We start from the raw sequence: 265,149 nt of genomic DNA, 5'->3' as shown, positions 1-265,149 counted from the left end.
AATATATATGTTTAATTTGTTATAAATTTTTATACTATTCATGTATTATTATTATTATTTAGTGAATATTTTATAAATTTAAAATGAGATTTATTTATTTATTTTAATTAACTTATAATTTATTTCTATTGTTATCTAATTGTTATTTTTTAAGATATTATTAAAACTTGTTATGACATTGTTGGTTATTTAAAATTTAATTTTAAAACTTATTATATATATTTAATTTTTTAATTTACAAAACTATAAATTTAATCTAATCCAAATTGTTTGAAATTAAATCGAACTCTTTAAAAAAACCATTCAATCCAAATTATACCACAAATAAAATAATTATTTAGATAAGATGAATTATTAATTCAAAATTAATCCAAAGTGTACCGTAAATATTCTAGATATTGGTATATGCAAGCAAAAAATTCTTGAAAAAATGTGATGAATTTTGGGGCAAACTTGTTATGCAGAGCACGAGGATATGGGTAGGTGCTAGGTAGGCACTAATGTGTTATGTTCCATTTGTGGGTAAAGGGAACATCACAAGAAAAAGTTTAGAACTCAAAACAGATAATCATTATAAGAGATAATTTTAGGTGCATGGTAGTTGTAGTCATAAATTTTCGGGTTCCAACATACTATTTCTGTATATGATTAAATATTTTAAATATCAACAAGTCTAACTTTAACACAAGTTTTTGGTTTAAGTGAATCTCAACCATATCCTTTGGATATAAATTATATTTCCTCTTCTTTTATAGTAGAAAATAAAAATATTAAATGTAAAAGTAAATTAAACTTAAAGCAAATTCACATATGTATTAATTATTATATTAGCTCTCATGTATTAAGGAAAAAAAGGATGAAATAGGAATTAAAATAATTCATTTTATTCCCATCTAATTTTATATATGGTTTTATTTTATTTATTTTATTTAATTTAAAAAAAAATAAAAGGTAAGTGCAATATAAACCAAACACACTAATATGAGTTAGTTGACCTAATAGTAGCTTGCATATATATATATATGAGTTGTCATTTGAGTTTAAATATAAGATTTCATATGAATGGACCATATACCTAATAGTAGCCTGAATTTGTCTTACTCTATCATCTAAAGAAAGAGATGCCAAATCACTTTATCAACTGAACTAATTTCTTGAATTTTGTTTTTTTTTTTGGCTGAAAAGTATTTTAGTTTATATTATCACTCTAATGTTATATAAATTAGCAATTAGTATTTTGATTGATTCTGTGGTGAATCATCGATTTTAATATGTATTTTTACTTTATCTTTAAGAAATACATTTTGACCTCACTATGTGCTTTTTTAAAAAAATATTATATGTATACTATAATTTAACCACTAAACTAGCTACTATATGTTTATGTATATTTATACATATTATTTTTTATATTTTTTTACTAAATAATCAGCCATCAGAATAATAATATATTACAATAATAAAATATGTAATAGACGGATAATTAATTTCTTTTACAGTAATATAATAAAAAAAATTACGAGATATTAAATATATATATTTCTATACTAAGTTATTGATTAGCAACTGATTTTTTATGTATATGTAATTTTATTTAGTTGTCTATGATATTTTCCATCTCAATAGATTAATGACTAATTCGTTGTAAATTTGAGCTCCATTTAAGAATTATCACTAGCCAATGAGTTACTACATACACAAGACAAGATTCGAACTCCTGATACTTATTTAAATTGACGACTAAGTTGGCCACTCGACCAACTCAAATTAATTCTAAGTACACATAATATAATTGTATTCTTTTTATATATGGAGATAAAGGAACATAATCCTTAAGGACCAAAGGGTAATCTAGGAAAGAGCTAGCCCTAAACAGGGGACAACATAGTTTGATGCAAGAAAAGTCCTAAAACAGGGGAAGGCACTCATGAAGAGAAGAGGTAAGAGGTTAACACAAAAATTCACTCTAACATGGGAAAATATTAGTAGACACAATCCAACATATTACCAACTGTCAACCATGATGTTCCACGTTATGCCACTCATAACCCATGAGGGTTTTTGGGTGCTGCTTGTCCCCTTCTCTTATTCCAACCTTTTCTTTCCTATTCCTCAATTTTGCAACATAGAGTGCTTTAATTAACATAATACTACTAGGGTTTCCCTTATAATTACCATGATTATGTATTAAGGTAAAGTAAAATGGCCATCAATTGTATCAACACCAGGTTATCATATTTTCAATAATTCTTATTTTAAAATATTGAAATAGAAAAAAATGAGTGTTAACAAAAATAATTAGAATTTAAAAGAATTTTGTTCGAAATGAATTATATTATTAGGACGATAAAATAATTAATTTGGATTAGTTGAGTAGTTAACTTACTCGTCTGTTTAAACAAGTATCGAAAGTTCAAATCTTGTTTTATGTTAAAATTTTAAGACAACTACTATACACCTAGGCTAATTGGTCAAAACATTATTGTTTAATTAATTTAAGATAGAAATTTAAGTGCAATCGATTTCATGTGAAGTTGATAATTGAGAATCGTTAGATGAAAATTTAGTCAAATCAGTCAAATTATCTAACGACTCTCAATTGTCAACTTCACGTAAAATCGATTACACCTGAGTTTTTACCATAATTTAATTAGCTCATAAGTCACATGTTATTATTGAGAAAGATAGGTCATTTTGGGTTCCAAGTGATGTTAATGCAAAACCCTCCATTAGGAGTAAGAATAGATTCTTATAAGGAGCATGTACTTTGGAACAAGATTTGCTTTAGTGGTATAATGACAATGCACAACACCCTCCCTATCTTTTTTTTTTTTCCCTTTTTTGTGGCGGAACCCTTTTAATGATTTCACATTGAGTTTGTTTTTTAAAAGAAAAGTACTCCTCTAAATTTCTAATCCTAACACACCACGTAGAAACAAAGAATAAATAGAGGGTTCTTGGCAAACGCTACACCTCAGCTCTACACACACATAAAAGATTTTGTATTTTCTTTCAAAAATAAAATATATAATGTAATCATTAAATATATTAGAAAAATTAAAAATTTTTATACATATATAATTTAGCTTTTATCAACTATTAGTATAAAATAATTTTACACGTGTATTTAATTACGTAACGATAATCAACAAAAATAATTACATTATATATTAACAGCACAAATGATTTTCAAAAATAATAATTAATCAATATACCGTCAGTATATCAAAATTAAACTCGATCGTTCCATAAACAAGTGGCAGTGTCTTCCTTTTCTCTTGAGGTCTCAATGCACACAAAAAACACCCATTTCAACAAAAGAAAAAGGAATAACATTACGGCAACTAAAATGATTACTACCAACACTTCCCAACACAAGAAAAATAAAAATTGCAAAAGAAAATGATTGAAAGTGAAGAAAAAAAAAATATAATAGTAATTATGAAGGGCTAAAAAATAGAAGAAAATAATAATAAAAACGAGAGAGTAATTGATGATAGAGAGAGGGGTGGTGAGTGAGTGAGTGATGGTGTGTTTTGGACCCAATCCAAACCATCATTGCATATCTTGGGACGGCCTAGCCCATCATCATTTTAGAAACCCCTAACTGAAAGCCCCCATTATTGTTCCTCTCATGTCCATTATGCCTTCATTTTATTCCCATATTGCCCTTACCACCTCTTCTCATACAAACAAACAAAATCAAATTTTATGTTTTTTTAGTAGAATCCCATGCTAAGTATCCTCTTAGAAGCAATTTTATTCAAGTATTGGATATTTCATAAAATTTTATATTTGGTTCTTTCGGCACCATTTTTTTTTCTTTATGAAAAATATTGGAATTCTTAAATCATTCTTTTAATTATTTTTTTAATTTAAAAAAATTAATTTTTTTATGTTTTTGGAGAATAATTAAAAAATAAATTAAAACTATTAATCTTTACTCTTTTTTATATCTAAAGAAATTTTATAATAATCATTTTTTATGTGAAAATTATAGCTAATATTTTCCTATTTTGGTAGCAAAATTCTTTCAAGAAATTTAGTTGTCCAATATTTTTTCATTTTCAAAATCTTGGAAGTGTCTTTAAGATACTTATGGTCAATATTTTTTTAGGAGAAACTATTACTTAGATCTTTAATGTTTTAAACATCTTATTTTAATCCCAAAATTTTTTAAATAGATTTAATGTTGTTGTGTTATTAAATTTGACACAAATAATTAACATATTGAAAATACAATATCGTTTTATTTTAGTACGTAAAATCGTAAATAAAATTTATCCTTTGGCAATCACCAATATAAATGATTTTCTTTAAATTTTAGAATGTTAATAATTGGTTGCTTAGGTTTGAGATTTTATACGAAAAAGAATAAAAAGAAGAAGTATTACAAAAAAAACTTGATTATGTTTTTTTAATACACAAAAATAAAAAATATGACTTAATTAAAAATGTTGTTAACGTTTACGTCACTCATTTTATTAATTATTCATATTAAATTTAAAAATGCAATAACATTAATTACATTTAAAATTTTTTTAGACTAAAATAAAACATTTAAAACATTAAATATTAAATTATTAGACCTAAGACAATACTTTATCATTTTTCTCGTAATTTACACATTTTTGAAATCAATATATATATATAAGCTTAATAAACACAAGTAGATACAAAAGATTCATATCATTAACCCACAAGAAACTCAAAAGTTTAATTGGGTGAGTGAAACATCTTATACACACTAGACACACATTAAAGTTAGGTAACTATATATCTTAAATGAAATAATCAAGTTCTTCTTCGTACTTTGTGTTGTTCAGAGTATTTTTTAATTTGACAGATCAAACATTAATCTGTTGTAAATTTGAATTTTATTTAAAAATTTATTTCTGACCGATGAATTACTATATATATAAAGAGAAATTCGAATACCTTCAACACTTATTTAAGTGGACGAGTGAGTTAACCACTAGTCCAAATTAACGAGATAATCAAGTTATTCTTCACACTTTAACAGCCTATCATGTATCTCTCTACAAGTTAATGAACAAAAAACACAAACACAAATAAAAAAAAAAAAGAAACCATCATCATTCACATGACGCCATAAGCATGATGATGATCATAAGAACCAAAACATAAAATCTTTTAGGCTTACTAACCGGCCGCCTTCCATGCTTACACATGCATGATTGTTGTGTCAGACACAGAAGGGGCACGTCCCCCCTCCTTCTTCTCAAAATATCCTTATTACTATCTTCATATTTATTTTACACCTATTTTTTCAAAACATTTATAATATATAATTTTAAATTAGTGATTACAATAATATAGTTTTTTAATAAATAAATAAATTATTCATATTTAATATTATTACAAAGTTTATATTTTCAATCAATTTATTCTATTTTGATAATCAATAAAATTAAACAGAATAATTACAAATTTTAATTACGAAAAATTTAAATAGAATATGTTTGAACTAATCTAATTTTAATAAATATTAAGTTAAAATATATTTTCTATAATTGATATTAATAAAGAATAATATTATTAAAATATGATTAAGAATATCCATTTTTTTAGAAAAAAATATATTATTTTACTCTAATTAAATGTTGAAACAAAATTTCTCTTCAACTCCCATTGTTCTTTCGCTTTCTCTTTCTCTCTCATCCTTTGTGTCTGTGCTCTTTTTTCTTCTCTGCTTCTTAGCTTCTATCTATTATTACCTCTCTCTCTTACACACTTTTTGGCTCTATAAATTAACACCCCATTTGTTCTCTTTGTCCCTCACTTCACAACTAACTAAACCTCTTATTTGTTTTTGCTTAAACTCTCTCCCACCTTTCTATCCTATAACACTTCCAATTCTTCTCATTCTTCTAACTATTCATTCCTCTTCCACAATCCAGAGATAGAGCTTCTTGCTTCCAACAACATTCACCACTTCAAAAAGGTGATCTTTTTTTGAAAAGTTCAAGAGAGAAATAAACATAAGAGGACCCCACTTTCCTCTCTTTGTTTTTTTCTACATTTATGTTCTTTTTGTTTCTCCTTCTTACTTTCACAAAGAATGAAGAATCAACATGATATGTATATATTGACACACATTAAGGTTTTGTCACATTGTTTTGTGGGAGGAATGTTTTCTTTTCAAAACCTTTTTTTCTTCCTTCTTATTTAGTGGGATTCCTCTGTTTCCTCTGTTTTTTTTTTTAAATTCCCATGTTAATATTTTTTATTATAATACTAGGTTTATATAAACAAATAAATAAACAATAGCCTCCTCAAAATAGTTTCTTTGTCTTTCTCTAGCCACAACCACCAATTCTTTACTATATAAATTGATGTCATGTTTATTTATTATTTCCTTCTTTCCATTTTACTTTTGGAAACTTTTGGCTTACTTATATATATGCTTGAAAAATTTAAGAACTATTTTATTTATTTTATTCTTTTATTTATTTTTTTTATGAGACATACAAACACACACAAGATCTTGGTATGAAGCTTTGTCTCCTTTCACATATTAGCCTTTATCCTTTTCTTCCATCTTGGGATAGCCAAAAAAAGAAACAATTTTATTTTATTTGTTTTATTTTCACTTGCTTTCAACTCAGGGCAGGTTTTGTACAACTATATATCATTCTCCTTAATTATTCTTTAGATTTATTTTATTTTATTTTATTTTTTGAGACAAACCCATATGCTCTATTTATTTGACAATGTGGTCCAAATAAAAATAAAAAACAAAAACAAAAAAGAAACTCAATTGTTATGTTCTGGCCTCCACCTGTTCTATACATGCTTTTTTTTTCCCACTCCTCCTCTGTTGTAATTGGCTTCTTTGTTTAAGTGTCATAATTATATCTACCAAAGCAAAATTCATAAAAGCAACACATTCATAAGGAAGCCTTTTTATTTATTTATTTATTATTATTTTTTTCTTTTTTGGCTTACCTAATAAGTTGGTTGTGTGTCTTTCTTATTCATCTTACTTTATCTTAATGATCACACTCCTCTTTTCATTATTTTTCTCAATCATATTCTTATATTAATTACATATAATATATATATCATTGATCATGCTAATTCTTAATTATTTAATTTAATTAGTTAATTAATTAATTAATTAATTTTTATTGATTTCAGGATTCATTTGAGAGATTTATTATTGTGATGGAGAGGCTGAACTCAAAGCTGTATTTGCAAAACTGTTACATAATGAAGGAGAATGAGAGGCTTAGGAAAAAAGCACAACTTCTCAATCAAGAAAATCAAGCACTTTTAACTGAGCTGAAGCAAAAGCTTTCAAAGGGTAATAAGGGAAATAATAATAATAATAATAATAATATTAATGGTCCAAATACCCTTCTTGATCTTAGCCTCAGTTCAAGTTCAACTCAAAATGCTTCCAATTCCACCAATTAGAAAATACTAAAAAAAAAATAGTGGCTTAATTAATCTAATATTAGTGTATGGTATATGAATGAGAATTGAAGAAGCATGTTGACCCCACTAGTGACTATTATTATTTTTATTTTTATTTTTATTAATTTTAATTTTATTTTTCTTTTTTTTGTGTAAAACCAATGTGGGAAGTAGTAGTATTAGTTGTAGTAGTAGTAGAAGTAGTGTCTGTTCCATAGGACAAAATTAGCATAATGTTCTAGCAGGGTACTATTACTTCCATTTCCATGTTTAATCATGTCTTCTTTTTTTGGGAGGGTTTTAGATATATGAATTTCTGAACTACCAAGGTATATGTATGATGTATCAGACCCTATATAATTAAAAAAAAAAAGGAATATAAAGTTAGTACCATATGTTTACCCCCTCATTCCTTATGTCTCTCTGTTTTTGTGATTGTGAGAAAAATTAAATGTGTGCACTCTAATTTTTCTAAATTATTATAATAATTAGTCCATATTTAATATACAAGATATATTTAAATTAATACAATAATTTAGAAATATATTTAAAAAATTGAAAATTAAAACAATTCATCAAATTGATGATAAATAAATAATTAACCCTTAATCACATCCAAAACTAGAAAAATAAGGTTACAAAATATTAAGGTGGGATAAAAAGGTCAAATTAAATATTCAAAATAGATAATTTTATGGATATTTTTAAAGATTGGATATGAAGGACTGCATAGAAGGCTTATCATTCAGATTCTGTTTTGAAGAGAGAATCTAATCACACAAATAACATCATCTACAAGATTCAGGAATACTGAAAGTCAATGAGGATTCATTAGAGTGTGTGAGGAACAGAAAGAAGAGGGATAAGATATAATCCACAATTATTATTATTATTATTATTATTATTATTATTATTATTATTATTATTATTATTATTATTATTATTATTATTATTATTATTATGCTATAGGACATGACATAATTTGATTTCAGTATGGTTGACTGTGTCTTATGTTCAAAAATACATTACTGCATGTCAGAGTTTTCGATCACTTCTCTATCTATTTTTTTAAAAAATATAAATATTATAGCACCACTAATTATTTTTATAACTTGCTTGATCAAACTTCAAGATACAAAGAAAAAAAGTATAACAATACTACAAGATGATGTATCCAAAAGTTAAGACAAAAATCAAAATAAAATAGTGGTTAAATGATTAAATCTAGTCACATGATCTATTTTTTTTTTTAATTTCTTGCATCACATTATTCTAAGTACTTTTTTTTTTTCTAAATTACAAGTCTTTTAAAGGAAGCAATTACATTTGAGCCTAACAGATTTAAACTCAAAATATTACTTAAAAGAATCAAATATATGCTACTTGAACTAACCCTCATTTACAAATTAGTTGTTTATTATTTTAAAAAAAACTTATTTAAATTTCTGTATAGCCATATGAAATGAATGTAATTTTTTCTCTGATATATTCAAAATTAATATAAATATATTCTAAAGTATAAAAATCAATTATTAAGTATAAAAATATTTGACATTTTATAAAAAAAATTATTATTAATATATTATAGATTTGATTATTTTAATAATTAATTATTTAATTAAAATATATATTATTTAACATATGTAAATATATAATAATTAATTTTATGACTAATTTTTAATATATAAAAATATTTTTTTTCTTGAAAGTAATGCAATAAATATAAAGGATAATGTCTAATCAAAATGAGTGAAATTCACAGAATTTTTTCTTGCTGTTACTTCTGCTGCATCATCTAACTGAAACTGACCCTCCTAAGGTCACCAAAGCATGTCACCAGCTCAGAATGTCAATTTTGATATTAGAATTAAGGACCATAGGCATCATGACTCAGATTCCCTTTCCAAGACCCACATAAGTCAGCAACATATCTAATACATTTAAATACCACAACAAAAATAATATATTCAAATAGATAATATTAATGTATGTCTCTCTCTACGTCTATATTGATGCATTTGTGTAAGAGTTAATATATTTGATTTTTTTATTAATTTAATTGTTAAATTATAATTACTTATCACATAAATTGTTTTTACTAAATTTTGTAAATATATATAACTAAATAGAAATGTGCATTGTGTTGATTTAAGTATATATAAAATGTGTATCAAATAATATCAGATTGGTATAAAATTTTGAAACTATTTATTAGATAAATTTTCAGGTTAATTTTTTTTATATTGATTAAATATATGTAATACATTGTTATTAGAAGTATGAATATTTTTGTTTGATATGAAATTTTTCTTTAGTTAATATTAACTAAATCGGACAGTTTAATTTGTTTGAAGAAAAAAAAAAGTTACAAATCGGAGAATCTAGTTTAATTTATACTTTTAAATTTTGTTATTTTTAAAAATAAAAATTGAAAAGACTAATTTTGATGTTATTTTTTTAGTTTTAAAAAACGTAAATCAAACAATTTGAATTTGTGATTCTTTTCAAAAAAAGTTAAACAGCATAAATTGATAAGTCCAATTTTTGAAAATTACTTTGTAACTAAACAACAAATTAGAGACATCGAATTTTTTTTACTGTACAATATCTCCTCACTTATTTTTTGAGATTTTAGAAATAAAATAAAAGAAATAATTATTTTTTTATACTTGATTTTTTAATTTTAATTTTTTAAATACGATTTTTTTATTTAGAGTGAGTTCGTCGCACTTTTCGGCCAATTCTGTATTTTTAATTTCACTTCAATTTTTTTTAGAAAAATACAAAATTCAAATTTTTAAGTCATTATTAATTTATCATCGTATCCAAGCATACATGGGAGTACACCAAAATACGTAGACAACAAGTATGATTTTTTTAACATTGTTGGCGACAATAACAACCATTATCATTGTCTCTAGAAATATATAGATACACAGTTATAAGATTTTTTTCATTGTAAATTAAAAAAAATATTATTTCTCCAATAAAAATATGATTTATTCTTGTGTACTCTTGTTAATTTCTATATATTCTGAAAATGATGATTAATAATTTGAGTTAGTCATTTTTTTTTAAATTTGAGGTGAAGTTTGCTGAAGTTAGATGAACCGGTTCGGCAGTATGACAAACTTGCTTTGAATAAAAAAAATGTATTTGAAAAATTAAAATTAAAAAATATAATTTTAAAAATAATAATTTTTTATTTCAAAAAATATTTGTTTGTTGTGTTACACACTACCGTGCAGTATAGAAAAAATAATAAATTTAGCAATGTTAATCATAAATTTAACATATACTAGCAAGAATGGATTATGCCTCATATATATAAAAAGGAGATAAATAATAAATTAATAATTGAAAATTATTTGAAGAGAAGCAGAGGGAGAGAGGGAGGGCCAGCATGTCCCTACATTTTACCACTGAAAGTATTGGATTTTAACTTACTTGTATTAAATGTTTTGTTGAAATTATATTCTCTTTGCTACAGAGTATCTGCTGTATGTAGATTCTGCCATCATAACCATATCTAATACTACATTATGGAATTAGGACGTGTTTCATTTCATATATGATATGATATCATGAACATAGGGGAATAGCAATGAGAAGAGGGAAAAAAATTACATTATATTTTTTTTTAAATGAAAAAGGTTAGATCAAGTAGGAGAATTAATTTAATTGAAGGAATTTTGAAACCACTCAAAATTGTTGAATTTTGAGCATCATCTTTATGATTGGTTTAGCATGAATGCATGGTCAATGATAAGCAAAATTGTACTTGAGTTTCAACTCTGTTTTCTCCTATAATATTTTATATGGGTAAAAAAAAATACTCTTTGTTGTTTGGATAACTTATTTATATACTTATTTACCTTTGAAATTTGTTTACATATTAAGGGCTGTTGTATAAATTACTAGAGATCTATATATCAATCTTACACTAAATTCACCAATAAGCTTGATAATATAAAATAATGTCTATAACTTAGGGTTAACATAACAATTCTTAGAAAATCAACTTTGTAGCATCTTGATAATACTGCATTAAAATCCATTGAGTACCATTTAACAAATTAAAAAACTACTTACTTTTTTTTTAATTGTTTGGTTTTTAAAATAGAAGTCTTTTAGAATACAGTGACTTGACCATAAGTCCATAAGTGAATACTTCTTAAATAACAACACATCACAATGTCTTTTAATGAATAACTTCAAGGGTAAGTAAATAGCATTTCAACATTAGAATTATGCAATTATAAGGTATGATATCCGTTAAAATAGTCTGTTAAATTGAACTGTTTATTTAATAAATAGATATTTGGCTTTAAAAATAGACTCGATTAACTTGTAAATTAAACGGATTAACTCATGAAATAAATAGATTAGTTCTTTTAATTTGTTTAAATTTTTTTATCTTTTATGCTTTTAAAATTTTTTTAGTAATTCAATCCAAATATTTAAAGTTCTATGAAAAATATTTAAATTTTTAACCCAATAATATATTAAAAATGCAAACACTTTGGCCTAAAAGTTAATATTTTAGTTGAAAAAATCATTTGTTTTATTTTTTAATTAAAAATTACCCATCAAGATAATAAAAAACCGGATGAACTTTCTTTAAGTGGATAAGACTTGGACAACCCCCAATCCTAGGCATTACATCCATACACCCATGTATTACACACCCACACAACTCACTCACACACACTACATGAGAGTACACATAAATGGTTCTATATTCCTCCATGAGGACTTGAACCCGGTGCAGCTCTGTGGAAGGCACACAAAGTGGCCATCTAACCCAGGCCTCGGCTGCGATAAGACTTTTATTTTAAAGACTCACTCATGTATTACACACCCACACAACTCACTCACACACACTACATGAGAGTACACATAAATGGTTTTATATTCCTCCATGAGGACTTGAACCCGGTGCAATAAGACTTTTATTTTAAAGACTCAATACAATTGATATGAATTGGTCCACTCACTTAAATCCACGAGTATAAACGGGCCGGACAAGCCCATTTGAAAATTTTACTATAATACACCAATTATCATAACAGGACCATCAAAATTAAAATCCAACAAAAATTTTCTTTCAAAAGATTAATAATAACTAGAATATTTGTTCTGACAGAAATTTTGCTGTTCTCTTCTATGCCTTAGCCTTAGCACTCTCCCCTCTCTCTAAAAGCTTACATGGATGAACTTCTTTACTAGCCATGTTACATATAAAACATGTTTTGTTTGTGTTTCCAATCGATGTGATACTTTACCATCTTCAATTATCATCAGTAATGAGTGTTGCATACATGAGTAAATTCCATGTATCTGGCAAGCCTGCCACACACCAATGGAGACAATCCATGGTTCTATGGGCATTGTAAATACTAGGATGTGCATCTTTTCTAAGCTGCGAGAGTGTTGTAATGTTAAGTAGATGAAATGGTTTGGTTATTTTATTTAATATATCTTCCATTATAAACACTTGAGGTGGCAATCCACTTGGATAGCTTGATCCGCTTAATGGTTCTGTCTCCAATGAACAATTTTTCACTTGTGGTTCGTTCCATTCACCACCCCTATTAGTACACAAAATATAAAATGAATCAGAATATATATAACGCTAATAATAAAGTAATAAGTGATGATATAACAAGCTAATTATTTTAATTTTTAACTAATGACTAATGACTAAATACTTAAGAGTAAATTATCAAATTAGTCTTTGAAAGATCATTTGTTCTTCAAATTGGTTTTCAAAAGATTTTTTTAATCAAATTCATCCTTAAAAATTTTTAAATTAGTCATGTTAGTTCTTTGGTCACTTTCTTTGTTGATGGTGCCAAAATTTGCTAATGTAACACGTTAGGTGACACTCCAACACACACTTAGGAATCTTAATTGACTATTAACATAATAAGTTTATAAAATTAGATCAAATCAATACCTAATTGAGAGAAGAACTTGAGGAATTGGAATCCCTCAATTCGGAATTGATTTGATCTAATTTTATAAACTAATTATGTTAATAGTCAATTAAAACTCATAGGTGTGTGTTGGGTGTCGCTTAACGTGTCACATTAGCAAATTTTGACACTATCAACAAAGAAAGTAACGGAATGACTAATATGACTAATTTAAAATCTTTAAAGAACGAATTTGATTTAAAAAATCTTCCGATGACCAATTTAGAGAACAATTGATCTTTCAGGAATTAATTTGACTATTTACTTAAATATTTAATTTGGCTTCTAAAATCTTATTTTAATTTTTAAAATTTTAAAAACACTAATTTAGTAAAATTGAGTTTTGAACACCATAATAATTTTATATTCTTTTTTATGCTAACTTAGTAATTCGAAGATGAAAAATCAAATTGAATCGTGAATTTAAGAGACTACTATTAAAATTCAATTATAATATTTTACGTAAATAATCTATACATACAAATGTAAAATGGATTCAGAAGACATGCAAAGTGTATTTTCGAAAACTAAAAATAAATATAATTTTAAGAATTAAACTAATAACATTTTTTGAAATTTTTTATCACTTTTAGTAAATTTGCTAAAAAAGGAAATTATTTCTTAAATCTTACTTCCAATGTGAAGGAGTAATCCCTTGATAAAAAACTTTGTTCTTGTTTGGATTAATCTCTGCATTTACCCAATTAACCCATGTTGTCAAACCCAACTTAAAAGCTTCAATACGATCCATGTCTTTGACAATCTTGTCCCCATTCTGAATATAATCCCATCTGCATCAACAACAAATTAAAATGGTGACACACTTAATTTTATTACTAATCATAATGCGCATAATTATTAATTAATCATAATTTTGGTAGAGCAAAAATAATAATCAACAAATAAATATGAGTTTGTAAAATTCGTACGGTTTTCCAGAATCGTTGCGGTTCCACCAGAACCAAGTGTTGAAAACCAAAATGTCCATTTTCTTCCATAACTCCCCATTTTTAATGGAATCAAGTTTTAGGACTCGACCAATTTTATCCTCATAATCAATATCAACCAAATATTGTTGTCTCATAAAAATCACTGAAATTCCATAGCCCTGGAAAAATAACAATGGAAATGCTTATTATATAAATCTATATGAAATAGATATAACACACATCTTGAAGGAAACAAAATACAATAATTTTATAACATGAGACACGTATTTTTAGAATTGAATTTTAATACACTAACAATGTAAATTGTTTTATTCAGTTATCTATTTACATCTGGTGTTTTTGATAATTTTTCACATTGTCAATGTAAAAAGTAATTTTTTTTATGTGGCGTTACGTGATTGAATAAATGATATTGTATCAAAATTAAATTATATTTTTATCTATTACCAAAAGCATTTTTTAAATATATCTCTATATTTATGTCACAATTCACTTAAAATTGTTATTATTAAAGTAAAATATATTTTTTATCCCTAACGTTTGCGATATTTTTCAAAAATATTTCTAAAGTTTAATTTTGGTTAATTTTGTCTCTTAAAATTTTTAATTTGTATAAAAAAATTATCTTTAAAAATTTTTAACTTTGTTCCTAAAGTCTTGCATGGAATTAACGTTCAAAGATAATTTTGTAACAAATCAAAAACCTTAAGAAATAAATTGAATAAAACTAAACGTTAAGACTATTTAAAAAAAAATCACAAATATTAAGGGCAAAACATACTCTACCTTTATTATTATTATTGAGAATAAACTATTAATTTAGCCCTTTAAAAGAAACCGGCAAATTTTAAATTGTCTCTGAAGAAATTTTTGGAACTAAATTATCTCAGATTTTCAATTTTTACAGGACTAAATTGATAATTTGTTCTAGTCAATATATATCAATTATATGAGAGCTTAAGACAAAGTTAAATTACAAACTGGGATTGTGAAGTTGTGGAAGGAGGCATGTTCTGAATCAGATTGTATTACTGCAGATTCAGGTGCAGATGCATGAAGTAAGCATACAAGTGATTGCCATTGGTCATGGCCAATAGAATCTCCAACAAACATTATTTGCTTCCCTCTCAATTTCTCCAACAAAATTTTCCCATCCCATCTGCAAAATTACATTCCAAATAATATATATTACAATAAAAAAAAATATTTTTTAAAAAATATATTAATACATTTATACATTAATAATATAAAAAATTTTATACGGTCATTTAATTATATTTATATATTTACATAACTTTTTAAATATATTACTTTAAACATTAACTATTTTTACTAACGTGATAATATATTATGTTATTTTGTTCTGGATGAAAATTAAAATTTTTATCTAATAACTACTATATATATATATATTTTGAGAGATATTATTATGAACAGAATAAAAAATTACAAACCTTGGTAAATCGCAATTGTTAGGTTGCCATCGGTATTTGAGGTAATTTTGATCTTGACGACCATATTTCAAACAATCAAATTGATAATCAATGTTGGGACATGCTAAAGAATCATAAAGTGGATAAGATTCATCCCTCACCCAGCTCCCTTCATAGAAATTGCAATTTTCTTCTTCTTGTAATCTTCTCCAAATCACATTACTGTTGTTGGTTCCATGTACCCTATCATAGTGACCATAGGCTACAAAAATGGCCACTACAATAATCCAAGCATATACCATCTATAACAATATCCATATATATGGCCAAAAATATATATTAAATTATTGACAAATAGATTTTATATAAATGATAAAATTATAAAATCATTAATAATATTGTCCATTTTAATATGATGGAAACTCAGGTGCAGTCAGCTTCACGTGAAGTTGATAGCTGAAAGTCGTTAGATGAAAATTTAGTCAAATTATTTAAATAATTTAATGGCTCTGAACTATCAACTTCACGTGAAGTTGACTGCACCTGAGTTTTCTCTATATTATATAGAAATTACTTAACCTATTAAAACGTGTCTAAAAAAAGTATTCAGATTCTTATAAAACATATTTTATTTCTCTTTTTTATTCTCATAATGTGGTATATACATCCTAGCTATAATTAAGGATAGACATATAATAATGGATAGATATGGTTATGTATATATGAATCAAATAAATTTATTCATTAACATTTAACAATATGAAAGAAATTGAAGAGGAAGATGTGAGTATCATCATCACATAGGTAACAAGACTAAGAAAAAGGAAATTGGTAAATGCCAAAGAAGATGGAGAAAAGAGTAGGATTATCTTACCCTAATTTCTTTCTTCTTTTGTGCACTTTCCTCTTTGCCTTTGGGGTTATGTGTGAGAATGAAGAGGGTATATACACCACCATGCATTTATAAGCTAAGGAGAACCAAATAAAACAAAACATTATTATTCAATATGTTGATAAATGTCTAATTTTTTGGGCTTGGTTGTGTCACATGATAAAATAATGGTACAAGTATATATAAATATATATTGGCTTCTCTACATAATGACATGATGGTGTTTTGCTCGTTGTTTTGTTCACTAGTAGGGTATGGACTGTGAGTCTCGTGACTCAAAAAGGTTTAATGGGGACCCTTTGTTCTCTTGTCTAAATGGAAGATCAATAAATCAGTTTGGGTTTATCTTGTAATTAAATCATTAATATATACTTAAATAATTAAGTATTGAAAATTCAAATATTATCATCAAGATTTGACCGATTTCTACAAAGTTTTTTTTTTAATGTTCAAAAGTAGTTAATATTGAAATATATTTAGGACATGTTAAATTTATAAATTAAGAAATTTTTTATTAAAAATATAAAAAATTTAAAACTTTAATGTATTATTTTATATTTATTAAATAAAAAATATTTAAATTTTTTTACTAATAATAAATTTATCATATGTCTTTAGGATACATGTTAGCTAAACCCGTATAATCACTGTTTCATTTTTTTTTGGGCTTGCATTATTTTATGGTTTAATTAACAAGAGTAATTAATAAGGTAGGCCCAAATATAATGTGGGCTTCAAGTTTTTGGCGGGTTGGGCTTGTTGATCTAACCTTTTTAAATGGAAGTTATTTACAAGGAAGGAAGACCTCGGCCCAAAATAGATACAAGGAAAAAAAAATGTTCATATTTAGATATTGCTTTGCTTCCCTGACCCCAAAAAAAAAAAAAGATATTGCTTTGCTTCTAACCATAGATATAGTTAGTTATTGTAATAGATAATCATCATTCCTTTTAACCAATGATATAAATTTTAGTTTTTGATTGACAATGATAAAAAATCTCTTATTAATTTGTGAATGCTCAATTTTTTTCTCTCTCTCTTTTTTATGGAAACCTATTAATTCAAGGAAATTTGGAAATGAACTAATTTACCTCTTAGAGGTCATTTAGGTTTTTCTTTTTTCATTTCCCAAACTCTATTAATGATGGTTTTGATCCCACAATGCTCAATACGTATCTTGTGCTTCAATATATAAAACATATAAATGTTTTGATCTTCCATCCCCTCAAAAAAAAAAAAAAAAATTGCCCTTATTCTAACCATATACCAACTTCTTGTTGGATTTTTTTTATTCTTTATTAATTAATCTTAGGATTTCTAAGTCATGTACGCTTTCAGAAGGAAAGTAGTTCGCCACTCTAAATATTATGTAACTTAACTAGTTAGCTTTATAAGTATATATGGCAACAATTTAGTGTTCTGTTGAGGTAGGTAGCTCTAAGTTTGACTTCATGTTATGATTTTGGTGAAACTGAATCAACTGCATGCTTCTCATTATGTTTTATACGAAGATTTTGTTATATTTTTTATTAATATGTTTAAAAAAATGACAATATTATGTCTCATGATTTTGTTTTTGATGGTAGAGATGATAGCAAAATCCTATGCTGATGACCTATCAAAATATATTAATAAGAGAGAAGTATTCACACACTAAGATAAAAATTATTTCTAGTGACAATAATATAATGGTCACTATATATCTTATTTAACTTATATTTATGTGAAATAATATATTTATTATTATTACTATATGTTATAATAACAATTATATATTTTTTGCAGTCATTAAAAATATTTTTACCAGCAATTATATAATTACTTCTAAAATATTTTAGTGGCAAAATATAAAACAATTAATATCATCTAATTGTCAGTAAATATATTAACAGTTATTTTTATTATTTGGTAAAAAAATAAAATATCACTAACAATGATTTTTGTAATAATGACATCTTTATAAGATATATTTAGTTCTCCTTTTCAACGGACTTTATATTATTACAATGGTTAAAATATATAGTTGCTAAAATTTCATGTGTTCATCAAATATATGGTTTTGATTCTTTTTTCCCCTTAAAATGGATAACTAAGCAGAAAGAGTCATTTATATGTATTCTCACACGTTTATGGATTTGACATTAGGGAACAAATATTTGTCACATATGTCAGCAACACGAGCGTTGAATTTTATATTGGAGCAGCTCTAATTATTAATTAATTAATTATTAATTAATTAAGAGGAGTTGCTGGTCCGAAATTCATCAATTTCATCCCTTTTCAGATTTGTTGGAGAGCGTTCTACTTGCCACATCCACCACCATAAATTCCCACTATAAATATAATTGCAATTTCTTGTTTGTGACATACAATAATAACATATAATATAATGTACCATGGTGATGACTACTATTAAGAGAAGAGAAGTGATGGTTCCCCAAGATCATAGTCATCATTTCTTGATTATGGAAGACGATGATGATGAAGACCTATTTGAGATTGATCTTGAATTAGTGAATTGCATTTCTTCATCACCATCAAAACCACATTATTACAATACTGCCACTACAAGTACTACTAATTCTAATTATTCCACAGGGAAAAAGAATGCACTCTTGGCGAATTGCTTGATGCCAATTTCAGATATTTCTAGTGCAATTCCAGCTTGTAATAAGAGTAAAAATATTAGTAGTAATAATAATAATTATAATGTTGTTATTTCCGAGTCTTTTTCATTGGAGGAATATCTTAGGTTACCATTTTTGGGGGATATAGGAGCATTGTTGCATGGCAAAACAAAACCACAATTTCAGTTCCAGTTTCACCATTAATTAGTGACTGATTAATTATGTATTATCACATATATGCAAGTTGCTTATTATCTATGAAATCTTCTAAGCTCTATAAATGTTGATAAATTCTAATTATGCTAGCTAACTAATAAAAAATTAGTCAATATCAGTTAATAATTCAAAAAGATCCGATATATATTCCTATTTCTTTTCAAAATTATTATTTTTTCCCTCTCAACATATATACACTTCAATTTTACATACTTATTATCACAAGTCACCTACCTTCACCATTAGCCATGGTTGCTGCTACCAGTGACCACCGCTGGTCATCTCTATCATCGGCAACGACCACATACGATGGTTTACCACCACTGTCACCATCAGCCACCACTGGTCACCCTAAATTCTACACCTTGAATTTTAGATCATAAATACTAAATTTAAAACTTTAAATCTTAAATAAAAAATACTAAACCCTAAATTCTAAACTCTAAATTCTAAATTCTAAGTCAAATTTTAAATTCTAACCATAAATTTTAAATCTTAATTTTTAAATTCTAAATACTAAATTTTAATTTTTTTATAAGTTTTAAATGTTTAAATTATTTTTAATTTTAGATGTTTCTTTTTATTATGAAATATTAACTATTTTATTGGCTATCCATCCCCTTTTATAATTATATGAAAATATTTAAAGATTATCTGAATTTATTATTTTAGCCATCATTTTTAGTCATTAATTTTATTTTCTTTAGTTTAATAATTCAATAACATACTTTTAATCCACACTTTTAAACATTAATAATTAACTAATAATAAAAAATAATAAATTCTTATGGTCATCTAACATTCTTCCAATTATATATACTTTTCCATAATTATATATATACATACGCGCATAAAACGAGCTTTTTACTTTTTGTATTGTAGTACAAGTAGAAGTAGTGTTTTTCAATAATGTAAAAATTTAGTGTATTTTAATTTTAATTTGTATAAATATTACAAATCTAAAGGTTAGATTTGTGATTTTTATTTTTTATTTTTTAAAAGTTTACAAATCTGAGGGGTTAGATTTGTTTTCTAACGTTAAAAAAATTTTTAAGCATGCAAATCGGACCTTCAATTTGAGTTTTTTTGAATTTTTGGGTTTTTTTTTACCCAAAATCGACCCAGTTTTCTATCCTCACCCAAAACCAACCTTTAGTTTTTTTTTTTTCACGGTATCTTTTAAATTGGCAGGTTAAGGACTAATTCGCTGCGGTACTGAATTCTATTTAAGAGTTTGTCGCTGACTAATGAGTTGTTGCATGCACAATAAGACAAAATTCGAACCCCCGACACTTACTTAAGCGGGCTACTACTAGACAAACTCAACTTGATTACCTTCATTTTTTTTACTTTCACCTAAAATCGAACCCATGGTTTTCTACTCCTACCCAAATCTAAGCGTCCTATTTGTAATTTTTAATTAAAAAAAAAATATTTTTACATTCATAAAAAACACACAAACTCTTCATAATTATGCATAATACACTCTCCAATCCATTACAAAAAAATATTAGCCGCATAAAACTCTTGATATTATTTGCATATGTTAACATCAATGAAAAGCAGAAAACAACAAATGTTGTTGATTATGTGATGATCTAAGGATCCACTCATTTTGGGATGCATTGCTTCTATACTCTTACTCTCCATTCCAAAAAGTCATACTCTACTTATATAGATCTATAGGCGACATTTGGGGCTCCTTGGGTTTCTAGTTTCAAAGACTTGAATAAGTTGTACGACAAAACAACAATAATAAAACCTTTTGAAAAGATCGTACCGAATCTCTTTTAGTATTGTGTATCTAGTGCCACCGACTTATATGGATTCAAGAATTCACATTTTTATTTTTAGAAAATTATATGAACCAAAAGGTTGTGAGCAAAAGATAAACAAAATCATGTTAATTTATATTAATAATTAATTTTAAATTTTTTAAATTTAAAATTTTAAAAATTTAAAATTAATTAAATAAATCTAATTAAAACCTATAAAAACCTTTCTCTTTTCTCTCACATCAATGCTGCTGCGCTTCGTGGTGATGGGTAAATTTGATTCTTATGCTTCTGTTAACAATATCATGCTCACGAATTATAGCAAGGAGGAATTTTTGTGTGAGGCGAAAAGGCTGTTTCATGAGATGGGGCTTGGTGGGAGGGATAAGGTTTTTTGGAACTCGATGATTGTGATGTGCGGGTAACACCGCGAGGGATCGGAGGTGCTGGCACTTCTCATGTAGGAAGTAGTTTGATTGACTTGTACTTAAAGTGTGCAAGGGACATGTTAGAGTGCAGGACGGTGGATGATGGGATTTTTATTTTGTATTTAACACGCATATTTGTAATTAGGGGTTTGTTGCAGATATTGTTCTTTGCGTTTTGGGATATTAGGTGTCGTTTTGATGATTAAAAAGACTGCAAACTACACAATTATAGAATTATAAAAAAAACATTCATTTAATATGAAAAAAAAATCCTAATTCTTAACAAAAGAAACATCTAATTATATTTTAGTAAAAATAATTAAATATCTATAAAATTTAAAAAAATATGAAATTCTTAAAGAAATAGAGACATTCATATTTGCAATACAAAAAAATTTATGAAAAAGAAACATTCTGATACTTAGAAGAAGAAACATCTATATATATTAATTGGTAGAGATTTTGAATTCACACAAAGGTATTTGACTGGTTGTTGGCTAATACCCGTTTGGTCATTGCTCTTATTTTTAATATTGGGTTAACGTGTTTTTTTGAATTGTGATCTATTGTGGTATTTTTCTAAAACGTGAGATGATTTAATTTACGGAATACAAATCATACCGTTCAATTTTTAAGAGATACAAAAATCGAACCGTCCAATTTTTAGGTACAAAAATTGGACCGTTCAATTTATGTACTCGAACCCTCCGATTTGTGTTTAAAAAATTAAAAAAATTTGGAGTACATAAATCGGACTACCCCAAATTTTTAAAATTTTTTAAATACAAATCAAAAGATCCTATTTGTGTACGTCCCATAGTTTTAAAAAACACCAAAAATTATCATATTAAAATATAACACATACCCTACTTCCATATCTAAATTTTTTAGCCTAAAAAATTGTGTTTTATTATATATCATATTTATATTAAGATTCATTTATACATGATTTTTTTTTTACCATTTTTATATGGTTTTTTAAGGCTTTTTATTATTTTTTGTTTGTTTATCTTGCACACCCTTTTAATTGAACATTGTTTATTTTTTTATATGTTCAAATTACTTAAAATGAGATTTAACAAACTTTTAAAAAATAAACTATTTCAGTTTTTTTTCTTATAGTCTCGTATTTTAAAATAAATTCATGCATTATTCACTAATTGACATCACAAGAGAAAAAAGTAATGAATAATTACTCAAATTTAATTATTCTTAAAAATTTTTAATATCAGATAGTTTAATCTTATAAATTTAAAATAAATAAAATAATCATTAATATTTATTTTTGTTAAATAAACTGAATTTTTTTTTAATTATTTACCTTGTTTAAGACATCCCCGATATTTTTAATTCCAAATTACATCGGGTTTTTATTAAAATACAAACTATTCAATTCCTCAATATAACATTGTTTTAGGTAAAAAAAAAAAAAGAAGAAGATCAAATTGTCTCAAAAAGTGAATAATTAAGAGCCTTTGTGATTTATTTTTGTTAGAAGTCATATCATCTTTCGGAAAAATAAACAGAAATTGAACTTTTTGATAAAAATGTATTCGATCTTTTGTATTAATATTAATTAATATATATAACAATTCCAAAATGATTTATTTTATAATACATAACATACCCTTATATATGAGTGTTGCTGAATTTTCTTTAACAACAGATTGAACTTTATGATTTATCAATTGTTATTATTATTATAACTCAAATTTTGAGTTTTCTCTCACACTAATAACCTAACTAATGCATATTACATTTTGGCTTAATTTGAATGCTGAAAGTTGAAACTAAAAAGTTATGGCAGTTAAATGATACACGAACATCTGTGATTATATGAAAAAAATATATATATTATTTTAAGCTTGAAAATTAGAAAATTGGTTATAATAATTGCAAACACACCTATGTCTATTTATTTCATTCCTAACAATAAACGAAACTAAAAGCATCAATTAGGATGCATGAATGAGTTCAACTAAGGAGCTAATTTTTTTAGCCAAGATCAGTTAATTTTTTTAATTTTAAATTTTAAATCCTTAATTTTATATGTTATATTTTAATTCTAAATCCTAAATTTTTCAAAATAAAGGTTAAAGAAAAAATTTTACAATAAAAAACATTAAACAATATTAATTATCTGAAACTTAGTTTCCTATATTTTTTCATGAATAAATGATCGATCAAATCTTAAATATTTTCTAATAAGTTCATTATTATTGTTATTAATTTCTATCATTTCTTGGCTTGTAAACATGACTATTTTTTATTGTTATATATATATATATATATATATATATATATATATATATATATATATATATATATATATATATATATATATATATATAGGGAAATTAAACTAGGTTACTGTAGTAATAAAAAGATATTTATTTATTCTTAATTCTCAAGTTCATAACATTATATTACATAACTCACAAACAACACATACAACTAACACAATACATTAATTAGCCACATACATGATATAATAATAAGTGACACCTAAACTATATATCCAAGATTAACACCACCTATGAGAAGAAGCCACGTGCCATACCCTTTTCATTCTTCATGATGATGATGATGATATATAGCCATAACCTAACCTTGCTCGCATGCTTCTTGCTTTATTTACTAATAATAAATATATATATATATAGGTGTGCATGCAGCTACATATATATGAATTAGCGTCTTCTAGCGGCGGTTTCTCTCTGAGCATTGAAGTAGACAGCAGCAACAGGAAGAGAAAGGTCAGAGTGAGCAGAGAAGTTGATAGTGTTGAAGTGATCCCTTGAACTTGGTGGGGTTACACTCTGCCTTCTCTTTTGCTTCAACAACACAAACACATACCTGTGTATCCCTATCTGTGGCTTAGGGCTTTCATAGCTCACTATCTCTTTCCCTTCCATTTTACATCAAACAAAATTGTTACTATTATTCATTTATCTTTTTTATTACTTATCAGACATATATTAATTATTAAAATCAGTCACTATGTATTTATATATAAATATATATATTTTATCCGGTAAAAACTCACATGATGTTAATATTTAAGAACCATTAATTTAACTAAATTATTATTTAACGATTTTTAACTATTAACTATAATTGACATAAAAATAACTACATGTGAATCTTTGTCATTTTATTAGTAGATAATTTTAGTAATTGTATTCATAATATAGTACAATATGAACTAAATTCTAGACTTCAGTTCATGCAAATATTTGGTGTAACTATTTTATTTTTGAAAGATACATAAAAAAAAAATTAGTATAGTCATTTGATAGTTGGGTAGTCTATATAATGTATAAAACATTTTCACTTAATAATAATAAGGTAGGTCAATTTGAATTATATATAGAAATGAATAACACAGAATAACACATATATGGTGTATTTTAATTAGATCTATGAATCAATGAAACCTACCAAATGTGGCATCTGTTGTGCCAGGAATGTCTGTAACCATCCTGCAAAAGCAACCAATTAAGAGTAGACTGTTAGATCAGAAGCCTCTCTATCTACACTTAATTATTTTTTGTGTATTAAAATGTGCAAAAATGTTATATAAATAATTAATTATTGTGTATAATTTTTTGTATAATTGCTATAAATAGATATATATGTTAGAGGTAATATACCAAGTATATGTATTTACAATAATTGTACAAGAATTATATTAGTATTTGTTTAAAATGTGAATATTAGGAGGAAAAAAAAGAGAGTGTGTGTGTAAGAGAGGGGAAAAAGGCTTCTTCTTAATTATAAGATAGTTCATGTGATATCACTATTTTTAGTGGATAAATTAAACATATTGGGGATTTATCTATAGCTAATGCTTTAATTAAATTAAGAAAATTTGTATTCAAAAGTGAAAAGGCTAATAAGTTCTAAATACACTAGTTAGATTTGAGAGCCAAAAAAAGGTTTAGTATAACTTTACCAAAGTTCATGTATTAATCATAAGATTATTGTCACTATTTCTCTTCTCATAATTTGTTTTTGAAGGTCAACTTTTAGTATATATGATGAAACAGACATTTTTCTTTTGTATTACATGAAAGTTATATAATTAAACCTAATTTTACTAGAAAAAAATAAAATAAAAAAAAAATAAAAAACCTAGGTTCAAATTCAATCATATATATCAAGTTACCAGTGCAAATGTTCTCTCAGATAAGGATCACTTGGGCCAGGAACATCAGGATCTGTCATGATCTACAAAAGAAACAAGAGGATACATTAATTTTTCTCAAATAGCTCCAAATTTTGTAAGAACTAACCCCTAGGGTTTTGTTTTTCCCCCTTTTTTGGGAGAGAAAAAGGATCAACAAATTAAATAGTAGTGAAATCTTGTAAGTAAAATTGATCTAGTGTAAAATTAAATAGGAAAAAAAAAAGCAAACTCACAATCATCAACAATGATCACCCTTATTTTTTTTTTAATATCTACCATAATATTATTTATTAATTATTTTTTGCCTCTCTTCTATTATAACAAATAATATATATATATATGTATGAATAATGAAATTATTACCAGTGTGTAAAAAGTCCTCATGTCACCACCATCAATGGCAACCTTAGGCCTAGTGGTAAGAGCAGAAGGGAAGAACTCATGGCCATTGAAGACTTGTTTGGTGTTGTAAGTGACAGACATTTGAACACTTGGATTGAAAGAGTGGATGACATCTCCAACCACTCTTCCAAGAACTAAAGGATCTGAAGATGACATCTTTGCCATTGTTAAAGAGAATGAAAGAGAAGAAGAAGAATATGAAGTGAATTTTGTTTGTTGTTGGGTATAATGGGAGTGTGATCTCTACATCCATATTTATAATACTCTTAAAGGTCACTTGTCACTTTTATTTTTTATTTTTCTTTTCTTATCTTTAAAAAGTTTGTGGTGCTCATGTTCTTTAATCTTTATATTCAAAAAATAAATAAATAGAGGAAAGAAGTCTTGGAGGGAATGACACAAGTATAAATTAAACGATAATGTTTTAATTTCAGGACCAAATAATAATAATAATAATAATAATAATAATAATAATAATAATAATAATAATAATAATAATAATAATAATAATAATAATAAAGACTTTTTTATATTATTAATTTTAATAATAATAATTTTAAGTTGTTTATCTGCTTTTTTTGAATATTTATTTTTTTAATCTGTTTACAATATTTATATTTTCTCTATCTAGTGATGGTAACAAAAAAAAAACTATCTATAGGAAAAACAAACTATTTAAACAAATGAAGCTACAAGAAAAGAAACTTTTGCTAAAAAGGATACTAGCTAGTAGATTAGTAGTGCATGAATAAATAGATAAATTACCGTTTCTAAGTTTTAACCATGAAAAATTTTATTTCTGACAAATTTAACTATAATAAATTAAACTAATGTAATATTCATAAAAAATACAATATATTTGACAAAACTAATAAGACGTTGATCAATTATAAATAAAATGCCACTAAAACCCTTCTGAATTTTTTATGTTTTTTTTTTCTTATCTCTTCATTTTTTGAAATTTTTTTTAAGTTACTATTTAATTTGCTATTATTATTAATTTATTATTGCTATCATCGTCACCACCACAAATATCTTTTTTCATCTTTTTACTCTTTACAACCTAAATGATATCATCATCGTCTTCTTCTTCAAAGATTTTCTTTTTTCACACTTCAATTTTATCATATAGGATTTATTATTATTTTCATAATGACCCTTTTTACTTATTAAAAATATTGATTTTTTGTTGAGTTTATTATTTTATAATGAATTTAAATTTTAAATTTAATTTTTTAAAATAGAAGTTATTTTATTTTATTTTAATTTATTTAAAATTTTTCAATAAAAGATACATTCTTTCTTTAAAATAACTCAAACAAAAGTGATCTTTCAAGTTTAAAATGATTTTAATAATTTAATATATTTGATAAAATATATAAATAATTAATACATTATTACGTAAACAAGTTGAGATTTCGTGTATAAACTTTAATATATATAAGTTGAAGATGTTGTTATTTATGACGCAAATAAATCATATCCCTCTAATTCTCACAAGGTACAATATTGTCTCCATCTGAATTGGTTCTTATTAATTGGCTAATTTTTCTTTTGTACTCAGAAATCAGAATTGAAGGCATCATTATTTAATTTGCGTGCTATTGCCATGCGGGTCCTCTCTCTTTTCTTTGAAAAAAGTTTGTCATTCACCACTGTTTACATGTTGGCTCGCTCACATATATATATTCTTTGCATACGACGAAGGCCTCTTTTATATACACTAATCAAAACTCCTTATTTTTCTCAAAATGTACCTATGTATATCATGTCAAAAAAGAAAAAACAAGTGCGCAAAATTATATGGAAAGTGTATATATATAAAAATGAAAAAAAATTAATAATGCTTAGCAAGTATATATATGAGTGAAAACTCAGGCGAAGTCGACTTTACGTAAAGTTGATACCTAAGAGTTGTTGGATGAAAATCTAATCAAATCAGTCAAATCATTTAACGGCTCTCAGGTATCAACTTCACTTGAGTTTTCACCATATATATACATGTGTGTGCGCATGCAAACTATGGTAACGTAAGTAAAAATAACAAAAATATTCAGTAATAAAAAAAATTAGTCAAATACAGTAAAAATTTATATTATTTAGTATTTATCAATTGTTGCAATAATTAATAAATATTAAATAAAGTATGTTCTAATTGTTTTTTTTCTAGTATTATCGTAAAAATAATTTATCATAAATAGATTTAAATTTTATTTAAGAATTTGTCATTAAATCAATAAATTATTATATATATAAAACAAAATTTGAATCTTAATATTTACATAAATAAATAAATAAGTTAATTATTCGATCAATTTAAATTGTTTTAAATTTTAAATGCTTAGTTGACATGGTGAAATTTAATTAAGACTAATTAATTAGGCAACAGAGCTTTTCAAGAAGGTGGTTTTTATTATATGTAATTATGCATCTCTTGCTATACTACTTTAATTGATGAAAAGGTTTAAACTAAAAAAAAGAGTAAAGAATATGTTTTCTGTTTTATTATTGAAAAGTATATGATACAAGTTTAGTGTCAAGAAAAAGTAAGGCATCAATAATATATCGGCGGGAGAGTGGTGAAAAAGGAGAAGTATGAAAGTGTACATTTTTTATTTTTATTTTTTGAATACCTTAACTTGCGTAAAGAATTACATTTCTCAAATTACATGCATGCACCCAGAATAATGCATTTTATTGCTATTGGATGTGAATCTTCCTTCTCCCCCAGAGCCGTAGCCTCATTTGAAAATATATATATATATATATATATATATATATATATATATATATATATATATATATATATTTAGACTTTATATGATATTTAGTTGAAAATAAAAATATGATAAAAAATATTTATTAAAATAGTTATATTTAGAGTTTATCTATTCGAGTAATATTAGAAAGATGATAATTTAAAATTATTTTATTTAAATTAACATGTATAATTTAATGTATATAATAGGTTTAATTATTCTGTTGGTCCTTATAGTTTTGCGAAATTTTTAATTAGGTCTTTATACTTTTTTTTTCTTTTAATTGGATTTTTATACCAATTTTTTTTTTTCAATTAGGTCACTCTTGGTAGTAATTGGCTTAACTTTATAGGAACTCAACTAAAAAAAATTTGGTGCAGAGACCCAAATAAAAAGAAAAAATATGTAAGGACCCAATTAAAAAATAAAATTTGATGTATGTAAGAATTCAATTAAAAGAAAAAAAATAGTACAAGAACCTAATTAAAAATTTTACAAAACTATAAAGACCAACAGAATAATTAAACTTATATAATATTCATAATTATATAATTATTAAAATAATTTACGTTGATAAAACAAATTTAGTATTTTAAAATTACGCAAATATTATAAATCAAAATTAGTTACGCTCTGTCTTAAATAGTTATATATAAATCAAATCAAATTGATGACTCAATTTATATGTAAATCGAATTAACTTGATTTTCGATTTATGCTCTCTTAGCTTTTTTTATTTTTCTTCCTTTTTTTTTTGTCTTCCATCCTTGACATTCTCTTCTGTCCCCACCTTTGTCTTTCACTTTCACTCACCTCCCTCTCTTTTTCTTTTTCTCTCCTTCTTCAATTTTTTTAAAGTTTTTTTTGTTTATTATTCTATTTTTTCTATTTAGTTCATTTTCTGATCTAATAATTCCTTTATAATGAATTCTTCTCTTTTTGTAGTGTATGTATCTCTATAGATAGTTAGAACATAGCAGTGTAGTTTCAAATCTCGAATAAAGATATATCAAGAGAAGTGTTTCTTTTATAGAAAAATTTTCAATTCAAGAAAATATGTAGATTCAGTCTTAAAAAAAGAAACGATATCTCACGTTATTGTAACATTTTTTTGTGTAGATTGAATAACTAAAGGGATTTAGACTCGTCTCTATTTTTGTTTAAGATTTATTGTAATCGAAATTTGTATCAAATCATATCATATAGTTCAATACAAAAAATTATCTGAACTTTTTTAACAATTTAGATCTAATGTTTTTCTGTATCTATATGTAGATGATATGAATGAAATTTTTTTCATACAAAAATTCTTAAAAAATGACATAATTAATTAATGTGAATGTTATGGTGTTTAAAAGGTGGTGCTTATTTATTAAAAAAGGTTAAAAATTAATATTTAATTTAAAAAATATATAAATAAATAGTTTTTAAAAAAAATAAAATTTACTATAAAAAATAAAGAGAAAATGACAAATCGATCCCTAACTTTTCAGTCCGAAGACATTTAACTCCCTAAGGATTTAAAAATATATTTAAGTCCCTGACCTCTTCAAAATCTGGACATATCAATCCTTAAGTTCCAATTTTAAAAATTCTGTCACGTATGTATCCGTATCAACCAGATCAGTACAACAGGAGTTACGTTTGATTTTTCTATTGAATCTGAGAGACCCAAGTGAATATAAAGAATCAATATGTCTAGATTTTGAAAAGATCAGAAACTTAAATGTATTTTCAAATCCTCAAAAATTTAAATATCTGCAGATCAAAAAATTAAAAACTTATTTATTTTTTTTCTCAAAAATAAATTAAACAAAATTTAGATAATAATTTATAAATACCATAAAATTGGCCATTAATTAAAAAGAATTCTTCTATAATCTATATATACATGGCTACATATGGGTGGTCTATGACCTATATAGTTTGTCAGTGCCTAATGTCATTTCAGAATAATACTGTCTCAAATTATATTCAACCCCAAGTTCCAAGATTAGAAAAAGAGGTTCATGGTGGAGCTTCTTTAACTAGAACCCATTTTGCTCTTCTTAAGATTGTTTTGTCTTTTGTGCTTTGTTGAATGTTAAGAGAATATAATTAATTAGGGAGTTGCCACGTGTAAGCTCATGCATCTTCATTATTGCTTAGGGTTTGGATAAATATATTTATTTATTTCAGCTTCAACAATTTGTTTTATTAGGATTTCGGAGAATATATCCTTATTACTTATTATTTTTGTATTAAAAAAATCCACGAACCATTTAATTATTTCAACATGTCTTAATTAAACTAAAAGTTATCTTAATGTGCCACGTTGCGTGATTCTTGAAACTTGATGGCTTGAAGAATTTGCTTCAATTTTGGTGAGTGTGAGCATTTTCTTTTCCAAATTTAGAAGCAGAAGCTAAGAAGCATTTTCTTTCTTTTAAAGTTTGGATTATTTTAATGAAAAAAAATGTTGATTAAGCTAGCTACCCATAGTGTTTTTACTTAGGCAAAAGTGGTTGATGCTAATTCAATAAGGAACATTTAGTCATTTTAATTTGGTGCATGAACTAATTTTTCTTTTATTTTCTTTTCTTTTTTAATTTGTTTTTAGTTGTACGTACATTATTATTTCCTATTATTTTTATATCTTCTATATATTCTTAAAGTTCATCGCAATATAAATTTTAAACTATATATAACCACGTCTTGTCAGTGTAATAGAGATTATCCCTTCTTCCTTAATATTTATTTCAGGTTTGATTTCCTAATATTATAAAATATTATCAGCAGTAGTTTAGGTTAGGTTTATATCTTATTTAGAGTGATAATAGAGAATTTGCTAATAATATAGTTTATCTAAAAGGCTTTTTTCTAGTTTCTAAATTAAGTAAAATTTAAACATAATTAACAATCATCAAATGCTTACCTTATTTAAAATTTATAATGAAAGTTGAGAGAAATTTAGTGTAAGGGGTTTTGTAGCGGTTTCAAACTGCCGCTAATTGATTCGATAGTGCTTAATAAAGAGCCATTCTTTAAGACGTTGAAAATTTTTTTATGATGGTTTTAAAAATCGTCGCATTTTATTTGCTGATTTTAAAAACAATTGCGACGGTGTTAAAACCGCTACATTTTACTCTACACAAAATTTTAAAAAATATTAAAATTAAAATACTTTTTAACCTAATATTGAAACAAAAATATAGAGTATATACCTATTTTGGTCCTCAAAGAATTTCAGATTAGACACTTTAGTCTCCAACTAAAATTAATTACTCGATTGGTCCCTAACAATTAACTCCGTCAATCATTTAGGTCTTTTACTCCGTTAATTCTAACGGAGGACAAAATAGTCCCTGACAACTCTAATAGGGGATAAAATGGTCCCTAATCTCCTCTATTCGCAAACGACACTGTTCTCTTCCAATTTTCATCACATCTCGTATAACACTAACAGTCTAACACTGTAACTTCAAACTACACAATACACACTCTATAAATTTAATGTTCACAAGAAAAAAATTCCTCAATTTGTTCTCAACCAATTCATACTCAAGAAACTAATGCCTATGTCTCTCAACTAGCTGTCGTCTTCATGGATCCCATGAATCTAGACAGCAAGTCTGATTTGTTAAGACTCGTCGTCGTCGTTGCCATCTCCCTCCTCCTCTGCCCTAACATCTCCATGACCACATTGTCCACCACTCCGATCGCTTTCTTCAGCTTCTTCGAACTAATGTTCAGTAATCGCTTTAGTTTCCATATGAGCGGCAACAACGACATTGCTCGTTGTAGTAGTTTGGATGCGTGGTCGAAGCTGTCTGCCAACTTGGACTCTGGAAAAGAAGGAATGAAGCACTCAGTGTCTATTTCAAATGAGAATTTGCATATGATGTCGAAGGAGAATCTTCTCATGATGTCCTAATGTCCAACAATCTATATTGCTTGCCGAAGAGTGGAGAAAGGCGTGCCCTTAGAGTAGCTGTGGAACTTGGTCTTGAGGATGTCGTGGACGTTGTCGGGGTTGGAGGTGATGTTATCAAAGACGTGTAAGTTGATGCTTTTGGTGGGTGAAGTGCAGAGGAGGTGGATGTACCAATCACAAAGATTTAGGAAGTGTGTGGTTGATGACATGTTGAGGTAGGTGCGACACGTGTGACAATTACACTATGGCTTAATCTTGGAGCTAAAGAGGAGGAATAAAAAAGATGGAAAAGAAGGCTGTGAAGGTAAAGAACGAGAGTATGAATGTTAGGGTTATACGAGATATGATAAAAATTAGGGAAGAACAGTGTCGTTTTCGAATAAAGGGGTCAGAGATTATCTTGTCCCTTGTTAGAGTTGACAGGGATAATTTTTTTCCATGTTAGAATTTTCAGGAACCATTTTGTTTTCCGTTAGAGCTAACGGAATTAAGAACCTAAGTGACTGATGAAATTAATTGTTAAAGATCAATCGAGTAATTAATTTTAATTGAAAACTAAAATGTCTTATTTAAAATTCTTTAAGAACTAAAATTGATATATACTCAAAAATATAATTAGTAAAGCAATACTGATTTATTTCGACCTTTCCATATTAACCCTCACTCCTTTTTTATATTTTTGCCATAAAACTCAATTGACACACGTCTTTCTATTCAATTTTGTTTTAATAAAATAGAAAAAATAATTTTTTTTAATATATTTAGACATATTTAAATTTATTATGTGTTAATATGTTCAACTTTATTCTTAACATATATTTTAAAATAAATTTAAAAATAATATATATTATTATTTTTAAAAAAAATTAAATATTTTATATAATTAAAAATATTAAAAAATTTAAAAACTAATAATTTATATTTTAATATTAATAAAATATTAAAATATTATTCTAATTTATCTAAAAAAAATTAACTATATATATTATATCTTCGTATCCTATAAAAATTTAAAATTTATGTATTTACATATTTTATGTTATATTTTGTATTTATATAGTATTAGTGTCTGTACATTATAGTATATAATTAATAAAAAAATAGATGAATAGATATGTTAGTACTTAATAGTGACGACGATGATCATGATTAAAATGGAAATGTTTTAAATTGCTTTTACAGGCCGAAAAGAGAAAATTGAAAAAAAAAAGAGAGAATTTCTCCGTACTTAAAACAGATAAAATGTGTTGTTGCTTGAATTAAGAGTAGTCAAAAATTGAGTGTAGAGGGCGGCTGAGTGGTGCAATTGTGCAAAGAATCTATTTGACACATGAGATGTGTGCCCCCCTCTCACCGTTAATTCCCTAATTAGCTCATTTATTTTCATCGCCATATATATACATTCATGATATATGTTTTGTTTGGAGGGTCTAGAGTTAATTATTAAGATTAAATACGATTTTGATCTTTAAAATATAAATAAAAAAATTTTTATTTTTAATTTTTTTATATAAATATATTTCTAAAATTTAAAATTAATTTTAAAATTATCTTTTTTATTTAAATATTAAAATTTTAGACTAAATTATTTATAAAAAAAATTATAAAATAAAAAAAAAAGAAAAAATAAGAGAAATAGAGTGTTTTTCTCCTGTAAACAGAAAAGAGGAGAAGAAAAAAAAGGAAAGAAGAGAAAGAAGCTGTCCACGATCTACTTCTGCTTCCACTTTTACCATCATCTCTGTACAATTTTGGTCTCTAAGGTAAGGATGATTTTAAAACCAAATTAAACCTTAGGGACGATTTTATATGCAAAAAAAGGCTCGAGACAAAAAAATTTTCGACCTATACCTTAGAAACCAAAATCATGCTTAACCCTAATTATTATTTCAAGAATATATATTCAAATAGGTCCCTGCAAAATTTTATATTGAACATTTTCGTTCCCAAAATTTTTTTTATTACATTGAGGTCCTTGAACTTTACAAAAATAAAACACATAAGTCTCTACCTTAGTTAGATCTGTTGTTTTTATTCGGACAAATAGGTTTTTAAAAGTGTGATGCAAGGACCTATATATTTTATTTTGGAAAAATTCAGGAACCTCAACATAATACAATTTTTTTGAAAGCGAAAATGTCCGATACAAATTTTTTCAGGGACCTATTTAAGTATATACTCTTATTTCAATAACATTTTTAAAGAATATTGTAATTTAAAAATTGCATAAAAAACATAAATTATACATAAATTTTTTACATAAATTTTTTACATTTTTAATGTATTTGTATTGAAATTTATTTTTATTTTTCTAGTTAATATTTTAAAATACTTTTTAACTAAACTTTGTTTTAACGAACATGTGCTTATAATAAATTTAAGGGTTAACCACTAAAAATGCCCCCAAATTATTTAAACGCGGACAAAAATATATCCGAATTTTATTATCGACAAAAATGCTTTTAAATAATTTAAAAATGCAACAAAAATGTCTAACAGTAAATATATATTTTAAAAAATACCTTAGAGATTAAATTTTGATATAATTTTTTGTAAAAATTATTAAAAAAATGAGATATTATTATTCTTAAAATTTTGTCCCTTAAAATAATTATTTTTTTTAAAATTAATACGAGAGATATTATTTTTTTTACATAATTTCACTTCTCATAATAATAATATCTCATAATATGAGAGATATTATTATTCTTAAAATTATAATTTCACTTTTCTCATAATAATTTTATCCCTCTCCCATATCATTATAATTATTCAGAAGTTGCATGTAATTCGAACCTTATGAATTTAATTTATTACGTATTTGCCTAAATCAAATTGATTCAATTTGATTTATATAGACATGAAAATTCGATTTATTTAAATTAATTTATTTTTGTATGTGGTATGATTTGATTGAAATTAAAGAGCAATAATTCATGCTGCTTCGTAGAGTTTTCTATAATTTTATCTAGTATCAATAAAATTCTACTATCACTGGTTTTAAAAAAAATAAAATCTAAAACGATGGTTAAAAATAAATAAAGATGATAGATTTAATTCTTTTATAATTGTATGCGTTTTTTTTATTTACGTTTTTATCACAATTCACAATTTCTATATTTTATAAATTAACGTTAATTCATATATAGTATATAAATAAATTTAATTAGAATAAATAATAATTTATTTATTTTATTTTAAACTTTATAAATGAAAAGACTAATTCACTAATATAAGAAATTATAATTAATGTAGTATAATTAATTAAGTAATATAAATTATAATAAATTATATTAATTATATTAATATTTAAATATTTAATCAAATCAATTAGTTGATATAATTAAGTCAGTGCAATAAATTGTATTGAATAAGTTAGAACAATTAAATGGAGAAACATTCTTCAAAATATGCCATGTCAGTTTCATTATTAAGTGTAGACATCCGATTTTTATATAATAGAATAAATTTCTTGACATTAAAAATATAAAACCATCTAAGTTATTATTAGTTATTTAGTTATTGCTTGATGAGCATTTCTTTTTATTAAATATAATATCTAGAGACCCCAAGTTCAAATAAAATGTATGTGAAGAAGACAAATATTAAATTATGGACTTAATCACGCACTATTTTATTTGTATTTTGTTGGAGAATAATTTAATAAACTATGGATAAATTGTTAGGGATCAATCTATATATCCGAAACATCTTAGAACGATTTTAAAGAGTATATTCATTAAACATAAAAAAAAAAAACCTAATGAAGATTGAGTAGGGCTAGCAATGCAACTTCTTTTATATCTTTCTTTTTTGCATGAAAAAATGTTAGATGAAAAAAAAAAAAATAAAGGTGAATAAAAAATCTTAATTTTATGTGTCCTGTTAGTTAGGATGAAAAGTAAGACGAAAATTTTCATGAATAAATTAAAATCCTTGTACAATCTTATGTATTAAATCCATCCATAAAAAACTTTTATTTTTTTTAATAAAAAACTGAAGGTAAAATACAAAAATTAATATTATTTCTCGTTGTAATCGTAGAACATAAATTTATAGGATTCCAACACGAAATGGGGGTGTACTCGCAAACTAAGCAGGAATAGATCCAAAAAAAATTATTTAGGGGACTAAAATTATACATAATATAAATTAAGTTAAGATCTATACAAATAAGCTATATAATCTAAATGTATTACAAAAATATAGTATAGAAAATATATTTTAAATTATAAAAAATATGTGAACATTTTACTATCAAAATTTTGAATGAAGTGGTATATAATGATATTTTATAATGTAAAATTTATTAATAATAAAATATGTATTAAATATTTTAATAATTTTTTAATATAAATCAAAAAATAAAAAAATTATTTTTTGTTTTATTCATAAGTCTATTTTTTATAATATTTATAACTAAAAAAGATTTTTCGATGGTAAGTTTAAAACAGAAAAAAGTTAATATCAAATGAATTAAATTAGTCAACCAAATAATATGTTAAAGACTTTAATGTCTTTATTAATCTTTAGCACATTTCAAACATTTTGCTCAAATTACTCAATTTGATATTAAGAATATCAAATTCATAACGTTTGAAGTTCACATATTTTAAATATTGTTTGAGAATTTTACCCAATTGAAAAGTGATTACGTACATTTTTTTCAAATTTTGTTTTGAATCACTTCATCCTTTGTTTATTAAAGATAGATAATATTTAATCTGGATTTTACTTATACTAAACTCTGACATTAAGTGTGTTTAACAGTTTAATTATTAGTACATAAGATAATTATTTGCCTTGTTTTTCAAATACAAAATAAAATTATATAATATATAATAACCTTTACATATATACACTATTTTCTACTAATAATTTTTGTTTCAAAAAATTGGAGAAAGGAGGCTAAGACCTATGTTTGTTTTTTTTAGATTTTTTTTGTAAAAGATTCTGACGTTTAAGTTAATAATAATTTAAAAAATATAAAAATCATAGATATATAATATATTTAGAATATGTGTTAGGTCATTTATTTATAATAATTAGAGAATAAATTAAAAAATTTTATATAAATCCGTATAAAATATATACAAAATTCTACGTAAATATGATTTAAAATTTATTTTTATTTCTAAATTCATATCTTTATAAAAAAATATTTTTGATCCAATTATAATTTTAAGTCCAATTTAAAAATTAAATCATAATACTATTAATTTAATTTTTTGGAGTAAATAATTTCATGACATTCGACCAAATCAATAAATCACTTTTCTTCCCTCCAAAAAGAGAAGCTACAAATAAAACAAAGAATGAAGCATATATAGGACATTTGATATAATAATGGTACCTCACCATAGAGTATAATAATCATCTATGCGCTGGAATAATAAGACAAAGTATTCTTCTCCATAATAAAAATATTATTTATTTGTGTTATTGAAATTTATTATATCCGTGCTTGCATATTAGAGTAGCCAATCACCATGCCCCCCACCAGAGATATTGTGTGTATAAATGTTTGAAGGAATGTCAGTGAAACTTACATATCAAATGTCTGAAATGGCTTTTGGCAAAAAAAGAATCCTGATTTAGAATCATATGAATCCATTATTTTTGTTACATATAGATAGATAGATATAGACCAGAGCAGATTTTTGTGTTCTTATCAATTTGCAGGCAAGGCATGCATGATCATGATTAAGGCAAATCTAGAATCTATATCTATTTTTTTTTAAAGCATATATTAGCATAGAGTTTAATTAATTCTTATGCATGTTTAAAATGTTATACATAATTATTTAGGTGGTTATTATAGTTATCATTTTAAACTCTAACAATGACTAAACAATTTTTTTATTACTGTTTTAAATATTATATTTGCATATGATGTAACTATCATAATTTAAATATTTTATTTTTCTATTTAAATGATGATAGTTATAAACTCAATAATGATTATCATTTAATTAGATTATTCTGCTTGCATATGTTTCCAATTTAATGATTTTTATTAGTTCATGATATTCAACAGGATTATATATATTATATATTCACATTGATTTAGTTTCTCATACTTTAAAGTCGCAATCATTTTTTTAATTTAAAAAATCATAAATTCAATTTAATTCAAATTACTTGAAATTAAATTAGATTATCTAAAAAAAAAATCTAATTTAAATTACACCACAAATAAAATTAGTATTTACATCAAATAAAAGATTTTGCCTTAAAACTTATTCAAATCGTGCTCCCTTGTATATAACTTTATATTAGGAGTCATTGGTTAAAGACAACAATAATAATCACTAATACTATAATGTAACAGTTTTTATAATATTATGAAAAAAATTTCGTTAACACTATAATTATATATTCACAAATTAAACTTTAGCATGTTCATTCATACATATTTTTAGGCATTTAATTTGTGCTCTTAGAATATAATATAGAAAGCTTATGAATCATTCTACAAGTTGTGGACAAATTAAAGCGATTTCTATGTTCTTTTAAATACTAAACTAAATAAATTATTCAGAATTATGATAAGTAATTCAGCACATACATAACTTTTTTTAGTTATTCTTATTTTTACATTCACATTATTTCTAAAGACAAAGAATATTCTAATCAACTAATAGTATAATGTTTTAATTGATTTAGATGTATTATTACATATTTTTTTTAGTTATTTTTATTTTTACATACACATTATTTCCAAAGACAAAGAGTACTCTAATCGAATAATCGTAATGTTTTGATTGATTTAGATGTACTATTATATATTTTTTTTTAGTTATTCTTATTTTTACATGCACATTATTTCTAAAAATAAAGAGTACTATTGCATACTTTCTTTTTTTGTTCCCTATCATTATTGTCTTCTTCCATCATATCATAGCTACAATTTTCATTGCTTTTGTTTTAATTTGTGTATTTAAAATGGTAAAAACAAATATGAGAAAAATAGCTATAGACTTGTGACTTATGTGGCCTATTGGGGGAGGTAGGGAGGGGATTAAGTCTAAATTATGTAATAATTTTTCATCTTAGTTTTACTATATATGATTGTAATATTTAAATAATGTGTAATTGCATGATATGGTATCTATATTGGCATAAAGATTAGTGAGGTATTTTTATGTTTTCCATAATTTGAGACTTAAAATTCCACTGTCTAAATTAAAAGAAGAAGATTTTGTCTTACTTTGTTTAATATTTATTAATTATTATAATAATTATTGAATATTAAATAAAACAAAATCTAATTATATTTTGATTAATTTTTTTAGTTAGTAAATATTTCCACACAAATATACCAGTTTAAACTAAACTAATAACACCTATCTATGATGATGACTTTCCTTTAAAAGAGTTCTTCACTTTTTTAGTAAATAAAAACCTTAATTCGGTTTAACTAGAGGTGTGAATGGTTCGACTCGGTTCGAAGACTCGACTTGGTCCCGAACACTTTAGGGGTTAATTTGGTGTGATTTTATTGAGTCTAAAACCGGGTAAGGGTATCAAAAATAGACTCAGTCATTGTTCCGGGTCGGATTCGGGCCATTGTTCGGGTCACCCGAAAACGTCTTCGTGGTTCGGTCATCATACACTATTAATATTTTGTGTTATTAGTGATGGATAATGACTATTATTACGTGGAATTTAAGTATTGTAAACTTTAATATTTTGTGTTATTATCATTATATACAAGACTATAAGTTAATATTTTATGTTTAAAATGCATAATATTGTGTTATTTGTATTTATTTAAATATTTGGTGTTATTAGACAATATTAGTATTGATTATAGTTATGCTTTAATTTTAGAGAAGAGTTGGTTCTTGTTATATTTTTCTAAGTGAATTTTACCATGTCAAATAATGGTTGGAGTTTTGAAAATTTGGATATTTTTACATGCTAACTTACAAGAAGGTATCAAGGTAATATAATGTTAACGGCCCGATTTTCACCCGCTTTTTATTCGGTATAATCGTGACCCGAAAGTGTATAGATTTCATCGGGTCTATGACCGGATTCGGATCTAATAAATAGACCCGATATATATTTCGAGTCGGGTCCAAATCACATCAAACTCGGTTTCACTCGAACCATACACACCCCTACGTTTAACTCTTCTTCTCCCTCTTGATATAATTAATTAACAGGGAATTAAATATAGGAGAGGAGAGGAGTATATACGTGATTTATTTAAGACGATATTTTAGGTTAAATAATATGATATTAATCATTCAAAGCTGCTGCTGCTACAAAATGTTTTGATATATATATATATATATATATATATATATATATATATATAGAGAGAGAGAGAGAGAGAGAGAGAGTTTATTTCTAAATTTACTAGTAGATTATTTTTCAAAAATATATACGTTATAGATTTTTCATTAGGTTTTGCAATTAAAAGAAAAGGATTATTAGTAGTAGATTAGTCTACTAACTTGTGTGTTTTATGCAAGGAAATCACAAAATAATTATATGGAATCTATGAGTTAAAATGCAAGAAGAAAGTATTAATGAAGTGTCTATCTATATTGACAAAAACTGAAAATTAAACTTTTGCCTATTATTATCAAAACAAATGAATTATTAACTTTTTTATTTTACAAAATTTTTTAGTCCAATAAGATAAAAACTATTTCATTTAAAAATAGTGTTGGCCAATAAATTTTGACATGCATAAAATGAAATTCAAACTTCTTAAACATTTACTTAATAAATAAGTCAATCACTCGATTAACTCAAGTTGGTTAAAAAATTGAATAATAAACTACTAAAACTGATAATAAAAGATTATAACGTTAACAAATTTAATCATAAAATAATTAAAACTAACTTATAACTATCAAAAATAAACTCCAATAAAAAAATTATCCAAATTCTATAATACTCTTCAATAAGCTAAGTTATTCTAAATTCTTATAAGTTATTCAGCACATAAATTTTGGGTTATCTTACTTTTTACATATGCACTATTCTTAAAGATTATAAAAGGTGTTGTCTCTTCTTCTATCGTATCGATCAGAGCTACAATTTTCACTCCTTTTACCTGTGTATTTAACATGGTAAAAGCAAATCTAAGAAAGATAGATCTATAGCCTTATGTAGCCTATATATTGAGACTAGTATTTGAACCTACATTATATAATAATAAGTTTTTATCTTAGTTTTTCTATATATGTGATTATGGTATTTAAATCATGTGTAATATTAATTGCATGTTATGGTATATGCATGTGTGTTCCATAAAGATTACAAAGTAGAGGTAATTAAAGGAAATATATATAGGTTAGGTGTATATGTGAGTTAAGATAATAATTTTGGTTAAAGAATATAATGAGATATTAATCCTTCAAAGTTGGTGCTGATACAAAATGTTTTGATAGAACTTGCTTCTAGATTACACAAAATTTTACAAATTCATTAGGTTTGCAAATTAAATAAAAGAAAACGATTATTAGTAGTAGATTAGTCTACTAACTTGTGAGTTTTATGTAAGGAAATTAAATAATTATATAGAATCTATGAGTAAGTCAAAATGAGAGAGAAAAAGAGAGAGAGAGTAAAAAAAAACTACTAAGTGTCTATTCATCCATTGACCAAGACAAAAATTAAACTTTTGAGAATTACTAAAACATAATGAATTATTAACTTCATTTCTTTTTTGTTTTTTATAGTATCCTTTAATCCGATAAATCAACAATTAATCCTTCACAAATTGAAATTTTATTTAACGATTTTTTATTAGCTAATAAATTATTGTAAAATTCAAAATTTTTAATACTTATTTAACCAAATGACATTTGTAATAAGTAGACATTCGTCACAAATTTGAACTTTATTTAAGGGTCTGCTGCTAACTAATAAATTATTGCATGTACTTGACGAAATTCGAACTCTCGTCACTTGTTTAAGCGGATGAATAAGTTGCTCACTCGATCAACCAAGTTAGTTAGACATATTATTAACTCACCAGAGAAGATTGTGATGCTTAATATATTAGCCCAATAACATTATTTGGGCCCAAAATAAGGGAATCACCTCAGCCCACCAATCCATTTTTTGAATATATTTTATTTTAAGAAACAAAAAATAAATAAAATCAATTACCCCGTAGGAAGGAGAATATATATAAATTTCATGTATATTCATTAAAATTTCATTACTTCTCAATGTTTGGTACATTTAAAAATTAATCATTCTTCGATGCTGATTGCTGAACTCATTCCATTTTGTAGATTTAATTAATTAATTAAATTTTTTTTATAATTATTATTAATTATTAGCTAAGTGTAGAAATGGTAAATACGACGGCGTTTTAGACCATGCTAATTTCCACTTTCGATTTTCCAGATCTCTGTCTCTACCTTCGATATTGCATAAAATTTTTCAACTTTACGTCAATTCTTCAATTTTTCTGATTTTTGTTGGGTTTCGGAGTCTCAACAATGGCGACACCAGTGAACAGAAAAATCTCAGCTGCATCAGCTAGGGCTCATACCAGAAAGTCAAAGAAATCCTCTTCTCTTCAGCTCAATTCAGGTCCAAATCCTTCACACTTTCTCTAAATACAAAATTCTCATTTTTCTTAGGCCAAGTTTTCTTTTTTGGGGAATCGGTTCTATGATTCTACCTCATGCCAAGTTGTATCAGTTGATGATTAAGGTTATGATTCTTCAACCTTTTGGGTTAACCTTTTTGATGATCACTAATGCAGTAAGAAAATACCTTAAAGTGGTTTCACTGTTGAGAATTTAGAAAATTAGAAATGGAATAGTTAACTCTAGTAGTAGGATTACCGAACATAAGGTTAACTAGGCGTAGTAGATTAAGCTTTTGGATGCATATAATTAAGTTTGTTGTATGTTTCAATTCATTTGTATGGTTGGATTGATCTTCCCTACTTGCTTTGATGCAATTTATGTGTGTGTATTTGCAACAGTTCAAATTAATCTAACTAATTCAAACATCAATTTGGACATTCATTATTTGAAATATACATTCATTTAAGTCTCTAATATATATTTAGACATTGATTTGTGTCTTAATGGTGCTTAGAGATGTTGGTTAATGGTGGAGAGATAAGGGTTAGACTAGAAAAGGTTAGGAGTTGTTCCATCCGAGAGAGTTTAGGGTAGCACGGATTATAGAGATTAGTTGAATCGTTCCATCTGAGAGAGTTTTGGATAGCACAGATTATAGAGATTGTTGAATCATTCCATCTTAAGTGGTATGGATATGTTCAGAAAAGGCTTGTTGAGGCTCGATTAAGAGAGTGGATTAAACGAAGCTCGAAGGGGAGTCCTATAGCTAGAGGTAGAGGGAGACTTAAGAAATTACTAAAACTAATTTGGATATAAATGATTTAAACACATATATGATTCATGATACACTATGATGTTGTTTGATTCATCTAGCCAATTTTGCCTAGTGTGCAAGACTTAGTTGTTCTTGAATTTGTTTCATGAATTCTTGTATTTTTAAAGGACTAATTTGTTATGCTTGATTATGGTCTGGAAGATGTTATTTGTTTCTATTTCAAATGCTATTTTCTTTTCCCTAAATCGGCTTTAAAATCTTGTAGGGATCCTTAGAACAACACTGGTAGTATTGTTGATTGGGTTTCTAGCTTGGGCTTATCAAGTTACTCGACCTCCTCCCCCGAAGATTTGTGGCACTGCTGATGGCCCACCTGTAACAGCATCAAGAATCAAACTAAGAGATGGAAGACATTTGGCATACGAAGAGCACGGTGTTCCAAAAGATGCAGCCAAGTATAAGTTCATATATATACATGGTTTTGATAGTTGCAGGCATGATGCCGTGGTTGCCAAAAAGCTTTCACCTGTAATTACTTTTCATTGCTCTTTTGTGTGCTTGGCTTTGTAAGCATTCTATGGTATCTTTGTAGTTTGCGGTATTTCCATCTAAGCTGGGTTCTTTTTTCTTTGCAGGATGTTATTGAGGACTTGGGGATCTACATTGTAGCTTTTGACAGACCTGGTTACGGTGAAAGCGATCCTGATCCCAACCGTACAATAAAGAGCATTGCCTTAGATGTAGAAGAGCTTGCCGATCAGCTTGGATTAGGATCAAAATTCTATGTGGTTGGTTTCTCCATGGGAGGACAGGTTGTTTGGAAGTGCCTTAAGTACATACCTCACAGGTATGATTTATACTACTCTGCCTTTTTGATGTTCTGTTGAGATACAAACCTTGTCTCAGAAACTGGGGTCAACTTATTGTTTTCTGTTTTAGCATGTCTAGATCTGCTGCTTGTCATGTTGGTGGTATGAGACAGAGTTGTCGGCCTTTCAGTTTATGTCAAGCTAACAAAAATTATTTCGGTGATGATAGGCTGGCAGGTGCAGTTCTTTTAGCCCCAGTTGTCAACTACTGGTGGCCTGATCTTCCGGCAAACCTAACTAACGAAGCCTATTACCGACAATTACTACAAGATCAATGGACACTTCGTGTTGCTCACTACACACCGTGGCTAACTTACTGGTGGAACACTCAAAAATGGTTCCCCGGATTAAGTTTAATTTATAATAATACAGATATCCTTTCAAGTCAAGATAAAGAGCTTACTTCAACAATTTGGTCTAATAAAAAGGGTCATGTGGTAAGTATCATTACCAAGCCTTTAGGTAGCTACAATTTAGTGACCTAAAATAATTTATATTGGTTATAGTCATAAAAGTTTATGGTGATTGTTTTGCCAGAGAATTAACCAAAGTTCTTGATTTCACTTTTTACTTTGTTTCTACAGGCTCAGGCAAGACAGCAAGGAGAATACGAGACTCTCCACCGTGACTTAAATATCGGATTCGGTAAATGGGATTTTAGTCCTTTGGATCTTGAAAACCCGTTTCCAAATAATGAAGGTTCTGTCCATCTTTGGCATGGAGAGGAAGATTTGATGGTGCCTGTTATAGTGCAACGATACATCGCCGAAAACCTTCCCTGGATTCAGTATCATGAACTCAAAGGATCTGGTCACTTGTTCCCTTATCTTGATGGTATGAGTGATACTATCATTAAGTCACTTTTAGGTGCAAAGTAGGCTTCTATGTTATGGTTATTGGCTGTTCTGTTCCGGCTTCGAGATTCGGCTTCTCCCTATCGGAGAATTCAGAGAGTTGATTAGAGTGAAATGTATTATGTACATTGAAACATCATTGAGTACACATAGCTGTAGGGAGAATCAGGTTACTTTCAAACATGAATTCTATCTGTTGTTTGAAAACATATTGAAAGAGAAGTTGAAATGTTTCTCTATAGCCTCATTGAGTCTATGAACCTGAATTGATTTGAAATATGAATTTCTTTTTGATGAGTGTGATGATCATTGTCCATGATTATTAGTAACTAGCAACTATCAAGGCTATCAAACTCTCAAGAGCTTACTGTTTCTGGTATTTAAATTGAGTTTTTGAGTTGAGTTCTAGGGTATAAGTTTATCTAACCTCTACAAATTCGAGTTTGATAATCTTTGAAAATTGCTAGAGCACAAGGAATTTTACTTTTTTCCCCCAGAATTTTATGGATAAAATAAATGAAAATAGAAAATACAAATTAAAAAATTTCAAAATTTTTATTGTTTGCTTCATAATTTTTTTAAAATACTTTCTCAAACCAAACACATCCTTTTCAATGTGCAACATGAGGATGCAATTTTTGGAGAGGATTTGAATATGCAAAGTTTTCTGCTTGCATGCTTGGTAGGTGGCAATTGCCGGTTGGTTTGATATAGTTTTAATTGTTTAAATAAATAGATATTGGTTTCACATAACATTATAGATTTTTTTTTTTCAATTTTAATCATGTCTCTGTTTTGAATTATGATGTCCTTCACTAGGCAGAAACACTTATGAATTATGATGACTTGTAGTTTATAAAGTATTGTGGCAAATAAAAAGTTTGCGGCACATTGTTGCCACGCCTATGTCATCAATCATGATCATCATCTTCTAAACATTATTGAACACAACAAGTACACAACCTTCAAACCATCATCACCTGAATCTTTTATTTTATTTTATTAAATTGCTTCCATGTTCCAATCTGGCCTCTAGCAATAAAATAAAATTATAGTTGCTACGCATTATTTTAAAAAATATATATAATAACTAATCAATTCTAATAAAAATATTTTTATATGTAGGACAGAATGAATATGTTCATTAGTTTACTTATTATTTATTTTTTCTCTGTTAAAAAGTTAGAGTTGGTGGTATGTGTGAGTGACAAATTTGTCATTTTAAAATCTAAAGATACTGTGATTTTTGTTAGGATGACATTGACATTTTTTAATTATTTTGCTAATTTTTATAGCTTCATCAAATTTTTAATTAGCTTTTTACTATAGTAGCATCTTTCATTTTAAAAAAAATCTAATAATCCTATAATATTTTAGAATATTTTATAAGTTATACCAGATGCAAAAACGTATATTACAATTATATTTCATACTTTTTAATGAGAAACTGTTAGAAAGGACTTAATCAAACATTTTTGTTATCTAATTTAGAGTCCTAATTATAAATTTCTAAATTGTAAATATCTAATTGCAAATTTGTTAAAATTATAAGAATCAATTGAATAATTAAACATTTTTTTTTTCATATTATGAAGAGAAGTAAAAATGAGTATTTTTTATGTTTTATAATAGAGAAAAAGATATACTTATTATACTACTTTTTGTATACACTTCTGTATATTTTTTTATAGTATATAAAATATTTTTTTATCTCCTCTCACTTCTTATTGATCATTTTTAATATAAAAATTAAAAAATATAAAACTATATGCAAAAAAAATATACATATTACTTTAATATTATTATACCATTACTATAATAAGAACTTATAGAAGAAAAAGAGGTAGACATACACAAACTCTTGAAGAAAAGAAAAAAAAAAGTAACAAAACTTAGAGACTCCAAGATTTATGATTCATAAGTCATATGAACTTTCAAAATGTAACAAAACAAAATAGATCACTACTATATATTAACTAATAATAACATCATTGATCTCAACATTTTCTAATACCTTATTATTATGATGCATGTTACTTTGAATTTGGATCAAATTTTCTTCTCATGCTTCCAATCTGCTTAGAATCCAATCCAAAAGCCTTTTGCAATAACTCCTCATCAATCCCAGATCCAAACACAGCAGAAGGAATCTTTTGCATGCCAGGATTTTGACTATTAAAGCTTCCAAAAATTGTTACAATTTTGTCACCAACATTCATCATGAAATGAACCAATCCCCTTGGAAGCACCATAACTTCACCTTCTTCCAAAACCCTAGCAAAAACCCTATTGCTTGAATCAACAAACCCTATATACACTTTCCCTTCCACAACATGCACCAATTCCGTTGCCCTAGGGTGAAAATGCGGCGGGTTTATCCCGCCGACTTCAATATCCGCCCTCGCGAATGACATCCCGAGTGTATTAAGACCCGGGAAGTTCGCGAGGCTAGCGGATATCACGGCTATGCCGTCTTCAGAGAAGTTTCCGGCCGCTTTCGTGCCGGAAAAGACAAAGTCAGTAGCCGTAGCCTCAGATGAATTCTTGCATGGGAGAATGGAAGGAGTTCCATGGTGATGAGATGCATTCATGGAACCTAATAACTTTTGGTGTGGTATGCAAAAATCTTGAACTGGATCAGGATCAGAGGCAAATGTGATGGTGGAAACATGGAGAAAGAAAATAGCAAAGAAAATCAAAAGGGTGTTTTGTGAAAACATTCTTAAACTTTTTTTCCTTTAATTTGGTGAGATATAATTTGTGTGTTGAACAATGAGAGTGAGATGAGTTTATATATATATAGAAATGTAACACGTATATATATAACTTTATTATATGATTTAAGAAGCTCATATATATCATTGTGTTTAAAATGAATACACTAGGCTCTAGGAAATGATTACATTGTATAAGAGAGAACTTTTGTTACATGTTCTTAGGCACATATTCGGCTACTAATAATAATAGTTGTTCCAATAAATCATTATTCTTAGCTTCTAGCAAATTCTGGTCCTACTAATGGTCAACTTATATATATATGAAAGATTAATAAATTTTTTGTTTGACAAGGTCTGCAAATAATGGAGCTATATATATTCACCGATTTTTTATTTTTAAATTATTTTAATATTTTATTTACTTAATCATGCAATATAAAATATTTTATGTTTTTACACTGCTATTACACATCTTAAATACAAAAGATAAAAGATAAATAAACATAAAAATTGAGTACTATAAACTCAAGATGTGTAACATCCTAAAAAATGATATTGCTAGGAAGACAATGGACTATTTGTACAATGTGTACAAATAGGCTATTGAGTTACAAAATGAATATCCTCATACTATCTAGAATAACTATCCGAGTACTAAGGATAATAAACATCTTTCGAAAAGCTTAAACTGATTTTAGGATTCACCAAGGATCAAACTCTTGACCTTTTAGATCTAACGTTCTAATACCATGTCATGATACCACTCATTCTAAAAGCTTCAACTGATGAAAAAATATAACACTAATAGTTATATCTCTAATACTCCATAAACCTCTATTGTACACATTGTATAAATATTCTATTGGCTCCTCATACTTTTCCCTTAAAAAAATATCTCAGTTTTACCTGAAATATATTACATACACAAATGTAACATATTTTAAGTACACCCAAAATATTTTATTTCTTAAAGTATTATATATTTTGAGTATACAATATTCGATTTTTATATTTATCTGTCTTCTATCTTTTGTATCCCAAATATGTAATAACAATATAAAAACGTAAATATTTTACCTATTGTACATTTTCAATAAATGATATGAAGTATTTAAATAATTTAAAAATAAAAATCCTAATATTCACATCATACATTTAAATTATTAATGTAATGGCATAACAACATTAATTTAATTACCATATATACTATTTTAGAAGCTCAGTGTATGTTTAAAATGGAACACATACGCTTTAACACTGTATATAATATATGATAATATGATGGACAACTTTTATCACATGTTCCAAGCACATAGCAAATTTGAAATTTAATCTTCTAATTAAATATTTTATTAGCAAATTCGATCTGGTCCTTCATTCCTTACCATTTTACAATATAATAATTAAGTTGAGGCATGCATATATACTTATAGAGTATATATAATTTATGCACTACGTTCAAATAATAAATGATATATAATATAATATAGTAGTACCAACAAAAAAAAAGAACAAATTTGTGTAAATTTATTAATGGCAACCAAATCATAAGCTATTACACGCCTTGTAGAAAGCGATTCTGACAAAAAACTATTAACTAATTAATTAATAATAGTGATTAATTTAAGAATCTGTGTCTAATTACTACTTAGTAATTTGTTATGTTATTAGAAAATAAGACCATGCGTGAACCATTATAGCACTAAGGTTTCTTAATGTTGGTTCATTATATATATTATTCATTTCCTTTAAGGTGAAAATTCAAGTGCAGTCGATTTCATGTGAAGTTGATACTTGAGAGTCGTTATATATTTTAATTGATTTGACTAAATTTTCATCTGACAACTCTCAGATATCAACTTTACGTGAAGTCGACTTCACCTGAATTTTCACCTTCCTTTTGATGTGTGTGTGTTTTTTTTTTATTTATTTCATAATTCATACTATGTATTCATGAAATGAATTGGATAATGTTGTTCTAATTGCTTTGCTTGTCTCTGAAGGGTGGCATGCGTTTGAGTTGGCAAATTAGAAATCATGAATTTTAATCTACGCATTTGTGACGTTTTGATTTGTCAGCAATGTATAGCGGTGGCTTTTAAAATCGAAATTTAAAAAAGATATGGAGCTATAAGCCTATAAGCTAATGGAAGTATTGATATTATTTTACAATATGCTTACAAAAAAATTCTATGGATAATTAAGATATCATTTTCCCTTAACTTTCACTGCTAACATTTTTAGAAAACCTCTTGAAAAATTCAAGTCATGCAATTCTTAACCATCAGACTCTAATATTTTTAAATAATACAAAATTTAGGTATTTATTAATATAAATATTAAAAAATTAATTCTCAAAATACATAAAAAAAATTTTAAAATATGTGCATATATCATTTTGTGAATATTATCCATTTGTCCACCATTTTACACTAAAAATACATCATTTGAAGTGTTGATGTTATTCTAATTTTATAATAAATTAAATTGAATTAGAATAACATCAAAACTTATTTCCTGTATGTATGTCATGGAATAGATTCATAGACAAATTTAATTTGTGCTTGTAATATTTATCTTAGTTAGGTTCCATCAATGAACTGTAATTTGTTTTTTGATTTTAACGCAAGTCTCATATTTTTTGACCAAAAGTGATAATTCGAAGAAGTTAAAGTCACATTCACTATCGAGATTCCAGGATTCTCACCTGGATGAAGATAATAGGGGTTGTGCAAGTCCAAGGTTGAATTGGTTGAATTGCGAGAGTTCACGTCGTTCGAAGAGGGATTGCGAGAGTTTACACCGTTCGGAGATGCAGAGTGATTCATTCTGCGCTGAGAGTTCTGGAAGTTGGTGAGTCGATTCAGGAGTCTGGTGAAGTTGCGAATGTCGTTTGGAGAGAATTCATCCTCCATATCTGAGTCTGGATTCTCCAAATGTTCCTCATTCGCCATAGATGGGCCGAATCGGGAACCTTCGGTAACAATCTCCTTCTTTCTCTTAACTCAACTAAGATCTCGTCGCGATTACAACCTCCACGCTCACCGCACCATGATAAAATCCAGAGCCGTGAAGAGATTGTAGGTTGATGATGAGTGCGAGAGAAGAGGAGCAGAGAGAAAGAGCATGTGAAAGTCAGAGATTTCTTACTGAAAAAATAAGGAGAATCACAAAAATGTTAACTACCTCCTAACTGAAGTTATATACAAGTGCTAACTAAAGGCTAACGCTAGTTAATTGGTAACTATGGTCAGTTAACAGTTCTAACTAACTCTGGTATAAATATTTAGGCTAATCACTATGTTAAGTAACATTATATTGGCTAATATCCCTCCTCAAACTAGGAGTGTGAATATTTAACAATCCTAGTTTGGAGAAACATGAACTAAAAGGTCCTGGTGCCAGAGTCTTAGTGAGGAGATCGGCTGTTTGGTTGGCGAGGTTACTGGCAATAGTCTGAGAACACCCTCATGAGCTTTATCTCAGACGAGATGGCAGTCCGCTTCGATATGCTTTGTGCGCTCATGTAAGACAGGATTGGCAACCATGTGTAGTGCAGATTGACTGTCGCTGTAAAGAATAAAAGGATCTTTGTGAGAGACTTCAAGCGCCTCTAGTAGCCGAAGGAGCCACAGCCCTTCACAGGTGGCATTCGCCAAAGCACGGTACTCAGCTTCAGAGGACGACCGAGATATTATTTGTTGCTTTGTGCTCTTCCAAGATACTAAAGTTGTGCCAAGAAAGAAACAATATCCTGAGACAGACCGCCTAGTGTCGGGACATGTCGCCCAATCAGCATCAGCGAACCCTGTGAGCTTGAAATCGGTGGTGAGGGGGAAGAACAATCCAGTGGCTGGAGCATTCTTCAAGTAACAGAGTATTCGCAGAGCTGCTTTGTGGTGTTCAACAGTTGGAGAGTCCAGATATTGGCTCAGTTTACCGACCGCAAAGGCAATGTCCGGTCTGGTGTTGGTAAGGTATTGAATCTTACCAATGAGCCTCCTATAGGCTGAAACATCATGTCCCCAGAAGTTTTCGAGAGATGAATCGAGTAATCCATAGGCGTAGCTGCTGGTTTCGCCTCCAATAAACAGAATTCCTCCAAGAGATCAGTGGTGTACTTCTTTTGATACAAGGCAAGCTCTCTAGTGTTGTAAGCTACCTCCATTCCGAGAAAGTATTTCAACTTCCCAAGATCTTTGATGCTGAATCGAGCATCCAAGGTGGATTTAATTCGGTCAATCTCGGAACCATCATCTCATGCCAAGACAAGTTCATCCACATACACTAAAATGGCTATGAACCCTGACTTTGTGCGCTTAGTGAAGAGAGTGTAATCGGATTTGGATTGTGTGTATCCAGATTCAGATAGGACAGAAACAAACTTAGTATTCCACTGCCGACTTGCTTGCTTGAGGCCGTAAAGAGACTTATTCAGCTTGCACACAAAACCAGCAGGAGCAGTCAGACCTTCAGGAATCTTCATGTAAACCTCTTCCGATAATTCACCATGCAGGAAAGCCGTATTTACATCCAATTGCTGGATGATCCAGCGCTTTAGGACAGTAATGGAAAGAAGAACTCGCAGGGTGGTCATTCGAACTACTGGACTAAAGGTGTCAAAGTAGTCAAAATCCGCTTGTTGAGTGAAGCCCTTAGCCACTAACATGGCCTTGTGTCTTTCTACAGTGCCATTCGCATTGAATTTCACTTTGAAAATCTATTTTGAACCCACGACATTCTTCCTAGGAGGTAGACTAGTAATTGTCCACGTTTGATTATGTTCAAGAGCACGAAGCTCATCATCAATTGAGTTGGAAAGGAAAGAAAGGATTGTAAATGTTTTGAACAAAATTGAAACAATCCTCTAATTAATACAACTCGGGTGAAACGAGTTGTATCATACACAAGGATGATAACCTTGTAAAAATTAGAAAGGGGAGGGAATAAGTATACAATCCCTTCACCTAAGGTGCCAAGCGCAAAAATCACGAGCCGACCTTTTCAATGGTCGCTCGGATAAAGCAACGAGGTTCAAATTGGTGTCCAATGATTATAATACGATTTGATGATTTAAAGCAACTCAAGCTCATGAGTTGAACGAAATTGAGTAAAAAATAACCATATGATCTAAGAAATTTGTATCAAAACAAATCATGAAAAACAACTTGATATATAACGATTTGTGCTTCAAAAAAGTGACTTGTATAAAAAACAAGTCATCTATAAAAAACTCAGTATAAAATGAGTTGAACAACTCATTAAAAGGCTTCATTCGATAATCTGATCCGCTTGATTGCTTGAGTCCGACTTCATAAAACTCGACCTCGAGGAGGGGCACAATGAATAAAACAACGAAGTCCGATGGCTATAAAGATGATCTGATACTTTAAAAAGACTCAAAGTAAACAAGTTGTAAAACAAGTTGTCAAGTCCTAAAAACAACTCGAACTAAACGAGTTACATGAAATCAGATTATGAAATAGGCACGTTTTAATTAAATGATTTGAAATGAAACAAATCCTAAAACCTTAAAACTACTCGTATCGAACGAGCTAGACGAGGTTATACTAAAAAATAATTATAAGTTTTGAAATAAATGATTTATATCAAAACAAGTCGTAAGAAATCAGAACTATAAGTTTCAGAAAGGTAATTTCTATTAAAACAAGTCATGCATCCTCAAAACAACTCGAACTAAATGAGTTGTACGGAATTATGACAAGAAATATTCTCTGGTTAAGCAAGATGTACTAAAACCAATCATACAGAGCCTACAAGCCTTAAATAACTCGGAAAGAACGAGTTGTACAAAGCAGATTTAGAAAAAAGACTTGGTCAAAAACAAGTCATATAAAGAGAGCAAGTCGAACAGAACATAAAAACGACTTGTAATATCATATTACAATATGACAAAGTAACATCTACACTACAACAAAATGGTAGCGCACGGAAAAAGTGCACAAATAGTTATGGAATAACGTTACAAAAATGTTACATCATTCAAATCATGTTGAGTCGACCGACCTCCTTAGCTTCAGACCTCAAAACTACTAAACAACTTCTTCACAACTCAACATTTCGACTTGGTCATCTAATTGCTCGAATCCGACTTTGTAAAGCTCAACTTTGAGTAGGGGCACTATTCATACCCTGACCCAAAACACAAAAGTCAGGCTCAATAAGGATAAAAGGCCTACCTAAGAGGGTGGCCTCTACTGCATATCCAACCTCTTCAAAGAGGTCGAACACGAAGAAAAGCGACAGCTGATACTTATCTAATTAAGTAACTGCCTCCGTGAATCTCTCCAACTATCTATATCTTCCCTAAAAGATAGATCCTAACAAACTTCCAAGATAAAGGGAACGGTTATTCACCAACAAAGGTGGAACTATTCAAAAAGGTGGTTATCTACTCTACTATAAATACACTAACACCCAAGCTCTTGCTGACTTAAGCATCAGAATCTCTTGTAGGTACCACCTCCACCTCCTCACAAGGAACTCAGACGGCGGCAACTCAACACCAACAAGTCGGACGCTGCCACGCAAAGGGACCTGAACCTCACGTTCAGGCCATATCAACGTTTCAGGTAACTCTCGAAACAATATATATATTCATTTTTTAATGCATTATTTTTTTAGGTTATATTGTTTATTGGTTTTCTGAAAGATAATTTACAGAAAGTTTTGTTAGCATAAAAAAGTATTTTACAACATAAATTGAAAAGAAAAAATAACCAAAAGCATTTATAATATTTTATTTCATATAATATAATTAGTCTAATAGTAATACATTAAAATTTATATTTAAATTTCAAAAGTTTGTTTTTTCATGTAAAACTAAAAACACTTTTTATTTCTAACAAATTTGTTTGAATCTTATAACTTACATTATTTTCTATTCCATCCAAGGTTGCGAGAACCGAACCGGTCAATAAACCGGTGAGGTTACTGGTTCAATAGTTCACTGGTTCGATCGGAGTTTAACCGAAATTCAACCGGTTTAATTAAATATTAAATAAAATTATTAAAAAACCTAAAAATAATTTTAAATATATAAATTCAATAATTTTTAACCTAACAAAATTTAAAATTTCACATAATAAATTATCCATAACTTAATATTAGAGGTTCACAAACAATTTCAAACATCAAAGTTTATAACTAAACAACTTCATAGATCATTAAGAAAGAGAAATTTAGTGATACTAAGAAACCCAAAAGAATTTAAATTGGCATGACTTGTGTACATATCATCTAGCAACACTTAAATTATGGCTGTAAAGTATAAATAGATTGAATGATACTATTCAAAACAAAGGTATATTAGTACAGACAAGCATAATTTGTTGATACATAACAACCAGTTTACCATATGCAGGACTTTGAAATTCACTCACTCAGAAGCAAGCATTTAAGGACTAGTCGAGCCAAATACTTCTACTTATATATCATAAACTGAATCGACCTGTTATCCCAGCTCCACAATGAATTATCGACAAATAGTAAAATACTATGTTGCTAGATCAAACCCAGGTTGTAATCTTTCCTTGAACCTATATGACTCTAGAGATGATAATACATAAAACATGAAAGACAAGCAAAACAGCTTCAAGTTCATTCCCAATGTTCCCAAAACAAAAACTTTACATCAAGCCAGAAATTCATAACAAAATACTTCCACAAAATAGCCTTTTAGAATGAAACAAGTGCTGCAAGTTGCAAAACACATCACAAACATTTCAATTGAACAATGATTGTAGATGAAACAAACCTTATCTTTGACACCAACAATGCGATTGAAGACGATAGCTCGGTGCCCTCCCTCAATATTGTACAAGCTGTTTGCAGCTCCATACACAGCAAGACCACCAAAGATGCTAACTTTGAGCAGAGCAGAAAGCCCTCCACCAGGAACATTTGGAACCTTCATGTTATTCATATTGATCTACCCTAACACACAAACACCAATTAGCAAAAAAATTAACCAATAAACAGAACTACATCAATAAAAAACAAATTCACTGATGAGGCGAACTCAAAAATCATGAAGTAATCAAAATAAAAAATCAGAAGCAGCAACCAAATTCACAGAAGGAGGCGAGCTCATAAATCATAAACAGAAGGCAGCAAATAAATCAAGAACAGAGTATTACCGGCGGTGAGTAACGGCGACAAAAGAGTAACGGCGACGCCCCAATGCTCGGCGACGATGACAGAGGAGGCGGGCTCGGCGAGAAGCAGGACGCGGTGGTGGTTGTAGTGGTCAACGTCGTTGCTGCTGTGGATGGTTGGCTGCGGGATGCGGTGGCGATGGCGATGGCGGTGGGCTTCACTGATGGCTGTGGGTGGCGATGGTGATTTCTGGAGCTTGGGTGAATGGTGATGATTTCTGGAATCTGGAGAGGGGAAAGGAAACTGATTAGGGCTTTGACTCTTCGTTGGTTTTTTACGCGTTTTCTCTTTTCTTTTCTTTTATTTAAGCCAAAACGACGTCGTTTAGCTTCTTAGTTTTCAAACCAAAAACCGTTTAAAAACCGAACAATTCTCCCGATTTACTGGTTAACCGTCGGTTCGACCGATTTTTTCACCGGTTCTTTGTCAGACGGTTTTTGATGTTATCTAGACCGGCTAGGTAATTGATTCTCGGTTATTCTGATTGAATCGGCCAGTCCAATTCGATTTTCAGAACCATGATTCCATCGTCAATCATTGAATAATACAATCAAGGAATTTAAAATTTTTAACTTATAACATGGTAATTTCATTTTGATTAAAAATATCCTATAGAAAAAATTATCTACAAATTAACTATTCATATAAAATAAATATTACAATACGAAATGTATATTAAAATAATACATTACATGCATACTAATTAATTTTCAAGTGTGTAGAAAGTTCTTTATTAAAAAAAAGAAAAAAGAAAAAAATTCTGTTAAAAAAGCGCAGGATAATTTTGCTGATGTAGCTACTAACACTGAAAACGCCTCCTTCTTTTTCCTTCCATTTTTGGTATTCACTGCTTCCACCTCTTTCATTTTCTCAGGTCTCTCTCTCTCTCTCTAACTTTTTTTTCCAATTTATTTTTCGTTGCTTTCACCAATCACCATTCTATGTCTTCTCCTTTATTCTTTGCTGTGTTGATTTCTATTCTCTGTTCCATCATAATTGATTACGTATGGTTTTCTGTTCACATCAATATACTATGTTTTCACATTGTAGGTCTTAGCATTCCTTGTTCTTAGCTTTATTATCTCCATTTTGTGTATTCCCCTTGATTACACATATATTCCTTTTTTTTAGCATTATGACTATGTAACATTTTCGGGGCACATTTTTTTTTTTAATGAACAGGTATTTGAAGAAAAATTTCTGGGCCAGCTGAAAGTTTGAATCTTTTAGGTTAGGACTTTAAATTTCCACCATAAATTTGACTTTAATTGTGGCAATTTGAAGCTTGGGTAGCATAAAAATGGTGGCTACTTGTATGTCAACAAGTTTTGCACCTTGTAAGACCAGGAATTCAGCAATGGTGCTTAATGTTGTTGGGGGGAGAACATTGACAGAGAATTACCTTGGTAGGGTCTGTTTCATGAAAATGTATAACAAGAAGTATGAATTTTTGGGTGGCATTCGAAACTTGGGTCTAGTTAAAGTTAAGTGTTCAGCAAATTCCCATAGGGTTAGTCCATATCATAGTCAAGACCCTTTTCTAAATTTACATCCGGAGGTGTCAATGTTAAGAGGAGAAGGGAGCAATTTAGGGAGCAACCCGAGAAGGGACGATGGTTCGGGTAGAGATGTATCCGAGACTTTAGGAGTTACTCCTAATCCTAGTAATTACAGTGAAGCAAAGATCAAGGTTATTGGTGTTGGAGGTGGTGGATCAAATGCAGTGAATAGGATGATAGAGAGTAAAATGGGTGGTGTGGAGTTCTGGATTGTTAATACTGATATTCAAGCCATGAGAATGTCACCTGTCTTGCCTGAAAACCGTTTGCAAATCGGTCTGGAGCTTACACGAGGTCTTGGTGCCGGTGGTAACCCTGAGATGGGCATGAATGCTGCAAAAGAAAGCAAAGAATCAATAGAAGAAGCACTTTTTGGAGCTGACATGGTCTTTGTAACAGTAGGTTCAGCTGCTTTTTCTTCAAGTTTATATCTTCTATGAATTGAAATATGGTTTTGCATACGATTTTCCTTTTAATAATGGTTTCAATATTACAACATAAGACTTAGTTCACATGCCCAATTTAGCATTCTGATTGTTGATAATTTACTTTCATTTGTATAAGGAACCAATAGTTCTTGGTATTTGATGTCTTAAAATTATGTATATTTTTTTCAAAATTTGGTTCTTTATTGGTATAATTTGCTAACCTTAAAATTACTTTTCCCAGGCCGGAATGGGAGGGGGAACCGGCACAGGTGGAGCTCCAGTTATTGCTAGTATTGCAAAATCAATGGGTATACTGACTGTTGGTATTGTCACCACCCCTTTCTCATTTGAAGGACGAAAGCGAGCCATTCAAGCGCAAGAAGGAGTTACAGCCTTGAGAGACAATGTTGACACTCTGATAGTTATTCCAAATGACAAGCTACTAACAGCGGTTTCTGAATCCACCCCTGTAACTGAAGCATTCAATCTAGCTGATGACATTCTTCGACAAGGTGTTCGTGGCATATCTGATATTATAATGGTATGAAAACCTTAATGTTGGTTTACCGTTATCAGACAATAGATTGTTTCTTTTTTAGTTCTTATTTTAGCTTATACTCATCAAAGTTTATGTAAATGAGTACAAAGGGAACATTATCACCTGAAGTATCCTGTGATATTATCTGTTTTTGTAGCTTTAATCCCTGTTCAATACATATGTAGGTAGCATAAAGTTGATAATGGTAGTTTTCTGTATATTCATTATTGTTCTTTGATTTTGATGATTGATTGCAGATACCTGGTATGGTAAATGTAGATTTTGCCGATGTTCGAGCAATAATGGCCAATGCAGGTTCTTCACTGATGGGGATAGGAACTGCAACTGGTATGTGTCTAAACTACATTTGCAGTCCCTAAATGATGATTTATAATGTGTGTAAAGGATAAATATGATAGTCAACTATATATTGTACTGTCCTTTGATTAAGGTTCCTTTTTGCTCTTGTTTTCGGTTCATAATAACAAGCACAATCTAATTTTTGAACTCTATATTACTGAAAATTTTCTTGTGGATTCTTCTATGTTTAAGGGAAATCCAGGGCAAGGGATGCTGCATTAAATGCCATCCAATCACCTTTGCTAGATATTGGAATAGAGAGGGCTACTGGAATTGTATGGAACATAACTGGTGGAAGTGATCTTACCTTATTTGAGGTGGCTGCCTATAACGATTTCTCGCTCTTACAGTTTCGTTTTTCCTAAATGTATTTGTAACAATCCACCTCTATCAGGTTACCGTGTTTCGAAATTCAATTGTCTTGCATTTCCTTTAATTGATGCCCCTTGATTGTTCACAGGTAAATGCTGCAGCAGAGGTTATATATGACCTTGTCGACCCTACGGCGAATTTAATATTTGGAGCAGTTATAGATCCATCACTCAGTGGTCAAGTAAGTTTCTTAAACCATTAATATACAGTTTCTCACCCGGAAATGAATTATGCAACATTACCCTTTTTTGTTTTCATCTTTTCTAGCTGTTGGAATTAGGACTTAAATGTCATTCAACCGGCCACTTTTCTAATTTTGTTCAATTATTTGAAGTTTTGAACATATAGTATAATCAGCATGATGGATTTTGTCATTGGTTTCATATAGGTAAGCATAACACTAATTGCGACCGGATTCAAGCGTCAAGAGGACGGCGAGGGCAGGCCCCCACAGGTATGGTTCAATTCTTCTGCTCGAGTAATGATTCAGAGTCCTAATTTATCCTCTTAATACTTAAACTGAGTAAAAATTCAAATATATACATTGTTTTCTAAAATCATCTTAAAGATAAAAATTCAAAAGTTTCTTTATTTAGAAGTTTGAAGGATAAGAGAAACCGAAGATAATGTGTTAAACATGTGTCTATTCGAGAATTTTTGTTGAACCTGTTATGCAAACTTGTAATTCTGGCATTTGTTCTACATACAGGCTGCTCAACTCGCACAGGGAGATACGACAGTTGGTATCAATCGGCGATCTGCCTCGTTCACCAGTGGAGGTTTTGTTGAGATCCCCGAATTCCTAAAGAAGAAAGGCCAGACACGCTATCCGAGGGCTTAACTGTGTTTCTCTCAGTTGCTTCAATCTCTTGCTTCTCTTCAATTTTCACTGTAAGGATATAAAATAATGCTTTTCTAGGTCTTAAGTCCTTAAACACCATTAGTAGCATTATTTACTTAGTTTTGCAGCTTTGAAAATTCATCATGAATGCAAATTACTTTCCAGCAATGATGCTTTGCCTTGCCATATTTGATTTTTGGTTTATTAGCTTGAATTCTTGTACATATAATATTTCAGCAATGGTAAGATTTTGCTATATAGTTCTTTGGCTTTTCATGAATATATTTGACTTGGTGTAGAAAAACATGATTATTGTGTATCAAGATAACTGTATTCTTAATTTTTCTTTAACCCTGTATTTAATGATATCATTTCAAACAAACTACCAACACAAAAATAGATAAGAATACTATGATTGTTGTTAATTGATTTCTTTGATTGTGTTTGGTAAGTGTCTCGGAATAGAAAATAATGAGATACATGAAAGAAACAGTCGTTTGGTTTGTATTTTCATTTTCTGTTTTTATTTTTAGTATTTTTTATTTTCAGAATTTTAGAAAAGAAAGAGCGAAAATAAGAAGGGAAAATAGAAAATAAAATTTTTATTGTTTTCATCGTTTTTTTCTTTTTCTTTTACAAAATTCTAAAAATAAAAATATTAAAAATGAAAAAAGAAAATAAAAACATAGACTAAATGCATCCATATACATTCTTTTCAAAAGAGTTTTGTGTCTTCCAAACTCAATGAATAATTTTTCATACAATAATAGCCATTGATGTTAGCAAGAAACTGAAGTTCCAACATGATGTCAGGTCAAAATCATCTGAACATTGAATATATTTTTGAGGAGTGTTTGTAATTTGTAGCCATCAATTAGTCATCAATAGTGTGTTTAATGGTGTGAGATTATATCTGATGATGGAGAATTATTCATTTTTCTTTTGGTGGCTAAGTGCTGATCTGGTCAGATTTTAATAAAAGTGCTGACCTCCTTATACTTTTTCTATATTATTTTTTGCTCAAGACTATTTATGTGAGTCTATCACAAAATTTATGAAGTGTTCAAGAGTCACAAAATTATAAAAGAATCATGCAATTTTATTTAGTAGGGCCTTTAAGAAGACATAACCATGTGGAAGTTATAGTCACTCCAATTTTCATTGATAAAACTATCTTCATCTCCTTGTCATTCTCCACACTGTATAACATCTTTGATTTGATTTAACTCAACCATACCCTCTCTTTATTTATCATTTGTTTAAATGTTATAAATGAATTCTACTATTATTTTCTCTTTTTTCTTTTAATTTATCTAATTTTCTACCGACATTAATAACATTGTTAGACTCATGTAATCGAATTTATTTAGGGAAATAAGGTTTTGTTATTGTTATTTTGTTCTTAAAAATCTTACTTATATATGTTTTTCTTTCTTTTGTTAAGATTTAGTGACATTCAATTTGTAGTTTGTTTATATAAAATAATGGATAGTTATTAGAAACTAGACAAAGAGATTTTTTTTTTTCCTTTGAAAAATTACTAACAATTTGTCAATAGATGTCACCTTTCAGTCTGTTTTTTCTTCTCCCTTACTAGAAACATTAATAATAAAAAAAATTCAATAATAGCAAATTTTAATAAATCATTAAAAAAGTCATGACGTAATTATTAAATTTTAGAATAGACGTTTAACCGTCTAAGAAATGAGTAACAACAAACATGTTACTTCCTTAAAGACATTTCAATAAATATTAATTAAAAGAATTTTTTTTTTACATATCTAAAAATAAAGTGTTTATTGAGACTTTTTATTTGAGAGTTCTCATAAAATTTCAAATAACATGGAGTGGAACATAATTTGATATCTTTTCCAATTTTAGTTGAATAGAGTCCACCACTGAAAATCAAATCCTCCAACCTCATTGATTGAATTTTAAGGCAAGGATCATACCATCATATATCATTATCAATATACACATTATATTATAACCAATCAACATCAACTTCAGAATCCACTAAAAATGGATCCAAGAATCCCTTACTCTCTTCCAAGTCTTCTAACACACAAAAAAATCTTTCCAAGTCTCCATTTTCTATTTTTCATACTTGCATTATATAACTTGTATCTAAGCCAGCCACACAATATATTATTAAAAAAAAAATCAAAACTAGATATTAATTATTATTATTATTTGAACAACTGAAAATTCCTCCATACTTTACCAACTTAAAAAAAAATTCTAAAACGACAATTAATTGAGAATTAATGAAGAAACATCTTACACTAACTACTTCCTAACTATTTACACATAAATCATTAATTATTTATTGTCTGACCCAAAAACCGAACTTGTTCATATCTTAGATATTTATATGTGAAAATAATAATTAAAAATTATTAAAACCGCTTAACATAATATTTATTAATATTTTAACTATTGTTTCTATATAAAGATGTCTTTATGCTAGTAATTACCTTTTCATAAAATCTCCTTCTCCACTCACTATTTTTTTGTTCTTAGTCTTTTAGTTTGGCAAGTAAAGTTTAATCCATCATGAATACGAGCTTCATTTAAGGGGTTTGTCTTAACTAATAGATGTTGCATGCAAAAAAGTAAAATTCAAAACCTCTATGTTTGCTAATTAAAAAAATAATCCAATTTGTCAATAAACTATAATTCAAAATCTCAGATGACATAATCTCTCTATATCTACTTAAAGATTGCAAATTTGAGTGTCACTCCTAATTTTTTTTTAAAAAAAAAACTTAGTTTCCCTACATACTACTTATTAGGAGTGACACGTACCTTTTAAACTTACCATACAAAGAAGAAACTGTTGTGGTTGACGTGTAACTAAACTTCCCACCCATTCATTCATTGGCTCTATTCCCTCACACATCACCATTTTCTAAATCAAATCTCTCTACATAAAATGAAGTTGAACAAGAAAAACACCAAAACAACAACATATTGTTCATAAACAAATTTCCGTTCCTTGTTATTATCATTTGCTATATCTTTGCATGAAAGAGCAAGAATCTCCTTCAATGGATCAAGAAACCCCATCAACCACAAAGACCCATGTTTGTAACAACATGAAGATTCAACATGATGTGGCCATGGCAGAAGATCATAATAGTAATAATAACAATGTAAGAGAGAAGCTAAAGAGGCATAAAATTTCAATGGCAGGAAGGGTATGGATCCCAGAAACATGGGGTCAAGAAGAGCTCTTGAAAGATTGGATCGATTGCACTTCATTTGAAGCTCCTTTGGTTCCAAGCAGAATCATGATGGCTAAAGCAGCTTTAGTTCAAGAGGGTAGAAGAACAAGTAGTGCTGGATTAACAATACAAAACAGGTGTTGAATAATTTTCGTATTATCTATAAAAATATAAATGTATGTTGATGAATCCAAAGTTCAGTATATCATAAGTTATATGATTTTAGCTTTTGATGAATCTAAATGTCTGGTCCTTGTTTATTTTGGAGAGATTCTTTAATGGTGGAAATTCAAGTGCAGTATACTTCAGGTGAAGTTGATAACTAAAAGTCGTTAGATGATTTGACTGACTTGACTAAATTTTTATCTAACAGCTCTCAGCTATCAACTTAATGTGAAATCGACTGTACTTGAGTTTTCACATTTTTAAAAATAGTAGTTTGATTTTGGTTGTTGTTTCCTAATTAAGAATAAACAAATAAAGCATGCTATGTTTCATTCATCTATAAATGATGAGATAAATTGTTATTAAAAATTAAAAAAAACTTAAACAATTCAGCTAAACAATTCAATAGATCATGAGTCAGTTTCGTGGCACATATTTATAAATGAGTGAATGTGGTAAAACTAATAAAAGAAAATAAAATACTTTTTGAATAAAAGATATTGTAAAAGGATATCACTTGTTTGAAAAAGATATTAATACTTTATATTTATAGAAACATAAAAAAAAATTGTAATTATTATTATTATTATTATTATTATTATTATTATTATTATTATTATTATATATGTAGAAGATAATAATAAAAAATAATTTTGATTCTAAACTTTTTTGAGTTTGAATTTAAACTATATGATCGAATATAAGATTTTCTAAATATTTTCTAAATATTAGTATTCTTAAAATTTTTTAAAATTATACCGACAAGATAAAGTCCATGAATGGAAGAAGTTGCTGGGGAGATTTGATGTCCGAAGAGTGCATGTGAATTTTTATATGGTAGATTAATGTACATTTTAATATTTTAATGAGTCATGTATGTATGTATATATATCGATATTAAGTGCTGTTAGTCATTTTATTCTTTTGTCACTTGAATAATTTTTGGTAGTAAAAACTGCCGAGTGCCATATTATTTGCCATATAGTTCTGTCTATTATAATATAATATAATATTATTATTTTATTATTATATTTAAAATTTTATTTATATCATATTCAATTTATTATATATTTTTTTCTTATTCATGTATTGTTATTATTATTATTTAATAAATATTTTATAAATTTAAAAATGAGATTTATTTATTAATATATTTTAACTAATTTATAATTTTATTTTTATTATTATGTTATTGTTGATTTTTTAAAATACTATTAAGACTTGTTATATTGTTATTAATTATTTAAAATTTAATATAAAAATTTATTATATATATATATATATATTTTTAATTTATAAAACAACAAATCTAATTAAATCCAATTCAAATCGCTTAAAATTGAATTAAATTAAATTGAATTGTCTATACAAAATATCTAATCCAAATCGTATCGCAAATAGAATCAAACCGTCTGCGAACAATCCTACCTTGTTAATCATCTTAATGTATTTGCTTCCAATTACAATAGGATCAAGACGAGTTCAACATCAACAAAAGGATTTCGTGTTTTCAAGCTGGATCTAAGTGGTCCTAGATAGTTGGAGGTTGATGACCTTGGGTAAGAGTAGTTTATGCTGCAGGGGTTGAAGGTGCACAAGATTTTGGTGGTTGGCAATTGCATCTTTTTTCGCCATGCAAATACACTAAAATCACATTCACCGTCACATAATTTTGGACCATTAAATTTTTTTCAGCATGCTTCTTTCCATAATTATCAAAATCCAACAGACAATCAACTTGGTAAAGTTACTGAGTTATTGGATTAGTGGTTCAACTAATAGTTTAGTAATTGTATCGTTTGACAGCTGTAATAATTAAAAAATATATAAAATTATAATATAATATTTATTAAAAAATAAAAATTAATATTTAATATTTTATATTATTTAAATTTAAATAAATTATATATAAATTTTATTAGTTCGTTGCTTTAGTGTGATATATATAATTTATATAAATTATTAGTCTTTAATTTAATAGGTATAATCTGAAAAAAATAAAAAAAAGTTACACATAGATAAAATTAAAAGTAAAAATAATTTGTTGATAAAAAATAGGAAATAATCAAAATTTTAAAAGACAAATAAACATATATAAGTTGAATTACATGAATAAATATGTGAGGTTAAAATTATTCTAATAAAATATGAACTAATGTAAGGTTGCAAGTTTGGAGCATTACTCATGTCAATTTAGATATTATATATTCTTTTATTAACCTATTAAAGAATAAGAGTGTATCTGACCTAGTGGTAAGGGGCTATAGTTTTACACAGACTTTTCAAGATCGAATCAAACCGGTTCTTTGATTGAATCGACCAGTTTGATCCGAGTTTGATAATTATGCTTCTTCCTTACCTATCTCACTAAAAAGATATATGGTTTTAACTTTAGAGTAATAAATTTACTGGAAATTTACGTGTAATTATTTTAACATTAATTTGATATTTAAAAATTATTAATTGATAATTTAGTCAAATACATTAAATTATTTTAATTTTTTACTAAATTAAAAATACAACCAAAATTTGACTACTTTAAAATAAGTTGGAATTTATGAAAGTGTTTAAATTTTTATTATTTTATTTTTAGTGTTTTATTTTTAGAATTTAATAAAAAATAAAAATAATAAGAAGTGAAAATAAAAAATAAAAATATATACATAAACTAAAGACACTTTTAATAATCACAAAATAACGTGTGATTAAGATGTAAATATCAAATCACAATTAGGCCATCTTTCTTTCTTAACCCAAAATTTAAATGGCATAAACTACATCGGCCCAAACAAAGGAAATATTTTATTTAGACAAAAATAAATATATTGTTTTCAAGCCCAAAAAAAATCTTGTTTTCTGTTAAGCATGTGACATAATAAAAATACTCAGAAATAACAAAAATAAGATGGTAAACCAAAAAAAGAAATAACATAAATATGTTATTTTTATTTCTAGATAACATAAATACAAGAATTTTATAAAATTATACAGAGAAAATTTTTTTTATAATAAAGGTAAATTTAAAAAATAAAACAAAAAATATGAATAAAAATATAGAAATTTTGTTTTGGAAGACAAAATTAAATACTAAAGTTTCATCAAAGAGATTAAAAAATAAAAAAATAAATAAATAAAATTGGGTTTGCTATTTGAGTTTCTGAAACAGCGTTTCCTTTTGGTTCCTTCTCCGCCGCAATCATCGTTGAGAATGCGGAATCTTCCTGCAACTCTAACTCGTTCCTTCCATCCACTCTCCATTAACAGAAACTCATCACTCTTCTTTTTCAGCTCCACCAATCACCTCCGTTTTCTTCAACCCTCACGCTCCGCTACTTCAACATTTTCAAATTCTATTCAATGTGCCGTTCGATTCCGACCCTGCATCGACATACACAAGGTACGCCACCCCTTTTACTTTCTCATGTTTTTTCCCTTTTTGTTTTGTTAAAAATTATATTTTTTTTTAAGAAAAGGTTGTTATTTTACGTTATTGAAATTTTCAGTGAAGGTTGTTTTTGTTCTTGTGTTTGTGTTTGTTGTGTTGTATTGATTGAAAATTTGTGGCATTATCCGTATTTGGTAACTTGTGAAATGATCAAGGAGCTTTTTTTTTTTCTTCTAAATTTTAGAAGGAAAAAAATTATGTGATTGTGATTCTGGAGAATACTGTGTATGCTGGGATTGAATGAGGTGAACCCTTTTATCACTGTAATGAAATTTGAATGAAGGTTGCTATGACTTTTGGTTATAGTGATCGACAATTTGTGTCAATCATAATGTTCAGTAGTTTCTTTTTGTATAATTTGTTTTCCAAATGTGATGATGCATTCTAAGGGTTCAATTGATGTGATCTTTTATGCTTATGGCAGGGGAAAGTGAAACAAATTGTTGGTTCAACCCTTCAGGATTTGAAGGGAGATGGGTCAAATCCGGTGACAAATTTCGAATCTGATAAGTCAGCAGCTGAGTATGCTATTCTTTACAAACAAGATGGGCTTACCGGTGGCCATGCGATCATGCTCGGTGCAGATCCTTTGAGCAAAGCTGCTGCACTTGAAGCATTGCATGCTTATCCTGGTATGCTTTTCTAAATGCTGCCACTGATTAGTGGCATTTGTGTTTTCTAAAGGAACATAGTTACTAAAATGTTGTGTTCTTAATTGTTATTGAGAATGATGTTGTTGAAAGTTGAAACATGAGTCTTAGCAATATACAAGTTATGTTAGCATTTTCTTTGTCCTTTATGGTTGATGATATGTTTAAAACTTACACAGATTTTTCCTCTGCTGAACTTAAATGTGGAGGGCTGGTAAAATTTAGGCGGTTTGCAAGTTGGAGGGGGAATAAATTCGGACAATTGTTTGAGTTACATCGAGGAAGGAGCAAGCCACGTCATTGTCACATCCGTAAGTTCTTCTTTGAGTTTTTCCACCTTTTAATTGCCATTAACTTTCATCCATTGAGAAAGCATTTGTATTAACTCTCTCAACCAATTATGTTATTCAAGAATGCCACTTATGTGTTATTTTTCAATAGAAATAATTTAGCCATGTTGTGTTTAATTGATTTCTCTCTTTATAGTATGTGTTCAACAATGGTCAAATGGATCTCAAAAGACTAAAAGATCTTGTTAGAATTGTTGGAAAAGAGAGACTTGTGTTGGATCTCAGTTGCAGAAAAAAGGTACAAATGGTTATCTTTCTATTTCAACGAAAATTGTTCTTGAAGAGGAATACATTAAGTTCTTCAAGTAGTTCGCTTCAAGTTTCAAATGTTCAAGTAGCTGGATTCTTTTTTTTTTTTTTTTTTTAATTTTCTTCTACGTTTTCTTTGTTCAGGAAGGTAAATATGCAATTGTCACTGATAGGTGGCAGAAGTTCAGTGATGTGTCACTTGATGCTGAAGTAATGCAATTTCTTGCCAACTTTGCTGATGAATTTCTAGTTCATGGTGTTGATGTTGAAGGGAAAAAGTAAGTTATTCAATATTGTAAACTCCAACTTAAAGGGCCAGCATTTTTATATGCAAATGAGATAAACAGATCTCCGTGTCACACATTGAAATACAGCTGATAATATATGATTCTGATTGCAGGCTGGGAATTGATGAAGAGCTAGTGGCTTTGCTTGGCAAGCATTCACCGGTTCGTAACTTTCTTAAGCTGCCTTGACTTTATCTTTGCCTATTAAAGTCTTAGCTAATTAGCTTGCATTAAGGTTTTTCAGTTGTCTGAATTATAGCCATAAGTAGAGGAATTGTACGTGCTAGCGTATGCGTGCGCGTTTTTATCTTAAATTCTGACAAATGTATACAATTTTATGTCTTAATTCTTAAATCGGTTTAAACTTCATTTAAGTGTCCATAGTGCTGATGCATTTTGATTATGCCAGATTCCTGTTACATATGCTGGGGGTGTGACTGTAATGGACGATTTAGAGAGGATAAAGACGGCGGGGATGGAGCGCGTGGACGTCACCGTGGGAAGTGCATTGGACATTTTTGGGGGAAACATGGCTTATAAAGATGTTGTAGCTTGGCATACCCAGCAACAAGCCTCCATAGTTTAATTACATAATGATTTGAGACTTGTTTTAAGTAGGGTCTGGTGAACTTTGAACTTTTGAATTTGTTTCTCTCGTGTTTGTAACCTTCCATTTGATGTTTTTTTCAGTGTTTCTTTCCCTCATGATTGTAGCATTTGCCTCATTAGACATTAGTTACTTAGATTCCCTTGTATGATCATAATTTGCCACTATAGTTATTTGCATTTTGATGATGTACATGTAAAACAATGCATGTAGAAGTTCATTTACTCTATAGTAGTAGTATATTATCAAAGGAAGACTAGATAGAAGACGACCTGAAAGGACTTTGTACGAGGTTGTTGAATTAGATTTATACTATACATATATGATAGAGCGAAATAATTCAGAGCTTAAATGGTAAACTGATGAAATAATTCAGAGCTTGTGTTCAACCTTCGTTAATTTTAGAGTCTCTTTCAGTTTTCCTTGGATTTCACGTAGGGAATTCTCGAATACATCCATGCGCGTGTTAGTCACGTTGAATTGACTCGTAAACGTCAATGTGTTCACGTTGCAACACAGCAATCTCAGCTTGTCGATTAAGTTTATTGGATATGGTCATCCCTCTCAACGAATGCACCAAATGTTAGCTCAAGGATGTATGAGGAAGAAGATGAAATCTGGAAATATAATCAATAATACAGGAAATTGTAAATGTCCTTATTCGAGTCGAGAACCCACTCCTAAGAATAATACTCAAATATTTCTAACTGCAAAAGACTACACTCTCCAATTTATTTGAAAGGTATTTACAAATTTGATTAATTAATATTAATAAACGGTCACTAACTGTTTAGTATCATTTGGTTGAAGGGATACAATCTTTTAAGAATTGTGTATGTTCAAGACATTGTGTCTATTGGCTAAAGGGACACAACTCTTTAAGAATTGTGTATGTTCAAAACATTGTATCTATTGGCAATAGAAAAGACACAACTATTTGTATACGTAACTAATCATAATTACTACGTGTAATATGTATAAATAAGTCATTGTCCACTATTTCAGAAAATGAAGTACTAAGTGTATATTATAGTTAACTATTAAGAAATTTTCTTTGTTCAAGAGAGTTGAAAATTTTTTATTATTGCTAATTAAAAAGTTCTTAGGTTTCTAGAGTATTGTTATCAACCCTATAACAACTAAGTGTGAGGATAAATATCTCTCTAAAAAAATCTAATGGTACCTTAAAACCACTACACTAATATAAAATTTTGTCATCTTCTGATATTAATATACCCAACATTATCTTCCCTTGTAACTAAGTTGGCAGAACTAATTATTTTCTGTGATATACTTTATCCTAAGAGTGTTAAAGACCCAGTCTGACTCGGAATCTGAGCGAGACCCAAGACATATTTTGATGAGGTTTGAACTTGTTATTTTTACCAGATGTTACTTTCAGCTCAAATTTGGGTTATGTTTTAAATTATTCGGTTCGGTCCAAAATTATTTTAAATAATAAAAATATATATTTTAAAGTAAAAAGTATTAATGTGATATTATACTTTTATATTTTAATTAATATTTTTTATATTATATGTTATTATTTTTGTATTAAAATAATTTATTTTAGTATAAATATAATATAATTTTTATTAAATTCAATTTTTAAAAACAAAATTTTATTATTTTAATATATAAAATTTATAAATATGTATATACAAGTTTTATATCAAATCGATCCGATTTAGTCCAATTTATTTCGAATTATTTTGGTTCTACCAAAAATAGACTTGTTGACTTTTTAGGGATGGATCCGAAATCATATTAAACCCGCTACTTCATGCCACTACGTAGTCATCGATCCACCTGGATTGCTTTCCGTTCCGTTCCAGTATTAGCTGCTTCAACAATTTACTCATTGCTAGGGTTTGTCCCCTTTTCTCGCTGAGATGGAAGGGATGGTGCCGGAGAAGAATCAACGATACCTTATGGTGCTAATGCGTACAAAGATATGCGGCATCGACCTCATGAAACTGATAACACCCGAGAAGGAGGCTGTGGATTGGGAAAATCTACCTCCGTTACCCTTCGATTTCAGCATGGATCTTCCACTTGGCCGCACGTTCGCTTTAGAGTTGGATTCCAAGATTCATCTCGTTGGAGGTCTCAAATATATGTCCAGCTATGGTTATTATTTTGATGGTGCTTACTATACTCCTTGCAATAAAGTCTACGAACTAGACCTTGACAAGAAGGAGTTAGAGGAGTCGAAATCAATCGATGATGCTCCAGAGTTATCTGTTTCCGGGTTCTCTACTCTTCACAAAATCGAAAGTGATTATTATTTTATGTTGATGTGTGGTCGCGGTGGTTTCCTACCCGACAATGATGCTCAGAATTTTTGGGTTCTACGCTCTGGGACCAAGGTTTGGGAACACTTGCCTGATGCTCCTGATCTTCCTGGCTACCATTCCAGAATTGATCACAGTTCATGGTTCGACTTCTATGGTAAGCTATACATCCGACTCTGTTTCGAAGATGGAAGAGTTGTCGTCTTCTCTTATGACACCCATAACCTACATTGGACAACGAGTGAGGGTGACAATAGTTTTACGCGTTCTTTTTGTGTCCCACTGGCATCCGATGACCAGCGTCGGTTCTTTTTTCCAAGGGTGCATATTCCAGGTATTCATAATTACTCTCCAAGTGTGCATTGCACATGATTTTCTTTGTCTTATTGTAAAATATGCAATTTTCACTCTTCACCCTTCATCATTCTGTTATTGGTATATTGTTACAGATTTGGTTGATCCTGGCAAATACCTGGCACTTTCATGCGAACGCATTGGAGGGAAAAAAGTGATATATGCATTCCAGGTGGATGAATTGGGTGTCCTTTTCTTCCAAAGGCTTGAAGGCTGCTTAGATAGAATGCCGTCCTTGTATTATGAGAAAACGCCTGTGCTTGTTGATCTTGATGGCAAAGGCAAGTTTATTGTTATGGTACCTGGCTCTGCAAAGGAAGAAAAAGAGGACCAGGTCCTCTTTGTGTTGGTTCTTCAGGTTGTTCCAAAGAAGTTTGTCAACCATCCCTCCCGGGTCCTCCGTAGGTCTGTGAGGCCCCCAACGGAGTGTGAGTTCTTAGATTGGAAGGTCCTTAGCATGCACATGTACAGAATGGAGGTCTCGAGTTGGGGAATAAGAGATGATTTGTATGCTGTCTTTATTTTCCCTGGCATCCAGTGGGAAGAAGAGAATGCCCAGGAGGTCAAATAGGCACATTTGAATTTCGAAAAGGTAATAATCCTTGCCTATGTTTTTGTCATCATTTTCTTATGTTCCCTAAAGCGGCTTTATTATTTATATTGATTGGTTGGCTGTGAAATGTGAATGCTTTTGTGCTTGACCATTTTGTACTGTAATTCTGTTTGCCCAATACACAATAACACACATATTCGGCTGCTGTGAATAAGTTTGCCAATGCATGAGTTTATGAAGGTTCTTCCTGGTGATTTGATTGTTAGTTTGGAATATATGGAATGTCATCTTTGATATTTTTGACTGTGATAGTTCCCACTCAAAGCTTGCTGTTCAAATGAGGTCCTACCATCTTGTCGCCGTTTGAATTTGTTGAACTTGCAGCATCAAGGACTGAAATCTAAAAATATTTGGAGGGTTTAAAATATGTATCACATCAAAAGGCAAAACCTGTTCAAACTGGTTGGTAACTTTCTTAAGCTGCCTTGACTTTATCCTTGCATATTGAAGTCTTAGCTTGCATTAAGGTTGTTCAGTCGTCTGAATTATAACCATAAATATAGGATTTGTGTGTGCTAGCGTGTGCGTGCGCCTTTTTCTCTTAAATTCTAACAAACATTTAACAATTTTGTGTCTTAATTCTAAAATCTGATTTCCATAATCAGATTCCTGTTACATATGCTGGGGGTGTGACTGTAATGGACTATTTAGAGAGGTTAAAGATGGCGGGGATGGAGCGCGTGGATGTCACCGTGGGAAGTGCATTGGACATTTTTGGGGGAAACATGGTTTATAAAGATGTTGTAGCTTGGCATACCCAGCAACAAGCCTCCATAGTAATTACATTATGATTTGAGACTTGTTTTAAGTTTAGGGTCTGGTGAACTTGGACTTCTTGAAATTGTTTCTCTCGTGTTTGTAACCTTCTATTTGGTGATGTTTTTTTAACTTTTTTTTCATTATATGATCATAATTTCCCACAATAGTTATTTATTTGCGTTTTGATGATGTGTTGAATGAGATTTACACATATATGATAGAGTGTAATGACATTATTGTATTTAAATGGTAAACTGATGATATAATTCTAGTGAAATTAAGTGTTTTCTTATTAATATAAATTATAAATTCAAAAAGAAAAAGGTTAGTTCTTGTTTGGTGTGATTTTAGGAGATTTGTTTTAGTTTTTTTTTTTTAAAGAAAATTTCAATTTTCTAATAATTATCTTATGGCAGTAGTTAGTGGTGATAATAATGTAAATGATAGAAGTGGAATACTCTCTTGTGGACTATGAACGCTTTTTGACTTGGCTAATCAAATTATTTATCAAATGCTGGTAATATAATCATTGTAAAAATTGTATTGGTACCACTACCATTATTAGTGAGGTGAAAAGCAATAATAAACACCATGACAATCATTTTTTCCCCCTCAAACATGCTTATCATGCTGAAAATTTCCAAGGGTTTGATGAATCTAGAGCAACTTATAGTTCAAGCAATGTTAATTAACTTTTTATAGTTTTACTATTTCTAAATAAGATTTTACATTGAATAAATTCTTGCAATCTAGAGTTTTCACTTCAAATTTTTTGTTAGATTAAATAAATTTTCACATTTAAACTTATGAATTTGGATAAAAGAAAAAAAGTTTCAATGATTTTGTTACAAAATTTTATCTAGGATTTGATTAATTCTCTTATTATATATAAGGAGAAATTAATTCTAAAATTGGACTAAACTACTCTACTCTTCTTATTTCTAAGAAAATTGTATTGCATTTGGAATAACTGGAAGTGAAATTGATTCAATTTTATTTGTATTATTTAAATCTTAGAATTAAATTAATTTCCACCAACTTTTACAGAATGTCAAACACAATTAACAGAACTTGACAAACAAAATTATCTTTTTTGATGCATTGGTAAATATAATTATTTATATTTTATTAAAATTCAAACATAAGAAAACTAAGAAAAGGAAAGAAACCTTATTAAAGACCTACATAACATATATAGAAATTTCCTTTGTATTCATGCAAATTTAATACTTTATATTTAGACATACACTTATGATAATAAAAATTACATGGGTATTTTCTCAAAAAAAAAAAATTTGAAGTAACCCAATAAAATATTACCTAGTGAATAATGTCTAACTACAAAGTATAAGAATTATATATATTCTTATAATAAGATCTAACTTCCCAAATTATTAACATAATTCGGGTATACTTTCTAAGCATGGTTTCCACCCTATAGAACCATCATTATTATTATTATCATCATCACATTCTTCACCATTACTATTTTCACCATGATCCACCAAAGATAATAATTCATCAACCGAAATAATCTCTCCCTTTTGCATCATCATATCATGAAGTTGTTGCTTACTTATAACAATTTTGATCCTAACCACTCCATTATTATTATTATTATTATCATCATCATTAGTATTAATATTTTCCTTTGCACCTTTTCCTTCCACTACTACTTCTTGTTCAGCAAATCTCACCTTCTTCTTCTTCTTGCTACTAGACTTCGGCGACGGCGACAGCGACGGCGACATAGGCACAAGGTAGAATATCTGACCTTTGAGAAGTTTGGTATTAGGGTGAAGATGATGAATGGATTGTAGTGAATTTGATATTGCATGATAGCCTGAAAATTGTGCTAGAACTTGGTGCACCTTAATGGGAGCTTTGAACTCTAGAATTTTCCCATCACTCTTCATTACTCTTACCATATTGTTCTCATGATGATGAAGAACTAAGCAATTTCCCATAGCTTTATAAATCTTCGGTGAACTTAGCTAATAAAATCTTAGTATATAGTAATATATATGGAGCTTATTATAAGAGTTAGAACAAGTTTTGAGAAATATATGAATGAAAAAGTAGTGGGAGGAGGCTTCTATGGAGCATCTATTTAAACGTAATGGTTGTGAATAATGCCCCCAAAATGTTACCAATATTACACAATATGCCTATTTTGTCCTTTTATGGTAGTTAGCAAAATATATAATATCCATTATTATTATTATTATTATTATTATTATTATTATTATTATTATTATTATTAAAGTATGTGTGTGTATTTTTTTCTAAAAGATCTTATTCATGGCATATTGTTATAATTAAGTTCGTTTTTTTTAAACTATAGATGATTTGAATAGCATATATATAAGTTGTTTAATTGTTAGAGCTTAAATTTTTACTTGCATATTTTTTAAAACATTTGTCAAGTTTTTTGAGCTTTAATTGAGCGTATATTTTAATTTTAATTTTCTTTTCTCTCAATTATTATTTAAGATTGAGACATCTTAGACATTTATTGAAATATGTTCTACATATAAAGTAGTATGAATGATCATTATTCTATGTTTTATAATTAAATAATGTAGAGTACTTTTGTAAATGAATTTTTAGCCAATAATTAGTTAATTACCCTCTAGATTATTCTCCTCCATATAGCTTTGCCACTGAGATTTGAGAAGCGTTAAAACATCATGCACTTTTGAGTTTTAAACAATTTAAAATATTTCGAAGTTACAATTTTAAATGAATTAATATATTTTATAAAATTTGTAACAGGTGAAACAATTTTATGATTTAAATCTTGTTACGATTTTATATTTGATGTATTTAATTTATATTTTTTATTTTTAGTAAAATCTCAATTTTCTTTAAGTTCATAAATGAGTGATGGTTGGGTTTTGGGAGTGAGTCAACTCGTTGAGTTGAGTCAATGACTCGGTGACTCATCATGCCCAGGGTGGTTGTGGAGCTAGCAGTGGATTATTACCGAAATGGTCCAAGGTGGGCCCACTATGACACTGAAAGATTATACCCAACAAGACCGTGTTGGAAGGATCAAGTAGGCCCATTAAAAGCCCACGTGCTTGACTATTTTTTAGGAAAAAAATTGTTTTTTTTTTTATTTTTCAGTGATTAAAAAAAAGAAAGAAAAACTTAAATTTTGTTCCTTCTTATTCGCCAATTACCATGATTTTTATTATTTAATTTTGATAAAATAGTAAAACAGGTTGCTTGTTTATTGATAAATATTTGGAGAGGCTTTCTTTTAGTATGGGATTCGGGACAAAGAGATATTATATGTGAGACAGATTGTGTGGAGGCTTTTATTATTGTCAATAATTTACAAGATTGCTCTGGGTTTATTGATTCTTTGGTGTTAAAAATTTGAGATATCATGTCTTGGAAATGACGTGCTGATCTTCGGTTGATCTTAAGAGATGCAAATACAGATCTTCAGTTGATCTTAAGAGATGCAAATACAGTAGCAGACATTATGACAAATACTGCAACGGAGACCATTTCTCCCCAAGTGGAGCTTCCATTGCCTTGGAAAAAATTTGAAAATAGTATTCAGTGGGACTGCCTTTCTTAAGCAGTTTCATGTTTTTTTTCTTTTTTTCTCTCTCTTAGTTTTTGTTTATTTTCTTTTAAGTCACAAAAAAAAAATATTAGTAAAAATGATTGATATTTACGTATCTATTATCTCAAAAGTCTTATATATATATATATATATATATATATATATATATATATATATATATATATATAAAATAGTATTTAATAAGATGATATTGCAATATTTAAATTAATTTCTCTTTTTAACCATCATGGTATTATCAATTATGGTGTATTTGTTTCGAATTTTCAAAAAAGAGATGTCATAATTCGAATTGTTTTATATAATTTAATTAAATAGTTTTATACATGGACTTAATTATATAATTTAATTAACAAAAATAATAATTTTTTTATTAACTGCATAAATGATCATTTAAATAACAAATATAATTAAACATCTGTGTAAAATATATTTTACATTATCAGATTTTAGTGCATTAAAATTAAATTCTTATTTTATATATATCTAAAGAACTTAAAAATTATTTTTTTATAATTATTATTTCCAATTTTTATTAAAATTTTGATATTTTGATTTTTTTTCTTTTACAAAAAAGTACAAATACTAAAAGGTTGTTTTACTTAAAAAAAAAATAAAAACAAAAAGAGGTTAGTATAAAATTTTTTCATCACAGATCCTTATGAACGGAACAAATCCCATGCCACATTGACTATTTGCTAGTATCCTTGTGTTTCTTATGATGTTTGTGTTACATCAAAATATAACCAATGCACTAAAAAAAATTTAATTATGGTTGGCCACTAATGCTAAGCATGTCACAACTTGTCCTCCTCCTCATTATCTTCCCTTTTTGTGAGTACGGATTACTTATTTTCTGTTAGAAATAAGAGATTAAATTGAAGAAAAGATTTGTGTATTATTAAGTATATCTAAGTTGTTTATTCAAATTATTTATAATGATACAATATAAAAGGGTATTTATAGGTACTAAGAGAATTGTAATAATAAAGATATAATATTCTATAATAAATATTCAGATATACTAAATAATACTAATTGATCTTAATTGATCCTAATTATATTCTAACATTTTCGAAGAAAAAGTACGAGGAGTCAATGGAATATTTGTACAATGTGTACAATAGAAGTTTAGGAATTATTAGATATATAATCATTAGTGTTATTTTTTTCCATTAGTTAGAGTTTTTGGGATGAATGATATCATGATATGGTATTAGAACTATAGATTCAAAAAGTCAATAATTCAATCATTGGTGAATCCAAAATAAGTGAGATGTAACTTAATAGTCTATTGTACACATTGTATTCTCTAACACGACTATTTTTGAATCATAATTGTTAGAGAAAAAAAATGCATATATATATATATATATATATATATATATATATATATATATATATAATGTAAAAAGTTTTATATAATTATTTAATTAAATTCATATATTTAAATAATTTTTATAAAAATAAACTTAAAAATTAATTATTTTTTGCTGATAAAATAATATATGACTAGTTATTTATATGAAATCAACTTTACATGAAAATTATATATATGACAACAAAATGAGAAAAACACACTTTTAATGTCAGTACTTGTAAACATGTAAATTCATGTGCAAATTAAAAGGTGTGGTTTTCAGGAGGATATGAGAATTCAAAGTTTGAACACAGAAAAAAAAGTTACATTGCGGCTATTGATGTGCATATTCACTCTTTATTTGTTTAGATAGTAACAAATCATCATTCAGCATATTGATCATTTCTTTTTTATTTTTTATTTTTTTGGGATTTGGAATGGAACTAAGTCCTTAACGTCATCACGTGGGTGTGATACAATAGCATCCTCACTCAGTGAGATTAAGATTAAAAGCTAACACAAAGAATAAAAGATAAAAATCAAGATATTTATACTAAATTAAGTTTTTATATTATATTTAAAATAAAATATATAAAATTAAATTATATTTTAGTATTTTATTTGGTTTAAAATAAATATAAAAAATAAAATTATTTATTAAAATATTTTTTATTATTAAAAAATATTATTAAAATTTTAATTTTAATTTTAAAAAATTTGAGTTTTTTCTTTTTACTTTTTGGAAATACGGAAAATAATTAAAATTTTATATTTCGAGGCTAAGATTTTAGTTTAAGTCTTTGATTATTAAACATAATATTAAATTTAAGTCTCTCAATTTTAATTTTAATTTCTAAAAATAAATACTATTAGATATTAATATATTGTTGTTATTCTTTTAAGTTTAATTACGATGTATATTTAGGTTTGTTTATTGAGTGCTTAATTACACAAATATTTTCATATCATTAAATAAAGTAACCCTAATTCTCAATTTTGTGAATTATGAGTCTCTATATATATATATATATATATTCTTTATTATCAACTATATACTAATCACTTTTAATTTTTAAAATATAAAATTAATCTTTGTCGAACTTATTAATACCGGTGGGTATAATATATGCTATTTAACTGCTATATTTGCACATGTATTAAGGAATTCAAAATAGATAGTTGATTATAAAAAATATTTATCAAAATATTCACATACATCATTTTTCAATAACTTATTTATTGTATTAATATTTTATTGTATATTGTGCATGGTTAGAATCATATGAAGAATAATATCACCTTAAAAAAAAATTATTAATAGATTTGTTATAAAATATAAAAATAACAGATAAAACGGCCGGATAAACAAATTTAACCCCTACAATGAAAGATATATATTATGAACTAAATAAATGATCCAATTTTGAAACTTAATTATATCTATGTCTTGAACAACCAATTTTACATATGCATGATGATATAATTAATGTAGGAATAATAATATAGTTCAAAGAACCAGAAGCTTGAGACCTTAATTTTCTAAAAGTAGCATTTATATAAAGTAAGATCATAATTCAAAGATAGAGCAGCACCATGACAAAATTGATTAATTAATAATTAGTGTTTGCATTGTCAACTCGCATGCTGTTTTCTCAGTTATTAGTGGAGTGGAGGTGTAGGAACTTGCTGGCTTAAGTTGAAAAATCTGAGAACAATCTATTTTATTTTTATTTTAATTTTTTTATTTAAAAAAATATTTTGCTACTTTGTTTCTATGTTTTTAAAAATTGAATATAAAAAATATAATATTTTTTGGTCCTATGCAAATATGAGAGAAGTTAGTGTAAGATCAAAATTCTTTTCGTTTTGCTTAAGAATCTCACGAATTAAAGTCATTTTTACAAAACACATTTTATTTTCGTGTAAGGGACATGCATATAAAATGGAACGAAGGAGAATGAAAATTATTATTATTATTATTATTATTATTATTATTATTATTATTATTATTATTATTATTATTATTAGAGTAATAGGATAAATATATTTTTTTTAATTGTATGGATTTATAGTTTTTTTAAAAAAATATCAAATATATCTCTGAAAAATTTTAGCATTATACTTAAAAATTCTTAAAATTTTACAATGCTAGACAAGTTATATCCTTACGTGAATATTCTATCTCATTTCGTTAGAGATCTAAATATTTAGGGAAAAGTATAGGGTAATATATTATTTGTCAACTTATTTTTAATAATAATTAATTATTATATTTTAAATACATATATAAAGAGACACATTCAAAAAATACATTTATAAAGACAATTTTATTAGACACAATTATAAAAAAATTTATTTTTATTAGACACATCTATAAAGACACTTCTATTAAACATAGTTATAAATAAGAGTTTACAGAAGTTGACAGAAATATTGTTAGTAACGTAACAAAATTGTATATTTATTACTACAATCTTTCAAGAAATTATGTTTTTTTTTTTCAATAATGAGTTACAAATTCCTCATTGCAAAACTTTTCAGTACTTATTTATTATATTAATCTTATTATTATTGTTATTATTTATGTAAATTAAACCAAGCAGAAGCTAGCTAGGTTGTGGAGCATAGCAGTACATGCATGCAAGGATGAGTTTCTTGACTTTCTTCAACAAATTTGGCTCTTTGCTGCTGTTTTAATTTGTAATGTAAGCATCCCTTTGTCTCAATGAGGAAAGATTCTGTTTTTTTTTTCTTGTTAATCACTTTGGACATTGAAGAACACAAACATTATTAGTGGGTGTAATTAGGAATGGATCTTTTTCAGTAAAAAAAATTGGATAATGTCTAATGTTAAATCTAATTCTTTATTATTCTCTCTCTTATATTTATTTTTTATCTCACTTATAAAATTAAAGATAAGATATCACACTTTATTTCTTTAAATGTCAAAAAAACGGGAGAGAATCCATTTTCGTGTAATTAACTCCACCATCAATCTAGAAAACTGTTCCTTTCTTACTCTTAAAGTCATAAAAAAAAAACTACACTCTTCTAGTCTTCTTCCATTATTCATACATGCGCATAATTGACCAACTAAGCTTGGTATTTTTCCGCCAACATTTCCTCAATTTTCTATTTTTCTTATCTAACAAAATTTTAATAGTACTATATATTGAATTTAAAAATATCATATTTACAACAAATATTAATAATGACTATATATCTTATATGTATAAATATATGTATTGATTCACATAATTTTTAATATATATTTTATATTTTATTATATATTTTATACGAATAATAAATTTAATAGCGGCTTATATATATATATATATATATATATATATATATATATATATATATATATATATATATATATGATGATTGATTAAATTTTAACTAAACTAACTATTTAGTTTAAAAAAGTACATACATATGAAACAAATTTATCTTGTATAAAATTTAAAATCAATTTATTTCTTGAAAAATATACGTCTGTGAGTATATTATTGTTACTTTAGTTCTTATTAAAAGATATATATGGCTGCTATCTAATTTAATAGTCATTTACTTTCATGAATATATTAATTGATTAAATACACTAAATAGTAAATACTAAATTGATTCCCTATATGTGTATATATTTCAATCATTAAACTCAAGTTAAAAATATTTTAAGAACCACACTAATTTTATATGTTCTTTTAACAAGGAACTCCATATGTAAATATCTAGTAGTGTTAGTTTTCATTATTCATATACTCAAATCCGAAATATTTGGTCAAATAAAAATCAAACTAAACCATTTTAATCATTTAATAAGTGTTAAAAATGATTTTGAAGAAGTGTATGGTAAGTGGTAACTAAAGGAGACCATTGCAAGATGTTGACACTTGCATTTCAATGGTTGGACGGCCACCACCCCATTGTTGCATCTTCAAACTTATTTATTTATTTTTATTTTAACAGTAACACTAAGCAAACAAAAAAAATATCTTATTTAATATTTATTAATTATTATAATAATTAATAAATACTAAATAAGATAAGTTTTGCTTGTTTTTAATTAATTTATTTTGGTTGTCAAATATTTTTGTTATTTTAATAGGGTTTGTTTTAATGCATTAGAATTCTTAATTGAATATAAACATGAGAGCATTTGCAATAGAATATTTTTAGAGTATTATTTTTTATATTTTAATAAAATAAATTAATTGTAGAATTAAAATTTACATTGAAATTTACTGATGAAATGGAATCAGTATCACCTTAGAGATACAGTATTATTTTGATAAAGAACCAATAAAATTTTGTCATTCGTATAATTATGTTGATAAAATAATTAAAAGTAATATAAAATTTTAACAAAATTAAGATTAAGTATTGAAAGAATAAATTTTATTTTTAATTTTAAATTACTATTTATGATATATAGTTTAACAAAAATTTATGTGTGATCATTTTATAATAAAATTTAAAATGAAATTGAAATTAAAATTAACATTCAAGATAATCTGAATATGAATATCTATATATGAAGAAAGATATTTAGTTATGTATTTAAATTCGTTTATATTGTTCAAAATAATCTTGTTTCAAAAAAGGGGAAAATGCTTATGAAATTCAAGATTTAAAAAGTAAAAACACTATTTATGTTTTGATACTTGTATACACAAGAAGATGATAAATTAAATAATAACACGAAAACTAAAATTTGTGAAGGTATTGTATATATTATTTGTAACATGTGTTATTCCATATCGTTCGATGTTTCAAGGATTGTATTATTTGTATTATCATAATAAGAAAATATAATTCCGCATCATTTTATACTCAATATATATATGCTAACTTGGTTTTTTTATATTTATTAACACATTTTAACTAAATAATCAGTCATTAAAATAATTAAATGTATCATATATATAGTAAAATAATAATCAAATATTATAACAGTATAAATGATTTTTTTTATAAAATATCAAATATATATTTTTATATGCGATGACTAATTAGTGATTAATTTTTTATTTACATATAATATGATAGAAAAATACTTTATACTCAATATATATATACTATTGTTCTATCAGTCATGAAACATATATAGTATTGTAGTCCTATTAAACATTGTAGATTTTCTTCATATCATCTTGGCTTTTAGTTAGCTTTCGGCATAAACGCCAGTCGCCAAAGCACGTTTACCCATAGAAGTAAACAAAAATCTAATGCAAATATAGATAGTTCTCTATAAATAGTCATCATGTGCCATAATTGCGTTTTGAAAAAAAAAAATTCCAGAACCTTTCTTTAATTCTTGGCCGGTTGGAACTTGGAATGAAACACTTTTGAAGATATATAGTGTTACGGTAGGTAACCAGAGATTAATAGAGTGGATGGCGTGGGTTGGCCCAAGGGTGTGGAGGAGGAGATTTCTGAATGAATGTGGAACTCGGGGACTCCGTCCGACTTGTTCGTACGAGGAGAGAGAGGGGGTGGTACCTGCAAAGACACTCCGATGCCTAAGTTAGCAAGAGTGTGAGCAGGTCTAGAGAGTATTGGGCTTAGAGATACCTGAGGGGGTGTCAGTGTATTTATAGTGGTGAGCCAATAACCACCGTTGGAGTAGTGCCATATCTTTAGGGTGCTAACCATCCCATTATCTTAGGGAGGTTAAGATATGGCTTGATGAAGCGGTTAGAGAGATTTTAGGGACGGTCACTCATTTGAATGAGTGTTTATCTGCCAACTAATCTCGTGCCCGACTTCTTTAGAGCAGGTCGTGGGCGGTACCGACTTCTTATACGAAGGCCGGTGCTTAGCTAGGCTTAATTCTTCGGATCAGGCCCTTTATTTGGACCTGGGCCCTTATCATTGGACCAGGGTATGAACAGTGCCCCTACTTGAGCCCAAGATCTCTTTTAGGGTCTGGGTTCAAGTATTTAACTCGGGTTCGTAGCCGACTTTCACGGGTTTTTAAACCGACGTGATCTTCGCGACCTTTGGTTTCTGACAGTTACGTCTATTCAAGCGTCGTGTCCGTTAGGGATGCACTTAGGGATTGATGGCTTTGGTAACGGTGCACTCTCATTAATGACTGCTTCGTTTTTACCATTATGCCCCTTAGCATGTTTATAAATACTTTCCCTCTCTTTCCTTTTTCCGTTTCTGCAATCTTTCAAACTTCTTCTTTCTTTGTTCGTGCCGTACTCACTCGTACTACGTTCTCGTGCTCCGGAGACTTTTGCTTCTTCCTACCTTCATTCCCAGAAAGAGGTTAGTTTCTTTCTCCTTCTTCGCACTTTTCGTATGGCTTTACTTTGTAGAGAAATAGGTTTGTAGACTTGTGCCTGGTTCCTTTTTCTCCTCTCTAGAGACCTTTGTTTTTGATTTTTTCCTTTTCTTTTTTCCCTTTGTAGGTTTCCTCATTTTTCTTAGAGAAAGAAAATGGCCTCCGTAGATTGGGTTGACGTTACTGTTCTGGGGGAGGAGCCGTTGGTTGATGCGGAGTTTATTACTCATCTTCGCACCCACCACCGGCTCTGTACTTCGGATGAGGATGAGCCCAAATATGAGTTGCTTGTTCCCGGTTCAGAGGACCGAGTTTGTCATGGGAGAGCCAACGAAACGGCTCCCCATTTCTTCTTTATGTATGAGTGCATGATCACCCGTCTGGGCGTCTTTCTGCCCTTTTCGGATTTTGAAATATCTGTTTTGCAGCATTGTCGGGTTGCCCCTACCCAGCTTCATCCCAACTCCTGGGGTTTCTTGAAAATTTACCAATTTATTAGCCATGCTCTGGATTTCCCGACGTCTTTGAAAATATTTTTCCATCTTTTTCATATGACCAAGCCTTTTAGTGGGCTGAATAATAAACAACAATGGGTTTCCTTCCGAGCCATACAAGGTCGGAGGATTTTTACCCTTTTTGATGAATCTTTTCATGACTTTAAAAATTTCTTTTTCAAAGTGCAAACTGTAGAGGGTCATCACCCCTTTTTTCTGGATGATAATTCTTTTCCTCGCTTTCCTTTATACTGGCTGGAGGCCTCCCCTTGCGAGAAATATGGTCTGGATGACCTGGATGAAGTAGAGGCTGCCGTCGTGGGGTTCCTCCGAGAAGTGTGGGGGAGGGCCCCATATTTGGACACTAAAAATTTTTTTCAAGGGTCTCCGACCTTTGTCCAATCACAGCTAGGTAGTTTTTTCTGGTCTGTTAAATTTTCGACTTGTTAACTGATCATTCCGACTTGTTTGATTTTTTAGCAATTGTTTTCTTTTTCAGAAATGGCAAAGACAAACGCTCAAGAATCTTTTCAGAGGGTCCAGGAGGCTAAAGCTAAGTCTCGCGCTCGGTCTGGTGGTGCCAGAGTTATCTCTCCTCCTCCTCCTCCTCGGAACGTTGGGACTCTTTCCAATCCCATGGTGATTTCTTCTTCAGCTCCCTCTCAGCCGCCCTCCGTCGTCCGACCTTCTCCTAATCCCAAGAAGCGCAAGACCTTAGAGTCTGGCTCTTCTGGGGAGGTTAAAGCGGATGCTCTTGCATTCGTCCGAAAGAATATCTATCCTCATGCCCGTATAGGCATGGATGATATATCTGTTCGGGGCCACCTTACCACTATGATCGAGGAGAGCCTCAAAGCGGCGGGGGTCTGTGGCAAGCTCTTGGATATCTTCGAAAGGGCCCCTCTCAGCTCTTTAGGGACGACCTCGAGGGTCGAGGAGCTGGAGGGAAGGCTTCGTGCATATCAAGAGCATGAGGGAGAGTTGAGGAAGGAAATTGCCAAGCTAAGGGAGGAGAGAGATACCCTCCGGGAGAAAGGGAAGGCTTTGTAGGCCCAATGCAACATGGAGATGGATCTAAGGAAAACAGCGCAGGCCAGCTATCAAAGCTTATTCAAGGATCTTGTGTCTGTGAAGACTGACCTGTTGAATTCTCGGAAGGCATATGAGGAGTTGGAGGATTCTATTGCCGATGGTGCCGAGGAGTCTTGGAGGATCTTCCTGGAGCAGGTCAGGGTTATTGCTCCCGACTTGGATCTTTCTCCTTTACATCCTGACAAAGTTGTCATTGATGGTGCCATCGTAGATCCTCCTGCCCCCGTCTGAATCAGAGTTGAAGACTCGGGGGCAGAGGATTATTGAGTCTCCTCCTCGCTCTAAAGATGCTCCGAGTACTTCAACGGTCCCTCCGATCTCTTCATCTCCCATGGATGCTTCTGGTGGCGCTCCTCCCGATTCTGGTGGTGGTAACCCGTCTGCTGTGAAAAAATGATCTTTGGCTATTTGGGGGTCCGGCCTGTGGGCCCCCCATTTTTAAACTCTTTATTTATTTATTCTTAGTTGTGCAGTTTGAACAATTTCTTCTGGCCTTCCCAGGCCGTAAACAAAATATTTAAAAAGTACCCCTTTTTTGACGAGGGTTTTTGAGTTAACAAAATGGATACCCTTTTGGGATAAGGGTTTAGATTACCTTATGCGTGCATGCTTTTTGGTTTTTTGATGTTCCCTTGATCTTTTGCAAACCTTCCCTTTTGGCTTGTTTGTTTTTCTGAGCTTCTTGTTTAAGGACCTTTGGGACAGTCTTTAAACCTTTCCTAGGTTTTCCAATCTCTTTTTGTTATCCCCTATACTCAACTTTGTTTTAGCGAGTTCTTATGACTTAGGTTATTTTTGCGATACGTTTCTCTTATACTCGGTTCTTCGCTCCGATTTACGGGTCGGAGTATTTCCGAGTTTTTCTACTCAGGTTCTCATTTCGACTTGTGAGTCGGATTGTTCCCGAGTTTTCACGTTCAACTTTTATAACCTCTTTACACCGACTTGTACCTCGTCGTTTTATCCTGACGACCATCTAGGTCGGTTCATGGGATTTTCACGTTTTTTCGAGCTTAAGTCGGTGCGTTTCGTAGAAAGACTTATAAAAAATAAAAAGGATTTTATAAGAGATATTGTAGATGAAAAAAGATCTTTATTTATTGGGGAGGTACCTTCTTGCTACTAAGGGTTTTTATAGCCTATCTTCCCTTAGCCTCTACTATGATGCCTCGTTAAAAACCCTTCTTCAGAAAAAACCCTTTTGGGAAAAAATCATGAAGTTGGGAAAAGAGTACATCAGGAAGTAGAGTTCGCTTTTAACTGTAGTACCTTTTCATATTACAAGCATGCCACGACCTTGGTAATTCAGTGCCGTTCAGGTCGGTTACTTTATAATAACCTTTTCCTAAAACTTCATTGACTTTGTATGGTCCCTTCCAATTTGCGGCGAGCTTTCCTTCTCCTGATTTGTTGACTCCAATGTCGTTTCTGATTAAGACCAAGTCATCAGGGGCGAATGTTCTTCGAATGACTTTTTTGTTGTACCTTGTAGTCATCCTTTATTTCAAGGCTGCTTCTCTTATCTGGACATCTTCTCGGACTTCGGGGAGTAAGTCGAGCTCCTCTTTGTGTCCCCCGTACGTTTCCGACCTCGTCATGGAGAACTACCCTTGGGCTTTACTCATTGATTTCTATTGGTATCATGGCTTCTACGCCATAGACTAGTTGGAAAGGTGTTTCTCCCGTGGCGGATTGGGGAGTTGTCCTGTAAGCCCATAGCACCTGAGGGAGCTCTTCAGCCCAAGCTCCTTTTGCTTCCTGTAGTCTCTTCTTTAGCCCTGCCAGTATGACTTTGTTGGCTGCCTCGGCTTGCCCATTGGCTTGTGGGTGCTCTACCGAGGTGAACTGATGTTTGATTTTCATACTGGCTACTAAGCTTCTAAAGGTGGCGTCGGTGAATTGGGTTCCATTGTTTGTAGTAATGGAATAAGGTATCCCATATCTTGTGATGATATTTTTGTAGAGGAACCTGCGACTTCTTTGAGCGGTGATGGTGGCCAATGGTTCTGCTTCTATCCACTTTGTGAAGTAATCTATCCCCACGATCAGGTATTTGACTTGTCCTGGCGCTTGGGGAAAAGGACCTAACAAATCCATTCCCCATTTCGCGAAAGGCCATGGAGAAGTGATACTGATGAGCTCTTCTGGTGGAGCTACGTGGAAATTTGCATGCATCTGACATGGTTGACACTTTTTCACAAATTCTGTGGCGTCTTTCTGCAAGGTCGGCCAGTAGAATCCAGCTCGGATTACTTTCCTGGCTAGTGACCTTGCTCCGAGATGATTTCCACAGATCCCACTATGTACTTCCTCCAATACTTCAGCGGTTCTTGAGGTCGGCACGCATTTTAACAATGGTGTCGATATCCCCCTTCTGAAGAGGATATTTCTCACCAAGGTGTAGTGTTGTGCTTCCCTTCAGATCTTTTTAGCTTCTTTTTCCTCTTTAGGGAGGATGTCGAATTTCATGTATTCGACTAGGGGGTTCATCCATCCGAGGTCTAGACCGGTTACCTCAAGTACCTCTTGCTTGTCTTCTGTTCTTTCTACCGAGGGCTCTTGGAGGGTTTCTTGAATCAGGCTTCTGTTGTTCCCTCCTGGTTTGGTACTTGCTAACTTGGATAGGGCATCCGCTCTGCTATTTAGATCCTGAGTTATGTGTTTGACCTCGATTTCTGCAAAGCGCCCAAGGTGTTCCAAAGTTTTTTCCAAGTACCTCTTCATGTTAGGGTCCTTTGCCTGATATTCTCCGCTTATTTGGGAGGTCACCACCTGTGAGTCGCTGTATATCATCACCTTTGTAGCACCGATTTCTTCTGCCAACTTTAATCCAGCGATCAAGGCTTCATACTCTGCCTGATTATTTGAAGCCGGAAATTCGAATTTTAAGGAGACCTCTATCTGGGTTCCTCTTTCATCTACCAATATTATGCCTGCGCCGCTTCCCGTTTTGTTGGAGGATCCGTCTACATAGAGTTCCCATGTAGTCGGTTTTTCCTCTTGATCCCCTGCGTATTCTGCTACGAAGTCGGCGAGGCACTGGGCTTTAATTGCTGTCCGAGTTTCATATCTCAAATCAAACTCGGAGAGCTCTATTGCCCATTGGACCATTCTTCCTGCAACATCCGTCTTTTGGAGGATTTGCTTCATTGGTTGGTTCGTACGAACTCTTATTCTGTGAGTTTGAAAGTAAGGTCGTAGCCTTCGTGAGGCTATTACTAAGGTGTAGGCAAACTTTTCTAGTTTGTGGTACCTTAGTTCAGGGCCTTGTAGAACCTTACTGATGAAGTAGACTGGATGTTGTCCGACCTCGTCTTCTTTTATCAGGACTGACGAGACAACCTTGTTTGCTACCGATAAGTACAGAACGAGGTCTTCCCCCGGTACTGGTCGGGTTAGGATAGGAGGTTGGCTTAAAAACTTTTTGAACTCTTGGAACGCCTCCTCGCATTCCGGAGTCCATTCGAATTGGCATCCCTTTCTTAATAAAGAAAATAGTGGGAGGGATTTTAGTGCCGATCCTGGCAAAAATCTGGAGAGGGCTGCAAGTCGGCCATTGAGCTGCTGGACTTCTCTCAAACAAGTCGGACTTCTCATTTCTAGGATGGCTCTACACTTATCGGGATTGGCTTCAATCCCTCTTTGTGTTAGCATAAAACCTAGAAACTTTCCTGCCTCCACCGCGAAGGCGCATTTTGCGGGATTTAGTCTCATCCCATGCAGCCTTATGGTATCAAAGACTTGTGAGAGGTCTGACAAGAGGTCGACTTCCTTCTGGGTTTTTACCAGCATGTCGTCGACGTATACTTCCATTAGGGTCCCTAGGTGAGGGGAAAACACTTTATTCATCAACCTTTGATATGTGGCTCCTGCATTCTTCAATCCGAATGGCATGACCACGTAGCAGAAATTAGCTCTGGGTGTGATGAATGACGTTTTCTCCTGGTCTGGCTCGTACATCGGGATTTGATTATATCCCGAGTAGGCGTCCATGAACGATAAGTATTGGTACCCCGAGCTAGAGTCCACTAGGGTATCAATACTTGGCAAGGGATAAGGGTCCTTGGGACATGCCTTATTTAAGTCGGTATAGTCGACACACATTCTCCATTTGCCATTCTGCTTTTTGACTAGCACTACATTGGCCAGCCATGTTGGGTACTTGACTTCTCTGATAAAGCCGGCTTCCAAGAGCGCCTGTACTTGCTCTTCTACTATTATGGCTCGTTCTGGGCCGAGCTTGCGTCTTCTTTGTTGTACAGGTCGGGACCCTGGGTAGACCGAGAGCTTGTGGGACATGAGCTCGGGGTTAATCCCCGGCATGTCAGAGGCCTTCCAGGCGAAGAGGTCGGAATTATCTTTTAGGAGTTCGACCAGCCCTTGTTTTAGAGTTTCCCCTAGGTTGGCTCCTATATAAGTGTTTTTTCCTTCCTCGTTACCGACCTGTATCTCTTCGGTTCTTCCTCCCGGTTGTGGTCGCAGCTCTTCTCTGGCCCTTGCGCCGCTGAGCTCTATTGTGTGAACTTCTTTGCCCTTTCCTCTCAGATTTAGGCTTTCATTGTAGCATTTCCTTGCCAATTTTTGGTCTCCCCTTACCGTGGCTATCCCCGCTGAGGTCGGGAATTTCATGCAGAGGTGGGGAATGGATACCACAGCTCCGAGCCGATTAAGGGTAGCTCTGCCGATTAGGGCATTATATGCTGACCCCACGTCGATGACTATAAAGTCTATGCTTAGAGTCTTTGATTTTTCCCCTTTTCCAAAAGTGGTGTGAAGGGGCAAAAATCCTAGTGGTTTTATTGGCGTGTCCCCTAATCCGTATAGGGTGTCGGGGTAGGCTCTTAACTCTTTCTCATCTAACCCTAGCTTGTCGAAAGCAGGCTTGAAAAGAATGTCCGCCGAGCTTCCTTGGTCTACTAGGGTTCTGTGGAGATGGGCATTTGCTAGGATCATAGTTATTACCACTGGATCATCGTGCCTAGGGATTATTCCTTGCCCATCTTCTTTTGTGAATGAAATGGTAGGAAGGTCGGGTGACTTTTCCCCGACCTGGTAGACTCTTTTGAGATGTCTTTTGCGAGAGGATTTGGTGAGTCCCCCTCCCGCAAATCCTCCTGAGATCATATGGATATGTCTCTCTGGGGTCTGCGGTGGTGGGTCTCTTCTATCCATATCATCTCGCTTTCTCTTTCCATGACTGTCCGACCTTTCTATGAGATATCTATCAAGCCGACCTTCTCTAGCCAGCTTTTCTATCACATTCTTGAGGTCGTAGCAGTCGTTTGTGGAGTGACCATATATTTTATGGTACTCGCAATAATCGTTGCGGCTCCCCCCCTTTTTTATTCTTAATGGGTCTAGGGGGTGGCAATCTTTCAGTGTTGCAAATCTCTCTGTATACATCCACTATAGAGATTTTTAGGGGAGTATAAGAGTGATATTTCCTTGGCCTCTCGAGACCGAGTTCTTCCTTTTTTTTAGCTTCCCTTTCCCTCTCTTTAGTTGAGGGAGGGGGTCCAAGTCGCCAACTCAGGTCTCTTAATTTGGCATTCTCCTCCATATTGATGTACTTTTCAGCTCTTTCTTGTACATCACTTAGAGAAACGGGGTGTCTTTTAGATATGGACTGTGAGAAAGGACCTTCTCTGAGCCCATTGACTAACCCCATTATGACTGCCTCTGTGGGCAGGTCTTGGATTTCCAAACAAGCTTTGTTGAACCTTTCCACATAGGCTCATAAAGATTCTCCGACCTCCTGTTTTATTCCCAGGAGGCTCGGTGCATGTTTCACCTTGTCTTTCTGGATTGAGAACCTCATCAAAAACTTCCTTGAGAGGTCTTCAAAGCTAGTAACCGACCTCGGGGGGAGGCTGTCGAACCACTTCATCGCTGCTTTTGATAGAGTGGTCAGAAAAGCTTTGCATCGCGTAGCGTCGGAAGCATCGGCTAGATACATCCGACTTTTGAAATTACTCAGGTGATGCTTTGGATCCGTGGTTCCATCGTAGAGGTCCATGTCAGGGCTTTTAAAGTTCTTCGGAACCTTTGCTCTCATTATGTCCTCGCTAAAAGGATCCTCCCCACCTAAAGGCAGCTCTTCTTGTTAATCACGGGAGTTACGACCTTTGAGGGAGGATTCTAACTTCAAGAGTTTTCTTTCCAACTCTTTTCGTCGTTCCATCTCCTCTTTTAGGCTCTTTTCGGTTTCCTTTTGCCGCTCCCGCTCGTGTTCTAACTGTTCCAGGCGGCTGTGGATTAGTCCCATGAGTTCAGTTGCATGGGATGGTCCTCCTTTTTCTGATTCGCGCCCTTCTGAGGAATTTACCTTCGGGTTCTTTACTCCGGAGGTGTCTTCTCTATGCTGATTGTCAACTTCCTGGTGGAGGGCGAGGTCCGCATTGTTATTGCCTGTGTCCAAATTCTCTTGTTCAGAATCTGTCTCCACATGGCCTTCTTCGTGGAATCTGTCCGCCATCGATGGATGATCTCTCGGGTCTCCGGCAACGGCGCCAATGTTACGGTAGGTAACCAGAGATTAATAGAGTGGATGGCGTGGGTTGGCCCAAGGGTGTGGAGGAGGAGATTTCTGAATGAATGTGGAACTCGGGGACTCCGTCCGACTTGTTCGTACGAGGAGAGAGAGGGGGTGGTACCTGCAAAGACACTCCGATGCCTAAGTTAGCAAGAGTGTGAGCAGGTCTAGAGAGTATTGGGCTTAGAGATACCTGAGGGGGTGTCAGTGTATTTATAGTGGTGAGCCAATAACCACCGTTGGAGTAGTGCCATATCTTTAGGGTGCTAACCGTCCCATTATCTTAGGGAGGTTAAGATATGGCTTGATGAAGCGGTTAGAGAGATTTTAGGGACGATCACTCATTTGAATGAGTGTTTATCTGCCAACTAATCTCGCGCCCGACTTCTTTAGAGCAGGTCGTGGGCGGTACCGACTTCTTATACGAAGGCCGGTGCTTAGCTAGGCTTAATTCTTCGGATCAGGCCCTTTATTTGGACCTGGGCCCTTATCATTGGACCAGGGTATGAACATATAGGATCATGAACTCATGGTTTGAATTAAAATATATTCTTTTTGAATACGGTGTGGTGTGATATATAAAATAAAAAAATACTAAATTAAACTCAAAATCTTAAGATAATAAATAAGTTTTTTATTTTATAATTTTTTTTATTTTTTTTCGTTTTTTAGTGTGGAATTAATTTTATACACTTCATATTTATAATATTAATAGATCTTTAGACTTTTTTTTGTGACTGAAAAAAACACAAAAAAAGAATCTAAAAGAAAGAGTAGCTCTTCTCTCTAATAATAATGTCTAAACTATTAGAGGGCAGCAACCACTCCAAGTACACCTGCTTGTTTAAAGCAGCAGTCTTAGCCATTAAATCTGCCGCTCTGTTTATTGTACGCTGAATGAGTACTACCGTAACTGTCCAATTATGCTAGAGCATCTCTTTGATTTTGTCGTCAAACAGATCAAAGTCAGTCCTAATTAGGGGTGTAAATTACTGAACCGGACCAAAAATTATCATAGATCGAACCAAATTTTACAACAGATTGAAAAACCGAAAAAATCGTTGTTGGTTCGGTTCGGTTCGGTTGTTCAAATAGCAGCCAACCGAATGGTTGGTATCAATGTACAACCAATCAGGTCGGTTCGGTTGGTTTTCGGTCCAAAACCGAACCAAACCGAACCAATTACACCCCTAGTCCTAATCATGTTGGTTGTATCTCGCGAAACAAGAAGAAACACATCAAAATTATTAGTTTCACATATGACCTCTTTGCACTCACAATCCCAAGTCATGACAAGCCCTCTCTAAATAGCATGAAACTCACAGCAGAGAGCACTAGAAAGAGATATACTAGCAGAACAACCTTTTATCCAAATTCTCATGCTGTCTCTAATAATACACCCAAAGCCAACTAATTGCTCATTTTCAAAAATACTTGCATCGCAGTTCACTTTACAGACATTCATTGAAGGTGGTTTCCAATTATATTGCAAAGAGGAATGAATATGTTTTTGGGTGGTAATGACATTGGAGAAATCTCGAGCAGCATGTTTACCCAAGTGAACAATTTTCTTCCTACTCCATGGATCATATTGATGGAAGATGTCATTGTTCCTATCCCTCCAAATCCACCAAAAGGCCGATGCAAAGAGGAGCGCATTTTTGTTGAGGTTAGAACGAATTCAAACACAAAATCTAAACCAGAATCCACATTGGTCATTCCCAAGTTTAAGCTAATCCAAATCTGACGAGCTTTTTGGCAAGTCCTAAAGTAATGGTTAATATCCTCTAGAGTAAGATAACATCTCTGACAAAAATCAGAAGTAGCAAGACCTACCTCTTTAAAACATGTAAGTAGCTGTAAGAACTCCGTTGTTGAGGCGAAGTCAGAGCAGACACTTTATCTTCTCCGCTATTCTCAAGCGTCAAAGGCAAAGCCAATTTTCACTATCATTCCAACCAAATTTCTTCTTCAATAGCTGCTTATACCCGCTTTTAGTCGAGTAGGTGAGAGTATTTGAGTTTGTTCAGAATCAACCTGTTTTATCTCCTGCCTGCTTGATAGGATCAAATAGCATCAAATCAAGTTTAATTTCTTCCGGAATCATTGTGCAAAGAATATCCCACCGCCAATGTCCATGGTGCCAGACATCTTCTAACTTCAAGAGAGAATCAGAAATGTATGTGCATAAAAGGAACCAAATGAGCTAGTGTTCCAGATGGTCGCCAAGCATGATACCCAAAGGATTAAGACATCCTGTCTATACACCATCCAAAACCATCACGAAGCTTTTTTATTATCTTATAAATTACTCGCCAAGTGCTTGAAACATTATTAAAAAAATTGGATGAAAAGTAAGAACTCCCAGATAAATATTTTGCTAATATAATCCTTACCCAAAATTTATCTTTATTATGCAGTAAGTAATTGGTAAACAAACTTTTTTAATAAAACAAAATTTACACATTAAGTATCTCTAATTTTTAAACCTTCATTTTTTTAAATGACAAAGTTATTTCACTTGATCAGCTTAAGCAATGCTCTCCTACTTTTCTCTTCCACAAAAATTGTCTAAGCACAGAATCAATCTTTTAACAAATTAAAGTAAAAAAAAAAGAATTACTTACATCTGATAAATAAAAAGAGAATTAGACTTTAATAATTTTTTATTTTTTATTTTTCAGTCAAACTTTATTTCCATATTTTTTGAAGACGTGGCAAAAATATTTATTCTACTACTATTATTATTATTATTATTATTATTATTATTATTATTATTATTATTATTATTTGAGATGGATCATAAATTCAAGCACACTGCGTATTGACTCTACTATTTGATTATTGACAAAAGTTCGAATTCAGACGCAATGTAATAAGGAATTTAGATCTTTTAAGTTTTAAATTTTATTTGAGAGTATAAAATGTGATTTTTTATTATTTATTTTATAAGTAAAAAAAGAAAAAACATAAAAAAATTATTTAAAATAAAAAATTATATTTTATTTTTTAAAATAAAATTTAAAAATTAGAGAATCTAAATTCATATTAAAAGGCACCATAGCTGCTACTGTAATTAAGATTTAAGAGTAATTTTTCATTTTTGGTCATAAGAGTTAAGAGTGTTCTCTTTTTGGGTATTGCAAATTTGCAACGGGTAGAGTTGAGTATTTAATTATTGTTGATTATCCTTTCATAGCTTTATATTTGGGTCATTATTCCTTCGACGTTGGTTTTTTTTCATTTGGGCCTTATTGGTCCTATTTTGTATATCTAATGGAACTTCCAGCCCAAGTGTTCGAAGCTCTGTTTTTGGACTGTAGCCCAAATTATGTAAACCAAAAAAAAAGTTAAGATAATTATTTACAGACCAAAAACTGTTAAATTATACATTGTCGTATTACTAAAAATAACTAACTTTTAAATTTAATAGTCTTTTAAACATATAAATTCAATTAAATTAATGTGTAAAATTTTTACCATGTCCAAAAGTAAAATGTTAATATCTATATTAAGTATATAAAAAAATAATTATTTATATAAAATATATATTTAAAATAAATTAAATAATATATAATATATATTTAAATATAAATTCATATTAGCCGATTCAAAAATAAAAACTAATCCTATTCAATTAAATATTGAAATTAAAAAACAACTTATTAATTAAGTACTTTAAATGGAGTTCAAAATACTTCATCCTAAGCCTATCAAGTTAGAATAGGTCAGGGTAAAAAAAAAAAAAAAGAGGACATAAGGTGAAAATTGATGTGGAGTCGACTTCACGTGAAGTTGATATTTGAGAATCGTTAGATAATTTGACTGATTCAACTAAATTTTCATCTAATGATTCTCAAATATCAACTACACGTAAAGTCGACTTTGTCGTACATTCATGTCATGGAAGTTAAAGTCAAGGCAAAAACGAAGAAAGAAATTGGTGAGAGTGTGTTACCAATGTGCATACAATACATGCATAGAGTTAGAAGTTAGATCCCTCCAAAATAGATATTTTATTAGATTAGATTGTGAATCTGCCAAACTCCCCATAATGTTGGATAGTACAGTATCTATGTATCTATTTCATTGCTGATTGGCCAAACACATTACGTTCATGATTCCCCAATAATCTCCTTCAAAACTAACACTAACCATTCATCAAACACCTACAAGGCATAAACAAAATTCACACTTTTACTTCCTTTCTTCTTCAACCCATGGCTGCATCTTTCAGTCTCTCCCACTTCTCACTCTCACTGCCTAACAAGGTACCAAGAAGAAGAACAACAACATGTGTTTCCATTAGAGCCATGTCAGAAACAACTTCTTCTTCTTCAGAAACAACTTCTTCTTCAGCTTCAACTTCAGTAACATTTGCAGCTCCACCGAATTTCAAGCCTCCTGAACCAAAACGCTTTGCTGTGAGACCTGACAAGACTGCTGAGGTCTTTGGAGCTGTTCTTCCATTGCTCCTTCGCTTTGCTACTGGTGTTTTTGTTTCTGGGTAAGTGAATTTCTCTCTCAATTTTGTTTCTTTCTTTACAATGTAAATTCAAGTTTCAATTTTTCAACAGAGAAATGGAAATAGTATGAGAATGCATGCTAATATTTTTTTTGACATGTGTGGAATTATATAGCATTGGTTAGTTTAAGCAATTTGGGCACTTCAGATAGTTATGCTTTTCATTCTTCACTGTACTGTAATATAATATGAATCTGTATATATTATTTGTCCTTGTTAATTTGTGAAGATATTTCTGAAAGTTTTGAATCAAAATATCTATCATTCTGAGTGGCTTTATCTATGATTTGAATGTATATTATGCAAAGCTACCGATTTGTGAAGTTTAAGTTTATTTAAATCAAGTAGAAAATCATAAATAAGAAAGCTTATTTTCATTTGAATGCAAAAGGATTCTGCTGAATAACGGAGTGATTCATAATTTCACATTTTTTGTCAATTCAATATAGTTTGTGGTCTAAATACAAAGCAGTGTGTTACAACCTCAACCATAACTTTTGTGCTTATATTTTTTGACCTGATCTTATTGAGGGATTTCTAAATGGACTGTGTTATTTTTGCACATATCAAAATATTGGCAGCAATTCCTTTTTCTTTTTTTCTTTTTAGATTTTGAACTGCCATCATTGCAGGTATTCTTTCTCATTTGTTTCAAAGGATGAAATTCCACCAAACCAGTATGCTTTGGAAGTTTCAGGTATCTCCTTCATTCTCTTATATGTTTGATGCTCATTGCTGCATACTTGTTTACTTAGATCAATTGTTAAATAGAGTTATTTTTCTCGCTGATTGGCAAGTATATGCCAAATTTCTAGTGGTTTTGGATTTCTAATCTTCCTTAGGGTATCTGCATTGTAAAGATCTTATATCAGCTCATTACTTTGTTTTCATTTGTATATATAGTTTGGAATATTTTCTCTAAGTACTCATCCGATATCACAACATAGTGATATTCAACAAATTCTTTTTAATAAACAAAATCTTTGTCCTTCATTTCTTGATAAATTTTGGTAGTTTGGTTTCAGGCTACAAGGTAAAAGAAACAGCGAAGTTAGGTCCTCGCCCAGAGAAGCCTATTGAGATATACGAATTCGAAGGGTACTGTATATTTTCTCTGTCAACAGTTTCTCCATGCTGTGGATTTAGTTATTTTATTTTACTTATTGGATTGGATACTCCAATCTTCCTTTCTTTTACTTCCTTGCTGCTTTGCTTATTGCACCCTTTTTTGGCTTCTACTTTCCACTCTAACGAAAAAACTAATGTCATATTTTCTTTTCTTTTTTCTTTTTAAACTGTAATTATGCACTCTTGTGGATTGGATCCAGCTGTCCATTCTGTCGAAAGGTATGGATTTTTTTAGTCTGGAAGATCTGTTTTCCTTCCCCCGAAGGATTTATTTATACTATAAATTTGGTCAAAAGATGCAATTTTTGTGTGTACTGATGTGGTAGACTTATCTGCAGGTTAGAGAAATTGTTGCCATTTTGGATCTTGATATTCTTTTTTATCCTTGTCCGAGAAATGGCCCGAATTTTCGTCCCAAGGTTGCTCAGATGGGCGGTAAACAGCAGTTTCCCTACATGGTAACTAAGACCAACTCCTTACTCCTTTAAGTGAAACAAACAACAAAACAAGAATCAGTAGTTTCTTATTATGATTTCTCAGATCTTTTGAAATGGAGGAGGAGAATCAGAAAGTCCATTAACCAAGTCTACTTTTATTGAACATCAATGCAAAATCAATATTGTAGCTTTTTATGAATCTTATAGTCACCTTAATTATAAATTTGAAGAAATACTTAAGCTAAAAAGAGGTGCAAGTATCACATTCTCCATGTCTATGACAAGAGTTTGTTAAGTCAATTGCTGTTTTTGTTCTCTTCATACAGACCCATGTAAATATTTTTTAAAATTTCTCTCCTTCTTCATGCTGTTAAAAAGTTTGGAATAATTTTTACTAGTTATGTTAGTTATGTATCTATTATCACTTACCTTATAATACCTAATAATGATTACTTTGTCTCTGAGAGAAATAAACAATTCTTCTCATGTTTCTTGCTTTTAGGTTGATCCAAACACAGGTGTTTCAATGTATGAATCAGATGACATAATTCGTTATTTGGTTGACAAATATGGTGTGTGTATTCATGTTTAAACCCTTTTTTTATGTTGTGTGCTTCTGTGCTTCTCTATTTTTCTTCATCCCATTTTAGTCATTACAAGTATTAAGGCATATTGATAAATGACAATATGAGAAAAGATTGCCACCATAAGCATAAAATAGTGGCAAATATAGATACATGGAACACAAATATTTATACTAGATACAAGCATAACACAATACGGAGATATGACAATGTTTAGAAGTTACAAAATATATGGCTTTAGTATCTTATATAAAATTGGTAAATAAATAACATGAATCACAAACTTTTAACTAAAAAGAGAGAATACTAATCTCAGTTATCCATGCATCATAGCTAGGTATATACATTTTCTTATTCTTCATCACTTAGAAAAATGGCAAGGTTAGGCAATTCCTTATTTTCCATTCCTAGAAACTCTCTTTCTGAATAGCAGCATGTATATCAGTATATGCTTAATAATTTAAACACTATAACATTGATCCACTCCATTTTTTAGGAACACTAATTTTTCCTTTAAGGTTGTCTTTAGGTGAATGCTAGTTTTTGAAAGCTATACACCAAAACTATCATAATTGTTGAGTGTTGAAACATTCATTATCTGTTCTGTAGGTGATGGAAGTGTTCCTATTACTTTGTCACTTGGAATTTTAACGGTTAGAACCTAACCTCACCTTCAATTTCCCCTCCTCCAAAGTAGTTGAACTATAATCCATGTTAATGTCTAAATACTATTGTTTTTTCTGCAGACACTCACTGCTGGTCTCGGCTTGCTTGCTCGCGCCGGAAAGGTAGAGTTTCAACACTTTCTTTGTGTGTGAAAAGTAGCCATTTTCAAGAAATTCAAGGAAGGAGTTATCAGCATATATGCTATATCATCAAAGATTATTACAACTACCCTTTTCTTCTTCTTCTTTTTTTCTTTCATGTCCAGGGATCAACTTATACTCCAGCAAAGTTACCACCAAAGCCACTTGTATTATGGGCATATGAGGTTCGTCGATGAAATACATTACATGCCATGCTTAACAAATTCAATATTTTTATCACTAAATTGCTCTCTATTTTTGACAGTAAATGATTCTTCAATTCAATATAAAACACACTCATATACACATAAATATCAAGAAAAATAATAAATAGATCTTGGTACAAAATTACCCCTGAATATTTATGCATATGTAAGCATGTTATTAGAAAAACTAACTAGTGTCATTTGGCATTACAAATTGATAATTATTCTAAAACCTTAACTACTTTGAAACATGACATATATATTAAAATCGAGTATATGTTTATAACCATGACACATCGACAATCTAGCCAAATCTTAATTTTGAAGTACTTGTTTCTTTCAGGGGTCTCCATTCTGCAAACTTGTACGCGAAGTAATCGTAGAATTGGAGCTACCACACTTGCTTATCAAGTAAAGTCCTTATTATCTGAGCTTCAAACTTTTCAGATTTAATATTCAATAGTGAACATTTTTCTGGGGTTATAATAAAATATATTGTGTCTTTCTTCACTTTTTTTATTATTATACAACTAAATATTATCTTGGTATGCAGCATTTTTTGTGATCTAATTACTGGTTGGCTCTTAGGTGAAAATTTAATTAGGAATTCGGTATCTATAGCTGACGTCTCAAACATTCATAGTGATATCTAGAGTTAAAGTAATTGTTAATTTGTTATATTATATATCCACATCCTCTGCATTAAATCAGTAAAGTAAACATTTGTTTCATGCTATAATGCAAACTGATTCAGCATATAACTAAAAGGTTCATTTTTTTTATTGTTTTACCTTTATATATAAGAGTTTCATCCAGGTAGGACATATATGTAACATTTCAAGTTTATGTAACTACCCACAATTCGTTTGCATTTTTATTGGATGACTGTATAAATTTGTTTTACAATATTAACAAAATTAATCTCTGGTATATACAATCCTGTTTGTTCATGTTACTAACCTTAATATTTTATTGTAGTTGTGCTCGAGGTAGCCCGAAACGACAGATATTATATGAGAAAACTGGACATTTTCAGGTACTTGATTTATTCTGCTATAGTTAGTGAGTTTGTCTGTTGGTATTTTGATTATACTTCACATGATTAATAGTTTCATGAAAGAGTGTTCGGTTAGTGGGATAGTGTTAATGTTATTGGTTATGCTTCACAGGCACCTTTTTTGGAAGATCCAAACACGGGGGTAGAAATGTTTGAGAGTGCAGAGATTATAGAGTATATAAAAGCAACTTATGCTCTTCAATGAGTGTTTGTTCTACTAATTAGGTCTAAGACTATATAGTATTTATCATTTATAAAGTGTACATATCTGAGTTTGGATTATGTGTTGAAGATCTCAATTGTCTAATAAGCTTGAACAAATTCAAATAAGTTCAGCTATGTTGTAATAAAAACAGTCAAAATTAACTTATGATTTGATAAATTAAGCTGAACAATTAGGTTTAATTTTATAATGTAATGTTAACATTCGTTATAAACATAATACTAAAATCTTTTCTAAGAAGGTTAGTATCTTAGTAAATGACCCTACTCCCGAGTACCGATACAAATCTTCTTATTCATGTGACACTGTACTCGAGTCATACAATACATTGCTTTTGGACGACGACTTAACTTTAGCACAATATTGTGTTTTGTTCATGTCATAAAAATTTAATAAAGTTTTTATGTTGATTGTTGGAGGTTTGACACAACCCTCCGCTTTTACAAAGGCTTGAGACTGACTATGTAACATAGGCAGAGTTGGTAAAAGTATATGACAAATCAAAAACATATTATATGCAATGTCACTTAGTTTAAGGGTAGATCAATGTAATCTACCCTAAAATTTATTAAGTTAATTCTTAAGGACATCAAAGAAGGCACAATCACATGGTAGTAGGTGGGTTGGAGAATCAAATATCTCATCCAAAGGTCTATTTGAAAAGTATCATTGTCTCTAAAAGTGTTATTTTTCTTCTAGCCATTGTAAGCATAAAGGTTCTCCTGGGGAAGGTTCATTTGGCTCTTGTCTTCTCCAATTATTCTTATGCTAAAAAAAATTTGTAGACTGACACAATCTCATTAGAAAATAATTGTATACTAATTATTAAATTCAATGTAGCTTACAATCTGAATATATATCAGAGGAAGGTAGTAACGAAGGAATAGAAGTATAGAACTGACTGAGTCTAAGGCAGTTACAGGAAAATAGCAACAATGCAATAGAGCTGACTGAATCCAAGGCAGTTACATAGCGTCTAAGTCATAAATGATAAATCAGTTTGGCAACATTCAGTTATTCTATTATATTAAGTTTTCCTCAGTTTCTTATAGATATATATAAGAATTTAATTTTGATATACTGTCAGTGTAAAACCGTTTTTATATATCCAATCACATAATACCATATTAGTAAAAATAATTACTTTTTATATTAACACAGTAAATAGTCATCTAAGAGAACGGTTGTAATTGCACAACTATGTAAAACGTTTTATACTGTTCGTACATCAAAATTAAATTATATATAATGTAACCATGTATTAGCTAAGAGATCAATATCATTCTATCTCAGTATTCATTCATCACGGTTTACATTTTCATACTCTCTCTCTCTCTGCACAAATCTCATTGATTCATCATTTCTAGCCATGCCAAAGCTTTGATTAGATGGACAAGTTTTGAGGCAAGTAATCCTAACCTAAGTTGTTTTTTGTTTTAGTCTTGTGTTTGTTAATGTTTTTCTGGGTTTTTCATCAGAACCCTAATGTCTTTGGACTCTGGTGCTTGAAAACATGAGTTGACCTAACAGTTTCTTTTATGAGTTTAATTTTGATGGACGGAAAAATATTTTACATAGTCGTACAATCACATCCGTTCTTTTGGATGACTATTTACGCAATTAATAAAAATTTCACACGGTCAATAAAAATAGTAATTATTTTTTATAATGTGACATTACGTAATTAAATACACGTATAAAATTACTCTATACGGTATATCAAATTTAAATTCTTCTTTTTATTAGTGGGGAATTTCTATCCTAAGTGGAGGAGGTATAATCTCATTTTGTACCATCATTCCCCCCGTGTTATATATATAATTAATTTTTTATTTTATATTTTATATTTGAGTTAACACTCTTTTATTTTTTTTAGACATTCAAATATAATGATTTATGAATGTTTCTAATCGCATACAAAAATAAAATAGAAACTCCATAATTTATGAAAGTATAAACTGCCAAAAAATAAATTCATGAAAGATAAATTACAGTGACTTCTCCTAAATTTAATATAATTAATTTCTACTCACTATTAATTTTTTTTTCCAATTAATAATAGCAAAATAGGTATGTGTAAAATACATATTTAGTAATATCATTTTTAATTGATAAAGGCTATTATGAACAATCCAAGTAACAAAAACATTTTACATGGTTTTTTTAATTTTATTTTAGAAAAAGAGAATAAGTGTAATTAAACTTGAATTCATGAGAGTTAAATATAAGTATATAGTGTAATTTATTATTTATATATAGATAGATTAATTGCATCATGGTGTCCTCTTATGATCTAAGCTTGTAATACAAAAGAAAGAAAGAAGTAGTAGCATGTATACGTTATAGTTTTGGCAGAATATGAAACTGAATTGGATTTTCAATGAGTAGAATGGATTTTGATATACCCTAATAATGGGAATCTAACCATGTGAGGCAATTGTAGACTAAGTAGTCCTTTTTTACTTTCGGAATATTGGAACTGTTTTGTGGGCCTCTTTGGATAAGTAGTGGAGTCTCTATTATATAGCTTTTTCTCTTTTATATATATATATATATATATATATATATATATATATATATATATATATATATATATATATATAGAGAGAGAGAAAAAAAATATAGTGTTAGCTTTTCAATTTAGTGAAAACTCAAGTGCAGTCGACTCACGTGAAGTTAATACCTAAAAGCCGTTAGATAAAAATTTAGTCAAATCAGTCAAATTATCTAACGGTTCTTAGATATCAACTTCACGTAAAGTCGACTGCACCTGAATTTGCACCTTAGTTTTCACTTTGATTTCTAGTTTCAATTCCATACGAGAAAATCTTTAAATCTATTATCTATGTAATAATTACCTTTGTCTTTTGTGATAATTAATTGAAGCCTCTAACCCATGGTATTCTTTCATTGATGCCAAAAGCCATTTCCTTTTTTTTTTAACTAAGCCAATTAATTAATTAATTAATTACCACCTCAAAAACATAATATAACATGAAATGAGGGCTGAACTCATATTTCCATGGGTTGAAAGAAAAACAATTAACCTCTTAAAGAAATTTTTAAATATTCTCAGAGTCAATACTCTCATTCTAATTAATTAATTATCTTTCATATTAACAGTATAAATTTATTATTATTTTTAATTTAAATTATAAAAAATAATAAAATAAAAAATTAATCTCAAATTGACAAAGTAAATTAAATAATGCAGAATAAGATATTTATTTGCTCTCAGAATACATACACAATAAATTTTCAACCTCTTATATTAACATGCATTAATATAATACTTTCATGCATCTTGTTAGTTTCGTCGTTAAGGTAATCTTGTAATTTTCTACAACTTCATACTATAGTTTTCTTCATTCAAAATTTTTAATTATTTAATTTATTCCCATTTTCTTGTGTTCTGCCTTTTTCATATATGAATGGCCTTTTGCTTTGAATAAACAATACTCAATTAGCCAACTGGCTTTTAATATGATGTAATGTTCAAAGCCATGTTTCGAAATTATCAAAGCATAATTTACTAGATTAGATTACAATGACATTGATAATTGATGATTGATGCAATGATGCTGTCGTGTAATTTCACTCATTAAAATATTTTAAACTACAAAATTATGGGATTTTTTTCGTTTATAAAATAAAAAAATTATTTATTTCCTTCAAAACAATTTTCTAACTTTATTTTTGTAAATACGATTTTTTTTAATTAACAGCAATTTTGTCGCCTTCTATCCCGGCAAACTTTATGATGAGTTTGCTACACTATATAAATTTCGTGGGACCATTGGTTTATCGCTTTCTTCTTCCATTCTATCTTCCAAAATTTTTTTGTAACTTTTTTCTTTTTTACCTTTTTGATTTGTTGTGGACGACAGTCTCAGTTCCAGGTTAGTAAATAACAGTTTATTCTTTTATGTTAAATTGGTTTACTACTTATATGTTGAATAAAATTATTAGGTATAGATCGTTTGTTAGTTTTTTTTTTTGTGACTAGATCGTTTGTTAGTTAGAATAATAGATTTAATTTTTACATGCTAGTTAGGTAGACGTACTTTTTAGTGTTGTTATGTTAGGTATATTATTTTTATGTTACTGTTTTTTTATATAGTGGCTATGGATCATGATGTAAAAGAATATAGGAAAGTACGTTATTTGATAATCTAGTTATTGGTATAGCATTGTGTTGTGAGTTAGAAGGTAATTAGGTGAGCACTAAAATTAATATGACGACGTCAGCTAAGTAGATTAAGCTTAAAATTAGTAGGTTTAAGAGCCATTTCTGATTTATTTAATTTTTTAATAATCCAGTATGTGATTTTATTTTAGTAGATTGTGTTTCGATAGAGCAGCAGTTATTGGGTTATGAACATGAAATGTATAGACTAGATCAAGCTGAGCACATTGCTGGGAGGCTTGATCATGTGGTGTGAATTTTTACCCTTTTTTTATTATTAAAGTGAAGGAAAAGTGAACTTGCTATTGTATGTATTGAAGGTACCATTGTTTGTTAAAATTTTTTATTTTTTTTTTCGTTTGGTATGCGCCTCGGATCTTGCGCACTAGATGGAACTTGATGATACGACCGTCGGAGCATATTAGGCCATATATGAGACGAGCCGATTTTGAGTACGTCGCATACATGGTAGAGTTTGAGCATGACTAGTCACTTGCCTCGGCATTGATAGAGAGGTAGAGGTCTGAGTCCCACACATTTTATCTACCGTGCAGGGAGATGACCATCACCCTGCAGGACGTGGCATATCAGTTGGGACTCCGGATTGATGGTGATCCTGTCGGTGGATGCATCGGTGGATGGGAGCAGTACCACCAGGAACGGACCATTGAGGAGTTGTGTGAGCAGATATTAGGTGTTGTTCCTGACCCAGAGTCACAGACTAAGTGGACTAGCAAACTTACTTGGTTCCATAACACGGTTTGTGAAGAATTAGAGCAGGATGCCACAGAAGAGCGGCTGATGAGGTATACGAGAGGATATATCATGCAGTTGATCGGAGGTATCCTCTTCCCTGAAGCTACATACATCAAGGTCCTCCATCAGGGGAAGCCACCTGATATGCACCCAAGAGTCAGATGCATCAGGGAAGAAGATACCTCCGCTGCATGATATATCTTCTCGTATACTTTATTAGCCGCTCCTCTGTGGCATCCTGCTCTAGCTCTCCACAAACCGTGTTGTGGAACCAAGTAAGCTTGACAGTCTACTTAGTCTGTGACTGTCTGTCCTCTGGGCCAGGAACAACACCTAATATCTACTCACACAACTCCTCAATGTTCCGTCCCTGGTGGTACTGTTCCCACCCACCGATGCATCCACCGACAGGATCACCATCAATTTGGAGTCTCAACTGATATGCCATATCCTGCAAGGTGATGGTCATCTCCCCGCACGGTAAATGAAATGTGTGGGACTTAGGCCTCTACCTCTCTATCAATGCCGAGACAAGCGACCAATCATGCTCAAACTCCACCATGTATGCGACGTACTCAAAACCGGCTCGTCTCATATATGGCCTAATCTACTTTGGCGGCCGTGTCATCAAGTTTTGTCTAGTGCGCAAGATTCGAGGCGCCTACCAAACGAAAAAAATAAATAATTTTAACAAACAATGGGACCTTCAATACATACAATAGCAAGTTCACTTTTTTTTCACTATAATAAAATAAAAAAAAGGTTAAAAATTCATACCACACGATCAAACCTCCTAGCAATGTGCTCAGCCTGATCCAGTCTATACATCTCATGCTCATAATCCAATAATTGCTGCTCCATCGAAATACAATCTACTAAAATAAAATCACATACTGGATTATTAAAAAATTAACTAAATCAGAAATGACTTATAAACATACTAATTTTAAGCTTAATCTACTTAACTGACGTCGTCATATTAATTTATAAGTAACCCAACTTTAAATTTTAGTGCTCACCTAATTACCTTCTAACTAACAACACAATGCTATACCAATAACTAAATTATCTAATAATGTACTTTCCTATATTTTTTTACATCATGATCCATAGCCACTATATTAAAAAACAGTAACATAAAATAATATACCTAACATAATAACACTAAAAAGTACGTCTACTTAAGTAACATGTAAAAAATAAATCTATTATTCTAACTAACAAACGATCTATACCTAATAATTTTATCTAACATACAAGTAGTAAACTAACTTAACATAAAAGAATAGACTGTTATTTACTAACCTGGAACTGAGACTGTCGTCCACAACAAACTTCATAGAGGTCGAAAAGTTATAAAAGAAAGAAGTTACAGAAAAATTTTGAAAGATAGAATGGAAGAAAAAAGCGACAAACCAATGGTCCTACGGGGTTTATATAGTGTGGCGAACTATAGAGTTCGTCGAGGTTGCGGCGAACTCCATAATTTATATAGAGTTTGTCGGGACGACAAACTTGCTGTTAATTCCACACAAAAAAATTGTATTTACGAAAATAAAGTTAAAAAATCATTTTGGAGGAAATAAATAATTTTTTTATTTTATAAACGAAAAGAATCCCAAAATTATGTTGAGTACGTTTACAATATTAAATATTATATCAGTTATTCGAATAAAATATATATTAAAAATAATTAAATAATATATTTATATATAACTATAATAATTAAATTAATAATTAATTTTTGTTATGCATATAACATTTTTAAAACAATGGTTACATGTGTTATATAAACCTTATTTTATTTTTAATACCTCCAAAAAAATAAACCATAATGGATTGGTACTATTTTCACAATGAAATGAGAGAATCTAACCAAATAAATAAAAATGTAATTATTTTGAAAAAAGAAAAGAAAAAGAAAAGTGAATTGTACAAGAAAGAACAATCATGGAGGATGTGTGTCTCTGACTCTCTCCATTATTCCCAACCTCTTAAATTGCTTTTGTAATTTGTATGTTTCCAAAACCCAATATTCCCCAAATCTCAATTTGTATCACCCAAAGTGGCCTACTATTTTATAGGCATCATGCATGTCTTATACTTTTCTCCTATCCTTAAGGAATGTCCATCATCCATCATATGGAACACTAAAAATTAAAAAAGAAAAGAAAATGATATATAATTTTTTTTAAAAGAATGGTTGATTATCAAATACTTATTACTTTAGAATCTTGTAAATAAAATATTTAATTAAAAATTTATATATAGTAATTTTACATATATCAAAATTAATCTTTACTGAGAATACAAGGATATATTCACGTGTCTCTAGATAAAGTACATCATAATTTAATTGATAATTTAAAGACTTACCTTACAAAAGGAAACACATACATAAGATTTAGAATTTGGATCTCTAAATTTTGAATTTTTATTTTAGAGAATAAAATATAATTTTTTATTTTTAAATAATTTTTTTTATAATTTTTTTATTCTACTTATAAAATAAATAATAAAAAATTATATTTTATTTTTAAAATAAAATTTAAAATTTAGAAGATCTAAATCTTAAGGTATATATCCATATTTTAATCTATATTTTTGGAACAATCAAATGGTTGCTCCAATTCTCTAGCACTAGTGTGCAATTCAAATATTCCTCTCTTAGCTTCGTTATGAATTTGGTTGAGTAGGTTCCATTAGCAGAATTAATTAAATAATAAACTTTTTTTTCTTGGATTATATGTAGCGGCTAGTTTTGTTATTATTAATTTTCTACTAATACTAAAATTTAGGGTAAATTACTGTAAGGATTTTATTAGATCTATATCAAGAAATTAAAACATCATAGAAATACACATTAATAAACAAATATTATTAGGATTTAAAAAAGTTGTTTTATTCAATGATTATTGATTACAAAACGAAAAAGTTAATTTTCTAACACAAATCGTAAAATAATTTATTATATTAACTAAAATAAGTGCTATTTGTGAAGCCAACAACTACAATGTATGTAGCTAGGGGTGGAAAAAGGTCAGGTGGTCTGCCAGGAGCCTGCAGCCTGGCCTGGCCTGTTATAAAATAGGTATAAATCCAGACTTTTTTAAAAGCCTTAATACATTAATAGGCCAGGCACAGACTTACTAATTAGTCTTATAGGCCTGTCAGACTTGGTTGGGCCTGTTAAAATATAATAAAATATATAAATAATTATTTATTATTAATAAAATTATGAGATATTTTAAATTTATTATATTTTATTATAAATATTTTTGTATATTTTAAATATGTTAGAAGTTTAAAATTTTTTATAAATATTAAATATATGACATATTATATATAACAATTTTTATTAAAAAATAATTTTTTTAAATAATACTTTTATTTTGTAAAAAAAAATTATCAGGCCTTTTAATAAGTTTTAGGTCAGGCCATGCTGAACAGGCCAGACCTAGTACTTTATAAAGAGCCTATAACAAACTGCAGGCCAGACTCAGGCCAATTAATTGTATGACAGACCAAGCCTATTAAAAGCAAAGCCTGACTTGGCCTGACCTGTTTCCACCCCTATATGTAGCATAACAAATATGATATTGTAAAAACTCTTTATTATTACCTCTTTTATACATGCAAGTAAAAGCTAGAGACAAGACTTATCCCAACACAACAACATACACCAAAATAGAATGATAATAAATATAATCATGCAATGTTTGTGGTAGATGGTAACAAAGCATGGCCAACTATATTAGATATATACACCAAAATTAATTATTAATATAAACTATATATATTAAAAATAAATTAAATGATATATTTATACATAATAAATAATAATTAATTTTAATAATTAATTTTAGTATATAAATAATATTTTTACTAATATTAACAGAGAATATATAGAAAAAATTAAAAAAATACTATAAAAAATAAATTCTATGATAATTTTGTTGTGATGTTTAAATTATTTAACTTAATTTTAAAAATAAAAAATAAAATATTTAAAATTATTAAATATTATTTATTTATTTTTTTTAGTAAGTTAAGTATAATATTAAAAGCATTTATCTTTTTTGTGCATGCAGTAATTCATTAGCCAATAACAAATTCTTAAATAAAATTCAGTATCACAACGAATTAATAATTGATCTACTGAGTCGAGGAATACTGTAAAAAACTAAAAAAAAATAAATAAATAAAACAAAACAAAAAACGACACTCACTTTCCATTAATCTGGCAAGTATCCAACAACCAAGCTCAACTTTACCAAACTGCACCGCAATCCAACTTCATAGCAATCATAATAATTGGAGATCAATATATAATTATATATATCAACACAACACATTTCAAATATATAATTTTTAATTTTTTTATTATTGTTATATTTATATATATTATATATAAAACATAGGCTGTCAGATCAAAGGAGAAGACACATAGCTATAGCCACTTTCAACAATGGCCTTGCAGATTATCTTCTCAGTCATAGTTTCCATTGCACTCTTCTTCTTGCCTTTGTACACTTCTGCAAATGAATGTAAGATTTCCATGAATTCCCACTAATTATTCTTTTGGAGAAAAAGAGGAACACTTTTGTTTTTCTTCTTTCTTCTTCATCGTACAAGTTTTGCAATACCATACATGTACACTTTTGTTTTAATTTGATTTTAAGTATAAAATTTAGTTCTTTTATATATTTCAAACCATTTATTATTTCCTTCTCTTTTTCTCCAAAATCAAAACTCAAATATATATAAAGACTCTAGAACTATGAGCTTCTAAGTTCTAACATACATCAAATTTTTCATATATTGGTATTGTTATAGTTCTAACAAGTTGTTTTCTAATTGATTTTTTTTTTATTTACACTATAGATTCATCAGTTAATTTTAGTTACACTGGTCCACACAATGGGCCTGAAAAATGGGGAAGCTTGAGTCCATTATTTGCAGCATGCTCACATGGAGAATCTCAGAGTCCTGTGAATCTAAACAAGTCTTACATTGTCTTCAACAAGGATCTTAAGTCTTTAGACAAACACTACATTCCTACAAATGCCACTTTGGTTAACAACAAATTCAACATTGGGGTTTGTTGATTTGTTCTCTTCTCATCTTCACCTACTATTACTCCTTTTAATTTTAGTGTTTTTCTTATTTTCCCCTGCCTTCTTTTTTCTTTTTTCATGTTCTTCTCTTATTTTCATTATAAAAATTAAAAAATATTAAAAAATTATCAGAATTTATTATTTTTTATCATTACTTTTAGTCATCAACCTCATTTCTTTAATTTAGTAATCTAACAAAATATGTTAACCCACATTTTTAAACTTTAATAATTAACTGCTGGTCAAAAATAATAAATTTTGATAATCTTCTTGTATTTTTTTAATTAAAAATTAACTATCAAATAAAAAATATGCATTTTTATATATATATGTATATATTATACACTTTCAATATATATTTTATATTTTAATATGAATTTTATACGAAAAATATTACATACACACAAAAAATCAACAATTAAATTAAATTATTATATATTTATGTATAAATATATGTATTATTTAATTTATTTTTAACGTGTATTTTATATTTTAATAAATATTTTATATAAATGGTTGATTTTTGGTGTACATATAACCCTTTTTTTTTTGCGTATAAGAGTAATTCATTTGGTAACTTATTTTTTGTTATACATAACATGGTTCATTATTTAATGATGTTAGTTATAACTTATAACAAAAAAAAAAAGAGTAATGCTAGGGGTACAGCAATTTTTGTGATTAGTAGCCATCAAATAGCCATTAATGATGATTTAATGATGTGAAATTTGTGTGAAATTTTATCCAATGACTTACCTTTCTCTGCTGGTTACATGCTGACCAAACTTCAATACAATTACTGGCCCCTAGACTTTTTCAAGAAAAAAAAGTTTGAATTTTGTGGCTGCCCATTATATTTGATTGATAATTTCTCAATTTTCTTTCATGAATAAGTTAGGAAACCATTATACTTAAAAGGTTTTATATCATTTGTAGGTGCAATTTGGAGGAAAAGTAGGAGATATTAATATAAATGGAAAAAATTACTCCTTGAAACAATTGCATTGGCATTCTCCCGCAGAGCACCGTGCAAATGGTCGCATGTAAGTTTCCTCAAAATAATGTATTATTGCAAATTATTCCTTCTACTTCATGATAATAATATTTAATCACTTCGAATAAAAATATAACAATAAATAAAATTAAAGTAACAATTATTTTAAACCAACTAAATTTTGTTTTTTCATAATAATAATAATAAGTAAATAAATAATTTTAAAACATATAAATATTGTGAACACATACAGACATGTTGCTGAGCTTCATCTAGTACACAAAAGTGAAGACAATGAAATAGCAGTTATAGCAATGCTCTACAAATTGGGTAATCCTGACCCTATCATCTCAAAGGTACAATTATTTATTATTATATTATTATTCTTGTCTCATGAATATTAGCAATAATTAGAAAACTCTATTTATTAAATTGATAACACTAATAGTTAACGTGACTATTAGATTGAAGACAAGTTGATTGAGCTTGGGAGAGGGCATAGTAATACTCAAATTGCTATTGGAACCTTTGATATAAAGGAATTAAATAGAAGGCCACATAGATATTTTAGATATATTGGTTCTCTCACCACTCCTCCATGCACAGAGGGTGTCCATTGGAACATCCTTGGGAAGGTATGTATTAATTAATTAATTAAGGGAAATTATTATCGTATTCATGGTTTAAAATTAATTACCAAAATTTTAGTAATTTTAATTTTACTATTAATTAGAATCATTACTAAAATTATTTCTTAGAATATATATTGATTTGATATTGGGCCATGCAGCTAAGGACCATATCTGAGGAACAATTAGAGCTCCTAAAAGCCCCATTGGACCCAACTTGCAAGATCAATGCAAGGCCCATTCAGCCCATCAATGATCGCAAAATTCAGATGTACTTCAAGCCCAACCATAATTCATGAAAAAAAATGTCATTGTTAATTAGCTCTAATAATGTATAATTAGCTATCCAGCAATATAAATATTTAAGTTTCTCTATTCCCTCAAATTTCTTATATGCATAACCTTTGAGGTTATTTGTAATTTAGTTTTTTTTTTTTATTTTAATGTTCTAGTTTGCCTAAGTGCCTAGTTCAATAAATTCTAGTTTAGCCTTTTATTCTCATTCTCTCTTCTTAAAAAAATCCCAATTTATAAATTCTAGTTTAGCCTTTCAATTCAAGGTTTAATTCTAAATTTAATTAATCAATTTTTTTATTCCCCTAGGCCCAATATTCATCTTACTTTTTTTACTTAAATAAAAGATAAGGACACTTTTTAATAAACAATCTAACAAACATTTAAAAAAGATTAACAAAAATCAAAGAATAAAATTAAAAAAATATTTATACTATTTTTTATACACTTCAAAAGAATTATCCAAATCACATACTCATGTAAAACAAGGTTTAGTTTGAGTACCTTTTTTTCAAAAGTCAACATGTATTTCATATATACTTAACAAGAATGAAAATGGTAATTATACAATAGTTTTATGTAGAAATAGAATTTGACAATCAAATAACAGTAAACTACTATAACTATGCAACTTAGGTCAACACAAGAGGACACTTTTGAAGGAGTACCTTTTCCCATAACAGATAATTTACCATCTCAAAAGCATTCAAAATACTGAAAATAGCAATACAAGTATACAACCTCTGATAATTTCTATTGTTAAGTTCCTTAATTTTTTTAAGTTGGTTGATGCTCAATGTAGTTATTCTTGGTACAAGTAAAATTACTTCTACATAAAAATAAACAATTACAACTAGCATAAGCATAATAAAAGTTGGACTCTAAGTATTACAATTTTTTATTTATTTAGTTACTTCTATATATGGTTAATAAATTAGAGCTACTTTAGTTGTAAAGAGAAATTAAGGGAAAAAGAAAAAGAGAAGTATGAAAAGACATATATATCCTTGTTCTAAAGAAAGGTGGAAAAGGAAGATGATGTGGCAAAATGTAGATCAGATGAGATGCAAAGAAATGTGGTTCACTTTCACTGAACTCACTTGAGTTCTGGAAAATGAAAATGGCGCTACTGAATCCGAACTTGAACCTCAGGTTACCATTAACAGCACCTTCCCAATCTCAGCAGCAACTATCATGGCGCTGCAATGTGGCGGTAGCACCCACCAACCTTGGCACGCGATTAGGATTCGGATCCCCCCTTTCTACTTGTTTCAGAGTGAGATGCAACGCGGCGGCGCAGGCCGTGAATGTTGCCGTTGGCAGCGGCACCCCTGTCAGAGCCACCAATATACTGGTAGTCGGCGCCACCGGAACTCTCGGCCGCCAGATTGTCCGCCGCGCACTCGACGAGGGCTACGATGTTAGGTGCCTCGTCCGCCCTCGCCCTGCCCCCGCCGACTTCCTTCGCGATTGGGGAGCAACCGTCGTCAATGTAATCCTATTTATTTATTTAGTTGTTATTATTATTATTATTAGGTGTTCATGTTCATATTTATTATTGAATTTAATTTTAATAAACTGTATTTTCACACGTGTTTTATATCTAATTTACGTAATTTCCTCAGTGTCACCTTATAAAAGAAGGCATGAATCATCATTTAAAAAAAATGAAAAATAGATGTGATTGGAATTCTATGCTAAACGTTTTCGATTAATCAAAATGAAAAAACTTTTGTGTGTAAACTCAGGAACAGTCGACATCGCATGAAGTTGATAGGTGAGAACGATTTGACTGATTTGACTAAATTTTCAACTTCATCCGAAATCGACTGCATCTGAGTTTTCAACTTTTGTATTGTAGCGTGACTGATTTTGTATGTAATAATCTTTTTCAATTCATCTAATCTAAGCTAATTTTTTCCCAGGCTGACCTCAGTAAACCGGAGACTATTCCGGCAACACTCGTCGGCGTCCATACTGTTATTGACTGTGCCACCGGCCGTCCCGAGGAGCCTATCAAAACTGTAACTAACTAACTAACTAATTAACTAACTCTTCAATTATTTCAGTATCTCAGTAATTTGCTCAAGTTTGTTCTTTAGGTGGATTGGGAAGGGAAAGTGGCTCTCATACAATGTGCTAAGGCAATGGGAATTCAGAAATATATTTTCTATTCCATACATAACTGTGACAAACATCCTGAGGTCCCTCTCATGGAAATCAAATACTGCACTGAGAAGTTCCTCCGTGATTCCGGCATCAATCACATCACAATCCGTTTATGTGGTTTCATGCAGGTAATTAAATTTCACTTACTTGTTATATTTCTTTCTTGTCAATTTCTAATGCAATTCTTAACCTTGATCTTGATTTATTGCAATTGTATGTAGGGCCTTATTGGCCAATATGCTGTTCCTATACTTGAAGAGAAATCTGTTTGGGGAACTGATGCTCCAACTAGAATTGCTTACATGGATACACAGGTGGATAGATGTTTCTTTAGATTATCCAGTTGATTGATTTAAACATCTAATGGATTAGTGATGTACATATATTCTTAGGATATAGCGCGTTTGACGTTTATAGCGCTACGTAATGAGAAGATGAATGGTAAACTTCTTACATTTGCTGGTCCTCGCGCATGGACAACCCAAGAGGTAACTTGTTGAATGTGCTATTTGGCTTGTTTGTTGCTTAATTATGGTCTATGGATCTTACTTGCACCTCTTTGATCATTTTTAGGTGATAACTTTGTGCGAGAGGCTTGCCGGACAAGATGCTAATGTAACTACAGTTCCTGTCTCTATTTTAAGATTCACTCGCCAGTTGACTCGGTTTTTTGAGTGGACAAATGATGTTGCTGACAGATTAGCATTTTCAGAGGTAAACTTTATAACTCTATATCACTAGTTATACTATAGAACTTATCTTAACCTTGTTGGTATTTACATAAACATGGCTCCCCTTGTTGCATATTGGTTGTACTCAAATTTTTTGTACTCAGAATTTTAATATCACTCGTTTTGATTAAGCACCAAGATTTTTCTCTATTTGAGAATTCTTATCAAGTTAGAACCATGAGAAACAAGATATTCTTGTCCATGGATTGCATAATCATATGCATTCTAATTAACTGTTTGATATTCTTATCTGTAAATTGTGCTACATCAAAACTGAGTCCATGGGAATTTGAAAAGCATTTTATTTTTGAATATATGATAAGTTATTAACGAAAAATGATGATGCCATTGATGCTCAATTAGAAAATTATGGGTCATTTAGCAACTTAGTGTAGGCAGATGCCAATGCGGGTTAGAATAGAAGATGCTACTTCCTTTTGGCTTTGGATCTTGTTTATCAATCGAGTGTCATGTGTTTTTCATTAGCTGTTGATCTGCCTGCAGTTTGCATAATCTAGTCTATGTATAGAATCATAGTTTTTTTACCTCTGTAATAATGGGGAAATTGTTTAAACTGGAAAACCTGCAGGTCCTTACCAGCGATACTGTGTTCTCTGTTCCGATGGGAGAGACATACAATCTTCTCGGCGTGGATTCAAAAGATATAGTTACATTGGAGAAGTACTTGCAAGATTACTTCACCAACATTTTGAAGAAATTGAAGGATCTAAAAGCCCAGTCAAAACAAACAGATATTTACTTCTGAATGATGATGATATGTAAATGAAAGCAAGGTCATCACTTAATTATTTTTATGTATATTTGTATTGTATTTTATGGTCTAACAATTGATTTTTGTTATTTAAAATTCGGAGCAATCCATTATACATACACACTCTATTTGGGTATGCTTAAGCTTATGTAATTACAGAGCTGATTTTGCTTTGGTTTAGTTTAGTTTGATGTAAGAACAATGGTTGCTTATGACAAATGGAATGGAAAAGAACAATGATGAGGTTTTTGTTACAAGACATGGGTATCTTTACTATCTTATTGTTTATTTCTCTAGTTACTTCCCTTCAATTTTTCTTCCCTACTAATAAGTATAATTCAGCCAATTTATGCAAAATGGACAATAGAAAGATGTGCAGTTTGCAGATGGATTGAAGACTAGGAAGATAATAAAATTATTTAGCAATCCACCAAGAATGCTACAGGGTAAAGAATGTTGAAGATTTTACTTTTTGGGTCTGTTGAATATGTGAAACACCATAGAGAGACAGTTGCCTCTGTCCTGTAAAAGGGGGTGCTCTAAAACCAATTGATTTTGAGATGCTATGGGTTTAAAAAAGTAGACTAATTATATATCAAGTATATATATATAAGCCTTTAAAATAGAAGTTTGACCCATTTAAAAAATTTTAACAGATTAAATGCACTAACTCAGTTATTTTTATTTTTTATTTCTCTATTTAAATAGGCCATTTTTAATTAAGAAAATCAGGATTAAAATTCTAACTTTGGCCTTTTTTTTTTCCTTTTTATTAAGTTATTGAATTGGAACTTAAGATATTTAGTTTGAATTATTAAAAAAGTTTGTCAAAAACATTTTTTAAAAAAAAAGCTAAAAAAATGGAATCAGGCTAAACGGGCTACCCTGTTTATTTTGTTACCAATTCGTTAAATCACCAGTTAATCTAGTCAAGTCCGTTAAACATTTTATTTTTACGAATCTATTTTTAGAACAAAAAAAAAATTGTTCGTCTGATATAATTAAATAGAATTATTCAATACTCTAACTAGTTGTTCTTCATCATTCATCTCTTTGACATAATTTCATCAGGTCATCGATGCGTGTTAAATCTTGATTCTTGAATGAATGAAATCTATTATTTATGATTATTATTAGTATGATAATACGTCATATTCTACCGTCAATCATATATTAATATTGACAAATCAGTTCTTCTAAAAAATGATAAAAAAATAGTAATATCAGACAATAAAATTGTAATCATCTTTAAATAATTGAGATAATAAAATTTATACATAATAAAAAATATAAATTTAACAATATGATTGACTTTTTATTTTACTAATTTCTAAATGTTAGCTGATTATTTTTTCCTCCAACGTTATCATATAAACCAACGCCTTCAACTTTCAACTTGGTAGGTAAAGTTTAAGATAAGATAACCTTGCTACTTATAGTGCATATTTTCTGCATCGCATGGTTTATTATATAAAATCAATGGGCTAATCAAACCATTGACGCCTTTGATTTTCAAACCCTCCCGAATTATATAATTGATGGCGTGTAAGAATAATATAAAGTTCTCCTATGTAGACTTCTTCCCAAGTGAAAAGAAAACTTAATTATTTAAATGATAATCTTCGAATTTTTTTTGGACATATTTAAGTATGTATAGTCTTTTTATTATCATAAAAAATATCAAACATCATTTAATGGAAAGCTCTATAGACACTTAAAGTAGTTATTAAAAAAAATCAAGTAACATTTTTTTTTTTTTACTTAAAACATTGTATAGATAAATGAATTACCTTGTGGAAAATTTGCATGGCATAGTCAAAATATGGATTAGCTTTGAAAATAATGTTTCTAGGATTTTAAATCTTAGCTTACACGGCAACAACAACATCCCTTGATTTCAAATCCACTTCAAAAGTGACATTTTACTTTGTGAACCTATGACGTTATTATTTATTAATAAAATTAGATAGCCAGACACATTTTTAATGAAGTTTAACGTCATGGGACACTTTTTCTTCGTACGTACATACGTGTCCGTTCTTTTTTTTTTTTCAATTTTTTTATCTTTCTTTATTATTATTGTGATGTTCTTCTTTTTTCTATCTTCGTCCTCTTTTATTATTATTATTGTGTCATTTTCATTTTTTTTATTTTTTTTATATATATTTAAAAAATTCGAACACATAAATTTTGATACACAACACAAAAATTTTAGTGAATAATATAAATCTTTTTTAAGATTATATATTTAGAATATTGATATCTAACTAACAAAATATGCACAATACAGAATTTTTTATACACAACACAATATTTTTAAGGATCACATATCTAAAATATTAATATCCAACTAATAAAATACGCACAACACATAAATTTTAGTATACGATACATAAAATTTTAAAAGACTGTATATTCAAAATATTAATTCACCTAACCAACAAAATATATTTATAACAAAAATTTATGTGTTATATACAAAAAATTTTATACTATATCATTAATTTGGTGTTATATATAAAAATTATTGTACTATGTACAAAAGCTTTTATACCATATTAATAAGTTTCTGTATACTCTAACAAAAAAATTGTGTTAAAAAAATATAGAAAAAGAAAAACAGTAACACATGAACATATTTTTTATTTTGTTAGATTTATATTAATTTAATTGAATTTAATTAAAAAATATTTGTACAAATAATATCATTGATTATTTTTATATATATACTTATTATATATGTTTGACTAAGAAAAAAGAAGATAAAATTAGCAACTAGAAAACAAAAAAGGAAAGCATATCAAACTCCAAATCATCACCTTAAAGAAAAAATATAATGCATATTCTCCTCACTGACCAGTCAACAATGACTGGATATATATAAGACCGAACATTCATTTTGTTTATATATAAATTAAATAATACTAGCATATTATAAATTGATGACCTTCAATAATATTATATGGAATTTTTGACATAATTAACCTTGGATAATTATGCATTTTTCTAGCTCAATTAAATGTGTTGGAGTCGTCAAACATTAGTATTCATTCTACTATATTAAAATCGTTATCAGCTACAAGTGACAAAATTCACACTAGCTAGACTAATATATAAGTAATTTACTTCATGATTCTTTTTTCGATACATTGATTTATGACAATATGACAGGAATTCAAAACTTCAATCTAAACACAAATTTCTTACCACAAGACTGTTAGGCTATTAGTGGCTTAAAATTTAATTCATGATTTTATTAAAGGCATAGTGTTTGATTATGTTCACTCAATTTTTATATATTATTTAATTTCAATCTAAATTTATTAAAATTACATCTTTGTGCTTTTACGTTAATTTTTGTGTTCAATTTTTATGCACTATCATAGTAAATATATTTGCAATCATACGCAATCAATTACATATACAAATAGAGTTGATTCTCAATGTCATTATCTGAAAATCCATGTGCAAATATATGATTAAATATTGGTATATATAAAAATATCTTACATTATATTTAATGTATAAAAGTTATATTTTTTAATTCCAAAACTGAGAATAAACTATTTGTGTGAAAATAAGTAAACTTTAAATAGACAAAATATTCAAATAAAATAATAACACATACAAATAATAATTTTGCATAAGATTCTATATAAATAAATAACTGCAATTTGTATATAAAAAGTTCTTTCAATGACTTAAATGCAACATCATCCTGACTTAAAAAGTTAAAAGCAAGAGAGTTGAATTGGATTATATTTGGATTATTTATACTAATTAAGTAATTATTCGTAGTATAGAATCAAGTGTTTTCAAAGGCTTATATACATAGTCAAAGGTTTATATACATTGTAAGAACTTTAGTTTATATAAAAAATTTATCATATTAGTAAATAAATTATTTTCACATTCTTTACTTAATCTAAACAAACAAATTTAATTTGTTTAAGTGTAATTTTTTATATTATCAAGCAGCTCCACATAAAATTTATATGCACATGGCAACACGTATATTTACAAAATAAGGAGAAAAATTATATCACGCTTCAAAGTCACAACTACATGCTATCTCTATCTTCTTTCTTTTTTTATTTTCCAATGAGAAAAAAAAAGAAAAAAGAAAAAAGAAAAAAAGGACGCTGTAAAAATACATTTTATCTTCTTACAGGAGTGAGGAAAACAGTTAGTGACCGTTTTCAACGTGCCACGTAAGCAATCAACGACTTTTTAAACCACTTTGGGGCCCGCAATTCAAGACTAATCGCCAACCGAACTTGAACGGCGCCAAAAAAATTTTACTGTGCCACGTGGATCTCCGAGTCACCTACTACACTCCACGATTCGGATCTTCTCCCTGATGCGAACCGGTTCAAGCTACCCAAACCGGGAGGTTCAATGGAAACCAATTCGTTAAACGACTCGTCGTTTTGGATGGCTTTGTTGCTACTGTCACCGCGCGACTTTCTACTGTTGCTTCTTTTATTCTTCTTCTTCTTCGTCGATGAATCCTCCGAAGATGGATCGGGTTTCTGAACCGGTTTTCCTCGTCGACCGGATCTGAAAATGGCGCGAAGGCTTTCAAAGAAACCGGTTTTGCGTCTCCCGCTCCGGCAAGATTTTTGTCTCGCGATGGTGACGGTGGAGGTGGCAGCTGCAGCGGCGGTGGATGAGGATATGCTCCGTTGGCGAGTTCTTAAACGGCGGTTCCGGTTTGATCTAACCCTACCGATGCACGAGACCTTCGGCGACGATGGCTCGTATACGACGACGGCGGAGTCAGATTTTCCGACGGAAGCGCTCCGCTTCGGAAACAGCCTGGCGTTTCCCTGCCGGTTGTGGTGGATGCGGCGGCTCTGGCTTGCGTCAGCGAACGCCGATTTCTGCGATTTCGGTAGTCCGATAATCGCAGCTTTGGATTTCATCAGATTCTTGGAGAATCGCTGAGAGTTGTTGTTGGAGCCAGGGTTCGACGTCGCGAATACGGAGCTTCCTTTCGTGGATTCTTTCCGCTCGTAAACGACGGCGTTTCGGTCCAACCAGTCGAACTCAGCTTCGCCGGAGAGCCAGATCGATTCCGGCGGCGGCCAATCAGTAGTATCGTCGTCGCCGGCGATTGTCTCGCATGCTACTTTCCGATCGGAGGAACCTCCGGCGCATGCAGAAACCAGCGACTCCAAATCCACCTGTGGCATCGAATTCTGTAACCCTAGATCGTTTAAAACACAGTTTCAGAGAGAGAAAGAGAAGGCTTTCGAAGTTTGTTTTTTTCTGTTTTCTGTTGAGTACTGACGGTGGTAACGTATTTAATCCTTGTGTTGTATTTATATGAAGGACTGAATGAATATTCTTCTGTTCATATCTCTTTTTTTTTTTCATAGGGTATGAGAGAGAATATTATATTCTTAAAATTTTATTGTAGAAAAGAAGAAGATAGAAAAAGCATCTTCATTTTTTTAAAAACCAAAAAATTGGGCCATTTGTCAAAAGAATACGAAAGCAATCTCAAAGCAAAGTGCATGCATACAGTAGTATAGTAATTAAACTGGTAATAATATAATAATAAATAAGAAGAATATAATATAATATAATATAATGCTTTGGTTGTTTACTTTTGTTCTAACTAGTTTCCACCTTCCACTACTCTTCTTTTTGCCTCTGTTCTAGATTCTAGAATACCAATTAGGGTACGTTGCCTTTCTTTTTTTAATTTCTAGAACAATATTATTTTATTGTATAATGGTTGTGAATGTTTGTGGATGGCTTGGCTCATTATATACAATGCAAGTTTATATTCTACTTTTGAATGACGGTAAGGAATTAAAAATTAGTGATTTAATTAGTAATGAGGGGTGACATGGAACTGAATTTAGTTTAATTTGCTTGACTTGATAAAATATTCTTAAATTGCTTTGTGATATATAATTTAATATATATTCTTGTATGTACTATTTTCTTTATCAATTTTATTTTGTATACATTTTTATAGTAAATATTATTTTGATATTAGTATTTTTTAATAATTAAATATATTTTTATTTTATTAATTAAAAATATTTTAAATACACATTTAATTATTAATAATAAGTATATTTTTATACTAATATCAAGAATATTTGGTATATAAATAATATTTTTTAAATATATCTTGTATATTTTTTTCTTTTCTTTTTATTTTTATTAATTACATAAAAAATATATAAAAAAAAGTGCATATAAAATAATATATAATATTCCACTTTGTTACAATCTCATATTATTATCCTATATGATTACTTGATTAGTATGCACGAGATGTGTTTAACCTTAACACATCATCGAAAGCATTCACTAAAGCTTATTACCATATTAGACACGATTCTTTTGCGAGAATCAATGTTACGTTTGGGAACATGTGAAAAATATTTAATATATTTTTTTATTTATAAAATCAGAAAACAACTTTTTCTAACTGGGGAAAAACCTTTTAGAAAAATATTGCGAGCTAGCTAGATGAGCCCACTGATTTACTTACCAAAGGATAAGGTTAAAAGAAAAGGGAAGGAAAAACTTAAGAAATTAATTGGAGTAGGTGTCATTAATTTTTGTTAGGTTTGTTTAGGTTTCAACTAAAAGTGAGAGTAAAAATTAAATTAAAAACCGAGGAAGAGATAGCATCCACACTTCTTACCAAATAAATAGGTATTATAACTAATTTAAGTTTGTTGAGCAGTGGAAATTTAGGTGTAGTCGACTTTACATGAAGTTAATAGTTGAGAGCCGTTAGACGAAAATTTAGTCAAATTAATCAAATTATCTAACGACTATTAATTATCAACTTTTTGTGAAATCGACTGTCACCTGAATTTTCACCTTTGTTAAGTGATCAATTTATTTATTTGTTATTTAAATAAGTATTAAGAGTTTAAATTTTATTTTACTTATATAATAATTTATTAACCAACCATAAATTTTTAAATAAAATTTAGATATATAATAAATTAATCTTTGACATAAAGAATATCGTAAAAGAAAAAAAAAAGGTACTATATACATATATTGTGTGGCTCCATGCATTTACCTGATAACATGCAATAATATATATGTACTAACACTGGATTTTCCTAATATAAGATGCCTTAAAAAAGTTTCTTATGGAAAGATAACTTTCATCTTGCATTAAGTTATTAAAAGAGACTTCTCTGTCATATTAGAACTATAACTTATGAGAATTATTTAGATAAAAAAATTTAAAATGTCTTTTTTTTAAGATGTATTTTATTAATTAAAACATTAATATATATATAATTAATTAAATTATATTATTTTTATTAAAATTAGATTAAATAAAATTGATATAATAAAAAAATAATGAATCAAATATTAAATTATTTAAATTAATATTTTTTTAAAATAAATAACTATAATATTTTTATTATAAAAAATGACTAAAATATTTTTATTATATATATATATATATATATATATATATATATATATATAGATTTTTTTATATGAGTTGTTCATAGCTTATAATAATGTTTGCAAAAGGGTGTGAATCACCCCAAAATCATTTAAAGAAAAAAATTGAATCAAATCGTTAGTGGCAATACAAAAGAGACAACAATCAATGATAGATCTATCTTTTAAGTTTTTAATCATTTTAGATTGTTGAATTTCACAGTCAACAATTAAATTAGTCTCCTAATATAAAATTCAAACACCAAATCAAATTAATTAACATATGCATATGCATATTTTAATAGATATAACATACTCTTTATTCGAATTATTGCATATGCATATTTAATTAATTTTAAGATAATTATTTTATTAATTTTTATAATTTTATTAAGTTTATAATTAGATTTTATATTTTTTTAATAAATAAATTTTTATATTATTTTTAATTTTATAATTTGATTATTTTTATGTTAAAAATGTTAAAATTAATGGAAATTTTTTAAAAAATACATAATCAAATATTTGTTTAAGTTTTTAATTATAGATATTTTTAATTTATAAAAAATATTTTATTAATTCTAATACTTTTTATACTAATAAAAAATTAATTATAAAATTAAAATAATATAAAAATTTAATTAAAAAAATTAATTATAAATTTAATAAAATCATAAAAATTAAGTGAAGAATTAAACCATAATTTTATGTACCACCAAAAAGTACACATAAAATTTCTATTGTTTAATGTTGAGACGCCGAGTTAATTAGATAGAGCCAAGGCATATATAAATAATTTATCATTTCTAGAAGATGTGAACAAACACTGGATTGAGACTCAGAGGTGGGGTTATTTGATTATGTCTACTAGTGCTGAAAAAGTGTTGAAGTCAAATCACGCTTAGGTATAACATTATTTTCAAACTCACAAAAAAAAAAGAATAATGATAAATATATTTTTCTATTATACTAAGTTGCTACTAGCTAGCTAGCAGCCATATTAGGATAATTATTCTTTATCAAACCTAGCTTTGAGTAGCACTACTCCTTATTGATTCTAGAAACGTTTATGATATACAGATTATAGAAATATGATATGAAATTATAATATTTTTTAATATGTAATTGATTGTAAAAATAATATAAAAATTATTAAAATTTCAATAAGCAGATAATATGGTTTGATATATTTTTAGAGCGATTAAAAAAAAGGAGGGGGCCGGGGGGGTTGATTAAACAAATGTTAGGTGGTTAATATTTATATTTTAAATTGTTTAGATTTATTTTATATTTGAGTTAATATTAGCTAATTTTATATTTTATATTTTTTATTAAAAATGTTTATTTTCTAATATTCTTAAAATATATACATTGTTCGAACTGTATTATATAGGGTTTATAATTTCATATAAATAAAATAAAATTACTAAGTTGTGTAACACACTGCTAAAGTGAAGAAAATAGTACTTCTATTATTATCGGAGTAATAAACACTTAATTGGTCTTTAAAAAATTTTAGTTTTGACACTTCTCCCAAATTATTGTTACTCTAAAAGTTCTCGAATTGTATTGATCTGCCTTTGCAAAGCCATTAATTTGTCTTATCATGTTTTTTTATCTAATTATATGATAATAAAATTTGTTAAAAATATATTTATTCAATATGCATAATAAAATTTTATTAAAAGTGATAGAGAGTCTAATTTATATAATGTAAGTAATTTTCAATGACTTTTAAAATAATAAAATTTTATTAAAATTAAAGCTAAAATATTTAATTTAAAATTTGTTGGAGATGAATTTAAATATTTTCTCTTATTAATATCTTTTATTATGAGGAATACTTTCATTCTTTTATAGTCATGCTCTTAATAATAGGACAATGTTTTATCCTTTAACGATGAAGGGCCATAAATCATAAGCAAAATTTTATATAAACTTAGCTAATAATTCTATCCATATACCATTTCTTCTTATGATCATCACCAATTCACACAATCTTTGGTGCTATATTGTAAGTGTTGAGTTTTCCATGCTTAGGATCCGATCGAAAAATGTTTTTTGGAATTAAAAGTGCTCAACATAATAAGGTAAAATAAAGAAATCGAAATTAATAGGATAATTCAAAGTATAAACTGTCATCTAATAACTTGAAATGTAAACTAACTCTTACTCATCTTTGATATTGCCATCAACAACTAAAGAGTTTATCACCCATCCACTTGTCGGAGAGTATAAAGGACCTGTTTATTATTTTTGCTACACCTGAACGTTGATTATTGAAGACTCCATTATTTCTTTTTAGTCAAATTGTCCAGATAACAGCAAAAGATCCAATTACCCATCTCTTTCTCTCATTCTTTCTTAGTGAATCATTCGTCCACCTCTCAAAGTGTTGCTTTAGTGTACCTGACACAGTCCATATCCTTTCAAGAGTAAACAGCCAAACACACCACACTTGCCAAATGAACTCACATCACAACCAACAAACAGATGAAAAACAGGCTCAACAGACTTACAACATAAAACACATATTATCAAGCTGGTTAATGGCACCTAATCTGCATAGTTTTTCTTTAGTATTCACCCTCTCAACCAGAACAAACTAAGAAAACAACTCGACCTTTGGTGACGAAACCCCTATAAACAGCACTAGTGAAACTATAGCTTGTTATTTCTTCCAAAAGAACAGCTTCTTGCAACACTTGCACAAAGGAGTTAGTCGAAAAAATATCACTTTTAACAAATTTTCAGACCACTCTATCATCTCTCTCAGTTGTTAGCTTAACTGACTGTAAGATCTTGTGGAGTTGGTTTAAAAGTTCCAGCTCCCATTAAAATAACTCTCTCCTCCATTGAAAACTCCAAGTCCACTCTAACTCATTCCAAAACCCGCAATCCCTTATAACATATCCTTTAAAGTTTGAGATCGAAAAAAATCTTAAAAACATGTCTTTCAACACACCACTAGTTAGTCAAACATCCTCCCAAAATTAAATTATTCTACTATTTTTACTTTTATTGACAAACTTCTGATCATTTTCTCTCTGATATATAACTATCTGATTTGAATTTGACAAATACTAAACAATTTTAGTACAAGGACAATCTCCAAACCACAGTTTGAACTCAGATACAACATATTAAAAAAGAGGTACATGGAAAATCATTTGAGCTTAAGCCTCAGCTGCCCATTGGCCATTGATTTAAACTTGGATACAGCATATTAAAAGACATACAATTTACCACTTAAATTAAGGTGTCAATTGAATTTTTTTTTTTTTACATTGAAATTTGAATCCTTTTTATTTTTGGGTTTACTTGAGTAGTTGTGTGGGCAACTATTCTCTTACAAGTATCATTCCAGGCCCATTTATAACATGTCCATTTTGGAGAATTAACTGAATTGTCTTTGAAAATTTTTGCATGTTAGACCCAAATATGAGCATCATATTGCTCATACAAATGGACCCTATCTATCTATGGAGAGTCAATGTTGCTTAATATGAACCCCAAAGAACTCACAATACCCTAAAATATCTTGAAGACTTGAACTCAAGCTTGAATTATCTATTGACTAATCAAACTAGACAAAAGAAGAAGAAGAAGTTAGGTATATATGAAGAGGGAAATGCTATATTGACGGATTTGGATCCTCTAAAGTTTGAATTTCACTTTAAAGAGTAAAGTGTAATCTTTCACCATTGATTTCATAGGTGGGACCAAAAATAAATATGAAGGAGAAACTATTCAAAGATAAAAGATCACACTTTACTCTCTAAAGTAAAATTCAAACTTTAGAGGATTCAAATCCTATATTGACTATCTCATTATTATTATTATTATTATTATTATTATTATTATTATAAGAAAGACAGTACTGAATATCTATACTTTATTTAATCAGTGAATCTTATTATATACCTTTCAAATTTAATAATATTTATTGTGGCCAAAGCCAATGACTAATAATTCAATTGATCATAGATTATTAGTTTAAATATAAGTGTATAACTTAGAAGTTAAAGCTTGCCGTCACATCCAGGGAAGAATAAATACTCCCTTCTCATATTAGCTATCTTTTTTTTTAAATGGTACATACTTATTAAAATGATCATTATATTCTATTAAAAAAATAAGCAAATAACCAAAACAAAAATATTTTAGCATTATTTGCTCTTTATATTAATTTTTTTCTAACTTTTTTTTATTAAAAAAAAACTAAAACAATATAGTTTTAAAATAATGTTTGTTTTTAGAGACTAAAATTGAGAGATTGAAACTCAATATTGTGCTTAGTGGCCAAAAATTGAAACTAAAATTTTAGTATCTTTAAAAAATAAAAACACAAAAGACTGAAACATTTAAAAATACTGATAAAATTTTAATAATATTTATTCTTAAAAATATCTTTATTTAACGTTGTAAATTTATCTTTTAATTTATATTTATTTTAAACTAAATATAATACTAAAATATAATTTAGTTAATATATTTTATCCTAAATATAATACAAATATTTAATTTAACCTCTATTTTTCGATCTTAGTTTCTTAATCTCACTCTCTCTTTTTAATGTAGCTTCAGCAACTATATAATTATTTTTTTGTTGAATAAAATATTTCTGAAAATAATAAAATAAAGGAGAACATGAATGATTTGATGAATTTACAAAGGTTTTCAACGTGCCAAGAAACAATTAGAGATTGACCATGGTGATGGGAGTTTCTGGCACACCAGCTTTTACCAGCCAACCAAAAGAAGACAAAATGCCAAACGAATACTCAAAAGACCCAACAAAGCTTGCCGGTGATTAGATGTAAGGCTGTAAAGGGCAACCACCATTTCTTTTCCTGTGTTTCGATTGGATAATAATACAGAGGGTATTATTTTTTTGTAACAAAGTTTTCATTTTAATTTAATATATACTATCTAAATCTCTTATTATTAAATCAGTCCTAATAAAAATACTATTTATACATTAAAATTAATTATCTCTTTATAATAAATATTATTATTTAATTTAATTTTAATACATATTTTATATTTTAACATATATTTTATACTAATAACTAAATTTTATATTAATCAAATATGATCGCAAAATGTGTATAATTATGATGTTTTTTTACATATTCAGCATCCATTTTGCTACTTGAGTACTTCCTTTAACTTTTTTCATACTTATAATCTAGGGGTGGCAAACGGAGAAGTCCGCCCCGATCCGCTTAGTGAGACAATCCTAAAATCCTAACCTGCTTTGCCTAATAGCGGGCTGGCGGCCCGGCGGACTAAACCTGCCAAATAACTTCTTTTTTTTTTTACTTTTAACTATTAAATAATATATATAAAGGCATAAAAAATCTCTCATATTTTTTACTTTTAACTATTATAATTTCTAAAAGTATAAACAAATTATAATTTTTATATTCACAAATATTAAAGTCTTTGTAATTATAAATATTATTTTCAAAGCAAAATAAGCATAATTCAACACATAATTATAAATATTGTCTTTAAAACAAACTAAATATAATCCAAAATACTCAATTTTTATCTTCATTCTCTTGTAAGTTGGGTTTTGGTAAAAAAAATTGTAAAAATACCCTTTGCTAAAAAAAATTCTAAGCCCGGCGGAGAAGCTCGCCCTGCCCTGCCAAAGTCCACGATTTAAGCGGTGCGGGTTAGGCGGACTTTTACTATTTAACGGTCCTAATTTTCCAGCCCAGCCCGCCTTTTTTGACGGGTCACGCGGATCGGCCCGACGGATTTAGACCCGTTTACCACCCCTATTATGATCATCAATCGAATTTCATTAACCAAAATATTTATCTCTATTACTCTCTAATTTAAAAGCTTTCAAAATAAAATTAAGTAATTGAAAAATGATATACAATTATTTTGCTCGGTAATATATTAATATCATTTTTAGACTAATCCAATTACATCTTAATAAATTGACAAAGAGAGGGATTTAACTGATTTTTTTTTCATTTTGTTTGTTTCTATTTTTTTAAAAAATTAAAAGTAAAAAATAGGATAAATTACCAAAATAAATTATTTACAAATCAGTATTATCGAATTACAACTTTTAAATATTGCATATGAAATTACAACTTTTATATATTTATGAAAATTGGAAGAGGAATAGGACTGATTAGGTATTACACGTAAACCGACAGAAGAATATAGTAGTTTACGTTGAAGAGGTGCTGCGGTTTCTTTTTTTCTTTTGTGTTCCAACGTAAACTACTATACCCCTATGTGATTTACGTGTAATACCTAATCCACCCTATCCTTCTTACAATTTTCATAAATATGTGAAAGTTACATTTTTATATACAATATTTAAAAATTATAATTCGGTAATATTAGTTTACAAATAATTTATTTTAGTAACTTATCCTAACAAATATTGAAAATAAAATAACAATCAATCAAACTCTTCACTTATAAACTTACATACAAGTCTTCACTTTACTTAAATGGTCTTTTAGTATTAGACTTTAAGAGTAGTTATTAGGTACCTAATTTTTTCCAACTATTTTTTGTGTGATATATTATTAAAATATTTCAAAGAAAAACTATTTACATAAACCCTAACAAAAATGAATCGAGATTTTTTAAAGTAAAAAAATTAGTAAAATGATAAAGTTATAGATTAATTTTTTTAAATTGAAATAATAAGACACACATTTTATGAATAGTTAAGTATAATTTTGGTCCCTAACGTAGAGCTGAAATTTTTTTTTTGTTTTCGACCTTTTTTCGCTACAAAATAGTCCTAAAAGTTTAACTTAGTTTTAAAATCGTCATTTTTACCAAAATTTTTATTTTTATTACCAAATTACTCCTAACTAAAAAATATAAAATAAAAAAAGAAAACGGAAAAAGGAGGAAGAAAATGTCGTGCTTTGGAGGGTGTTGTTTCTAGGAAAGAGGGGAAAAGGAGAAGAAAAGGTGGGGAATATCCATGCCGCCGCCGCTACTCCTCGTCGTACCGTTGCTTTCTTATCGGTGCTCCTTTCTTCCTCAGCACACACTCACACTAACGGCAAGAGAGGAGAGAGCAGAGGGAGAGAGAAAGATAAGAGAGGAATGGAGATGTTCTCGTCGCCACAGCCCTACCCTCGTCGCGATTCGCGGCGCCGCCAACCACCACAGCGCCCTCCTCGTCGCGGTTTGCAGCCTGTCACCACCGCATCGCCGTTCTCGTCGCAATTCGCGGCGTCGCCATCAATGCCACAACCCTTTCCATGTGATCTGCCACCACCACCGTAGCTCTCCTCCCCTCGTGATTCGCAGTTCACTGCCGCAGCACCTCCTCCCCTACCACCATCGCAACCCTTCCCTGCAATGTTGTTTCAATTTTTTATTCCTTTTTCTTTAATTTTTCAGATTTAAAGGAAGGTATTTTGTTTCTATTTATTCTATTGTTGTTGTTGTTGATGATGATGCTTCTGGTTGTTTCTGTTTAGGCCTTTCTATTCCATTGTTGTTGTTGATACTTCTGGTTGCTTCTGCTTTTGTTTTTGCTTCTATTTCTGGTTTTGCTTTTGTTGTTGTTCTAATTCCATTATCCATTGTTATTATTGTTGTTGTTTTTCTGGTTGTTTTTGTTTGATTCTTGTTATTCTGTCTCTACTTTCTGTTTCTGTCTGCTTCTGTTTCTGCGTTTGTTTGTGCCTCTGCGCTTCTGCTTCTGGTTGATTTTAGAGAAGAAGAGGGAAGAGGTATTTTCACCGAAGGACGATTTTAAAACTAAGTTAGACCTTCGGGACTATTTTGTAGTGAAAAATGACTGAAGACGAAATAAATTTTCGACCTCTACGTTAGAGACCAAAATCGTACATAACCCTTCTATGAAAGTTATAAAATCAATGGTTTCTATTTTATCAACATTTTCATTTTAAAAATTTTAAATTGAATAAAAATAAGATATTTTTAATTTCCAATTTTGCCCATTTTGCTTTTTCACCCTCACCCAAAGTTGATATTCTCCCATACACTGAAATGAAAGGGTAGCACTAGTAAAGGACTAAAGGCAACTAGCCAATTAGGTAAAGCATGGTCACGTGACTATCACGTGATTCACACGTGAGAGTAGCCGCCTCGCACGTGCCACACAGGCCATCACTCACTTTGTGTGTTGTTTGCTCCAATTTTTTTCTCCTCTCCTTATCATTTTTCTCTCTCAAGTTGCTAACTTTCTCTCTCTTCAGTTTTTTCCCCTAAGCTCTCTCTTTCTCTCTCTAGAATCCAGCTCCTTTTTGTTGCTCAATCTTCAATTGGATTCTCGTAATGTCAGGGAAAAGAAGGAGAAAGCTGAAATCGTGAGCTTCTCCTCTTTCTTATTCAATTTTCAATTTCCGAATTAGCATCCCTAAATTATTTATCTTTCTTTAATTTTGATTTAGTTTAATTTACTTTAATTGGAGTAGTTTTGTGGATATGGGGTTATCTCATGATGGATCAGTGTGTTTAGTAATTTGTAAGAAATTTTGGTTTTTTAATTTTGTAATTTGTAGTTTGAATTTCATAAGAAAGGAGAATAGCACTGCACTAGGGTTTACGGATCAGATCAGGTTTTTAGCGGTTTAGCTTTGGTAAATTGGATGACAGATGGGGTTAATTGAGTGTTACTGTAATGTGATTCTTAGAGATCAGATTACTAGGCCTTTGATTGAGACAAAGAATTTGATGCTTCATAGTTCATAGTATATAACATTAAATTTGATGACTTGTTTTTACTTTGTGTCTTAGGGTTTGGTATCACTTCAACCATATGTTTATTGTAGAATTACAGTCATCTTTAACAAACTTAGGAAAATCAACGCCTTAGGTGTGCATCAAAGGAATCTTAAACAAAAGCAGAACATAAGTTCTGTGATTGCTCTTAATTATAGCTTTTCTAAATGACAAATTAAGAGTTCTGTTCTCCCCTTTATCCTATGCTTACTCTAGTTCTATTGTTGTTTATCATTGGTATATCATGTATTTGAGATGTTATAAATCTCTTACTTCCTTCGCTGAGAACTTTTAAGCTTTGTTTCACCTGACACTTGTTTCTTGTTGTTCAGGTTAGTTGATACAATTAATGACAATAGAAGGTTGGCAATTGAGGTGAAAAATGAAAATTTAGAACTACAAACTTGGTCTGATCTCCCTGCGGAACTCTTAGAGTTAATCTTATCTCGTTTAGCTCTAGACGATAATGTTCGTGCATCTGTTGTTTGCAAGAGATGGCATCCTGTTGCTATTGCTGTACGCATCGTAAACCAATCACCATGGTTGATGTATTTTCCGAAATTTGGTGATTTGTATGAATTCTATGACCCGGTGCAGCGAAAGACTTACTCTGTTGAGTTGACCGAATTGAGTGGATCTAGAGTTTGTTACACAAAAGATGGTTGGTTATTGCTATACCGCCCCAGAACTCACCAAGTGTTCTTCTTTAATCCGTTTACTCGAGAAGTGATCAAATTGCCAAGATTTGAGATGGCATACCAGATAGTTGCCTTCTCTTGTGCTCCAACATCGCCTGGCTGTGTTTTATTTACCGTTAAGCATGTTAGCCCCACAATCGTGGCTATTAGCACATGTTATCCTGGGGCAACAGAATGGAAAACTGTTAATTACCAAAATCGCTTGCCTTTTGTTAGTAGCATATGGAATAAGCTTGTGTTTTGTAATGGACTCTTTTATTGCCTAAGTCTCACAGGTTGGCTAGGGGTTTTTGACCCATCTGAACGCAGTTGGAGTGTTCTTTCGGTCCCTCCTCCAAAGTGCCCGGAGAATTTTTTCGCCAAAAATTGGTGGAAAGGAAAATTTATGACAGAGCATAATGGAGATATCATAGTAATTTATACATGTTCTAGTGAAAATCCCATTCTTTTTAAGTTAGACCAGTCAATAATGGAATGGGAAGAGATGAGAACACTAGATGGAGTAACCCTTTTTGCTAGTTTCTTATCATCTCATTCAAGGATTGACCTTCCAGGAATGATGAGAAACAGCGTGTACTTCTCCAAAGTTCGATTTTATGGAAAGCGTTGCATATCATTCTCCGTGGATGACTATAGATACTATCCTCGGAAGCAGTGCCACGATTGGGGCGAACAAGACCCGTTCGAGAACATTTGGATTGAACCGCCAAAGGACTTCTCTGGCTTCACATGAAAGAATTTTAGTGAGAAAAGTAAGCATTTCCATTATAGTCATGTACAATGCTATTTGTTATCATGCAGTTTCTAACTTGTATAACATTTGGATGTGGACAATAAACCAGCTTATGTTTATGCTTTATTAAGCAATTATGTATACTAGGAACTTTTTGTCGATGTGGTTTATTTGATTATCAATGCTTGTTAAGTAGTCTAATATGCACTTAGTTAACTATATACTAATGTTTGTTTATAGGATTTTCTCTTCCTAGAAAAAAAAAGTATTTTTTTTTATTCACTATCAATGCAATGGTCCAACCAGTGAAATTAGCAACTTAGTTTACTTCTTTATTTTCTGATATAACTAGATTCAACATCTGTTTTGATTATGAGTGGCTTTTGAGAAACATAATTGTGAAACTTTAACCTACTAAAGTTAAACATGTGTGTGCATATATATGATTCTAAACGAAGACGGTCCATTCTTTGGTTTTGGAACTTTCTAGCCTTGTTATATTTGGTTGTTCTACCTTAGTTCAATGGCAAATGATAGTTGTTATCATTTAGTGCTTATGCACAATATTTGTTTTCTTATATGTTGGACATGATCTATGAAGATTTTCATCTTTCAATTAATGTTTGGTTTGGTTGCTATCATAATTCAATCTATAGCTCCATCTACTATCTCAGAGAATGAAAGCTTGTATTCTCTATTTGGTGAATTGAGAAGGTATATTACTACTAATTAGTGTCAACAAAATTGGACCATCAATTTGTAGGGATAGATTTTTTTCATTAAAGAAGTGTAACAGCTCAACATTGATAAGGACCTTAGAATTTGGCGTATCAATAATCTCCAAAAGACACAAGAAGATGACCTTGTTTGAATTTTGATGATGATAAATGAAAAGAATGATACTTGTACTCACTTTTGTTTGGATATTGAGCCAATTTATTGTCTTCAAGAGTCGGATGTGACACGAAAATCGCATTATATTAATTTCTCGCACTTAATAAAAGAGAAGAGTACGTGTTTGTTCAATAATAATAAAGTCTTGTCTCATTAAGTAGAATCGATTACATAGATTAAACGGCGTTATTAAGATCTATCATACATCAATCATATTTATAGTAAGATTTTTTACACATGAATTTCTTGATTACCTTCTTTATAGCCTTTTCTGATTTTCTTCTATCTTTCTTCACTTACTTGTCTTTCATCTGATTTCCCATCTTAGATGTTTTATCGATCTTCTCTTCATATGTCCAAATAAAATAGTTCAATGTTGAATTAAAAATAAGTACTAAAAATATTGTTCTTTATGGATGTAGTTAAAATGAAGTTCAAATGAGGCAACTACCGTTGGTTTCATTTTCACACAAATCACATCACATTGTGATTGAAGATTAAACGACTCACAAGTGTACAAGAAGCCAATGCAACTTGTGATCATGCATTTTCATTTCCAATCTCACATAGTTCAATAGAAACTCGTTCATGCATGCATGTGGTTTCTTTTCCTAAAAGAAAAGGCATATGATTAAATGTACCTAATTCACAAACGAATTGGCTTTGCTAGAAACAAACAAAGAAAGTGGGAATGGAATGCTTATTGAAAAGAAGAGAAGCTTCCTTTACTTCACAAACACACAAAAAAGAGAGAGCATATTCTCCATACAAATGTTTGCATATTCTTGCACAGCTGCATAAGATTGAACTTGGTTCACAAGTTCAGATTTTTATTTCAATCAAAAGAAACGTTCAAGTACTTGAGAATAAGCCATTATTTCTTTGTTCTCATATGGTTATATGGCACGTGTTGATTGGAAAAAAAAATAGAAGCCTCCACAATTTCTTTCCTAATTTTTTTTCAACATTTCCTATGTATTAAGAGAGCAACTAGCAATTCTCAAACCATTCAAGATATTTTTCACTTTCAATAATGATTATATTATGATTGATTATACTACTTATACACAAAAATCATGTATATAAAATGTATATTAAAATATATGAATTCTAAGTCCCACCTATGAAATTAATGGTGAAAGATCACACTTTACTCTCTAAAGTGAAATTCAAATTTTAGAGGATCTAAATCCAAAATATAAATATATATTAATAACAAATTAATTTAGTGACTAATTTGTAGTGGTTACATACCATTTTTATATTACTATATCCCCTTTGTTGGTTTTTCAACCTCAAAACTATGTAATTTCCACCAAAAAGTGGTTGATAGGAATGAGTCTAATTCTAATTTTTTTTTATTCACAAAATTATACCAAAACTCCAATCAATATTAATGGAATACTCTTCTTTTCTACTACCCTCCAAAATTTTATTTTGACTAAAAAATTATCATCAAACTTCCATATCAATTTCATTCATCAAAATCAATATATATAACACCTTGTGAATGAGTCACTCAATTCCCTTGATCATATTTCTTTTTTCTCTATTACCTCCATATAAGATATAACACCACCTTCCTCTTCAAAAAAATTTTAAATAAAAATACAAAAAATAAACACCCAAAAGAAAGGGGAAAAAAAAAAATGTCCTCCAATTCCATCTTCCTCCTAAAACCTTCATTCCAATTCTCAACCCAACACCATCACCACCACCACCACCACCACATCCTCCTTCTAAAATCCAAAACACCATTTTCAAAACCCATATTTTCTCCATATTACCCAAAATACCCTCCACCGCTTTCCTCTACTAGAATCCACAGCTCCACCACCTCCATAACCAAAAACTCTTCAAACACCAAAAAGAACGAAACTTTACGATTCCTGCAACCTTTTCTCATCTCAAACCGCAAACCCATTATCTTGGGTTGGCTCTGCAGCGCCATCTCAGTTTTCTCCCTCTCCCAGCTCGTCTCTAGACTCGGAAAATTCAGCAACGCCGCCATTGATGGACCTCAATTGAGAAGTCAAGGTCTCATCTTGTTGTGTCTTGTGGCTGCCCGTTTGGTCTCCGGGTACGGGCAGCATGCCCTTCTTTGGGACGCTGCCCTTAAGACAGTGTACGAGGTTCGTGTCCATGTCTTTGACCGTGTCCTTGAGAGGGAGCTTGGTTACTTCGAAGGAAGAGAAGGTGGTGCTTCAGCTGGGGACATTGCTTATAGGATCACTGCTGAAGCTTCTGATGTTGCTGACACTGTTTATTCTGTTCTTAATGTGAGTAAGAACATAATTTCTTATAGTAAATCACTGAATCATAGTTAACACTCTTTTGAGAATTTTTTTGTATGTTCTTAGAGTAAGGATTGTTCTTGTTCTAGTATATTAGTTCAAACCATGTTAGGATTTTAGTGGATAATTAAGAAGATAGAAGTAGCTTACTTACATACAAGAGGGAAATTTATTGTGTTGAGAGAGCAAGGAGAGATTATTTCCTCTTCCGTGGAGGAAAAGTAATGTTGTATCTACCTTTTATTCATGTGGGTTCTTACAATTTTTTTGAGCACTTAAATGGTACAAGATTCATGTACTGGAATAATTTGACTTCCTAGGTTGAGGACATAGGAGTTTTCTGAGATTAAGTCATTGTTTTTGCTCTGATATATTAGTTGTAGAAGCATGAGCTTTTTGGTGGTTAAGTATAACTAAGTCTTTTTAATGGGGTCTGATTTATTGAACAAGTTTATTTATTTCTTTGTAACATTTTAGGTGGTGTGTAGAACGAATGTTCTGTGTCAATGTGGAACATGATATTCATGCATATACTTATGCATATCATCTTCCTCGAAAAATTCTTAGTTAGGCATGGTTTACCAGGCTATCCGTATGCCTTGTTAGCTAACATGCATAGACATATTTGTAAGGATTGTCAAGTAGAGCCAATGTTTCAATTTCTGCACAATTTCACTTTTATTCTTTTAAAGTCTAGTGAGTGGATATGAGGTGTGCAGATGTGCAAGAAGCATTGTTCTATCATGCAGTATTCTCATTTAGATGCTATTTGCGTGTGCAAGTTTTTGTCTTTTTTACAATCTGTACCAATTTTGAATTCATTTGCATAATGACTCTTCATATGTTGTTCTCTGATTATAATCCAATCTATGACAGACCATAGTACCTAGCACTCTCCAGTTATCGGCGATGATGGCTCAGATGATAGTTATAAGTCCAGTCCTTTCTTTGATTTCATTCACGGTGAGCGAACGGCTATAGCACTAAGTTGTCTTCCTTGACTTTCATTAATGCTAGATCATGAGCATATATTTAAATGTTCTCATGCTTGGAAATTGCAGGTCATTCCTTGCATGTCGCTTTTTGTTGCTTATCTTGGTCAAGAACTTCGAAAGATATCTAGAGAGGCACATCTTAGCATTGCTGCTCTCTCAGCATATCTAAACGAGGTAAACTTCAACACTCTGCTCTGCTTCTTGTTCTCTGTACCTTCAAGAAAAAGTTTGAAGGCACGCCTAATTTTCACAAACTTCTATTCTATTGGAACTCTTGCAAGATCATGTTCATTGTTTATTAGTTTATATCACAGTTTTATTCATGCTATTTTTATTCTAGATGCTTCCTGCGGTTTTCTTTGTGAAAGCAAACAACGCGGAGTTGTGTGAGAGTGCCAGGTTTAAGAGGCTGGCTCAGATAGACTATCATGCAAAATTGAACAAGAGGAGGATGAAAGCAGCTATTCCTCAGGTCATACAAGCTATTTACTATGGAACTCTCTCCATACTATGCGCTGGTTCGCTGTTGATTTCAAGAGGTTCATTTGATGGCCACAGCTTCATTTCCTTTGTGACATCATTGCTTTTCTCTATTGAACCAATCCAGGTATTGTTATCTGTTGTGGTATATCGTCAATTAGCTCGTGATAATTTTCTTGTTTGTTTGTCTATTTTCCTTGTCCACTGTAGTTTTAGAACTTCCTTCCTAGTATTACAGAAGCCTTTTTGGATGATATTAGGTACCGGAGTGATTCTAGCTGTGCTCTGTTGATGAAGTTATTAATTCCATTTCGACCTTTTTTGTGGTCATTTTTATGAGATGTATGTTTTGTATTTGCTAATTATTATTTGCAGTGTTAACATGGTTCAGCTTTTGAGGAGCTGTATTTGCTTATCAATCTGAAAATAAAGAATCACGCAGGATGTGGGAAAAGCTTACAATGAATGGAGGCAGGGAGAACCGGCCGTTGAACGCTTGCATGATATGACCAAGTTTAAAGATAAGGTGAATGTATGATACTTGATATGCAAAAACTTGTTTAATCTTGTTCAAGGGAACACTTTGTGTTTGAAATTGATAAAATTCCAACAAGAACGAAAGGAAAAAAGAGAATGATTGCTGAGGAACATAATTCATTACTCTGTTATTAAAATTTTCGTGCAATGTAATATGTCGCACTTCAATAATGGATCAATTTATCCTCAATAACAGGTGGTTGAGAAACCAGATGCTGTTGAGTTAGGCCATATTATGGGAGAGCTGAAATTTCGTGATGTCTCCTTTAAATATAATGATGACATGCCACATGTTTTGAATGGGTTGAATCTTAACATTAGAGCCGGAGAGATAGTCGCTCTTGTCGGTCCTTCCGGTGGCGGGAAAACAACACTTGTAAAACTATTGCTTCGGCTTTATAACCCTGTGTCCGGTGAGTCATTATTGAAGGGCAAATATAAATCTCTATTATTTACTTTTAAAATCAATATATAAGATCTGATGTTTATCATATGATTAACTTTTACTTGTATTCTTATGCATGTAGGCTCTATTCTAATTGATAACCATAACATTGAAAACATTCGGTTGCGAAGTTTGAGAAAACATGTTGGTCTTGTTTCTCAAGATATAGTAAGTAACTCGTACCTTTCTTTTTCTTCTCTGTTAAGTAAGCAGATTCGTACCTGCATTCATTTCGCTGAAGCACGCTTGTACTGTGCTCGAATTCCTTGTGCTCAGTAATGCTGATGTATATATACTTTAGACACTTTTTTCAGGTACAATTGCTGAAAACATTGGTTATAGGGACCTAACAACAAAAATTGACATGGAGAGGGTAAAGCATGTAGCTCAAACTGCTCATGCAGATGAGTTTATAAGAAAACTTCCTGAAGGATACGAAACCAATATTGGACCGAGGGGCTCTACCTTAAGTGGCGGGCAGCGGCAAAGGTAACTTTTAAAGTTCAAACTTATTTCTGTTTTATGTATGGTTAATGCAGAGAACAAATTTCATGGTTGGGATATTTATGAAACCTCAGCTCTGATATATGACCTTTTTCGTTGATCTATCACTTCATTCCTTTCTCAAAATTACAGGCTGGCTATTGCAAGGGCGCTCTATCAAGATCCGTCTATTTTGATTCTGGATGAAGCAACTTCAGCTTTAGATAGTAAATCCGAATTATTGGTTAGAAAAGCCGTTGAGCACTTGATGGAAAATCGCACGGTAAGGCACCAGCTACAAGAATTGCTTGATCTGCCAAATTATTATTGTGCATTTCATTCATCTTATTTGTTTACACTTTCGAGTTTAATTCTTAGAAATACAAACATTGATTTATCTAACGAAATAAAAGTTTGAGGATTGATTTGATGATTAAAGTTTGAAGTCTAAAGCGCCCGACTAAAAACAACCAAGAATTGGTGTGATTCACACATAAAAAGGGGGTTTCTGAGTTAGTTTTCCACTGCTATTTTTCATCTTGATTAGGAACTTAACTACTTTAATAGTTTGCTTGGATTTATTGGTCTTTTCTTTCTTGGCACAATATTGTTAAATTGTAGAATCATCAATCATTCCTTTTGTGTTATAGGTGCTTGTGATAGCTCATCGCTTGGAAACAGTTATGATGGCTAAAAGAGTATTCCTCATGGATAATGGGAAGCTACAAGAAGTTCCAAGATCAACTATGTTCAATGGTCACAAGGATTCATTGTTATCATCTGGCCTTGTTATTTGAATATTCTTTTGCTAGGTTTTAGTGTCACAATAATGGACCCTGCTTGAATACTTCTTGTAAGGGTGATGTATAGACACATAGTTTACTTTTCTTTTTAACTTTTGGGGAGGTTAGGGGAAAATCTTGTACATCCTTCTGTAATCACAAATTACTCTGATTTAAAGGATATAGAGAAATATATTATTTATACAATCATTAAACTTTGTCTATATTAGATACTTTTTTTGGTTTTACACGATATCTCTTAATCCGACAGGCCCGCAAATTGGAGTTTTATTTAAGGGTTTGTCGTTACTAAGAATTTGAATTCAATTAACACAAGTTGGTTTATCAGATAAGTTTTTTTTAGTTAGTAATTTGTATGAAAACAAATTTTTGTAACTTGTATTTCAATGATCATGGTACATCATAAAATGTGTATACATGATATATGATATTATAATCTCTACATAATGAAAAATAGTATTTGGGGGTTTCAAGATTTATTTGATAACCCAAAAAATGTGTACTAATTCTTATAATAAAATAATAAAGTGAGGAAATAGCAAAATGAAACTAATTTGATAGTACACAAATCTTGTATCAACAATTGGTGTGGTCATTTCTCTTTTAACTTTTTGGTTATGACAATTGCAGCTCCTGCCACTGCCACAACTATGCCTGAGATTATAATTGCTGATTTAAGTGTATGCAATGCTTCCTTCTTTTTCCTTTCCTTTCTCTTCTCTTCTGCCTCAGCTTGTTCCTTCAAACAATTAAACCAAAACATATATATAGAGAAACACCATTCAATACATGATGAAAACAAAAAGTAAAATAAAAGCCGTAAGTTCTTCAACCTAAGTCTAATAAATTCCAATTAATGTTACAATAACTAAGAGTGCGATTGCTTTGCGCTTTTATTTTTTGTTTTTTTATTTTAATAATTTTTTAAAAAGATCATATTTTTTATTTTTATCTTTTGTTTTTTTTTTTTAAATTCTGAAAATAAAAAATATTGAAAATAAAAACAAAAAATAAAAAACATATACCAAATGCATCCTAAATTTCTTTCACTAAGATCAATCAATAGTTTAATAATTAATACTTTTATGTCATGTAATGAATCATGTCTGTATCCAATTATGTAATATCACATTATTAAAAATAATTATCTTTTACATTGATTGCACTATACATCATAATTAAACTCTTGATTTGGAGGTGATCTATCTGAATTAATGGTGATATTAAGATTAATTACACAAACTCAGTATTACTTTGTTGAGTAATATAATAACACAATTTTTTCTTCTGAAATTATCATCTAATCTAATTAGATAGTACATATCAAAGATCCTCTTAGATAATAGTAAATGACATGTTCATTATTATTATGTTATAAATGAAAAAATAATAAATAAATAAATAATATGAAATGTACCTTGGCAGCAGCCACCTCAGATGAAACAGGATCAACTTGAACCTTGGTGTTACTCCCAAGATTCAATTCAGCAGCAACATCTGCAGCTGGAAATGTTTGGTCTGAGTCTGCCATTTTTCTTCTTCTAATTCTGTTTTTTTAAATTCAATGCTTCAATGGTGTTATGTATGAATTCTTGCTCTTATTACCAATTTGCCTATTAATCCAAATTGTTGGGAGAGAAAAGAAAAGACAGAGAAATAACTCCATACATTATTATTGTCAAGTATTCATGGTCAAATCAATGCCAAGCAGTTGCTGATTGTTTTTGTTGACACGTGTCAATGTTCCAATTTATGAGGTTGTTATGGTTTTGTGGGTCTAAACAAAATTGCATTTTGGTTCTCAAACTTACCGAGATACTTGCTTAGAGCCTTAGACTAAGTTAATCTTTATTGATAAATAGAAAATTAGAAGGTGTGATCAAGTGATTATTTTATTAAGTCACTTAATTATTCTTAACTAAATAGTGAGGGTTTGATTTTTTAAAATGACATAATGTAGTGGGTGCTTTGTTAGGGCTTTTAATCAAATAATGAAGCTCAATTCCTTAGAATAATATGATTTAGTGGTTATTTTATTAGGTCTCTTAGTTAAATAGTGTAGTGAGAGTTGGATTTTTTAGAATGATATTATCTAATGGTTATTTCATTAGGTCTCTTAATCAAATAATGAGGATTGCATTTTCTCAAATAATATGATCAAATTATTTTATTACAACCATATTATATATATAAATTATTATCTACAAAATCAATTATTCATATAAAATATAAATTAAAATTGTGTAAAATAATACATATACATAGTAGTTAATTTAATAGAATAAAGGTTCGTTTAAAAAGTTTCAAAATTTTTTTTTAGTTTTTAACTTATAAAAAATTAGTGTAATTTTTAAAATTAAATTATAATTTTTTAAAAAGTTATTTAAGTGTTTATAAAAAAATTAAAAAAATTAATTTTTTTATAATAAAAAACTTTTTATCATATTTTTTAAATAAATATTTTTATAACTAAAAAATTAATCACAAAATAATTTATTTATAAATTACTTTTAAATAAATATTTATTATTTAAATTATTTTTAGAAAAAATTTAATTAAGTTATTTACCCAAACTAAATCAATAAATAACAAATAATTTTATTTATTCTTACTAATAATAGCATTGTGTGACTATTCATATAATTCATATCTAAAAATTTAAACAGCATAAGAATTAGTTATTGTTTTCAACTGTAGATCCTTTAGAAACCTAGGACTAAGCAGAATCTTTTGAACATGATTCAGTTACTAGAAAAGTAGAAAGTACAAGAACACAACAACAACGTTGTTCGTAGCATACATGCAAATGCATGATTGATTCATGAGCATCCTCATCCACCAACAAAAACAGAACCTTAAATTTCTCGATCAAACCACAACACAACCATGGAACTCTCGTTTAGCAGAGTTAGCAAAACAACACCAATACCCACAAGCACTCTCTCTCTACCGCCACATGCTTCGTTCTTCCTTCTTCCCCAACACATTCACCTTCCCTTTTCTCCTCAAATCCTGTGCCCTTCTTTCAATACCCATCACCGGTTCCCAGCTCCATGCTCATGTCATTCGAACCGGGTGTCACCCTGACCCATATACCCGAACTTCCCTCATCACTATGTACTCTAAATGCCATCTTCCCAATAATGCACGAAAGGTGTTTGATGAAAATCCCCACTGGGAAAACCCCACCATTTGTTTCAATGCAATGATATCTGGGTATTCCTTCAATTCAAGGATCTTTAATGCTGTCTTGTTGTTTAGGAGGATGAGAGAAATGGGGCTGAATGCGAACTCGGTTACCATGTTGGGTTTGGTCTCTGGGTGTGTTGTTCCAGGTCACTTAAGTGTTGGTGTTTATCTTCATGGTCTTGGTGTTAGGTTGGGTTTTGATGGTGATTTGACTGTGGGGAATTGTTTGATCACTATGTATGTGAAGTGCGGGGAGGTGGAGAATGCGTGCAGGGTGTTTGATGGTATGCCTGCAAGGGATTTGATCTCTTGGAATGCGATGATTTCTGGGTATGCGCAGAATGGGCATGCTAGGCGTGTTTTGGAGCTTTATCGTGAGATGAAGTTGAGTAAGGTGACTCCTGATCCTGTTACCCTTCTTGGGGTCTTGTCATCGTGTGCTAACCTTGGTGCGCAAGGAATTGGTCGCGAAGTGGAGAGGGAGATTGGGGTATTGGGGTTCAGTTCTAATCCATTTTTGACGAATGCACTAATCAACATGTATGCTAGGTGTGGGAATTTGGCACGCTCACATGCGGTCTTCGATTCTATGGCTGAGAAGAGCGTTATTTCTTGGACGGCTATAATTGGCGGGTATGGGATCCACGGACATGGCGAGGTTGCTGTTGATTTATTCAATGAGATGGTTGAGTCTGGCATCAGACCAGATGAGACTGTTTTTGTGAGTGTTCTCTCTGCATGTAGTCATGCAGGTTTGACTGATAAGGGCTTGGAATATTTTGATGCAATGGAGACGAAGTACGGTTTGCGGCAGGGTCCTGAACACTACTCTTGTGTGGTGGATCTTTTAGGCCGAGCAGGTAGACTGAAAGAAGCTATGGATCTCATAAAGTCAATGAAAGTTAAACCTGATGGTGCTGTTTGGGGAGCCCTTCTCGGCGCATGCAAGATTCATAAGAATGTTGAGCTAGCAGAATTGGCCTTTCAACATGTCATTGAACTTGAACCAACAAACATCGGTTACTATGTTCTGTTGTCAAATATATACTCTGATGTTGAGAACTTAGAGGGGGTTCTGAAAGTTCGAGTAATGATGAGGGGGCGAAAGCTTAGAAAGGAGCCAGGATACAGTTATGTAGAATATAAAGGAAAAGTGCACCTTTTTTACTCAGGAGATAGAAGTCATCCTCAAATTGAAGAAATATATAGAATGTTGGATAAATTGGAGAATCTTGTGAAGGAGATTCATCAACCAGCTGTAAAGTATCAGGGAAAGAGTGAAGAACTCTTAATTGGCACAGGGGTGCACAGCGAAAAACTGGCAATTGCGTTCGCTCTCTTGCACACCAAGTCCGGGACTGAGATTACTGTGATGAAAAACCTTAGGGTTTGTGTAGATTGTCACTTGTTCATTAAGCTGGTTAGCAAGATTGTCAATCGCCAATTTGTTGTTAGAGATGCCACTCGTTTTCATCATTTCAGAGATGGGGCGTGTTCTTGCAAGGACTACTGGTAAAACTAATGTAGTGCAGTTTCGGGGACGTTCGCGTTTGATAGAACACAAACATTGTTTTGTATTTTCAGCTGATTCCACCTTACCAGTTTCAAAGATTAGATTTTATTGTTGTTATTGGTGACTGTGGAGAATACAACAATTTTTTTGGAAATTTTCATGGTCAACTCCTTCAAAAAGTGACATGGAAACACCCCACTTGGGAAGGAAGACTGCAATTGCAAAGTGCAATTTCTAGGAATGTGTATAGCATCTATCAAATGTCATTTAGGGGGAAAAGAACTACTGAGAGGGTAACCAACTTTTCAAGGCTTAAAACTTCTTCTAAACTTGTGTCTGTACAAATTATTAATTTATTCAAATAATTATTTTTTTTCATAGACCTTTTTTGTTTTGTTTGTTTTGTCCATTAATTCCAAATTCTAAAGGAAGGCAAAATTTAAAGCCATTGCCAAAACTTCCATTTGATTACAAAAATAATCATTCACACTCTAATAGTGTAGTCAAACCACTAATTACTACAGCTTTCTCAGTTCCTAAAATACATTCATCTTCAACAAATGGGATTGTTTTCCTTAGCTTCAGATTCACAGGAATGCTTCCTTTTCCTGAAAAAGCACAAACATGAGATTGTCTCAGCTACTCAAACTCATGATACTGACACCAATAATGCTACACAATCATTCCCTAGATTCCATATTGAGAAGTAGTTTTGACCTTTTTCTTAGATACAAATTGCATCTAAATACATCAATATGTAAATGGATCATAAAAATCCAAACGAGTTAGCAATATGGAATTGAGGGAGGATTGTTAGAGCCACAAATGAACATAACTACAAATGTGGTTGCATCTATGTGGAATACAAAATACTTAAACATGCATCAACTTGGACTTTGATGTATCAAATAAGACTTATCAATTAATACCTCTATTGGTGCTTTCTTGTTCTATACAAATGGCAGCATAATGTGAACCATCTAACTCAAGGAGTACAAACTGCCAATTGCCTGAGACATTCTTCGACTCATCAGGAGGCTCGACGGTAATTTCCTGCGCCTGTCGACAAAGTAAAATTCTAAAAGCAGTCAAAACCAATTATCCATCGACATTGACATTAATCATATTATTAATGTCTTTGATTAATGACTTTTTCAATTTCAGGCACTACAAGAGTGAGGCATACCTTTGACATCACACGAGGTCGAAGATGGATGCCGGTTTTCGTACGGTGTCCTAATCGAACTGTAAAAGTATTAAAAGGCGAATTTGAGAAGCCCTTCCCTACAGCTTTTACATATGCTTCCTAGAAATGGGAAAAGTCTATTAAGTGATAGAACATTAAATAGAAAATAAAGAAATTTACAAACTGGCAACAATATTAACATTCAAAACTATAATTAACCTTCAGAGTCCATAACTTGATTAACTCCAGACGCCGAAGTTCAGGGTCTGCAATCTGAGTCAGCATTTCTATTTCATCGGGAGAAAAGTATCGTCTTGCAAATGCCAAAACGTCATTCTTCAATCTCCTTTGTTTTTCTTCCACATCAATACCAATCTACAATGCAAATGGCAAATTAAACTCAGTTAAAAGATCAAATGTTCTTTGATAGACAAAAATGACAACAGAAGAATGAGAAAGTCATAAAACTAGATGAATATATGATGACCAGTTTACTAAAATAATAATGGTAAACAATCTATACATACCGGAGATCCCACAGTTACTCCACAAGCAATCAAAGATGAAGTATGTGAGAGATTAAAATGAAGTTGTGGTAGGCTCCAATCTTCAGTATATTGCCAATCCACCTATTTAAATATGCTGTTAAGAATATTGTGTGTTCCCAAGAATACTCAAACGAATAATGTGTTAATGAAGAAATAAGAGAGCTAAATCATACGGAAGTTACAGATAATATCGGTTAAGAAACACACCTCAGGCTTCCCATAACTGTTCTTCTTAAACCTCAAAGCTTTTGGATCAATCTGACAATTTGTCTGATCTAGCAACAAAAATTATTGTTTAGATGCAAATACAGGATGTTTTATGCATATATATCTACTATGTGGAAGGAGTTCCATATTGTTGATAGAATAACATTATACATGACAGGAAAAAACTCAGTCAGTCAGCACAAGAATCATAAAACTTACATCTTGCTAGTGTGGTGCGAACCAATGCACGAGCTAGGATCGCTCTTTTCTTTAGCTGTTCCCCACTCATACGAAATACATTTTCTTTTTCAGAAGGCGATAGAATTTCGAAATATTGGTTTAGTAGGTTTGTGTCCTTTATCTCATCAGGTAAAACATACCAAAAATGAGCTTCCCTGCAACAAAACATCCACAAGTAGCGCCGAATGACATTTTATTTAAATTAAGAACATATGAACATGTTCGACAATTAGATACACAAATTAATCACTTACTTTTGCCCCGGAAGTTGTACATGATGCAAGGATGAAGAAGCAGTTACAAGGTTCCTTCCAAGGCAATGTATATTCATCATTAACCGCGCTTTATCTAGCAACGAACTCATGCATACTCTGGACCTAGCATACATATGATTGTCTTCTATATCAGTTCATCATGGCACTAACAGCAAAGAATTCATGAAAAGAACAGATACAAACACAATTATATAGCAAACAACACAAGCCATTATTAGTTAAACTTGGATGCCATGTAAATATGAAATTAACAATGTAGCTTAGTAGCCTCGAAAATGAAAATTAAGCAATGTCCATGATCAGAAAACATACAACTCAAATCCCCCTAATCCCAAAAACATTAATAATGATCTTTTAATGAGAAAAAAAAAGGGGGATTTTGGTGTGGCCCTCATGAAACGAAATGAATTGAATCTCAAATTCTCTACCTCCTTTACATGTGAACATCAATGTCTATTGAAGCAAGCATCAATAAAATCCCAAAACTTCAAAAAAAAAAAAAAAACATACATAAAATATGACTATTAGTACATTTATTTCTCCCCATTTTTGATAATTAGGATGCGAGCTGCAAAACCAAGGGGGGATTTATCACAGTCTCGGAGTTTTGTTGTGGCAATTACTGAACAGTTCAATTCAATTCAATGGTATACGAAGGATGAAAAATCAAATAGTGCAGTAACAAAATAAAGAGACAAAGGAAACGAACCTTACTCAGAAGCAACACCAGAAAGATGAGATTGAGAAAAACCATGGAAACAATTGGAAGGAGGCGGTGCAGAGAGAGAAGGAAAGAGAAACTTTGCAATGCATCAGAGGTTAATAGCTTCAGAGATGCACCGTACGGATTTGCATCATCAAGAAAAGAACAATTAAGAAAAGTGAAAAAAAATGGGGTGTTCCGAGAATCGAACTCGGGACCTCTCGCACCCGAAGCGAGAATCATACCACTAGACCAAACACCCACTTTTGATAATCGTTACATTACACATATTTAATCAACAAAGATTTAAAGTTACTGAGTTAGTGTTCAGGATTTGAAGCACATATACCATATTAGATTTTATACCCGAGTCTTTATTATAACAAAAGCGTTAAAATTAACGCATTATTTTTTTAAATAAAATGAAATATAAAGTCAAGTGTGAGGTATATTTTTTTTGTTTTACGGAATATTCTATTAATTTTAACATTTTTATTATGGTATAAGCTTAATTACAAAATTTGATATAATATAAAGATATAATTAAAAAAATATATATCTAAATTTAATTAAAAATTCGATAAAACTTACGGATCGACGAAGTAATTAAACCTACTAAATTTGATTGCCATTATGTGTAAGGGTGGTAATGGGTATGATAGGATAGAGGTTGGATCTAACCCTAATTCTAATTCTAGTGTGGATTACAAAAAAGATGTAATATTATTATATAATTTTATAATAATTTAAAATAAAACTGATTTTTATATATAAAAAAAATATATTAAATTATCAATTAGTGGTCTTTTCTTAGTGACTAAAGATCTTTTGTATTTAATAAAAAAAATTTGGTTTAACATTTACTAAAAACATATATATATATATATATATATATATATATATAGTGCGAATTGATTGAATAGAATTAAGATTCAATTCACACCATATCCAACTCGCATGAAAATTCTACTCGTATGTATTCTATTCTATCTATAATATATCAGATTAATAATTTTAATTAACCGGATTGAATTGAATTAGATACTCATGTATAGAACTTACATTGTGACATCTAATTTTGGAATTTGAATTCTCTAAAGTTTGAATTTTGCTTTAGAGAGTAAAGTGTAATATTTTATCATTTATTTTATAGGTAGGACCAAGAATAAATATGAGAGAGAAACTATTTAAGGGTAAAAGATCACATTTTACTTTCTAAAATACAAATTTAAAATTTAGAGGATCCAAATTCCTAATTTTGTGGTTTCATTGCCATTACAATGTCAAGTAACTTTCAGTCAAATGGCATTGCCGGCATAGCAACTAGCAAGCAGTTGACTTTGTTATAGAAACCCTATTTCACCTCCAAATGCCATAACACTATATTAGAGAAAGTCAAATAACAACAAAAGTCAACGTTAAGTTGTAGGCATATATTGTCAACGAGAACATAAGTGAGTGCTTAAACACTAATTACAAAATCATGGACCCCTCTCTATCCCCCTTAGTGCTATGTATGTTATTGCTAACGAATATGAACACAATTCTTTACAATTCTCAAGCATTAATAAGTATACCCTACATACAAAATGTTATAAATGGATGCTCTTTATTTTTTTTAACATTTAAAAAAATAAAATATAATCTTTTATTATTAATTTTATAAATAAGATAAAAAATAAATATAAAAAAATAATAAAAAATAAAATTAAACAATTAACACCATCTAATTTTTTTATAATAAAAAAAATTTACTTTCCAAAATATTGTACATTCTCCCTTTTTTATTTCTAAATTTTCTTTTTTTAGACTTTGTTTAGTATTAAAATGAGAAAGTCTAGGGGTCAATAATTTTTGTGTTTTGTGACCGATACTTAACCACTAAAAAAAGTGAGTGATCTCTTATCATTGAATGTTATCTCACACCATTAAAAATATTATTAATGACCAATTGATAATTATAAAACACAAAAATTACTGTCTCTAACATTCCTCTATTAAAATTACATTTGATGTGTTGTGTTCAATTTGTTATTGTTATGAGACTTTTTTTTGTTTGTATGTCCAATAAGAATGCATTTATTTGCTGAGATATGAATACTAATACATAAATATGGTGATATATAATTATTTATTTGTTGAAATACGAATTTTTAATATATACAATAGTATAACATACATATTTTCAGTATTTTTTTAAATTAAAATACTGAGACACAATTTATGAAACACAACTTTTTTATTTTTATTTCTAATTAATTTAAAAAAAAATCCAATCTTATCTGATTTCTCCTTTAACTCTATCTCACTCAATTCCTCTTTTTTACTCTCCTTTTTAATTATTCTCCGTCTTCAACCTTTTTTTGATAAGGATAAATTTATCGTTTTGATATGGATATAAATTCAGTATATTATTGTATATAATGTTATTAAACAAAATAAAAATTTGTATATATTCATATCTATATGTTATTTTATTTTTATGTATGTCTATTATTTATTAAGATAGCAATAACAAACAGAATTTAAGTATTTCTAAAACACATTATAAAAAAAAATTTAATTTGATGTACTATAAATATAAAATAATTTTATATAAATATTTAATTATATAATATCACATCAATAAAAATAATTATTTTTTATATTAATAACATAAATAATCATCAAAAGATGAATATAAATAAATAACTGCGTAAAATATTTGACAACAAACTCTTAAAAAAGTTATTTTTAAAACATTCAATCAACTTGCTTCTTTGTACACAATTAGAGTATATTATCGAATAATGTAACTAATGTTTTATTGGCCGGACAATTAAGATAAGTTATGACTATTTTTTACTAATTTTTTTTAGTTACTAAATATTTTTGATTAATAAAATATGACTTGCTGAATTCGCAAATGCCCAATTCCATTTCTCTCCAATAAATAACTAATAATAGTATTTTTAGAAATCGTTATAAAAAAAATCTTTCCTCTCAAAATTGTTAATAGTGATTTTTTTTCCGTCCCATACTAATATCTTCAAATTCATAACATTTTAAGAAATTAGACAATTTATGTTTATTTTCATATTCAAATTTTTGAGATTGAGTACACATCACATTTCTTTTTACTAAATATATGTGGATTTAATTACGATATTTTAATAAGAATAAAAAAAAATTTTATGAGCCCTTTTATTTTTATTTCATTCTTCGAAAATTAAAAAGATCTTTTTCAATAAAATTTAAATTTGTTTATTCGAAATTAAGATTCTTCTACTATTTAATTTTTTTCCTTCTATTCTATCATGCTTTAAAGTCTTACAGGTTTAATCATATAAAATCTGATCCATTTTTTCATCAAGCGAAAGATACAAAATAAATCAGATTAATTTATCGATTAAAAATATTATGTAAAATTTTTGTGTGAAATCTTCAATTTTTTTATTTTTATTTTGTAAGTATAGCATTTAAATTAATATTTTTTTGGTATCTGTATAAATTGATATTATTATATTTCAATTTCTTTTTTATACCTTCCAAAAAAATCTGAATTAAATCTCAAATTAACAAATTAATGTGAGCTTATCCATAAAATTATACACCCTTTCAATAGGAATCCATTTTTCTGAAAGCTTTCGATCACAGAGCGTGAAGTAGTGTTGGTAGCGTTTGTTTGCAGAGACTGGAACTGAGACTGAGAGACAGAATCTCAGTATTATGTTTGTTGAGCTAGAGACTGGTACTTAAATTTATGTCTCTGTCTTCAAAATTTCAGTATTTCAGTACCTCCAAAAAGTAGGGACACTGGGGACAGAAAAATATAAAGACAGAGACAGAAATTTTAATTATAATTTGTACCTAAATTACCCCCTTCTAATTTTATAATTCCAAAATTACCCTTAATGTAAATCAAGCTTCTTGATCAACCATCGTTCTTCTCATTCTCCTTGGCCACTGCAGCCGCTGAAGCATTCTTCTTCAAGAACAGCCACCGCGTCGCCGCTGGCCTCGCCACCGCTAGGTAAGTGATTTGCCGCTTGCAAGTTCATATTCGTAGCCCTCATCTTCTCATCTCCTATTTTTCTCCTTCACAGAAAAATCAAAGAACGAAGATGCCGCCTCTCCTGGGTTGCTGTCGACCTCAACCATCAACTCCTCGTCCGAACTGCTCTGACCCAAGTTAGTTCTATACAAATGTTATTTAATTTACTGATTCCTTTCATCTTTTCCATCGTTCCCTAATCTGTGGATTTGTTCGTGACCTAGCATTGGAACCTGTTTGCTTGGTTTGTCATTATTTTGTTAATGGTATGAAGTAGTAGCATTGAAGTTGAAGAAATTCTTTGCCTGGTGTGGATTTGTTCGTGACCTAACTAACCCATTTATTTCAGCTTTATAATTAATGAGTTTATGATGTCTACTTCCTTTTAAGTGCCACTAATTGGATCATTACTCAATTCATTAGCCTGACTACATCTATTTGTTGATTTCATTCTGGATTATACTTTTTTTTTCCAATTTTTTTATGTCCGCGACTGTTATTGTTCCATGCCTGCACAGAGCTCTCAGGACTATAATTACCAAATCTTCTTTTTTGCCTTTTGGAAGAGTTTAATGTGCTTAAAAGTACCTGAAAAAGTCACTTTCAGTATATTAAATGAGAGAGAAAAATCGATATTATCATTTTTATAGTGTTTCTATTGTATGTCCTGTTTAGATTTCCACTTGAAACTAAATTAAAATTGAGAAGTAAATAGAGTTACATGTCTTTTGATTCCAAATTTTTATTCTTGTTTTTGATAAGTGGTCAGAACAATACAGATGGCTAAAGGTTTGTTTGTTTCCCAATTGATCAAGGATATACTTTTATAACTAGTAAATGGCATCTGAGATTATAATTATGGAAGAGAAATCTTATTCCACTATTGTTTTCGATCTTGTCTTCGCTTACAGGTAGATCTATCAAAGGTGGATAGGAAAAGGACACCTTGGCTGGTTGTGTTGTTTCATGTACCATGGTATAATAGTAACAAGGTTCATCAATGATTAACTCAACTCATGCTTACTGGAGTTGGCACAGGAATGATGATGACGAGTCAGTAAAAACTGATAATTTTTGGATAACCTCTTTGGTTAGCTCGAGATGTGTTGATGACAAGAGCCATGAACTCCGGAGTATGCTTATGACACCGTAAAAGCCTCAGATCCGCCGGTGCCATCCCTTAACTTGGTGGATTAGCAAGAGTATATATGACACTGCTAGCAGCTTGAAAGGACTATATAGAATATAGATTGATGATACTGAAGCATTTAGCATATTGAAACTGGTTCTGATTGTATAGTTGTATATTTGAATGCTCAAAAGACAGAGAAATATAATTAAATCATCAACTTTTAGTGTAGTGATGATGTTCTCTTGGATGGTGTTACTTGTATTGTGAGAACTTGTTATCTTGATTTGTGTACATAAGAAGTTTAAGAACTGCTTATATAACCGATGCAAACGTGAGTCTTTGTATTGATTTATGTCTAAAGCATGGCATGATTGGTCTATCATTGTATAGTAAATGAAGCATAATTTTATCCTTACATATTATAATCGAGTAGAATTTTCATGTTGCTTGCAGCTAAAAAATACAGGTAAAATGTTTGTGTAACTCTGTTAATAATTTGAGTCACAAAAAGTAGAAGTCACACAAAAATGAATAGTTCTATCACTACTTGGGATACAAGAGCTAAAAACTCATAGATTTAATGATTCTTAATTCATTGAACATAGTTTCTATTTTGGGTTAAACAGTTTCTTGTTCTGTCAAATGAAGAAAAGGCCTCATCAACTAGGGAAGAGTTTTGCTCAATCTCTCATCTTTACAACACCTTTGATCTCCAACCATGGCCTCAAAAGTGTCCAAGAGTCTATCCAAATCCTCATGATTCCCCTCCCCAAAGTCCTTCAATGCATGCACAATGCTCTCAATGGTGGACAAATAACCAGCTTTAGGTTGGTGCCTTACATCACTATACAAGCTCATCTCATTCACTTCTAGCTTCAAATGAGATAGAGAACTAACTTTATTGCCAATATTAAAAGTAATAGCAGGCCTTCCAGTACAATTAGTATCAAAACTTGGAATATTGGAACTTTTCTCAACTTCACCATTCACAAATGCACCATCACTTTGCGGCCCAAATTTTCTAGGACTATCAACCAAGTTAAAATCTTTCTTAGCAAACAACTTCTGAGTTTCTCCATAAACACCACAATTTAGATCAGAATCCGAATGAACCAAAATTTCCCCAACCTCACCATTCACCATTGCACAATCATCATCATCATCATCACAAACACCATTTTCCAAACCACACTTTCCACCACTAGAATCAACCAAGTTACAATCTTTCTTCACAAGATTAACAAGCAAATAAGATTAATTGACAAAAGATACCAAGTTTGTTGAGAGAGAAAGAATGGAGACCAGAGACACAGCTCCGAGACGGTGGCGACGGTGACGACGCAAACCACGGGCGCGCAAACGGCAGCAAAATCACAAACCTTGGGGAGCAACTGGCGCCACGAAGTGAACCTTGGGGAGCAAAATCTGAATTAAATCTCAAATTAACAAATTAATGTGAGCTTATCCATAAAATTATACACCCTTTCAATAGGAATCCATTTTTCTGAAAGCTTTCGATCACAGAGCGTGAAGTAGTGTTGTGTTGCATTGCATTTATTTATTTATTGGTTTTTTTAAGGTATTTCCTAATTCAACAGATTAAAGAATAATTCATCGCGGATTTGAACTACATTTAAGAGTTTATTGCTGTCGCTGACCAATAAATTACTGCATACATAAGACGAGATTCAAACCCCAACACTTATTTAAGCGAACGAGTAAACTGATCACTCGATCAATCCAAATTAATTTTTACATTGCATTTATCATAATGTTGTTAGTCAAAATATTCGCTTTCACGAGCACTTTTTCAATTTCCATGGCTCCACCCAATGTACCCACATATAATTTAATTTTTTTTTTTGGTGACTACATATAATTTAATTTAATTTGCATATTGTGATTCCCTCAATTTGCGCATTTCCTTATGATCTTATCTACGAGCCTTTGACAAAAGACCATATGAAAATTAGATTTAATTTTGTTGCATTTATAATTATATTTAATGTTTTAAATGATAATTATTTATACCGTCAATAAAAATAATAATTATTTTTAATAATATAATATTAAATAATTAAATATATTTATAAAATTATTTTATATTAATAACATATTAAAATTTAATTTATAAAAATGAACAAAAACATAATTCCAATTCAGCAAAATATCACACGTTCGTTTAACGATTTATTATTAACTAATAAAATAAATTACGGTATAAAATAAAAAATATTTAATTTTTAATATTTATTTAACCAAATAAAATTTATTATTCGAACAACTTAAATCAGTTTATACTTTATACATTTTTCTTAACAAATTAATTTTTTTATCGATATATAGTTCTAACAATATTATAAATATTTCTGATTAAATATATTTCATTTTCAATAATTTAGCCCCCTTGTTTTGTTCCTTTCTTCTCTGCACGTCGTTGTTGATCTTCAATGCATGTGAGTGAGAGCTTAAAAAGAATGAGAATAAGACGCAATTAATGCCTTGATTTTGTTGCTTCTTGTTTTTTTATTTATTTAAAAAAGTATTGTTTTGTAATATTATTAAATTTTATTTATGTGATATTATTCTTTAGGTTTAATTATTCTGTTGGTCTTATAGTTTCGTAAAATTTTTAATTAGGTTCATATACTTTTTTTTTTTAATTGAGTCTTTGCACCAAAATTTTTTTAATTGGGTCTTTACACTTTTTTTCTTTTTATTTAAGTTTTTATATCAATTCTTTTTTTAGTTGGGTTCCTATAAAATTAAGTCAATTATTACTAAAAAAACTTAATTAAAAAAAATTAGTGCAAAAACTCAATTAAAAAATATATATATAAAAATCTAATTAAAAATTTCACAAAATTATAGAGACCAACAGAGTCATTAAACCTAATTTTTTATTATTGCATTTCTTGCAAATCTAATTAACATTTTCTCTCCCGTATTTTACTTGAATTAGATTTTTTCTCTTGGCCCCATTATTTTATTTTATTTTATACAGATCCAAAATCACTAGCTCAAATAATTTGATTACTTTATTCGAAATTAACACGGGCACAAACATACACATGCACTCTTGCATCAAATCTTAATTATTATATTTATTTAATATGTCAAAAAAAATGAGTGGTGGAATTGTAAGATTTAATTTCATGAAGCGTGATTGAATAGTGGGAACATCATCATAAGCATTCTATTAGGTCAAGGGTCAACATTATGTACCTTTGTGCTGAAAATTCTATTGGTTTGGTCTAAGTTACCTAGAATAATACCAAACCAAATCCACAAAATTATTATGACTTCTGTTAAATTCAATTCTTAAGAGGTAAGACATATGCTATAATTTTTTTTTTGAAATATGACAAAAATATTTACTATTTTGAGTTCTCATTATTAATACATATCTCTAAGCATATGTCACATTAAATGAAATTTTCAAAGTATATAAGTTATTTTTGTTTCAAACAATAATGATAGTTTCACCACTAATGGATTAGTCATTAGTGTGATCTTATCCTTCTTAATCAATGGTACAAGATGTTTAATTATCTACCTACCAATATTAATTTTTTTGGTGAAAACTCAGGTGAGGTCGATTTTCACGTGAAGTTGATACCTGAGAGTCGTTAGATAAAAATTTAGTCAAATCAGTCAAATTATCTAACGACTCGATCTCAGGTATCAACTTCACGTGAAGTCGACTGCACCTGAATTTCCACCTAAATTTTTTTTAAATTTTTTTAAGACTTAGACAAATTAAAAAGCCTTTAATTTTAGCTAATTCATTGACTCATGTTCATGTATGTACATCTTGCCACCAAATAATTGACAACCAACAAATGTGGAGTTGAATCTCACACACCAACTGAATTATTATGCTAGTACTATATATTACTTTAATTTAAAGTGGTAGTGTACCACACATTGCTCATGTTTAATTCTTCTCTTAAGTCTTAATCATATAAAATTATATTAACAACCTTTATCCCTAGCTTGAACTACTATTATAAGGTCATGCTTAGCCAATGACCAATCAAGACAACTTACCAAAGTTACATTAAAATATTTAGTAATAAAAAATATTCTATGTACAATAAAAATTAACTACTAAATTAATTATTATATATTTATTTACATTTTTTTTAAATAAAATAATCAAATATGTCATAATGTAATAATTAAACTTGCAATAAACAATAATATAATAATTTGTTATGAAATGCTAAATACATATTTTTATACACGATAATTGATTTTTTGTGTATACATAATACATAGCATGATAGTTAAATAAGGTAAAGGTTTAATTATTCTGTTAGTTTCTATAGTTTCGCAAAATTTTCAATTAGCTCTCTAAACTTTTTTTCCTTTTATATGAGTCACTGCACCAATTTTTTTTTCAATTAGGTCACTCTTAGCAGTAATCGGCTTAATTTTATAGAGATTCAACTAAAAAAAACTGATGCAGAGACCCAAATAAAAAAAAGTGTAAAGACTCAATTAAAAAAAAATTTGGTGCAAGGACTCAATTAAAAGAAAAAAAAAAGTATAGGGATCTAATTGAAAATTTTGCGAAACTATAAGAACCAACAGAGTAATTAAACCTAAGGTAAATTAAGACAATAATAATTCATATCCCATTATTTGTTGATATATAAATTAAAACAAACAAATAAAAAAATGAATGAGATTTTTTTTTCATATTCAATTAAGTGTTTTAATTTGCTTACAACCAAAATAATATAATCTATTATTTTGTTTAAATAAATTAATATAGTTGTTAGATAAAATAAAGTTGCTCTACCAACTAATTAAATAATCCTTCAAACAATTAAAATCTCTTTAATTATAGAATAAAAATATTTTTCTAAGTCAAAATTCAAAAGAAAATGACCCTTTTTTATACATACATCACAACATGCCATTGATTATTGTACCCTCTTTTGTCCTTCAAATTCTTATTATCAACTCATTCACACACATATATATAGTCCCAAACCTTTCTCTTCACCTTGCTCAAAAGCCATTTTCTCTACATAAATCTTCTCTTTTAATTTCTTCCTCAAAAACCCATCTAGTAAATTCATATAGCTAGTTCAATCAAACCTTTTTATTTTTGGAAAAAAAAATGTTAGGGAAAAAGGTGGTATCATTGAAGAAGCTAGCAAAAAAAGTGAAGGTTGTTGGTATTGGAGGTGAAAAAGAAGCTTCTTCATACAATGAATGTTTGTTAAAAGAGAATGAAGAAGAAGAAGAATCATCACCATCATCCAAGACAAGAAGAACAAGAACACCAACCGGTTATTTTGCAATCTATGTTGGTGAAGAGAGGCAGAGATATGTTGTTCCAACAAGCTACCTCACTCACCCTTTGTTCAAGATCTTGCTTGAGAAATCATACAATGAATTTGGATTCTCACAGAGTAATGGACTCATTGTTCCATGCAAAGTTTCCACATTTCAAGAGGTTGTTAATGCTATAGAATCCAACAATGGCAAGTTTGACTTAGCCAAAATTTTTGAAGATTTTCTATAATATTATGTGCCATCCTTTTTTTTTTCTAATGGGCAAGTGTTAAGATATATATAGGATACACTTGGCTAGAATTAGAATATAGACACATTTATGTGCAATATGTATGCAATTTTCATAGGTCTCCAAATCTTGGAGATATTAACTTTAATTAGCTTATTATGATAAAAGTTTTGTTATGAATAGTTTTTCAATTGAATGATGTTATTTGAACATTAACCGATAAGTATTTATTTGACACTAGTATGTAAATAATAAGAGTTTGTACATTTGAATATGATAATTACTTTATTATAAAATTTAAGAGTAATATAATTAGTACGAAACAGGATGAATTACATACTTCAATATCATATTTCTTTCTAATTGAAATTGATATGATATGTAAATTATTGGGTAATTTACATTAATAAATTAATTGGAGATCAATTTTACACAGATATCTTAAATAAAAATTGACTACATACATGCATGTCTTAAACAGATCTATATAAATCGAGCATTTACATGTAAATAAAATTAGTCCAATTTAATTTAGCATACATTCAAGTAAGAGAAAGTCTAGGGGCAGCAACTTTTGTATTTTGTGGCCAGCATTTAACCATAAAAAAGAAAGTGAGTAATCTCCCACCATTAGATGTAATCTCACACAATTAAAAATACTATTGATAGTCAATTAATAGTTATAAAACACAAAAGTTGTTGTCCCTTAACACTCCTATTCGAGACCAATTCAATTTACTAGAGCAGAAGAGACATTATATCGTTTTGGGATAAAAACTTGTGAACAACGTGAAGAGACATTATATTGTTTTGGGATAAAAACTTGGGAACAACCAAACCTAATTTTAATTCTACTTGTGAATATAAGTTGAATAAGGTTGATTAAATTTACCAAGAGATTTAGTCCATATCCCAAAAACAATACAATGTCACTTTTGTTCTAATAATTTTTTACATGTAAATACTTAAATTCAGTATATAGATCTATTAAGACAGTCATATAATCAATTTTAATTCAAGACATCTGTGTAAAATTTTTCTCCAATCAATTTATTGATATCCACAGCCTATAAATTTACCTAAATTATTAGTACTATATGCTAGTGAAATTTCAATATAGGAAGAATCACACTCTTTTTTCAATGTGCTCCCTCCTTTTACAACTGTCACCCACATCCAATACCCCAGTAATCAGTGGCAACAATTGTGTTGGGGAACTTACAAATCTTCACTTAGTCAAATGTTGTCTGAATTGAATACTTTAAAGGGTATCACAATTTCGGTGGATGATTTATTCCTTCATTGCAGTTTACATTATTTCTTACCAATATTTCAATAGACCAAGTACAACCATAAATTGGGATTGAAGAAGCAACATATAGTTATATGAATTTGTAAATGATAATTATCACCATCATTCAATCTTACAACCATTCAGAAGTATACTCTTCATATGATCAATTAATTCTTGAATCTGCTCTCTTGAATGAAGTGGTGATGGATACACAAAAGCACAATCCAATTTTCCATCCTTAATGGTGTCAAATAAGGACATGGATGTTCCTATACCATGTAAGGAGCCACAACTTAGATAGTCCTCCACCCCAAGCTGTCGATGAGTTCCAGCCGAATCATCGACAATGGGGTCTTCGAACACAGAGATCAATGAAGTTCTAAGCGACGATGATGGCGTCAAACCTGGGTTTTCAATAGCCTTGAGCATGAGGAAGTTGAGGTCAGACATGTCTGTGAAATGCTTGTTGCTGTTCTTAGCATTTGCAAAGGATGTGTAGATTCTCTCTGCTAGTTCCCATAAGGTTTCTTTACACACATCATGTGTGTTCATGATTGCAGAATGGTAAAAACCTGAACCAAAACAATATATTCAGAATCAGATTCGTATACTCTGATTCTCACTTATCATCTTCACGTTAAGGTGAAGACAACTTCATGCCAGTGATTACCATATTCTTAATAGATTCTGATGGAAAATGATTCATATTTGGTAGTTTCTTTAAAAGTGATGACCATAACATTGTTTTTTTCTTCTCCAAACCAAACTAGGCTCTATGTCATGGTACAAATAGCAGAACAAAACAATCTTTAAGAAAATGGCAGAAAGATTACAAGAAATTAAGGCTTACCAACATGGTCCCTGGAAAGAACAGGATCAAGCATCGAACGGCAATCGATAAGGGTAACCATACCATATTTTTCCCTTTGATGATCAGGAAGATTCTTAGAGGTCCATGAAGCAATCATTCCAGCTGCTGCAAGTGCTCCACAGAGTTTAATTCCTCTTGATTTGCATGCCTACATGATCTTTTAAAATTGAATAAATCCAAAAAGAGAAAAAAATGTTCTAGGAAGAATAAGAATAATAAGTATGTTACTAGTAGTCTAATACTACATGAAGAACAAACAAATTTAGCATTTTGAAGGGAATTCTATAATTCCATTAAGCTAAATTGGCCCATATCAAATTTGGTGAATATTATGATGCTTATATTAGTACCTAAATTACTAAAAAAGATAAATAAATAATATTTAATAAATTTTACATAATTTATTTTTTATTTTAAAAAATAAATTAAATAATTTAAACACCATAACAAAATCACCATAAAATTTCCGAATAAATTTTTGTTTTCAGCATGAATAGTTTGCATAGAGACTTTGTGGAGTTGTAGGGTCCACATATTGCGAAAAAATAAATATTTTTAATTTTATTTTAATAATATCACTCTTATTTTTATAATTTCATATAAATATATTAGCTCAAATCAGTGGACAGTGGACACTACACTAGTGATTAAATTTAAAATCATAAATCTTCCCATTCGCAACCCTTAAATATGTTAAATTACTTGAAGTACTAAAGAATATACCGAAAATTATTATAGAAAATTAGAAATTAGTAACTTCTCACATCAATCAGATTTTTGGTTTCTTCTTCGTTGAATCGCAACCTCAGAATCCTAGAGCTTCTTGGCGAATCAGCATCTACGAAATTCAAATTCCCAAGCCTGAACCCGTTCAGCGAATACCCAAGCATGTCAAGTCCACGCGCCCAAAATGGTTTCTTCTTCTTCTCTTCAGGAACCAGATCCTCAAGCGCCACGTTCATCTCTTCCACTTCCACCTTCCTTCCGCCGCCATCGCCGCCGCTGCGCAACCGATCGATCAGCTCCCCTAACAGCGCCGTTGAAGTAACCCGGTCACACACCGCCGTGTGCAGGCGGAGGAACACCGCTAACCGGTCGTCTTCGATCGCGTACGCGCTCGCAAACATCGCGTCGATCTCTCCCTCGCTGTGATCGCGCCACGTGTTCACATTCAGCTCGTGCTCGAAGAGAGCGTGGAAGGGCTCGATTTGATCGTGTCCGTTGGATTGGGTTTGGACGATTTGGGAAGCTGATTGGTGATCGTACGGTTGGATTTCAACGTAGGGAGTTTGTTGAGTAACGAATTGGAAGGTGTTGGTGGAATCGTCGAAGTGGATTTTTGAGCGGAGGATAGGATGGGAATTTTGGATATCTTTGAGGGCATTTTGGAGAAACGAGATGGTTGGTGGTTTAGAGAGGATGAGGCCTAGTACAGTGATTCCAGTGCCACCGGGAACAGCCTTGCACCAGCTGAACTCGGTGCCGCCAACGGGTCGACTCGTTGACTCGGTCATTTGATGAGAGACTCAACTACACACTCTCTATACAAGTGAAGTAACTAACAAGAGCAAGTTAACGCCACATATATATACTAAGAAATTATGTTATCTTATCTACTTAGTAATATAAAAATATACTCAAGCAAGTAACTTACAATGGGATTGGGAAATGGGAATAGATGGTGGCTGAGTTCTAATTGGGAATTCAAGAAACCACTGGAAAGTGTGGGGTTGAATGACAAGGACTAATTACTAAGCGTGTATTGAGAAATGAAATTTGACCTTCTAATTGGTGAGTTAATGTAAGTTGTAACATTTAATCTCGCACAAAAATTGACCTGTATGCTGTCATCAAATTACCAATAGTTATCACATGAAGATGACCTTTCATAAAAATGGTGGAAACATTTGCATCTCTCTAACAATTGTGGATCTTTTTGTGTTGTTGGTTACGAAAGATTCGAGCGTTGTTTTTATTATGAAATATATAAATTAATTTGATATATATATAATTATATTAGTTTTGATAACCTCATCTTATATGTTATAACTAAAATTGTGAATGTTCAAATGGTTTATAGTTAAAAATAATAATTTGTCCTAAATTAACTGTAATCATATATTCACCTAACTGTTAAAAACTTTGTTGATTTTTTTTTTTTTTCAAAAGATCCTCCCATTTCAAGTGTTTTTGGACTGTGAGCAATCTTAAAGAAGAAAAACTTTTATCTGAATACAGGCCCAATTGGATGACCCGACCTGAATATCTAACGAGCTGGCGGCCCATTTACTTTAGCAGCCCTACGAAATGAACTCTTCAGACTTCAATCAGATCCTTTCAACTCACTCTCCGGCTGCTCGAACTCTTCCTCTACGTCAATGGCGGAACCTCAGGTTCGGAACCACCCTCTCACCTTCACTACCACTTCTACAACCTTCAATCTGTAAACCTCACTTTTTATTTTTGTTTTCTTCTGCAGGCTGATGAAGCTTCCTTGGAGCAGCAACTCAATGCTACTTCTCTCTCGTCGTCGTATGCTTCTTTTCTCTCTTTCTCTTCTGTTTCCGTTTCGTTAATTTTCGTATTTTTATATTTTTTCTTTGACTTGAAAAAAAGAAATAGTTCTCTACTGAACTGTCTAATGAGAATTGTGAATCTATGTGGTGGTGGCGGCGGCGGCGGTGATCGGTGCAGTTCCAGCACTTCCGATCAAAATTCAGCTTCTCAGTAAGTTTCCTCTTCAAATTCTTAATTCAGGTTTTTAGTTTCCACCATTTGACTTTTTATCGTATTATAATAATAATAATAATTATTATTATTATTAAATTAAATAATTTTTGCGCCAGGTTGACCTTAGATCAGAAGTTTGCTATTGTGAGGAGTATTGGAGAGGAGTGCATTCAAGAAGACGAACTCCGAAACCTACTTGACAAGAAGCCCGAGCCAGTTTGCTATGATGGATTTGAACCTTCTGGAAGAATGCACATTGCTCAGGTTTTTTTTCATATATAAATTGTTTCAAATGAATGTCATTTTTCAGTAGGTTCGTCTATTTTAGTGGACGAAATGTTGCTGATGATTTGTGTTGCTAGAATAGGGGTACGAGTTTTGAATATGATGGATTTACCATATTGTAACTAGGGAAATTTTATTAAAATGTGGAATATGAATGTAGCAGTATCTATTAAATGAATAATATATACATAACTATCTTAATTAAATATCCTAATCACTATATCCTTTATATAGAGACATAATGGCTAGACTCTATTGTTGTTAACTTCGTCTCATCTGCATGAGACATGGTTTAGGATTTAGGATTTAGGGTTTAGTGAAATGCATAAGAAGACTAAAGTAGCAGTAAATGATATGAATAAGTAGCAAACTTTGAGTATTTGTGTATCATAGGCTAATAAATAGTGTATAGTTGATGACTAAGGTAAATGAATATAGCATGAATGGTTTTGAAGGCCTTGTGGTTTACGATCTTGTGGTTTATGTATAGGGAGTGATGAAGGCAATCAATGTGAACAAGCTGACATCTGCTGGCTGCCGTGTTAAAATCTGGATCGCAGATTGGTTTGCCAAGCTAAATAACAAAATGGGGGGAGACTTGAAGAAAATTGAGACAGTGGGTAATTACTTCATTGAGATCTGGAAAGCTGTTGGGATGGATTTGGAGGGAGGAAAAGTTGAGTTCCTGTGGTCATCGAAAGAGATTAATGCGAGGGCTGATGAGTACTGGCCTCTTGTGTTGGATATAGCTCAGAAGAACAACCTAAAAAGGATTCTCAGGTTCTTGCTTCTTTTAATGATTTTATTTATATGATTTGGTAAAATGGTGAATTTGGACTTGCATATTGACCCTTTTTATTTTTTTCCCCTTCAAATTATATAGGTGTAGCCAAATTATGGGAAGAAGTGAACAGGATGAGTTGACTGCTGCTCAGATATTTTATCCATGCATGCAGTGTGCTGACATATTTTACCTCAAGGTGAATTTCTGCTTTCTTCTTTATATATACTTGCATCGATTATTTTACATTTGTATAAACAGTGATCTTATGTGTGAACTGTCCAAAGGTTAGCTGTTGCTTAATGGCTACATTTGTAGCTGGGGAAATATGGTTTGGAAACTTGTAGATGGTTTGGATGTTTTGATTTCCTGCATTTACTGACTATTGAATGATTTTGCTATACTGCTTTTCCCCCTCCTACTTTCTTCAGTTTCTATAATATCCAACTGGTATATACTTTTTTATTCAAATTAGTATTCAGTGTCGTGATGTCTCTCAATTCCTAACCTTTAAATCTATAGTTGTCAATTTTCTTAAAACATGTTAGTAAGTAATGCATTATGTTTTATCTTAGAACAGGCTGACATCTGCCAACTGGGAATGGATCAGCGAAAAGTGAATGTACTTGCTAGAGAATATTGCGATGACATTAAGAGAAAGAACAAGCCCATTATTCTGTCCCACCGTATTCCCCTACACTCACTTTTTAAACTAATGCATTGTGAAGCTGTTTATCTTTACTAATTGATTTTGCGGTGATTTGCAGACATGCTGCCCGGTCTACTGCAAGGGCAAGAAAAGATGTCAAAAAGTGATCTGTCTTCTTCAATTTTCATGGAAGATGAGGAGGTAAGCTGCTGATAGTGTCATGAAAGTGCTTTTTTCTTCTTCCAGTAAAAGATTGCTTATAATCAAAAGGGATAAAAAGTCGCAAATGTGTAAAATTGTCTGTTAAATAGTTTTTTCCGTTTCTTCTTCATAACTTTTTTTAAATGACTTCTCAACTTTATATTTTTGATATCACAGGCCGACGTGAATGTGAAGATAAAGAAGGCATATTGCCCACCACAGATAGTGGAAGGAAACCCATGTTTGGAGTACATTAAATACCTTGTCTTACCATGGTTTCATGAGTTCACAGTGGAGCGTAGTGAAAGTAATGGTGGTAACAAGTAAGTTTTTGCTACCTTATGTCCAATAATATGTGGTCCTTATGTTGATGACATTTGAGTGGTCTACTTTTTTTTCCCCTTCCTCGGTTAGTCGGCTTTAACATCACATTGTTAGCTGGAGCAATTTTCTTGACCATTCTGGTGCATTCCGTATATGTAGCTTCCTTTTTCTTCTGTACAATTTATTGTTGTTATGTGTTCCTGATTTCATTTAATCTCAGGACGTTCAAAACCTTTGAAGAGCTGACCGCCGCGTATGAAAGTGGGGAAGTACATCCAGGTGACCTCAAGCCAGCTTTGTCGAAGGCATTGAATAAAATTCTGGAGGTGATTTTTCTGATTTTGTTTATGCATCTTTTACTTTTCTTTGGTCCCTCTTAAGTTTCAAAGCAACAATGTAGCATATTAAATTATTGTTTCTTGAAATATGCAGCCGGTAAGGCAACACTTCAAAAATGACAAAAATGCTAGAGAGCTTCTTAAAAAGATTAAGGTGAGTATCAATTTATATTTAGTAAAATATAATTCATCAAACAATCTTAGTTATTTTGTATAAATTTGTATTTATCTTTGAACATTCAATAACCTTAATTGGTGTTGGTTTTGCAGGCTTACAGGGTCACCAAGTAATGAGCTAGTATCCTCCATGCTAATTCTAGTATTTGCCAGTGCCAGGGTCATTTACTCTTTTTTGTTAGCAAATGCACGTTTTTGTTGAAAAAATACCATAGAGGTCTGTTTTTTTTATGTGAATTCACACAGGAAAATTTTCAGATATTGGGGAATTCATTTTTTCTGGAATGTTCTATACTATTTTTGCAGCAATATTCTGTTCTATACTATCATCGTCAGCGTCTTTTCTTTTTTCACTTTGAAGCCCTCTCGAATGTGACTTGATGCACACGTAACTTTATTAAAATTAATGAGTGATTGGTTTACTCGTACAAGGGAGTAATAAAGGTTAAAATTAATCACCAAAAGAAAGTTTAGAAATGCATAATGAAGTTGACTAGTCAAATGCGTTAGATATATTTTTTGGTGTCTCTACGTTAGATATATTTATTATTTTTAGTTACAATATCAACTTTATATGATTTTAGTACAAGGTATTTTATATTACAAACGAACCAAATAAATTGTGGTGTTTATTAGTTTATTACAATTTTTTTTAACAATGTTATATAGGGTTATTCTACAAGGTTTAATAATACACGATTAAATAACTGAATAAAATCAATTTCATTGAACTGTATAAGAATCAAATTAAAAATTAAATTTTAAATGTTATAGTAGTAATTTGCAAATCTATTTTGCAACTGGTAACTGGATTTTCAGAGTTTCTCTCCTAGTTCACTTCATCCAAATTTTGGATACTCTAGTCAGAATCTACGAAGTTCCTTTGATTATGGTTTTGTTAGATATGCTTCATTGCTTTTGTTCACAAGTCACAACACAGTATTTGGTCTAAAACACTTTCAAAGAATAACAACAACCAGACTCAATGGGACCCGATTCTTGTATTTCTCTGCTATTAAGGTGCAAGAATGTTTTTCAAGTCAGACAAGTTCATGCCCATTTGATAGCCAATGGAACATTACGGCACCTTCTTGTTGCAAACAAGCTCCTTTACCACTATGTCCAACACAAGGCCATTGATTATGCTCATTACCTGTTTGATAGAATGACAATGAGAGACCCCACGACTTGGAGCGTCATGATTGGTGGGTTTGCCAAGGTTGGTGACTATGCTAGTTGCTATGCCACCTTTAGGGAGATTCTGAGGCGTGGTGTCACCCCTGATAATTACACTTTACCCTGTTTGGTAAGAATTTGTAGGGACAGAAAGGATCTTCGAATGGGTCGTGTGATCCATTGCGTTGTGTTGAAAGATGGGTTGCATTTGGATCATTTTGTTTGTGCCTCCTTGGTTGACATGTATACAAAGTGTGTGGTGGTTGATGATGCCCGGTGGCTGTTCGATAGAATGCTTAGTAAGGACCTTGTGACTTGGACAGTGATGATCGCTGCGTATGCTGATTCCAATGCCTATGAGTCGTTGGTATTGTTCGATCAGATGAGGGAAGAAGGTCTTGTTCCTGACAAGGTTGCTATGGTGACTGTTGTCAATGCCTGCGCCAAATTGGGGGCTATGCATAGGGCTAAGTTTGTTAATGAGTATATTTTGAGGAATAGTTTCTCTTTGGATGTGGTTTTGGGGACTGCAATGATTGACATGTTTGCTAAATGTGGGAGTGTTGAGTCTGCAAGAGAGGTTTTTGATAGGATGAAAGAAAGAAATGTTATGACTTGGAGCGCCATGATTGCTGCATACGGCTATCATGGTCGTGGCAATGAGGCCGTTGATTTATTTCATATGATGCTGAGCTGTGGTATGTTACCTAACAGAGTCACCTTTGTTTCTCTGTTATATGCTTGTAGTCATGCAGGTTTGATTGAAGAGGGCCTTCGTTTTTTCGATTCGATGTGGGAAGAGCATGCTATCAGACCTGATGTCAAGCATTATACTTGTATGGTTGATCTTTTAGGCCGCGCCGGAAGGTTAGATGAGGCTGTAAAGTTGATCGAGGCGATGAATGTTGAAAAAGATGAGAGGCTGTGGAGTGCTTTGCTTGGGGCATGTAGAATTCATAAGAACATGGAGTTGGCAGAAAAGGCAGCAGATTCTCTACTTGAATTACATCCACAAAATCCAGGGCACTATGTGTTACTATCTAATATTTATGCAAAAGCTGGTAAGTGGGAAAAGGTTGCAAGATTTCGGGATATGATGACACACAGGAATCTGAAGAAAGTTCCAGGATGGACTTGGATCGAAGTGGATAACAAAACGTATCGATTTAGCGTTGGAGATAGATCTCATCCTCAAGCAGAGGCGATATACAAAATGTTGATGAATGTGATCAAGAAGTTAGAGATGGCTGGTTATGTTCCTGATACAGATTTTGTGTTGCAAGATGTTGATGAGGAAGTTAAGCAAGAAATGTTATACACACATAGTGAAAAGTTGGCTATTGCATTTGGTTTAATTTCCATTCCTGATGGAGACCCCATTAGGATCTCCAAGAACTTGAGGGTATGTGGTGATTGTCACACATTCAGTAAGATGGTTTCTGCCATTATGAGAAGGTCCATAGTTGTTAGAGATGCAAATCGTTTTCACCATTTCAGAGAAGGGTCTTGTTCCTGTGGGGACTACTGGTAAATATGATCACAGCATACAGCCATACAGGTCAATTTTTGTGTTAGATTAAATGTTACATATGCCCTCAAAAAAATATGATAAATTGAAGAGTGTAGTACCAAAATCATTCACAAAAGTATCTTGTTGCTAACAAAATTACCTATGAAAGAACGAAAGGTCACCAATGACAAATCTACCTAAAATTTGGTTATCTTGTTGGCTACATAATCTTTTGTGAGTAATTGTGGTACTTCACTTAAAATTGATTTGATTGGATAGATTATAGATAGGTACTCTGATAAGTTTAGAGCCCATGTTATCCTTGAACATGTACAAGTAAATTTTTGATAATATACCCTGATATATAAACAGAAGAGCAATCCCTTTGATACACCAGTAATTGATTGAAAAAAAGAAAGAAAGAAAGAAGTAAAGTAGTTTAATTTTGATGCACCCATTACTACAAAACAGTTTTACAGGTGCATCCAATCATGTAATGTCGTGTTAGCAAACTAACTATTTTTACATCAACTCCGTGAATGGTTATCTAAAAGAACGAATGTGGTTGGATGACTTTGCAAAATATTTTACATTATGAGTGCATCAAAATTAAACTCTTTTGTTATTTCAAGTTACTTTTCAGTTGTTAAGAAGCTTTCAGATAACTGCATTGCTATTTGCCTGAATAAAATAATATTGGAAAAAAGGTTCAAGGTTCCATTCCATATATGTATTTTTGGACTATTGTTATTAGGTAAATATATATGTGCTTATTTATGATAATGATTCGCTTACTTTCACAGGCTTTATATTAAATTAAGGGTTACAAAATGCATGCTATGTTTAAGATTCCATTTTGATCTTTACACCTATGCAGTTTGACATATACTGTTGTCCACCAATTTTCACCGGTTTTCATTAGCAGTAATAGGAATACACGCACATGCATTTTTTATTTTCTCTCCTTCTGGTTATTATCTAGAAAAATATTTGATAGACCAAGAATTTTGGCTAGAATTTCTTTGCTATAATGATATAGCATGTTTATTAACTTTTAAATCAACAAATACTCAGTGCTATTTGGTTCTGTATTACAAGATTCTGACTACATTTTTTTCATGTTAGCATTCTTTAAGAATAAATTTTATAAATTATTTCATAAACTGTAACACTCTTCATATATTGTCAATTCACTTTTTTTTTTCTTTTCCACATTAGATGAGGCGTGAATTATTTTATAAATTATTTTAGACAGATGAATACATATAGACATTTATTTTTGAATTAACATAAGCATTCTTTTTTCTGGTAAGTTCTCCATGGCTTATTGTTTCCAACTTACATTATTGAAATTTATGTTTATGCAAATCTAATTATTTATTACTGTATACAGCATGTCTGGCAGGAAATTTGTGTGTCCAGATGAGTCCAATTGAGTTCTTTCAGGTAAAGTTTAGGGACATAATTAAAGAGAGTTGTATGTAGTGGATGGATAGCATTATAATATTACTTTGACTTGTTCCTTCTCTTGAATTGCTGTCTATCCTTTTCACTGATAGTGTGTTAATGCTTGTAAGGTATGTGTTCTTTTCTATAAAACCCACCAACTAAACTTGTTTTTTATTAAGTTCATCACATGATTGAAAAACTAACATTCTTCTTTAAAACATACACTAGCTTCCCTCAACATTGAAGTAATAATACACTTTTAATATTCTTATAATTTGTAAAATTGATGAATAGAGAAAAATTATAAAAGTTTCACCTAACTTTAAAGAAAATTAATGTAATTTGCCATTATTATTATTAGGTTTAATTACTTTGTCAATCCTTATAATTTCACTGAATTTTCAATTAGGTATTTATATTTTTTTTTCTTTTCAATTGAATTTATGTATCATATTAGATTTTACAACTAAGTTCCTACTGTAACAAAAATATTAAAATTAACAGAATATTCTATTAAACAAAATAGAATATTCAATCAAGTGTTAGTTATATTTATTTTGTTTAACAGAATATTCTATTAATTTCAACATTTTTGTCACAATAGGGATTTAATTACAACATCTAATATGGTATAGAAACTCAATTGAAAAAAAAAAAATAAGGGCCTAATTAAAAAATCAATAAAATTATAGGGTTTGATAGAATAATTAAACATTATTATTATCCTCCATGAAGACTTATATTAAGTCATTATATATATAATTTTAATACACTCACTGTGTAAAAGAATTTTATACGCACATCTAATTACATAACAACAAAAATAACTTTTTACGGTTAACACATGAATAATTATCTAAATGAATGAATATGATTGAACGACTATGTAAAATAATTATCAATGTCATTGCATTAAAATTTTTTTTATATATATATATATATAATCAGGGTATCCAGCTACCTTCTAAATTTGAATTATTATTGCTAACCTTGGACTAGCACTACAAAATGTATTAAGAGTAGACTAATAATATTGTTAGTAAAATATTAACTCCTCATAATTGGTAGAACTAAGCTTATCTGGTATATACATGCACTAGTCTTTCCCAAAGGATTATAGTACTAATTTTAACCAAACATTTCACTATGTAAATTTCTTATTGTTAGGATTATTGTGGCAACAATTAACCTGACCTATTGGAATGCCATAAACCTTTTTTTACCCAAAAAACATATAAAACTTTTTGTTTGAAACATCTGTGAACAACTTGTTAGGTAAGTATGTGAAGGAAGCCAAATCTCTTTCTTTGCTTTCACTGATTTAGAATGTAAAAACAACTACTGGCACAAAATTAGGAAACTGTCACTAATTATTTTGCAACAAAGGTGAAACTTATTTCATAAAAAGCAGGAGGGTGATCACTTTTGGAATGTAAATAACACTTTCATCACGCCATGCATTGTTTTACATGAACAACTTGGAAAAAAGAAGAGGAGGAGTGATTAGTGGAATATACATCTATAAAAACAATATCATCATGAATGTTTTAGCTTGAATTCTTTTCAATATCTTGTTTTATAACTTTCACATTTTTAGTTGGTTGATTTTTTTTTTTTAACATTCAAAAACAATAGAACAATTTTGTCTATGCTTTTGTTCTAAAATATTTATTATTTTAGTTAGAATTTTGATAAATTCATATCTCATTGTATCTGAATATAAATTCTATTGAAATATATTGAGTTATTAATATACTAAACATATTTTTGGAAGAGAGGAATATTATCTTTGCATATACCAATAGAATATTTTTGACTTGTACACAAATACTCACAAGTATTATATTGTATTGAATATATTATTAATACATATATATCTTACATTATATAAACATCAATGTAGCACATATATACAATTAAATAAATTAGTAAAATTAATATTATTGTTCTGCATGGATTGAATTGCATAATAAGATTGGTTCTTCAAAATTTCTTGGATGAAAACTAACTAGACTCCTTTGTCACAGAAGGCATGCATGTTAGTAAAATGGTAAAAGATTGTGCGCAATATTATTATAGTGGGGGCATTGTCATAGAGCACATTTATCACTGCCATGCCAACATTGATTCCAACAATTATCTATTTATGTTTTGATAATGAGTTTCTCATGTCACTCACATTTTGTTTTTCTTACTATTAAGAATTGACATATGCATTGCATTATATCATGCGGCGATTTATGATCTTCCCATAAAGTTGTGATTTTGTTAGTGACATGTTATATTTTTTACTTGATATTATTTAGTATCTATTTTTTTTAGTGCATAATATAATAACTTTACTTTTCACTTTTCTTTAGCTTTTCCTTTCTTTTAGGTTTACTTTTTTCATATGTTTAAACTATAATTTTTATGAGTTTATTTACTATCAATAATACATTTTCATAACTAACTTTTTTTTACTTTTAATTTATGGTGCAATTTTCGAAACCAAATTGTAACATTTTAAAAAGCTATATTTAAATGTTTATGGAGAAGTTAAAAAAATGATTTTTTTCATAATAATTTTTTTTTATCACATTTCTTTTAAATTAAGTACTTTTAAAACTAAAAAATTAAATACAAAATAACTTATTTATAAGTTACTTTTAATATTAGTATTTATTATTTAAACTATTTTTTCAAAAGAGTTTAATTAAACTATTTATCCATACTGGACTAATTCGAATCCAACTTGAGTTACGTATTTGGTTATGATGGGTGAGTCTCCCATAAAAAATAATTGTATACACTAAATCTTGAACTCGAGAACTTAAACAAATTCGAACAGTTTATCATTCGAATCAACCTGATGATAATCATACACTAATATAAATTAAAATTTAATTTTGATGCATTGATTATGTAAAACATTTTACATAGTCGTACAATTACATTCGTTTTTTTATTTAGTTATTTTTACTGATGTGGCATTATTTGATGTATATATAAAACTACTTTATATTGTGTATCAAAATTAAATTTTATAAATTAAATCATGAACTTTATATAGATAATTATTTCATCCAATGATTAAATTATTAAACATTTAGTAAATTTATAGATAGAAAACCAATAAGTTGAATACGCAGAGGTAATTAAACTGCATAGATAGTTTCAAATTCTATAAAATTAGTTGGAGTGATGAGGAACTTTTAATTTTTTAATCATATCAAAATCTATCCAAGGCAAAAATAGTAATAGCCCAAAGGCAAACAAGACAAAAGTGCAAATGATAAAGAAGAGTTAGTTCACAATACCAATAGTATGTATAAATCAACAGGGAAAAGAAAATTGATGTGAGGTCATAAAAAAAACTGCTAATTAAGCATGATATCATTCTATTCCAAAACCTCATCATAAACTAATTTGACTTAATTAATTTATAACAAGTACTCTCTTTCAAGATGAAGTGTCAACCTTTTCTTGCTTTGCATTATCTCTTTACTTCAAATCTATGTAGGCCATTTTGTAACAGCATTTTTTTTTTTTTACCAAAGATAGGAGACTCGAACTCGTAATCTCTTAATTGAGTATAAGAAGACTATATCATTTGAGTTATAACTCATTGGCAACAGTATATTTTTCTTACTTTGATATATTAATTATTTTTTACATTAATTTTATAACTATTTTGTTTCTAACAGCACATTGCTTTAGCTAAACATACCAAATGATTAAAAAAATACTTTAATTTGCTGAATATTTGAATTGTTATAATTCATACTTGACTCATTTTAATATTTTTAATTTCTTTTTTTTTTCTTTTAAAAGATAAAATTAAAGTTTAGATACAATAGAACAATAAATATTTTTATTCCAAATAATAATAATAATTAAAGAATACAAGTTTAACTATAACACAATCTCTCTCTCTCTCTCTCTCAACTTCCTACACCCACCACCATCCATTTTACTCGGTTCATTGATATTTTTCCAAGAGTAATGTCTAGAAGATGAAAACAAAATATTGTTAGGCAACAAATAATTATTATCAACCTAGTCAAAGGGAATGATTCATGATTCCATCACTACATTCTATTGCAAAAGTTATTACCACAAGTTATATCCTAGAATGTTCTTTAATAAAGTTGCAACAAACCGTGAGCTAATTCTATATATATATAATTAATTTTATATAAATTTAAGTTCCATTTCATATGATAAAATACACTAAGAACTAGGAATATCTCTTTATTACATTTCATCACAATATTCTTTGTTATTATCTTATTATTTATGTAGTTCAAAATGAAAATACTGCTCGTCCATTGAAGAAGTTGCAAAATAATTCAAAAATGAAAAATAAGTTGGATAAGGTGAAATTATTAAAGTGAGAACGAAATACAACTGGGTTGACCCTAAAAATTAAAGGTTGAAAGTGATGAGCTTTTTCAATGTATGTCAAATCACCAAGCTAAGATTGTTTAATTTTTATTGCTGCTTAAAACATTATAATCTGTATATAACTAAATATTAATAAAAATTTTGTGCTCTATATATGCACACATTAAAATGAAACTAAAAATATATTAAATGAACATATAACCATTAATTTAAACTATATTATATAATATAATGTTTAATGAGAACAGTCACTTTTTTCTCAAGGAATTTGACCGTTTAATAGGTCAAGATCTAATTCATCGCAGATCAAAATTTCATTTAAGGATTTATTGTTAACTAATAAATTACTACATATACAAAATAGAATTCAAACTCCCAATCATAGTAACTAAAATCTCCATTTAACTCTTAAAATCTTCCGATATTATAATTTTAAATGAACCAATTAATTTTACAAAATTTATACTAAGTCTAACGATTTTACAATTTAAATCTTGTTAAGATTTTATAATTTATGTACTTAATTTACTTTTTCAATTTTATGTAACATTTTGATTTTCTCTACCTTATTCTCAACACTTATTTAAATAGATTAGTAACCTAACTACTAGACCAAATTGGTTTCAATAACTTTGAGTACATAACATTCATATATCTCTACCTTCCTTTTCTCTTCCCTTAGTTGTATAAATAGTGGCAATGGGTGCATCTCATTCATTCATTCATAAACTCTTATATACATCAATTCCACCCTCATTATATTATACACTATTTTTTTTTATTCTATTTAATGGGTCTCCCAAAGTGCCTTAACTTTTTAATACTTGCTTGGTCACTTTATGTGATATGTAACAAGAAGAATGGAGTAGAAGGGCTTCATAAAATATACCCTCAGCTTCAATCCATTTCAGCACCATCTGTGGGAACACTTCACCAAACTGGATACCATTTTCAACCTCCTAGAAATTGGATTAATGGTAACCTTCTTATTAATTTCTCTCTTCCTTTTTTTTTTATTAGTTTTCTCCATAGCTAGCCCTACCATGCATGCATTTTTTTTAAATCTTATTTGTTATATATTATAATGCTTGGATGGGTGTTGAACATTAATTAGTATTCTTGCCTTGCATCTTCATATATAAACCATGCACAGATAAAAATAATAATAATTTCATTTGATTTATTTTAGTTATACAATTATCTATGGAGGAAATTAAAATTTGGTTAATCCCTTTATTCTATGTATTATATTGTTATCTAAGTCTTAATAAGTGAAGTTATTTTTGTGCACATGACATACCTTGACTTGAGAGTTAAAATATTAATAAGATAATGAATTTGAGCTAAATTGTCATCCTAATTTAGATGATTACTGTGATTAAACAAAATAATTTGAAATTACTTATTTTTTTTTAATTAAGCAAGTGAGAATGACTTCATTCCTAATATAAAAAGAAAAAAGTAAACGAAAAGGTGACATAAATTAAACCATAGATTATATGCTTATTAGCTTGATTATTTTTAAAATATAAATAAAGGTACCCAAAGTTCAAAAAAAAAAAAAACTATGAATCTAAGGTTTTGGTCATTGGAGCAAAGAGTATATATCTAACCCGAATTTTTTATGGCAAAAATGTAAAAAAATTTATGATGAAAATGAGTTCTTTTTGTCTTCCATTCTTGATGTGGTAATGATAACCCTTTGACATCATTTTGGTAATTCATAGAAGTATGGTGGAGAAAGAAATCATCTTTATTTTTATATACAAATTCATATATATCAACTTTATTATACCTTTTGCATGGCCTTCTCTAATTGATGCCAAAATAATGCGTGCGGAAGTCTTCTATTGGCCAAAAAGTATAATTTGATTAACCATACTTAATTATTTTATTTATAGGTTGAAATAATGTAACTTTGTTTAATATTGCATTTGATGGTAAAACTTATTTAATTTTATGTAAGTCCATAGTTTATTAACCGATGAAAGAATTATGTCAATATATTAGTGTATATATACATTTTCTTCTAAATACTAAATAAATATGTAGATATAATTAATATTTTAAAATAATGTTAAAATATAATCAATATTTAATCTATTATTAAATATATAGCTAGGAAAATTTTTAAGTGGATAAATCATTTCCTTTGAGCTTGAAGTGTGGTTGGTGATTTTGTTGGAGAATCCAACAAGGTGACAACACTTGTATATGATATTGGAATTTTTACACCTAATAAGATACTTTAATTATATATTCCAAAAAGGGAAATTTTAGGGTAGCTAGGGAATACCTTTTCAAGTACAAAGATGTGATTTGCAAAAGGAATTAAAAAAATAAAGGTGACTCCGATTTATTTATTTATTTGAAATGATAGATACATTTTTTCTTTTTTAAAAAATAATTTTATATATTTGTGTCATGTGTTTGAAAAAAAATATATTATTAAGAATTAATATCCCTTCATAAAATTTGAAATACTAAACAATTTTTTTTAATTAAAATAGTAGTCTTTTGATGTCATCCACAATAATAAAATAATCAACTACTATTTAGTAATTATGAACCCTAAATTGCATGCTTGGAAATGAGAGTGACCTAGCCCACCCTATTCTTATCAAGTTGCTTGAACCTTCACTTCCACATTCCCAATAATATTGGACCACTCACACACTCAAAGATGGAGATGAAATCCTAATTGATATTAAACACATATGGAAAATTGCATATATGCTTTACATATATATGAATTGGTCTAAATGTGTGATAAATTGATAATATATATTATTGGTCAATTTTATTTGATAATTTTAGTACCTTAGCATTACCACATAGAATAAAGAGCTTGTTTGCTATCCCACCTTTGTTGAAACATCATGGATCGGAAGAAGTAGCTAACATGCTTGTTTGAGAGAGTGCAATGCACATGAACTATGTTTTTTAAGAGTGCAATGATGCATTTTTCATTTTGGGTTCTCTATGCTTTTAAAGTAATTGTGCAAAAATGGCTACTAGTTCTTTATCCTTTAATTTGCATTCACTCAAAAGGATTTTTTTAAATAAAAAAAAAGTATACATACATACATACATTGAACAATTATATTATATTGTAAATAAATTTTATATTATACTCTACATACTACTATTACACATATATATGCTTTATAAATTATAATCATCATTTTGCTAACTAATAATTTTCTTTGGTTTCTAATGCATTATTCATTGTGTTTTATTATATCTACGCATGCAATGATCAATAATCAATCACAACAAACCAGATCCTAATGGTGAGTAGTCCTTCCTTTCATGTTTGTTTTTCCTATTTTTTCATTTTTTCTTATCATTTTTAATTTCATTAACCATACATCTAATTAATTTTTTTTTTTCACAACATAGCACCTATGTACTACAAAGGACTCTACCATCTATTTTATCAATACAATCCAAAAGGTTCTGTTTGGGGTAACATTGTGTGGGGCCATTCAGTATCAAGGGATCTTATTAATTGGAAAGTACTTGAACCCGCCCTCTACCCGGACAAACCATTTGACCGATATGGAGTTTGGTCCGGATCGGCCACAGTTGTCCCGGGTCGAGGGCCCATAATCCTCTATACCGGTGTTATTGACGAGAGGAGCAATGAAGTACAATGTTACGCCGTACCCGCCAATGCATCCGACCCATTTCTTACAAAATGGGTCAAACCGGACGATTACAACCCGATCGCGATCATAGAACAGGGCGTGAACGGGAGCGCGTTTCGCGACCCGACCACGGCCTGGTGGATAGACGGACATTGGAAGATGCTAGTTGGTGCAAAGAAAAAACATAGAGGGGAAGCATATTTATATAACAGTAAGGATTTTGTGAATTGGGTTCGGGCCAAACACCCGATCCATTCGGCGCCAAATACGGGTATGTGGGAATGCCCGGATCTTTACCCGGTTTCATTGAGATCCAAAAAAGGGTTAGACACATCCATAGTTGGGAATAGTGTTAAACATGTTCTCAAAAATAGCCTTGATGTAACAAGGTATGATTATTACACGGTTGGAACATATTTATGGAAGAAGGATAAGTATATTCCGGATAACACCTCAGAGGATGGTTGGGGAGGCCTTAGATATGATTATGGCAATTTTTATGCTTCCAAATCATTTTTTGATCCTAGCAAAAATAGAAGGATCATATGGGGTTGGGCAAATGAATCAGATTCTACAGAAGATGATGTTAAAAAAGGATGGGCAGGAATTCAGGTAGTTTATTATTTACATGCAATCAAATTTAAATTATTGTTATTATATGATTTAATTTTGAATAAGTTATAAAAAAATAAAATTTTAACTAGTCAGCATCAATCAACTTTTTATTATAAAATTATTTTTTAACTCTAATTTTTGAAGAATTTTTTACATATATGAAATTATTTTATTTTATCATTTTTCTAACAAAAGAACATTTTTTAACACACATTTTATTTATCTAAATTCATGCAAGAATAACTAAGCACTTCTGTTTTTATAAAGTTTTACTTATTTTCCATCTATCTATATTAAATTTTCCAGGGGATTCCAAGAAGTGTGTGGCTTGATCCTAGTGGAAGACAGTTAGTACAATGGCCTGTGGAAGAGTTAAACAATCTTAGGAAAAAAGAAGTTCAGACAAGCAATCAAATACTTCAAAAGGGAGATTATTTTGAAGTGAAAGGGATTACTGCTGCTCAGGTCAATTTCTTTGTTAATTAAAACCTTAACATTATTATAATAATAATTACACATATAATATTTTGTAATCTATGCTTATATATATATTATTGTAGGCTGATGTGGAAGTAACATTCTCATTCTCAAGTTTGAACAAAGCAGAGCCATTTGATCCTAGTTGGGTGAATGCACAAGATCTTTGTGCCCAAAAGGGTTCAAAGATTCAAGGTGGGGTTGGACCATTTGGCCTTCTAACATTGGCTTCAAAAAGATTGGAAGAGTTCACTCCTGTGTTCTTTAGGATTTTCAAAGCTCCAAATAAGCATGTGATTCTCATGTGCTCTGATGCATCAAGGTCTGTCTTTCTCTAAGCAAATTAGAGGACATAACTTCCACTTTTGCATTGTTTTTAAAACATTAAGCAAAAATCATGTGTTAATAACTATAGATTCTTAACTCATTTTATTAGTAAATCTACTCAAAATGTTTAACTTATATTATTATTGAAAATTATGAGGAAACACTCAAATTAGTTCTTAACAAATTTAAAATCAGACACATTGATTTCTAACAAATTTTTTATTACTCTGAAGTCCTAAAAAAATTATTTTTGCATGCCTTCTAATATGTGCATTTCTTAACAGTTCCTCTTTGGCTAATGAACTGTACAAGCCATCATTTGCTGGATTTGTAGATGTGAATTTAGCCAATAAGAAACTTTCTCTTAGGAGTTTGGTATGTGAAACTACAATCCCTCATTTTGTATCTATCCCATTCATTAAATTTTTTTTTCTTCCATAGTAATTACTAACACTTGATTTTTCATTTTTTTTTTAATGACAGATTGATCATTCCGTTGTGGAAAGTTTTGGAGCCGGAGGAAGAACAAACATATTGTCTAGGGTTTATCCAACCCTAGCAGTGGATAATCATGCTCACTTGTTTGTGTTCAACAATGGTACTGAGAAGATCACAGTGAAGAGCTTGAAAGCATGGAGCATGAGATCTGCTAATATAAACTGAACTTGGCTATAAATCAATATAAATAAATTCAATTGAATAAATTAATATTGAGATAGTAAATAATATTATTCCTTGTCTTATTCTATAAGTGAAGGTGTAAACTTTTTAGCCTTGTATTCATGCATGGTGGTGCTACCTGCATTTGATGCTTAATTGATATACTAAGTTTTTAACTGAAATTTGTAATTTAGGACTAGTTCAATAATTAATATATATTCTACATGAGCAATTATATTCTATGAGACATATATGTTTGGATTAATCATTGTTGTGATTTTTTTTTTCATGATCACAAATTGTCATTAACAAGAGAATGTTAATAAGCAAGACTTAAGATTTAAAAATGGTAGAAATCATAATGCCATCATAAGTAAAAGTATGTATAGTTGAATGCTACAAAACAAGTCCAAAACCGTTTGAAACCCATTAGTACCAAAAAGGGGATGAAATCAATTGTAAAATGAAAACTTGTAGGAGTTGCACAACACTGAAGAAGACAAACAAGAACAGACATAGTTTACTTGATCTTCTTCTTTGGCCTCAACTGCAAAGAAAAAAAGAAGACAATGTTTCAAGATTTGGTGGTTTAACAACAAAACACAAACTATATCAAGATTAGAATTTATATCTTACAAATGGATGGTTCGGATATCAAAATTACCTGATTACTATGGCCACACTTCTTTTTGCGGCAGTTTACGGCCCTTGGATGAAGACGAGCATAGCATCTAAAAAAAAACGAAAATTTTGAAACTCGGTGAATAAAGGAAATGGCGAAACACAAAACTTACAATCTGTAATTCAACCTTATTAGTACACTAAACCAATTACTAAGACTCCATTTGTAAACTACAGAACATTTAGGAAAAAAAGGTTCCTCTTCAAGACAAAGTAAATAGTGTTCAAACAAATAAAAGCAAGATATGGAGCCATATGCTAAAGCAGATATTGAGAAATAACATTGAACTTGAAGATTGTCTACTAAGAACTCATTATTCATATACACAGAAAATTAATTTGATAAACACAACTTTAGTTGAAATTAATGTCTACTAAGGTATACATACAACCTATGATCAACAATAAGAAAGTGAAATTCCAAATAGAAAACATTAGGAACCCTCAAATGCCAAAAACAAAAAAAGAAGACAAACAATTGCAGGTTAGGTTAGAAAAGCATTACTTGCGGCAAATCATCTTGTCTTGATTGTACTTGCGAGCCAAAGCCATCAAAGAAGGCTCAATGATACCACCACGGAGCCTCAGCACAAGATGCAGAGTAGACTCTGAAACAAACCACAACAATAAAAAGTTTAACAAGGTCACAAAAAAATGAGTAATACCCTAAATTCAGTTCTTAAACTTTTATTTCGTTAGATAAATCAGTCTTCACATTAGATTGTCCGTTTATATGAGAGTTTTAAAAATTCATCGGGACTGTTATGTCTTTATAAAATAACGAAGGCAATTCATTTGTCTAACTTTTTAGACAAAATTTGACATTAGGATTGATTTGTTGAACAAAACAAAAGGTTAGGAACTGATTTGGTGATTAAAATTTGTTGAGAATTAAAAATGTTCAACTAAAATTTCCTTGGGGGAATGATTTAAGGTATTACTCCAACAAAAAATTATCATTCTACCGTCTATAAGAGTAAGCTAACATAAGCTAGGATAGCATAACATAGTATAATACTATAATCTAATCATGTAACTTGGGATTCAATTAATAATACATGGAATTTTTATATAGTTAGTAGCTATCATAAGTATTCATAATTGGAAGAGAAATGAAGAGGGAAAAAAATAGATTAAAAAAAATTGAAGTTACCCTTTTGAATGTTGTAATCAGCTAAGGTCCTTCCATCTTCAAGCTGCTTCCCAGCAAATATCAGACGCTGTTGATCAGGTGGGATTCCTGCCCAAATTCAGATCCCAAAATTCAATTTTTTTTTCTTTTTGTATCCAAAAAAGAAAGTGAAATTGAGCCGAAACCCTAAATTCAATTCAAAGTCCAAAGCTTTTCCCAATTGGTAGCTAAAAATAATGATATTAAAAATAAATAAGCAATAAAAATAATTTAACTAATACCTTCCTTGTCTTGGATTTTGGTTTTGACATTGTCGATGGTGTCACTGCTCTCTACCTCGAGAGTGATGGTTTTCCCAGTTAAGGTTTTCACGAATATCTGCATCTTCTTCTTCTTCTTCTTCGGCGCTGTGAAAATTTGAGTTCTCTATATATGATTTTGAATTCTAGGGTTTCTCTTTCTTTTTGTTCATTTGGGCGAGGTTTATATTGGGCTTAGTGGGCTTGGATTTGGTATAGAGAATAAGATCTAAAGATAGCTCGACTTATTGGGCTTATGTCGTTCAACGAAATATGATATGGCCCTCAATAATAAAAAAAACGAAAAACGAAAACAATGACAGCTGTGGGATTTGAACCCACGCCCTTTCGGACCAGAGCCTAAATCTGGCGCCTTAGACCACTCGGCCAAACTGTCTTATATGATGATTTATTGGGCTTATGTTATTCAAGGAAATAAGATTTGGGCCTCTAATTGTAGACAGGCCCAATAATAAAAAATGAAAAACGAAAACATTGACAGCTGTGGGATTTGAACCCACGCCCTTTCGGACCAGAGCCTAAATCTGGCGCCTTAGACCACTCGGCCAAACTGTCTCATATACTGGCGAATGCAAATTTTTGTAAATTTATTCTCAACTTTTATTTGAAAAATAAAATTTAATTTTGATGCCCTAATAATATAAAACCTAACAATTTGCAAAGTTGTATAATTACATCCTTTCTATTAGACGATCATTTACGCAATAAATGTAAAATGTATTTATTTTTGCTGATATGACGTTACGTAATTAGATGCACGTATTTTATATTGACGGAGTATTAAAATTAAATTCAAAAAAATATCAAAATTAAACAATAACTTAACACGACGGTTTCATTTACTTTCTCTGTTTCTCAATGAAAATTGCCATGTAAAATACTTTAGATCAATATAAAAGCTAATTTGACAAAATACATGTGTGGAAACCTTACGTTAAAGTGAAACTAGGAAAGAGAATAGAACTTGACAAAGATTTTAACCCTACAAATTCAATGAAATGGAGGTATGATTAACTTTCCTTGCAAAGTATAATAGTATCACATATATAAGTTGAGAGAATGTAGCAAAATTACAAGTTCTGAAAATCAAAGTTTAGAGTTAGTCAAATGGGTCTATTCTCAGATCATGTTCACTTGCCATCATCATCCCGGTGCAAAGGCATGTTGGACACATAACCTACAACACATTATTGATTATTAGTTACAAAATACCAACAATAATTACATTTAAAAAAGCTAATTAATTAGGTGATCTCAGCTATCAACTTCACGTGAAGTCGACTGCACCTGAGTTTCCACCAATTAATTAGTTCACATTATAGTGTTTTTGGACACATAATCTATTTCACATAAGAGTTCAAAGTATTCTATGAACAAATGAAGCATATTGGAATATATGACACATGTACCTTTCCGGAACCGGAGCAGTTTCCACACCTTTTGGTTGTCGGAACTTGCAGAGGTTTTGTCGATGTACTAGACACCGAAATAGGATCAATGTTCAAGCATACACCACTCGCCGAACACCAAGCACAAGCTAAGTATCCTGTCCAAGTAATTCCCATAAAAGTTTAACAAGCAAGATTATTAAAGTTTTTAGTCAACTTCTAAACCTTAATAAGTTTAAGAGTTGAGTTTTTTCAATTCAACATCTCTAAAAACTGCATGATTTGAGAGTCTCAAGGAGAATGAACATGTCCAAAGAAAAGGAAACATACCGGTTCCATGGCAATACTTGCACCTTTTTTTCTCTTGCTGCTCAACATTACTAGCCTCAATTAACATCAGCACTGAAATCACGCCTACTGCCCCGCCTGAAAACGATGCCACAATCGGATCGACCTGACTGGATTCACAAGAAAGTGTGATCAAATATTTGATGGAGAAACCAGATACTCATAAAAAAAAGTTAAACAATGTACCTTAGTTGCAAAGGCAAATGCATGCTTCTTATGAAATCTTCATATGAGGTTCCACCAATGCCTAATTTTAGCTCAAGCTGCCATTAATTTAAATGCTTTCAATATTTGAATGCATGTATATAACAGATGAGATCAACATATCTAATCTAAGCATAACTTTGAAACCAAGCTAGCCCCCAAAATTCCAAATTGTCACAACAGAAGAATGTTCTACAAGCTTTTAGAACATGTTATTGAACAAGAAAATAGACAGGGAGAATAAGAAGGATACAAGGATGATTAACATTGAAATTATGTAACAGTAAAGTTTGATTATCTGCTATCATAAAATACATGAATAGAAACAATACCGTTGGCGCAATAAGCCCGCCAAATACAATTATTCCAGACATGAATGTTATGCTAGTTGTATAGAGCTTCTTCAGAGTCTTGGGAGTCTACTTCAAAAGGAAAAACAGTTAGAAGATTAGAAAATAATGTCAAATGCTTTAGCTTTGTTTCATTCTCATAAGGATTCGCTTCGAATGTTAAAAAAAAAAAGTATATGGATAGATTTGATTTGAAGTGATTCGAAACAAAATGGTTTGATTTGATTTGTAGAACAAAGGATTCTTTGTTACTTTGAATTGGTGTTCCTCTGCAATATGTTTCTCTTCATACACCACTAATCCATTGAAGGATGATTCATTCAATAACTATATCCTAATCAAAACAAAGTTTTCCATATTGCTATGACCTTAAGCTCATTATTAGTTAGTTTAGTCTCATTAGTTACAATTAGGTCCATTAGTTATAGTGATTAAGGGGTATAAATAACAGCACTATATTTCAGCATAATTCATAATAGAGTTGAAGAGACTTAACTAAACCAACACTTACCACATGAGGAAGGAATGGAATTGATGATGGAATTTCCGGCATCTCATTTGTTTCTTCCTCTCCCTCCTCATTCACAACTTTTCTCAAACTTTTTAGGCGCTGCTGCACACGCAATCTTCTCACCTGCCATATGAATTCAAAACTATGTTCTTATTATCATTCTCTTCTTTGGAAGCAAAGATATATAGGTGACTACTGATATGAAATATGAAGATGGTTAGAGTAGTAGCTTAATGCAAAGATGATAACCAAGAACCGTTAGATGTTTGTCCATATCTCAGCTATCATCTTCGTACGAAAATGCAGTTGCACTACAATGTGGAAATTGCAGGAAACAAAAACATATATATAACAAACATGCTACATGAACACCAAAAATCAGCAACTAAATCAGTTATCCGTATAGAGTACATACTGAAATACAAAATATACATTGAAAATGAGTTAAACAACAATTTGCATTTATACAAAAATATACCGTGGCTGATTTTAGTAGTTGATTTTGTTGAGTTTACACTGCATTTTTTTATATATAAATGCATATATAATGGCAGCAATTACCACCTTGATTCCAATATGGAAACACAAACTATTACTAATACTATTTCATTAAAGTAAAAGTTAATACCTCTTCCATGAGAAGAAAGATTTTATTGCGCCTACTCTTTATGTTGTCTTGAATTTCCTGAAGCTGCATCTGAACAAAATCCTGAACCGTTTCTGGCCCCTCAATGATGCAAAAGTTGCTGCTTTCACTTCACCCCACAAAAGAAAAAAAAATGTAAATTTTATTCAAACAAATAGCAAAAATTCAAACTTTGAATGGATTTAGAGACACCCAAAAGCCAAAAGAACAAAAAGATTAGAGTTATTAATATTATTAACCTTGGTGTGTTGTCACCATCTTTTGAAGAATAGCAGAGAGTAATCCTTGGCTTCAAGAATGAAACTCCAGACAGAGTAAATTGTTGGTTGGTGTTTTCTCTGAAGATTGAAGCTTTAGAGTGTGATGGAATTTGTGGAATCTTGCATGAAAGAAATTGAGACTGAAGAGAGAAGATGGTCATTGTTTTTTGATGAATGAGTTCATGGAATGGAAAGTGATGGAAAGTTCAATCCATAACATGTTAAGTTGCTAAGCCATGTTTGATATACGTCACCATGACAACACGTGCATCGAATGTGCCAGCTCTTGTAGGTAGATAGATTTATTTATTTATTTATTTATTTATTTATTTTTACAGGACATGCAAATTCACCGTTAACTAGAATGTCCAATTTTTTGTTATATATGATGTTGAGTATTACTTCAAATCAAAATTTTTAGTTATTACTTATTAAATCGGATAAATCAATTCTCACATCAAATTTTTATAGAAATTAATTTTTTTTTATTTTTAAGAGCTTTTAAGAAATTGTTAAATTTTTTAGATAAATGAATAATTTAATATAGAAATCGATTTATCTAATAATATATAAAATTGATAAATAATTTAATAATTAAAATTTATTAAAAATTAAAATATCTAATAAAAAATATTTTAGAAACTGATTTAGAATAAAAAAAAATGTTTTTAACACTTTTGTCACTTTGCTTAGGTAGATACTTGCATATTTGTCCAAAGATTCTTCTCCTTATGACATGTTTTGGTCTTGACAAAGCATATGCATGTCAAAAATGTCTGTGAGAGAATAAAAATCAATTTAAATTTGTTAAAAGCTGTTTTATTTTATATTCATTAATTATTTTTAAAATAAATACATTATATTAAATATAATAAATATATAAAATTAAGATATTAAATTGAATAAAATAATTTTAAACTATTGTCTCCCTAATATTACTATACCTATATTCATATATGTCCTTCCTAGATATTAGTACTTTCTTGCAACTATTTAACAGAATATACTTCAGAATCATTCATATCAAATCCATATTATAATATGATGTAAATGAATTGGAAGAGATATATATATACACACATTAAATTCAAACTTCTTTTATGTTAATCTTCATCAACTCAAACTTGTTGTAGTAGATCGTATGAAAAAGAAAAAGAAAAAGAAAAAGAATTTAATTCACAATCTGGCAATTTCAACAGATTTCTGAAGAGCTTGGAGAAGGCTCCTCATGATTCTTGGCTCACCAGGTGGTGCATTATCTTTCATGGGGCCATTTCTAGTGGCACGGAAAATCGGAACAGAATTTTCCGTCGCCGGAAAAACCACACAGTCAATATGCACAAGAACTTCCGGTTTCCCATCATCAATTGTGATGAAACCCAATCTAGCTCCACCAGCTATCTTATCCACCTGTTTATTTCAAACCAACATTCTTAGATCAATGTATCTCAATACAATTCTGTATCATATCATTCTTAGGTGCCAACACTTTTTTCTTCTTTTTGCTTTGTATTTAAATTTTAGAAAAAAAAAATAAACAATTAGGTCACTAACTTTTTAATTCGAAAACATATACATTTTTTATTAATTGAAAATAAAAAAACGTCACTAATTTTTTAAAATATAAGACATTTAAACTTTTATATCCAAAATAGATAAAAACAAATCGATAAACTAGAAAGACTTAATTTAGGATGTGTTTGATTTGTATTTTTATTTTTTATTTTTATTTTTAGTATTTTCTGTTTTTTGAATAAAATAAAAACAGGAAATAAAAACAAAGAATAAGATTTTATTGTTTGGACGGTCTTCAATGCAAATCAAATATATCTTTAAATGTTTCGTATTTTAAAAAATAAAAGATATTTTTATATTTTTATTTAGTCAATAATTTATTTATTTTCAAAATAACAAATCAAAGATGTATTTATCATTTACTCTAAATTTTATATTAAAAGTGTTGACTCTCTTAACATTTTTTGCATACCTTGAGAGGTACAGGAAGTGGCAGATTGGCTCCCTGGCAAAGGCTGTTTGCCCACTATCACAAAACAATAATCACATCTTAACGAATATCACAACAATATTTAAAATATTTTGTACATACCAAAATCAACAACGAAATGATTTACTGTGTATTTGTATACGTTTATATATATTATTTCATAAATTTTTAATAAATAATTTATATTTTGATATGTATTTTATACCAGTAATTAGTAGTTGATTCCTTACCAGTAATTACAACAAGAATTTCAAACTAGGTTTAATTTTTCCTGCTAAACCTGAGTAAGGCTATAACTAACTCTAACTGCTAGTTTCTAACGGTATCTAACAAACTAACTAAAAGTGTGCAAATTGTGAATTACTACAAAGCAAGCAGTGTTTTATTGTTAGTTAGTTAGATAGTTGGTACCTGGAAGAGCAAGGAATCAAATCTCTGAAGATCAGTATTCGAAGGCAGCTTCATTGTCCCCAGAGAGACGCCGTCGTCATCGTCATCCGGAGAGGTGGCGCCGTCATTCCCCGGGGAGGCTCTGGCCACTAAAACAGGAACCTCCGGTGTTAAATGATGAATCTGGCGATTGATTAGAAGCATGCAAGAACGGTTGCTGTTTGAGAAATGAATGAGTGAAGAAGGAGAAGAAGAAGAGAGTGGAAGTTGGGAATTGAATCCACTTAGGAACATAGTGTGCCTTAAACTAGAACAACTACCACATGCCATTGCCATGGTTTGCTCTTTCAGTAGCTAAGGTTTTCTCTTTCAGTGAGGTATGAATGTATGAGATTCGTTGTTTGAGGAGGAAATAGCTCCACATATTGGAAATAAAGGGCCCACCTACCTTAGCTTATATTATTCTATATATTAAGCTTAAACCTAGATAAATTGGTCCTGATTTTTTACGTGGAAGATAAATAAATTTTCGATTAATTAAAAATTTAAGAACGTTAATTATTTTTTAAAACGTGAGGCATCTAGGATAAACAAACTTAAATGTTTCATATTTTAAAAGGTTATAAATATTTTTGTATGTTTAATTAGTTAGAGACCTACATGTTTTTGAATTAAAAAAGTTTGGACCTATTTTTTTTTTTCTTGCTTCTAATATTTTAGTTTAACAAAATAAGATTAGTTTTTTTTATATTAAAGACATAATTTTATATTGCAATGAATCCTAATTTTGAGTTTTGAGGACATTAGAGAGTTATCCGTTGGCCAAGCCTACAAGGTGTAGTTAAGCTTCTAAAAAAATAAGGAGCCCAATCTCTTGAACATTGAAATGTAAATAACATAAAACAAAATAATAGTAGTTAGGTCTCAACTATTACTTTAATATTGACCCTTTTGCATAAAAATTACTTCTAGTAATTGATAACATAAGTTACGAGATTTAAATACTTTAATTTGTATTGTTTAAGACAATAGAGAATAAAGAACGATATAAACATAAAGATTCAAACATATTGGTTAAGAGCCAATGAGTTATAGCTCAAACGGTATAGTTTTCCTATACTCATCAGGTTGTGCGTTCGAGATTCTTTATCTTTGGTAAAAAAAAATATATAAAAAAAAAGAAACAGATTGGTTAAGTTAAAGAATTCTTTGAGTGATAAATAGACCAACTATATTGTATATAACAGAGTATTGGATGATAAATGGTAAACATTTATATAATGTGACAAAAAAATAAGAATGTTTTGGTGCATGAGTGATGAGTGATCATACTCAAACAGATAGAGTAAGAAAAAAAATCTGAGAGACAAATTTGGAATGACAACTGAAAGAATGATGAAACTTTATTTAGATGATTTTATGTGGGAAGAAAACTGATAAAACATCTAATCATAACAGTAGACTGATGGTAAAGGTCAAAAGAAGATGATCTAAGGAGACTTTGAATATGATGGTCAAAATTCAATGACATCGTTGAACTATCTATTTCATTTAGAGAAAAGACTTTGCTGCAACTGTAGATTCGTAGTAGTGGATACAAAGAAAGGAGTATGTCAATTTTGTGCTTAAACCATTAATAATAGCAACACATTTGCCAAAATCATCATTCACGATACAATACTACAATTATAGAGTAATGTGAATCAAACATGTATTGGAGCCGCAATTAGTTTCACTCTTGCACAAGATCCATTATGTTTGTTAAATGAAGACCGAAGAGCGTGCCTGCTACGTTAAAAACAACATGCACTTCTGTGATGGACTATACGAAAGATAGGAGAAAGAGAGGAGAAGTGCACTCCGGCGACAAGTGTCCGGGGCTTTGTTACCAACGTTAAAAAAAATCATGTTTCAAAGATGTACCTTTTTTACTTTTGTTTTAAAATTTGTACAAAATCATGTGGTAATAAGAAATCACAACTTTTACAACATAATTCGAAAAAGCAGGTAACTTCCCCGTAAAAGCCCTTCTACAAAACAAGAGCTTTCTTCTGCCATTCCCTACTCTCTCTCTTTCTCTCTCTCTCTCTCCCTCTAACCATTCATGAAGTAGTACTTCATCTACACTCTGGAGTGCTCAGTAGTACTCACCGATTTGATTCTCTAGGCGGCTGAACACGCTTCCAGTTTAGGAAGCAAACTTCTCCATGCACCAGCAATGTCGTTGGCTAGGCGTGCTTGACCTTTGGCGAATTCATGGAAAGCAATCCCCATATCTAGTGTCTTCTGCTCCTGAAAACGCCCAATTTCTTCGTTCATTAATCTCACGATTGACTCGAATGTCTTTGTTGCCTGTTCGCTCTCTGTCTTCAACTGCACGACAAAATCATGTCAGCCCAGAAAAACAAACTGTTGATTATAATTCCTTAATTGAAAGATGCCAATAATATGCAAAACTTGCCTCATGATATTCGCGCTCAGCTTCTGCCAGCTTTTCAGATCGATGCAACCTTTGCCTTTCACTGCATTTCAGACAATAATGAATTAATAAATAAATCCAAACTAACTACATACTCTTCTTTCTAGCTATGCGCAAGATAGAAAACGAAAGTTTATACATATAGCAATAAAAGACACAAACAAGGCTCATTTGCATTCACAGATATAGACATGAGTTAAGGGACTTATGCAACAGATTATAAAATGCTAATTCAGCCACAAAAGAAGTTACACAAAAAAGTACTTAATTTCTGTAATACATACTAAAACAGGAAAATAATAAAAACAGAGAACCAGGAATTTACAGATCAATCTCCTTCAGCTTCACTGTTTCAGCCAGCTGACATTGCTTCCGGAAGGAGTTGGCCCTCTCTGCTATTGTTGCCTGTTTCAGAAGAATATTTATTAGATTGAAAAATAAGATAAAATCATCCATTTTAATCAGATTAGATGATTTAGTTATTATAATGAAAGAAAACAAATCCGGCCTACCTTAATGGATTGCACAGCCCGGACATAATCTTTTAAAGGTTCTTCAAAATTCATCAAGATCTGATGGGCCTGCTTGACAGAGTCAGATTAGGATTATTCTTTTCACCTTTTACTGCTATTAGCATTCATACCCTTTTGCATGCATATAAATAAATATTTAGTAAGATAATGTGTATGTGATACCACTAAGACTTACCTCCTTTTGTAACTTAGTAGATAAAATCTCTGACTTAATCCCAAGTTCAGAAAAAGCTTTGCCAAGAGAATTTCCTTCAGACGCACCAAGAAGTTTTACCGCTTTCCCAAAATCTGACAGTGATTGTCCCAATTCTGCTTGAGCATTATCAAGTTCAGAGAATCGCCCGGGTCGACAATACATAAAACAGAAGCAGGAAAGGGTAGAATACAATGGACGAAAGATGTAGAAGCCAGTAATAGAGACCAAAGCAAAACATTAAATTCAATTATCACCTCGATGCCTTTTCACAAGACGATATGCGTGCTTTTGAGCTTCAGCCAAGTGGTTTTCAAGCTCAAAGATGTAGTGTTTCAGTTTTTCATAGTCAGGATCTGATTCTTCCACTGGCTTCTCTTTCCCAAGGACAACATCACTCACTTTAGATTGCACGTCCTGTCAATATTCACATAACATAAGCATTAGGAACTTAGGAACACATGGACGGACAGCAAGCGCACCCAGACAAGAAAGCAAATGTCTCAACAGAAAAATTGCAATTTCAGAAACTGTTTACATTGCAGGTATTCATAGCGATGGCTTTTTGAATATGCATTAATAGCATTCATTACAAACAGGCATAAGAGAATTAAACCAGATCTAACCTTAAAAATCTGCATTAAATCAGATGGCTTCTTGAATATGCCAGTCTCTTGGGCCCTTAATCTCTCCATTGTCTGCATAGTATGTTGAATTAAATCAGCTTAAAATTAGGACTTCTTTTCCTCTTAAAACTTAAAGATCATATGTGAGAAAAGGAGTAGAACTAGAGCACTTATATTATAAATACGACAGATAGACATTCATGAGAAAGAACAGGGACAACAAAGTCTTATACATCCCACGATATGCAAAATATACTGTGATTGTATTTGTATGGTAGCTATGAAATCAGTAACCATAAAGCATAATTCCAATTTCCATCTATCAATCACTAATATAAGCCACAGAATATGAAAGCAAGCATTTGATAGTGATTGCAGGAGACTCATCATCAAATTGAAGAGCTTATTTCATCACAGATTGAAATGAAGATTTAGGTTCCAATGTAAAAAGTTACAAATGGCAGATCAATAGAAGTGGAGACCCGAAAGGAAAGTGAAGGAAAGCTAATCACATCTAGAATATATAAAGCTGCATGGAGGAATAAATTAGTTTATCAAGGATGAGAGACATCACCTCTTCTTCTGCCTGCAAAAACATCCTCAGATCCTCACTTTGTTGAAGTTCATGATGTGATGCTATCCTATTTACAAATAGGTCCAACGCTTGCCGCCTCATCTCAATAAATTCAGCACTGAAACGGAATTTCTCTGCAGTAATAAACCAGAACATGTGGAACTTGAGAACACCTTTAGAATGAACATTCAACAGGAATGACCAAGTCACCATCTAATTAAGTTATGATCATGAGCAAACTGTTCTTATGATGACCATAGTTGTTTACTAGAATATATTTCAAACAGGGAATCAATCCATACTACTGCTCAGGGCCACTAAGCTCAACCAGAAATCTGAAAAACCTAGGCAACATGTAAAGTATATGACAGGGACCTTCAACTCAGTCATTGGACACCACCTTTTTTTTTATGCTGGGATTTTCACTACTAAAAACACCTCACTTAAAATGTTCTCATTACAGCAATTGAGAAGGCAGATTTAAGTAATTAACTTCCGAAAATTAATATAAACAAGAAGATGATGCATTTAAAGCATCAAACTAAAGGTGGCATAAGCTTTCCAATGGAAGTAGGTAGTTTAAACTTCAAGATACATACAAGAAAGAGTCTGCTTAGATGTTACCTACAGCACTTTTCTCTGGAAGAGGGGGAATGAAAATTCCTTTATACTTCTCAAAAAGACGATCGCGTAACCACACAAAGTCACTGTAACGTCGGATGACAATCTTCTCAGGCCCCTGGTACTCTGGAAAATTCGTCTGTCATACCAATTTATGGAAGTCAGATGATGAAATAACAGATTCTTATAGTTACACATCTCCCTGAACCCCAATACATCTCATAAGAGAAACTCCTCGTGTTCCATAATTAATACCAATTCTTAAACACAACTAATGCCTAAATGCACATAGCATTCATTAAATTGTGAAAGCAGAATCCAAACATACACACACAGTGATCTGCAATCATTACCAATCATTGCAGTTCTGCAAGTTCATCAGAAATAGTTATTTAACTGCATTTACTGAGCCCAAATCATGATCCCTAATGCATCAAACATCAAAACCCCCTAAACTGAACTCTTAACTCATCATCCAAAACAATATCATATAAATAAATTACTTAAAAAGAAAACAACGATTCCACGCGATCCACATTACACTACACTGCTCAACCATATGCCGAGTTCAATCGCAATTTCAGCTAGCTAGCTCCATCTTTGCGGAATCTCACCAATGCAAACACACACAACAACAACAAATCGAAGCTCGATTCGAAATCAACAATAATAAACAAATAAAGTAGAGTGATACAGAGGCGTATATACTTTGGTGATGACGCGATATGAGATATAGGCTTGGACGCCATTGCCAAGCTTAACGGGATCGGTAACGGAGACGGAGAGGAAGGGCGTGGAAGACGACGGAGATCTAGGGCTCTGTGACGAAGCGGCGACTCCACTTCTCTGATGTTGCTGCTGTTGTTCCAAATCGTACGGTGCGGTCGACATTTTCATCCAAAATCAACAACGCAGAATCGTAACATAACAAAACAAATTCTCACATCAGAAGAAAAAAAGAGAAAGATCGTAGCAGTAGTTGAAATTTGTATATTGTAGAGTTTATGAGGGATGGCATAGTTGTAATTACCGGTGGATTCATGGGCGATTATGAGAACGAGTTGAGTTGAGCTGAGTTGGGGTGACCGAGTTGACGCCGGGTTATTCTAATTCTTCTTCTAATCTTACTTAACTAACGAGAGAAAAAAGGAAACAGTTGTGTAGCAAGTTAGTTGTGTGTGTGTGTGTGCTTAGTTGGAATTTTAGACCAATGAGGTTGAAGCTATGACGTGTCACGTGTATATCTCTGACGTGTCACCCTTAGATCTTTTTCTAAGAAAGACTCTCTTTTATTAAGGGCATATTAGTCTTTTAAAATATTTGGCAACTAAAAAGTATTTACGGGAATATTGAGAAACAGAGAAATTTTAGAGCCATTTTTCAAATTAACCATTTGCTTGGACAAATTGTATTTTTTTAATTTCTAAAATATAATTTGTCAAGTTGAATTGAATTTTTAATTTTAGTTTTTCAAAATATAATTGCCAGGATAAATTGGTAATCTTTTAAAAATACTAACAAAGTAAAATTCGCTTCCAACAAATTCTTAGTAAAGTTACATCATTTTATGTGAATTCATCTCACTAGTGATCATTTGAAATAAAAAAATGCGAATTTGGTTTTTAGAAAATCAGATATTTTAAATTTATTTTAAAAATTTGTATTTTTTCATAATAATGATAATGTATTGCAAAATATATACGATTAATTAAATGTGAAAATTTAGGTGCAGTCGAGTTTACGTAAAGTTAATAGTTGAGAACAGTTAAATAATTTGATTGATTTGACTAAATTTTTATCAAAAAACTCTTTTCATAATAATTTTATGTGAAATTGACTGTATTTGAATTTTTAATTTAATTTATAGTTATATTTTTTAGATTAAATTAAGATGTTAATATTTTGAGAATACTAGATTAACACTATTTTGATCATCATTCCAAAATTAATTTTAATTTTATAGGATAAATATTTTTTCTGTTATATGTTTTTAGATACCACAACAAGTTTACTTCATAAAATAAAAGAGCATGACTTTTTTTTCCATATGGTAGCAAATGTTAGATTAATGTCAACATATAATATCTTGGATTTATCTCCTCTATATTTGTTAGATATTTACTTATATGGATTAGATTCCCATTATTAAGTCAATGTTCAATTAAAGTTTTACACTGTTGATAATTAATATGGGCATATTATACATAGGTATTTTATAAATATCTACTAGTCTCTTGTGAAATAAATACATGTTCGGATATTAAATTAAAATGAATATTATTATTAGATTCATCTGCACAAAAAAAAAAAAAAAAGAAGTTTATGAAAGAGGCAAAAATTCATTATTAGATTCATTTAATATTATTATACAATACTGTAAATGGAGAAATTTAATTGTATTAAAAAATCATATAATTCTTTAATCTTTGTTAACCTCCCATGTTAAATTTTAATTACTATTATTATTGGGCTATTGGCCAAAATAAATTGAAAAATAACAATATCACTTTTATTTTTAAGAATATACCCTTTATATATATATATTTTTTTTGTGTTGTATAATTATATGAATTTATAAAAATAAAGAGTAATTTTATCAAAATAGAAGTGATATTATTAATTTCTAAAAGATAATCTAATTAATGTTTGAACATCTCAAATATATTAAAAACCACATTTAGAACGAAAAAACAAATATATAAATAAAAATAACAAACAAAACAACAATAAAGCTTTGTCCCATTAAGTGGGGTCGGCTACATTAGGGGTGAGCACGGCTCGGTCCGGTCCGAGACCCAGTCCGGACCCAATGAAATTTGGGTCATAAAGACCCGGACCCAAAGAGACCCGAGGTTGACTCAGGAGAAAAAAATGAAACCTTGGAACTTAGTGAATCTGGGACCGGGCTATGGCTCGGGTCACCCGGACCCGGCCCGGCGGCCCGGTAACTCACTTATGCGCTCATACAATTTGAATCAAGGGAAAAAGGGGTTAGGGCATTAACATTCAAATCTGAGAAATTCAACCTCACTCCCTCAGCCATTCAACCTCACTTGCCCAGTCCTCAGTCCCCACTCCCCACTCCCTAGTTCGGCAGTCTCCACTCCGCTACTTCCCACCGCCGACGCCGACCCAGTGACCCCTGACCTCATATTCTCTCCCCACGGCCCACTCTCAGTCTCCCAGCAAGCAGCCACGGACGACGCACTCCCAGCAGCAGCAAGCATGCATCACGCAGCCGCCCGCTACTCCGTCCTCGTCTTCCCAGCAAGCACGCACCAGACAGTCTCACCCCACTACCCCAGTCTTGAGTCTCTGGTGAAGCCGTTCGTTCGAGGGACGATGGTGCTGCCCTGCTTCTCGTGACGTGTCGCATCTGTGCTTGGCCCGATCGTCTTCTTTCCTGCTTCTCTACTAGCCCTTCTCCTTCTGCTCAGCTCTCTTCTCCGGTCTTCTTCTTAGGTAAACAGTTAATTTTGTTATTTAATTAATATTCTGATTAGGGATTAGGGATTTTGATAATTTGATTATAAAAATTTGCGAATTTAGGGATGTGGTTGTTGATTTTGATTATTAGAATTCTGATTAAAGTTGTGGGGTAAAGTTGTAAACGACAAAGGATAGAACGTCAATGATGTTGTAATTTTGTGATGTGCTAGTGAGAAACAATTTTTTATTCATTTTTTGCATTGCAGACTTGCGGTCCTTATTGATTTTTTTCTTTTTTTTTGTGAGGTCAACAGCATTTTCCTTGGAATCAATCCCTCATGCATTCATGAAACTTGTGGGTGCTGATTCTTTATTATTGTGAACTTTGATTATTGTGAATTTAGAGATGTTAAATTATTTATGCATTTGGTGTTTACTGATTATTGTTTAGTTGATTATTGTTTACTGATTATTGATTAATGTTTTGTTCTTCATGCATTAGTTGATTATTTAGTTGATTATTGTTTTATTCTTCATGCATTATTATAAGGTTTCTATCTTTATGATTGAGCAGAATACAAGAATGAAAATTGAAGCTCAAAATCCTGTTGCTTCTGCTAAAAATTCTACTGCTTCTACTATTGATGCCGCCACAACTCCTGCTGAACCACAAGTTAATGAAGAAGATAAGGATACAAAAATGTGAGACTAATGCATAATATTGTGTTGTTTGTATTGACTTAAATATTTAGTACTATTAGACAATATTAGTATTGATTGTGGTTATGTTTTAATTTTAGAAAAGGTAAGGTAATGTGAATGGCTCGGTTTTCACCCGGTATAGTCGTGGCCCGAAAGGGTATAGGTTTCATCGGGTCTAGGGTCGAGTTCGAGTCTCATAAATAGGCCCGGTACATATTTTGGGCCGGGTCTGGGTCACGTCAAACCCGGTTTCACCCGGCCTATGCACACCCCTAGGCTACATGAATCAAACGACGTCATTGTGCTCTGTCGTGTATCATATCTACAGAGAGACCATTTACATGTAGATCTCGTTTGACCACCTCATGGATGGTCTTCTTAGGTCTTCCTCTGCCTTTCGCCTTTTGTCCATCTTCCATCTCATCCACCCTCCTGACTGGATGTTCTATCGGTCTTCTTCTCACATGTCCAAACCACCTGAGATGCAATTCAACCATCTTTTCCACAATGAGTGCTACTCCAACTCTCTCCCTTATATCTTCATTCTTTATTTTATCCAAACGCGTATGACCACTCATCCATCTCAACATCTTCATCTCTGTCACACTCAGCTTATGTTCGTGCTCCCCTTTAGCCGCCCAACACTCCGTACCATACAGCATAGCAGGTCTTATAACGGTGCGATAGAATTTACCTTTAAGTTTTAGAGGCACTTTTTTGTCGCATATAAAACCAGATGCACTCCGCCATTTTGACCAACTTGCTTGGATCCTATGATTTACATCATGTTCAATCTCTACATTATCCTGTATAATGCACCCAAGATACTTAAAACTTTTAACTTTTCGTAGGATGTTTTCTCCAATCTTCACCTCTATATTGGGGTTTTCCTTTCTCAGACTGAACTTACATTCCATATATTCCGTCTTGCTACGGCTTATGCGCAGACCATACACTTCTAAAGCTTCTCTCCATAACTCCAACTTATTATTTAGGTCTTCCCTTAACTCTCCCATAAGGACGATATCATCGGCAAAAAGCATGCATCATGGCACATGCTCTTAGATGTGCTCTGTGAGTACTTCCAAGACTAATGTGAAAATGTATGGACTTAAGGATGATCTCTGGTGCAATCCTATACCAATAGGGAATTCCTCTGTCACACCACCTTGAGTCTTCACACTAGTTGTGGTCCCATCATACATGTCTTTAATTACCCGAATATATGCGATCCTTACTATCCTCTTTTCTAAAACCTTCCATAAGACCTCCCTTGGTACCTTATCATACGCTTTTTCCAAATCAATAAACACCATATGTAGATCCCTTTTATTATTACGATACCTCTCCATCATCCTTCTTAATAGGTATATCGCTTCAGTGGTAGATCTGCCTGGCATAAATCCAAATTGGTTATCTGTTACTTGTGTCTCTTTTCTCAACCTCCGTTCTATCACTCTTTCCCATAACTTCATAGTATGACTCATAAGCTTAATCCCTCTATAATTTCTGCAACTTTGTATATCCCCCTTATTCTTGTAGATAGGTACCAATGTGCTCTTTCTCCACTCATCAGACATATTATTTGACCTTAAAATCTCATTAAAAAGTTTGGTTAACCAGTTGATGCCTTTTTCTCAAAGACCCTTCCAAACCTTAATCGGGATATTATCAGGTCCTACTGCCCTGCCATTTTTCATCTGCTTTAGAGCCTCTTTTACCTCGAAGTCTCGAATCCTTCGATAGTAGTCAAAGTTTTAATCTTCTTCCATTGTGCATAATCGACCAAGGCTCGGAAGAGTCTTCTGTTCCTCATTAAATAACTCGTAGAAGTAGCTCTTCTACCTTTCATTAATCTTCTCCTCTTGAGCCGACACCTCTCCATCCTTATCCTTTATGCACTTAACCTGATCCAAATCTCTCGTTCTTCTTTTCCGACTCTTTGCGATTCTATATATACATTTTTCTCCTTCTTTCGTGCCCAAAGACTGGTAGAGACCCTCGTATGCTCTTGTTTTTGCTTACTTACAGCCACTTTTGTCTCTTTCTTAGCCGCCTTATATTTTTCCCAGTTATCTGCATTGCGGCATAAAGATCACTCTTTAAAGCATTCCCTTTTTATCTTTATCTTTTCTTGTATACTCGCATTCCACCACCAGGACTCCTTGTCTCTTGGTCCTATTCTTTTAGATTCACCAAAACTTTCTTTTGCTGTTCTTCTAATAACTTCTACCATCTCCCTCCACATCTTTTCCGCGCTTCCATTCCCATCCCACTTTGCCTCTTCTCCTACCCGTCTTAGGACGCTTCTTTGTTCCTCACCTTTCATCCGCCACCAACTCGTTATTGGGTTTTTCGTATGATATCTTTTCCTCAACTTTTGCTCAACGCGAAAATCCATGACGAGCACCCTATGTTGTGTTGTCAAACTCTCTCCCGAGATAATTTTACAGTTAATGCAAAATTTCCGGTCGACTCTCATCAACAAGAAGAAGTCGATTTGAGAGCTTGTCATGCCACTCTTATAGGTTATAAGATGTTCGTCTCTCTTTTTAAAACATGTATTTGCGATGAGAAGATCAAATGTTGAGAAAAAATCCAAAATAGTTTTACCCTCGGCATTGATCACCCCGAAACCATGGCCTCCGTGAATACTCTCATATCCAGTCACTTCTCTCCCAACATGGACATTTAAATCTCCTCATAAGAAAATCTTATCTCCCAAAGGTAAGCCTTGAACCAAACTCTCTAGATCCTCCCAAAACCTTATCTTGTGTTGTTCGTCCGAACCCACTTGCGGTGCATAGGCGCTAATCACATGGGAAGCACCTCCCTCCACCACAAGTATGATAGAGATGATCCGATCTCCCACCCTCTTGACATCCACTGCGTCCTTCTTCCACTGCTTATCCACAATTATTCCAACCTCATTCCTATTATTCACCTTTCCTGTATACCAAAGTTTGAAACCAGAAGTATCCAACTCCCTAGCCTTTGCACCAACCTATTTCGTTTCTTGTAGGCACATAATGTTAATCTTCCTCCTTGTCATGGTGTCCACCACCTCCATGGACTTTCCTGTTAAAGTGCCTATGTTCCATGTCCCAAATCTCAACCTTCTGTCGCTTCGACCTTTACATTTTACTTTGTGAACTAACTTATTTACCCTCGTCCATTCACGAAAATGCGAGAACCCTTACTCATTTAACACTACATCCGGGTACCGATGCAATGGCTCTTGCTTTGACACCGTACTCGAGCCATACGGCACGTTGCTTCCAGGCAACGACCTAGCTTTAGCGCAATAATGTCTTTGATTCATGTCATGGGATTCGGCTATATTTTTATGTTGGTTGCCGAAAACCTAACACAACCCTCCTCCTTTATCCAGACATGAAACCGACTATGTACCGCAAGTGTAATATAGACGGAGTTAAAAACAAATATATAAATAAATGATTAATTTAAACTATGCTGCTTTTAGAGTTATTTGTTAATCTTTACCTCTTTACTTATCCAATCGAGTGTAATTATGTCAAGTTAAAACTTAAAACTTTCTTAAATCTAGTCATATTTAAAGCTTTCGTATATAATTCATGGATTTAGATTTTTTAAATTTAAAATTTTATTTTAAAGAATAAAATATAATTTATTATTATTTATTTCATAAGTAAATTAAAAAATATAAAACAACTATTTAAGAATAAAAATTATATTTTATTTTCTAAAATAAATATTTAAAATTTTAAAAATTTAAACTCATAATTCATATCTTATCCATCTAATAATTTAACAAAAACAATATATATATATATATATATATATTTCTTCTCAATAGAAAAAACAACAAATAAATAAAAATATATATAAAGAAAAGCATGTATGCGTCACAGGTTGGTACCAAGTCACTAGCCTCAGCTTATCCAGATGCAGAGTCTGACACCTTGAGCTCCCTAAGCAAATTTCCTTTTAATTATTTTGAGCATGCTTCTTGGAATAGATAAAGTTTGTGCCATCTTCAAGATTTTATACCGTGCCATTTAAGTAAACATTTTTTTTTTATTTAAGGATTATGTTATCTTAACTAGTAAAAAAAGTTATTCATTTCAATAATTAAGGTGTGATAGCTAGTGACCTTTACTTTAACAACTATTATCATTATTATTAGGGTAAATATTTTTTTGGTCATTGATTTTTTTTCATAAAATATAATGCGCTTTAAGTAATTTTAAATTTTAATAAAATTTTTATCTATTAAAAAAAATAAATAAATTGACTTCTGTTATCGACAAATGATTTACCTTCTAAAATGATATCCCAACCCCATCACTCTCTATCTCTCACCTCGGTTCATTGTCGCTATGCCGAATCCACCGCATTTGTGCTCACGAGTCAGGTCCGCCTCCTTTCTCCATCTCACCTCTCTCATACGACAACTTTTTCTTCTCTTCCAATCCTGATGACTTGCATCATCTACCTCTTTATCTTACCTAAAAGGACCATAAAAAGAACATAAATGTGTCACGCCAATTCAAGTGCCACTTGAACACCAAGGCGTGTCACGCCAGTTCAAGTGCCCAGGGAAGAGGAGCAAGAAGAGAAGGCCTGGGCGTGCCACTTGGGTTCGAAGGCGTGGTATTTTGAAAAGTGAGAAAGTGAGAGTGAGAGAGTTGGGGAGGGGAGGAGCGGGGTGGATTCAGATAGCCTAGGAAATTTTTGGTCATTTTCAAATGGTTAAATTACACAGTTGGTCCCCATACTTTCATTAAAGTTGTAAATTGGTCCCTATTATCATATGTGCAGCTCACATGTTCAAAATAGAGAATATTCTGAGAATATTATGTTAAATTAAACATTTTTTGAACGACGAGGACTAAATTGCAAATTTTAATTCTCTTTATGGACCCAATTACAAACTTTTAAAGTATAGGGACCAATTTGCAATTTCACTAAAAGTATAGAGACCAATTGTGTAATTTAACCTATTAAATAATAGCATTAAGTATAAACTCTAAATAGTTACAGAAATTAAAAATCTCTTTTTTTTTTCTCTTTTTCAGACCTATCATTAATGGCTGCACATATTAACTCAATTTATTTAAGTCTAGCTTAGTAAACCAAACCAATTAAATCTTAAAAAGCAACATGAACGAAATTAGCACAAAAGATACTTAACAACTAAAGTTTCTAAATCGAAGAAAATCATAAAATCCCAAATCATTTCGAATTAGATAGTGAAATGAGAAAAGAAGGGAACGAAAAAAAAAGAAGATGATGGTTGAGTCGTTGGGATGACTACGAATCGAAAGAAGATTTAGTCTTTACAATCATTTAGGGTTAATACCTCGCACCGTTACTAAACACATCAATAGATAATTATTTGTCATTTAGTAGTAGAATCAATTTGTCTATTTTTCTTAATAAGTGAAAACTTGATTGAATTTTAATGATTATTAAAATACGAAATGTCTCAAAAAAAAAAAAAGAGATTGAATAGGATATTTACCTTTATCATTATATCCATCTATTGTTAACGATAACAATTAGTTGTCTAAATTGATAATTAATTTTAATTATTCAATTTTTTTTGACAAACTTAAAATTATTTTTGCTGTTTATCTACAACTATATTACGTATGTATTAAAATCTATAAAATACATGCTATAATATATTAAATTAAATAATATATATTTATATATAAATACATAATAATTAATTTTAATATATAAATAATGTTTTTAATTTATCTAACTATATGTCTATTACTTTATAAGATCCTATCATTTCGCTAAATATCCAATTTAATTTGTATATTAAAGTTTTGTAATTTGATTCTTATACTAGATAAAAATATTTAATTAAATTCCTAAGTTACACAATAAAAGAAATCATTTTAACTATTGCCACTAAGCATATTCCATTGTTTTTTCTTAACAACAAAGTGAAGACCTAATTATAAGAACTTATTAATAAAAATTTGTTTTTCTTAACAACAAAGTGAAGACTTAATTATAAGAACTTATTTATAAACTTTTTTATTGGAGAAACCTATTTTAATAGAAATGTTTTTGAGATAAAATGATCAAAAATTATTTTAAATATAAAAAAATAATATTTTATTTAAATACGGGTGTTTGAGGTGTTTTATAGAATTATAGAGATATTAAAAAAATAGTCTAACACTTACGTATTGAATAAATGTGCGTCACGTGACAATACGTTACATGTATGTTGAACGAATGTGCACCACGTAGCAACACATTACCTGCATATTACATACGATTTTGTCAGATATTCAACACGTTAGTTATGTGTTGATTCAATACTGCCTACAACATCTACTCATCTGTATATATACCAAAAATCTCTATTTGCAAATAAAATACATCTCTAAAATTCATATTAAATTTTTTTAGCGTAAAATAACACTCACTCACCTAATACTTCCTTTTAAACTACAATATATAATTTGGCAAAAATACTATTAAACGTAAATTTAATCCATCTTTTTTAAGTATTCTTTTTAACTTACCTTTAACATAGTCAAACCAAACACAATTTAATTCTTATAAAAAATAATTTTGTAACTAGTGGTTTTCCTGAAAACTAAACCCATGAACTCTGAGAAGTAATTATCTATTGAATCACTTTATTATCCGATAATCTTTAGCAATAATATTATTTGGAAATTAAAGAAGTTGGAATTCTAACATGCTATTTAATATTTTAAATATCAATGGATAAGAAGCAATGGCATTCCCCTTACCCTTACTTAGCATGCGTGTCGTGTTGTAAGGAGTATGTCCTCAACTTCCATAGCTTACGTGTGGGATCCCACAAATCTCAAATCCAAACAAATACCACTTCCAAATCCAAAACGATAATGATATCCATTTTTTTTTCATTTCATTATTTAAGCCAATAATTAAGAACTTGATTAATTTATTTTTATAAATTATAATTACTTCTGTCAATATATATAATATTATGTATAAATTAAAATCAATTACTAAAATAATTATAATATATAATATTATATATATTAAAATTAACTATTAAAATAATTAGATAATTTATCGTATATATATCAATATTTATTTATTTTTTAAAAAATTAGGTAATTTATCAAATATTTATGACTCAGCAAGAAATTAGTCATTACTTATAGTAGATGGTAAAAAAAAAAAAAAATTAAAAAAATGCATGTTGTTCTTCTCTTTCTTTGTGATTGTGCCACCACATTCTTGATGGCATTTAAGACCTTCTTTTCTTCGTTTTGTGTCTCTTCACACTTTCGCCACATCACACAGAGTCACGGATAGATACACACATTCTCTCTCCTCTTTGCTTTCTCTTTTTATCACTTTTTCTTTCTTCTTAACAAATTAAAAAAAAAAATGGATCTCACTGCCAGTTCCCGCCACCGCCGTTCACCACCATCTTCCTCCTCTGACCGCCTCCTCGGCCTCTTCGCCGTTTCACCCTCACATTTACCTTCCGCATCCGCCGCCGGCGATGAGCTCAATGAAGCAGAACTCTTCTACGCCGCCGACGAAGCTTCCGAGCTGGAGAATCAGTTCTCGGCATGGCCACCGGCGAACAACAACGACCACCGGAGAGTCCACCAAAACTCCGGCATCCTCGCGGCGTTACCAGAATCCAATCGTTTAGCAGTTCTTCGCCGGAAACCGTCGTCATCTTCGACGTCAACGATGACGATTCCTTCGATTCCGAGGCCGAACGGCGACAGTTACTTCTCCCAATCGGTTCCCGGCGGCGGTTGTGGAGGCCGGAAGTTTCAGCAGTCTGATCCGGTGAAGGTTCCGGTTGCTGCAGCAAAAACGAGAAAGAATGCCGGCGATCTTGCCGATGTGGACGACGGATACGACGACGATGACGAAATGCTGCCGCCGCACGAGATCGTGGCGCGAAGCTCCGGCGCTCTACCAAATACGACGTCGTTTTCGGTGTTGGAAGGCGTCGGTAGAACTCTCAAAGGAAGAGACCTTCGCCAAGTGAGAAATGCAATTTGGCGCAAAACCGGTTTTCTTGATTGATACTAATGAAGTAATGATATTATTAAATATTAATCAGTTAAAATTAAGTTAATAAGTTAATTAATTATTAATAGTGTTTTTTTTTTCTTTCTTTTAATTCGATGAAGCTCAATTTTGATAGCTTCACTTATGGTGACTAACAAGAACTTTAGTTATTTGAATTGGGAATGTTCTCTCAACGTTTTCTTTTCTTAAATTAGTATTAGCAAGTGTGATCTCTTGTTATATATTGTTTTTTTTAATAAAAATATATAATAAAACACAATATTTGATAATAATTAATAAAATAGAGAGGCTTGATTTCTATTTGATTTTTTTTTATTTCTCATTATTTCAGCTGACAAAAACTAATTTGACATCTACTTATTTAAGTAAAAGAGTGGTATTTTATTTTTTATGATATTTTCTCAAATAGCTGGTGAATGATTAATTAATCAGGTGCAATATTTGTTTAAATGGATAAATAAATTGATTATTAATCAGTTGCAATATTTGTTTAAATAGATAAATAAACTAGACTGGCTAACCCAATAGTTATTATTGATGATTATTTATATGTTTATATTATATGATTATTCTATTAAACCAACTTAAGGAAAGGTTTTGTAAAGACATATTTTCCAGATTAATGAATCAACATAATTGAGCTTTTATAGATCTTGAAGATTAGGTAGAGCTGTTGTGTCGATTATGATGTCGTACTCTATGATTGAATTGATTATGAATAATATAATATAATATGAGTTAGTGGTTGCTTAGATAATCACTATTAACTATTTAACTTTACATCATTAGAGATAACAAAGATTAGTGGTTGTTCAAGGTTATATGTTTTTGTTGTTTTTTCCGGGACCGAATAAACAGTTTTGTAAATGACAAGCCGAGTGAATATGAAGCATTTGACCTTTTCTATAATGCTCTTTGAAGCTTTTTTTTTTAAATGAAAAATTTAACTTCATTTTAGTGTATATGAAATAAACCACTAGTATTTTTTTCACAATTTTATTTATTTATTTTGTGGTTGTCTATGACTCTATGTAAAAAAAAAATCAAATATTATTTGTGTTATAATAATATGTGTTTATTTTTGAATGAAAACAGCCTCTTCTTATGCCATAGCCATCAAGTAAGAAAAGAGAGATGACCTCAACAGACTGTTATTACATATTTTAAGTATATTTGTAGTAATCAATTTAGTGATTAATTTATTAATTTATTTAAATAAGTATTAATTTATTAGTCTATTTAAATAAATATTAAAATTTGAATTCTGTCTTGGACTAATCCTTGATTTTTTTGGTGTCTCGACCAATCCTTAATTTGCTTGAGTGAACAATGTTTTGGGGAACTAAAAAATAAATAAAAAAAAGGTACATCTATAGGAACTTATTTTTATTTATGATTGTTAACATTTAAAAAATCTCTATATATATATTTTAAGCTCAAATGATCATATGTGTGTACTTTATGAATTATGGATTAAATGGGTTAGAAGATTACAAATATTTCTTCCTTGTTATTATTATTATAAGTACTAAATTGAGTTTTTGAAACTTTAATTATAGGACAAATCTTGTGCTTACATGAATCAGGTCAGCGCAAACTTGGTTCTTTCCACCCTTTCCTTGTGATATACCCCAAACAAATAAAAATAAAAAATTGATTAAGGTAGGGTGTTTATTAGTGTTGTCTAACATTAATTACTTGAATTACATGTAGAATATAATAAGATACCGCTTCGTGCATGCAATAACTCATTAATCAACAACAAATTCTTAAATAGAATTTCATACTGTAATAGATTAATTTTTGAACTATTATTGGAATGGAAACTGAGAGACTGAAACTTAATATCATGTTTGTTAGTCTAGAAATTAGTACTAAAATTTCAATTTCTGTCACTAAAATTTTAATATTTCAGTACCTCTAAAATATGAGGACATAGGAGACTGAAATTTTTAAAAACGAAAACTAAAACTTTAATAATATTTTATATCTAAAATACTCTATTTCAATTAATTAATCCCAACTTACTTTTTGTGTAAATTAAATTAGAGCTTCATTTTATTTCAGTCTCTGTCTCTCAATTTCAGTTTTTATCTCTTTTCCAAATACTACCTAATTGACTGATCCATAAACTTTTTTATTAAAATCAAACAAACCTATTTAAATTTAGAAATTCATAAAAAAATAGAGATAATCCTACTTTGTAAAAGTTAAGGGTGTGTTTAATTTGTATTTTTATTTTGTGTTTTTATTTTTAGCATTTTCTATTTTTAAATTTTGTGAAAGAAAAAATAAAAATAATAAATATTATTTTCTATTTTTATTTCCTGTTTTTATATTTTTCTTCACAAAATCCAAAAAATAAAAAGACAAACCAAATGGACCTTAAATTTTCTGAAATTTGTATCATTTTTCAGTTTCATTTTATAATGCATGGGTACATTGCATTTGTGTTTTTGTTAAAAGAAACCCAAGGTTTTTCTCTTCTTCTTTTTGGTCCAACTTATTTTTTTGTGTGGTCACTAAAGAAGTCCAATGTGGAGGGTTGTTATAATGGACCAGGCTTGCAAACTGAAAAAGAAAAAATCAATCTATTGTTCCTAAAAAAAGTTTCATGAAAAAACAAGATTTTTTACTAAGAAATTTTATTGTTTTAATAAACTAGTGGGTGTGTTTTTAAAATTTTTGTCCCTTTTCATTTGGTATTTTTCACTAAATTTAATAAAGACAAAAACATGAATAAAGTAAAAAAGAAAAAATAGTTGAATACTCCTATACCAATATCTTTTAAAACTTATCATAACTATATTTAAATGACTGATATTATAAGTGTATGAACTACGAATATGATTGGTATTTGGTTGATTTGTCCAACAATTTTTTTTTTCTTGTTGTTCTCCTTCTCAATAATTGATATAATTATGTTACCTACTTACATTTTACATTATATTCCCAAAACTCTGATTATGTTCACTATTTTTTGTAATTTATTTTTTAAAAATCTCACTTTTTCTTGTGGTATTAGTCCTTGTGATAATCTAATAATTAATCATTTTTAATAGATGAGTTATATCTTTAATTAAAAAATCTAAATTATTATACTTGTTACTTATATATATTTTATCACATTCAAAATTCAATATATTTCTTACTTTTTATCAATAGGTCATATTTAATATCCAAACGGCACTACTTTTAGAAATTCAGTCATAATTTAATTCCATGTTTTTTAAGATCCATAATGTGTTCATTGTCATTAAGAAAATAATCTATTTATAGCATATCCACGTTTTCCTAACATTTGCCTAACACATATTATATGCATCAAATTTCCCATCTTAGAAAAAGCCATGGAACCCTTTGTCCTAATTGGTGGAGAAATGTGTCCATGTCATTGAGAAAAGTCCATCCAACATTGTTTGTCACGCTTTGGGCTTGATTACAACATTTTTCTTTTTTATATATTTTTTATACACTTTTTTATTATATTAAAAATAATTTTTTAATTTTTTTATCAATTAATTTTAATATTAAGAATAAAAAATAAAAAATATATATCATTTTTCTTTTCTTATTTCTTATGGATTAAAATTCTCTAAAATAAAAAATTAATAAAATAAAAAAATAAAAAATTAATCACTTTTAAATTAAAATAATAAAATATATATTTTATAGAAATTACAAATTTAATAATAATTAACCTTTCACTTTATCACTTTATACATTTTTCATTGCATGTATTCCATCCAAATAATTAATTCTTAACTAATGTCTTTGCCTCAAAGTATGTCTACCCTTTTTCTCCTCTCAAGTTGTTTCTAAATAAATAATTATATTGGTAATCCAATAAAGGCGGAAAAAAAGAGGCTAAAAGTGTGATTTAATTTAGTCATTGAATTTAAGGAACTATGTGAAGATATTAAACTTTATGTAAACAATTTCCCCACTCCTCTTTATGTTCATGGCTTCAACTGATTATTCAAAATTATTAATGATATAATCCACATAAGAATAAAGACATTAATCATTACTTCATTAGCATACATAAAGTTTAGAGTCTAACAAATTTAGAGTAATTTGCTCTCATTGAAGGTACAATTTTTGTTCAAGACTAATTAAATTATTTTTAATATCTAAACCTCAAAAATTGTTTGGTAAAATAAGTACCAAAACAAGTGACCAAACATAAATAATGCACACCACAAATCTCACCCCCCCCTTTATTTTTTCATGTATAATGTATGTTGAGGTTTAATTATTACATATTTGCACCCTATTGTTTTGGTTTGCATATGTTAGATAAATCAAATAAAAATCATTTATCCTTTTAAAAGTTCTAGTTTTCTAATAAAGTACTTCTACTTTATCTCCATCTAATTTTAAGAGTCACTAAGAATATTCACATTTTCTATTTCTTTTTCTTTCTTCATACATATTCAAGAGCACTTGTTAAAAATATCAAAGTAGAATAACAATATAGAAAAAATATTTAATTATGAAGTTTTTAGTAGTATCCAATGTATAAAATCTTATTTTCTTTATAAAATAAAAATCTTTCTATTTTGGTATTCTTAACAATTGATCTTAAATTATTGATGCTTGAATAAAGCTTATGGTACTCCAATTACTTAATAAATTTAATTTTGATACACTGGAAAATAGTTTTACACGTGCATTTAATTACACAATCTCACATTAGTAAAAATAAATATTTTTTATATTGATTGCGTAAATAGTTATTCAAAAAAACAAATATCGTTGTACAATTGAGTAAAACGTTTTACATAGGGGTGTACATGGCCCGGCTCGGCCCGAAGACCCGCTCGGTCCTGAATACTTTAGGGGCTAATTTAGTGTTATTTCATTGGGTCTAGGGTCGGGTAAGGGTCTCAAAGATAGACCCGGTCATTATTTCGGGTCGGATCTGAACCATAGCTCGGGTCACCCAAATTTGGCCCGATGGCCCGGTCATCATACACTATTAATATTTTATGTTGGATGATGGCTATTTTTATGTGGAATTTAAATATTGAAACCTTAATATTTTGTGTTATTAGTCATTTATAAGATTATAAGTTAATGTTTTATGTTTAAAATGCATAACACTTTACACTAATACATAATATTGTGTTATTTGTATTGATTTAAATATTTGGTGTTAGACAATATTAGTATTGATTATGGTTATGCTTTAATTTTAGAGAATGGTTGGTTCTTGTTATATTTTTTTAAGTGAATTTTACTATGTGAATTGTGAAATAAAGGTTAGAGATTAGGTGATTTTTACATGCTAAAGATCCGATTTTTACTCGGTTTTTATCCAGTTGTCATCCGGCCCGAATATGCGTAGGTTTCATCGGGTCTAGAATCGGGTTAGGATCCAAACATTAGGTTCAGTCTATATTTCGAGTCGGATATGAATTAAACCAAACCCAGTGTGACCCGACCCATGTACACCCCTAATTTTATACTAAAAGTGTATCAAAATTAAATTCTTAAGTCTTAATTAATTACACTTAACTTAGATCCATGTTTTCTTTTTTCTTTTTTTTTTCCCCATAGTTGATGTAATAATTGAAGATGATGGATCATTGATAAATTAAAAAAAAAGAAGAGAAAAGGGGTTAAAACAGGAACAACAAAGTTTGTGTTGTCCCTATGCAATTGCGTCCAATGCTGTAATCAAAAGGAACAGTGTCAGAGAAAGAGAGAGAGAGAGGGTTTCTTTCTGGGTTTGTGACACATTCAACCACTGTTTCTCTTTGTCGGAGGGGGAAGAGAAAAGAAGGAAAAAAAAAAAAACCCCCTCAAAACAACACAACCTTCTTCGTCTTCTTGAATGCCCATCCTTCATTTCTTCATATTGTAGAACCTTTCATTTCACCACTCTCCTTCTTCTCTCTCTTCTTTTCCTCATTGTTTATTTTCTTCTTTCTGCTTTTTCTATATTGCAACTGCCCCTTTTCCCAAGATGCTGTTTTTTTGAGGGTTTATGATTGAAGTTTCCAACTTGCCCATGCCCTTTTCCTGCATCCATTGAAGACGCTTCTGGAGCTTCCCCTGTAAGTTTCCATGCCCTAATTTTGTTGCTAAAGATCTAACCTTTGCTATGTTGGTCTTCTTTTGTTCGAAATCTTCAATGTTAGTTAGTTGTAGTTACTTGCTAGGGTTTTGTTTTCACTGTTGGGGGGTTTTGGGATTTTGATCAATTTGCGTTCATGATGCTTAATAGTGTTACTTGATGGTCACTTCTTCAGTTTGATTCCATTTCTATTGCATTTGGATGGAATTAAAGGCATGTTTAGTAACATCTTATTTTGGGATTTTTTATTTTACTTTTATTTTTTGGAAATTGTCTCATGATTTTGATCTTAAGCTGTTTTGAAAACTAAGCTGATCCAAACACGGTATTGTATTGTTTCATCAGAGTGCAAGAATAACAGTGTCTGTGATATGCTTTGTTTTTGTTTAGGGAAGTGTAGTGCTCAGATGGCATGGATAGAAAACAATGATGGGAATGGGGGAGAAAAGGAATTATCTAAAGACAATGGTTTTTTGAAAGTCTCTCAGAATTCTATAAGTACTGGTGGCTCTGCTGTGGATGTTGGTTCGGCGGATAAGCAAAGCGAAGGGAATGATGATCTTGCTTTTGCGAACATCTTACGGTCAAGGAACAAGTTCGTCGATGCTCTTGCTTTGTATGAACGTGTCCTTGACAATGATAGTGGAAATGTGGAGGCTCACATAGGAAAGGGGATATGCTTGCAGATGCAGAATATGGGCAGGCTTGCTTTTGAAAGTTTTGCCGAGGCTATCAGATTGGATCCTCAAAATGCTTGCGCTCTCACGCACTGTGGTATCCTGTACAAAGAAGAAGGTCGCCTTGTGGAAGCAGCTGAGGTATGTCCATGCCAGTTAAGTAGCTTTGTGATAAATTCCGCAGCATTGTTGTTTTCTTCATTTCGGTTGTTTATGATGCGGCATGATTGTTGCCGTTTATGATGTAGAATAAGCATAGCTAGCTCCTTGGGAGTGGATCTACCATCTGGCTTTTCTTTAGAAATATACGTTTAGATGATGTAGTATTTGACTGGGAATTCTGATACGAAGACTGCTACAATTATTTAGTAATTTATGAAAGTAGTGTCGAAACATGAAGGGTTGTAATTTTTTCATACTTTTTCAAGTGGCTATTCTTGTTACAGCCTCAATACATTACCTAATGGGAATGGATCCTTTCAGTTGGAAAATCCACTGGACCATATCAAGCGTGAATTTTCACCACATGGTGGACCCTAACATGTATCCCACAAGCGTATCCAATCAACAGTGAAAATCCACAGTTTAAATGGTATAGTGACTTCAGTTGAGAGGATCCATTTTCATTAACTAGTAAGGCTCGATTTACCTTGAAGGATGAAGGTATAGATTAGGTGTACGGTTTCAACTTCTTAAAATTTTCAGAGCTGTTTCTGGCTCCTGTATTGTGAGAATATGATGTTTAGGAATTGGGATGCATAGGTTAATCTATATAACCTCAATATTACATTTTGTTTGCTAATATCACAAAGTTTTAACTGTCATTGTACTTCATTATAATGTATATTTCCGATTCTAGAGCTTTAAGAAGTTAGTAGAAAATTTGCCTTGAAGTCATAACTGAGATAATATTTGATGCACTTGGAACAGTCATATCAGAAGGCTTTACGAGTAGATCCATCGTATAAAGCAGCTGCGGAATGCCTAGCCATTGTTTTAACAGATATTGGTACCAACATAAAGCTCTCAGGAAACACACAAGAGGGAATTCAAAAATATTTTGAAGCCCTCAAAATAGATCCGCGTTATGCTGTAATTCTCTTACATTTCCAATCATTTTACCTTTTTGGAATGCTATATCCCTTTTTTAAATTTATTTAGCTTTGTCTGCATAATAATACCTTTCCTCCCGTACAACGTGTTCCTGCAGCCAGCATATTATAACCTCGGCGTGGTCTATTCTGAAATGATGCAATATGACATGGCCCTCACTTTCTATGAAAAGGCTGCATCAGAAAGGCCTATGTATGCTGAAGCATACTGCAATATGGGTGTGATTTACAAAAATCGTGGTGATTTAGAAGCGGCTATTACTTGTTATGAGAGGTTATCTACAGCTTGCATTATCTTTTTCGGAACCAAGTTCTGCATCTAATATTTTTGTTGAATTATTGACTTTTGATGTTGGCTTCTATGTTCAATCCATGTTCTGTGGCAGGTGTTTAGCTGTTTCTCCTAACTTTGAGATTGCAAAGAATAATATGGCTATAGCTTTGACCGACTTGGGAACAAAGGTGATGCTCGTGAAATTCCACGTATAATCTTATTATCAGCATGAATAATAACGCAATGGTAATACATTGTAAAAATTGTAGAACCGTGTAAAACTTTACACTATGGTTCTTTAACACAAAGTTATTTACTTTTGATAGCCATGGAATCCGCAGTTTGTTGCTTAGTGACTGTTGTACTTTAAATTACTTTTGCACAATTTCGAAGTGGCTTTCTGGAAATACAAAATAATATCTTCTCCTTGTTCCTTCTGAATTAGGAAGGGAAGTCGAGTTTTCATACTAATATACTATCTTCTTTCCAGTTATTGTCCTAAATCACTGTTTTGGTTTATAGGTTAAACTGGAAGGAGATATCAATCGAGGTGTGGCTTTTTATAAGAAAGCTTTGTATTATAATTGGCATTATGCCGATGCCATGTATAATCTTGGGGTTGCGTATGGGGAGATGCTTAAATTTGATATGGTATGTCTTACACACCCACATGACTATTTTTCCAGTTGCAGATATAAACTTATCATATTATATTATGATACAAATGTCAACTTCTTCTATGACTAATTGAATTTGTGGAAAATCAATTTATACTGTTTAGGCTATTGTGTTCTATGAACTCGCCTTCCACTTCAATCCACATTGTGCAGAAGCTTGTAACAATCTAGGTGTTATATACAAAGATCGTGACAACCTTGACAAGGCTGTAGAATGCTATCAGGTAATGACTAATGATAATCATGTCCATTTTGTAATGCTCGTGTCAAAATGCATTTTTTTGTTAGCAGTTATCACAACTTTGTCCTTTTGTTATGTGCAGCTTGCATTGTCAATCAAACCAAACTTTTCACAGTCATTAAATAACCTTGGGGTTGTATACACTGTCCAGGTTAGGTATTGTGTAATTTTTTAATTTGGGATTAATCAGAAGTTTCTTCAGTAACTGATTCTCTGCGTGTTTTCCATTCTTTCTCCAGGGTAAAATGGATTCTGCTGCAAGTATGATTGAAAAAGCTATCATGGCAAATCCAACATATGCAGAAGCATACAATAACCTAGGTATTTTCTCCTTTTTCCTATGATTTATTTGTTTGCTCGTTATGGTTTGAACATGGATGTGGTTGTCTTTGTCTACAATTTAATTCTTTTTGAAAGGAGCATAATTTTAGAATAGGTATAGTTGGACTTGCTAATCTTCATCAGGTTTCTCAGTAACCGTGATTCAGTAACAATGTAACATTATAGACTTAGATGGTTGGAGAAGGTTTACAAAAAAAGTTTAAGTTGGTTCAAGTGAATCTGTCTACTTTCTCTTTTGATAGGCCAATTTTCATAGTAGCATTTTGGTATTTTATGTACAAGAGATCAAACATAATGCTGGCTACAAAGTTTATGTTGAAATGATATTACGGTTTAGGTGAAGATAACTAGAATGGCAGTTAGTGTGGAAGGGGTTTCTGAATACGTGTGATTTATTGTCTTTAGACTTATGCAAGTTATCTCTCTTGGCCAAAAGATTCTACGTTTCTCGTTATGTTCAGTTACAAAATATGATTTAATAAAGTTCAAGCAAGAAGAACTTCTATAACATCTGCATACACTTAATATAATGTATTATTGTTGCGCAGGAGTTCTTTATAGAGATGCTGGTGATATTGCTTTAGCTATTAACGCTTATGAGCAATGTCTTAAGATTGATCCTGACTCACGAAATGCTGGCCAGGTCTGGTGCCTTTTTTTTCCCCCACTTTTTCATTCTCTCTTTCATTGTTCAATCGATGCTTTTGATGTCCGAAATTGAAACTTTGGGTGGTGCTTTTGTTTTCATTGTTATCAAGCAACTTCAACTTTCAAAGTGTTTCACATTTTTTTATGGATGTGATGGATGATGCTTTTTATTATGGTGTTGTCTGAATCTTTCTCGCTCCATTTAGGTTTTGGTGTATGCTTTCTTAGTGTAAAGCGTCACATCCTATATGTTAATAAATCTGATTCTGCTAACAAATTCACTTCTGTCTTACTTCTACTGATACTTCCTTAAATGGGAAGCCTAGATACATATTTAGTATCCTTGATTAAAGAAGATTCTATGTTTTCGTCGGATTCCTTAGATAAGTTGAGGGACTAAGGAGTCTTAAGTTTCCATAATAATAAAAGGTGGTTCAGTTGAATACTTGAATGTTAATTTTGAAACTAACTTATCTATAAAAATGTAAGTAGTATTACTTTAACTTTCTCTTAAACTAGCTTGTGTTGTGATACAAGCTATGGACGACTGAATTTTGTTCTTCCGATGAGTTATCTATTTTATTCTTGGAGGTTTGTCCATATATTAATTGGAATCTCATTTAAATCCACTTTAATGTGCAGAATCGCTTGCTCGCAATGAATTACATTGATGAAGGGAATGATGACAAGCTTTTTGAGGCTCACAGGTTGCAGTTTTCTCCTATGAACTTATTTTCACGAACTTCGATTATTGCCTCATTGGTGCTGCTTGATTGGCATCTTTAGCTAGTCAACTACTTTGCTATTTCTTCATAAATGTTTGATAATATAGATAACTTTCCCTGGTGATGAGATATATTGTACTTCAATTGACTTCTCGATCAACTTTCATTGGTTGAATGAACTTTTTAGTCTTGAAGGAAGTCTTTTTAGAGTTACTTTAGAAAAATTGTAGTGTCATATTTTCTTTTCTTCATGTAGTTTCTATTTTGTGCATGAAATCCACTTAATGTGGAAGGTAGAAAGATGTGTAGCTTGGACACTATTAAAAGTGAAATGTTTCCTTTCAGGGACTGGGGCAGGAGATTTATGAGGCTATATCCGCAGTTCACATCATGGAACAACTCAAAAGATCCTGAACGTCCTCTTGTGATAGGATATGTATCTCCTGACTATTTTACACATTCTGTGTCGTATTTCATTGAAGCTCCCCTTGTATATCATGACTACACCAATTATAAAGTGATTGTTTATTCAGCAGTTGTCAAGGTATCGTTTATAAATGCTTCTGTGAAAAACGCATTGGTTTCATCTGTCCCGGCATGCATTTCTGCATAGTTGTTGTCTTGGCTTACATTTCATCATTTCTGATAACTCCGGGTGCATAGTTTTCTGCTGTCGTAATTTTTTCTATTTTTGGCAGATAATTGATTTTCTTGTGTTGTTGCAGGCTGATGCTAAAACCATTCGGTTTAGAGAGAAAGTCTTAAAGAAGGGTGGGATCTGGAAAGATATATATGGGACCGATGAAAAGAAGGTTGCCGAAATGGTTAGAGAAGATCAAGTTGATATTTTGGTAGAACTTACTGGCCATACAGCAAATAACAAATTGGGGATGATGGCATGTCGACCTGCTCCGATTCAGGTGTTTTTTTCACATCTATATGGAGACTCTTAACTCTCCTTTTGTTTTAGTAGTAGATTTGATTCTTTTTCTGCAAAAATTTAACCTATAGTGCTTGACATGCAGGTGACTTGGATTGGTTATCCAAACACCACCGGATTGCCAACAATTGATTATAGAATCAGTGATTCTCTGGTGGACCCTCCTGAAACAAAGCAGAAGTAGATCTCCTCTAGAACTTCTGTACTTTCTTGTCGTTAATCTGTTCAGAGCACTTATTTCGTATTATGATTATTCTAGTTTGTTTGCTAATGGTACTTCTATATCTCAGCCACGTTGAAGAGCTAGTTCGTTTACCAGAATGTTTCCTTTGTTACACGCCTTCTCCTGAAGCCGGTCCTATTGTTCCAACTCCTGCCCTTTCCAATGGCTTCGTCACATTCGGCAGTTTTAACAATCTGGCGAAGGTAGTGTGTTATACATATATTATTTAATACGAAATGTTTTTATTTAGTCAAGTAATCATGCATATTCTAACTCATGTTATTTTATTTTGACAGATTACACCTAAAGTATTGCAGGTTTGGGCAAGGATACTGTGTGCAATCCCGAATTCTCGCCTTGTGGTGAAATGTAAACCATTTTGCTGTGAAAGTGTGAGACAAAGATTTCTTTCAACACTAGAGCAATTAGGTTTGGAACCGCTCCGTGTTGATCTTCTGCCCCTTATACTTCTCAACCATGATCATATGCAAGCCTATTCTCTCATGGACATAAGGTAATATCTGTTGTTTGCATTCTAAGTTTGTAAAGATAACTTGTGTTTTTTACTGAACTTGTAAACTATTTTGTCGTTTCGTGTAGTTTGGACACGTTTCCATATGCTGGAACGACGACAACTTGTGAATCTTTATACATGGGAGTTCCATGTGTTACAATGGCTGGTTCAGTACATGCTCACAACGTTGGCGTTAGTCTTCTTAGCAATGTTGGTAAGAAATTCTCAGAAAATTTGTGGGTGTTTCCCAATAAACTTGTACTTTTTTCATGTGTTTCATTGCTGACATTTTGGCACAAAAATTTTTTCTTGGCTGATCTAAGTCGTGTAATTGAGCATAGCTTTGGAATTCGAATTTTCAGGCCTTGGACATTTAGTTGCCAAAAATGAAGACGAATACGTTAAGTTGGCCCTAAAGTTGGCGTCCGACATTCCAGCGCTACAAAATTTGAGAATGAGTCTACGAGAACTCATGTCCAAGTCCCCTCTTTGCGACGGAGCGAATTTCATCCTCGGCCTAGAGTCAACATACCGGCAAATGTGGCGCAGATATTGTAAAGGAGACGTTCCGTCTTTGAAACGAATGGAGTCGTTGCAACACCCCGTTTCAACGAGCGACACGTCCAACCAAGAGTCCAAGCCAGCAAAGGTCATAACCTCAAGTGAGGGTAGTAACCCTGAATCGGTCAAGGCTAATGGATTTACTTCAAATTCAATGCAACAATCCTCCAAACTCAGCATTCATAATTGTGAAGAAAATGGAGGGTCATTGAATCATAGTAGTAGTAGTAGTAGTAAGCAAGGAATTGTGGGGTCAAGTTGAAAATTTGGATTGTTCATCTGAGAGTCCTTTATGTAAGTGATTCAAGGATGTTGGAACTGTATTACAAAAAAATAGGATTCAGTATTAGGTTGGCACAATGTATATTGATGTTGCTGCTGGAAGAGTCTTTGGTAGCAACCTAGGCATCCCTAAGTTTCTGTTTTTTTTTCCCTCTTAAAAAAAAAAGAAACAAAAAATTGCATTATAGATTGGCAATTTTTTCCTAGCAGGAAAGTGTAGGGCAAGTGTTGTCAAAATTTGTGTTTCAAGTGCTAATATGATAATATGCAAATTGCAAAGAGGTGATGCTGCTTTGAATGAACATCTCTTGGCTATTGTAACTCATTTTTTCTTTCCCTCCATGAATGATAATTGTTCTAATGGTGTAGGCTTTTGTGCAACATTGACTTTTGCCATATCTTGTGAAAACTAGCAATTTATTCATATAAAGATCAATACTTTAATAATTGGGTCCAAAGTTGTCAATAATTTTTTTTTGTGAAAATTATGATTAAAGGGATTAGGAAGGCTTTATCAGGTTGTTTTGACCAATCAATATACTTGAGGCTTTATTAATTTTATATTAGATTAGTGGATTAATGGATTAGAGAGAATTTGCATGGTTTGGTTGACTATGATTAATAAATGAAGAGATTAATTTGATTTGTAAAATAAAGTCTAGTTTTTGAACAATTTTAAATACCTTTGTCACATTAATTTTTTTTTTTTGGTGTCTCTATGTTACAAATGTATGCATCATAGCCTGTGTCAATATTTATTTTATATATAATTTTTAAATTTTACAATAATATTCATTTTAACACTAATTTTTTTTATATTTATTAGTAAATTATATTTATTGTCAATTAACACTTACTTTTAGATGTACATATTTCAAGAAAACCAAGTCTATTATAAGAAGAAAAATAAATAAATAAAATGAATATTAACTTTCTCTATTCTATCATGTCATAAAAAAAAGTAGCTAATAGTGGAAATGGTTTCCAAACAACTCAACTTGACTTCTCATGTATCATATAGTTGACTTTTCCAAATGTTTATGATCCCCCTAATTCTCTATATAAACTCAAAACATTCAATCCATTTTACACATCCATTCATATTACAATCTCACATATCCTTAGACACTACTATATAATATTATATACTAATTAATTAATTAAGTTTCCCTAATTTTCCAAAGCCAAAAAAGAAAAATGTCAAGTACCATAGATATTGTGCCAGAATCAAGCAATGTTATTAAGGGAAAAGCACCTTTGCTTGGTGCACCACAAAGGCCAGGAGGGTGGAAGAAAGGGCTGGCCATAATGGATTTTATTTTAAGGTTAGGTGCCGTGGCGGCCGCTCTCGGTGCCGCCGCCACCATGGCCACCGCCGATCAGACACTACCTTTCTTCACTCAGTACTTTCAGTTTGAAGCTAGCTATGATAGCTTCACCACTTTCACGTATGTCATGTTTGATAACTTGTACTATTTATTAGAGTTGTGTTATGTTTATGCATTTGGTTTTAGATTAATTATTATGTTGACTCACATTTTGTTTTATGAATTTGCTAAGAAAATTTGAGATCAGATAAATTTACATATTTTAGATAGTTTAGAGGAAAATTATATATTTTTTAAAAATAAGTATGGAAAATTAATTTTTAATTAGTTAATATTAGTCAACTATTTCTATTATAAGATTATTTTTTCACCTTTATTTTTTAGAAAATTTAGGGTTTAAAATTTAATATTTAAAATTTAAGATTAAAAAATTAGCTGACATTGGTTGGAAAAAAAATTGAGTTTTTAGACGAAATCATATTTATTGTGTCACTTAAAAAAATACTCCATTTATTTTAAAATAAATATTGTTTTAACTAAATCAATAGATTAAAAATATGTGAAGTGTACTTTTTTTTTGTTTTTAGTGTTTGTAATTTTTTTTAAAAATATTTTTAATATTTAGTTGTGTTCAATTTTGTCTCTAATATTTTTTATTTTTTTAAAATTATCCTTAAACGTTAATTTCATATAAAATGTTAAAAACAAAATTGAAAATTTTTAGGGATAATTTTGACACAAATAAAAAAATTTTGGAGACAAAAATAAATGAAATTAAACATTAAAAATATTTTAAAAAAAATTATAAACATTAAGTACAAAAAATATACTTTATGCGATTAAAAATTTAAGATATTTAAACATAATCATATATGGATATATAAAGCGATATTTATTTCGAAACACAGTAAATAAAACATTATTAGTCTTAGTGAGAAGAAAAATATAAAAGACGAAGAATAAAAGACTAAGAAAAGTTATGAAACAAACTCTTAAATAAAAAAATATTATCATTATGCCCCTTAATTTTAAAATACTAAAAATGCTCTCTTGAACACATATTACTTAATCTTGATGGCACTATTATCCTAAGAATCGAGATAATAGAAAAATGAATGGTTAATTAAGAAAATGAATGCAGGTTTTTGGTAATTGGAATGGCATTGGTGGGTGGGTACTTAGTCCTATCACTGCCTTTCTCTATTGTGGCCATCATTCGTCCCCATGCAGCTGCACCAAGACTCTTCCTCATCATCTTAGACTCTGTAATAACCTCTTTCATCACATATATATATATGTTTATTTAGTTATATTTCAAATAAATAATCATTTTTTTTCTTTGAGTAATACTCCAAGTCATTTCAAAGAATTTTTAGTTTGACATTTTAAATAAATTTTAATTATTAATTTCATAACTAATTTTTTTATTTCAATAGAAAAAATCAATTTTTACATCAGAATTTCTTGTCTATTTGGAGGTATTAATCTCAGTATTTTAAAAGATTTTAGAAACTTTGGAATCGATTTGTCAAAATATTTTAGTAATACCTACCAAAATGAAAGATTAAAGACTAATTTGATAATTAAAATTTATTAAAGACTAAAATATTTGGCTAAAATAAAATTTCTTAGATATTGACTTAAAGTATTATTCTAGGGATTGTTTGGGTGAATTTTTAAGAAAAGATTTTTGTTTTAAATTATTTTTTTTCAAAAGATCTTATAGAAAAGTAAAAATAATTTTATATTTGGATATCTCATGCAAAAAAAATATATTTATCAATTATGTTTGAGTATAACTATATAAAAATATTTTTTTGTTTATTTATTACGTAAAAAATATCTTTTTTTTTAAAGAAAAAAATCTTTTAAAAAGAGATGTGAATTGTAACTTTTTAACAAAGATGTATTTTTTATTTTGTTAGTGTTTTTATTTTTACTACTAGAAATTTACCAAAAAATTAAAAAAAAAATCTTTTTTTTTTATATTAACTTAATGGTGCCTAAACAAGCACTATATTTGGTACCAACGAACATTTTCATAATAATATATCTTAATTTGATTATATTAATTATTCTTGAAATTTTAGTTATGATATTTATTTAGTGATATGATGAAATTATTATTGTAGGTGTTTCTTGTTCTAGCAACAGCTGGTGCTGCTTCAGCTGCATCAGTAGTATACTTAGCACACAATGGGAATCAAAGCTCCAATTGGCTTGCAATTTGTAACCAATACAGTGATTTCTGTAATCAGACGAGTGGAGCTGTTGTCTCTGCCTTCATTGTTGTTCTCATCTTCATGTTCTTGATTGTTATGTCTTCTTTGGCTATTGCCAAGAAGCATTGATTTAATTTCTGCTGATTAATTAAGTTACATATATATGTGTGTGTTCGTGTTGTGTATTTATCTTTGTGTTTTTTTTTTCTTTTCCAATGTTGTCATCATCAATTGTGATCAAATTGATTTTGTTGTACTAAGCACATTACTACATGGAAAATCTTAATTAATTGTGAGAAAAATCACAATTATGATCTTGTATTTCTCTAGTTAACTTTTCCAATTTTGAATTGTTTTAAAAAATTATGGACACATAGCGAATTAAACATATGATGTTAATTAGTCACCAAAAAAAATATGGTGTTAATTAACGATTGAAAATTTAGGATTAGTTAAAGAAAATAGTAAGATTAAATAACTGAAATTTTATTTATAGATTATATATAAAAGCTAATAATCCTTTGTTTTAATATCACTAATGGCTTAAGTTGAAATCCAATTCAATAATATTGAAAATATGAGCCCAATTCTACTAACGAAAGGACAAATTAAATTTCCCTAATTCTATTATTATTATTAGTATTATTGAGTGAATATATATATATATATACTTTTTATATTATAAATACATACATAAAAATTTAATGAATAAATTTATTATTATTTTTATCTAAATAATACAAAAAAAAATTATGGTACAATATTATTATGCAATTAATAATAATAATAATTATTTTATTTTATTTTTTTGACAAAAGACAGTTATGTCTGACAAAAAAAACGTTGAGAATTGATCTATATATTAATTTTTTGGAGACTAAAATATCCACTTTTAAAATTTTTGGAGATTGATCTGCCAAAAAATGAATTGGAGACTGATTTGTCTGTCGGATTAAAACCTTAGAAATTGATTTGTATATTAAGACTAAAATGTCCGATTTTAAAATTATTAGAGATTGATTTGAGTAATTGCTCTTTTTATTATTTGACATATATATATACACATATAAATAATTTATAATATAAAAAGTAAAAAGTTTGAATAATATTGCCTTATTTGGTGATTCCTCCATTATTTATAAAGAGTAGAATTCTAATAAGTGCTATTAGTTCTTTTTCATTTGAAATGCCTTTAGAATTGCTACATTTGGATTAGACTATATATATATATAAAAAGAATATTTATTTTGTAAACAAATTAACTCATTAAATTGTCAAAAAGTAACCACGTATATAAATTCCAACAGTTATATCCTATATTATAGTTTACTCAATTTTAGGTCAAAAATTAATTTTAGGTTAACAAAGAATCCAATAATGAATAATGTGTCAGTGTTATGGATTAGGGAGGCTTGCTATATGTGGTTTGGTTGATGGATTAATAAATTCAAATATCTCTTGATTATTTGCATTTAATGGGTTAGGTTAATATGGATTATGAACTTTAATCATATAGAAACTATACGAATTATTTGAATAATACCAAGTCGGGTTTGTTGTTCATAAACATTTCTCATATTCATAATTATATGCTAATTAATCTTTTAAATTATTTGACCACTTACTTTGAATAAGTTGGATTAATTATTAAATAATTTAATTTAATACCAAATATTTTTTGGCATTTAATTAATTAAGTACTCTATACACTTTATTTAGTTATTCCTTAAAAAAATAATAATAAATATAAAATAAAAAAATGTGAAATTAATTTATTAAATATATGTTTCTCTACACCTTACACATCTACTTGCTTTACTATATATAAAAAAAAAAAAGTTGAATAAGTTGGAAATGATTATCTCATTAATTAACAACTTCACTACTACACTTAATTCACTAACCCCATAAAATTATTCTCTCTATATAAGCTTGAATCAATCATAATAACACTTGCATCCTTCACATAATAACATATATAGTAATTGAATTAAATTTCTCTAATTAGAAACAAAAATGTCAACAACAATTGATGTGGCAGAATCAAGCCATAATAATGTTTCAAAGGGAAAAGCAACAATTGTTGGAACACCAAAGAGACCAGGTGGATGGAAGAAAGGAGTGTCAATAATGGATTTCATAGTGAGGTTAGGTGCCTTAGCTTCCACCATTGGAGCCATTGCCACCATGGCCAATGCTGATCAGACTCTCCCTTTCTTCAATCAATTTGTTCAGTTTGAAGCCTCCTATGACAGCTTCAGTGCTTTTCAGTAATCTCACCTTCCTTAATTATCTTAATTAATTACTTTTTTCAATTTGTTGTTAGAAAAATGTTATTTTATAATTTTTTTTCTAAACCAAATCAATTCCGTTTCTATTTAGAATTTGATTTTCATGCATTGACCGGTTTATATAAACAATTGCGTATTGGCATCTCTTTGTTAGTAACAAATTCTTAAATTTAGTATTTAAAATTATAATTTTTTTCAGATAACTGTGTAAAACTTGTTGCATTATCAGTACATTTAAATTAAATTCTTTTAATTAACGTGTTTCGTATTTTGTTTAAGGTTTAATTACTTTATTAGTCCTTATAGTTTCATGAAATTTTCAATTTGGTTTCTATACTTTTTTTCTTTTTAATTGAGTTCTTACACTAATTTTTTCTTTTCAATTAAGTCCTTGGTAGTAATAATTAGCTTAAGTTTATAGGGACTCAACTAAAAAAAAAATTTGGTATATGGACCTAAATAAAAGAAAAAAAAAGTGTAGATAGGGACTCAATTAAAAAAAATTTTGGTACAAGGACTCAATTAAAAGGAAAAAAGTATAGGGACCTAATTGAAAATTTCGCGAAACTATAGGAACTAACAGAGTAATTAAACTTTTGTTTAATCCATGTATAAAAAGAAATTCAGTCTATTCAATATAAGAAAATAGTTGATTTTATATAAACATCATGCTTGACAAAATGTTAATTAATCCTTAATCCTCTTAATTAATCAATAAGATGAACTAGTTGCATTGTGTTCAAATTAATCATCTGAGTAATTTCTTATTTATTATCTAGAGAAATATTTGAGAATTAGAAAATTTTGTCCAAATTTATTATCTTCCAAAATGATGTAACATGTATATATTACCTTGATCCTTAATTGTGATTAATTAACGATATGTTTCTTTAAACTAAATTAAAATAATGCAGGTTTTTCGTAATTACATTGGCATTAGTGAGTGGCTACCTGGTCCTCTCTTTACCTATTTCTATTGTAGCCATTGTAAGGCCTCATGCAGTTGGTCCAAGGATTTTCCTCATCATCTTAGACACTGTAAGCTCTCTTAATTAAACCTCAAAAATTCAGAAAATTTTGTTGTAGAGTAATACTCAATTATAAAAAGGACCTATTTAGTATTCATAATTATTTGAAAACCTTCTGATCCTTAAAAATTCTCAAGAATCTAATAATGGAATATTACTTTTTTTCTTTATATCTCTATATTTGTCTTAGTTACCAAATACAACAAGTTTATTGATATTTACCATGGTTTTAATAACTAGATGAATCCATTCAACTGGATTAACCAAAAATCAGTCATGCATTAGATTTGATTTAGTAATAAATTAGTAATTTTATTTTAAATTAATTTTAATGCACTGATAATATAAAGACTTTTACACATTCATTCAATCAGATTTATATATTTTGATGACTTTTAAATATGGAATTAAAAATTAATTATTTTTATTAATATGACAATTTACTATTGATTGTCTATGTAAATTGTAAAACTCTTTCATAAAATCAAAATTTTCTTTTTTTTTACTAAAAAACTAGTTTAAAAATTATATTAATTTATTATATTCAGTTTAATTCCAATTAAACTTTTAATTTTATCGATTTGGTCTGAATCTTAGAAGTTTTAGGGTGCGTTTGGTTTGCGTTATTTTCAGTGTTTTCTGTTTTTTAAATTTTGTAAAGAAAAAAAAGTGAAAATAGTGAAAACAATAAAGTCTTATTTTTTGTTTTCACTTTTTTTTTTCTTCACAAATATATTTACATAACTTAGATTATAGAATCTTATGATATGAATTGTTACATATTTGCAGATTTTTCTGACTTTAGCCACATCAAGTGCGGGTGCAGCTGCTTCCATAGTATATTTGGAACACAATGGAGAGCAAGACCCAAATTGGTTAGCCATATGCAACCAATATGGAACTTTCTGTATGCAAACCAGTGAAGCTGTTATCTCTTCATTCTTGGCTGTGGTTTCCTTCGTCATCATCATTATCATTAACACTTTGGCCCTTGGGAAGCACTGATGCCTAAATTCAACATTTCCTAGGGGGCTTCATGCAAATTATTATTATTGCCTATGTGTTCATTGTTTGTGTATTATATTGTATGGTTTAGTTTGTAATTTCCTAAAATTTCCTCATCATAAGGTTACTTTGTGATGAATTGTGAGGATCTTTATATTTTCTTAAGTCAATGATGTACCAAATTCAATTGGTTATTGGCTTTTTCTAATTTGATGTTGGGTTGGAATTTGTATTATAAGATTTCTACTTAATACACACAAGTTTGAGCCATGATTATTGTGTTACAGCTTATAATTCTCTATTCTTTATTAGTAGCTCTTTAACTAATTAATTAATTAGTTCATATTTAAAATTTATGTATTGACGATCGAATTACATATATGAACCGATCCTGCTTAATAGAATAAGACTCTGTTATTGTCGTCGTCATTTCACTCTTTGTTTCTTATCAAAACGACTGTACTACTAATTGTATTTTTTTTTGTATTTTGTAAGTAGCATACACATTTCTCTCAAATTATATTAGCATTTTATTTTCTTTATTCTACTATGGACTATATAGATTTCAAAGAAAACAATGGCAACAACTTACACATAAAGTATGAATTTACCTTTGGCACCACTAGATAGGTCATAGTTTAATTTATATCAACAAGATAATTGATAAGTTTCTTACTTTAATTTTCTTTTTCATCTCATACTTGTCTTGAATAAGTTTGAGGTTGCATGCAAATAAAATTTTCACTCATTATTAAAATATTCATGATTATTAAACCCTCCGTACTATTTTACTTATCCTTAATTTCTCTTTATTATTATAACTTATATTAGACAAGGTTGACAAATTAAAGAGAGTCCAATATTGCACTAATAAATTAGAGTCTATGCGGTTTGGTTGATAGGTTACAAAATACTTTAATTTCTTTGCATGGTATATCACAACTATCAAATCTTTCATCACTTTTCCATTACAACATTATTTAAAACCCCAATTTTTTGAAGCTATTGCTACCAAAACAAAATTAAGAGAACCAATGCACTATCAATGGTTGACTTAGATTCATGCAAATATAATTTAAGAAAAAAAACCCATGAATTATATTATTTGTATTCATTTTTATTTTATATATCAAGTTGATATATATATTTTTTTAATTACATAAATATTTTGTGAGATTTATATGAAAAAATCTCGTATTTTATCTAATAATACAAAAAAAATATATGTCGATTCAATATACATAATAAAATCAATATTATCATAATTATGAAAAATTCCCTTAAGAAAATAATTTTAAAAAAATATATATAAACATGATCCGTTTTCACTTGAAAAAGTAACTAATGAAATAATTAGATAACATTTTTGTGCCTCTACTTGCTTTGTTACAAAGTCAGAAGTGGAAATGGTTTTATAACAACTCCTCTTATACCTTCTCCTATATCCTACTTAATTAAGTTCTTAATACCTTCTCCTATATCAAACGTTGACCGTTGACCACATTCTCTTTCTATATAAGCTCATAAACCATGAAACCATAATATTCATCACTAAATCTTACAATTCATATAATTTTAGACAACATTTTTCATATATATTTTTCTTCTCAAGTTCCAACTAAAGGGTAAGAAAAAAAAATGTCAACTACTATTGAAGTGGGAGAGTCATCATCAAGAAAAATTGCTAAGGAAAAAACACCATTGATTGGTGCACCAAAAAGGGGAGGAGGATGGAAGAAAGGGGTGGCAATAATGGACTTTATTCTAAGGCTAGGTGCCATAGCTGCTGCTCTTGGTGCTGCTGCCACCATGTCAATGGCTGATCAAACTTTACCTTTCTTCACTCAATTCCTTCAGTTTGAAGCAAGCTATGATAACTTCTCTGCTTTTCAGTATGTCACTCTCTCAATGCTCTACCTTCTATATTTATGCTCATTTTTGTTTCTTACGCCGAGTCAATATACGTGTCTCACTGCCATTTGATGAGGTGTATGACTTATCTCGTATAAGTCCTGCACCTCATTCAATGATAGATAGTAATACGTAAACTCGATGCGCGAAACAAAATTGCTATATGCTCATAGAACATTTAGATAAATTATGCTTTATCCATTAATAATATCCAAAAAGGTTAAATTTTAATTTATGTGAAAAAGGCTCACTTTTCCCCCTTCCTTCATTTTCCTCTCTTTCTAAGGACACCTAAGAATATCTCTCTTTGGATGCATTCATAAAATGTAAGGCTTACCAAAAATTGCAGGTTCTTTGTTATTTCAATGGCATTTGTGGGTGGTTACTTGGTTCTATCACTGCCTTTCTCTATAGTAACCATCATACGCCCCCATGCAGTTGGACCAAGACTTTTCCTCATCATTCTAGACATGGTAATTTTATTCTATGATCTCTCTTGCACTTTTTAATAAATTCATGACTAACTCCTTAGAATAAATTATACAAAAAATTGTAGTAATTAGTAATAACCAGTTGCAAAATGCATAATTTGAATTAACCTATGTTTTTTTTCCTTGTGAAACATTTGTAGGTGTTTCTTACTCTAGCAACTGCAAGTGCTGCTGCAGCGGCCGCCATAGTATACTTGGCACATAATGGGGACCAAGACTCTAACTGGCTTGCCATATGCAATCAGTTTACAGATTTCTGTCAACAAACAAGTGGAGCTGTGATCTCTGCCTTCGTTTCAGTGGTTCTACTTTTGTTCTTGGTAATTATGACTGCTGTGGCTCTTAGGAGCCATTAGAAAGATTTGAAAGATTAAAGAAACTTGCATATAACATTCTAGCTTGGGCTAAGTTACTTGTGCTGTTTGTTTTTGTTTTTGTTTTGTTTGTTCTGTTTCCCAAGTCCTAATTCCTTGGGTTGTAACTTGTAAGGTTTGATCTCATTGAGCATCAACTTGATTACTTGCATTAATTTGGTCCTAATCAACTTATGTCAATTTTCCTTCCAATTCCTCTCCTCTATTTTTTCTCTTAACACTTTTAAGATAGGAGCAGGATTGAAGGTTATACTATACACAACATGCAAATGGCTTAAACATACCGACAAAAATTTCCTGACAACAAATAAGGGTGAAATATTGGAGGTCCTATACAAAGTGTCGATAGTGAAAACTTAGTCCTTTTGAAAACTCGCATAATATAAAATCAACAAAACTTGATAACAAAATCCATGGAGATGTAAAATTCATACGTCAACTCCAAAAAGTAAAATACAGGAAAGACATGTAAATTACTAATGAGGCTTAAAGAACAGTCATCACAATTATAACATTTTAAAAAGCAAAAAACTAAGACTTGGCTTAAGCATCAACTCTCTCTTCCTCGAGGATGAGGGTCTTTGTGGTCGGCTTGGCTAGAAAATCTGTGTACTCTTGGAATGGAGACTTAGAGAAGCGAGTTTCTCTCCAGAAATCGGGTGTCAGGAATCCATAGGTCTTCAACAAACACTCAAAAGTAGCCTGTAAAAAACATATATTAATACTCTCGAAACTCTATTTTATACATCTTGATATCAATTTGTCTTTGATACGACTCCATACATTGATACAATACGATCAAATGCTTTTGGTAATCATATGATCAAGGTTTCTATCTTATCATAAACTAGCTCTAATGCTAACAGAAAAGCAAATTTTAATGATTCTAATCTAAACTCCGACATAACAGCATATCCAAACACAATATTAAGCATTTTTCCACTTATGGACCAATTAAATTGTAAATCACTACAATCATGCATTAACATGGGAACTATTCAGGCAAATTGTATGCCAATTTACTATAAATGAACAAATTATAAACAAACTACATTTTGTAGAAAAATTCTACATCTCTTACTCTTCAACTTGTTAAGCCAAATCCAAATTTATTCACATGTATTTAATAATCTATTTTTCAATACTCAAAATATGTACATATCAACCCATAGATTATAAACAAAATTAAACAAGCCATAAGAAAAAAAGTTATCTCGACAGAATTTCAAACCTTGACAAAATTTCCAAGTGTCTTAGTGGATCCTCTTGATGAAGTAAACACATCTTCAATACCAGCAAACTGCAGAACCTTCTTAGGAACCCTAGCTGCGACAATTCCAGAACCACGAGGTGCCGGCACCATCCTAACAGTGACAGAACCACACTTCCCTGTAACCTTGCAAGGAACAGTGTGAGGCTTCCCAATCTTGTTTCCCCAGTATCCTCTCCTCACCGGAATAACCGAAAGCTTCGCCAGAATGATGGCGCCACGGATAGCAGTAGCCACCTCCTTGCTGCACTTCACTCCCAATCCAACGTGTCCATTTCCATCACCAACGACCACAAATGCCTTGAACCTTGTCCTCTGACCGGCACGTGTCTGCTTCTGAACCGGCATAATCTTCATCACCTATCATACACAGAAACCACAAATAACCGTTACAACAAACTCTAACGATCTAACTAACTAACTAACTAACTCACTCACTCATAACTAAATCAAATTAACTCTTAGACTCTTGCAAGTTTAGATCCCTAAATTGAGTTTGTGAGAAGAATTTTACTATACAAGTTTTAACTCAGCTCAACGAATTCATATAAACTATCGAAATTGATTATCGTATTTGTTTATAACTAACAAGAAACGGTTATAACAGAATGTAACTAACCTCGTCCTTAAGAGAAGGTCCGACCAATTGGTCTACGATTTGGTGCTCCTTGATTGGGAGGGAATGAAGGTAGATCTGTTCGAGGCTCTGGATTTTTGAATCTTTTACTAAGCGTCCTAGTTTCGTCACTGGAACCCATTTCTCTTCCTCCTCCCTGCGGCCACCACCTCTGCGACGACCACCGCGGCCTCTGTCACCACCGCGACCGCGACCACCGAATCCACGGCCGAATCCGCCGCGTTCACCGCCAGCTCCGCGCTCTGCCATGTTTGGACAAGTCTTTTGGCTGCGCTCCGAAGAGTTTGTATTAGGGTTTGTTTGTGTTTTGCGGCAACGAAGTTGAGGTTAGGGTTTGGGGTTTTTATATGGAAGAGGATTAGGAGTGAGAGTGAATGGTGTGGGCTGGGCCTAGACTATTTTTTGTCAGGCCTTTTTTTTCTTTTTGTTGATGGATTTCTAAGGCTTCAGTTGGCCTTTGGCCCATTCTTAAATTAATTACACAAGTTAATCAATAATAATTAACCTTTAACCAACTTCTTAACCAATTTGGATTAGTCAAATAGTTAGCTTATTTGTCTGTTGTTTAAAAAAGTTATGAGAATTCAAATTTCACTTTGTGTAAGCAACAATTCACTGACCAGTAATAAACTCACAGATTAATCATTGTCTTACCGAGATAAAAAAAATAAAAATAAACAAAAATTAACCAATTTTTAATTTAGCTTACTCGTAATAAATATCAGGTATTTAAATTCACACTTTAATATATAATCATTTATTATTTAACAACAAACTCTCAAATGAAGATCAAATTCGAGACTTAATTGATTTTCAACTTGGTGAAAATATGTTTTTTTTTTCATATTAAAAAAGTTTTAAAAAATAAAGCTATGATAATTAGTATTTCTTTTCACAATTTTTCTATGAGCTATATTCAAAGATATGCAAGATGTGATCACACACATGGCTCAAAACTCCATAACTACATTACATGTTGGATATTTATATCATTTTTGGTTTCTTGCAAGGAAATACCACATCCATATATAGACATATTTTCTGTTTTTTGCTCATAGCCTCATCATATATCATGATTATGATGGTTTAATTTCAAAGGCATATGAATGAGTGAGTAGAGCTGATGTCAAATTTAGACCCAAATGCATTAGATACTACCCCATTTTCATCTATATAATGGAGCTTATTATTGAAGAAAATCTCATGCCCTAAGCTGTTCAAGCTGTGATGTTGATGGTTTGGTGAATCAGAAGGGATTAAGAGAGGGAGAGAGATAGGTTCTTCTCATTGTTGGAGAGAATAAAAAATCCCCCCTAAAAAATATTTGTTGAGTTATTACACCTTATATACTATGTACCTTTTTTTTATGTACTCTCACTAAAAAATAATTACAATGGTAAACTTATTATTGATAAAGAAATAATCTAGGTAACACCCTCCCGCAAGCTAGAATTGTGTAAATCTAACAATCCTAGCTTGGAAACATTGGCAAGAAAAGGACCCGGTGGCAGAGCTTTGGTAAGAAAATCAGCAAGTTGATCCTTGAAACGAACTGGCATAAGATGAATGAGACCAGACAAATGCTTTTCACGAACAATGTGGCAGTCCACTTCAATGTGTTTAGTTCTTTCGTGAAAAATGGGATTATTGGCAAGGTGAATGGCTGACTGGTTGTCACAGAATAGAGTGATAGACTTTTGAAGCGGCAAGCCAATGAAATCCATTAAGAAAGATAACCAACTAGCTTCACAAGTGGCAACAGCAAGAGACCTATATTCAGCTTCTGCAGAGGACTTGGCAACTGTGGTTTGCTTTTTACTCTTCCAGCTAATGAGCGAGTTCCCAAGCATGAAGCAATAACCGGAAACGGAGCGACGAGTATCGGCACAGGTAGCCCAGTCAGCATCGGCAAATCCAGTGAGATGCAGATTAGAAGTAGAGGAGAAGAAGAGACCAGTTGCAGGTCGGCCTTTTAAATATCGGAGTACACGAAAAGCAGCCTGTAGGTGAGAAGTTGTTGCACAGTCCAAAAATTGGCTCAAACGTCCCACAGCATAGGAGATATCGGGTCTAGTATTTGTGAGGTAAAGGAGTCGGCCGATGAGCTGTCTGTAAATAGTGTTGTCTGTTAAAATGGTACCTGATTCCTTTGAAAGTTTCTGACTATAATCAAATGGAGTAGAGAGAGGCTTGCAATCTAGATAACCAAAATTTCTGAGAAGGTCCATGGTGTACTTCCGCTGATAAATGTGAATTCTAGAGTTAGAGCGTGCTACTTCCATTCCCAAGAAGTATTTGAGATCACCAAGATCCTTTATTTTGAATTTGTCATCCAAATCTTGCTTGATGGAATTGATTTCACCAATGTCATTCCCGGTTAAAACCAAGTCATCAACATATACTAGAATGGCAGTGAAGCTTTCAGATTGTTTCTTAATGAAGAGTGAATGATCATCAAAAAACTGCTTATAACCAGAAGAGTCTGAGTGAGCTTAATGTTCCATTGCCTGCTTGCTTGCTTAACCCCATATAGAGATTTTTGTAATTTACAAACCAAACCTGGTTGTGACACAGCCAAACCGGGTGGTATCTTCATATAAACTTCTTTGTCCAAATCTCCATGAAGGAAGGCAGTGTTGACATCCAGCTGTTTCAAATGCCATTTCTTTGCCGCTGCTAATGCTAACATTACTCGTAGGGTAGTCATTTTGACAACTGGACTAAAAGTATCACCATAATCTACTCCTTGCACTTGAGTGAATCCTTTTGCAACTAGCCTCGCTTTGTGCCTTTCTATGGTGCCATCGGGATTGAATTTTACCCGAAAAACCCATTTGCAACCCACAGCCTTCTTATCTTTTGGGAGTTCAGTGAGACACCAAGTTCTGTTCTGATCTAGAGCTGTCAATTCATCTTGTATTGCCTTTCTCCAACATTCATGTGCAGCCGCTTCCTCATAAGTGCTAGGTTCTTGATTTGAGGTGATGGCTAGAGAAAGTGACTTATATTTCGGGATTAGTTTATCATATGACAAGTGTTGTGAGATAGGATATAAAGAGTTAGAGTTGGAAACATTGCTAGAGTGAGCTGTGTGGGTTGTCATACAATGATAGTCCTTCAAATAAGCAGGCGGTTTCTTGACTCTTTCAGACTTTCTAGTAATGCAGTCATGTGTGATGTCAGAGTGTTGTGATGCAGGTGCATTATTAGTGTGTGGTGTGGTAATGGGTGCAATGGTGTGTGAGGAAATGGGTGAGTGCATTGAGCGTGAGAAATGTTCATTTGAATCTATGAGTGTGGTATGTGTGGGTGATTGCAAATGATGTGTGGATGGTGTATCATATTGAAAAAGATCAATGCATTGTGGAGTACGAATGGGCACTACAGAAATGTCAGTGCTAGTGGAATGTAAAAATGGAAAATGAGTTTCATAAAAAATTACATTTCTGGATATGAAAATTTCCTTTGATTTTAAATCAATAAGTCGAAAATCCTTTGTTCCTAATTTAAAACCAAGAAAAGCTGTTTTTCTGGCTCTTGGGTCTAATTTTGTTCTTGAATTTGTTAATGTGGAGGCATATGCAAGAGAACCAAATACTCTTAAATATGAAAGGTCAGGTAAGTTGCCATACAAAAGCTTATAAGGACTAGCATTATTCAGGTTAGTGCTGGGCAGCCTATTAATTAGGTGAATGGCGTGAGCAACTGCGTATTGCCAAAAACAATGTGGAATACCTGATTGAAATAGCAGTGCTCTAGCAACACCTAAAATATGCTGGTGTTTTCTCTCTACAATCCCGTTTTGCTCTGGTGTTTCTACACAAGAAGTTTGGTGTAAAATTCCAGTTGATGCAAAAAAGGATTTTAGAGTGAATTCTGGCCCATTGTCGGTCCTTATACACTTAACTTGTTTTTCAAAATGTACTCTGACAAAATTCACAAAATTAATAACCAATTGTGATGCTTTAGATTTGGTTTTCATAAAAAAAATCCAAGTGAATTTGCTCTTACCATCCACCACAGTCAAAAAATACCTATGTCCTTCATTGGAAGGGACAGAAATAGGACCCCAGATATCCATATGAACTAAATCAAAACAATCTTTTATTTTAGTTGTACTAAGATTAAAAGATAATTTCTTTTGTTTTGCAAAATGACATGAATCACAAGGAAAATTTGAAGCAATACTATCTATAAAAGGATAATACTTCTTCAGAAAAATCAATTTATGCATGGGTATGTGTCCTAATCTAAGATGCCAAATGTTGTTGTGCTCACTGTGTGAAGGTGTGGTGGGATGAGTAGTAGTAGTAGTTACCGCCAATGAAGCTTGCTTTGTTGGAAGAGGGGGAAAATGAGAGAATTCTGGTTCTCTACTCATTGTATATAACCCTTCTATACACTCAGCAATGCCAATCATTTTTGATGTGGATCTATCTTGTATCTCACAACACTTATCATTGATTAACAATTGACAATGTAAGTTTGAGGTTAACTTTGACACAGATATCAATTTAAAATCAAGAGAAGGAATGTATAAAACATTTTTGAGAAAAAAATTTTTAGAGAATGTGATTGTGCCAATGATAGTGCTAACAGTTTTGGTTCCATTTGGCAATATCACATTGATTGGATCAATATTTTGAAAACTTGCAAAATCTTTTAAGTCAAAAGTCACATGATCTGTTGCACTGGAATCAATGATCCATAGTGCAGATTTTGGAGTGATAATGTTCATAATTCTCGCATTAAAATGTAATGCAATGGTTTTACCTGGAGTGGAAGTGTGAATGGAATTAGTCAAAATTTGATTTGCATTATGAGGTTGTTGCTGCACACTTTTGTCTTTGATCAACTCTAACAAGGCAAATCTTTGCTCTGGAGTGAATCCAGATCTTGATATTCCAATGTTCTCTTGGAGACAATTGAGCTGGAATTGTTTGTCACTGACTATATCATCATGCCCCTCAGTGATCACGTGATTGATGGTGGTGTTATGTTGCTGCCATTGGTAGAAGTGGGAGGAGTACCCATGCTTCTTATAGCATACATTTTCTGTGTGGCCTTGCTTGTTGCAATGAGAGCAAGCCAATGTAGCTCCACGACCTCTGCAATGGGAGGATCTGTTTGCCATGTTTGCCATTTTGAGAAATCAATGAATCACAGAGTAATAGGGATTCATATCTTCTTCCTTCCAACACGTTGATCGGAACAGCTATATTCACCAAGAAAGAATCTTGCGAAATAGCCTGTCATCAAACTCTATTGGATGAGTTTGAAGGAAGAGGTAAGAATGGGGGAAAGAAAATGTCGAAAGAAAAATTAGGGATAGAAAGAGAATGGCAAAATTGGATTGATCTCAATTCACAACTTTTTTTTTATTCACAGCTTGGTTGCTCTCCACGCTCACCGCACCATGAAGAAAATCTCATGCCCTAAGCTGTTCAAGCTGTGATGTTGATGGTTTGATGAATCAGAAGGGATTAAGAGAGGGAGAGAGATAGGTTCTTCTCATTGTTGGAGAGAATAAAAAATCTCCCTTAGAAAATATTTGTTGAGTTATTACACCTTATATACTATGTAATTTTTTTTATGTACTCTCACTACAAAATAATTACAATGGTAAACTTATTATTGATAAAGAAATAATCTAGGTAACAATTATCACATTTGTTTAGGTATATTTATACAATTTGCGAACTTTTTATTACCTTATAAGAGTGTCTGTATAGTTGGCCAGTTGAAGTTATCTTCATTAGAAATTAAACTCCCATGTGTGTTGTCGAATAGTGAACTGTGAATTCATCTTCAGGATCCATGCGAGACGCACGTGCAGATGATTTAGCTTCAATATATCTGTTTTTTAACTTTTTACCTTAGACTTTCAAGCATTCAAAAAACTCATATAGTCTTGAACAAGTGAACATCCATTTCTTAATTATCAGTTAAACATGGCATGTTTAATCATATTGAAAAGGAAAATGTATATAATATGAAGTACTATACAAGTCTAGCGAGAATCTTGACCATTATTATTATGATCTAATGTCAGATCAATATATAAATATGCTCAACAGCAAATATAAATCATCAAAATTAGATAATCATACTCATATTGATATATATTACACGATGATGATTCATAAGATATTGAAAAGTATATATATTATCTTTTCAATTTCAATGACAATATTTTACTCTAGAGAGAGGAATTTGATATTTGCTTCTAAGTTCTAACCATTCTTTATCATTCATTCCTCAATATGCTTCTATGAGAGTTGGTAGTTATGTGTAGACAAAATGGGAACAGATTCCCCATCACAAACATAATGAACATGATTTTAGTTGAGTTCTATTACTACAAGTTCCAAGTTACATATTACACATTTAATTATACATTGCTATCTTTACTAGTAAATATTAATTCAGTATAACAACAACAGATACTTTGATCCGTGTAGTAATGTAAAATCTCTTAGTAATGTAAAATCTCTCACTAATCCACAAATGTATGTTTCGCTCTTTCATTCACAATTTCACACACATCGATTTGCTCCGTAAAATGTTAAACGACAGAAAGAACGTTCGTCGTTTCGTTCAAGTGTATTTTCAGTGCCATCTCCAGAAGACAAAAAGACCAAAAAGCCCCGCAAACGCTAACGTCGCTAGACCCACGCAAAGCATATCCAACCTTCCCTCAACTCTCGCCTTTCTCTCTTTCCTTTCTTCCTTCTCCTTCATAAACTCTTTGTAACTTTTCTCTTCTTCTTCAACGTTCGCTTTTACCCTTTTACCCTCCAGCGCCCTCTTCAAAATTACCAAACTATCCCTACCGTTCAAGTGCGTCCCATCCATGTCTTCAATTTGCAGACTCACCTCTCTCACGTTCATCTCCCCTCCGTCACTCACTCCCCACGTCACCACCGCGCCGCACACGGCCGCTTCCGCCGCCGTCCCTCTCTCTCCGCCCGACACAACCATCGGAAACCTCGCCTCCACCTCACCGGTCAGCCAGTGCCGCCGCACCGACACCGCTCTCCGGCTCGCCACGTTCACCGCTCGCTTCGCGGCGGGATCGATCACAATCCAGCTCAGCCTCAACCTTTCAACCATGTTATGACACGTGTCATCACGATAGCTAACCTCAGTTCTAACCGCCTCCTTCGGGTCCAAGAGGTCAACGCGGAACGGCGAGCACAGGAACCAACCAGTCTCGGTTTCGGTTTCGATAACTTTCGATAACATGAGATCTTCACCGTAGAAGAGATCAACGGCTGAGATTATTTCCGTTGTTACTGCTTCCTGGATTTTCGTGAAGCCGTTGGAGGAGTTAGTTATAGCGGTTACGGGAGGACGAGAAGCGGTGAAGGAGTCGGAGAAGAAAGAGCGGGAAGCGTTGGGGAACGTGGAAATGACTTGACTGACACGTGGCGAGTTACTGGACGGCCACATGGAGCGGCAGGCGCGTGACCATAGGTGGTCGCTGGAGGAGAGAGCGTGGAGTTGTGAGCATGTTGCAGCGGCAGAGCCAAGCGAGGCTCCGTCGAGGCGCGTGAGTATGTGGGACTCGATCACGTCGGGGTGGAGGGCGGAAATTGTGGCAGCTCCGCTGCGTTGTTCCGCCGTGGACGACTCGCCGGAGGTGCAAGCCATGTTAGAAAAGAGAGTTTGGTGTGTGTGTTCGTTTTAGCGGTGAGAGAGTGAGAAGCTTTTGTGGTTTGAGAAAAAATGAGAATAGGTACTTATATAGTGTGTGGGAATAGATAACATGAGATGACTCAAATGCCCTTCAATTTTCATCTAATTACGGTATTGCCCTTCTGCCTTCTTTAATCGTTGACTATATGTGTGTCTACACTCTACAGACTGTGCATGCGAATGAAGTACAAGTCAAGACTCTTAATACCCAAAAAAACAAAAAAACATTTTGTAAGAGGTGGTTAATTTTTCCTTTTAAGGAAAAATTAATTTTATGGGATAGGAAAACGTATTTTATCAAATCATGTAATTAAAAAAAAAAACATTGATCAAAATATAAGAATGTAAAATTAATTGAACAAAATAAATGCATCCATAATTTATATAACCTCTTATGTTTTGTCTTTCCTATTCCATTTTCATTTATAAAATACATGAAAATATAAATAAAATAAGTATAAAGTGCCTTGAATAGATTAAGTATTATTAATGGAACAAAATTTTTATATATTAGAATTACACAATTAATTAACTGTGAGACCATTAGTATTTTAATTAATATAATATATAGTATAATTATGTAAAAGAGACCACTTTAATAAAGGCACTAAAAATATTTTTTTAAAAGATGTTTATATTTGTCATGTTATTATTGGACATCTTTATTAAATCAGTTAATAATTTATTTTTTAATAAATCAGAACAAAATCGGTTTATTATAACAACAATAATAACCCAATTGTATTATAATTATTAAACCCAGTTTGACTTGATCGAATTACACGATCTAAATCGAATATTTTTAAATTTTTGGATAAAAAGATAAGTATATCTCTGACTAATATTTAAATCCTTAAAAATTTAAAAATACAATTAAAATTCTAAAAAAATTGGATTTATTGTTATTGTTAAAAAAAATCGATTTTATTCTAATTTATTAAGAAATTCAAAATAACTGATTCATTAATTCGTTTAATCACTTAAGTGTACATTTTACACGTTTTTATAGAAGCATCTCTTATGTAAATCTTTCTATAATACAAAACAAAATGTAATTTAAGCTGCAAACTTAAAAAGTTAGCGATAAAAGCCAGTCTTAACTTCTTAACGATACAAACTAAACTAAGGGTCTATGACTATGAGTCTATGAGTTAAAATTGGGAAAAAGAAACAACTATATATATCTCGTAAAAGTGGTCAATTACAAATCCACAATCCAAACAAAATTAGCGTCACGTTAATATATATTCAATAATGATATAAAAAATCTGAGAGCACTAATAGTAACTATATCAATATCGAAGTGTCAAAGGGTTAGTTAAATGTCATATCACACTTAAGCAAACTTTATATCTCAATGTGACGTAACTATTTCAACAATAATACTTTTGCTAACTTCATTAATGCCATTGGAAGCCTCAAGTGATCTACCTTTTGAAATTCAATATCATCATTATCCCATATAATTCCATTTTTGACCATGAATATATATACACGACTGTAATATAATGATGTAACTTCTTCAACTGCTACATGGAAAATATATATATATATACACAACTAGACAAATATCTTCAATTTACTTTTTTTTTCTCATGGTATTTTTGTTAGACTAAGAATTAATTTATCATGAATTTAAATTTTATTTAATAATTTAATGTTAACCAATAATTTGTTGTATATATAATGTAAAATTTAACCTTTTTTAAAATTTTTATTTTAATCTTTTTATATTCAAAAATTAAACTTTAGTCATTTTTTAAATTTTATACTAACTCTTCTCCCAACATTTATTTAATCGGATGAGTAAGCTAGCTATTCGATCAATTCAAGCAAACTTTTTTTCTATAATATATTACATCTTAAAATTTTAAAGTTTAACACAATTTTATTTTTGCAGGTTGAACAATATATTGCATCTTATTTCTATGGAAATGCCATATTCTTAATTAATGTTGAACTATCACTTGATTATATGTTTAATTTAGACTGATATATATCAAACGGTAAGTAATTCTATATTTCTATATTATATATAATGAAAATATGAAAAAGTTACGTAGTAAAATATATTTTATTATATATCATTTATAAAAAATATTTTTTTCTATTTCTAAATAAAACTTGAACATGAGTACATGACACTTCTTAATTAAATTTTAAATTATTTTTTATCTCAAGTAATTTTATTTTAATTATTATTTTTATACATATTCAATAAATAAAATAGTAATATAATACGCATATTAGTGCTTATTAATACACTAGTAACAAGAGTGATAATAAATTTAGTTAATAATAATCCCACAAGCTTTGCTTTGCATACTTTAATTTATTTTTCATGTAGTGTTAAATGGTAGATGTATATTAACTTAATCTCTGACTTATTCAATTAATTAATTCTAGTTTTTTCTTTAATTTTTTAGGTGGACCAGCTAGGCCGATAGTGACCCTTCAGACTTGATTTCTCTTTCAATATTCATCAATGAATACATATCATCCTATCTATTGATTTTATTTTTTTTTAATTCTTACAATTTGATGTTTTTGATAATTAAAAAATTTCAAATTAATTCTAGCCATAAAATATTTTTCTTAGTTAATTTTCCAAAAAAAAATATGTTTTTGTTTTAAAAAAATTATACAAATTTGTAAGAAATGATTTTTTTTGTCACACAATCTAAAAATGCATAATGCATGCACTCATGAGTTCTTCACCAACCATGCAATTTTTTAAAGCAATTTTATTGATTATTTTATTTCTACCCTCGTCGAGCACGGTAATTAATTAATAATCCTTTTATTTCTCATGTATTCATATTGAATAATTATGGGGAATCACTTTCAATTACTAAATATTACTTGTTTTTTAGCGTAAATTTATTTTTAAAAATTTTATTTTTCTAGAAAATTTAGGTTTTTTTTTACAATCATAATATAATTTAAGGTTTAATAATATTTAAATTTTAGTATTTATAATTTAAGATAGACAAATAATTATTTCAAAAAGTTGACTATCTAGTTGAACTTATTCGTAATAATTATATCACTTTTTGTAACTACTCTGTCAATAAAAAAATTAAGCAAAAATATTTATTATTTTATATAACTAGTGATTAATAATGAAAAAAAATTAAAAGGTAGTTTAATATAGAAACGATTAAGCAGCCACTATAAAGTCGCCTGAAACACTTGAAAGTGGACACAAAGAAAAGATAATTTGCGTGGAAACATCATTTTCAATTAACAAAACGAAGTTTATATAAATTAAATGTGACCGAAGCATTGCCGTCTAAACTTATTTTCTCCCTAACATGACGTTTATTATGTATGATTATTTAATATATCTTCATTGAAAGACTTTGCATGCCTCTAATTAACTACTACTATAGTTCCTTATCTTTCGTTCACATATTACTTATTAAGTGCCCCACTTGCTAGGTTATATTGTAAATAATGACTAAATAATCTTTTATGAGTGTTTGAGAAGATGGAATTCATTTTGGTTTGGTTGATCAATTAAACTCATTTTAATATACTGTATACATGTCATCTATTTATTGTATATGTATTAATATGTTTACTGTATGTGTATTAATATAGTTTATTACTAAGTTAGTAGTGAAAATTAAAGCTGCCAACGTTGTAATAAGTATGTATTAAATTGCTTTCATTTCAATGTTTTTATTGGAATTAAATATCAATTTGGCTTCTGAAATTTAGTTCAGTGTTAAGAACAATTCTTACAATTTCGTTGATCCTAATTAGAATCTTTAAATTTTGTAATTGTGGTTCCAACTTATTCCTGCAATTATCTCCATTATCGAAATACTGATCTGACGCAATTGCATGACTCAGTGAACACTACTCAAACGACAATATTGGTTTCGTGCCCAAACCCTTTGGAAACCACGTCGTTTCAGTTTTTTGTGAGTTAAAACTCTCTTTTTTTTACTACGACGATCATAAGTTGCAAAACATCAAGAAAATCCTTACCCTACGTGGTTTCCAAAAAGTTTGGGTCCGAAACCAATGCGCCGTAGTTTAAGTAATGTCCACTATGTCATGCAATTGCGTCAGATCAGCATTTCGCTGACGGAGATAATCGCAGGGACAAGACGGAGCCACGGTTACAAATTTAGGAGTTCTAATTAGGACCAATAAAATTGTGGAAATCATTATAAACATCGAGACAAATTGAGATTTAACTCGTTTTAATTGCAGAAACTTTTAAAAAATATTATATTCCTTAACTATTTAAACATATATGACTACAATAATCTCAGTAGATTGCGGTGATTTTGCAGCCAAATAGCAACGGATAACAACCGCCGCCACTTTTTATTGCAGCTTTTCTTTTAGGTTTAACTGAATTTTTATTATATGCCAAATCAACATATTTGATTTTTTTATTTTTTTGTCATTTTTTTATTTTAATTTATTAAAAATTAATTAAAATAAGTAACATTTAACTAAATTAAAAACAAAATACTATAAAAGAACAAAAATATATTTATGCAAAAATAATATATATTAGTAAATTAATTTGTCCTAAGAACATCATTTACTATAAACTAAAAAAAAAAGTAATGTTAAGTAAATAAATAGTAAACACTAAAACAACAAAAATTCTATAGTATCTAGATGAGACATATATAATACAAGTATGTTTCTTTAATTTTCACCGAGATATATTAATTAGTAATAATAAATTAATAAACTTAAACTCCACGGTTAAATTAAAGAACCCTCCGTGTGATATTAATTAAAACGGTTGAAATTGTAAAACATTAGGCTGTGTTTGTTTATTGTCTTTTAAATACATGGATACAGACACAAATACACAAAGAGACATATACATAAATATACATAATTTTTTTTATTATGTTTGGTGATATTGGACAAGACACACAATATAAACTAAATATCAATTTTATCCTTATATTATCACCAATGAAATAAGGACAAAAGTAAATTACTAAGGATAAAAGAGTAAATATTTGTATCTCATCAATGTGTCTCCGTGTCTCATCTTTTTTGAAGGACACCAAATACATGTATTTTATGTATGTTTGTGTCTCAGCGTGTCTTTCAAAAATCTGTGTTTTAGCAAACAAACGATGGACGTATATCACTGTGTCTATATATTAGTGTCTGTGTCTCATCAAACAAACACAGCATTAATAACTAGCAATGTCTGAATGACAAAATTAACCAAATGTTGGTACATAGAAAAGAAAAGAAAGTTAATTTATACACCTTTTTATTTGTTAGAGATTTTCTTTAAATGAATAAAGGGTATATGTTTATTTTAAATGAAAAATGTAAGTATAGAGATTTGGCATCGGATATAGGCCAAAACACATGACAATTAATTTTAAAACAAGATAGAAGTTTATAAAGAAATATTAACAGATTATGTATATACTAATTAAAAACTTCCTTGGCTTCTAGTTTTATTTTTCTTTACTTTTTTTTTTTGCTCCTCAAATTTAAAAGTTTACTATACCAAGCTTTCTTATTTTAGTTGGAAATTCCATATTTTATAATGCAGGTTAGTTACATAGGATTGGTCTTATTGTACCCTAATGGCAATTTCACATGGGTTAGGTTAAAGGTTTATTTTTTTGTTTGTTTGACTAAGTTATTTCATTTATTCTCCTCTTATATTTAACATTGTCAATCCGCTTTGATCGAATTAAAATAGATTATATATCTATTAATTTAGATAGTGTATACCCCTAAATTCTTACTCTCAAATAAAGATGGTAATGAGTATTCATTTTGCCTCCATTCCGTTTAGTAAAATGCTCGTTGTTTTTGTTTCATTTTCGCTATCAGAAACAATAAATTAAACTGGATAAAAAGATTTGTATATTATTGAGTATATTTAAGTTGTTTATTCAAGTTATCTGAAATGATACAGTATAAAAGAGTATTTATAAGTATTAAGAGAATTGTAATAATAAAGACGTAATCTTCTATAATAAATATTCAGATATACTAAATAATACTAATTGATCATAATTGATCTTAATTATATTCTAACATCTCCCCTCAAACTCAAGTGGCAACTTGAGTTTGAAACATATTTAAAAAAACGAAATAAAGAGAAACAAAAATGCATAAACTGATAGAATGGGTGCAGACGGAGCTATCGAAAGGAAGTGCAGATATAACTGCCGCTTGTCGAAGCATAGATGGAACTGCCGCTTATCTGAAGGAAACGCAGACGGAACTACCGCTTGTCCGAAGGAAGCGCAGATGAAACTGCCGCTGCCTGAAGGAAGTGCAGATGAAACTGCCAGAAGGAAGCGCAGATGGAACTGCCACTATCTGAAGGAAAGTGCAGATGAAACTGCCGCTATCTGAAGAAAGCGCAGATGGAACTGCCGCTGCCTAAAGGAAGCGCAGATGGAACTGTCGAAAAGAAGCGCATATGGAACTGCCGCTGTCTAAAGGAAGCGCACACGAAACTATCAAAAGAAAGCGCATATGGAACTGTCGCTGTCTGAAAGAAGCGCAGGCGGAACTGCCGGAAGGAAGTGCAGATAAAACTGCCGCTGTCTGAAGGAAACATAGACAGAACTACCGCTGTCGGAAGAAAGTGCAGTCGAAACTACCGCAAGAAAACGCAGACGGAACTACCATAAGAAAAAATGGAACTGTCGAAAGAAAGCGAAAACTATATGATTTTTCTATGAGAATAGGTAAACAGCGGATGACATTGGTATTTGATCATTCGACTCAGAAATAAACAAGACGGAGATAATAGGCTAGTCGGTAATGTAAAAAAGTATAAAAAGATGACAAAATACAAGAAAAATGGAATAGAGGAAAAGTGTGAAAAATACGGTGGTTTCACCAAAAGAAAAATAACATGTCTTTTTCAAGGAGTATATCATGACTCTGATACCATGTTAGAAACAAGAGGCTAAACTGGAGAAAGGATTTGTGTATTATTGAGTATATTTAAGTTATCTGGAATGATACAATATAAAAGGGTACTTATAGGTACTAAGAAAATCGTAATAATAAAGACGTAATCTCTTATAATAAATATTCAGATATGCTAAATAATACTAATTGATCCTAATTATATTCTAACCGTTGTGGGTCTCTGTTTATTTATTTACCTGTAGATATCCATGGATATTGGATATTATTGAGTTTTAAATTTTTTAAAAATTAATACTATCATAATAAAATTTTATATAATTCAAGTAAATATATCAAATCAAACATAATTCAAACATAATAACATACACATATAATTTTTAACATATAAATTAAAATAAAATAAATTAAAATTACTTACACAACAAATATATATACAAAGACATTTAAGTAAAATTTTTTTATAAAAATTTTACAAATTTTTGTGAGACGAATACCTTAATTCCGTTCTTATTTATTTGTGAGAGCAGAGATCTCCCTGTCCCAATAAAAATTTTACGAGTTTTCAATAACTTTTTTCGATTCATCGCAAATATTTTTTCCATCCCTACTTTCGAAGGTGTAAGTATTCTTACATATAAGCAGGGTAGGATTGCCATCGGAGTTGTGAGGGAGAGAAAAGAGAATTATTATTAGAGAATGAAATCAAGAATTTCTAAATTGTTAATCACACACACATACAGTGCAACAAATTAAAGTTTTTTATATACATGTCTATAAGTGGTAACTAGCTAAAAAATTATTATATAACTGACAGTAACTACCTCAGTATTCTACTAGCATTATATGCACATGCACAATTCTTTAATTGAAAAGCATCATCATCAAGTACTCAAAACACTAGGGCAAAAGTACACATCAGTGGCCAATTATTTATATTTTTACATATGTTTTACTCTTTATTATTTTGACTATTATTATTATTATGCACGAGGTACACGATGATACGTGTGTTATTCATGAAAATAATATAAAATATAAGAGGAAGAAATTTATATATATGATATATGATATAGATTCTAATTCACACTAGTCATTACTACTACTATGCGATACTACTTCCATCCTGCACTACAAAATCTTTCGTTTTTTTTTTTATGAATTAATCATTAGTGTGTGAATTACATTATTTAATTAATTAACCATGCCCTCATAATTTAAGTCATAATTATTAGAGACATAATTATTTACATATTTTTTTCTATAAATTTAACTTTTTTAAAACAATAGTATTATAAATTTATAACATGATATCAAGTTTTTGTGATTAACAAAATTTAAAATTCAATCCGCTAAAAGATAAAAAATAGCACATAAAACAAAATAAAAAGAGATAAAAGAGTATATATAAATAAATTCTTGCATAAATAAATACAATGTTAAAGATATAATAATTCATATACTCGCTTCAAAATTGAAGAAGAAAATTTTTAAATATTTCCAATATTTTTTGTCTAAGAGCTTTATTTTAATTACTTATTATTAAGATTTTAGTTTAATTACTTAACTACGTATCCATTAGTTCGTACTTCCATAACATTATTTAATATTTTTACTTATTTGTCCGTTTGTTTAATGAAATGAAACCTAATGATAGCAATAATTTGAGAACATGATAGGATTTGGTTGGGGAGAGAAATATGGAATCATCATATAATATATATATATATATATATATATATATATATATATATATATATATATATAATATAAATATTAATACCCCTCGTGAGTCACATGTATGCGCTCTTTTCTTTTTGCATATTATTTGTTTAATTTTCAGTGTCCAACAAGATTTATAATAATCTATCTATCAATCAATAAAAACATTATTCTAGCTATATATATGCATCTTCGTCACAATCAACAAAATACTAGCAAACTTTTATTTATAATTTCTAGATTTCTTTCTTTATTATTGAAATAATATAATTCACCACCGCCATGCAAATGTCGTGCCACAAACCTAATTCATATATGTAGGGACCATCATTATCATATATATCATGACCCCATAGCCAATATCTACATTATTTTTTTATGTGTGTCGTATATATTATATAAATAATAATTCCAATTTTGTTGATAGAAAACAGTCCAAAACGTCATCATTCATCACCCTTTCTTGAGCGGTCTCTAGACATTATTATTTTCAATACATATATATAATTAACTTTTAATTAAATAATATTAAATATTTTTTTATTATATAATTTTTTTTAATCTTAACTTTTTAAAATTTAAATTTTATAATAAAAAATAATTTTAAAAATTAGTTAATATTAAGTACAAAATTTTACTCTTTAATATATATATATATATATATATATATATAAAATCTTTATAGAGCTTCTAATATTGCTAGAATAAAAACATAAAAAAGAAATAAATAATTTTAAGATAAGGTCAGTGGAAATTAAATGTCATCGGAAGCAGTAGTTTTATATCAATGATTATCTATATATGGGGAAAAATATTTTGTGGAAATGTTCTCTAAAAAGCTATTTGTTTGGCCCTTTTTCTAGATAGTTAATGAATATATATGGATGGATGATTAATATATCACTGAGAAAAAGGAATGAAAGTATGAGGGGTTATGATGATGTGAATTTTTATATAGGAAAGTACGAGGAGTTAATGAAATATTTGTATAATATGTATAATAAAGGTTTAGAGAGTATTAGAGATATAACTATTAGTATTATTTTTTATTATTATATAAAGTTTTTGGGATGAGTAGTATCATGATATGGTATTAGAGCTGTTTTTAAAATGAGTAATTTCATGACCTGAGATATTTATTATCTCTATAGTACTCAGATGGTTATTCTAGATAATATAAATGATATTTATTTTATAACTCAATAGTTCATTATACACATTATAAAAATAATCGATTAAGTTAGTAGGACTCTGAAATTAATTAAGTTCACTTGGTAAGCTTTTATGAGGAATTGAATATTACTTTTCGTTTTGTTTGTCAAGTCACCATATATATATATATATATATATATATATATATATATATATATGCCACATCTCAAATTAAATTGTCGGTTACCAACCCTAAAAGCACAATTTGAAATTTTTATTTACAAATATTTGCTAAAATATAAATTTCTATTGGTAAACAACAAATAATGTTCATTTTCAATTCATTTATTGCGTAAAAAATTAGATTTATATATTAAAATTCTTATTACTAGTGTCTTGGCTTTTTAGAGTATATATCATTCACAAGGAAAAACTTCATTACATAAAGAAAATGAAAAAATAATTTATCTCTTAATATATTATTTTAAGATCCAGTTTTACATGTTAAATAAAGCTAAAATAATGTTTAGTATATATTTTTTTTTAATTTTATCAACACTAGAGGATATTTTTATTTTCTTGAGTTTCTATCATTTCATATCATTTTTATCATTATATACATATCTAACATGTGAAATATTTTTACGTATTTTATTTAAATCTGAAAAATTGCGTTTTACTTAAAATCTAAATAGATTTTGTTATTACATTATATTTTTTCTATTCTAAACTGGAATATAGAGTTTAAAAAATATTTAGGTAATCTTAAAGTGTATTTAATACATGTTTCAAAAACTTTATTTTTTTTTTACAAACTTTAACTATAAATGGTATTAGTTAAAATTGTCACTATTTCATATATTAAAAATACACAAAATAAATTTACCATACAATAAGACATAATAAAAAATAATTTCTCTTTCAAAAGATACCAAAACAATTGTCAAATCCTAATTAACTTTTAACTTCCATTGGATTGGGCTGCAAATTTCTTTAAGGCTTGAAGCCATGATGAGTTCTAAAGCTATAAGGCTTTTCTCTATGGAGACAATACAAAACAAAAAGAGGTTCTGATTTCTGATTTTAAGTTCCAAATCCAAGCTGCTCATATTGTCTGACCCGAAAGAAAAAAAAGGGAAAAAAAAAAAAGAAGTACCACCCATGGCTTACTATTATTAGCAAGACCAAAATTTTTCAAAAAATAGTGTTTTTTTTTACGAGAAATTAATAGTAAAAGTCTGTTATATAATAACCAATTGTTATATAATAATTTAGTCAATTCATTTATCCGCTTAAGTAAGTGTCGAGAGTTTGAGTCTCGCTTTGTGCAGAGTTTAAATTCGCGACGAATTAGTTGGGTTGAGAAATACCGTATGAAACCAAAAAAGAAATCTATTATATAATAATTTAATTAAAAATATTAAATTATTTAATTGCATGTGAATTTTCATAAAAAAATATTCATCACCAATGTCTAAAATAAGGTAAATGATATGATAAAGATATAAGTTTATAGATCTTTTTTTTATAGGATGAGAGAGAGATTAAAAAAGGCAAGACTCACACTTTGAATAGCAATAAAATAATAAAAAAATAACTATAAAAAGAATTTATTCTCTCTGTTTATACCATTTCAATTTGTATAGTATAGTGTCCAAAATAAAAAAAGAAAATATTCATCATTATTTTCAGCAACCAAATTATCTTCTAGACAATTGTATTCTTTGGGAATTGAGTAGTTAAAATTGTAAAAACAAATTTTTGGAATACTAATTAAATATTTTTCTAGATTTACCTAAGTATTTTATTAAAGTTTATATTTTTGTAAAATAAAAATAATTGGATAAATTAAAATTTATATATAATATTTTAAGTTTAAGTAAAATATATAAAATATTTTATATGTCAAATATGTGAATAATTAAAATTGTATAAAAAAAGTTATTTTATAATTTCAAAAAATACAATAACAATGTTAATTTATTATGCACAAGACACTTAAAATCGAAGTTTTATATAAAATCAGAAAATCAAATTAAAAACGTAAAATATATAATGTTAGAATAATTTGAATATGTTAGAATTTAAAATTATAATATAATATTAAAAAATTGTAAGAATTAACAAATTCCGATTTTAACTAAATCGGTTGTGAAGTGTGAACTTTGAGTGTGTGTGATTTTTGTGTTGTCCACGTCTTCGGATAATAATAAAGCACCCATCTCTGCCACGTCACCACCTTCTCTCTCTCTCCTCTTCTTGGCTTCTCTTCTCTCTCTTTTTTCTCTCTTTCTTCTTTCCCTCTCTCTCTCTCTCTCTCTCTCTCTCCTCTTCTTGGCTTCTCTTCTCTCTTTCTTTCTTTCTTTCTTTCTTTCTTCTCTCTCTCTCTCTCTCTCTCTCAAACTCAATTTCGTGATGGCGCTCAAATTGAGCGCTAACAACAACTACCTTTCACTAAGGTGAACTCAAACTCCATCTATTCTTTTCTTTCTTGCTTCATTTTCGCTTCAAGATTCACTTCAAGATTCCTGCTAGGTTTCCATCAAAGCGTATCTAGGTTTCGTCTGAGCTCAATTCGCTCTAATTGTGAATCTACTTTACTGGATTGTACTCTATTTAAGCATGATTTGGATTTAGCTACTGGAAAATAAATGGAAATGTCTGTTGTGTTTTCGAAATTAGTGTAACTGTCACGAGTTTGGTGAACAGTGAGGCTCGGTGAAGAAGGATACATGATAGGTGTAGTGTAGTGTAGTGCTTGCTGCTTTTCAAGTTCTTTTCGTTTTTTACTTTTATTTTTTTTTATTTTCTTTTAGTAGGTAATTTTTTGATTTGTGTTATTGTGCTGTTAATTTATCAAGACGACTCAGTATTTTGGTGGCAGTTTGATTATACAATGTCAAATGGTGCCTTAACACTAAACAGAGTGTAATTCATTAAGAGTTGGTGCTTGTTTAAATTAAAGGGAAAAATTCTTGTTGTTAAAAGACTTTCCCGTTAAGTATGATTAATCCAAACACCCTCCCTCCGGCGCACACGTAGAGATTGGGTCAACCAATGAAATAGTATGGTTGAGCTATTGGTCCTTTGTTTCTATATATATAAATAATTCCAAGTTTGTTACTATGCAATTTTCTGAGTGAGTGTTTCTTCTGATTGCAATATATTCTGCAGCTCTTCAAATTGTTGGCCTTCCAATGGCTCCCCTTGCACAGGCAGAAAAGTATTGGCTTTGCGGTGTTTGTTACGAAATAAATGGGGTAATTCAAGAAAGGGCTGCCTGATACGACAATTTTTTGTGTCGAATGGTGATGCTGGTTTGGAGGGGTGTGGGAAGTACTATATAACGCTTTCCAAACCCAGGAGGAGGGGATACATTTTCCCATTTGCCTCAGCTGATGATGGTGTGACTGTCAACGGGAGTCCCCAATCTAGCACGAGTACAGACCTCGAGAAAATGAGGGTGAAACTTAATAGCTCACTTGAAGATGGAGACTTCTGTGATGCACTTGTTCAAGCTTTATATGACGCTGCCAGGGTTTTTGAATTAGCTATTAAAGAGCATAAATCATTAGCAAGAGTATCCTGGGTTTCAACTGCCTGGCTTGGGGTAGACCAAAATGCATGGGTGAAGCCAGTGTCATATCAGGTATTGTCATGAACCCTTTGATGGTATTATTTGATTCATATCATGTGTAAACCATGAATTTTGATGGACAGCCTTTAATGGGAAACGACCAATTAATTTTGTTGATCAACTGGTGCATAGATAAGACAAATTCTTGCTAGATGAAATGTAAATGGGAAAAGTGTCACTATTGGCTTTAGTTGCGTGCCTTTGTTGCAATCCAAGATAAGCATGCCGCAACGTTTGGCGATGTCAAAGTATGGTTATGATTATATGAACACTTATGTACTTGGGTTCATGGATATCAGAGATGATTGAACCTATTATTGATTATTGTTTCTGGTCATAATATTTGAGCTATATCTAGAATGGCTATGTATGTGTATGTGGATGAGCTTCATCATGAATGAATTTGGGTAATGTTTCCTCTATTGTCTTTGCTACAAGAAATGGTACTATCCCATCGGTCATATTTTACTCAAGCTCTGTTTCAATTCATCAAAATTTATGACAAATTAAGTAACAGGTTGCTTTAGTTCATCCAGGCTGCTGTTTTCTCCTTATTGCATGCGGCAAGTGAAATTTCATCGCGAAGAGATGGCAGCGACGACAGAAATGTCAATGTCTTTGTTCAAAGGAGGTACCATTTTGCTTTGCCTTTTGGTTCATTATTTCTTTCTTTCTTTTGCTTTAGACATAGCAAACAATAAATAAGTTAGGCTTATTTATTAGAGAGTAATAGAAATTCTATACCTGAACTTGTGTGAAGAACTGCAGTAATATATTTTGCTATTGTCTTACATTTATGGATTTGTGTGTTAACGTTAGTAAATACTGACTTGATTTGTACCTTCAATGTCGAAGTTTTATATCATACTGATGACTTTCAAATATCAACAAGAACAAGAATCAAACTTTTTTCCCATTTGCTGGGGTTGGCTACTTGAACTTAATGATGCAATTGTTTTGTATACTGTTATTGCCATGTTAATTGTTATTTCTTCCCCCTGATTCCTGTGAGTTGCTTAATTTCAATACTTTGTACTACTCTATAGTTGTTTTGGGACTAATTTGTTCAACCGTGGCATTGATCCAGTTTGCTGAGGCTATCTGCTCCCCTGGAGGGTTTAATTAGAGAAAAATTATCAACCCAAATGCCCGAAGCATATGAATGGTTCTGGTCTGAGCAGGTTCCAGCTGTTGTGGCATCCTTTGTTAATAAGTTTGAAGGGGATGGACGCTTTTCCGCTACTGCTGTTTTGTATGTTCACTCTCAACATTGCATTTTTATATGTTGAGCCATTAGCTTTCATTGTTCTTATTTTTTGATAAAATACATGATTGATCTTTTAATTAATTTCCCAGGAATGGAAAAAGTATGGGTTCAAGCAGTGCAAGTGACACGTCCCTTCTTCTGCTTGCACTAACATGCATTGCTGTAGTCTCTAAACTTGGCCCGGCCAAAGTTTCTTGTTCACAATTCTTTTCCATGATCGCAGAGATAACTGGTAGTTTAATGGACATGCTGGCTGGTCTAATTCCTGTAAGCCAAGCTTATAATTCTATAAAGGATATTGGTCTGCACAGAGAATTTCTTGTTCATTTTGGGCCAAGAGCTGCAGCCTGTAGAGCAAAAGATGAATGGGGTTCAGAAGAGATTGTTTTCTGGGTGAATCTTGCTCAGAGGCAACTGCAGCAAGTTATTGATAAGGAGAAAATCTGGTCAAGACTGACAACTTCTGAAAGTATTGAGGCAAGTTACATGCATCTCTGAAGACAGCTTGGTTTAACCTTCTTGAATTCATACTCAGTTCAACTGACTACACATAAGTCTCACAGCTAAATTACCATAGTCAGACCTATACTTTGCTTGAAAATGCACTGGGATACAAATTCTTATTGGTTGATGGGGTTATGGTCCAATGTTTCTGACCTTAGTTTAATTGTGTTGAGATCCACAATTATGACATTGTTCTTGAAATTTTTTATTTTGGTTAAATTTTGAAACAGAAAAGTAGTTCATAATGTCTAGATTTATTTATCTATTTAATTTTAAATGTGGAAAAATGTACGAACTAAGTTTACTTAATATGAAAACTAAAATGTTATGAAGGACAGATCTTTCTTATAAGTAACAAAAACAATGAAGAAATGAATTGATTTGAGTATAGCAAAGCTAAATCATCTTCCTGTCATGTATTTACTTTGTCGTAACAGAGAGCTTCAATAAAACTTTTTCATGGTGCAGGTTTTGGAGAAGGATTTGGCTATATTTGGATTCTTTATCGCTTTAGGAAGAAGTACACGGTCCTTCCTTTTGGCGAATGGTTTTGATACCCTTGATGATCCACTGGAAGATATCATCAGGTTTAACTTCTACTGATGTTATTTCCTTTAGAATGTCAGGTTTCTTACAGTTCTAAGAATCTTATTATTAGTAGCTTTGTGCTGAGCTTACTAGTAGTTTTGTTGTAGTACTTGACCAAGATAATTATTATTAATAGGTATTTTTGGTTAGTATTTACAAACATTGTATCATCAGGTACCTTATAGGAGGCAGCGTTTTTTACTACCCTCAGCTCTCATCCATTAGTTCATACCAATTGTATGTGGAGGTTGGTATTTAAATTCACTGCATATGGCAGATTTGCTTATTAGTTAATTTAACTTGGCAAAAGCTCTTTAACTGCATAGGTAGTTTGTGAAGAGCTGGACTGGCTTCCTTTTTATCCGGGTATCACCAGCATTACAAAACAGACTCACACGCATAAAAGTAAAGATGAAGGTCCCCCAAATGCTGAAGCAGTACCCCAGGCATTTTATGTTTGTTCTCATTGGATTCAGAGCTTTATCAAATATAGTACATGGCTAGAAAGCCCCTCAAATGTGAAAGCAGCTGAATTTCTGTCAATAGGGTAACTGAACCACCATTCAATATAATTTAAATACATTAGATTCTTATTTAAGATGTTTATTATTTATCTTCTATGTTAGGCACAAGAAGTTGATGCAGTCCATGGAAGAACTTGGGATGAAAACGTAAGCTGCAAGGAAAATTCTACATATTTCAGTTTTTTTTTTTTTTTTTTTTTTTTTTTTTTTTTCCTGCATCTGTCTGTCTGCTTTTCTAATTGTATTCCAGTAGATGCATATGCATATTCATTGAAAAAAATTCAGCCATTTAAATTTCAATTAAATGTTTGGGGTAAACTATGGATATTGGAATCAGTTGTAGCTGAAAGCTTTGTAAGAACAACTGAAAGAGACTGTATAGTTGCAGGGGTTGTGAAGCTGATTTTTTACCTAGATTTTCTTAAATCCGAAAATTGTTTCATTTTATCTTTGTAAAAATGTAAAATGCAGGGAGAAGACATTAGAAAAAGAGATCAAGAAAACAGTTGATAGACAGAGATCTGCAGTTAAGTCAATTGCAAAAGATTCAGATTCATTTGATGAGGTATGTTTCCCTGCTTCAAAATTATTTTATCAATGTATGCTGCTTCCAATTCAGTTAAGTCTGCAAAGCTAGACTTTGAGGGTTAATATGGTTTTTTGATAAGTTATTGTTAGGCTTTATTTGGTTTTAACAGGGTAGGTTGAGCTATCTTCCTAGCCTTCTATGCTGTCAGTGATAAGGCAGTGTCAACTTATCCAGATGATTTTACCTTTTACTTAGTGTGTGTGTGTGTTATATTTGATTTATCTGTTATTCCAAAAGTAAAATTTGTACATCTATTGCATTTTATAATGGTAAAGATTAGGAAGCAAATTTAGATATTTTAAGTTGATCTGTTTAGAAGGGACTATAAATGTTCTGATGTCTGTGCTTCCATAGTTAATATTTAGTATTGTATGAATTACGTAATGAGCACAGTCAAAATAGATGCTGAGAGTGTTGTTTTCATATATCTTTTTTTTTTTTTTTTTAATTTATGCCTTATCTCTGCCATTTCTCAGGCATTGAAAAGTGTTGAAGAAGCTGTGACAAGACTCGAAAAGTTGCTCCAAGAGTTACATGTATCAAGCTCTATTTCTGGAAAAGAGCATATAAAAGCAGCCTGTTCTGACCTGGAAAAAATACGAAAACTTAGGAAAGAAGCTGAATTCCTGGAAGCATCTTTCAGGGCGAAGGCTGATTCTTTACAGCAGGTATGGCTTCCTTTCCCTCAATGACTTTCCACTTTGAAAGTGGAATATGCATATCCCTATTTGGTTTCTAATTATAGTTGTTATCTAGATAACTATCTAGTGTTTCTCACTTCTATATGTTCGTTAGGAGATAAGACTGACTGGAGCTATTGAGCCTGTGTTTGTGTCTTGGCTTTCAAAGCATTGTGAATATCAATGCAACTTCAGTTGTATGCTTGGATAATGTTCTTTTTATTATTCCCATAGCATTTAAGGTGTCTTGATTATTTTATTTTAGAAAAGGATTTAATTCTATAAGTAGTACCCAATTTCATTATTTTCTTGCTAAAATTCATCAGTATGTTGCTCGACGTCCATGGATACTTGTCCCCTCTCGTTTCCCCTTATAAGAGTCTGCATTTTCTGGTCAGTAACAATTTTATTATACTCACTTCAGGGAGTTGGTGGTGGTCAGTCTCACACACAAGTTGGTGATGATCAAGAATTTACAAAAGGGAAAAGCAGAAAGAATGCAAATGCAAGGGTGGATAGGAGCAAAAGGTATGAAATTCCTTAGTTTTTAGCTTTATTGTTTTCCTATCTAGTGACTGGTATTCTGAAAGCTTCACTCTATTGTCAGCTGTTACTTTCTTCGGTAAAATGTTATTTCTGTTTTTTTATTTATGTGTTTTTTTCAGAAATGTTGGAAAATCTCGTGGATTCTTGGACATCATTATACCTCGTGGTAGCAGAAAGTCTGATCTGGAGGCTGATGTGAGTGCTTCTGTATGCTTCCTTCTCTTTGCCATTTTGTATCTTCAGCGAGAATTCTCTTGCGTCTTTGTGTCTTCAGTGAGAACCTGTTATTTGGCTTTGATTTGTTCATGTATCAGCATAGGACATCAAACTGGCACTATGATTTCTTGCTTTATCTGTGAATCTAATTATCTGCTCTAGTGGCTGGGTGGATACTATGTTGACCTCTGATTAATGTGGACTATGAATCTTATTTGCAGGATAATCATGATGAGCAGTCTCCACCAAATGTAGGGATCATGGACCAAGAATCCAGTGAATTCCGCCGGTTTGAGACTCTGAGAAAGGAGTTAATGGAACTTGAGAAACGTGTCGAAAATAGTACATATCAATCAGAAAATAACGAGGTACATCGGAAATTCTATGACTTGTAAGTTGCAAGTATGAAATATCTTGTTCCTTTTCATGTTGCTTCTGAGAAACTATGAAGGAGTAACTATATTCTTTAACTTTCTGTTGGTTTTGGCTTGGTGTACACTTTTAGATTTAACATTTTATATTTGCTTTTGTAGGATTTAGTAGTCATTGATGATGGTGCTCGTTATAGTGATGCTGCTGGATCTCTTCAGTTGTCCAGGGTTCAAAAGAAGGAAAATATCATAGAGAAATCTTTAGGCAAATTAAAAGAAACAGGAACGGTATGTTTTATTCTGGAGGTGGTTCTTTAATGTGAACATTATCCTTATTTATTTGGTTTGAGTTCATCTGTCACATTAATCAATGAAGCTTGAGTAATTATTTTTCTCCCATGCCATCTATAGAAACTGAAATGGGAAATTGGGTAGCATGATATTTATTGAGCAGTGTTGGTAATATTGACAGTGCTCACTGTTTCATAAAATGAATAGAAATAAAAGTTTCGACCAAAGTTATGAGTTGTCTTTATAACATCTGAGACCTGTCTGAATTTGAAATTTGCTACTCAATGAGCAGGATGTCTGGCAAGGAACTCAACTTCTAGCTATTGATGTCGCTGCTGCTACAGGATTGCTTAGAAGGGCTCTGATTGGGGATGAATTGACTGAGAAGGAGAAGAAAACGCTTAAAAGAACGGTGACTGACATGGCTTCAGTTGTTCCTATTGGTGTTTTGATGCTTCTTCCAGTAAGTTTTAACTCCTTGAATCTCCATTCTGACTAGTGTAGCATACTGTTAATCCTTAATCACAGACCTAACTAAAAGTAGTTGGATTTATAAATCCTTTTCTTATTCTTATTATTTATCGTGAATCAGAGCGAGTTATTTGTACACAATCAATCTATTCGTTATCTTTTTTAAAAAATATGCTTTAAATATCTAAAAGAAATAATAAGATAAAGCTGCGTTTATACATTAAGGAATTAGAAAGATACGGAATCCATTAGCAACGAAAGAGCAAAATGTTATTTTATATCCTTATGATAGCAATCCAGTGTCACCTACTAAGGATGACAATGTTATTTTGCACAGGTTACTGCAGTTGGGCATGCAGCCATGTTGGCTGCAATTCAGAGATATGTACCGGGTCTGGTATGTACATGTGGAGCTCCTACTTTTTATTCGTTTCATCATCTCTTACAACGATGATCTTCCAGTCATCACCTCATATGAATTTGACTTGTCTTTCTTGCAGATTCCATCGACTTATGGACGAGAAAGGTTGGAGCTCTTGAGGCAGCTTGAGAAAGTGAAGCAAATGGCAGCCATTGATGTGGACTCGGATGACGAAGACGACGTAGAAAAATAATCAAAAGCAATTCAGATTATGTACAGCTACCAAAACATAACATTCTTTGTGGTCAGATAGAAATTTTGATTGGCCTTTGTTCTGCACTTTCTGGGGGAAGTTCTTAGAGAGTTAGTTGAGCATAAAGAAGTTGATTCCATGTGTCCGGCACTCCCGGTAAGCACCAGTGGCTACAATCCTGAGGAGCATCGACTGGGGTGCCCGGCTCCCGGTGCTTGGAAGGGTGACCATCTTTCCTCAGCTCTGAAAGATACGTGATGTTCAAGAATTGCACTTTCCAGTTCCCATATTGCATTTGTCTGATAACATCAGATATAACTCTGTTATAGTATGGATCAGGTTCAAGTTTTTTAGGGTCTTTTTCTGGTTCTGTCTCCATGTCACAGTTTCCCCCTTCATTCCATGTCCCATTCCTACACTTTCACTGTATAGTTAATCCTCATTCAAATATACGGAAAAATCAACAAACAAAAATAGTTTTATAAGCCAGGTACCAATAGTTGAAAATCCTCAAATCAAATTTTTCAAATGGATTTAGTGTTTTTGTTTTATGCATTACTGTGAGTTCACGGAGAGCGAGTGTTCTAACAAAGTGTGTAATGATGAATCATTTCCCGTACTACTTGCCTGTAATGAACAGGGGCATAGCTTCGAAAGAAGATGAAACTCTTAGTTGGATCTAAATTGTTTAATGCCCATGATCTCCATGTCTCTAAGGATCTCCTAAATGCTTCCATCACATCCATGGTCATATTCACCTTCCCTCCTTCCTGGAAGTAGCTACCCCTGAAGACAAAGCAAAAAAGGGAGTTCATCAATCATCAGCAACAATTCTTAGTCACCGAAAGGTTTTTTTAAGGTTGTGGTTGGTCCTACGATTTGATAGTTTTGTCTTGGTTCCACCAGTGCCCTGAATTGAAAACAAGAATATCTGCTCCCTCCCACTTCTTGGAATACCAGTGCAACTCATCAACCCTAATAGTCATTCGAACCTCGGCAGCTGAATTTGGCGGTGGGCGACCGATGATGGAGAGGAATGGTACCCTATAGTACTCTACTGTCATGTTGTATTCCTTGAACCTCATTGCAAGGTAGCCCTTGTGTTTGCTTATAGGGTTTCCATTCACTTCATGTATGTTGGACAGGTTAGAGATCCCTATAGAAAGCATGCACAGCAAAGACTCCCAATGGTTTCTCCCGACCGAATCGCCGGCAAACACCACCCGTCCATTTCGAGTCCTCTCTAGGAAGTCACTGGCGCTGAATCTGAGAATAGCAATATATAACTATACAAGTTGAGAGAAAAATGAGAATGCTAGCATAGAATTTACTAAACCGGTTAATAATTTTCCATCGAAATCAATAGTATGATACACACTTATGGGAATTAAGCATTACTGGCCCTAACCCTAATATAACTAATTAACTACTATAAATAGATTATTGTGTCCACTAGTGCTCGATTGGCTTCATACTCAGCTAACGTTTCTAACAGACTGTTAACCATTCTCCACTATACTCGCTTTTATTTACCAAATCAAACCTCTTTTCTTCTCCAGAAACAACAAAAAGAAAGAGGAAAAAATTGATGATGAAATCCACATGAAACAATTCTTGTTGGCAATTTGAACTCTAATTTATCTATAAATTGTTACACAAAGACGTTACTATATATGAATAGTTAGAATTAACAATGAGAAAGCTAAGTCTCACTCACTCAAGTTCATGCATGCATGCATGCATGAATGAGCGAAGTGTGCATCACATACCGGGGAAGATCACAACCTTCCGGTTGCCATCTCCATTTGTGAAAACCATCATCTTGCCGTCCGTTTTGCCGGCACCGGAAACCGGGATCAAGAAACGGGCATCTTTCATCATATGATTGACTAGTGTAGGCTTCATCCCACACCCACCGGCCTCTTGAAAAATCGCAGCCTCCGGCGACTGATGGCTGTGCATGAAAATTCTTGGGGATGATACGTGACAAGAAACCAAAATATGAAGGAGAATCTTGATCAAAGAGGGTCTCAAAGTTGAAAAATAATAGGGAAGATAGTAAGAGAATGACAAAAGTGACTGCATAAGCCAATTCTCTATTCATTCTTTTTGGACTCTATTTAGTAAAATTTTTAATTTTTATGTTGAGGGTTAGATGTTTAGTTTGATTATAGGGTTGAAGAAGATCCACGAAAAGCGGAAGGATTTTGATAATTATGTTGATAGGTAGTTAGTATGTTAAAAATTAAATTGGAGAAGAGCCTTTTCTACAAATTTTAGATTCATAAAATTCAAAATCCGGTTTATAACGAGAGATATAAAAATTTCTCAAAATTCACTAATATCCTAGACATTTTTATTTCTATTCTTATTTATTGGTGGGAGAGTCCTCTTTCTTTTAGATTTTGGTAAAAAAAATTCTCTTATTTTACTTTAAATAAAAAACAAAAAAAATTGGTTTGGTTATCAAGAACTAATTCGCCGCGATACTGAACTTTATTAAGAGTTTGTAGCTGGCCAACGGGATGCTACATGCACAAGACGCGATTCGAACTCCCGACATTTGCTTAAGCAGACCAAGGCGGATAAATTTATTGGGTCATGACTTTTAAGTTACTAGTGTAAATACTTAGGATTTGGATTCTCTAAATTTTGAAACTTACTTTAGAGGGTAAAGTATGATCTATCACTATTTATTTCATAGATGGGACCAAGAAAAAACATGAGAGAAAAAACATTCAATTGTAAGAGATTTAACTTTATCCTCTAAAGTGAAAATCTAAAATTTAGAGTATCCAAATTCAAATAGTTTTGGGCTTAATCCGGTGGGTGTATTGATCTAATGTTTACATGAAAAGTATTAATTTATTCCCTTAGTTGTTATTTTAATATCTATAAGTAAAATTTTAAATATATGTTATTTTTTGAAAATATAAAAATAAAGTTTACAATTTTTTTATTTAAAAATTAGAAAGATAATTTAAAAAATAAGTTAAGATTCCTATTCATT

The 265,149-nt window shown here is 30.6% G+C and overlaps 37 protein-coding genes, 2 long non-coding RNA genes and 3 other non-coding genes across 58 annotated transcripts; 23 read left to right on the top strand and 19 right to left on the bottom strand.

The window, feature by feature from the left end:
* The first annotated feature begins 5,827 nt into the window (after window positions 1–5,827).
* On the top strand, window positions 5,828–7,830 carry LOC112728850 (protein LITTLE ZIPPER 3). Its single transcript, XM_025779160.3, has 2 exons — window positions 5,828–5,965; window positions 7,162–7,830. Exon 2 carries the CDS (start codon window positions 7,189–7,191, stop codon window positions 7,438–7,440), a length of 252 nt encoding a protein of 83 aa, XP_025634945.1. The 5' UTR covers window positions 5,828–5,965; window positions 7,162–7,188; the 3' UTR covers window positions 7,441–7,830.
* A 4,210-nt stretch (window positions 7,831–12,040) lies between these two features.
* On the bottom strand, window positions 12,041–16,825 carry LOC112728849 (protein trichome birefringence-like 41). Its single transcript, XM_025779159.2, has 6 exons — window positions 16,676–16,825; window positions 15,823–16,103; window positions 15,350–15,527; window positions 14,348–14,526; window positions 14,051–14,209; window positions 12,041–13,031 (listed from the first exon to the last, which is right to left on the bottom strand). Exons 1-6 carry the CDS (start codon window positions 16,760–16,762, stop codon window positions 12,731–12,733), a joined length of 1,185 nt encoding a protein of 394 aa, XP_025634944.1. The 5' UTR covers window positions 16,763–16,825; the 3' UTR covers window positions 12,041–12,730.
* A 7,290-nt stretch (window positions 16,826–24,115) lies between these two features.
* Window positions 24,116–26,583, bottom strand: LOC112729488 (CEN-like protein 1). Its single transcript, XM_025779665.2, has 4 exons — window positions 26,292–26,583; window positions 25,908–25,969; window positions 25,181–25,221; window positions 24,116–24,647 (listed from the first exon to the last, which is right to left on the bottom strand). Exons 1-4 carry the CDS (start codon window positions 26,493–26,495, stop codon window positions 24,430–24,432), a joined length of 525 nt encoding a protein of 174 aa, XP_025635450.1. The 5' UTR covers window positions 26,496–26,583; the 3' UTR covers window positions 24,116–24,429.
* A 16,597-nt stretch (window positions 26,584–43,180) lies between these two features.
* On the top strand, window positions 43,181–46,371 carry LOC112728847 (uncharacterized). Its single transcript, XM_025779157.3, has 5 exons — window positions 43,181–43,568; window positions 44,611–44,873; window positions 44,981–45,192; window positions 45,384–45,651; window positions 45,799–46,371. Exons 1-5 carry the CDS (start codon window positions 43,475–43,477, stop codon window positions 46,090–46,092), a joined length of 1,131 nt encoding a protein of 376 aa, XP_025634942.1. The 5' UTR covers window positions 43,181–43,474; the 3' UTR covers window positions 46,093–46,371.
* Window positions 46,372–47,856: 1,485 nt separating this feature from the next.
* LOC112728846 (germin-like protein subfamily 3 member 2) lies at window positions 47,857–48,860 on the bottom strand. Its single transcript, XM_025779155.3, has one exon. The coding sequence runs from the start codon at window positions 48,786–48,788 to the stop codon at window positions 48,102–48,104; it is 687 nt and encodes a 228-aa protein (XP_025634940.1). The 5' UTR covers window positions 48,789–48,860; the 3' UTR covers window positions 47,857–48,101.
* Window positions 48,861–57,714: 8,854 nt separating this feature from the next.
* On the top strand, window positions 57,715–61,321 carry LOC112728843 (cell division protein FtsZ homolog 2-1, chloroplastic-like). 2 transcript variants are annotated; one of them, XM_025779152.3, is made up of 8 exons: window positions 57,715–57,837; window positions 58,146–58,920; window positions 59,192–59,491; window positions 59,746–59,836; window positions 60,041–60,165; window positions 60,309–60,401; window positions 60,609–60,674; window positions 60,930–61,321. In XM_025779152.3, exons 2-8 carry the CDS (start codon window positions 58,264–58,266, stop codon window positions 61,059–61,061), a joined length of 1,464 nt encoding a protein of 487 aa, XP_025634937.1. In that variant the 5' UTR covers window positions 57,715–57,837; window positions 58,146–58,263; the 3' UTR covers window positions 61,062–61,321. The 2 variants fall into 2 exon arrangements, with proteins under 2 accessions (XP_025634937.1, XP_072066430.1); XM_072210329.1 differs by lacking the exon at window positions 57,715–57,837 and adding an exon at window positions 57,841–57,967.
* A 2,561-nt stretch (window positions 61,322–63,882) lies between these two features.
* Window positions 63,883–66,327, top strand: LOC112728845 (uncharacterized). The gene is made up of 2 exons (XR_011869056.1): window positions 63,883–64,425; window positions 65,923–66,327. It is a non-coding gene; the product is annotated as an uncharacterized lncRNA (long non-coding RNA).
* Window positions 66,328–67,570: 1,243 nt separating this feature from the next.
* LOC112728844 (1-(5-phosphoribosyl)-5-[(5-phosphoribosylamino)methylideneamino] imidazole-4-carboxamide isomerase, chloroplastic) lies at window positions 67,571–70,393 on the top strand. The gene is made up of 7 exons (XM_025779153.3): window positions 67,571–67,850; window positions 68,323–68,530; window positions 68,774–68,859; window positions 69,035–69,136; window positions 69,292–69,425; window positions 69,548–69,596; window positions 69,844–70,393. Exons 1-7 carry the CDS (start codon window positions 67,662–67,664, stop codon window positions 70,018–70,020), a joined length of 945 nt encoding a protein of 314 aa, XP_025634938.1. The 5' UTR covers window positions 67,571–67,661; the 3' UTR covers window positions 70,021–70,393.
* A 1,327-nt stretch (window positions 70,394–71,720) lies between these two features.
* LOC112728842 (uncharacterized) lies at window positions 71,721–74,338 on the top strand. 2 transcript variants are annotated; one of them, XM_025779151.3, is made up of 3 exons: window positions 71,721–72,669; window positions 72,785–73,281; window positions 73,908–74,338. In XM_025779151.3, exons 1-2 carry the CDS (start codon window positions 71,934–71,936, stop codon window positions 73,258–73,260), a joined length of 1,212 nt encoding a protein of 403 aa, XP_025634936.1. In that variant the 5' UTR covers window positions 71,721–71,933; the 3' UTR covers window positions 73,261–73,281; window positions 73,908–74,338. The 2 variants fall into 2 exon arrangements, with proteins under 2 accessions (XP_025634936.1, XP_072066429.1); XM_072210328.1 differs by having other exon boundaries at window positions 73,555–74,338.
* A 1,117-nt stretch (window positions 74,339–75,455) lies between these two features.
* LOC112728841 (uncharacterized) lies at window positions 75,456–76,028 on the bottom strand. Its single transcript, XM_025779149.3, has one exon. The coding sequence runs from the start codon at window positions 76,026–76,028 to the stop codon at window positions 75,456–75,458; it is 573 nt and encodes a 190-aa protein (XP_025634934.1).
* A 21,352-nt stretch (window positions 76,029–97,380) lies between these two features.
* LOC112728840 (uncharacterized) lies at window positions 97,381–102,638 on the top strand. The gene is made up of 12 exons (XM_025779148.2): window positions 97,381–97,939; window positions 98,590–98,654; window positions 98,983–99,055; window positions 99,286–99,304; window positions 99,424–99,543; window positions 100,025–100,094; window positions 100,716–100,759; window positions 100,853–100,894; window positions 101,038–101,097; window positions 101,462–101,529; window positions 102,097–102,154; window positions 102,288–102,638. Exons 1-12 carry the CDS (start codon window positions 97,653–97,655, stop codon window positions 102,378–102,380), a joined length of 999 nt encoding a protein of 332 aa, XP_025634933.1. The 5' UTR covers window positions 97,381–97,652; the 3' UTR covers window positions 102,381–102,638.
* Window positions 102,639–103,669: 1,031 nt separating this feature from the next.
* Window positions 103,670–114,582, top strand: LOC112728839 (alpha carbonic anhydrase 1, chloroplastic-like). The gene is made up of 7 exons (XM_029290985.2): window positions 103,670–103,802; window positions 111,762–111,887; window positions 112,225–112,439; window positions 113,394–113,500; window positions 113,705–113,807; window positions 113,916–114,086; window positions 114,242–114,582. The coding sequence occupies exons 2-7, from the start codon at window positions 111,809–111,811 to the stop codon at window positions 114,377–114,379; spliced, it is 813 nt and encodes a 270-aa protein (XP_029146818.1). The 5' UTR covers window positions 103,670–103,802; window positions 111,762–111,808; the 3' UTR covers window positions 114,380–114,582.
* A 798-nt stretch (window positions 114,583–115,380) lies between these two features.
* LOC112728837 (protein HIGH CHLOROPHYLL FLUORESCENCE PHENOTYPE 244, chloroplastic-like) lies at window positions 115,381–118,303 on the top strand. Its single transcript, XM_025779146.3, has 7 exons — window positions 115,381–115,866; window positions 116,300–116,398; window positions 116,477–116,671; window positions 116,765–116,857; window positions 116,936–117,031; window positions 117,117–117,257; window positions 117,864–118,303. The coding sequence occupies exons 1-7, from the start codon at window positions 115,489–115,491 to the stop codon at window positions 118,038–118,040; spliced, it is 1,179 nt and encodes a 392-aa protein (XP_025634931.1). The 5' UTR covers window positions 115,381–115,488; the 3' UTR covers window positions 118,041–118,303.
* Window positions 118,304–122,062: 3,759 nt separating this feature from the next.
* On the bottom strand, window positions 122,063–123,637 carry LOC112728836 (uncharacterized). Its single transcript, XM_025779145.3, has one exon. The coding sequence runs from the start codon at window positions 123,239–123,241 to the stop codon at window positions 122,345–122,347; it is 897 nt and encodes a 298-aa protein (XP_025634930.1). The 5' UTR covers window positions 123,242–123,637; the 3' UTR covers window positions 122,063–122,344.
* Window positions 123,638–133,508: 9,871 nt separating this feature from the next.
* Window positions 133,509–135,826, top strand: LOC112728835 (F-box/kelch-repeat protein At1g57790-like). The gene is made up of 2 exons (XM_025779144.3): window positions 133,509–133,819; window positions 134,567–135,826. Exons 1-2 carry the CDS (start codon window positions 133,788–133,790, stop codon window positions 135,663–135,665), a joined length of 1,131 nt encoding a protein of 376 aa, XP_025634929.1. The 5' UTR covers window positions 133,509–133,787; the 3' UTR covers window positions 135,666–135,826.
* Window positions 135,827–137,487: 1,661 nt separating this feature from the next.
* LOC112728825 (ABC transporter B family member 29, chloroplastic-like) lies at window positions 137,488–142,799 on the top strand. The gene is made up of 10 exons (XM_025779134.3): window positions 137,488–138,838; window positions 139,730–139,816; window positions 139,915–140,022; window positions 140,189–140,455; window positions 140,771–140,854; window positions 141,062–141,278; window positions 141,393–141,478; window positions 141,612–141,799; window positions 141,947–142,076; window positions 142,444–142,799. The coding sequence occupies exons 1-10, from the start codon at window positions 138,209–138,211 to the stop codon at window positions 142,588–142,590; spliced, it is 1,944 nt and encodes a 647-aa protein (XP_025634919.1). The 5' UTR covers window positions 137,488–138,208; the 3' UTR covers window positions 142,591–142,799.
* Window positions 142,800–143,064: 265 nt separating this feature from the next.
* LOC112728833 (uncharacterized) lies at window positions 143,065–144,247 on the bottom strand. The gene is made up of 2 exons (XM_025779143.3): window positions 144,014–144,247; window positions 143,065–143,335 (listed from the first exon to the last, which is right to left on the bottom strand). The coding sequence occupies exons 1-2, from the start codon at window positions 144,125–144,127 to the stop codon at window positions 143,189–143,191; spliced, it is 261 nt and encodes an 86-aa protein (XP_025634928.1). The 5' UTR covers window positions 144,128–144,247; the 3' UTR covers window positions 143,065–143,188.
* A 1,170-nt stretch (window positions 144,248–145,417) lies between these two features.
* Window positions 145,418–147,678, top strand: LOC112728826 (putative pentatricopeptide repeat-containing protein At3g11460, mitochondrial). Its single transcript, XM_025779135.3, has one exon. It carries the CDS (start codon window positions 145,418–145,420, stop codon window positions 147,299–147,301), a length of 1,884 nt encoding a protein of 627 aa, XP_025634920.1. The 3' UTR covers window positions 147,302–147,678.
* Window positions 147,679–147,736: 58 nt separating this feature from the next.
* On the bottom strand, window positions 147,737–150,683 carry LOC112728831 (uncharacterized). Of its 2 annotated transcripts, none has more exons than XM_025779140.3 (9): window positions 150,464–150,683; window positions 149,734–149,856; window positions 149,459–149,634; window positions 149,240–149,307; window positions 149,012–149,113; window positions 148,704–148,859; window positions 148,485–148,604; window positions 148,228–148,357; window positions 147,737–147,906 (listed from the first exon to the last, which is right to left on the bottom strand). In XM_025779140.3, the coding sequence occupies exons 2-9, from the start codon at window positions 149,841–149,843 to the stop codon at window positions 147,779–147,781; spliced, it is 990 nt and encodes a 329-aa protein (XP_025634925.1). In that variant the 5' UTR covers window positions 149,844–149,856; window positions 150,464–150,683; the 3' UTR covers window positions 147,737–147,778. The 2 variants fall into 2 exon arrangements, with proteins under 2 accessions (XP_025634925.1, XP_025634926.1); XM_025779141.3 differs by having other exon boundaries at window positions 150,469–150,608.
* Window positions 150,648–150,719, bottom strand: TRNAP-CGG (transfer RNA proline (anticodon CGG)). Its single transcript has one exon. It is a non-coding gene; the product is annotated as a tRNA-Pro (tRNA).
* Window positions 150,720–154,109: 3,390 nt separating this feature from the next.
* LOC112728834 (uncharacterized) lies at window positions 154,110–156,037 on the top strand. Its single transcript, XR_003166334.3, has 3 exons — window positions 154,110–154,469; window positions 154,543–154,627; window positions 155,402–156,037. It is a non-coding gene; the product is annotated as an uncharacterized lncRNA (long non-coding RNA).
* A 4,595-nt stretch (window positions 156,038–160,632) lies between these two features.
* On the top strand, window positions 160,633–161,377 carry LOC112728832 (auxin-responsive protein SAUR21-like). Its single transcript, XM_025779142.3, has one exon. The coding sequence runs from the start codon at window positions 160,754–160,756 to the stop codon at window positions 161,159–161,161; it is 408 nt and encodes a 135-aa protein (XP_025634927.1). The 5' UTR covers window positions 160,633–160,753; the 3' UTR covers window positions 161,162–161,377.
* A 1,053-nt stretch (window positions 161,378–162,430) lies between these two features.
* On the bottom strand, window positions 162,431–164,840 carry LOC112728829 (uncharacterized). The gene is made up of 3 exons (XM_025779137.3): window positions 164,091–164,840; window positions 163,306–163,474; window positions 162,431–163,027 (listed from the first exon to the last, which is right to left on the bottom strand). Exons 1-3 carry the CDS (start codon window positions 164,838–164,840, stop codon window positions 162,576–162,578), a joined length of 1,371 nt encoding a protein of 456 aa, XP_025634922.1. The 3' UTR covers window positions 162,431–162,575.
* LOC112728830 (tyrosine--tRNA ligase 1, cytoplasmic-like) lies at window positions 163,957–169,140 on the top strand. Of its 2 annotated transcripts, none has more exons than XM_072210327.1 (13): window positions 163,957–165,127; window positions 165,496–165,719; window positions 165,806–165,858; window positions 166,021–166,053; window positions 166,173–166,320; window positions 166,832–167,121; window positions 167,225–167,321; window positions 167,703–167,808; window positions 167,890–167,972; window positions 168,150–168,295; window positions 168,517–168,622; window positions 168,729–168,788; window positions 168,905–169,140. In XM_072210327.1, exons 2-13 carry the CDS (start codon window positions 165,705–165,707, stop codon window positions 168,923–168,925), a joined length of 1,158 nt encoding a protein of 385 aa, XP_072066428.1. In that variant the 5' UTR covers window positions 163,957–165,127; window positions 165,496–165,704; the 3' UTR covers window positions 168,926–169,140. The 2 variants fall into 2 exon arrangements, with proteins under 2 accessions (XP_072066428.1, XP_025634923.1); XM_025779138.3 differs by having other exon boundaries at window positions 164,982–165,117; window positions 165,565–165,719.
* A 656-nt stretch (window positions 169,141–169,796) lies between these two features.
* LOC112728827 (pentatricopeptide repeat-containing protein At2g33760-like) lies at window positions 169,797–171,518 on the top strand. Its single transcript, XM_025779136.3, has one exon. It carries the CDS (start codon window positions 169,797–169,799, stop codon window positions 171,516–171,518), a length of 1,722 nt encoding a protein of 573 aa, XP_025634921.1.
* A 6,545-nt stretch (window positions 171,519–178,063) lies between these two features.
* On the top strand, window positions 178,064–183,243 carry LOC112728823 (beta-fructofuranosidase, insoluble isoenzyme 1-like). The gene is made up of 7 exons (XM_025779132.3): window positions 178,064–178,309; window positions 180,617–180,625; window positions 180,735–181,594; window positions 181,904–182,062; window positions 182,158–182,396; window positions 182,686–182,776; window positions 182,885–183,243. The coding sequence occupies exons 1-7, from the start codon at window positions 178,123–178,125 to the stop codon at window positions 183,062–183,064; spliced, it is 1,725 nt and encodes a 574-aa protein (XP_025634917.1). The 5' UTR covers window positions 178,064–178,122; the 3' UTR covers window positions 183,065–183,243.
* A 73-nt stretch (window positions 183,244–183,316) lies between these two features.
* On the bottom strand, window positions 183,317–185,420 carry LOC112728824 (ubiquitin-ribosomal protein eL40 fusion protein-like). The gene is made up of 5 exons (XM_025779133.3): window positions 185,156–185,420; window positions 184,896–184,982; window positions 184,248–184,350; window positions 183,726–183,792; window positions 183,317–183,608 (listed from the first exon to the last, which is right to left on the bottom strand). Exons 1-5 carry the CDS (start codon window positions 185,256–185,258, stop codon window positions 183,582–183,584), a joined length of 387 nt encoding a protein of 128 aa, XP_025634918.1. The 5' UTR covers window positions 185,259–185,420; the 3' UTR covers window positions 183,317–183,581.
* Window positions 185,421–185,490: 70 nt separating this feature from the next.
* TRNAL-UAG (transfer RNA leucine (anticodon UAG)) lies at window positions 185,491–185,570 on the bottom strand. Its single transcript has one exon. It is a non-coding gene; the product is annotated as a tRNA-Leu (tRNA).
* Window positions 185,571–185,669: 99 nt separating this feature from the next.
* TRNAL-UAG (transfer RNA leucine (anticodon UAG)) lies at window positions 185,670–185,749 on the bottom strand. Its single transcript has one exon. It is a non-coding gene; the product is annotated as a tRNA-Leu (tRNA).
* Window positions 185,750–186,183: 434 nt separating this feature from the next.
* Window positions 186,184–189,784, bottom strand: LOC112728822 (protein ORANGE-LIKE, chloroplastic-like). Its single transcript, XM_025779131.2, has 8 exons — window positions 188,881–189,784; window positions 188,624–188,750; window positions 187,996–188,118; window positions 187,467–187,553; window positions 187,117–187,193; window positions 186,913–187,040; window positions 186,604–186,740; window positions 186,184–186,371 (listed from the first exon to the last, which is right to left on the bottom strand). Exons 1-8 carry the CDS (start codon window positions 189,060–189,062, stop codon window positions 186,294–186,296), a joined length of 939 nt encoding a protein of 312 aa, XP_025634916.1. The 5' UTR covers window positions 189,063–189,784; the 3' UTR covers window positions 186,184–186,293.
* A 134-nt stretch (window positions 189,785–189,918) lies between these two features.
* On the bottom strand, window positions 189,919–191,752 carry LOC112728821 (uncharacterized). 2 transcript variants are annotated; one of them, XM_025779130.2, is made up of 3 exons: window positions 191,318–191,752; window positions 190,889–190,942; window positions 189,919–190,311 (listed from the first exon to the last, which is right to left on the bottom strand). In XM_025779130.2, exons 1-3 carry the CDS (start codon window positions 191,630–191,632, stop codon window positions 190,078–190,080), a joined length of 603 nt encoding a protein of 200 aa, XP_025634915.1. In that variant the 5' UTR covers window positions 191,633–191,752; the 3' UTR covers window positions 189,919–190,077. The 2 variants fall into 2 exon arrangements, with proteins under 2 accessions (XP_025634915.1, XP_072066427.1); XM_072210326.1 differs by lacking the exon at window positions 190,889–190,942 and having other exon boundaries at window positions 191,318–191,745.
* Window positions 191,753–193,203: 1,451 nt separating this feature from the next.
* On the bottom strand, window positions 193,204–197,340 carry LOC112728820 (sorting nexin 1-like). The gene is made up of 10 exons (XM_025779128.2): window positions 197,031–197,340; window positions 196,326–196,461; window positions 195,702–195,835; window positions 195,128–195,199; window positions 194,759–194,918; window positions 194,484–194,617; window positions 194,288–194,356; window positions 194,101–194,180; window positions 193,758–193,818; window positions 193,204–193,669 (listed from the first exon to the last, which is right to left on the bottom strand). Exons 1-10 carry the CDS (start codon window positions 197,217–197,219, stop codon window positions 193,460–193,462), a joined length of 1,245 nt encoding a protein of 414 aa, XP_025634913.1. The 5' UTR covers window positions 197,220–197,340; the 3' UTR covers window positions 193,204–193,459.
* Window positions 197,341–207,352: 10,012 nt separating this feature from the next.
* On the top strand, window positions 207,353–208,817 carry LOC112728819 (protein S40-6-like). Its single transcript, XM_025779127.3, has one exon. It carries the CDS (start codon window positions 207,852–207,854, stop codon window positions 208,509–208,511), a length of 660 nt encoding a protein of 219 aa, XP_025634912.1. The 5' UTR covers window positions 207,353–207,851; the 3' UTR covers window positions 208,512–208,817.
* Window positions 208,818–214,120: 5,303 nt separating this feature from the next.
* On the top strand, window positions 214,121–222,198 carry LOC112728817 (probable UDP-N-acetylglucosamine--peptide N-acetylglucosaminyltransferase SPINDLY). Of its 2 annotated transcripts, none has more exons than XM_025779125.3 (18): window positions 214,121–214,579; window positions 214,990–215,417; window positions 216,207–216,368; window positions 216,487–216,662; window positions 216,775–216,850; window positions 217,185–217,313; window positions 217,444–217,563; window positions 217,663–217,731; window positions 217,820–217,901; window positions 218,471–218,565; window positions 219,213–219,277; window positions 219,641–219,839; window positions 220,021–220,215; window positions 220,321–220,415; window positions 220,526–220,661; window positions 220,755–220,972; window positions 221,059–221,186; window positions 221,335–222,198. In XM_025779125.3, exons 2-18 carry the CDS (start codon window positions 215,007–215,009, stop codon window positions 221,793–221,795), a joined length of 2,817 nt encoding a protein of 938 aa, XP_025634910.1. In that variant the 5' UTR covers window positions 214,121–214,579; window positions 214,990–215,006; the 3' UTR covers window positions 221,796–222,198. The 2 variants fall into 2 exon arrangements, with proteins under 2 accessions (XP_025634910.1, XP_025634911.1); XM_025779126.3 differs by having other exon boundaries at window positions 214,165–214,579; window positions 214,990–215,431.
* Window positions 222,199–222,905: 707 nt separating this feature from the next.
* On the top strand, window positions 222,906–225,679 carry LOC112729486 (casparian strip membrane protein 2-like). The gene is made up of 3 exons (XM_025779664.2): window positions 222,906–223,263; window positions 224,285–224,408; window positions 225,276–225,679. The coding sequence occupies exons 1-3, from the start codon at window positions 223,013–223,015 to the stop codon at window positions 225,492–225,494; spliced, it is 594 nt and encodes a 197-aa protein (XP_025635449.1). The 5' UTR covers window positions 222,906–223,012; the 3' UTR covers window positions 225,495–225,679.
* A 1,622-nt stretch (window positions 225,680–227,301) lies between these two features.
* On the top strand, window positions 227,302–229,959 carry LOC112728816 (casparian strip membrane protein 2-like). The gene is made up of 3 exons (XM_025779124.2): window positions 227,302–227,635; window positions 228,571–228,694; window positions 229,474–229,959. The coding sequence occupies exons 1-3, from the start codon at window positions 227,382–227,384 to the stop codon at window positions 229,687–229,689; spliced, it is 594 nt and encodes a 197-aa protein (XP_025634909.1). The 5' UTR covers window positions 227,302–227,381; the 3' UTR covers window positions 229,690–229,959.
* Window positions 229,960–231,217: 1,258 nt separating this feature from the next.
* On the top strand, window positions 231,218–232,647 carry LOC112728815 (casparian strip membrane protein 3-like). Its single transcript, XM_025779123.3, has 3 exons — window positions 231,218–231,581; window positions 231,950–232,073; window positions 232,232–232,647. Exons 1-3 carry the CDS (start codon window positions 231,328–231,330, stop codon window positions 232,445–232,447), a joined length of 594 nt encoding a protein of 197 aa, XP_025634908.1. The 5' UTR covers window positions 231,218–231,327; the 3' UTR covers window positions 232,448–232,647.
* A 181-nt stretch (window positions 232,648–232,828) lies between these two features.
* On the bottom strand, window positions 232,829–234,739 carry LOC112728813 (uncharacterized). The gene is made up of 3 exons (XM_025779122.2): window positions 234,355–234,739; window positions 233,697–234,095; window positions 232,829–233,167 (listed from the first exon to the last, which is right to left on the bottom strand). The coding sequence occupies exons 1-3, from the start codon at window positions 234,619–234,621 to the stop codon at window positions 233,009–233,011; spliced, it is 825 nt and encodes a 274-aa protein (XP_025634907.1). The 5' UTR covers window positions 234,622–234,739; the 3' UTR covers window positions 232,829–233,008.
* Window positions 234,740–235,796: 1,057 nt separating this feature from the next.
* On the bottom strand, window positions 235,797–239,506 carry LOC114924942 (uncharacterized). Its single transcript, XM_072208475.1, has 6 exons — window positions 238,651–239,506; window positions 238,384–238,458; window positions 238,108–238,188; window positions 236,927–237,753; window positions 236,735–236,834; window positions 235,797–236,569 (listed from the first exon to the last, which is right to left on the bottom strand). Exons 1-6 carry the CDS (start codon window positions 239,504–239,506, stop codon window positions 235,797–235,799), a joined length of 2,712 nt encoding a protein of 903 aa, XP_072064576.1.
* Window positions 239,507–240,702: 1,196 nt separating this feature from the next.
* On the bottom strand, window positions 240,703–242,329 carry LOC112728812 (probable F-box protein At2g36090). Its single transcript, XM_025779121.3, has one exon. It carries the CDS (start codon window positions 242,023–242,025, stop codon window positions 240,982–240,984), a length of 1,044 nt encoding a protein of 347 aa, XP_025634906.1. The 5' UTR covers window positions 242,026–242,329; the 3' UTR covers window positions 240,703–240,981.
* An 11,685-nt stretch (window positions 242,330–254,014) lies between these two features.
* On the top strand, window positions 254,015–262,624 carry LOC112728811 (uncharacterized). 11 transcript variants are annotated; one of them, XM_072210321.1, is made up of 18 exons: window positions 254,015–254,300; window positions 255,016–255,490; window positions 256,015–256,109; window positions 256,566–256,730; window positions 256,835–257,222; window positions 257,718–257,836; window positions 258,012–258,088; window positions 258,168–258,384; window positions 258,464–258,508; window positions 258,833–258,926; window positions 259,427–259,618; window positions 260,055–260,158; window positions 260,296–260,371; window positions 260,614–260,760; window positions 260,926–261,051; window positions 261,347–261,517; window positions 261,863–261,922; window positions 262,026–262,624. In XM_072210321.1, exons 1-18 carry the CDS (start codon window positions 254,257–254,259, stop codon window positions 262,137–262,139), a joined length of 2,709 nt encoding a protein of 902 aa, XP_072066422.1. In that variant the 5' UTR covers window positions 254,015–254,256; the 3' UTR covers window positions 262,140–262,624. The 11 variants fall into 11 exon arrangements, with proteins under 11 accessions (XP_072066422.1, XP_025634900.1, XP_072066420.1 ...); XM_025779115.3 differs by having other exon boundaries at window positions 254,086–254,300; window positions 258,012–258,084; window positions 258,164–258,384; window positions 260,296–260,383; XM_072210319.1 differs by having other exon boundaries at window positions 254,086–254,300; window positions 260,296–260,383.
* LOC112730724 (protein trichome birefringence-like 8) lies at window positions 262,116–264,610 on the bottom strand. The gene is made up of 4 exons (XM_072210325.1): window positions 263,909–264,610; window positions 263,016–263,405; window positions 262,767–262,925; window positions 262,116–262,552 (listed from the first exon to the last, which is right to left on the bottom strand). The coding sequence occupies exons 1-4, from the start codon at window positions 264,241–264,243 to the stop codon at window positions 262,243–262,245; spliced, it is 1,194 nt and encodes a 397-aa protein (XP_072066426.1). The 5' UTR covers window positions 264,244–264,610; the 3' UTR covers window positions 262,116–262,242.
* Window positions 264,611–265,149: the final 539 nt, after the last annotated feature.

Source organism: Arachis hypogaea, chromosome 12 (genome assembly GCF_003086295.3).
Source record: "Arachis hypogaea cultivar Tifrunner chromosome 12, arahy.Tifrunner.gnm2.J5K5, whole genome shotgun sequence".
In the NCBI taxonomy this organism is placed as follows: Eukaryota; Viridiplantae; Streptophyta; class Magnoliopsida; order Fabales; family Fabaceae; genus Arachis; species Arachis hypogaea.
The sequence above is the reverse complement of the archived record's forward strand: the minus strand, read 5'-3'. Positions and strand labels throughout refer to the sequence as shown.

What these genes read in the sequence shown, in the direction of transcription:
- LOC112728850 (XM_025779160.3), top strand. Translation starts at nt 7,189, where the DNA reads ATGGAGAGGCTGAACTCAAAGCTGTATTTGCAAAACTGTTACATAATG.
- LOC112728849 (XM_025779159.2), bottom strand. Translation starts at nt 16,762, where the DNA reads ATGCATGGTGGTGTATATACCCTCTTCATTCTCACACATAACCCCAAA. An exon ending in CGCAACGATTCTGGAAAACC is followed by an intron (nt 14,210 to 14,347) that starts GTACGAATTTTA and finishes TTGTTGATGCAG; the next exon opens with ATGGGATTATATTCAGAATG. An exon ending in ATTACTCCTTCACATTGGAA is followed by an intron (nt 13,032 to 14,050) that starts GTAAGATTTAAG and finishes GTGTACTAATAG; the next exon opens with GGGTGGTGAATGGAACGAAC.
- LOC112729488 (XM_025779665.2), bottom strand. Translation starts at nt 26,495, where the DNA reads ATGGCAAAGATGTCATCTTCAGATCCTTTAGTTCTTGGAAGAGTGGTT. An exon ending in TGAGGACTTTTTACACACTG is followed by an intron (nt 25,970 to 26,291) that starts GTAATAATTTCA and finishes TTTCTTTTGTAG; the next exon opens with ATCATGACAGATCCTGATGT. An exon ending in CACAACAGATGCCACATTTG is followed by an intron (nt 24,648 to 25,180) that starts GTAGGTTTCATT and finishes GTAAAATGGAAG; the next exon opens with GGAAAGAGATAGTGAGCTAT.
- LOC112728847 (XM_025779157.3), top strand. Translation starts at nt 43,475, where the DNA reads ATGGCGACACCAGTGAACAGAAAAATCTCAGCTGCATCAGCTAGGGCT. An exon ending in TTCTCTTCAGCTCAATTCAG is followed by an intron (nt 43,569 to 44,610) that starts GTCCAAATCCTT and finishes AAAATCTTGTAG; the next exon opens with GGATCCTTAGAACAACACTG. An exon ending in CTAATAAAAAGGGTCATGTG is followed by an intron (nt 45,652 to 45,798) that starts GTAAGTATCATT and finishes TTGTTTCTACAG; the next exon opens with GCTCAGGCAAGACAGCAAGG.
- LOC112728846 (XM_025779155.3), bottom strand. Translation starts at nt 48,788, where the DNA reads ATGTTTTCACAAAACACCCTTTTGATTTTCTTTGCTATTTTCTTTCTC.
- LOC112728843 (XM_025779152.3), top strand. Translation starts at nt 58,264, where the DNA reads ATGGTGGCTACTTGTATGTCAACAAGTTTTGCACCTTGTAAGACCAGG. An exon ending in GCATATCTGATATTATAATG is followed by an intron (nt 59,492 to 59,745) that starts GTATGAAAACCT and finishes GATTGATTGCAG; the next exon opens with ATACCTGGTATGGTAAATGT. An exon ending in GGGGATAGGAACTGCAACTG is followed by an intron (nt 59,837 to 60,040) that starts GTATGTGTCTAA and finishes TCTATGTTTAAG; the next exon opens with GGAAATCCAGGGCAAGGGAT.
- LOC112728844 (XM_025779153.3), top strand. Translation starts at nt 67,662, where the DNA reads ATGCGGAATCTTCCTGCAACTCTAACTCGTTCCTTCCATCCACTCTCC. An exon ending in CCTGCATCGACATACACAAG is followed by an intron (nt 67,851 to 68,322) that starts GTACGCCACCCC and finishes TGCTTATGGCAG; the next exon opens with GGGAAAGTGAAACAAATTGT. An exon ending in GTTGATGTTGAAGGGAAAAA is followed by an intron (nt 69,426 to 69,547) that starts GTAAGTTATTCA and finishes TTCTGATTGCAG; the next exon opens with GCTGGGAATTGATGAAGAGC.
- LOC112728842 (XM_025779151.3), top strand. Translation starts at nt 71,934, where the DNA reads ATGGAAGGGATGGTGCCGGAGAAGAATCAACGATACCTTATGGTGCTA. An exon ending in TCCAAGGGTGCATATTCCAG is followed by an intron (nt 72,670 to 72,784) that starts GTATTCATAATT and finishes ATATTGTTACAG; the next exon opens with ATTTGGTTGATCCTGGCAAA.
- LOC112728841 (XM_025779149.3), bottom strand. Translation starts at nt 76,028, where the DNA reads ATGGGAAATTGCTTAGTTCTTCATCATCATGAGAACAATATGGTAAGA.
- LOC112728840 (XM_025779148.2), top strand. Translation starts at nt 97,653, where the DNA reads ATGGCTGCATCTTTCAGTCTCTCCCACTTCTCACTCTCACTGCCTAAC. An exon ending in AACAGCAGTTTCCCTACATG is followed by an intron (nt 99,544 to 100,024) that starts GTAACTAAGACC and finishes TCTTGCTTTTAG; the next exon opens with GTTGATCCAAACACAGGTGT. An exon ending in TTGTATTATGGGCATATGAG is followed by an intron (nt 101,098 to 101,461) that starts GTTCGTCGATGA and finishes TGTTTCTTTCAG; the next exon opens with GGGTCTCCATTCTGCAAACT.
- LOC112728839 (XM_029290985.2), top strand. Translation starts at nt 111,809, where the DNA reads ATGGCCTTGCAGATTATCTTCTCAGTCATAGTTTCCATTGCACTCTTC. An exon ending in GTACACTTCTGCAAATGAAT is followed by an intron (nt 111,888 to 112,224) that starts GTAAGATTTCCA and finishes TTTACACTATAG; the next exon opens with ATTCATCAGTTAATTTTAGT. An exon ending in CTGACCCTATCATCTCAAAG is followed by an intron (nt 113,808 to 113,915) that starts GTACAATTATTT and finishes CGTGACTATTAG; the next exon opens with ATTGAAGACAAGTTGATTGA.
- LOC112728837 (XM_025779146.3), top strand. Translation starts at nt 115,489, where the DNA reads ATGAAAATGGCGCTACTGAATCCGAACTTGAACCTCAGGTTACCATTA. An exon ending in CCGAGGAGCCTATCAAAACT is followed by an intron (nt 116,399 to 116,476) that starts GTAACTAACTAA and finishes TTTGTTCTTTAG; the next exon opens with GTGGATTGGGAAGGGAAAGT. An exon ending in ACAGATTAGCATTTTCAGAG is followed by an intron (nt 117,258 to 117,863) that starts GTAAACTTTATA and finishes GAAAACCTGCAG; the next exon opens with GTCCTTACCAGCGATACTGT.
- LOC112728836 (XM_025779145.3), bottom strand. Translation starts at nt 123,241, where the DNA reads ATGCCACAGGTGGATTTGGAGTCGCTGGTTTCTGCATGCGCCGGAGGT.
- LOC112728835 (XM_025779144.3), top strand. Translation starts at nt 133,788, where the DNA reads ATGTCAGGGAAAAGAAGGAGAAAGCTGAAATC. An exon ending in AGAAGGAGAAAGCTGAAATC is followed by an intron (nt 133,820 to 134,566) that starts GTGAGCTTCTCC and finishes CTTGTTGTTCAG; the next exon opens with GTTAGTTGATACAATTAATG.
- LOC112728825 (XM_025779134.3), top strand. Translation starts at nt 138,209, where the DNA reads ATGTCCTCCAATTCCATCTTCCTCCTAAAACCTTCATTCCAATTCTCA. An exon ending in TCTCAGCATATCTAAACGAG is followed by an intron (nt 140,023 to 140,188) that starts GTAAACTTCAAC and finishes TTTTTATTCTAG; the next exon opens with ATGCTTCCTGCGGTTTTCTT. An exon ending in AGTGGCGGGCAGCGGCAAAG is followed by an intron (nt 141,800 to 141,946) that starts GTAACTTTTAAA and finishes TCAAAATTACAG; the next exon opens with GCTGGCTATTGCAAGGGCGC.
- LOC112728833 (XM_025779143.3), bottom strand. Translation starts at nt 144,127, where the DNA reads ATGGCAGACTCAGACCAAACATTTCCAGCTGCAGATGTTGCTGCTGAA. An exon ending in CTGAGGTGGCTGCTGCCAAG is followed by an intron (nt 143,336 to 144,013) that starts GTACATTTCATA and finishes AATTGTTTGAAG; the next exon opens with GAACAAGCTGAGGCAGAAGA.
- LOC112728826 (XM_025779135.3), top strand. Translation starts at nt 145,418, where the DNA reads ATGAGCATCCTCATCCACCAACAAAAACAGAACCTTAAATTTCTCGAT.
- LOC112728831 (XM_025779140.3), bottom strand. Translation starts at nt 149,843, where the DNA reads ATGAGTTCGTTGCTAGATAAAGCGCGGTTAATGATGAATATACATTGC. An exon ending in GTACAACTTCCGGGGCAAAA is followed by an intron (nt 149,635 to 149,733) that starts GTAAGTGATTAA and finishes GTTTTGTTGCAG; the next exon opens with GGAAGCTCATTTTTGGTATG. An exon ending in GACCTCGTGTGATGTCAAAG is followed by an intron (nt 148,358 to 148,484) that starts GTATGCCTCACT and finishes CTTTGTCGACAG; the next exon opens with GCGCAGGAAATTACCGTCGA.
- LOC112728832 (XM_025779142.3), top strand. Translation starts at nt 160,754, where the DNA reads ATGTTAGGGAAAAAGGTGGTATCATTGAAGAAGCTAGCAAAAAAAGTG.
- LOC112728829 (XM_025779137.3), bottom strand. Translation starts at nt 164,840, where the DNA reads ATGACCGAGTCAACGAGTCGACCCGTTGGCGGCACCGAGTTCAGCTGG. An exon ending in AAACCAAAAATCTGATTGAT is followed by an intron (nt 163,475 to 164,090) that starts GTGAGAAGTTAC and finishes AAGATCATGTAG; the next exon opens with GCATGCAAATCAAGAGGAAT. An exon ending in TCTTTCCAGGGACCATGTTG is followed by an intron (nt 163,028 to 163,305) that starts GTAAGCCTTAAT and finishes GTTTTGGTTCAG; the next exon opens with GTTTTTACCATTCTGCAATC.
- LOC112728830 (XM_072210327.1), top strand. An exon ending in GCCCATTATTCTGTCCCACC is followed by an intron (nt 167,809 to 167,889) that starts GTATTCCCCTAC and finishes GGTGATTTGCAG; the next exon opens with ACATGCTGCCCGGTCTACTG. An exon ending in AGCTTCTTAAAAAGATTAAG is followed by an intron (nt 168,789 to 168,904) that starts GTGAGTATCAAT and finishes TTGGTTTTGCAG; the next exon opens with GCTTACAGGGTCACCAAGTA.
- LOC112728827 (XM_025779136.3), top strand. Translation starts at nt 169,797, where the DNA reads ATGGGACCCGATTCTTGTATTTCTCTGCTATTAAGGTGCAAGAATGTT.
- LOC112728823 (XM_025779132.3), top strand. Translation starts at nt 178,123, where the DNA reads ATGGGTCTCCCAAAGTGCCTTAACTTTTTAATACTTGCTTGGTCACTT. An exon ending in AAGGATGGGCAGGAATTCAG is followed by an intron (nt 181,595 to 181,903) that starts GTAGTTTATTAT and finishes TAAATTTTCCAG; the next exon opens with GGGATTCCAAGAAGTGTGTG. An exon ending in AACTTTCTCTTAGGAGTTTG is followed by an intron (nt 182,777 to 182,884) that starts GTATGTGAAACT and finishes TTTTAATGACAG; the next exon opens with ATTGATCATTCCGTTGTGGA.
- LOC112728824 (XM_025779133.3), bottom strand. Translation starts at nt 185,258, where the DNA reads ATGCAGATATTCGTGAAAACCTTAACTGGGAAAACCATCACTCTCGAG. An exon ending in TGATTACAACATTCAAAAGG is followed by an intron (nt 184,351 to 184,895) that starts GTAACTTCAATT and finishes GGTTTGTTTCAG; the next exon opens with AGTCTACTCTGCATCTTGTG. An exon ending in GACAAGATGATTTGCCGCAA is followed by an intron (nt 183,793 to 184,247) that starts GTAATGCTTTTC and finishes GTTTTTTTTTAG; the next exon opens with ATGCTATGCTCGTCTTCATC.
- LOC112728822 (XM_025779131.2), bottom strand. Translation starts at nt 189,062, where the DNA reads ATGACCATCTTCTCTCTTCAGTCTCAATTTCTTTCATGCAAGATTCCA. An exon ending in TTCCATTCCTTCCTCATGTG is followed by an intron (nt 187,554 to 187,995) that starts GTAAGTGTTGGT and finishes CTTTTGAAGTAG; the next exon opens with ACTCCCAAGACTCTGAAGAA. An exon ending in CATTTGCCTTTGCAACTAAG is followed by an intron (nt 187,041 to 187,116) that starts GTACATTGTTTA and finishes TTGTGAATCCAG; the next exon opens with TCAGGTCGATCCGATTGTGG.
- LOC112728821 (XM_025779130.2), bottom strand. Translation starts at nt 191,632, where the DNA reads ATGGCAATGGCATGTGGTAGTTGTTCTAGTTTAAGGCACACTATGTTC. An exon ending in TTGATTCCTTGCTCTTCCAG is followed by an intron (nt 190,943 to 191,317) that starts GTACCAACTATC and finishes GTTTTGTGATAG; the next exon opens with TGGGCAAACAGCCTTTGCCA. An exon ending in CACTTCCTGTACCTCTCAAG is followed by an intron (nt 190,312 to 190,888) that starts GTATGCAAAAAA and finishes TGAAATAAACAG; the next exon opens with GTGGATAAGATAGCTGGTGG.
- LOC112728820 (XM_025779128.2), bottom strand. Translation starts at nt 197,219, where the DNA reads ATGAAAATGTCGACCGCACCGTACGATTTGGAACAACAGCAGCAACAT. An exon ending in TCCAGAGAAAAGTGCTGTAG is followed by an intron (nt 195,836 to 196,325) that starts GTAACATCTAAG and finishes TTATTACTGCAG; the next exon opens with AGAAATTCCGTTTCAGTGCT. An exon ending in CTACTAAGTTACAAAAGGAG is followed by an intron (nt 194,357 to 194,483) that starts GTAAGTCTTAGT and finishes TCTGTCAAGCAG; the next exon opens with GCCCATCAGATCTTGATGAA.
- LOC112728819 (XM_025779127.3), top strand. Translation starts at nt 207,852, where the DNA reads ATGGATCTCACTGCCAGTTCCCGCCACCGCCGTTCACCACCATCTTCC.
- LOC112728817 (XM_025779125.3), top strand. Translation starts at nt 215,007, where the DNA reads ATGGCATGGATAGAAAACAATGATGGGAATGGGGGAGAAAAGGAATTA. An exon ending in AAATAGATCCGCGTTATGCT is followed by an intron (nt 216,369 to 216,486) that starts GTAATTCTCTTA and finishes GTGTTCCTGCAG; the next exon opens with CCAGCATATTATAACCTCGG. An exon ending in TAGTCTTCTTAGCAATGTTG is followed by an intron (nt 221,187 to 221,334) that starts GTAAGAAATTCT and finishes TCGAATTTTCAG; the next exon opens with GCCTTGGACATTTAGTTGCC.
- LOC112729486 (XM_025779664.2), top strand. Translation starts at nt 223,013, where the DNA reads ATGTCAAGTACCATAGATATTGTGCCAGAATCAAGCAATGTTATTAAG. An exon ending in GATAGCTTCACCACTTTCAC is followed by an intron (nt 223,264 to 224,284) that starts GTATGTCATGTT and finishes AAATGAATGCAG; the next exon opens with GTTTTTGGTAATTGGAATGG. An exon ending in TCCTCATCATCTTAGACTCT is followed by an intron (nt 224,409 to 225,275) that starts GTAATAACCTCT and finishes TTATTATTGTAG; the next exon opens with GTGTTTCTTGTTCTAGCAAC.
- LOC112728816 (XM_025779124.2), top strand. Translation starts at nt 227,382, where the DNA reads ATGTCAACAACAATTGATGTGGCAGAATCAAGCCATAATAATGTTTCA. An exon ending in GACAGCTTCAGTGCTTTTCA is followed by an intron (nt 227,636 to 228,570) that starts GTAATCTCACCT and finishes AAAATAATGCAG; the next exon opens with GTTTTTCGTAATTACATTGG. An exon ending in TCCTCATCATCTTAGACACT is followed by an intron (nt 228,695 to 229,473) that starts GTAAGCTCTCTT and finishes ACATATTTGCAG; the next exon opens with ATTTTTCTGACTTTAGCCAC.
- LOC112728815 (XM_025779123.3), top strand. Translation starts at nt 231,328, where the DNA reads ATGTCAACTACTATTGAAGTGGGAGAGTCATCATCAAGAAAAATTGCT. An exon ending in GATAACTTCTCTGCTTTTCA is followed by an intron (nt 231,582 to 231,949) that starts GTATGTCACTCT and finishes CAAAAATTGCAG; the next exon opens with GTTCTTTGTTATTTCAATGG. An exon ending in TCCTCATCATTCTAGACATG is followed by an intron (nt 232,074 to 232,231) that starts GTAATTTTATTC and finishes AAACATTTGTAG; the next exon opens with GTGTTTCTTACTCTAGCAAC.
- LOC112728813 (XM_025779122.2), bottom strand. Translation starts at nt 234,621, where the DNA reads ATGGCAGAGCGCGGAGCTGGCGGTGAACGCGGCGGATTCGGCCGTGGA. An exon ending in GACCTTCTCTTAAGGACGAG is followed by an intron (nt 234,096 to 234,354) that starts GTTAGTTACATT and finishes TGTGTATGATAG; the next exon opens with GTGATGAAGATTATGCCGGT. An exon ending in CACTTGGAAATTTTGTCAAG is followed by an intron (nt 233,168 to 233,696) that starts GTTTGAAATTCT and finishes TGTTTTTTACAG; the next exon opens with GCTACTTTTGAGTGTTTGTT.
- LOC114924942 (XM_072208475.1), bottom strand. Translation starts at nt 239,506, where the DNA reads ATGGCAAACAGATCCTCCCATTGCAGAGGTCGTGGAGCTACATTGGCT. An exon ending in AGCACTGCTATTTCAATCAG is followed by an intron (nt 237,754 to 238,107) that starts GTATTCCACATT and finishes ACATTTCTGTAG; the next exon opens with TGCCCATTCGTACTCCACAA. An exon ending in TTTAACCGGGAATGACATTG is followed by an intron (nt 236,570 to 236,734) that starts GTGAAATCAATT and finishes TTGGTTATCTAG; the next exon opens with ATTGCAAGCCTCTCTCTACT.
- LOC112728812 (XM_025779121.3), bottom strand. Translation starts at nt 242,025, where the DNA reads ATGGCTTGCACCTCCGGCGAGTCGTCCACGGCGGAACAACGCAGCGGA.
- LOC112728811 (XM_025779119.3), top strand. Translation starts at nt 254,257, where the DNA reads ATGGCGCTCAAATTGAGCGCTAACAACAACTACCTTTCACTAAG. An exon ending in ATTCAGATTCATTTGATGAG is followed by an intron (nt 258,927 to 259,426) that starts GTATGTTTCCCT and finishes GCCATTTCTCAG; the next exon opens with GCATTGAAAAGTGTTGAAGA. An exon ending in ATCAATCAGAAAATAACGAG is followed by an intron (nt 260,761 to 260,925) that starts GTACATCGGAAA and finishes TTGCTTTTGTAG; the next exon opens with GATTTAGTAGTCATTGATGA.
- LOC112730724 (XM_072210325.1), bottom strand. Translation starts at nt 264,243, where the DNA reads ATGAATAGAGAATTGGCTTATGCAGTCACTTTTGTCATTCTCTTACTA. An exon ending in CAAGACAAAACTATCAAATC is followed by an intron (nt 262,926 to 263,015) that starts GTAGGACCAACC and finishes CTTTGTCTTCAG; the next exon opens with GGGTAGCTACTTCCAGGAAG. An exon ending in TATGCCCCTGTTCATTACAG is followed by an intron (nt 262,553 to 262,766) that starts GCAAGTAGTACG and finishes GTGAAAGTGTAG; the next exon opens with GAATGGGACATGGAATGAAG.